Genomic DNA, 279,838 nt, shown 5'->3' on the forward strand with positions numbered 1-279,838 from the left:
GTATCAATTAAATTAAATTAAGTCATACATCAACCATTCCGCAATCCAGCCCATCTGCAGCCCGAACCGGAAGGGTCGAGCAGGAATCTCACCAGAGTAAGCCGATAAGCACGCTTGTTCTGCATCTTTTCCACCACACCGGAAGCACTCCAGCGTCTCTGTTCCACCCACTAAGATAGCTCTGGAGCGTGCACTTCAACCACTCCAATCGGAAACCACTTGACCCCGAAGGATTTCGGGGAAACGTATGGAAAAGTGCGACCAGCGTGGTCGTGTGCGGGTGCGCCGGGTTTTCCGGGCATTCCACGCGCGATCGCCACTTTCGGCCGTGGGGTCCTTCTCGCACTAATTAACGCTCATTAATTTGCGCTCGCGCCGTTTCCCAGGCTCGGTCAAGCACGGGCTTTGGGTGGAAAATGTCTTCCCTGCTGCCATGCCTGGTGGTGGTTCCTTGGGGTTGGATGGCGTTTTCCGGACCGTGCCGCGAGACTGGGTGGGTAATGATTTTCAAAATCAATTTGCTGCGGAACCACGGTTCGTTGGGTATTGTGCTTTGTGACGCCGAACCGATCCGGTGGGCCATCGTCAAGGCAAACGTCGCGTGTGCTTTGGTGAGCTCGCAATAATTTAATTAGATGAAGTTCTAGCATCAGGCGAACAGTGCGCGCAGTCCGGAATGTTCTTTGCTGGGTGGTGGAAGCGAAGGCAAACTTTGATCACTTCGTGTGAAGCAGCTCGCTAAATGCCTTTGGTCATTTTGGTGGAAACATATTTTTTTACCCAATTTCTCCGCCTAGTCCTTGCCGTTAGATCGATCGAATGATCAATCAAAACGCTTCCAGCGCGTGGTTCTTTAAATTAGATTCTGATTACACCGCTATCGAATTATTAGTTCGTACTCGCGAATGTTGCACGGCTAGTCTTTGTAAAAGCATAAGTGAAAGGAATCTAATTAACGACAGCTTTTGGATGTTACGAGTGAATGAAAATGGATCTAATAAAGAATGGCTTTCAAATGGTCTTTGATGTAATTAACAAGGCTCGCTTAAGGACATCAAAACGTAATGTTGGTATGTTTTGTATCTGAAACAACATTCGCATGCATCGACCGGCGTTTAAATCGTGAAAACTAACGTAAACTATTACATTGAATCTTTCGCCCGTATAAAAGCAAGGTATTTTATTTATTTCCTCTGTGATTCATAACAACTCTCGTATTTCCATGCTAAAATACAATTTTAATCTATACTAAGCGTTATTGGTACAACAACAGTATAAAAAATGCGAGTTCATCAATCTAGCAATACAAACAAAAGCTGAGTGACAAAATGTTATGCATTTTCGCATGGTCTTGGAATGCCCTGTGTTTTCATCTTTTAGTCAAGCTTATCAAACATGGACTTTTGATTGATATTTCATTCACTATTCATATTACGATAATAGAATGTAATTTTAATGTCAGCTGGATGTTTAAAATCGTTTTTATTGCTCGAGAAAAATATTGTTGCTGTACATAAAAAGTAGCGACATCTATACGTCAGAATATGAAACAACATACCACATGCCGACACGTGTCTCTGCTAATAATAAATCAAATCGTTTAGAAACTATTTACAAATCATATTTTGAACATATTTAACTCATTAAAATGAAAGTTGAGATATTTTTCATGTAAAATTCTAGCCGTGTATGTTTTATCTCTCAGTTGTTTTCTATCATAATTTAAGCAACAGCATGGTATCATGACGCTTATAATCCTACCTCTCATAGTGAATTGTTTACCTTATGTCAGGTTTGTTTTCAAAATGACAAAACACCACTTGTTCTCAACGTGTTCTCAACGCATTTGGAAGTAAATTTACGAAATCAACGTTTTTTATGAACGAACGAACAATAAAATAATAGATATTGCTTATGTAAGCGATTGCAGCATCGTTCTTTCGAAAATTATAATAATAATCAGACACGGGGGTGAACGAAATGGAGGTAAAGTTTATAGAAATTTTAAACCACCGATAAGCTTTTGAACTTATTTTATTCTTGTGCAGGAAAAACTTAAGACAAACATTTCCGATTTGTTTGCTGCGGCTGCGGAACGCAAAACATATCTCAAGATTTGTGCTCCGATGGTAAGATACAGCAAGTACGGACTTCATAATTCGATTTTCGTAACCGCGCCGTTTCATAATTTAACATAGCGTGTATCTCCTAATGCAGGCTAGAGTTTCGGAACCTGGTTCGATCATACGGCACGGATCTGGCGTTCACCAGCATGATAATGGCTGATTCGTTCTGTCGCAGCGAAAAAGCTCGCTTAAACGAATTCACCACAAATAAAGGTATGTTTCCCTAAAATGCGGTATTGAGGTACATAGGCATCTTACCTATAACTTCCGTGTTCAGATGACACACCGTTGATTGCTCAATTTGCCGCGAACAACGTTGTGGATTTTCTTTCGGCGACCGAAATGATTTTCCCGTAAGTAATCCATGCTGCGTATAACGTTTTACGGACAAAACAAAAACGGAATGTAATACATGTAATACCCCCTGTTTCAGTTACGTTGATGGTGTGGATCTCAATTGCGGATGTCCACAGCGTTGGGCGATGGCCGAAGGTTACGGCAGTGCAATGTTAAAAACACCAGAGCTAATGGCTGATTTGTTAGGTACAGTACGTCGGAACATGCCTAGTTCGTTTAGCGTGTCGGTGAAGGTTCGTTTGCTGTCGAATTCGCAGCTAAAGGAAACGATCGACATGTGCCGAAAGCTCGAGGCTACCGGCATCACGTTCCTAACCGTACACGGACGAACTGCGGCCGAGAAAACAAACGTACCAGTGCACAACGACGCATTGCGGGAAATAAAGCAATCCATTACCGTGCCCATGGTAGCTAATGGTGATATCTTCACCCTGCAAGACGCCGATCATATGCACGCGGAGACATTATGTGACGGTATGTATTTTCCCTAAATTTAATTGAAACATGTATTTTTACTACTGATTTATCATTTTACCGCCGATTCGTAAGTTGCTCTTGCGCTAGCTTGTTGGCTCTACTGTATGCTCTATTCGGTCACTTTAATCTATGCTCATATCTGCCATACGATTCGGCAACGATGTTTGTGAACCCGACTCTTGAACAGGTTCACCATAAGAGTTAATGTCCTGGTTTAATTCAGCAATTGATTCGTGGTGGCCATTGATTTGTTTGATTCCTTCCCTGAGATCGGATATCACATTGAAGAAAGTTTGAAGCTCCGGTATCTCGTCCAAAGATTTCCTACGTTCGATCTTCGATGGGCTTGTGCTTAATGTTTCGAGCGTTTTCACTGCATCCACACAATTTTTGGCGTCACGGATCAGCGTTATCTCCGACGTGGTTGTCATATCGAATGCCGATGGTGATTGGATGCTAGTAGGGCTTAGCCGTTCTCCCAGATTTTCGAACGATATCGAAGATAATATCTTCTGAGCGTTAAGGAAAATGTTGTACGTGACGTCCAGCTCCGACCGAATTCTGTTGATACGCTGCTGTATAAGATCCTCATGCGAGCTTTCTATTTCAAGCAGCGAAATTGCAGCGGATGCTTCTGAGTGCAGATTCTTAGATGTTTCCATGTTTTTTGTATACTTTTTTTTTGAAGTAAAAGTTTCTGGTTTTGCAAGGATGTTGCTTACAGTTCAGCACGGCAGAATGAACTGTGGGATCTGAAAATTTTCCAAACTATCCTGGTTGGTGTAGGTGATTGACGCAAACCAGCTGCAGTGCTAGCAACAGTGTGTTAGCAACGAATGGATACTATGGTTAAAAAATAAATAAACTGACAACATTGTACTTCATTTTCCAGGCGTCATGGCAGCTCGTGGCATGCTTTCGAATCCAGCACTATTTTCTGGTTGCAAAAGCACCCCAGTGGAGTGTGTCAAACGATGGCTGCGCATATGTGAACAGGCTGACACGGACATCACGTACATGTGCATGCATCATCACTTTTCGTTCATGACCGAAGCATTACTACCGAAGCGACGGCGCTGTGAGCTTAATAGTATTTCGAAAGACAAGCGCGACGTTTACGAATTCATTCGTACACACATTCCCGTAGATGAGGTTGGTAACGATACCCACTGGAAAAGGCACCCGGAAAAAATTAGCTGCTCGTATAGTGAGCTAAATTTCCGACAAAGGTTGGCTGAGCACGGTGGTGTAATTCCTAGCGGCACAGTCAGTAGTACTTACGACCCAGAAGCAAGCGAAGGTGGCTTTTTCCAAAGCAAACGAACGGAATTAGATCAAAAACAAGCGCTTGACGCTGTAGAGCGGGACGATGACGCGGCCGATTTCATGGACGGTGGTGGGTTTTTATTCGATGAATAATAGTCGCTAGGGCGATACGTTACCAACTTGGCTTTGTTTGAGTATTTCAATAAACGTCGCTACATCCGAAATTCGAATGATCGATCACGCCTGAAAAACTGACCTACATATAAAAAAGAGAGCGTTTATATAGATACCTCGTTTTTATAGTACTTTTTATTTAAACATTGGTTTTCCATCTTTTTACTGCTGTTTTCATACATACATCATCAACACACGCCATTATGCTCGTCAAACACATACGATGTTGTGATATTGTGTTACCTTTTGCTATCTGGTTGGCTGATCTAGCCTGATCGTGCTGTTTTTCTATTTCTGTTTTATTATTTCATCATGCCCGCAGTATGCGACTTTCTTGGGCCTCCGCATACGCGCGGCATGTCCGGTATGTGAGTTTCTATTTAAAGGATGTAGCCGTTCCTTCGGATAGCAAAGATCAATTGCGTGCTGTTTAGAAGATGGATCGGGAATTTTGTGTTTTTGTTGGGTTTTCGTGCTCTCTTTAATCCTCCGACTGCGATTTATCGTCGGTTCGGGAGACTGCCAACGGGGATTGTTACTAGTGCTTTTCGCTTCTGCCGGCTACGTTTTATCAAAATTGAAATTTTAGTATCCACCTACGCCTGCACGTTGGCTGCTTCGCGTTCCCTGGGCCAGCAATGTAACAACAGTATAGCATCGAAAAAACGGGGAAACGTTCTTAAATAACCCATATACAAATTAAACCCAAGCGGAATATTTTGATTTAGCATGTGTTGTGTACGTTCTTTGCTTTAAACATGTTGCTTTTGAGTATAGGGTTTTGGTATTGTTTTGTTTTTTGCTTTTTTGTCGATTGTTGACTCGTTTTTTAGATTGGCTGGAATATTATTGATATTTGGACCAACTAAGAAGCATTTTGTGTTTGCCTTTCATTTTACATCGCATGCTATTAGGTATTAGCCTTACAGCAGTAGCCCTTCTCTGGTCACACTCGTCCCAATACGTCCTCACTTTGTTTTTTCTGGTTGTTCCACCATATGCAACGTTTTATTCTACTATTTAACACTCGATTATGTTAATCGTCATACAAATCGTGGTGCTAGATTTCTTTTCTTTCTCCGTGTATCGGTGCATGTATGTGTTTTTGAAAGAGTTTCCTGGATGAGCGAAGTTAGTTTGCTCGGTTAGCTTTTTTTTTACTGTAACTAGAAGGCTTACACTTTCGATTGCGATTTACTGCACGTTGTGTAGAACGTAGTGCATGGGCTAGAGCATGTGAGCGGAGTGTTTCAGATCTTCCTGCAAGGCTACTCCCTTTCACGTACGTGTGTCAACTCTTGAGGAGTGCCTGTGCATAGTCAGCGAGTTCTTTTTGAGGAATAAATTGGACAGTAGCTGCCCTGGCCGACTTGAACAAAGAATTTAAAAAAAATCACACACACACACACTGTCAGACGTGAATGCACTTCAGTTTGTCTGGATGACTTCTCTTTCTCCATTTCATTATTGTTTCCAAAATGCACAACGGCTGGCCGTGAGTCTCGCCATCGGCATCCTTGCTGTGGGGTGTGGTGTCTACAGGCTCGCCTTGCTGCTTATTTATGGTTGCTGGTTGTTTAATTTAATTACACCGGTAGCACGTTTTCTGTTTTATTTTATCCTCTTGTTCATTCTTTCTTTGTGTATGATCACCTATTAAAACTAATCTGTAAATGTTTACATCATTACACTTATATGTGTTGTATATAAATATATTCATACTTATACATGATATATAATCTATTCTATGCATTCATTCTGTTTTCCTTTCCACATTCCGCTACATTTTCTTTCACCTTTCTCCCAGCCAACCTAATGGCACTCACGCGTTGCTGCTGTTGTTTCCTTCTTTACTACGTTCGCTTTCTTGCTCTGCTTATTATTGTTTTGCCATCTTCCATCTTGCTAATTTAGTGCTGCCGTAGATCTTGTGAGTACTATTTCTGTTTTCCCAGATTTCCTTCGCATCATTCTTCTGTCCTTATTTGTTTTATACATAGATTATACGTGTGTTTGTTGTTGCTGTTGTTGTTGTTTCTCATGTAGTATGATTACTGCTTTTACCGCTGTTTTGCTTGTTAATATGCTGCTTGTTGGATCGTTTCTGGTATAGTTTCAAATTTGATAGAATCAATTTACGAGTCAAGTCACCGAAATAGTAATTGGTTGACCTGGTAACGCCAACGGTCCAAAAGAACAAATTATACTAGCTTAAAGTAAGGATTTAGGTAAAGATAGATGTTGTTGGTTAGATAGTAACGGTAGTGTGAACGGCCCGGCACGAGCCTTCCGGAGCCTTATAGCTTTGCGTGTTTGCTGCGGACCGCAACTAAGAAAGCTCTTACACACCGGCCGGTGCAGATACACAAAACGGATAACGCAAAATTTGTAAGCATCATTCCATTGCAGGATAAAAGCACACCAACGAAGCCATACCCAAAGGGATAAACCACGTTTGCCAATAGCATAACGAGAAAAAAAGGATGAAAAAATACACACACACACTCATGCAAGGGCGGGGAGGGGTTTGCAAGCGTTATCACTTCTTAGTCCTACGTTGCCCCACAGGGCGCTCAATAGCATCGATTAAGATTGTTCAGCGCTGCTCAGCGAAATAGTGGATGCTGTGAAGTTGGGTGAATGTTGAGTCGCCTAGCGTCTCCCGATTCCTGCGAGTCCTGAACCGTGCGACTGGCCTGCATTTGCTCCAGTGTTACTCAATAGGATATCAACTACTAGATTCTGCTCGCCGCTCTCATTACTAACGAGGACAGTGCGGGGACTTAATGGGGCTTAATGACACACTATCGATAAGATTTGTTTTTTCTCTCTCTTTCTGTCTCTCTCTCTTTTTCTGTTTCTCTAACACCTAGTTTAACGCGCGTCGCAAAATCCTACAAAAATGGACGAATTTTCTTTGCCTAGGATGCAATTTCCGACCTTTGACCTCTTCTGAGTGATTGGATTGTGTTGCGATTTTTGTTTTTTTTTATGTGTGTGTGTGTGGGTATGTGTGAATGGTTTTACTTTTCTTTTTTCCTTGCTACCTTTTGAAGCCAGATCTGTTCGCCTTGGCCGTCGCGAGTTTTCCGAAAACCGGCGGAGATGTTTAGAAATAAATACAGCATCGGTAGGGCTGCTGGAACACCTCCGATGCTTACAATGTCTCCCAATGTCTCGCTAATGGCATGACGGTGCAGTGAGCTGCGGTGTCAAGAAGGATGCCAAGTATCTCGCATTTAAGGATGTACGGCCATTGGGGTACAAAGCAAGCTAAGCGTGTAACGCTATACTCGTTTCGACGACGGACATGGTGGCGAAATGTTTGATCTGTGAATGTCTTCTGTTAAATGCTGCGTGCTATGCTGTGACTGCCTATCGCTTTTACGCTATAAATCGGAAGAAGCTCTCGTTTGTTTGCTTGTCGTTTTGGTATGGCTTTTTGTTTGTTTTTCTTTTTTTTGTTGTTGTTGCGATTGCTGTTGCACACCCTTACGAAACACGATGCGTATCCAACGCATCCGTGTTCCGGTTCCGTGTTTGCTAACACATACACTCTGTGGCACCATTGCGCCACGTTTGGCCAAATAAGGATGGATGGATGCGAGCTTAAACAAGTTGATCATTCAACAAGTACAGGTCCAGTGTCCATTAACAGGTGTGTTTTGCAAAAAAAAAGGTCTATATATCATCTGTGGCGGATCAGAACAGGTGCTGCTCCACCACCTGATCTTAAAACGGGATCCTGAATAGTGTTTTTCCACTCTCATAAAAGAGCTTTTTGCTTTTCGTGGCATGTAAGCGTGTGCGGTGGCTGGTATATGCGTGTGTGTGTGTGGCTGAATGTGGCTTAATTTTCCGTTCTCAGTTTTTCATCTTCCCATGCGTTATTTATTGTATGCCATGCTGTTATGTTGCTGGATCGCTTGTTTGTAACATGTTTGTTATCCTCTTTTGATCACTTGTAAATATATAGCAGATGCGCTTGCCACTTTTTTTTGTCGTTATTGTTTTGTTAAGGTAGTATAAATATGAAATTTCAAAGCGTATAGCAGGTGTGTATTACAAAAAATATATGTATATACTTCAATAGCTGGTTTTGTTATTTGCCTTCATAATGTTCGTAGGTTGTTGTAGCATTTTCCGCATTTTCCGGTGTCTCTGCGAGCGTGTGGTTTTTGCTTTCTCTCATTCTCTCTCTCTCTCGCAGAGACACGCGTATGATGAATTGTCCGCGCGGTGCCATTCGACCGCGGAATGAAGCGAATATATAGGATCCGATTGCGATTTGTTGTATAATATACGTTTATTTATGCATGTATACTCTTACAAGCTTATCAAATGAGAAGTAGTGTGTATTGTTGTGAGAGTTGGCGTTTTCTAGTTGCAACAGATCACCCCGGGAAGTTCCCCCACATTTTGCATGGCCTTTTACTGACCCATTAGAGGAGCACCCGGAGACGATGAGTGAGCGCCGGTCGACCTGAGCTGCGCAACCGAGCGACTGTAGAAAATTAATAACTAATTAGCTACTTAGCTATCTAACTATCTGGCTGCATTCTAGGGTGGCTGCTCTCCAAGGAGGTGGCCTGGCTTCGGTCGGAAACTTCCGCTAACAGGTGCCTGTATTGTTCTCGGAGTTGTGTGTGTTTCGCGATGTACGTTTCACTCTTTTCGACTTGTGAAAGTGTTTCTCCTAGCAAGAACTAGCGCGCAAGAGCCTGAACTATAATTAGTGACTGTTTTCTATTCTTTGGTAGCATCGTGCTCTACGTCTGGTCTCGTACAGTCGAGAGTGGTAAAGAGGCGTATAGGTTGTAAGATAGATTAACCAAAACAGTATCCATGAGCAATAATCATAATAGCAATATAATGGTTCCAAAATGTTTCCCTTCGCGATCACCCGCCCATGATCGCCGGCTGTGACGCACTGTTGCATGCGGATGTTTCATCTTCTTGTAAGTGTCGGTGTGTGTCTCATGTAAGAACTAGCGTGTCTTTTTTTTTCTCTTATTTTTTTACGCAATCTTCCATCCTACCAACTATCTCTTATTTATGCAGAACAAAACTGTAAGGACTATTCCTTCCGTTCTGCAAGTTACAACACCGCTACACGAACAGTGCGTGTTTGGTTTGGGTTCACCGCACCGGGCACGGTGGCCCTGTTGCAGCTTATGTTACACATACAAACACACACACATACACCATCGGTCGATCCTTGCAATGGAAAATCTCCTGAACCGCGTGCGTGCATCCATCTTCCGTCTCATCGATCGATCTTTATGTATTTTTTTGTTTCTTACTACGGCCCCTTCAACTGGAGCTGGACTAGGACGAGTGTTCACAAATTATCAATTACAATTTGCTCGACGCAAAACAATAGAAACATTTCTCTCGTGTTGTTTTTGTGTGGCCGTGTGAATTATGTTGTTTTTTTTGTGTGCGTGACGCGTTTCCGCCTCTCCTGATGTTGTTCTCAAATTCGAAAATCTTTCTTTAACAATCGGGTGGAACCGGGCACAGGCGTTCCATGCCCCGGCATGGTTCCGGTCCTGTATATAGGTAGTTGCTTCACGAGTGCACTCTGAACTGTGGTGGACATGTGTGCCCTTTGCTTGTGTTCCCTTTCAGTTTCGCCGTTTTCTCTACCACGCGCATTTGATTTTGCACACATTGCACTTGCATCGCCTCTAACGTAACGTCCGAAGGACCTCTCTCGAATATTGCCTTCGCTTCGCCCTTCGGATGACGGTTTCGGCCGACAGGATGGATTACGGCCGAATCGGGCGGAAAATGTTGCGGCTTTTGTAAGGGAACTTATTCCTTGATTTCGAAGTACTTGTAGGTAGGGTTTTCGTAACCGTTGATCTGCATGTTGGCCACGTGTCGCTCCTCGGGTGTGACTGGAGCACCGACCGCCTGCAAGTAAGCAAAAACAGTGCGTTATTTTCACATCACAGTTGGTGGCACGTATCGAACGTACCTGATCAACCTCGACGAATCCTTGAGCATGAGGTGATCGGGAAGCTTTCCATTTAGCGACGGCGACACCGACGAACACGGCGGCCATCAGGGCAACACCGGCGAATCCTACCGTAAAGTACACGTTCTTGCTGTCACGTCCACTGGAGCTGTACACTTCACGCCGCACGGAGTAGCTCTGGAAAAGTGCACGAAAGCAACATATTTAAACTCGTTACGCTTCATCATGTCAAACAAAACATCCCAGAACACGAACATCCCGCCCGTAAGGCTCGATCGGTGAAGAATGAAGCAGAATGTTAGCGTGAAAATTCGAGACACGAGGACGAAACGCGTCCATAAGGTTTTTCCCTCCCTGATGGACGAAACCGTCGGTTCAAAACTAAGATCTCGCAAAGAGTACAACATTGTACGCCGCGGCGAGCAACAAAGTTGCTGGCGCACGGAAATTCATCTTCATCCGGGTCCATCCTTTTCGTGTTTGCCCTTTGGGCCGGGAAAATTCCCACCACCCCAAAACCTACCGGTTCTCCGTGGCCAATGTCGTGGGCCAGTACGTGTTGCATCTTTGGTTCGGCTTCCTGATGGGCGACGGCTGCTGCGACCTCCTCCACGGCACGCTGCACCGCCTCGTCATCCACGGTCGGTAGCGCTGTCGGTTGTGGGCTTCTGTGGGTGCACGGAACCGGAAACGACACAGAAGTGACACAGAGAAACTCGGGCATGATTAATTGGGCAGGAAGCGCTGTGGCCGCAGCCGGCAAAAGGGAAGCCAATCCGGCTAATTACGGTCGCTACCGTCTACCGGAAAGCGTGGGACGCTGGGGAGGCTCACACTTACGTTACGACTGCTTCCTCGGAGTAATCCTTCGTGGTGTCAGTTTCCTTTTGCGCGTCCATTTCCGACTGCTGCTTCTGGGTTTGCGGTTGCTCCGAGAGCGCCGGTTGTTGGGTTTGCAGCGTTTGTTGCTGCTGTTGCTGTTGTTGCTGCTGCTGTTGTTGCGTTGCTGCGAACGTTGCCGCAATCATTTGCGCCTGCTGTTGTTGGGTTTGCTGCTGCTGCTGTTGTTGTTGCTGCTGTTGCTGCTGTTGTTGCTGCTGTTGCTGTTGTTGCTGTTGCTGCTGCTGCTTGTAGGCAGCTTCCATCTTTTTGGCCTCGAGACGCAGCTTTTCTTCGCGGATCTTCTCGCGCTCCTGGGCCCGCTGTTCCTTGCGCTGCTTCTCAGCCAACCGCTGGCGTTCCTTTTCGCTGACCTTGCGCTCGATCTCCATCCGGTACTTGTCGAGAATGGCCGCCTCGGCGTCCTCCGTCATGGCAAGCATCGAGCCGGGTGTTTCGTCCTTCGAGCGAAGCGCCTGGATGTAATCATCCATCAGCTGGGAAAGCTTCACCGACAGCTCCGGGTAGCGTTTCAGCATCGCCATCGATTGGTTGACGGCCCGGTCAATGTCGACCAGCCGCTCGAGCGTACGGGGACGCTCGGAGGCAGCCGCCTCGAGCCCACCAGTTCCACCCGAGCCCAGCAGATGACGATAGTGCGATAGGGCATGGGCACGGTCCTTGTGCAGTGCGCGGAGCAGCTTCTGCAAACACTTTTCAACACGGTGCGACTGTAACAGGCATGGGAGAGAGAGAGAGAGAGATTGGTGGGAAATCGATTAAAAACCTCGCCACATCGCACACCGGTCACGCGAGGACAACCCCGACTCATTAGCTTTCTATTTGCGAATTTTCAATAATCCCATCCCATCACCGCTCGGCGGGAAAAGGAAATTGAAACGTGCCTGCGCGATCAACGTGATGATGAAAAGTTTAATCACGACCCGCGGAATGAATCCGCGCTCCGGAAACCTCGTCCTGTTAATAATGGGCTGCCAACCCCAACGGCCAGGATGTAGGTCAAAGAGCCACCCAACTCCCGTACGCGATTTGGGAGCGCACATTGACAACGAAACCCACGCCACAAGCAGATGAATCCAATCCCGGCACGTGCCTTCACACGTCACGTACGTCCGCGTGGATCGCGATGGTCAAATCAAAGCTTGCACGCGTGGAAGCTGCGAAAACACGCAACCGAAGCACCGATCCACGGGGAAGACAATGTTCATTAAAATTTCGGAATAAACGGATTCCCAGCCCAAGCTGGCCCGTGTCGTGGAACGTGCCCCGTTGTTAGTTGCGTGGCATAAACGCGCCTGAATGCTGCGCTCGCATTGACGCGTGTATTGTTACGCGAGTTTTCCCGCGTTTGGTGCGTTCTTTGTCGGTGCATCGGTACCCGGATAGCGACGGGACTACTTACGCTGGGCGGTTGCTCCGTGAGGGCCTGCGTGTAGCACGTCATCGCGTCCCGTTTGCGCTGGTTGATGTGGGCGAGGACGCGCTGCTGATGCATGGCCGCCAGCTGGTGCTTCTCGGAGTTGCCTTCCTCTTCCAGTGCCTGCACAGAAGTCTAAAATATTACACGAACGAACAGGGGGTGGCCATGTTCGGGGTGGCCAGATTTTAGTTTACGAACGGGACCGTTAAATTCATGTCACCATTTTCTGACGGGGGATTTGCTGCTGTTGGCATTGCGCAAGACTCAACTACGAGGAGCAAACAAAATACACTCACACACTCTGGGCCTCGTGGGCCATCCCTGGGTTTGCACAAAGCATGCGAAACGGGTGCATTACTTCAGCCGCCGGTGTTTGATGGCTGGGAAAGCTAGCTGCTTTATTTTTTTTTTTTTACTATGCTCTGCTCAGTGGTGCTGACGGCGCGATGGAAAACTGCGATGGAAAACTAGGTGCGCTTCAACCGGCACGTTCCATCGACGGTTAATTGCTCGTGCACGATCGATAGAAGCGCACCCAGCCACCCGGGGGCTCGGCAGTTAAAGCGACCCTTTTCGCGACTCTTTTATGGTGCAGTGCAGTGCAGTTTATTCCAATGGCCACCCGTTTCGATTGTTTTGTGCGACCGGTGGCGGAGTGTTCGCTATCTACTGTTGTCCTACCGGTTGTAACTACGCCGCGAGGGTTGCTCGGGTTGCGGCCCCCATAAAAACCGAAAACAAAAAGAAACAAAAAAGAAAAACAAAACACAAACAAACGTACAGCTCTCCCTCCGATCCCTAGGCGGACCGGGACGGTGCCGGGCGTGCGGGGCCAAACAACGTTTCGGATCAAAATCATGACATGATTTTACTGTCAGCGAGCGAGCGGGCGGGCGGGTGAATAGTTATAGGCAGAATCAAGCGAATGCGTACGGAAACCACGGTCGGTGGGGGGTCAGGGACAGGGAGAGGAGCAGGGAGGGAGGAGGAGGATATGGTGGGGCCGTGCGTTTCACTCCGTGATCGCATGCTCGGAAGCGAGTGAGCGTGGGAAAAGCCGGAAAAACGGAACCGAACATAAGGGCCACACACGGAAATGTCAAACCACACACACACACACGCACGAAAGGCGGAAGCGGATGGTGCGGAGTGCGATCAAGAACCAAGGGCTCACCTGGAACCGGGCGGTCATGCGCTGCTTGAACGTTTGCGCCGACTTTGGATCAGCCAGCCGCATATCCTGGTACTTTTCCTCCAGATCGGACCAATCCTTCATGACGCGCGTCACCTTCTCGCGATGGCTCTCCTCGAGCCGCTGCTGGGCTTCCTGAAATTCGGCGTGCAAATTCTACGAACAGCATATACAAACATCGGTTTCGCGGCTCGTACATACCTTGAAGCTTTGGTGCTCGTTGCGTGGGTCAAAGTGCGTGAAGTAAGGATCAGGCGTCGGAATGGCTGTGATGGGTGTGCTGGCCAGATCGGCTCCAGCTGACTTCTCCGTCGTGCTACCTCCGAACGCGCCATACAACATACCCCCAATTGGGCCACCGATGTCTGCGGCGAGCTGTTTCTTGAGCGTGTCCTTGCCAACGGCCGGTGGTGGCGTCGTGAAGCTGTCCCAGGCAGCAGAACCGGTGTCGGTGTCTGAACCGGCCGGCTTATCGCTACCGGAGTCGAAGTCTTCGTCCGAGTCGTACTCATCGTCGTCGCTTTCGATCGGCTCATCGCCCAGCATCTCTTCGTCCTCCTCGTCATCGATGTCGTCGTCCTCCTCATCGTCCTCGGAGTTGTTGTCCGACACGCCGTCCGAACCGTCGTCTAGCGCCGGCAGCATGTCCGTGTCCTGTGGCAGCACTGGCAGGTCGGTTTTCTTCACCTTCATCGGGACGGCTGTGGGGCGAAAAGAGATCGAGCAGATGTTGGAAAGAGTGAGAAGACTCCGAGGGCTCATCTGATGATGATGATGATGATACGATTCGATTAGTAAGCGGGGTGAAGCGTGGCCCATCAATCAGCGAGACGCAGCCATTATTAAGGCGTGCGTCTTTTGCAATCTTCTGTCGGAAGCAATGAAGTGCCCATATGTAGAGCCAGCATCCAGCTTGGTAAGTAAATATCGTATGTGGGCAAGAGGTTGTGACAAATAAGAAGACACCAGGGACCTTAGCGAATTATCCAGAATGCTGATGAAGCTCGGTCGTATCCGGATTGGATTTTTGGCGTAAATGGATGCAATGAAGGACGAGTATTTTCAGGCGGAAGACTACGCCCATACCTCCATAATGACCGTTCTTAAATATGTCGCTGCTGTAGGAAATGCGAAAAAAAATACACAAAATACCCACAACACCAGGCGAAGAACGAAAAATGGAGTGAAGTGGAATTGCCAAGCCCATTAATCGTTTCTCACCCACGCTCGATTGGGGCGAGCGAAATCGATGGACCGGAAGTTGAACGAATATCGGTCGATTTTTCCTTGCAAATGGCTCGTGATCGAGCCAATTCATCAGCCTCAGCGCTGCGCATAGCGAATGTGCTTGCCGTACAGCCATGAAATATACGCAATGAGGACGCGAAGGACATTAGCTTGCGCGTACGAAAGCTGCACACCAATCTGTCTGTGGCAGCAACGGCACGAAGTGAGCACATTGTTTGCTAGGTCAGTGAACTAGCGCCATCTAGTGGTGTAAGTGAGACGAACCCCGTATCCGGACCGGGAAAATCCACCGTGGGCTGGTCGTGAAGGCAGGAAAAGTGAACATTTATTATTATCACCTTTTATTTGCCGGAAACTGCAATTTTCCGGGTGGCGAGGGCAAGGATTCCGCGCCACCGAGATACCGAGCCCTTTTACGATCGTAAAGGGTCGTCAATAATGTTTGTGATGTAGAAAGGGACCGCGAACGAGCGAGGATAAAGACGGAATGTTTGCCCTTTCGCAAGGATGCTGCAGACGACGCTTATTTTTCCAATCACCCACGCTCGTCGAGCTTTCGCCATGGGGGTGGGTGTTTTTTTAGGGTGTTCTGTAAAAAGGGATCCACCCTACAACCGTCGATGGACCGTCGATCGATTCGAACCTCGCGAACCTGCCCGAGTGACGGTGTTGGTGTTTTTCGCGCATTTTTACGACCGATCGTGGCACCCTGAGGAACCTTTTTCGCGGCGATGGTTCTGCCGTCCACGAAGGAACGGCACATCCGCTTTTTTACGGTCTCGCCGGGGATGGATTGCACATTTGCCTTCGAGAGAGAGAAAGAACCCGTCCCACGGTGTGACCGCGAGCAGCTGGATGCTGAAGGGATGATAATGACGGTTACGCTGTGCCCGAGTTTATCGAAACCCGAAATGAAGCCACTGCTTCAGCATCGCTAACGATGCCCACGGGCCGGAAGCTATTCCTGACGGAAGCCAGCTGCTCCTGTGCTTGGGAGTCACTCGACCGATCGGACCGAAATGTCAAAGTTTTATAACCGACACTACCAATGACTTTGTCATTAGTGGGTGTCGTTTTTATTACATTATCATTAGACTATCGGCGAAATGACTGGTGGACTGGTGTGGTTTTCGGTGGTTCCTTCGATCGATCGTTATGGGGTTTTGGTAATGGTTGCAGTTACCAGACTTTTTATTGTGCAGCTTCGACTGATAAGCCATTTATGTGCTCATTCATTAGAAAATCTATCAATAGTTGATTACAACTGCCAAGTTCACAAACATCACTCGACGATGCTCAACCGACGTTGGCACAAATTGACGAACATATTTTGCGTTCACTGTGACAAGCAGAGTCGATAAAAATGGCAGCTTCCTCTATCGAAATGTCGTCCAAAATGTTGCCTGCATTCGATCAGCCCGTGCTTTCAGTTTAATGAACCACAAACCACCAATTACATCACTTTTCATTGAATGTCAGCAATGCTTTTATCCTTGCATAGCACAAGAAAACCAACCAAACTGGAGATGTAGCTTGGGAATTGAGGGAGCTCCAGTTCGCACTAATCCGTTCTGGATAGTTCCGTATTGAAAGTTTGCAAGTGGAAAGTTTGTTTGCATCAAGTGAAGAATGCAAACGACCATTTGCTTTCTGAGCTCTGGCACCGGAGCGAATCAGCACACATAAAAACTTCAACTCTCATCCACTATAGGGTGGACGATAGGACTCTGGGTGCCGTTTGGGTGTGTGGTAAAAACTTTGCCATGAAGAAGAAAAAATCTTTTCCTCAGTTTCTCGGGCATAAAATTACATTCCGTATTAGAGATAAATGCCACGACGAATCATTTAGCGCCTGAGAGCGAACTAAGAATGTTCTACAGATTCAATATCAAACAACTCAATAGGATGCCCTTTTTGTTTGCTGATTTTTTTATTCGTGTGCACAAGGAACAAGGAATGCTAACACAAACCACTCAACTGTAAGAGCCTTTGAAAACTTTCAAGGATTCAAGTGAGTTTGTTTTATTTGAATTACGTAGCTTGGAGCTCAAATATCCCATAAACTGAATCGAAATGAAGCGCAAATGGGCACTGATTTAAGCGATGAATGGGTAGCTTTGAGCCTGAATACGATCTCAATCGAATACATATCCACTTGTCACAAGTGGCATCTGAAAATGGATGAAGCTTGCACGAGCTCAATCAGCTGTCTCACACAGATCACATTGACCCCATCTTCACGCTAGTAGCCTTACCATTCATATCAAGTTAACCTTTACGAGTTACCGTGCACCAGCCTGTCGTACATGATTGACATGTATAGATCTTACATTCGCAGGCTATATAGGCTTGATTGTCCTTCTGGAATCACTTCAACGTTTTATAAATACTCCGGTGACAAATAGCCTGAAATCATGTTTCGATTGTTCACCGGAATCTCTAATCTCTTTAAGGCGCAGAACTGCAAGCTTGGACAAATCAATAACATACCGTTTCGTTCGTTAAATACCATATTATTCCCCATTTGTCCTGCGTCAGTAAAATTTCATTCAACTCCAACGGGCATTTTAGAAACGGTCGACATTCTCGATACATCGCATCTCGGGATTTGGAAACGCGCAAAGCAAACAGAAGCGAACAAAACAAAACGACTCGGCAAAGTCTATCAGGAAAATCGCGAGCTTTTCTCCTTTAAATCGATCGGTGGGCGGTAACGATCCCAGCCCGGGAAGTTACGATAATATATATATATGGCATTAAATTACTATACCGTTCTTACTGCCGTCCTACCATCCTTCCGGACTCCTATCCGAACGTCCTGCCATCACGCGACCCAATCTTCATCGGTGGGTTTTCCTGCTTCACACTAACGATTCGTTCCGGCAAATTCCCACGAGCTTCCAGGTGGCTTTAGAGTGTGCGCGGAACGTATCAAATCCGCGCCGGAGAGGACCATCCGATTTTCCTTCCTATAAACCATCTCGGGCTGTCCCCTTGACGTACCCAGGCGTCCACCGCTACCGGTACGCCGGGTGGGAACGGTTTCCACCGTCATCATCTCATTTCCGGAACGGGAGTCTTCGTCCACCATCCGGCAGACGGTACGCTTTCGTCGGTCGGTTGAGAAGAACCGATGAAAGGATCTTGGACATGGTGTGTGCGAGGAAACCGGAAGCGGCCATGAAAATCGTCTTCCATCTAATCGAAAGATGGAACGGTGCGCCATCGTCGTTCCCTCGCGATGCGCCAGGTTTCGAGTAAAAGCGTCACGATGGAAGACGCACAGACGCTGCGTTATGAATTCGAAACTTTAAACGCTTCAAGGCTTCGGTGAAGGAAATTGCCGGGAAAAGCGTTCAATTCTGGGTGAGGATAGGCACCACCCATCTAGACCCAGCTGGCTAAGGGATGGTATCGTATCAGCTAATCCTCCATCGTTCGAGGGTTGATTCATCGCTTCTCGGGCCACTCGTTTGCGTGTGAGTGTGTGTGTGTGTGTGCGCGACTCAAGAGATGCGCGCTCTGCACAAGGTTAAGCATATTAAAGAAAATGGGCTTCTGCTGGCATAAGCAGCGTTTGCCTCTGGCAGGCAATGGAGGTCCTTCTCATCACTCCTTCTAGTGTGCTGCTGAGAATGGTGGAAGATTATCCTAGCGTGGACTTCATCTTCTTCAACAACCGGCTGAAGGACCGATTGCCGTTGCGGCTCTTCTCAAGGAAACGCTCACAATGCGTTCCGATTCACCTGTGCTCTCTGCGCCACTGTGCCGCAGCGTTCCGTTTGGATTGTGATTTATGGAGGAAACTTTAAAAAACTTTCCTTTCCAGCTTTGCGTGGGCCTGTGTGGGCTACCGGGGCGTTTTAGCTTTCGAGTGTAAGCATAATTTTTCCTCGTGAAACTTTTCCACCGCTTTGTACCGGCAACTTTTATTTTTCTCACGTCTCTCAGGGCGTTTTCGGTGCTGAAAGTCTACTGTCAAGCGAGGCCCACTGGCGAGGGCTGTCGAAGTCGTGGGCAAACGTGCGGAGGTCGGAAGAGTTTCGCGCAAACAAATCAAGTATAAGTTACTCGGCAACAAAACTTTGGCACATTTATTTTCCCCTGCCTGGGCCAGTCGGTTTGGGACCGACAGCGCTGGCTTACGGAGATGGTAAGTGCTTCCGCATTGAACTGCGTACTTTTAGATTGATTCTCAATATTGATTTTTCTTTTTGTCTTTTTGTTCTTCTGTGGTCGGGATTCTGGGGCTCGGACGAGCCCAGGGCTGAAAATGTGTCCCAACAAGCATTTATCGCTGTTCGATCTGCAGGCCAGCGCTTTCAGATTATGTGTTAGAATCATGTAATAAGCATAATGTACCGAAACTACTCTTGGTGCATTGTGTGGAGTATTAAGAGCGCGATTTTCTAATTGATATTATACCCGCAAACAAGAAAACGTGGCTGTAGAATACCATTTTGTAGTTCACAAGTTGATTTCAATAAAGCTTAAAAGCACTTGAGCTTTCTGTGGTACGTATGTGAAATAGTAGTTCGTGTGGTTTTGCTTTATTATAGAAGCTCTTATCTTGTTTTCATTAGGGCTGTGTAATTATACTGTTGGCAATTTGGAACATTAACTTTCATTAACATTAGCAATATTGACAACCTGAGCCGATCCAAAATGAAGAATTTAACATAAGTGATCGACAAGGGCTACGCAGAATAAATACATCGTGGTTGATTGGTCGGTCTTGGATAAAAAGGTTATACAAAAAGCACTATATCTGAGCTTTAAAAGAGAGGTCGCTACTAAAACGCTGCATCATGTATTCACAAGCAGCAGCCGTTTTTTTATCAGCGAGAATAGAATAGCATAGATGGCCGACTGAACTGACCTAAAAATGTTCCCATCCTAGATTGGATCGAAAAGAAATGATTCACTCAGCGTCTGAACAACTACTAAACCTCAACTCCTAACCACCCTGACTAGTATCATCAATGTCAGTACCATCGGGCCAGTTATTGAAAGAGCCTCTCTATTCATCGGACCCTTCATAATGCAGTCTTTTATTCGAGTTTTTTTTCGTCCCATTTTCCCATGTAGCAAGCCACCGAGCGCGGTAGCATATTCGATGGTAGCGTTCTGCCCGATGAATCGATCCTTGTGGACACCAACACTGCCGCAGCGAGGTGAAGGACACTTCGATTACACCGTTCGGCATTGGCTGCTCTCAGCAGCCCTAAAACCGACTGCTTGAAATGGAGCCAGCGAAGTAGACCGACCAGCCATCAGTTGGCAGGGTGCAAACCAACCTGTACAGGTTGGGTTCGAAACATTTTGATCGATTTTTTTTGCCCGTACCGTTCGAAGGGCTGCGATCCATAATTCATGATGTATCCATAAACCCACTTGAGCCGTTCATACTGCAGCGGATGAAAAGCTTCTCAAAGCTGTCTGACGGTTTCCGAAATTGGTAACGAATCGATTCATAACCTTCGAGTGTTGGTAGCTGGTTTATGAAATTTTATCAAAACTTCCTTCTACATTATTTTGCAATAGAGTTGTCCAGAATCTGACAGACGTTTGTTTAAAGAACAATTAAAAAACACATTTTTTGAACCACTGATTTTCGTTTCGATTTTAATGTTTTCATTGACTCGCATGCCCAGTTATCCAGAATAGTATTTTGCTATGTTCTAAAAGTGTTACATATGTGAAGTTTTATCACCATTTTAGGCATTCCTTGGAGATGTTTAAAGCAAGCTGATTATTAGAACAACCGAAATTGGCTCATTCTCTTCTCACGAAAGCCTTTAAACGTTACAAATATCACCTCATCGACTGTTTTACTTTACCACGAATTGAAGCAAAAACAAAATAACTGTCATTATTCCTTCATCTTTTCATACATACCATTTTATAATACATTTTATAATACACTTGATGCATTTTTTGGGTGGTACCGCGAAAATGGAGACGCCTGGTGGCGTACCAGTAGAGAAAAAAGGAACTGTTGCAGCCATTTTTGATAGGGGACATGGCTTATGTTTTATTGCCCATATTTGAGTAAAATATTGGGAACAAAAAAGAACTTTGCTTTTTTTATTTATATCCTCCACACTTCCGAACATTAAAACCAATGCCCCGCTCCATTTCCATCAACGAATGGTACTGTGCATTCCGAATGCATAATGCCAAAGGTTTTTTCGTGTCTTGCTTCGAAATATTGTAATTGATTATCCGCTGACGCCCGCTGGCAGCAGCGCCGAGCTCCGAGGTGCTCGCAAGCCAATAAAGTAACTGCGTAATAATGCCTTCCGCGAGTTGTACTGCTTGTCCCAAGTCTTCCACCCGCTCCGACCGGAATGGTTAATGAAAACCCAAACACGTGCCATCAGCGTAAAAATAATGGCAAATGGTAAAGCGATAATTAAAATCGGTTTAAGTGTACGGAAGAAGCAACAAAATGGAAACAACTAAAAAACCAACATCGGGCAGCATCGCCGCATGGAGAAGTGCCCCCAAAGTGGATCGAAGCCCGTTGACAACGGACTGCGTAAAATGGTAATTGCGGTACGAGTGCTTCGGCACCTACACCGCCCGCCTCGTGTGCATGGATTTCAAGTTTTTGCCGTAGCTTTTCGACATTTTTAAAATCCTTTTTTTTACTGTTTCCCATCTCCCAGTCACCCGCATCCTGTTGTTCCGTGTGGATGCATAACGATTGCCATTTATAACTGCATAAGCGGGCGCTTTATAATCTCCCATAAATGGGAATCAAATGGCGTCCTGTTTACGGTATCTAGGGCAAGGCAAGAGAGCGTCGGAGAGAGAGAGCGCGAGCAAGCAAACAGAAGAGATGAGACAGAGGGCAAAAGAAAACAAATAAAATAATGCCAGATCGTATAGAAATAAAATAAATGAGAACTTTCAGCCGACTGAATCTACCACCCACGCTTCGCTGATGCTAGTTTCATTTATTTTTTTTTGTACCACACAATGCTGAAACGTTTAAGCCATCTGTATTGTGCATTTTGCCACGTTAGAAAAGAATCTCGCACTACGCGGGTGCGTGTGCTTGGAAATACCATTAGAAAGGTCAGGAAAGGAGCAAAAAGCATCATTTAATCATGCTACAGTAAAAGAGAGAGAAAACAATTAATGGCAAACAAATGAAAGCGGGAGCGGAAACAATGGCCTTAGAGAGAGAGAGAGAAAAAAAAGAGAAAGCGAGAACGATACCAGTGAAAGCTTGCTGGCTGGTACGATTCTGCCGGACTCTTCTCGCATCGTGTGACCCTGGAATGGCTTTACATAAATAGAAACATTTTCCGAGAGCTCACTCGGTTTGCATAACGAAACGATTGTTGGACCGATCCGTTTTCCCCCAGCGAGCAACCGCGCGAGGTCTATTCCTGAGCCCGAAACACCCGGGATGGGAAAATTTTGATGTCCCTTTTTGCCGTTTGCAACCGGCCACCCTTTTTCAAAAACCCCCTTTCGCTGGGCTGATGTTTACGGAGCTAATGCGAATGGACGGGATTCGCTTCGGTTGCTTAACCGACTGGCTGCCGTGTAGTGGCATTTTCGCTTCGTTTTCTTTTCTAATCGACCCGAAATCGAGTCTTCAGAGACCCGTAAACAAAATGGCTGACCACGAGCAGGGAAGGCGGGCCAAAAAAAAAAGGGAAGGATCCCTACGCTCACTGACCATCCCAACGAGCTCAGCGAGTGTGCAAACAAAGCCACCGGCTGCTGGGTTGCGAGTCGAGGGAATTTCCTAGTAATTTTTTGTTCTCGTCGTCGTTGTTTTCCGTCTCCCGTTTGGAACATTCCAGCCCCCCGAGCATGGAACCCTTGTCGCTGGGCCGGGATGAAGCAGGTGCCAGCCAAACGAATAATGTGTCCCCGGAGGGAAGCGGAAACTCCTCCCGGCAGGAAATGCCAGCGCGGATAACAGATGTGCGCCCAAACAATGAACAAATGGTTCGTTGGGGCACACCATCCGCCCATACAACTGGCCTCCCGGCAAATTGTCAGCGTTTGCTGGGAGAATGGAGATAAAATGGATGGCGAAAAAGAGAAAGAAATAGTGAAAAAAAAGCACCGGTGCAAAGGTAGAGTGGAAACGTCGAAAGAAAAACCTCTCACCTCTAACGGCTAAGCGGGAAATATGGAATATGGCGCTGGTGCTGGCAGCGAAGCGGGAAGGAGTTAACGAAAGGACGAATTCCATTTATTTTTTTTTTCATCACCACCACAACACGCAAACCGGTTCGCTCGGACGTGAAACGAATGGCGTTTCGGTGCGCAGGCAAAGCTTAAAGCTTGCGTGCACGTTGCAGGCGCGGATGTGCCGTTTTTATGCTTCAACCTCCAACGCACTCGCTCCCTTCTGACCATTCGCCACGGTGGCGATCTGTCGACATTGTCTGGTATTGGGAGCAGGAGTAGTCGGGTCACTCGGGATCACCACGCCGCAGCTGCCGGATGGAGCAGTGGTGGCCAGTGTTTGCTGATGACACATTCAATGTGCAATTATGTTTCATTTTGCATTCTAATTAATCATTCCACGTCAACCGATGGCGACAGTCTGGGGCGAGTGGCTCGCCTCTCTCGGCGTATCCGCCGGTTCCGGAGCGATCGACCCCTGGGTTTCTACGGTCGAATAGGCTTCGAGCTGACCGGGCACTGGCCCGGTGCTGGTACAGTTGTTAGCACGAAGCGAACATGAGGCGATAGGCGCTTCAAGGCTCAACACAGGCGAGGGGAACGCTTCCGCGTGGGAGCACTATTTGCCAAAGCCAGCCAAACCGCCGCTTCCGTGGCTGAAGGCTTTGGGATGGTGCATGTGTTGCCAACCGGTAGTACATCACAGCTCGGAAGCTGTGACATAAAATGACACAAACGCTCGGTGAAGGACAGCTGAGTTCAGAGTCAACGGCTGGCAAGGACACTGGCAAGCAGGCAGGCAGGCAGGCGTGTGACCGGCTTTGTCTTTGTGCCTCACTGAGCTGACCTCATTCCGGTCCACCGAGGACATGATCGTGTGCGTTGCGAGAACGTTGAGTGCATCCTTTGGGTGACTGGTGATGATGGCACCTTGCCTCCCAAAATCCTGACATTCCGCTGATCACTTGCATCGTCCTGGTGCCGTGCCACGATGGCAGAGGGTGATTGATGCTATTTACGCCTTCAACTGCATCTGTTCGGTGCGAACGATAGGAGGAAGGACACCGTATTGCTGCAACAAAGCCGGAACAGGTCTGCGCTTCAATGATACTGCTCGTTTGATGCAACCCTGACCTGCCTGCCTATCCCGCTTTGTGGCTCCCGCAGTGGATGTACGAACCGATGCTGTAGGGGTGCATTTTTTTCTACCACTTCCTCTTCAATAGGATGGACGCTTGATCGTACGAGGACACCGTGTGCGTTTGAGTGACGAATAGCGATGCATCCAAAGTGACTCCCCCCCAGCTCCAACGGTGGTAACGGACGTAATTTATATCATTAATTTACGCCCGACGATTAGTCTCCAAACAGCCACCATTCAGGGAAACGAGGGCATTGCGTCGTATATGCACTGTCCGGTAATCCGGAATCGTTTTTGCCTTTTTTCGATGTTCAACACGACAAAAGCGCAATGGAGTGGGAGCTTTTGGTATTTAGCAGCAGATGCAGAAGTTGAAGTATGGTAAAAGGTTAGTGTTGTTAGTGTTAATGCTGTTTCTAAAACATGCACAACTGTTGGAGAACGGATAAATGTTCATTTGTGCATATAATCCGTACGGCTTTTTATAGGCAAATTGCGCCACTTCTATTTGACAACCATGCGTCATTCGATGTTGAATGACGTATATCAATAATCTCTTTAATAAATACGTTCATAACATAACCGACCGATCTAGTGTAAAACGATGAACAGATGCCACTAAAGTCGATTCGATGAGTGAGAAATTCTTCTTAAACATGACATAAAACGTTAACTAGACGATACGACGACACCATCCCTCCCGATTCCGGTGCTTTTACCACGGCGCTCTGTCATAGAGAATCTTTTTATAGAACGCGAGTCGTCCTGCTCGGAGGGCCTTTCTTCCAAGTGTCGCAGCAAATTTGTCCCAATGCCTGCCACGCGAACCGGCCGAAACGCTCGGCCGCAGGCAGCGTCGTTTCGTAACTTCGTCGGAAGCAATTTGTGAAAATGATTTCATCAAAATGGCGCTTTTATTCCGCCATTACCATAGACAACGGGCTACTTACATTCGAGCGCGCGCTCACGCTCCCTGTAAACATCCATCCGCGGAAGTTAATTCAATAGTTAAAAAGTGACGCTCCTTCCGGTGTCTGCCGTGGTCCCGGTGGCAGCGGCTCGGAAAACCACGATATCCTGGCGCTGCTGCCGTTGTCGGCGTTGATGGCGGCTTACTTTCATCTTTCAGCCGTCCTGCTCGATGCGAAGCGTCACTTTCCACGCCACCAAGCGACCGGGGTCGGGCGGTTTTGGGGTGCGCCGTTTTTGGATGGCGTCTGTCTAATTAAGCGTAGCTTTCCCACCCACTCACCCACACCCCCACGGTCCGGACGGATCACTCACCATCGCGGTGCCGCGCGGAAGGAATGGAAATTTTGCCACCAAACCCCTAGCCGCGGAATGGGCGGAGAGCTTCATCATTAACAATATTAACTTTGCTTCCTTTGCTTTCCGCGCTTCCGCTGGTACGGTGAAAGTGGAAGCTTTCCTGCCATTTAGCGGCCGGTGGATACGGTTTCCTTTTCCCCCGGCTTTCCCCCGTGCGCAGGGCTCCGAGCTGGCCCACCAGTTCGCCAGCCATTTTGTTCTCGTGTACATTCTAAGCTAAAATGAGCTTTCCGGGGCGGAAATGGGCTGGCATGGGTAAAAGGAAAAATACGGAGTTTTCGGTGAGACCGTGCTGCCGGCGGGATTATTCCACATTATGGAAAGCATTTGCAAATTGGTCGCGACTACTGTGTGACGAATTCGGTTTGTCAGGCTTCGCCGCCATGTCCAGCGGGTTCTGTTCTATATAGCTGATGTGTTTTTTTATGCACCTGAATGACCCAAATACATATTAGTCGCGAAATAACATGTTCTTGTAAGAGCTCGAATTTCGACTGCTTCAATTTACTGTACGAACAATAGCACCTCTACGAGCTGCCCGGTAGTGTCCCAGTCAAGAAGCTTCGAAAAGAAGTTTAACCTAGTGACAATGCGGTATTAACGTTCCGTCCTGGGGGCCTCTTCAGAACGCATCGGAGAGTCGTCAAGCCAGTTGAGCAAGTCACCATGTTATAAGAATTCTCGAGCTCACGAGCCGAAGCACGTTCGTGGTGAAGCGATGACGTATACGTTTGTTATTTACTAAGCCACGTTTGCCTCTTCGAAAGTCGGCATTTGGTGGCGAGGGCTTATATTTCTTGAGCGCCGTTGCGGTGCCATCTCGTGGATCGGTTTATGTGTTTGCGAGTGTTTTTCCTTCGCTTTGCTTCTGCGGCATTGCTTTTCTGCTCTGTTGGTGTCCCTGGGGAAATGTTGTCATGATGGAACCTCCGGAAAGTACATCAGAGATGTCTCTGAAAGACGCCTCGGAAAGCTTGCGTGAAATATCTCGAATTAATCTTTTCCGTTGGTTGTCGGTTCCGTGACAAAACAACACCATGGCTTGCATTACACCAGCGTCAAAGGAAGCTGTCTGATGTTGCTTTTCTCGTTCTTATCAGCCGTAGACTTCGTTTTCGGTGATAACCGTGACTTTGGAAAGCTCGATGAATGTGTTTGATGAAGTAAATTAAGGTAACAATTGCATCAATCCATTTCACATAGGAAAACACGACGCTCGTGTGCGATTTTGTATGCTGCAAAGACATTCACACACCGTGAAACGGGTACGATGGGTGTGCTTATCTCGTGTTTGTCTTTGGCAGTTTCAATTCATTTAAATTGAATTTATATTACGTTCACTACGCATCATAAATGGTTTACGCTTCTATTTTTTTTACGACTTTTGGACTGAACATTTTCCTCATTTGCCTCACATAGACTTGAAGTTCTTGAAAAGTATAAAATTTTGCGTACATAACAAGGAATGTTATAGGGTTGAAATGTATCTGGAAACTAAGTTAAGCGTGAAAAAACGACAACCTGAATCGTATTTTTATTAGCTGCAACATGGAAATATGCAACTGAAACGTCAACATTTTGCACTATATGTAGTTAGATCAGTAGGGAAAAAAAATTTCAAATAAGCACTGCAGAGCTGTATCTCTCCTGGCCGGGATGAGTTTACAGTGAGCTGATTAATGGCACGCACGGGTTACTGCACCCTTACGTAATCGTGAGGCGGATTTCTGTAGAGCAAAACTTGTTCAACTAACTTTCATTTAACAGAGTTAATCAAGGTAGTTCTCATAATCATCTAGATGGGATTTTGCATTCAGAAGACGTTGTGAAACTAGTTTTTAAAAGCCTTATTATAAAAGTGTACTGCGCCACATTACATGTACTCTGATTAAATATATTTGTTACAAATAGAGTAACTAGAAGCGGTTTTTTTTGTTTCATGCTTTTGTATCATGTTCAATCAGAATCATGTTTTGTTGCTACGTTTATTTGACAGAGTTTTGATTGAGAATTTTGCTCAACTAGTAGTGCTTGAAAGTTGAGCAGAGGGATTAAACTGTCACAACCGATGGTGGCAGCGGGAAGTTACTTGGAACGTAGATAAATTGGTCTCTGCCATGCGATAGCCCGGATTGCTTCTTTTATAATTGTCTTCCGGCAGCTGAAGCAATACAGCGTGATTTGATTGAAAACCGTCCCCAGAAGTTCTCTGTGTCTTAAAAGCGGATGGCACCTCGTGGCCTTCGTTGTATCCTTCCGGCTTTAAGCCTATCTATTTCGGGTAGTGGTGTGGGCTAACGGATGCTTGTAACTTCCACTCGAGCGCTATACTAGGACTGGTGGGAGTGGAGTGAGAGAACCCAACCCATTTCAATTTAAGCCTGTGGCTTTTTAAGAATGAGAAAGGGATTGTTGACAGCCATCACATTCGTGCCGGGTTGACATGCGGCATTGATTGTCGTTTGAGTTGCGAGTAGGAAATAGGTTGAGGTTTTTCGCAAATGGAATTTGGGAAACTCTACTTCATTTCAGAAAATGTAGATGACAAAACGGCCTGGTTCCCTGCCTGTCTCTGCGCCATTGTGTATGTGAACCCTCTTTTTTCATCAAAACATTTCAGGTTCATTTGGAATAATCAGCTTTCTTATGTAACAATACCGTTTGTTCTATTTGAACTGTATGCTCTCAGTGCAACCGTTTTGTGCATAAAACAAAACAAATACTGTTGGTGTTTTGTATCATAGCAAATGGTATCTTAATTTTGTTGTCAAGGATTTAAAGATTGCCGAAACATTAAATAAATTAATTTATATAAAACTTATGGTACGTACAAAAAAAAGGTATATTCCATTCAATCGAGGGGAGAAATTACTCGTACAATGGAGGCGCCTGGTCGATCACAGATTGAACTGCTCGTCATTAAGAAAATAAACAAATTTCTATATAATTTATGGAATGTACGAAAAGAACTTAAATATATAAGAGTAAGATCGGAATAAATTGTTAGAATGCTTAAGTATTATTTCTGATGTTTTTGAAATTTACATATGTTTACATTTACACAAGAACAATGGAGGCGCCTGGTCCATGACAAATTAGGCAACTCACCATTGAAAAAATAAACAGATAAGTTTGAATATAATTTACAAAATTTACGAAAAGAACTTATATTATTTGAACCAATATTGAATTGACCTTTGAGAATCACTATGGAATATTCCTGATATTTTTGAAATTTTACATGAATTTACTCGGCCAATGGAGGCGCCTGGTTGATCACAGATTAGACTGCCCACCATGGATGATGTTTGAATATGCCTCATAAAGTGTTTGTTGTTTCTCTTCACTTACTGTTCTAAGTATTCCATTTGTTATTAATGCAACAACATCCAGAAACACTGCACGGTAACACGTTTTGATCACATTTTCTTGACGGCACCACCAGCGTCACATGATAAAAGCTCATTCAAACAAAATTTGAACATTCGACATTCGACAAATTGGACTGTCATTCGTGATAGTTGCATAGCGTCCGTCGTTTTCGGTGAACCAATGCAGCAGGATGCATTTCAAATGCATAGTTTATTGTGGCTTTTACGGGAGAAAAGTACCCACGGGTCTACGAAACCCGTCCCATCTCGATCGACAGGTACATGTACATTCTCCGTATTTCACCAAAACGTGGTCGATACATTATTCATACGCATCCTGGGGTTTCGCGGACGTGAGCTTGACATGTGATGAAAGCATGAAATATGCAATGGCCGAAATCGCGACTTGACACCGGCCTGTGCTGGTGCTCCAGGTAATACCACTTTGTGGTCGGTTCCGGTTACGAAACCGTTTGGCACTGAACACCAAATACGCTGAAGCAGCAGTCCAATCGCGCTTGCTTGCTGCGCTCAAGTAGTTCAAACACATTTGTCCACTCGTGGCTGTCAAATGCAGCAACACCGGCCAAACCGTTTAGGTTCGTAGGCGGCGTGACAACAAATCAGCAACCGTCAGCCACAGTGAGACGATAGATGATAAATGGCACGAGTGCTGATTGCTGCGATGCCTCAAACCCTCCCACCAATTTTACCGATTTGTGGCACAAGAGACCACTAGAAGGTGTGTATGTGTGTGTGTGTGAGTGTATGCGGATCCTTTCCGTTGTTGCATTTTTGCCGACCAACGCTACTAATGATTGCATTTCTTTTCGCCCCAAATGAGTGGGGCGTGTAAATCTCGGCCGTTAGCCGCCAACAGTCCAACTCTCGCCGGCCATCAGCTTCATCATTTTCCTCGTCCCGGTACCTTTCTCAGCAAACGATTATGCACACCGCAAACCCAGCACCCGCACGGGCGCTATTCGTGCAGAGGCTCGTGCGGTTTGGTGGATCGGACGGGAGAGAGCTGCTGTCAGGCAGAATTAATTGCTCAGCGGGACACTCGTGCTACCACGGGCGCAATTTATCGCTCCAATGCTGCTGCGGCACCATGAGGTGGCTAGAGTGCTGGCTAGCAGCAGGACCACCAAGCAGGAGGTGCTACCACGTGCATATGACGGTGCCTTTTGGCTTCTGGCCGGCGCCCGGCGGCGCTCTCAAGAGACTAGCGCCCCGAAAAACTGCTGCGTTGTGTATAACGCGCCGTGACTGTCTCCATTCCGTGCACGGGAAGTGTGGAGTCGGTGGTTGGAAAGAAAACAGATTTCCGATAAAATTAATGATCCTTTCGATTCGAAAATTACGAGCAATTAAACAGTGGCATCTGCCCCCGGGTCGCCTGTTTCTGCGGTTCCGATCTAGCCGGTGAGAAGCCCGATGGTTGAAACTTATCGACTGATTTTCAATAGAGAGAGAGAGAAAGAGAAAACGAACGAGTGTGCAAAATACAGTTCCTTTTGCTCGCTCACTCAATCAGTTGCTTAGAGACGGTTTGTTTGAAAATGGCGACCTACGACGAGTTCGTGTAAAATTTGCTGAAATAAGACTTTGTCAACCGAAAAACAGCTCTGAGTTGGACGTCGTTCTCCCATATGGTGAAACTTGCTGGTGTTGAAGCTACTCCAACCAGAAGCTGGCATTTCTGGCACGCAGATGCGTCCCCACGTGGGACGACTCCAGCAACGGTCCGCAACATACCGAAACCCGTAAAGCATCGTTATCGTACCGGTCCGATTTGGGGTCCGCGGTCTCGGCAGTCGGACGGAATTTAATCATCTAACTATTTACTAGATACCCGGCGGCGAGGTTAATGAAAGCATGACCCACACGGGCACACGGGCAACACGGGCAACACGACGGTAACGTGAAGCGAAGGGCCAGCTGTAGCTAGATAGTAAATCTTAATTTGCACGACTCAATCCCTGAAAAGGAACCGGCCTCGAGGGGTTCGGTGTACGGTTACCATCGGGCGGGTTAATGGGTTTTTAAATGAGCTTTAATTTATTTTTAAACCCATTGTAAGGGATTCAATGGAAGGTGCTCTGAGTTGGTCGTCATTTTTAATTTGAAAACACCAACTCACTACTTTATGCCATAACGAATCTACGGTTCCCATTCACACCGACATGGGAAAGAATGAAGAATGAAGGTAAGTGAATCATCGCGACGAGCTGTGAATCAGCCACTGATGGCACGAAACCTTTCGCAATGTTGTTTGTTCGTGGTGCTGCTTGGACTTTTTGGACTTTTTGACCCAAAACTAACTCCATCCGTGGGCCCGGCATCACCAGCTAAACCGGACGGGATGAATATATAATTCTTCTCCGTTGTTCAAACTGCGTTGTTGCGGAGTGAAACCTTCGTGCAAGCTCTCCATCATTGAATGGTAAAATAGCGTGCTTCGGCTGGGATTAGTGATCCCAAACGGTCATTACCGCTGCTGGTCGACCGTGGGTTTCGAGGGTTTGGCGAGAGTATTTTACAACACACAAGCATGCAATGACGGCTACCACCATCAAGTGTCCGTGACCTAAACCATCGCCGGAATACCATACACAGTGCAATGTCGAACATGCCGGCTCATCTCCATGGCAAACGAGGAGGTCACTCATCCTTGACCGGCCGGGAGTATTATTTGGCTCGTTCATTGCTGTCAAAGGCTGCATTGCACGACCAAAGGTCGGAGTTTAGTGCCTTCTGCGGTAGCCGCAAACCTACCACCAGGGTTTCAGCCCGGACGTGGACACTTTACGCTGATTTAGCGTTACGTATCGCTCCCGAAATAGTGAGCCGATTTTACCAACCATGACGGGTGCGATTTCTGTGACAGGCTCGCAGCACAGTCACCGCAAGGCCCCAACCTGTGCACTTCGATCGATGTTTTCGTGGAAAGAGTGCATCTGCACGCGTTGACGATTCCGTCGTTTCCGTCGGGTGGATTAAACAACCGTCATCCGTTGTACAGAGACGCTCCGGGTATTCCATGGAATCGTGGCGCTTCGTAGCAGGAATTTTACGTGAACCCATCCCGGATGTGTACCCGGGATCCTTCTCGGGTCGGAGTTGAGAGGATAATCAACTCAATAATCGGTGACGATTACCGACCAGCTCGTGGTGCTCGACGCCGTCGCTGTCTTAATGGAATGCAAAACCACTGCGCATACTCTGCCTAGATACGCAGGCGAAGGCGTGATCTTAGGCGTAAAGTGTGTGATTAACACTGCTTAAACTCGTTTGCCCGTTTCGCTCCGTGCCCTACGCTTGTGGGCCAATTTTATGCACGACCCGGGAAGGAGCACGCCATAAGCACGCTGCAGCTGCAGCTTGCACCGAGCTGGCGGAGAAGAGAAACAGATTTTCCGCAGATTTATTTGCATAATAATAACATTTAAATTGTACCCGATCCGGCCACCCAACCACCTCGACCACGCGAACGATCCAACACGCCCTTTTGGCGTTTGCTGGTGTGCGTAATCGCCTCTTGTGTCGCTGTGTGAAACGGGCCAAATAAAATATAAGAAAAAGTTTTCACTCTAAGCCCGTGTTCCATCTAAACCAACGCACGCCCCAGGAGTAAAAGCAACGTAATGCCCTGCAATCATGATGCTGCGGGTGGTGATCGTGCACAGCGAACCATGCTCTGCCCACACGTCAGTGTCAGCGTGCTCCAACCGGTCCATGTCTTCATCCTTTAGCGGGGGCGAGGACACTGACGGCTTTGGGGAGTGCCTTTCTCACGCCTCGGCCGTACATTGGACGGGTCTCATCATCCGACTAGGGTTTCCGTTCCACACAGAACGTTCCCTTTTTTTATCAATGCCACGAAAAGGATGGTGCTTTCTGCTGGTTCAACCATGAGGTTGCGGCTTTCGAGGTTCGCAAGGTTGCAATGGACGAACCACACCCATTTTGCATCGGAATACCGGTCCGTTCCGTTTTCGGGATCTCGGTGGCATCGGAGGGATTGAAAGATGACGCGACGGCGGTAATATTATGCAAATTTGATGCACTCGGGAAACTTTTAAAAGACAATCCCAGAGCCCGGCACCCGGTGGAGATTGTTTTTGGGGGTACGTACGTACGTACGTACGTGTGTGAGTGTGTCTACGCGAGTTGTGGCCGGAGGTCATGCGGTAAAGTTTTCCTTGATTTTCCCGCTCACGTGGTCGTGTTTGTTATCCGGACGGTAGTTTTCATTTTACTATTCCTTCTTCCGCGATGCATCCGTGTCCATTTCGAATAGTGTCATTATTCTGCCACTGTTTTCTGTCCTTGCACCGCTCTCGCAGTGTTCGCCCTGGTAAACGCTTGTCATTGTGGTGGCATGAAAGCAATTTTTCACCCCTCACGGTTCCACGGTTCCAAGCACTCGCGCAAAGAGAGCTTTCCAAAAAAGCCATTTGTTGTGAGCTTTCCAACTATGCAGCAGACGTTGAGCCAAAGCCACCCCGGGTCATATTGTGCTGTTGTCGCCACCGCTCGTGAAGCAATATTATTCATGTTTGCGTTTCTCGCCTCCTTCGGCCGGTCAGCCGCCCTTAACCCTTCGCGGAAAAATGTGTCCTTCCGGAGCAACACCAACAAGTACCGCATCGCGCTGTGTGTGAGCGTATTTTTTGTTCGCCCGATTGCGAAAAACAAAGCAATGGATAGGCCCCAAAATTGCCATCCTGCCGGTTGCGCATTCATCCGCGATGTTCGCGATAGTGCGCACGGTACGTGTCGGTAAATGTCCTGCGGAAATAATTTCAGTGTGCGTGTGTCGTTCCAACGAACGGAAGCCTGGCTTCGGTGCGAAGAACAGGTTTTGGGGTGGTTTTTTTTTCGTCGCTCTCTCTCTCTCTCTTTGTTAATACAACTCCCACCCCAAAGGCAGTGTCATCTTTTGGCACCGAAGTTGGGCTCTATCGCACGAAGGACGAACAATCAAGCCAGTGCGCGATCGTTCGAACGTTATTTTTGGTTTGATTTTGAGTGGAGGGGTGATTTTTTTCTTCTTTTATTTGCAAAACCTCCGGCTCCGATGGCACTGATTGGCTACAAATTGTGCCCCCGACAGTGTAGGTCTTGCTCTCGTGGCAATCGACGAGCAGGGCGGAATTAAGAGGGGGTCCTGTCGGGACGAATGGGGCTTCATCACCTACCTTTGAAGTGTTTCGGACAGCAGACGAACTCCACACCGGAGAAGAGCGAGATGCCGCAGGGCAGCAGCATGGCGAAGCTACGCATCTGCATGTTGCGATCCTGGCAGGCAGCGGCTCCGGTTTGATTCCACCTGACGAACGGCCAGCAGCGTGAAGCGTTGTGGATGTGATCGAACAGGCAGCCTTCTGGTACGAGCAGTGCATCCGACTGGAACGGTCCCTCTGTCGTGGGGAGGTATAACAAAAAATGGCAATGAATTTATGAGCGCTAGTGCTGGATGGAATGTGCAGATAGTGTGCCAATGACGATGACTCACCATTTTGCAGAATTACACTTTAAATTATAGGGAAAGTAATTGGGACCAAATTTTTATTCCGTTTTTCAAATCAAGAATATTTTATAGGTTGAAAGAATGACGAAATAAGTTACAGAGTATAGCTAGAAAATGTTCATTATTCCAGAGCATGAAAAAGTTCAAGCTCGAGTACACTCAATGGGGAGGATCTTTCAATGCCAATCGCAGTTCATTAGCAAAAGGAACACCCAAAGTGAGTCATCGATGTTATTTGTACAATTGACGAACATCAAAAAAAGAAACGCGACAAAAACTACAAATCAGGGCCTTCTATTCTCTATTTTTTCCAAATGCCAAAGCATTCGAATGTTTCCGAATGTCATCCAGATAGAGCGGTACGTCGTAGCAGCTTCAAACGGAAAAAAACCCCAGCCACGTGGAGTCAGTCATCGTTCGAAGCAAAGCGAAAATGGTGTGAGAACACAATCCAACATTGGTGCAAAATTCATTTCAATCGTTTTAAATCCAATTAAGAAACACTTCGAGCACAGTTTCGCCAAAAGTGGCTGACATTCGCCGCCATCGTCAGGGCAGTTTTCGCACATTTAGCCAAACGGTAACAGTGGAAAATCATTAAAAGCGTTTGATCTAACCGATGAACCGTGCATGTGAAATGGAACATCACATTAAAAATGTATCCACCTAACTGCCGGTGCACTGGTGCCGGGCACCGTTCATTCCACGGATGGAAGGTGCAATTTATGCGCAGTTCGTTTATTGCAGGATTTTTTCTCCCCACAAAACCGTGCACAAAGTGGCTTACTAATTCGTTTATGGACACAGTATATGATTTTCCATAACGCGGCCAGTGTTCGGTTATCACAACCCGTTTGTTTATTCATGAGCAAAGCCAATCCCTTCCCTGCCAGCCACTGACCGATAACGAGTGACAATTGGCGAGCATATGCATACGGGTTGACGATGACAACTCTCCCATCACGACGTTTGCTTGTCGGGGTGTCAATAAACGGATTGTGAATAGAACGTAATTCAATTACGAATTGATACGAGTTCAGCTTCTGCGATGCTTTTATTAAAATGTAAATAAGTTTTTGTTCGCGATTAGGTCATTGATGGGTGGTAAATTGGATTAGGTCTCCGCTCGCGCGAACTGTCACTAGCGCTGTTCGATGTGAGCACGATGGCAGCAAGTACGCCTCGCACAGAGAACCATCCGAAATTATCTCCTTTTTTATCGTCGGCTTACGTCAGCGCCGGGTTTAATGTTCGATCCATGTTAATTTGTAGCCCCGAGCGAGCGTACAAACCCAAGCACCTACTGGGGCGCCACTTTGGCGGCGTAAAAGCTGGCACCGCCAAAGTGCACCATAAAGACGCGAGACGCGCGAGTACACTTTTCTCAGATCACTAATTTAATAATGCTCGCCATATTTCTGCGCACTTCCCGCAGGGCACCGTGTGGTTCAACGCCAGCACGAGGCACATTTGTAACCAGGATTTACAGTCCGGGATTCCTTTTAAACATTTTTCCCAACGCCTCGCAGCAAAGATAAAGCCTAATAGCGTGGTGTGTGGTGACGTGTCAGAAATAATGTTCCAGTTGCTTGGGTTTTTCTGTCGCCTTTCGCGCAACCCATGCAATACATTCACAATCTAGGTCGAACGGGACCGCCACCCTTCGGGTGTAGCTGGTTCATTTTCTTACGGATAATTCACGAAACACCACCCTGAGGAACACTTCCGCCCGGGAACGGCTTCCTGGGGGGGCGGTGTTTTGTGATCTTGCTTTTCTTTTTGCTTCTTTCTCAACAAACGAAAACCATTTCAGGCTTCATCGGGGAACGTCTTTGGGATGGCGGTAAACCACTCGTTTTAGTCGCTTAAAAATGTACCCAATTTTACACAACTCCGCCTGTGCTTTGCTTTTTTTCCATTTCCGGCGCATAGCGCGTGGTACTAATGGGAAAAGCTAGTATCTCGGAGCAAATTATGGAGCGATAAGAAACGCGGAAGCATCCTCCGAAGTGGCGCAGTTCCTTCAGGCAGAGAGCGGGAAGAATTTGACTTTAAAAATGTAGAATAACAATAAGAGCGCTAGGGAAAACTGTGTCAATTTTGCTAACGTCATCGTCTAGCGAACGATCGGAGTGCGAGATAAATTGAATTTAATGTTGGACGTTTATTTTTCGGCCAGAGTCGGGAGTGCACCGGTGGCAAGAGATAAAAAAAAATGCAAAGCGAAACAACGATCCTGCTGGAGTAGTGGAGTATCGTAAAATTAAAGCGACGATAAGTTTATCCGCTTCCATCGCGGTTCTAACGAACGACACCTCAGCGGCGTCTCACTTCGCCAGAAAGCTCGCTGGCACCGACGACGTTGATCGAATCTTTCGTGCGGACTTACCGAGACATCGGAACGGTTTAATCCACCGTTGGGCTCCTTTGCACTTGGCTGCATTCAACGCACCCTGGCGGCACCAGCCACCGATCTTCTGGTAATGCGAAGACTCCACGATGTTTGTAATGTCCCGACCCGGGTATACCTGCGAAAGAAGGTGTAAAAATGGAAAGAAAACCCGATAAGCACACAGTGTAGGCAAGCGCCACAGAAGATTGATTAATTTTTATCTTTTTGTATCCGCCTCCGATAGCTATGCCGGTTGATCAGGCGGGATTGAAAAGTAATTTTGTGCCCCATCAGATAGAGCGGAATTAACTTATTGAAAGTTCGCTTTTAAGGTGAAAACATTCCATAGATTAATCGGAGTGAGTTTATTACAGATGCTTCGGATCGTTATCGAACTACGAACAGTTTACTGAAAGTTTTTCGTAACATTTGTAGTACTACTCGGGGGGATTTTGATTCTATGTAATCAAATTTGCGTCCGCATCACTTATCCGCTCTCTGAAAGGTAAATCCATAATGGTGTAGTGTAGCGTTGTTCTAAGAAAGCGGACGGTTTGTTGTAAAACCTTTGTGACAGCATGATTGCAATATTTCACGCCATTTTCACTCTAATTTAAATTGAATCAACACTGTCAGTCGTCCAGTCAGTCTCTTTTGCCCTCGTACTACAAATGGCTGTTGTGCGAATGGAACCGAGAAGAAAACGCCCACCGTTAATACGCGGATGTGGACGCTTCAGGACCATAGTGTTTCCTGTGCTGCCATTTCGCTCGCTGACATTGAACGTTTTCTCATGGCTTATCTCGTGCGACTTGCCATCTCGTGGACGAGATTTGTGCGGTTGTGTGACTGTTTTGTGAGCTCGATTGCTCGCAGGAAACTCCCGTTGGTCTGGCCAGTCGGTGAAGGTTACATGTCACTCTTTTTTTTTTTTTTTTGTTGCTACGCCACTGTGGTAAACCGCGCTTTCGCAAACGGGAAAGATTCATCAGCGGTTTTGCATTCATGTCGACGATATCTCTCAGCAACAGACGCTCATGATTCATGGGCATGACCGCCTGTAGCCCGCAGCGGCGAACAGAAAAAGCCTCCTAGCAGGAAAGCAATTTAACGAGTCCCCGCCGTTGCCGTTTCGGCCGCGATCTCTGATCCCCGCTGGTACGCCAGCGACATCGCGAAACATTACGGAACTCGGAAGCTCATCTTTATCTGCCTAGCAGGCGTGAAATTAAATGACTTTATTCCCACCGGCTCGTTGGGCTTGGGAAATACTTTCGAGCAGGAAGCCACCATCCGGCCTGCGATGCAATAAGCATGGGAGTGCCACCGGACGGGTGGGATGTGTGGTGTGGTTGAGCCCACCAAGATGCAGCCCTAGGCGAGTTTCTAAGAATTTGAGATTACGAACCCCACGCGGCTGGTACTGGGCGTTGTCGTGACAAGCGCATCCGTTTTTCTAAAACTTCTCGACGACTCGAATGCCCTCGCGAAGGATTAAAAACGCTTCAGGAAGACCAATACTTATGCGCTATGAAGAAAAAGTAAACACTTAAGAAGATATCCGTGTCAGAAGAGAGTATTAATTTATGCTAATGTGTAATTACATCTACATCCTGCCCGTTGGCGTAATAATCCGGCATACAATTGCCTTAGAGGTTTGAAGTTAATCATTCTTATTAAAGCCAGTACGACTGCCATTATCACTGTGATCAGTTCTATTGCTATTATTTATACTTAAATTAAACTGTGATCTGCCTCCGGGAATCTTCTTGGTTATAATATGATTATTTTATTATTTTTTGAACTATTACCACTGCCATGCCGCTCATTACCGTTTGAATCCTCTTTTCTTTCGAATGAGGTTTATCGTGTAGCAATTTGCAAGGACATTTAGTATAGCGTTCAAACGTTATTAATTTGTCACCAGTCTTGCCATCCATGGTACAAAGTGTGAGTTGCTTTATATTGCTACAGCCTCCCATTCTCACATTCCATCACGCGATCAGTTCAATCGAAATAAGTTAGCACATTCCGGAATGATGGCCATTCGTTTGCATCCTAATTTATTCATTCCATTTACCGTACGTGTAAAATGATCATGACTGGCGCTCTTAATCAATAATATGTTCTCCCAATGAACGCCCACCATCACTCGCGGAAAAGATGCGGAAGGATACTCATTTGCTCATGATGATTGCGCCCGTCGTAATGAAACACGACCTGAAAAGACGATTGATTATGTATGAGCGTCTTTTGCAGCACCACCATGTGGTATCGGTTCCGTGACGGCGGGTGCACATAAATAAACATCCGCTCCTTTAATCAACGGTTTTTGCGAATTTGACTTGCTCCGCCACTCCTCGACATAAGGCTCGTGCATGTGGCGAAACCTGAGATTGGATGCCGGGAATGCCGTTCCACTCTGCCAAGCCAAGCTGCTCGACGAAGTGAATGGAGTCAGATTTCCGAATGGCATCTTAACGTGCGAGCGGTAATCGAAAGAGCCTGATGAATATTTTCCGCATCTCGTAATGAACCCCTCATGGTCGTGGGTTTGATGGAATGCGTACGCTGCAATCATGAATATTGCCTGATAAAACTCCTTACCTCGAGTGCCTCGTGCAGAGATGAACTGGGTAGAGTGGAATTGCAAAAAAAAATATCTTGGAGCGTTGAATTTCCTTTCGTTCCGTGAGGCCGCACGTATTGAACGCACGCAAGGAAAGCCATTAGCAATGTTTTGTTGTCGTCGAGAGTGATTGGGTTGTAGATGCAACACCATTCATACGATTTCCCATCCACGGCGCATCGAATGGAGGCGCCTGGTGGATTCAGTCGCTGCTTCCATCACCAACGTGTCTACCGCTCAATGTTACTTTAACAGAGAAAATTCATCGCTACAGATGACAGCTCAGGAGCTTTCCAGCATATTTATTTGGTTTTTATTTTATTTTAAAAAGATGCCCATTTTGAATGGCAACAAATTTCATTCTAAGGAACCGGTTTTTCACTCGGATGAAAACAACTTTTTGCCACTTAAAGTATATGATTTGTATAGTTTATCCACAGTTTTCACAACAGCTGCTACAAAGAACAAGTTCAACGAAAACCGCCAACGAACCGAGTGGGACGTTGGAAATAACCCAAACCGCCGCACAAAAGCACCCAAAAGAACAGGAAAAGAAGACTGAGCCGATATTTGCCGAGTGAATGTGAGCTTGTTTGATATACCAATACATATACATAAGCTGTTGGCATGTTCCAGGGGGGAAGGAAATAAAAAGTTTTCCTTCACGTCGGTTCCGTGAATCTCAGGAAACTGCTGGCGCATATCCATTGCCAGTGAGTTGGAACTGGCTGACCCAGGGCGTGTTTCGGTTTGATGCTTTCTTCATAGCATGTTCTTCAACCATGTGAGTGGTGTGTCGTGTGTTGCTGCCCTCTCGTACACGAGAATATCTCGGTTTTCCTAGCCGCTCCATTCCATTTGCACCCTCTTGCGCCCTGACCGGTAGGCAGCTAGGGCTTCGAATCGATTCATCTGCTCCACTATATTTATGGTACGCCATTGCTGAAAGTTGAGAAACTGTTACGAACGGTTCGGATCTGATTTTCTTCTGCGGCTATCCAACTACCCCTGCGCCGAAGGTGCAGGCTGACCAGTGCGCACGAAAACGTCCAACGATGATAGTATCATGTGGCGGATTTAGGGCAATTTGGCTCACTATGGATTGGATTGAGGCCTTTTATCCGCACACGGGACCATCTTGCCAATCCGAAGCTATCCACTAAGCCAGGGAGTCTGTTTGTGCCAACTCTATGCCTCTCGGGGGAAAATTCACTCACCCCTTTTCTCTTGTCGTCCTACCCCAGTTTGCCGCTAGAAGGAAATGGTCGTGCTGTTTTTTGTGTCAATTCGCCCTGCGCTATATTCCCCAGACTCGCACTCGATCACGCAATGGCCTACAAAAGCCTTTAAAGCCATAAATCCGATGGAATCTGATTAATTTATTGCTTTATGATAAACAGCACACACTCGTGCAGCTTCACTGCATCGCTTGCATCGTGCTGCCAGTGTTCGAATCGGACGAGTGGCAAGGCTTTCACTGTTTTGAAGGCGGCTTTTTATCGTTTTTTTTCTCCTTTTTCGTGGGACTCATACCATACCCCTTAATGGGGTTGTTGGTTTGCAGTATTAAAAACCAATAGTGTGGGTGTCTCGCAAACATTTTCATCCAGGTTTGTTTGACAGCCGGCAGTGGGCGCTACCGATGAGCGGGCTTACATAACCACCAGCCAGGTTTCGGGCTGATGTGCACCAGCGAGGCAATCATGCGGTTTGCCATCGAGTGGGTTTCCAATCCAATTTTCCCACACCGGTAAACATCTTTTTGCATCGGAAAAAAATTGAAGTTGAACCCCAAAAAATATCAGTAGGCTGTGAGCGCAACCATAAAGCGCAAAAAAATGTATTGCTAAAAGATATGACTGTTTTTGAATGATTTTAATTCCTTCGTGCAGCTTTAGCGTTCAAATTTGTTGCAAAAGTTAATGTTTGCTCTGAAATGCTCCACCAAACGTATCCTAGTGATGAGTTTTCAAATCTCTCAATAGTTTGTTAAGTGCCATTCGAATGTATTAGCCTACTTTGGTCGATGTAATCTATCAAACATTTTGTCAGATTTCTGATGCATTTGGTGGCTTTCCAAAATGAAATGAAACGGAAAAGTACCCTACGCAAGTACACAAAAAAAACACCTGCTCCTGCAGCAAAGAGAAACAGCCATCGGTGGCAAACAGTGGTTAATAAATAGTGAAATTAAATCAAACCACTGTTCCCACCGTGCACCGTTGACTCGAGGGCTGACGCGCGCACTCGAGAGCGCATTCTCGCAATTATTTGCTACCCCGCGGTCGGATCAAACGATCAGTCGCCAATGGCGGGCTTGTTGGGGCATAAATTTTAAACGCCAGGTAGCATAAATTATGCCAAAAACATCAGTCGCTCCACTTTATCGTTTTGCCCCGTGCACAACACGAACCACACCGTAGTCCAGTGCCACCGCATCGCTTTCCAGCCTAGCCAATCTATATTGCTTCGGCATCCGGAACACACCGGCGAACGTGCAGTGTGGGGTAAAATCCAACGTCGAGTGTAAGTTTATTAGAATCCTACAATGATTTATTCACCCACATTTCCCGCAGTGCGATCGACCGAGGCTACTAGGGCAGTTAAAGCCGCACCAGGCGCGTGCAAAACAGGCTAGCCCGTGCAGATGGGCAGATTACGCCGACTGCCGACGCGTGTACGTTTGCGTTCGTACTGCGCAAGGAGCCTACAACCCTCCCAGGTGGGACCTATCCCACCTTTCGGCGGATGTGGCTGCAATGGGGTGAAAGTTCACTCGGTTTATTTATGCTTCGCACTTTGATGTTTTCCTGCCATTTTCCGCGAGCTGGTCCGGTTCCGGCATAACGTTCAGGCATAACACCTGCCCCACATCGGCTGTCCGTTGGGACCATTCCGGGTGGCACAGGAACCCTCGCCGGGATTGGAAAATTTAATAACAGCTGCATACCGGCTCACTGCCACACCTCCACCCGTTCGAACGATGGGCAATAAATCATTAAACCGACTCGTTGTTGCTAGTCGGACCGCATCCTTCGGCCCTGGTCCAGCGGACGGGTAGCCTTCAGCAGGATGAGCGGTCACAATCAGCAACAAATTCCGCCTACTCGGTACTCCTCACACTGGTGTGCCTCAGAACAACCACACGTGGCTATCCTAGCGGCCGCATCAGAGACCTTTCGTTGAAGCCTATTCTGGTGCCTATTCAATCTTCTCCGATAATCAGTTGTTGATTGTGGGATAGCATCGAAAGACGGTACCGGGGACGGTCAATGGGTAGGATGTCCGTTACCGGACAAGGGGTCGCAATAGCTCATCCGGAACCGGCATGCTAGTGTATCAATTTCTGCTAAGCTTAGCATAGCATACCTCGGTGCACCGCTTTTCCTTGCAACGACAGCACCCTGGCCCAGGTTGGAACGGTGAACGTTCGCCTCTGTTCCGGATCAATCGAATTGGGCTCAGTGGAAGATTTATGGGATGCTTGGTTATCCGGCTGATGCGTATTACGTCGAATGCCTTTAATACCACAAGATGCATGGATCACCTTCTGGTGGGAAATCTTTGGCACGTGTGTACGCACGGTGCTAGTCATTTCTCGAGCCCAGCATGGGGATTTGTAATTGAAGATCTTGTTGCCTACGCCCTGTCAGGATGCAGCTATTTCAACCGCAGTCATTCTTGTGGACACGGTGTTCCGAGGGAATTAGATCCCATCGCACCCGTTTGCGGCAGGGATGCTGAAGATATTAATTTTCCTTGACTTTTCTCGCCAGACTGGCACGCTAGCAACTGAAATTATCTTTCATCTCTTCATTCCCTTCACAGAATGGGACCGTAAGTGATGTTCTCCAAAAATCGCATGAGTTTTTCATATGGAAAAACTATACATCATGGAGAAGCTGCACTATTTCTTGTCATGATTTGAAAAGCATAAATGCTGCTTGCTTTGTATCATCAAGGTACTTTTATATACTGTGATGTTCAATATGATTCAAGTAAAAGAAATATAAATGAAAAAAATAACCGTACTTCCGTACGTCTACCCAAAACGAATGAATCCGCAACCAACTGACGCACCGCAAATCAAACACTATCGTTCTGTAACGAGTTTTAATAGCCCTAACTCGCCGCCAACATTCGCGGTAATACACTCGGTGGCCGGTTTCATCGATGGGCTCCATCTCACGCGAATGCCGCATCCGGAAGGCCAATGGTCAACCGGTACGGCGCGTAGTCGAACACTGCGGACACGATCCGAATACTAATGACTGTTCGAAATTATTTGCCGACTGCTATCGGTGCACTGTGCACCCGCAAACATGACCGGTGGTGCTCGAAAAATAGCCAGCACACCAGAACGGCTCACCAGTATAATACACGCATTCTAATCATATTCGCGCCGGCATCGCTATAATTGTATGCAAATTGCCACCATTCATCTGCCGCCTACGAACGAGCAGACAAACAGACATAACGGGCGGAGAAACGCGAGTTCATCTAGAATTCCGCGAAACCCCGTTGGTGGTGGCGGCAAGAAGTTATTTGAAATTCATACAGCGCGGAACAGCGTACATGTTTGGCTCAAAGGTGCCTCTTTCTTTGGTGTAGTTTGCAATTGTCGGACATTGAGCATCGATGGGACATTAAAAACAGTGGAGAATTGCGATTTGCAAGTGACGCGAAGTACATTTGACATTTTAAGACGTAGCATGCAATGTAGGAATTATAAATTAAGGTTTAAAAGTAGTTAAATCAACAGTTGATGAAACGAATTTTTCTATCGATACATTTAGCAGACTAACCTGCAAACCTGCTTTCTTTCGCAAACACACCAAACATGTCCCACTGCACCGTCAAAACTGAGGCTCAATTAAATTGGTTCGTGGCACAAACACGAATGAATCATGGCTTCGTCTGCAGCCATCCATGACCTCACGGGTGCAGATAGTATGTTATTAAATTCTGAACTGACGGCGTGCCGGCACACTTAATTTACCTTGCATGGGACGGTTTCGCCTAACCATGCTACTGGCGGGAAAACTTTCATGCCAACCGTCAATCCTGATGCATAATTGATTGCATTCTACCAGTTGTCCAATCATTTCCGACACCATCCACTATCTGCTCGTCAGTTTTACGGCCGCCTAAGTGTCACTAATTGAATTTTAATGCGCAGATGAGTTTTAATGACCGATTGAAAGGTTTCAAATAGTTTCTGATGACTGCACTGCATCTGACCGGTCGTGGAAGGGCAAATGCGTTTATCCAAAGGCAATCAACATGAACCGGTTTTCTAAATTAAAAAAAACTCTTTATCGTGCAGTATAATTGATTGGGTTCCGTTGAAATGTCTTTTCTATTGATAAATTGACAAAAAATTAATCTGAAAAAAACACAGACCTCTCAATGGGGATGTTAAACTTACCTCATGCTTAGAAACTTCCACAACAACGATTGTTATCGATCATTTTGCACAGGTTCGGTTGTAAATGAAACCGATTATTTAAAAACATCATGATGCTAGCTGGCAACAGCAATCGCATTACTTCAGGGTTAATCAACGTCACTCATTCGTTTTTTTTTGCAAATCAACCACGACCAACATTCAGCTCGAGATATTTTTACTACTTTGGGTGGCAACCTGACAACAAAATCCGCATGACATTATTTCACACCTTCGTGGTAGAGTGATTATATGTCGTCACTGGGAACGCCATGCCAACCAAAGCACGACACACGAACAATCCCAGGCTGTCATTTCGTTTCATTGCGACGCTCTAAGCTACTCTCCGGAAAGGCCGATCCTGTCTCGAAAAAAGTTGCACGAAAGCACTTGTAATCTGATTTGCCTCGGTATACGCCTGCGGAGAAATATCAGCTATGACAGTGAAAATGTAGGTTGCACGGTAACTGACGACACGGTGCTTCAACCATGGTGGAAGTGAATATTCACCGTTAGACGCTCTGCCAAGCAGAGCATGGCAAGGATTTCATCAGTGGAGCATTGCCCGCAAGTGACCGAACACGGGATGGCACAACTTTTGCACGTTGATCCTGCGCACCGGATCGGCGCTAGCGTACAGTGTCCTTCGTGCAGTGGTGTGCGTGGAAAAGCTCATGCCAGCCCGATCTGTACACCCGTTGTAGCTTTGTGCAGATCGTAAAGCAAACTTTTCCCTTCATTGAGCGGGATGCTACTCCATCGCATCCACGGGCATCGTCCGTCATCCACAGTATCCCTTGCTCCGTAACATCTATTTTCATTGCCACTCTTCTCTGTGTTTGCAACCACGGTCTGTCCCTTGCTGGTCGCGATGAAGCCCCCACTTGAACAGGAGCGTCCTATCGTGGCTGGCGACTTAGTGGAAATAAATTGAGTTTGACGAAATTTCATTAAACGCGTCCTACAACCAGCTCTCGTGGCTACTGCCGCTACTGCAGCTGCTATAAATACCATTAGAGGAACGAACTCCAACGGACTGGCTGCCATGGTACTGGCCCTGTAGGACCGGCGGTTATTGCAATTGTCAGCACAGCCAATAATGAACAGCCAATTACTTCGAACAAGAGCCTGAACGGTCAATTGTTGTTTAAAATTATTGGTAAATGGAACGCCGCCCAGCACTGGAAGCATCTTTTGCTCTACGTTCCCTAAGCAAAGTGCAAACAGCAGCACAACATTATTCTTTTTCTGCGGTCCGTGAAACCAGCTCTCGAACTATTTCCGGCTGGCTTGTGCCATTTTTCTTACGGAGTATGCAAAGTGAGCAAACATGTCATATTTTACATCATGATGTTTTCTTTTTCTTCGTTTGAGTATGGTCCCTGTTGAGCTCGTACTTTTTTCTTGTATCCTGAACCCCTTTGGTTGGTGTTACTCCGATAATTCCCTACCGTTTTGCAGGATACAGTGTTTTCCGTACTCTCTTTCTTTCTCTCTCTTATTCTCATCCTTGCTTTTCACCCATATACGCCGGCTCTATCTATCTGCGCCTAACCCAGTAAGTTGAGGAGATGGTCTGTTTACCTTATTGTCTGGCTTGCGGTGATTATCCAACAGATATGCAAATATTGACACTCTATTGAAACCCAAAACCATCATCACGACTCGCCGAGTTGCAAAGCTACTAACGGTGGCAATATCGACGGTATCTGCCGCCGTACTGGCTGACACTTTTTGTTTGACCACGATGATGAACGTGGATCGTGTTTGTTTATAGCAAGGGGAGAATAAAATGAGCATAAAAATGGTCTGGGAATGCGTTCAGTAGAAAGTTCTGCTCTGATGCGCAAGATGAAGATAGAACTATGTTGTTATGGTGATGGCAACCTTGTTTCAATATCTACCTTATCATCAGACAGTTTAAATTCATGATGGAAGGGCAAACTCGGGAAGTTACCCAAAGATCTAACACACGCTGAAGCACCAGACAAGAAAGCAGCGAAGGTGCACAAGATCAAATGTTAAGGATTAAAAGATCATAAACATATGTTTTCTGCAAGTAGATAACACATTTTTTCACACGAATTAAGTTATTCTCGACTGAATCCTCGTACACAGACGATTTACTAAATATATCCTGTATGTGTTCTTCTGCATTCAATTGAAAAATGCCCCAGCCACGACTTACAACAAATCATATGTCGAAATGCTTACGCTCGCTTATTGAAAATTCCTTCCCTGCTAGTGGGTGGTCGTGAGTTTCGACATTTTGATGAAAAACAACACGTACTAAATACGAAACGAAAGCGGAAATGAATGCACCCAGCAGTGCCCAATATAATGACATTGCGCTTTACCTGCCACGTTGCATAAATGGCAATTGGGCGCCTGGGATTGAAACAGTTTTCCAATTTCCTGACATCCATTCTCGTGCATTTAGCATTACCGTAGCATTCGAAACCGTCGCAGGCGCGATGAGGACGCGTTACAGGCGGCAGGCACAATTTCATTTCACGCTGCGTCAATCAGCTGCCAGGCGAAAAATAAAAAGCGAAGCGAAGAAAGCCCTGATCCCTGATCCGCGGACGAGTTGAGCCTGGTGGCGCAGCACGTCCCACGGTTGATGGCACACGCGGCCGGCGAAAGTCAAGAAGGATGCAAAAAGTAAAATTAAATCTGGCAACCGTTTGTGACAGGGACGCGCACAAAACGTTCCCAAGATGCGGAATGGCTAACGAACGATTGGGCTCCCACGAAGGTACATCACGGAACGGGACACGTAACAATATTCATGTCCCGAATGTGTGTCCAGGGACTTCGAGGGACAGTTATGGTCCCATCTCTTTCGTAGCCGGGATGCAACACACATCCCGTGTCGGCTTCGGTGACGAGTATGTTCCACAGTGTGCGCGTACCGACTACGCCTGTCCCGATTGTGGGGCGTTTTCGGGCGATTCACCGTGTGTTGAATATGAAAACCGTCCCCGGCCACTATAATGTAGGCGCAAACTGCCATCCGAACACGGGCGCCCGACCATGTAAGCAAACATTCATTTGAAATGCAAAATCCGACCGTATGATGTGTTAATTTACTTCACCTCCGGCATCACTCGCTGCAAGCGTTGTGGAAACCGGAACATTCCGTAGAAGATTGTTTTTTGAGCGGAAACCCCAGATACGGTGACTATCAGCCGTTATCCGAGGACGGACTCGAGCGAGCCCCGCTTCAGCTGAGATGAAATTCGCCAAATTGGTGTGATTTCCGTGCGCCTCTAGCCGTGTGCGAGAATCAGCTCAAGACCATGGCGTGGTGGTGGAGCTGAGGCACTCAATTAAAATCTCGTTACAAAGCGGATGTTGACTCGTTTTGCTGAAGGTTCTGTCGTTGGATATATGCAAAACTGTGCAGTGATGGCATGTAGCTTTTCTAGGTCTTACGAATTTCACCACATGGAATGTTGCCATATTGTTGGCAGCAAATGTTGATGCATATTAACATGTTAGGCAAAACCGTTATTCAATTCAAACTGCATTAAATATCGCTGGCAGTAGAGAGTGATTGGATCTCAAAATTAGCAAATAAACCAACATAGACGTTTTTGAAAAACCCTCGAATCCTTTTTCATTCATCCCATGCAATGACGGGAAATAAACTCCACCGAATTATTGTATGAGCAAATTGTGTTCTTCAACCGAACCCTATGGTTGTAGTTCACTGTGATTATATTGTACCCAAAGAAGTTACCACGAGTGAGTTCGTTCCGCAAAAACGAAAACTCTCGTCACAACCCCACAGGGTCGCTTCAACGATTCGCCGGAAACAGGCTCATGGAATGCGGCAAGTAGATGAGGAAAGTGTACGCCATCATAAAATCGAGCTACGATACAAGTATTCGAAGGATCTCCTCAACAGCAGTCCCCTTCATTATTAATACTAAATCATCGAGTTACGTCCACGGCCTAGAATTCCGAGAGCACCACCGAAGCAGTAATTCACGTGGAAGCGTGATAAGCGTTTTATAACGAGGGTAAATGTCAACCTCGGAGTGCTCGGACCCCCGTGGAACTGAACAACCGGCGCGAGCGATGTTTTATTGTTCTGGGACTGGATGGGTTTTGCGTGCCCTTATTTGCCGCATCTCATTGCCATTGTCTCTTCCGTCTGCGGCGTCTGGCTCGGCGACAAAGCCACCGGAAAGACCGCTTGGAGCCACTGCAGGAAGCACTCGCACCCCATGATCGGTGAGCCGACCACAACAACACGACGAGCTAGAGGATCTGTGGTACGGCAGCATTTTGCAAGCTCGATTGTCCTCCCGAATCCTTGGGCACCGGAAATTATTCATCCTAGGCCCCAAAACCGGCATCCGAACGAGCCGCGTTACACGGTTTATTTGCTGCGCCAGGATATATTGCAGCGACCGCACGGCAGAACATTCACAGTTTCGCAATTGCGTATCGCCGATGCAGTCCTGCTACCGATCGTCTGTGGTTTGGTGAAAGATGCAGAGACCCTCGCGAGCCGCGATGGTGCAAAACGCCGCGAGGTAGTGCAGTGATGCAATCTCTTTGCAAACCACGACCGGGAAACTAGGCACCAACAGCGAACCCATGAAAGCGGCAATGAGCTTCGTTAGCGCGGAAGGCTATCGCTGTAATTGTCGCCGTAGATCAGATCGTGGGTACGTCCTGGGTAGGACACCAAAATGCGGATGCGAATAAAACGTTATCTATAAAAATATTTCTGCACTCACAAACCCCCGAGAGGCGGAGGTTTGCGTGATGATTTATTGTTTGTTTTTGCAGCGTAACGTTGCTCGTAAACCCTTGCAGATTGAAGCCAGAGAACGCTCAAGTCACACAACCGCAAGCACCGACAAGTTCTCTTTTCTCGGGAAAACGAAAAGCTCGCGTTTGTTTGGTGCTTATTTTTATTCCTTTGATGCGCCGAAGCTAACCCCGACGGAGCCGCAAGGAGCAGCTTGAGTTATTATTATGCATGCCGAAATCGGCAGGGTTTCCGTTTCCTCACCGCACGACGCCCTTGATGGGGATGAAATATAATGGCATTTTGTCGCATGATTCCCGGCCATCCGCCGAGCCACGCCACCACCGTTGAGGCTGCTGCTGCTGCTGCTGCTTCGTAATGAAAATTCAATGCACAGCACCCGTGGTACGGGCCGACTACGGGCGCAACCGACCAATTTATCCGCAGTTTATTTTTGTGCAAATACGAAACCCAGCCAGCCTTGAAACGCTTTTCTCGGCGACCTAACCCAGACCCCGGCATGAAACCCGTCTGGAGGGTTTAGCGCGATCCATCGCTCGGATAAACTGGCAGGACTCTCCGGCGGGAACGCAAACTACTGGCCGTGTGGTTTTGTGTTGTTTCATAATTCAGTCGCTCTAGGCTCGTTGAGCTTGAGCGTTAGTTAGACCCGCGAACGGGTTTGCGAACGCATTTGAAGTCGATTTTATTGTTCCGGTTCTGTAGTAGCCGGTGTGTATTGCGGGTTTACTGTCACCTCGCGTGGTCTTTCGAATTATGATAGGCCCATTTACGGGAAGCACCACGGTAAAAGATAATCCTTTTCAGCTCTGCACCGAGCAGCGGATTGGCTCGTCCATCTAGCTGCGGTGCACGGTTGGATGTAATTTATTACGCCACTGCGACGGCGATGCGTTTCCCAGCAACCGAAACCGAGTGATCGACTCTACGGCCACCAACAGCAAGGATATTACCGGTGCGGTTCGACACGGAAACCCAGTCAGAGAAAGCATGCCTGAAAGGATTTTGGTCGCACTCGCTGCGTCGTTGCCGGGCGGATGTAAAATGAAAATGAACCTCTCTCTCTCGCCCAACCAAACCCATTCTGCTGGCTACTGTCGGTGGATTTTCTCCCACCGTGCACCCTCATCTCAATCAATAAATCCTTAACCCCAAAGGACCTTGGCCGGGTACGGGTGCTTGGCCGGGTTGCTATCGTTGGGCCGAGGATGGCTCGGTCCACTTGCGATGGTTGCTTCGTTACCTTTGGCTGGCATGGCAACGCCACTCGACAAAGATAGAGGAACATGCCCGGGAACGCGAGAGTCCGGGTGGCAGGTGAAACTTGCGAAAGCATTCGAGGACGAAGCACCGACCGCACCGACTCACGGCCATTTCCACTGCGTGAAAAACGCCAACCGAAGCACCGATCGATCGATTGTGGGTACGATTGTGGGAGAAAATATTCCGATTTCTCGTTTCACCGAAATTGAAACGGCACCGAGCGTGAACAATGAGCTAAGAAGAGCACTCCGGTGACAGTGTTCAGCAAATCGCTTCACTCCATCGCTCGGTGACGCGGGTTTTATCTATACACTCCCGCGGTATCGCTTCATCTGCACCATACGGAACCGTAATCCTCCCACCACCGGCACCATTATCGGCATCCTTGAGCGCGGCTTCCTCCGTCCTGTTTGCTCGCACTCCAGCGCGAGCTCTGTTTCGAGCGCGCGATAACAGAAATCTACATATTTTTATGCTGATTTCATCATCAAATCAAACAGTCGATGCCAAACCGGCAGCATCACACAAGGAAAGCTGACTTGTTTGCTGCCTGTTGTCGGGCCGATGTCTTCCATTTTAGAAAATGGCGCAGGATTTTTGCTCCGAGCGGCCTTTCTCGCCACTGCCAAACTGGGCGTGACTTGGTACAGGGTGGTGTGAGAAAAAGAAGTCCTTCTCGACCTCAGAACACGCCAACCCAGATGCCCATTGTGTTCGCCATATGGGAGCGAATCTCCTGCACGGTTCGCAAGAAGTGAGCGTCTTATCGCGCGAATTACACCCACAGGCATCGCGCACCATTCGCCAGCGATGGTGTTAGAGCCGGGGCAACCTCGAAGACGTGTAATTTAAGCAAAAGTTTCAACCGGTTCCGATAACGGGCCCGCCTCCCCGAACTCCGCACCATTGTACTCGAGCGGGATGGTGCAAAATTAATTGCTACTATTGGAAAGTTTCTGCGAGACTTATCTGTGCGCTCTAGCTCGAGGTTCCCCACTGTGAGCAGCAAACACAACACTCGCAAATCCTTGATGAGAGGATCATTTTCGACCCCCCCGAAGAACCGAGGCAAACCCGCGCAACCCGTGGCTCGGGCAAAGTTTTGCCTATTACGGCGAACATAAACACGCCCGAAACGGAATCCTAGCATGTGTTGCACCGGTAGTGCCCTTCGCTGTTCGCGGTTCACGTTTTCTTTGTGCCACGTGGCCAACATCACGCAGCCAAAGTTCTGCTCGGAAACGCAACGAGGGAGTGTGTCGAAAGATGTTCAAGAACTCGCTTCAACCAACACCGGTTTGTGCTCACGTTGGTGCCACCCACAGCCCCGGAGGTTTAGGTGAGACAAAAATGGCTGCCCGTCTGTTTGTGAATGTGCCTCATTTTCGCCCATCGGTCCCTTATTTGTTCGGCAGCAGTACATCTCAAGATGATGGTGTGAATTTGAATGTGTTTTCCTTTCGCTCCGGTGCCCGCGGTGCCTGCTCGAGTGGAAAATGTACCGCGAGGCACGCAAAGAGCTGCCCCGGCATTGGTTCTTTTCTATTCGGAGGAGTCGCAAGGACACGGACACGCAAGCACTGGTATCGCCCCTCGTGGAGCCCAACACCGGAAGGATCGTTCACTGGTGCAGCCAGGACACGGTTGTTTGTGTGATCTCGCCCCGACCCGTAGCGATTCGTTTCCATCGGTGCCATCACCGCTGGGGCGTGCCCGTACTTTCTTGGAACGTAGAACAAACAGCCAGTCGGGGTGGGTCAGATTTTGTGTCCGTGGTGATTGTTTGCGGGCGGCAGCAGCAAGCGGACGTGCGTCCTTGGAAGACGCTAGTTCAGGTTGCTCGATTTTCTGCCGCACCTCGGGTGGGGGAAAAATAGCAAAAAAAAAAAGAATAAACTCGACCCAAAACCTCAGGTAAGGGCTGCATTCTGCATTCGACAAAGGACTCCACCGTCGCTCATCAAACGTCGAACGGAGTGCACCAACCAATTCGAATTTCTACGCTCCCCCGTAATGCACAGGAATAAGGGCGTAAAGCGTCGTGGCACAATACAGTGAGCCTCGTGGAGCCTTGCAGGCACAATGTATGTGTGAAGCACTGGCGTCACGACTGCACAACACGAAAACCCATAGTGCGAGGTCATGCCGCAGCAGCAGCAGCAGCAGCAGAGTAAATTCCGCACTATGAAAGGGAAATGTATCTACTGGGACGCATTGTCGTGCTTTGTATGCATTTTATTCGTGGCTTTCATTGCACGGTATGGCTTCACCGGCAAGATGAACTATAAGAAATATCAACAGCAGAACGCTTCGCTGGTTTTCCACTGGTTATTTTTTTTCCCCCATTGAGCTGTGCCGAACGCGTAACGGGGTGAGTAATGTTTGATGTTGTCAAGCAGCCCACACGTTGCTGCACCAGCTGCACGTTTGACGAAAGCATCCGAGCACGAAACGGGGCCTTTCGAGAGATAGTGGGAAATATTTTGCTATGCTTTCCTTCGCGCAGATCCACTCCCAGCACCAATCTGCCGCTCTATCTCAAACCTCGTTCTCGCGTCTAACGCAAACTGAAAATGCTTGGTTTCCCAGGTCACCAGATGGTTTTTGAATTGGATTCCTTCGCATCACTTTTAACGCTCTTGGAATGTGCGCTTGAGTGCATGAGCGAAATTGGAAAGGGGCAAGCATGCCACCGTTATGCCACTCTAACGATGCGCGAATATATATATGAAAAGAGAAGCTGGCATCGGGAAACGAAACTCATAAGCATTTTTTGTGTCCACCACCATGCACTGTTGCCGTTGCTACACAATCTGCACTGCAAATGCCTTGCGCCAAGTCCGACATCAGCAGTCATTACGCTTCTACTGGGTGTTGCCTGCCCGAATGCCACCTTCGTTGACACCGTGGCCGTAAAAATGTTGGCTCGGATGCTTGCAGGCGAAATAAAATGTATGGCAAATAGTACCTTGAGCGTGAAATGCTCAGCAAATAGTAAAAACCTCACCGAACCACGGCAAAGGAAGCGGTACGAAATTGGAAATACCTTTAGAAACGTGCCCGACCGAATGCATTCGTTGGTGTGGGGCGCTTTTTTTTTTGTATTTCTATAGTTCTCGCTTTGCCGCAAGAATGGTGTAGAGAAAGAACCTTTTCCATCTTACGAGAGCTTCCTACGGTTACCGCACGTCTTATGTGGCACTGATGGCGGGCGTTATTTGGTGGTTTGGCGCTATTGCAATCATCGAGAAGTGTACCACCGAACAATCAACGATCTTACCGAGTACTTCCGCCCGCACAAGAGAGCATGGCAACGTTTTCTTTTCTTTCTTTTTTTTTCATTTGCTTAATTTATTTAAATTTTTCCGTCCAAAAGAGAATGCAAAGAAAGTGCCCGAAAAGCAATTAAGCGACACTCGGGGGGGCCATTCGAGGTCGCCTCGAACTCGGGAAAGCAGGATACGAGAATGGTGTGGTAAATGAATCTTTCATTCGATTTATCAGATGCCAACTGTACCGGACCCTTCAAAGGTTTGGCACCCCCGTAGGGCGTACCGCAGGCGATATTATTTATTTGATTGCTCAATTGAGTTTTCTTTGTTATGGGGCATAATTTCGCTAGGCGGTTGGTTGGGCTTTCCTGGTATCCGTTGTGCGGCTCTTAAGTAATGTATGACCGGGATCGTGGGTTGATTTATTGAATCGTTCGCTCTGTAAAAAATATGCTGAAACAGGTAAGCGAACGAACCCCTTGCTTAACAAGGCTATGTAGGATAATTAAAGTGTATGATTCCCATTTAAATCGACAGTCCACCGCGCTTAAGCGCGTTTGAATTTATGGCGTTCTCAACTGCGGTACTTTTATTACATCCCGCCCTTTGCCATGCACAATAATTCCCGAGGATACCCTCTTTCCATGCAAAACTTCCCAAAGGAAGATAATTGACATTTATGACATCTGCATCGTGTAATTCATTACAAGTGATACCGGAGCATTACGGGCGCAGTGGCAGGCTACCGGACTGGCGCAATTGGACTGGCGCTCTCGCGATTTGCACAACTTCATGCAATACGGCAGGATTACACCGTTGTCCCAATGGAACGGCACCAACCAATGTACCTCGACCCGAGCTCCACCACAAGATCCGCCCATATGATCGATATTTAGCAGCGCCCGAGAACGTCAGCATTCCAACCGAGCGCCAGGTTTTGCTAGCGACGATTGGCCAACCTTTCCGGACCGTGCATTTCATTGGCACCGTCACCTGAGCATCGCCCTGCACATAACCTAATAACCAGACAACGGTGAGCGGCTCAGACGGACGATTCCACCGAGCCAATTCATGCCGCCATCGTTGCAGTTGAATGGTAAATTGAAAAATCTAATTACTCCCTTGCTGTAATGCCATCGCAGTCGGGAGCCGACAAACATGGCCCTAGCGAACGAACGTCCCACAACCTGAGCAAGTTAGGCCCTGCGAACCGACCAGAAAGCAGTAATGGAATCCGGCGGTATTTATTGCTCGAGGCGTGCCATCTTCAAAGCTAGCTAGCTGGCTCCGGTCCGCTCGGGCGTTCGCTGGAGCCTTTGAGCTGGATCGTTGAGCTTCAGGCTGCTGCGCGTTGTTAAAGCGAGCGATAACAGGTACGTTCCGGGCATCGTACAGTACGGGAGTTGGTCGTACCGGGGTGGCTGTACCAATTCCCGTGGGGTATTTTGTGAGCGCTTGGCATCGTTGACATTGGTAAACAATCGGCAATCGACACATTTCTGCCCCGGAGGAGTCCAACGTTTGACAGCTGGGCTGCTCCGATGGGCGAAAGCTCTAATACGGCGCCATATTTGAGCCCAACGGCAACTTACTCGTAAAAGCTATTCATCGGCTCATCGAACCGCGATCAAACACACCCTTCCTGATTCGTAAAGATAATTTTGTGTATGTGTAAGCTACATTTGATCCACATACAGCGATGCGAAGTATTCGGTTGAGCGCATTCATGTGGGCTTAAATATGCAATTTATTCCTCGTAAATGATATCAACACTAGCACTACCGGCACTTACCTTCTTGCAGTAATCCAACAGATCCATCTTATCGCGGAGGCATGTCGAACCAGGAAGCTTGACGCTCAGATCCGTTGTCCATCGGCCTTCTTCCGACAAGAACTGCGGATGATATGTCTGTCCGGCCTCACACAGCACCGAGATTTGTGGTTCCCATCGCGGGGAAGCAGCCTGTCCGAGCAGCAAAATGTAGGTGTAAAGAGATAACGAGAGAAAACGAGAGAGAGAGAAAATACATGAAAATGCGAATAGAAACTTTCTCGGCTCAGAATTACGGAAAACGGACTGTGAACTCCTGCCACGGGTAGAGATTTTCGGTTCTGTAATATGCTAATGCGGATGCGGCATTCATTAAACATTCAGTAAGCATAAGGCATTCACTAAACCATGGGTGACCGTTCGTTACAGGTGCTACCGGGAGCCTTTTAGAGCCTTCGAGTTCAAGGATTAATTGAAAACAAATATTGACCGGGCTAGGGTCGGACCGGGCCAGCTTTCGCCGTAATCCTTTGCGCTAATCGCTGTACGATCGGTTTGAAAGCAGCTTTGCTGCCAAGGTAAATAAGATTCTGTTTCAACTGATTTCACCACACAGCTGCAAGCTTCCATGACAAGCAGCGGATGGAGAAGAGCTGCCAATCCATCATGATTAGGCGGATCCATTGGTGATGAGACAATGAACCAATGTGAAACTCATTGACGTTTGACATTGGCATCCAAAATCCACCTATAAATCAACCAAGTTGTTTAGCGCAGTACGCTCCTGGTGTCTAATAATACCTCTTGGTTTTGGTGCTTCGCTTTGATTTATGACCACTAATCACTTGTTTGATGACTCGCTGAGTGACAATTTCTCAACGGCAACCGTTCGCGGTGCAGCAAAAATGGTCATTTCGTCGGATCCTGCGAATCGACGCCATCGTTTAGTGAGAAAAACATAAAATGAGCATCAAAAACGGCTAAAATAATTTTGCTCATTTTGTTTTGCTTGCATTTGTATCCTTCCAGCGAACTTATTTCTTGCTTACAACTAATCTTCTTGAGTGAAGCATCCGTTACCAGATGCTCCAGCTGGGTTTCACTGTCTGCACGATGTCTTTCAATTCAATAATGGCATCTTTGCACGTGTCTGTTTTCGGATATTATTTACAATGGCGATGTCGCACTTTGAAGAATCCCGTCGTTTCAGGACTTACGCCGAGCGAGGAGTGTGTAGTTTCTGTTTTTTTTGTTTGCTATAATGCCAGCTCGTAACATCTGTCTTTTCTATTTCAACAAAGAAAGAGTACACGCTTTATTGTTTGACGAATAAAACAAATACAGCCATCTTTTTCCATCGACTATACAAAACAATACAAACATATGGTACAAGAAACCCTTGCGAGGATTATGAAAACTAAACCTTCACAAATTCAATGAAATTGTGAAATGGCTAATCTTAGTTAAAAGTTATCATTTTGCTGCTAGTAAGCGTCACAGAACTTCTTCTCTCGAAGGAACACCGGAAACAAGTCCCCGATAAGGCATCGACGGAGCAAATCCTTTTTGGCAGCGTTGGCATGTTTTAATTAAAAACTCTTCCATCTCTTACTCAACCAGGCGAGTAATCCACCGACAACGAAAAATTACCAGCTAGTCCATGGAGACTTAGCTTCACGCTGGGGGGTAGTACGAATCGTTTCACCGACTCTGCTTCTGGCGCCCGATAGCTGCATCATCATCCCGTTCGATGGCTCCCGACCGTAACGAAGCCACAGCAATGGAACATAAATCTCCATGGAGTCGAAAAAAGTAAAATACAAGAAGTTTGAAAAAAAAAGGAAATTCTATCTTTCCTCAAGCTGCCATCATGGTTACAAAAGCAGAATTTTGTCGGCTAGAGCTTTGATAGATCAAGTTTGTCTAAAAGAAGTGCTTTTTTAAATAAAATCAACATCCTTAGCGTTTTGAAATAGCGCTGTTCAATACATATTAAAGCTCATTTTATTTATATCATTTCATTTGGAGAGTTGTACAACTTGCTAGCAGTTTATTAGTCTGTTCAGTTTTTTAGCTTTTGTTAGTGAAGCCATCCCCATCACCTTCTATCTTGAAACTAGGGTGTGAAAATGAGTAATATTCGTCTTATCATTCCCCACGAGGTATTTTTCGCATTACGTAACGCCATCAGTAGCCCTTTCACATCCGTGTAACGACCTTGCTCTTAATACCTCGTAAAGGTCATTTTTTGCGAGCGCTAGATGGCTGAACTCTTCGCGATGCAATTTCACACCTTTCGGGGCGCGTGTTCTGGACACCGTGTGACCGCCATCTTTCGCAAAGGTGGGTAACGGCCTGATAAGACCCATCGGGGTATGTGGGTAAATCATGTAGGTCCTTTCGGAACGAGGAAAAAATGGCGAACGGCAAGAGAACACTCCACCCAAAAGGAGATTACGCATCCCACCCCATGATAAGCAATCGCACCGCTTTTCCGCCTTAAGGGAAAGGGATAAAAAAGGAAAGGGAAGAAAAAAAATGTACCGTTGACGTGTAAAAAATGAGCCTCCATAATAAGCCATCTTCCTTAGAATGGCGTCGGGTGGAAGCGTGGACCGGTGAATCGAGAAAGCTTTTCCTCTGGGGGCGCTGAAGGAAATGGACGAAGATGAAAGGATTCCGCACCGTTCGGAAAACGTTTTATCTCTCCTGGTAACGGTGTGTGATATTTACACTGAGTGGCACGATTTTCCACCGTCCCACCGCGATTTTCCCAGCTTCGTTTCGCGTGCGCACGTGCTACGAACGCACGTACGCGTCACCGCACCCTGGTGAAAGCCTATCACACATGCTCTCGTTTCTTTCGCCTTGCGTCTTCACCTTGACGGAAGATTTCTATTTATTTATTCTTTTTTTTGCGCTCTCCTTACTTCCGTCCTTACGGGAAGGAAATTTCCTCCGGGCAAAACGGACATGATGCGTAGAAAAGCGATCATTTTCCGCTCAGCTGGGCCAACTGCCAACCCTCCGACTTTACTCCCTGTTGCCGCGTAAGCAACCCTTTGCCGAGGCTTAGCGATACGAAAGCGAGAGAGAGAGCGATTGAGAGACGGAAAAATAAGGAAAAGCCACTTTGGGGAATTCAAGCGTTGGTTCGCGAGAATTCACAGGGCACGCGGCGTATCGAACGTCGACGCGCGCTGGATGTTGGGAGGAAGATCGATGGTACCTTCCCGGTGCGCCACAAGCCGAGCTAAGGACGAGCGATGTGGGTCGTAAACTTTGTGGCTTTTTAAGCCCAGCTCCCGCTTTACGTGGAATTCTCTCGAACGATTGCATCGACGCCCACACCACGCGTTACGTGAGTGAAGCCATTTGGCAATTTTTCCTCCAACAGGGTAAGGCAAATGTTTTCCTACCGTTCCGATCCCATTCCGGTCGACAAGTAGGCTTAGCTTTAGACATGACTGATGTTTTTCTTTTTCATTCAAATCCTACCACATCCACGGCGGGATGCTTTATTACACTTCCCGAAACCAATACGATTCCCCACGCAGCGATGATCTGCCTCGAAATTGTTACGTTATCGGTGTGGGACAGTAGAAGAAAAAATATCCGCGTCATTCTAAATTGTGCCGAGCTGGGCGTTGATTGTTTTCATTGAAAGCAATCATCGCCAAATTGTCTTTCGCCCTTAACGGTGCTAGGAGCGGGACAGCGATTATATCGGCTTGGACTAGGGTTTATTGAACGAAAAACAAAGAAAAACTCTGGAACGAATTTCACAGCCCACACGGTGTTTGCATATAAATGCCTGCAAAATGGAGAGAGGGAATCCATTTGCAGATGCCTGCAAATCCATCTCCCCAGCTGCCACCGTAGGTCGGGAAATGGTAGCGGTAGCGCGAATGGGACAAGCAAGCGGCGTAATGTGTTTGCGAATCCGTGATGCAAATATCGATTACCAAAGCACGGCGCCATTAAATCCACATCATTTCATGGAGTCGCCCGCCTTGGTATCCGGGAAATGCGGGTGTGTAGCTCGTAATGAGCCCGTGAGCTCGAGCGCTAGATTAGGACGGTTGGTGGCGTCCGATAGGCGTTCAATTGAACCGTAAAGTTGCTGCCTTATGCTTCTGACGACACCTATCACTTCCGGCCGGGCGCTTGAGTGCCATCTCCTGAGAGGTAATCAGTTCCGACGATCCGTCTGAAAAATTAGCCACCACCACCGCACACGCTCGAAACCATTTTTTCGACCATTGTGCTCGGTTAATGGCTCGTGAAGCCTCCACGGAACGCCTCCAATGGCGCAAAAAAAAGGCACTAATGGCTTCTTGGCCTTTAGCCAGGATAGCGTTTTTTTTTCGGCATGCCAAGTGGTTGGGATATTTGTCTCTGCTGAATTTTGACTACAATTTCTTGCTAACTGCCAAGGAGCTAGAGACAGAGCGAGAAAAAAACGATCGATCGATTGTTCTTCTGGTCTTCGACGTTCTTCTGGAACGCACTGGGCCAGGATATTAATTGAATCGTTGACATCGGACTGTCAGACGCCACGAGAGAAGCAGAAGATGGAAGGATGGGCTGTAAAAACTTAATGTAGCTTCTCGCCAAGCCCAAGAACCCCGGGTAAGGTCATTTTGGGTGGTTCTACACCGTCCCTTCGGCACACTGGCGACCGCTACCGTCCGTATCCTTTTCGATCGGTGGCCAAAGGGTCCTGGCTAAGGAAAAAAAAAACCATCGACACGTACAACTCCCCAAAGTACACTGCAGGAATGCTGTTTCGTTCGCCCGATTGACATCGTTCTCGGGATGTGTTCGGGTTTAATTTAGTTCTTTAAACTTTTTACCACGCTACGGCCACCACCGCTGTGGGTGGGAAAATAATGGGGGAGCCTTCATTGCATCCTCGGGGCGTACCTTAAATTCCTTCTTGACGCTAAAACCAAAACCAACCGGAACGGATGAGAATCACTTTACGGCTACGACTCGTAGAACAGATTATAAAGCAAGTTATTGTTTGAGTTTGCTTAGTTCTTGACTCGCAATTTATTTTTCGGTGTGGAGTATTTGCGAAGGGTCGAAACCATTTCGGAACCACCCACGCCCTTTCACCCACATCACACCTCGGTCCTCGGCACCGAGGGCGAGAACGTGGTCGAGCAGGCTCATAAACGACGAACCGGGTCGGGAATTAATATAACAAGAGCAATTGGGTATGGTGAGCAGCAGGATAGGCTCGTGAGCGAAAGAGAGATAAAGAGAGCAAGTGATGCAAATGGGATTCATTATGAGTCGAGATACGAGGGTTAGTTCGTTGGCGAAAGCAGTCCCAGGACTACTTCCACCACACTGGCACTGGTTTCGTGTGGAAAAGTCGAGACTCGCCTGGTGTACGGCTCGACGTAGGTGAGTGGTTCATGGCTCACGCGGCGGGATTTGAAATATACCGCTCGTTGTTATGCAAATATTTTTGCCCGTACAAAGAGTGCGCACGAGCTTTACGACCAATCGGCACTGAAACGAGTAAGTGTCGGAAATGAGTACATCCGCCTGTTCTACGCAACCCCGTGGCACAGGGTGGATCGAACCAGCGTCCTGACAAGTGCCACGGGCATCTTGGAGCACTTGGAGCTTTTCCTAGCTTTATCGACGAGAGCGCGGCCGCGCGGCAAGAGGTAATTTCATTTTCACCATAATACGAAATGGTGTCTCTATATTAAGCGTCAAGCTTATTCGTTCGCTCGTTGCGCCAGTCACCCATCGCCTGAAGCCACTCAGCCAGCATCGACGACAAAATCAAAACCACGCTTACGCCAGTACGCTGACTGTGCTTATCTGCTCCTTACGCGAGGGAAAATATGGCGCAGAAAATGTCATAATGGTTTCATATAATAAAGGAAACTCACTGGGCCGCACGGATGGCGACCGAAAGATAGGACACCCTGCCCGGAGATAGTTGGTCGATTCGCGCCCGTTGCGCGTTGCTAATAGTGCCTTCGAGCCGTATATAAGCATGTGCGTCCTCTTTCTGCCGTGCGCTCGATGTGCGGCGAATCCGTTTAGTTTCGCGCGGTGGTGGGGCATAAAAGCATTCGGCGTAAGAATATTAGAAAATTATTCGCTATATTCCACCTCCACCGCCATGGGCGCGGTAAGACAAACCACAAACGCAGAACGCTGGTGTAATACATTGTTCCCAGTTGTGGGTTTCAATCGACGGGGTTGCAAGCTGTGCGCGACGAAAAGTACGCCCTTTGCACGTTTCAACGTACGCCACGAGACTCTAGCCATTTCTTAGCGAGTTCACACCTTTACCACCGGTTTCCGTTGGCGCACCGCTCTTAATTAGAAAACCCATTCACGGGTGAGCTTTTTGGTGGGAATCACGTTGTGCCCAGGGATCGACAGAGGAAATGAGCTCCGGTAGATTTCCGTGGCAGGATATTGAGCAAGCGGGATGGATTGAACAGTCGAAAGAGTCGAAAAAAGCGAGAAGTAACGAATCTTGAGCTATTATCAGAGCACCATGGAAACCGAGAAACGTTCACCACGAACGCCGGGAGTGATGTTCTTGGGAATGGCAACCAAATTAACCTTCGTGTTCGAAGAATTACATGTTTTCCAATCGGAGTCGAATTAAGCGAAGAAAAAAAAAGGCCCTACCCGTAATGAATACGTCAAATGTGCTGTATAAGCCTTCCGTGAATTTCCATCAACACATTGATTGTTTGGGGAAATAGAACATACTTGAGATGACGAAGTTAAATTACTTCTGTGAAATTGACAAATTCTAATTCTATTTAATGATATGTTCGTCAATGTGCCTAAGGGTCTGACTAGCAAATCTTCCTAAGTGTTTGATGGACACCAACGAATTTATCAACATGTTCTCACTGTCTTCCATTAATTATCCAGCGTTTCTCGCTTCCCTGGCTAACGATTCCTTTGATCGAGCCTAAAATAACAGCGTAGGATGCGCGATTGTCGCAAAGCTCATGACGATGACGTGGAAACGATAGATAATAAAGACCCTTCGGGTTCATATTTTCACCACCTACGTCAACACCGGCATCGATCCACGCGCGATTTGAACGGATATGAAAGGGTGCCTACATTAACCGTTCAACGATAGTGTTCAACAATGACGCTCGGTCCCACGCCCTAGCTGACGGATGAACAAATGTTCGCCCAGGGTCGCAGGACGAAACAACGGACAAAGTTCGTTTTTCCCCAAGTTGGGCACTTTTTTGTTTCGTTACTGGGGCGTTCACATTTTCGTCACTTTTTCCTAACCCCAAAGGGTAGCCTTCGGTCTCGGTAGGGACATGCCAGCGATGAGATGGCGCCTGGGGAAAAGGCTCACCAGCGGCAAAGGAAGTTTGCCATGCGCAAATGCTAGCATACTTTAAGGCGCTGGCGAGGACACAATTTCGAGCACCTACGTTGGGTGGTTGAGCGGAGAAACAAAGGACCCGGTTGTAACGGTTTGTTGTATCCTGTTTTAACTAAATTATAAAGATCGCTGAAGCCGAAACCGTTGTTCCGGGCGGCCCCGGCGAACCCACCTTCCGGTTCTTTTTTTTTCCTTTCTTATTTTTGTGTTTTTTCGTATTACTTTTTGCTCCTTATCGACCGTCCCGGTATCGGCCGACGCCTAGGGCGCCTGGTTTGGCTTGTGCCCCAACAAAGGCAACGGTGGCGAACCCGCGCTAGCCCGCGGGCTATTTGACGGTACTTTTCGCCGTAGTCTATCATTCGCAAAGGCTCGGTTAACTTTCCGGTCCGGCACAGCTGGCCAGTGCGAGCGACTGCTAAGTTTCACCGAGCACGCCCGGAATATCACGTGACAGATTTTAATTTATTCAAAGGGACAGTTTTGCTCCGATAAAATTAGGGTTCAAAACGGTGATGAAGCACTCGAACGCACGCATTCCCACGCCACAAAACACCATCCCCTGGTGGTGGCGCCCTTAGCAGCTTTTTACGTTTCAAGCTGTCGGGGCTGTTGGCTTTATTTTATTTTATTTTTTTTTTTTGCGCTTCATTTTTGTTCCGTGTCGCCGCATTTTTCTTCATTATCGCGCGATATTAACACAAAGCGCAGCCCACGTAAGCAGTTAGGCGATATTTTTGGGCCTTTTGATCTCGCCAGTCACGGGCACGAATCGGTGGAGGACGACGGACGGATAAAAGTCCATCAGTTCCTGGACCGGGGCGTTATCAGGACAATCGGAGAAAAGTGCGGGAAATGTTCGAGGGCCGTACATTTGTGGGTCCGCGGTGTCTCGGGGTTTCACCGTTGCCAAATGACTTCCGCTTTACAAACGGCCAAAACGTGAGACGGACCCCAAATTGAGGCCGACTCTGGAGGGTATTTCCTTCGAATTAGGAAAGGACCTATCGTCCTTGCTGTTTTTCTTTTTTCGCTCGGTATTCGATAGCTCACAAGCGTGGCCGAGATGGGTTGTAATGATTCGTGGGCAAGATGGAACGTCCAATGCGAGGGTGTCCTTTTTACCGATACACCCGAACGGATCACAACGGAAGCCTTTTTCTTTATTTATTTTTTATACGCCGGGTTTTTGTTACAGCCGTTTTCGTTTCGCCATCGATTTTCCATTATGATATCGTTCATCGTTTTTCGGTGAATAGTGGGATAGCGTCTGCAAATTGTGGGATATTTTGTAACAATGCTTCTGTTATGAATGGAATGCTTTTGCGAGCGTGAACGAATCAATTAACCTTCCTAGGCGCTAAAGTAATCCTCCAAAAATGTCACACACACACACACACACACACATTGATGATTGAAACACTACCATCCTAAAGGCAGTGAAAGGTGTATAAAGATTTGTTTTTTGTTCGCAGCCATCTTTTGTTTGTCCCGCAAAACCAACATTCAAAGCTCGTTTTCATGCCACGCCATATTAATCACGCATTTTACTGTTACTTAATGTCCCAACTTTCAACGGGGCTCTGGTTCCTGTAATCACAACTCCTCCGTCGTAGCTTCTTCCTGCTTGTGCTCTTCCGCGGTGTGCGTCGCAAATCCTCTTCATAAAATCGTAAAAAAATTATACGACCGTCTGCGGGATAATCCAAATTTACACCACCCCAGCGAGCAGAGCACGCACAAAAGTTCTTCGTCACATTTCGCGCCACCAACCACCAGCGTCCTAGGGCCCGGTGCTCATTTCGGTCGTGTTAATTTCATTTCAAGGAACGGCGACGGTTCCGGGCGTAGGCAAAAAACAGCCACTGCAAAGGTTTAGCTAATCAATTTACAAAATCAATTTCGAACAGTTTCACTCCAAACCCGAATGTCGGCCACAGGCTGGATAGCTGTCTTAAGATGCAAAACCAACTCGGCCAAGCCTTCCAGAGCACGAAATCTATTTCGCCGTTTTATACGCTCCATTACATAACGTTGCCCGTGTGGGGGGTATCCTTTTATTTTGCGCGTTGCGTGGGAAAATGTCAGAATGCCTCTAAACTCGACCCCTCGCGGCAGTGTTTCAACCCTCTGTCCAACCCAAAGCGCATCGCCTGGCAAAAAAAAGGTCCTCCGGAGCAGTCAACACCCTCGATTTAAACGTGCAAGCCACGATGTCCCCTCCGTAAGCTCAGCGCGCGGTGTCAGGCGTAATGCCACGCGCGCGCCATGCCATGACTCATGCTGCATATTAAAATCCTTCGTCACTCTGAAGGCTGAAGGCAACCGGATGGGGCCCTCTCGTATCTCGCATTTACAGGCGGCCTCCAGAGTCAGGGTGGTGTGGAAGCGTGGTGCAAGGGCGAAACCTTTCGCTGGCAAAGTTTTCCCTTCGCCTCAAAACCCATCCTGTCAGTGCCAGTGACATCCGCAGCGGTGGCCACGGTGGGAAGTGTCGAACAGCTGCCTTGTTTCTCCGCGGCGCGAAAGTGATGGCACGGCGGGAACGGGCCGCACCGGTCGGTCCAATTCCGAAATTCTTTTTGCGCAGGACACCCCACTTGGTGGTGTGCCCCATGATTATGGTAGTGGTGGCTTTCCGAGGTGCGCCTCGGTCCTTCCTGCACAGCGCTTTTCCACACAGTAGTAGTAGTAGTAGTAGTAGTAGTAGTATTGTGGGACCTTTTCCACCGGTGTGCTGAAGTGTAACTACCAGCAAGTGTTTGCGTTACACTACATGTATGTGTGAGTGTGTGTGTGTGTGTGTGTGTGTGTGTGTGTGTTTGTCTGTATGTGGGCGAGTGGGTGCGCTTTGTGAGGGGAGGTCTTTTTTATCCTATTTTATTCCAGCCAGAATTATGCTCCGGCTGTCAGAAGCCCCTCGCAAGAATAAACAACGAGCTGGGAGCGAGCGAACGGCAAGGCTCGGGTTTTCCACATGGCGGAGCCTAAAATCGCATGTAAACATACACCCACATCCTTCGCTGGATTCTGGTGTAGGCCTCGGGTGGTGGCGAGAAACTGGCTGGCCGAGGAGTAGCTAACCAGGAACGCGCCGGGAAGAAAGTGTGCCCTGGTATCGATTTTTCCGCTTTTGTGTTGGAGCAAAGGTTCCTATTGACGTTCGCGCTATTGACAAGGGGTGAATGGTAAGGCACTTCCCTTACTTGCACCTACACACGTGCAAACACGCCACAGATCGGACATGACCATTCTCCGTTGGGTGGCGTAGATGCCGCTGAAGCCCTAAATAAAAATATAAACCGAAAAGGAAGCAATATTCTTCCCCACAAAGGGAGTCAAAGTGGACGGATACGGATACGTTGCCGCAAGCCACCACCGGAAGGGCTTGGGACGGGACAGAGAAAATGAACCGATTATTACAATCGCCATTCTGCGCGAAACTGGCACCTGTCGGCGGCCACTGGAAAGGTTTCCCTGCGTAATCTTATCCCTTTAAGCACCAATGCCGGGCAGTGTATCGCTTGCACCAAGTGCAAATCTTACATTCGGACTGTATGTTGTTTCCCCGTCAATGAGACAGGTCACCACAAGGACCGATGGCAAGCGATGGTTAAGCCTTCTTAAAGCAAAATAAGACACAAACGATACGGACAAATGCAATCAAGAATGCATTAGAGTTGCATGCGGCACAAGTTGACATCGCAACCCTTACTTCCGAGCACGGAACACGAGACCCAGAGCGGGCTAATGCAGAGCAAAAAGGGTGCTATGTTTCAGGTTGCGTGTCGTCCTTCCTGTGAATGTGAGTTCAAGGTGCCCTAACCGTGGTGGCGTATCTAACCGTACCGAAGGCCACTGCCTCGTGGGGCAGCCCGGCTAGCCTTGGCAAAGCTGACGAAGCCAGCGATTCCCCCCGCCCGTAGCGAGAATCGATATCTGATGTGTTTCCAGCTGGAAACAGGATCTGGCTGCGAGAATCCTGTATCAAGCCGGCGCAGCGCAGAAACCACACTGCAACGGACTTGTGAAACCCTCTAGAACCATCTGTTTTCGTCGTTCGAAATGACACTGTGCCGCTATCGGGCACAAATTTTGACACGAGGATTAGCGTTAGAAGATAGAGGACTTGCTGTTGAAAACCTTGTCTTAATGTCGCTTACCTGACTCGGATACGTGGAGCAGAGCGCCACCAGGATGAACGCGAACGCTGCTGGCCACGCCGTCGACGTCATGTTCGCTATGCCTGTTCGCTGTCTGTTGTTCGATCAAACGGTGTAGGAACTGCGACACTTTCTTCCTTGTTCAACGGAGACCCCCAAACGTTCTATCCGTTGTAGCCCCCCTAGGGTGGGTTTTCTTCTTGAGCGTGTGTTTTTTTCACTACGGAATTTCCACCTCAACGTAACGACCCCACTCACAGTACTCGCTCTCTCTCTCTCTCTCTCCAAATGCACACCACACGTTGTGTACCAACGCACACTAATGCACGACACACGGAAAGGCTCGGAGAAATGACTTCGCCACTCTGTAATTAAATTTTACCTATAAGCGCAATGAGAGAAAAGCCACGCATAAACACACTCGATGTGGTAAGTGTTTTGGGGAAATCCTTCTATCCTTCAGCAGTTAATTGTGAGAAATCAAACAATGAGATTTCAATGTCCCATTCAGCTCTAGCTACATATTGTCCTTTTTGGTAATTGAACTCCCGTTTGGATGTTATACACTTTGCACGTCCATGTTCTACAACATATACTTAGCAGTTCTCCATATCGCAAAGTAGAATTTCTCCCAAAACATCAGAAGCAACTTTACGTCCTCTTTCGGACGGATATTTTCCACGACACTACATCGCACGAGTCCCTAATAAAATCGCATTGTTTCGCAGGCGGAAGTCATCGACGCTGATAAGCTTAAAATCGCTTCGTAGAATGAAACGGGCCAGCTACAATCGTAACACTGCCCGAATGCAATCAAATGCCCTAATCCCCATTCGTTCAATAGCTCCATCCCAATGACCGTGCCGCGTGTACACATCCCACGGGCTATGGCCTTTGTCGGAAGGGCCGACTTTGCTCTCCCTAGGTTCCCGGCAACCGTGCGCGATGTTTGCGCTTCCTTTCCAGCGAACCAATCGATAAAAATTACATCGAAGCAACCCTGGACTGTAATCGGACCGAACGGTGCGAGCCAGTGCACAGAAACAATCCCTAATCTCGGGGACTCGATTTTGGGCACACGATTTGGGTCGCACGTTATTAAATCCTTCCCAGAGCATTCCACATCCTTGGACATCACCATGGGGTTTTAGTATCCTTCGCACAAACAGAGCGAACACCTTTACGAATGTGGCTCTCGCTCTCCCACAACACGTGTTCGTCTCTTTCGCTCCCGAGCACGTTTCAACCCCTTTGCGCTCTGTCACTCTTTCGCGTGCTTGTGTGTACGCGCGCGCACACACACACACACGCACACACTGTCTCCTCCAACAGGATCTGTTATCCTTCTCGCTTCACCCTGCAAGGACACGTATGCTCCTATACACGCCCGTACCACGGTTCACTGTGTGCGCTCAGCTGCGCAATCGTGTGCCCGCGTTCGACTCCGTGTACGTACACGCACGTACACAGTAAACTCCAGTTTCGACATTTGTTCCACGACATTTTGCGCACGCACGCTGTTGTGCTGCAGGCGCAAGGGGGAGCTACACATCCATACACACGCATACACGGACACATGCACACAATCACAGGCCGAATCGTGGGGGTTTTTCACACAATGGCGCAATGTCCAGTCAGGAGGAGATTTCCCGACGGATGATTCATACGGCCGATCGATTCGTAGTGTACGGCGCACACAGCTTTCCCACTGTCAGCACATTTCAAATGCACACACACACACACGCCCACACGAGCACACATACAGACAGGATGCGGAAAACTGTCACGGAAAAGCAAGCCGTCGAAGGATACAAGGATTGGTATACCACTGTCGTAAAGCAAGAAGAAGAATCCCTTCTTTTAGGCACCGAGAACCGAGAATTTGTTCCGCATGCATATCGACACCCTGTCTGGATGCTTGCGGGAGGAATTCACAGTACAAGAAACCGATTTGGTTTTTGCAACCACACAGGTTCTTCCTGCTAAGTTCACGGAACACACTGTGGGTGCGATTTTGTTTTCACTCGACTCGCCACTTCATCAAGCGCACATTCCAACGATGGTGAGAAGCACCCAAATGGACCCAAGACTGATGTGAACCAGTTCGATTCCATCCCATGCACCCCGTCGGCACCAATACAGCACCGATTTCCGGCAGTTCCGTGGCAGTTCTTGTCTACGAGCGAACCTGTGTTCTGTGTCACTCTTCTGCCTATCTTAAGCCTCCGAGTTACGAGCCTTTCAACCACACGGAAAGTTGGGCACACGCGGTCAAGCAGAAGGTCACCAATGTGCTGCGAACCCACAGCCAGTCCGAGCACGTTGCACCTGCGACCATTAGGAAGAGAAAGTTGGTAGCTGGCTGCTGCTGCTGGTGCTGCTACTTCACGGCGCCAGCCGACGGAAACCGGTACCTTCGCTGTGGTCCACCTGGGAAGCTGCTGCCGATGTGACTGCGTACAGCACCGAATCCAAACTGTCGCCGAACGGGGTACCGGGACATTCCTCGGACACGCTCTGACACGGGCAGGTCTTGCGAGAGTCCGTCACCAGCACTGCGAGAGCCTCACGACGCGCGTTTGGAGCACGCTCTCTAGCGCTTGGGTGCTCAACAAAGAGCGGTTCGCACCTTGTGGGGTGGCTTTTTAAAGGGGGGTTGCACGCATAAATGGGTGGATGGAGCGTGGAATGCGAATCGCGAATGAAATGTTGTGGGTCTCCCATCCCAACGCAACGCATCGATTGCGAGGACGCGGCTACCGTTGGTTGGTTAAGTCTCGCGCGTTGGCATAACAAAGGTGTAATCATTGATCCGGTGCAGGAAATCCGAGCGAACAAGACGACGAAAACGCACCCACGCTCTTGTGGTTGTGGGCTCCGGAAGCCCCGTGGAAGTTGGGTGGGTTTCAAAGGCTTTTCCCCTTCGGGAAGGACTAACTATTCCCGCACCATGGGCTGACGTTAGATCCTTGCGGCGTAATTGCCCGAAAGGATGGTTTCTCGATTTCCTACCGTGTTCAGCCAGAGGGCAAGTGGTTCATGGGAAAGAACGCTTTTCCAGCGAGCGCGCGAGAGCGGAAATCGACGGGAAATTCTGACTCACCGAGGAAAACAAACGAACAACGGTTTGGTGAGAAAGCAAAAATACTAAGGAAGAGAAACTCTCCCTAGAACCACCGGTTTGGGGAGCGAGAGCGTATCCTTGGTGGTGGGCATGCGCGATACCATCGATGGCGTTATGCGATTCCATTTTGCCATTCTGATTTTCTTTTCTCACGTTTTGCTTCCCCCTTTTTGCGTGTGCGAGGCAATACCGAGACCGAGGTGGAAAGGACTGTGCCAGCAAACGCGCGTACCAGCCACAGGGTCAGCAGAACGAAACCCCACACATCGGCAATCGCGTGAAGCACCGCCAGGACATGCACAGGTCCTTTCGAGCGCGCGTGGCAGATTCACACGCTTCCGCGGTGAAAGCATTCCTGCTGCCGTTTCGTTTCGACCGGATGTTCTCGAACCGAAACTGCACATCCTTTGCGCTGTGAAGCAAACCGACCACAATGTAGCGCGAGCGCGCCACTTGGCAGCGCTCGGAATGGCCGGAAAAAAAAAACGGGACACAAACTTCCCTGGCGGCACGTGCAGCGCGGTGTAGGAAGAGACTTTCCGGGCAGTGGCGAAGAAATATCGATATAACACGACTGCTCGGTCTTTGCAACTTTTGGCTCGCCGTTTCACCAAACCCGGTGCCGCGTGGAGGTCGCATCGTCTTGGCCCCACCGTTTGCCATTGTTCGTGGATGGAATAAAGATTCGACACCGAACGGTCGCGTAAAGGACCCTCTGGAGTGTGCTGGTGAAGGCGTTTTCTTAACCCACACGGGGGCTCAAGCTCAGAGCTGGTGGAATGGAGCGGCATTGAAAGGATTTAGCACGAAATTGAACTCTCGCGCGCCAGCCACGCCGTGGGGGAAATGGTACATAAACTCCACCAGCGAGCCGACGGTAGTCTTGATTTGAAGGGGTATTTTTCAACATTACAAACGAAAATAATTCTCCCCGTTAGACATTTGCAACGCCGTAGCTTTACATACCATTTGCGAGGGTACCACACGGGTAGAAGTACCACACGGATTGTATTATTTCACACCCATGGGCGTAATAGTTTTGCTGGCGAGCCACGAACATTAGCGCGAAGACGTGCGATAAGACATCGAAGCAACCCTTGGATCGATGCGCCACACAGGCCACGGCATCGGAAATAGCTTTCGCAGCCCCGGAGCCGAAGAGTGTGCGTTGCGATCCCGAAAATAGAACGGAGGAAAAGCTGTGTAAGCGCTTGGGTCCGTAATTGTAGCACGGTTCCTTGGATGAACGCACATGGGTGGAATTCTAAATTTATCCAAAATTATCGTCCTTTCCGGTAACACTTTTTTCCGGCATCCGGTTGCTGCTGTCCTTACGAACAAAAGCTTGGGCGCTTGTCGAATGTTTAAGTTGGGTCCAGTGAGCGGTTGTCGGCCATCGAGATTACAATACTGCCACTTTTCGTTAACTCTCTACCGGTGTAATAGGAGAAAATCGTAATGATTCTTTTTTTTCTGCTCAGCATTATCAATTTTAGGTTCGCTTGGACGTACTGCCGACTTAAAGCAACAAAGTACGAAAGCCGTCGGGTTATAGAATACCTGAAAAGCATTAATTAAAAGTTGATCTTTTTAAATCCCATTTAACAAAAACAATTCCCGTACCGTGTTTTTCTGGGCTCCAACAAGAACCAAATGCCTGTTTTTGTCTGCCAATAACACGTTGTAAATGGTAGCTGCAACTACATGTCGATGGTATGAAGGATAAAAAAAACAAGATATCGTTAGCATGCAGGACGTGTCCTCTTAGCTGGGCATCAGTGGTTGCCATTGGATACGAGATGAGACAAACTTTGCTTCCTTCAGATATTTTTGCAGCTCCACCGCCTCGGTGTCATGTGCAGAAACCATATTTTCTCGAAGATACCGCCTTCGCCAATATGCTGTTATCGCGATTGTGGCTGCTCCTATGTATCTACGCTAAGCTTTACCTTAAATTAAATGTCCCACTCTCATGTGCGCATCATGTGCAGTACATATCGGTCGTGTGTTTTGTCCATGTTACTTTAGGCGTGTTGAACTTATTTCAAATTCGCTTGATATTCACATGATTGTGCTTTATTTGTTTCGATTTCAAAGCACCTCATGAGTGTCCAATTGCTAGAGTTTTCTTTTTCGTATCCATGTTGGATTATCCTAGTTGCATATTAATATTGTTTTTCCTTGATGTCATATCGTGATATTATATTCGATGTGATAAACATATTCAATATGAATAATATTAAACGGTTCGTTGATGCAGATAGCATCATTCTTGTTCTTCTTAAAAAATCAGAAGCATCATTCTTCTTCTTCCTTTTCAGCCTGAAAAAGTTTTAATTTTGCATATTGACCTGCTTTGCTCGTTGCTGCTGCTTGGCCAACCAAGCTTACGCTTCAGACCACTCTAATCAACTAAAATCCTGTCCTTGACAACACTTCCAGAATAAGTGCACTTGCCGACCATGGGACGCTTCGGACGTTCTGCTCGCTGACCTCCCGTTTACGATCGTGTTTTGCTTTTTTTTTTACAAATCACAAACCTGCACTGTAAACCATGCAAAGTTAAATGCGAAATTCAACGGAAATGGAAACCAACAGGACACAGGGCATGACATTCGGATGGTACATAATTTATTACACGACGCCGCTGTTTTCCACCATCTACGGCGTGCCGAAGCCGAAGCTTACGGCGCGTGACTGTAAATGTTTCACAATATGCTAAAAGCCTCGCTGATGCTTGACATTGCAGTTTTGCTTACGAATGCGGTTTCCTCTTTTTTTTGGTCAAATAAAAGTTACAACACCAACCGCTCCACAGAGAGCGGTTTAAGGATGCTGATTTTGTTGTAAAGTGTATGATTTGAAAGCTCTGATCTTAAACCACCGTCGAGCCAGAAAACGCATACTCGGAACACATTTGATAAAATCCAGAACGAGGTCGGCATATCGGGATGGTTTATCCTGCGTTAAAGCAACCCAGCTCCCATGGGACTCGTTCCTACGGGAGCCGAGTTTCGATCGGGTTGCCATCTTGCAGGATCCCACTCCACTCCCAAGGGAGCTTTCGACACATAGCGATCATGTGTGTCATTGCCCGAGCCCGGTTGCATCCGTTCCATCGGGCACGCATCGGTGCAAAGCGCACACACACACACAACCCGGCACATGCCCCGAGCTGTGGCCGCTGGTGCCACTTGCGACAACATGAAAAGATAGTTATCTCCACCACCATGGCACAAGCATATTTCATCCGCCAGAAGGAAAATGTCTCCAAGCGTCCGATGCGTCACCCTTTCGCAAGCCCACTATCACATCGCTGGAAGCTCCATTTTGGTAGCTGGAAGTAAGCAAACTGTGCACTGGCACCATTTGCCATCTCAGTCCTCCCGGGATGATGTCAGTGTCGCTAAAGTCGAACGCCTGGGAACATCCCGTCGGTGGGTCGTTGTGGTGATCCCGAGCGAAGGAAGGACTGCAACGAAACTCGATTGCTGACCTACAGAACGAAACCATTTTCCACAGCATGGCCGCATGCTGGCGCTGCCTTCCCTGACCAATCGTGTGCTTTAGGAGACGAGGACACACACACACACACACCCGCCAGGACATGCTAAGGCTGGCCAGCGGGTTTAATCTCGTGGTTGAAGCACTCGCTTCAAAGAAAGAGTTGACCCGAGAGATGGGTGGCGGCTAGAACTGGTCGGTCGTTGGCAGGGAAATGAAAAAAAAAAAAATAGGAAAAGAAATAACTAACAGCACAGAGAGCTGCGAGGCAAAACCCGGGGGTGACCGAAGCAGATACGTACGCAATAATGGGCACAAATAGGGGAACACTCGCGTCATCCTAATTGCTGCTGTGATACGTGCTGGCATTTCGCTTTTATTTCATTTCCAGACGCCCGTACCGAGCGGAAGCCGCCATGAGGTCGATTCGATTTGCTGGCCCATCGAGCGTAGCGTGTCTGGCGCTAGGTTGCCGCTGTTGCCGAGTTCCATTTCGCACGCGTTCACACTCCTGGCACCGGGGGCCAGACCATGGAAATCGTGGAAACGCGCGCCCGCACCGAATTGGAGAAGGATCTGATCCATTCTGTGCTTCGGATTTTTAATTCAATTTTCTAATGGAAATCCAACCTCCAGTGTCTGTGCTACGCAGGACCGGCGGCTGAAATGGTTGGTGCTTTGGGGCGAGGATCTCCGTTGACCCGATTCTACATGTACGTACGGTACGAAGGACCGCCTATCGCCACGGATGCGGGATGCTGTAAACGGGCGGATGTGGCCAGCGAAATGATTTCGATATAGATGATTGAAATTTTTTATTCCCATCGCGCGTGTAGGAGACTGTTTTCTCTTCTTTATTGTATCCACGAGGGCATGTGTAAGAAATTAATCATTTTGTGCCGCTGGAATGCTACCTTTTTTTTGCGGTATCGATACGATGCAGCCCATTTGGTGGACTTATTTTGCGAAGCTGCAGGGAAAATCCCTTTATTAAGCTCTATGCCATGTGTTAAATTTGCGCTCAATCATAGTGCAATTAATATCGTTCCTGATTTGATTACTGAAGCGCTTTCTAGGGCATGTGTTTTTATGTTCATACCAATATGCCAACACTTTAACTGTACTCAGTTTCAAGAAACTGCAACAGGAGCTATAACGAATCAGTGGAAAATATAAAAAAGGCGTACAAATGTATGTTGAGCGTGTCGAAGGACAAGTGCTTCTCCAAATTTCCTCCCCGTCGCAATACGTGACGAAATAAATGGCGTTTTATTTCGATTTTCGTTCACAGTACAACTCCCCCCAAAGACTGCGGAATTGTGTACAAACAAGGATGCGTGCAAAAATAAGATTTATTGCGCTAGAACCGACATGAGCGCATGGCGGAGATGACGTGAATTTTTATCATGGTCCCACATGCTCCCTCCTTGGGCAAAAGGGACGAATTGGGGCGGTGATCCCGGTTTGGAATTGGCCTGTGAAAGATTTCTGAATACAAGGAACGATATCGCTGTTGCTAACATTTCCTTCAAATTCATGCATTCCTTGAAACAACACCAGCGCGAAGAATTGTTTTTGCAAAAGTTTTTATTTGGAATTTGTATCTTACTATAAGCAAGGAATTGTTAGAAAATATGTTTAAACAATCAAATTGTATTAGCTTCTATCAACTGGTTTTGCTAAGTGCATAACATTTTTACATATCCTAGCTTACAATGATGCCCCAGCTCTGCTGCTCATGAACGCGGGTTTGATTTTGCATGGCTGACCGTGTATGTATGGGTGCTAATGCGATATATTACTTTCCTCTGATACGACTATGATTACTTTCTTATATATGCTGTCTCCCGCGGACACTACGTGCCTGGTATGTTTTCCATTGTTCTATATGCATATGTATGTGCTGCAGGTAGGTAGGTCGGGTGTTTCGGAAGGTAGTTAGGGCGTAGGTAGGTAGGACGAAGGTAGGTAGGTTCATGTGCGTAATGTATGATATATTGATATACGTGTACATGAATGCTGCCGATTACGATTATGATGCTGGGTGTATGACTGCATGCTCCTATATGGTTTCGATACTTCTGGTTGGGTTGTGTTGCTTACGTTGTTTACCTTAGTTGTTGGAATATTTGCTTTGTTTTTTTTTCTTACATATCTCTTCTACCACCTTCCCTATCATTATCGATTTATTTGTTTCTGTGCGCATGAATCGAAAACAACAACTCCATTAAACGGCGCCGTTTTCCTCAGTTTACCAGTTTGCTCAACAAATTTCGAATAACCTCCACAGCGATCGGGCTGGTCCGTCGAGTGGTGAAATAATACTTTACGGGCAAACTTGTCCCAAACAGTGGCTTTTGATTGTATCCTCCACCGCATTCGATTCTTTCTCATTTGGCTTTTCACTTACATCGCTACGGCTGACCAATCTGATCTAACTCTATATCTATCCAAAACGGAACGAGATCATCCTATTCAAAACGAACTGAGAACATCGGAACGAAGAAGAGAAATAGCATCAGATATAGAGAGGGTGGATATGGGGAGCGTACTGAAATGCTCTTAAACATCGATTGTTTCATTGGTTTTGCGTATGATAGTAGTCAGAATTGGGCTGCCTCGGGCAGGACTTCCAGACGAAGTCGGAACGGACGGATACTCCGCACCTGCCTCCGAGAGACGCTCTTATAGACGACGATTTTGTATAACTATGACGACAATACAATTTGTGATTGGGATACACACACACACACAGTGACGGTACGATCGTAGGAATAGAAATATAGTCGAGAGTAGGAGATTAGTTATGTAATTTGCTGCTGCTGATTTAACATCCCTCGCTCTGTCTCGCTATCTCTCTGGCTCTTTCCTTTTCGTCTTCGCCTTTGGTCTAATTAGCTTGCCTTTTTTTTCGCTCAATCGTATGCTATACATCTCGTATCTGTGTTTAATTTCTTGCCTTTTTATACTTTGCTGGATAGGATCTATATTCATGTAAGTTGGATACTTTTTTTTGTGTATTTTTTGTTTTGCTTTACTTGTTATCCTTATGTTCACGAATAATTGTAACGAATTATTATTTTGTTCGGTCCACGCAACACTGACATATTTGTTTAACTTTTGCCTTTAACCCTGAGCCGCAATCTCCTGTCGAGCTTCCGACTTTAGCTTCACGAATTCTTTCGCGATCTCATCGTTATTACGCTGCGACAGGATACGCAGGATAGTCCAGCCAGTCTCGTCCATATGGATGCGCTTTTGCAGCGGAAGCCAGCAGGCAAAGGAACTTTGCTGTGTGTTCAACGAAATCGCGGATAAAAAAGTAGTTAGCATTAGACCCCCTGTATGGTAGATTCTCATTCTTGTTTTCACATCATTAAAAACTTGAATGAGGGCTTTTTATAGGTTTTACATTGATTCCCTCCCACATGTTGCAATAATCATACAGCGCACGCATTCATTCATTCATACAAACACACATTCGCTCGAGCAAGAAGAACTTTTCACGTGCTGAAATGCAATTAATTTATTAGGCTGTTATTTGGTATATATGAGCTTTGAGCAGCATGAAAATGCTGTAGCACATCTACGTCGGATTACTTTCCTGTTGCATAGCGTACGTTGTCGTTGACCTTCGTTTTTACGGCGTCAAACAGTTTCTTAGCAATGTTTCACGTAGCTTTTTGAGCAAAACGCGTTATCTGAGCACGATGATTTCAATTTAAAATATTACTATCTTACTCACGAAAAACTTTTACCATTCATTATTGCTTGAAATCAGACAATCAATTTTTCGTGCCAGATGGTTTACTACAGATTTACACAGCAAAAACGTAAGAACATTTAAACTGACGTGATGTTTTCCTTGGCTGCTTATATGGTCCATATGCGCCGAGAAACTTCCTTAAGTTGATGTGAAAATCGATTTCCTCTTTTTGCATTCGAAGCACATGCGCAGCTCAAATCTAATGTTGGTTGATTTTGACACGTTCGCTGGACAGTTGAAAACTTTTTCAAATTATTCAAAAAACCAACATTACCAGAAAAAATGTAAACCATCTACAACGAATCTAAAACCAAGCAATATTTTAGTTTTCTTTGATCAATTGAATACATTGTAATAAATTCAAATTTTTTCATTAAATTTGTTCAAATTAGTTTATATAAAACTCTCATGATATAAGTGGTTGATTGAGACCCAAGAAAAGTTTATGGTCTCGTTTTTATTACCCAAAAGGTTTCTTTCTCATTGTAAATCAAAAGTTATAGTTCATTGTTTCGTACTAGAAGCTTGTTTACTTATTAACGTGTTACTAAAAAAGTAGTATATTAAATAGATAACATTTTCACCGGGCACGTTTTATGTAGTGTTGTCTTACGTTGATTCGGAGGGAATCAATCCGTTCTGTAGTTTTTATATGATTATGTAGTTTACATAATTGTCTTTGCCAAAAATTATTACTTGATATTATTGCTTTTATATGAGTGTGTTAAATTTTTATGTATTAAGTCTCTAAATAATTTTAATTCGTTTATTTTTTGGTCTGGTAGTCCACTAACCTATCCGGAACTATTGCTCCGAGATAGCTCCGACTCCAATGACAAACATATGTTTTCGTTGGTTGACGTCAAAACAATCGACTCGAAGGCACCTTTTCGTCGCGAGAATCTTGCGAAAATTACATAATTTGTGAGCGTAAGTGTTGCGGATTGTTTATATCGTGGGCAGCAATAATACATTTTTCTATTGCGCCGCAGTTCGCAGCTATGTTCCGCACGGCGAGTTCGAAAGCCGTTCCCGTGCTATTCGGCGCGGTGGCTGTCGGCGCTAGCAGCGGTGCGGACCAGCCAAAACCCAAAGAAGAACCGAACAAAATGGTCTGCAGACCTTCCGAGCTGCCGCTTTATCGGCCGCTGAACCAGAAGATTGCCTGCGAGTGCCATCAGCGAAAAAACGAAACCGAATCCACGGGCATAATCGAGGAAGGCTTCAGAACAGTGCGATTGCAGGTGCAGGAGGCATCCAAACTGCTGGGCGATCAAAAAAAGCAGCTAGTCGATCTCTTTGAGGAAGGAAAGAAACAAACGAAGTGTATGTGATCAAATTTACCAGCTGATGAACTTGGTGCTATGCCACAAGAAAGTGTCCAATCGCTAATTTATGCTTTCTTTTCAGTTGTCCACGACTATTTGCACCAGGAAGACAACACGATGCCACGCGTCGGTGCTATCGCTATTGGCGGTTTGGCCGGTTTAATCTTTGGTCTGCGTGGTGGATTCTTTAAACGTGTAATCTACACCTCGATCGGTGCGGGTGGAGTAGCTTCAATTTGCTACCCGCAGGAAGCGGAAATGTACGCCCAGCATGGGCTGGTGGAAGCCAAAAAGTATGCTACGATCGGATACAACTTTGTGTACGGCGTGAAGCCGGGTGATAAGCAGTTGGAACTGCCCACCATCCCGTCCAATCTGGACGAGCTGAAGGATAGCATGACCGGACTTGCAAAATCCGCATACGATGCAGTATTTCCAGAGAAGAAGTGAGGCGAACAGTGAACCCTGTGTGACCGTTTTCCTTCCCTTGTGATGCGTGATACTGTTTCGTAATGAACCACCGTGTCGTGCTCGTTACTGTGAAAAAATAAAACGTTAGAATCTAGAAGAAATCGTACCTTCATAGGGCTGTTGGGGTATTGGATGTAGATTTCAAATTCATTAGTAAGAAAGAAATCATTTTTTCGAAAGGCGCTGTGCGGAAACTGTTGTTTTCAATCTTATCTATTGCGAAATTTTGTTCTTCTAAATACAGCCAGGCCGTTCTTAAATAAATAACAATTTTGTTCTGTTCTGGATGCGTTACGAGTATTATGGGACACTACTACATCAGCCTTTTGAACTATTTGTAACATTTTGAATATATCGAAATCTATCGAAAAAATATGCATCGTCAATCTCATATTCTTTTTTGAGAAATAAATTTCCACCAGGTGATTTATACGCAATACTGTGGCGCAAACGGTCAAAAATTTTGTACTGTCGTTTAAACGATCGAAATATTTCATAAAAGGAAACATTTCAATGGTTGAAATGTTTCAAGTGGTTCCAAAAAGCGCTATCTATGGGTGAATAGTGTAAGCAATTTTCTCTTTAGCACATTTAGCGCCATCTGTTGCTCGATCACTGAAGCACCGGATATTAGCTAGTATGTTCTCCTGTTACTTTTGCGAAAAATTTTGTCTGTTTCCATTCGTGAAATGCACGGGCACTTATTATTTCTCATAATTTTCCCTTTTATTCTTAAAATTCTGCGTATATCCATGGCTTGAATAATTAGCTAAAATGTTCAAAACTGCGGGCAATGCTGAAGCAAAAGCGTAATTCTTTCAATTCGTTTTAAGCACGTGATGAAACGAAGTTATGTTTAATTACATTATTTAAAACATTGAGGAAAAGGATAAAATGAAGACATTAACTCTTCTTCATTTAAGAGCCATCCTAAATTAAATGCATTACAATAAAAATAAATATATAAATGTTTGCTAGAAAGTTCTAATAAAAACTTGTTTTTGTAAGCGTTTCCAAATTTGTACACAAAAAATCATTGTTATGTATATATTTTGTTGTCTTCTAAAACAAGCCAAAATTATTTATTTAATTCGTCTAGCAACATTTCCAATTACCAAAGTGTATGCGAGTTTTGTTTGTCTAAAGAAAAACATACATTATAGCCGAAATAAATACGCCCTCCGTTTATACAAGTTTTGAAATCTAAATTCTCACAATTTCCCGCTATTCCACAATATTCCCTGTACTAACTATAGTTCTACAGCGCCCGGTTCTTGCTACTTATTATATCCCGGCGTGTATTCTGCCTCGCTTTACAATATATAGTTGCCTATCTGTGAGCTAGAAGTTTCTCGATCTATTGTGTACTACTTCAGCCAGCTTTGGTCATGCAGATTCGCTGTTATAGAAACAAAAAAATCAATCCACTCTAGTGTCAAAAATGTTACAAAACATAATTAAACTAAATACACTTCACCGTAGGCTACACAAATGTTCACAAACGCTTGTCAGCATGGCCAAGTTTGGTGACAGTATTGTTTTATTGTATTCCGTTCCCGTGTTGTGTTTGATTCTGTTAGCGTTGCATATTTAATGATATATTCAACCGGCAAGAGATGCAGCATTGCAAGCTTGTAGCTGTTTTTCATCTTGTTCTCGCACAAGGAAAATGCCTCAGTCGTCGCTTTCGCATCGAAATTTGTGAACTGCAATAACTGACATTCTTCGCTTTAAACTATTGTCTTTCGTTCTTCTGATTTCCTTCTCTAATAATCCTTCACCATTTTTCTTATTCTCTTCCACTCTGTACCTCGCTGTATCTCTTTTTATCTCATCAGTTTCGACAATACTTCGGTTAGTTCTTACAGCAAAAAGCACTATAAATAGTACGTGGACGTGTTGCGTTTGATATTGGCGCGCTCGGAGCGAGCTCCAGACCCTTTAGTTGAGATGTTCGAAGTAATTCGTCACCTGCAGATTCTCAACATCTCGTATCGAAACCGGTTGCGCATCGCACTGAAGTCGGGCTGATTTTTCACCCGGCACCACTGTCAGCTGACGCAGCTCGAACTGGAAAAAGCAAACGGGGAAAAATCAGCTCTAATTTAGGCTGAATAGGTCCCCCTAGGATACTTACATCACGTCCAACCTCAACCATCGGATATTGTGGCAGTTCGATCGAACCTTTCGTCAGCATAAACGAATTCACCCACCGACAATCGATGTGTACCGTCACGAAGCCACCATTTCGTCCGCTGTGAATTGTGTCGTAAATTTCCAATTAGCCATCCATCCACCGTTAGGAGATGATTTTACCCAACCGTGGAGCTTTGACACCGTGGGGTTTTTTTTTCACATTTATCTTACCTCAACGACAGCGAGTGCCAGTCACCATCGAGCAGTAGTTGGTCGGTGGATCGAATTGGTAGCATTTCCGAGAGGCCGTACTTTTCTTGCAGCACCCGAAGTCCACCGTGGCCATCGGTTTCAAAATTTATCGACAAACTTGAGCCGGTCGTTAGCTTCGAACGGATCGAAAGGATGTGTCCAGGTCCTGGTGAGGTGGACGATGAAGAAGACGCTTCGGAGTCGATGTCCGCTTGCTGTTGCCTCAGCTGACCACCGTGAGAAGGCTAGTGGGTGGGTTTTGAGTCCGATCGGTTCAGTTCAGGGAGTGGAAAGCAAACGAAAATAAATAAACTATTGGGTGAAAAGTTTGCTCGCGACGCAATAAGGAAATGTGGATGAAGTTTTCGGGGGATTTACGCCCGAAAAGACTGTGTAGATGACTGAGAAACGATTTGTTATTTGGCTTTATTTGTCGATCGAAATTGAGTTGCTTAGAGCGGGTGGAAGAGCGAATAAAATGAATTGCTTGATGTTCTTTAGGGAAGAGGGATATTAAAAAGAAAATGTAACGAATATAAACTAGTCATTGCTTTAAAATACTTTTAGCTTTGAAATCATGTATAAGAGTACAAATGATGGAATGAATTGTACTGAAGTTGATCGTTCTCATCTCTTTAAATTCCGAGCTCCCAAAAATTTAATGCTTATGCTATAGCTACTCTTAAAACACCAAAGATATCGAACTACGCTATGCTATCCAAAGCGAACAGCAAACGCATTCACTTAAAAGATATGCTTACCTTCAGACGTAAACTCATCATGAGCGTAAAATTTTGCTCCAGTTGGTTGATTTCGTAGTTAATCCGATCGTCGACGCCTTCACGCCAGGCTCTCCAACGTTCGTTCGATGCTTGGGCCATCAACAGGTCGATCGTGCCTGGAAGTGGAACCAGAAAAGCATAAAATTACCAACCGGAAAAGCATGGAATTCATCACGAGCTTCGATCATCCGCTTCTAAGCGAGCGCTGAAGCCACTGAAATGGAAAGAAAATTATGAAGCGTGTTCGGAGAGCTCCTAGAGGCTTGAGGCAAAATTATTGAATGTAAAACTTTCATCACACGACACCCGAACGACTCCGTGCCTGCGGTTTCTTTGCCTTTTATCGTTCCGTTTAGGACGGCCGTAACCATAATCCCACACGGAAGCTTTGGTGGCCTTTCAAACGTCATTTGCAGACCTCATGCTTTTATACACACCATGCAAAAGATCGCTGCTTATGTTGAAGATAAAAAAAAACGGCCTCGAGTGGTAATTTCCCGCGTTACCGTGCGGATTGTTAAGCGCATCGGCAAAGAAAGCAAAAATGAAACATGAATAAATGGCACATTTCGCGGGAGAGTTTCCCATGTAGTGTGCTTTTATTTCCTCGCCCAAACGCGACGGTATTTCTACCTACCTTCGCGTAACCGATGAGAGGTGATAAATCAAAGCGTAAGACAAACAAAACGTACAACCAACCGGGGTTCGGGTGAAATAAAAAGCAAAAAAAAAGGGATAAAAAGCTCTCGATCACACACACACACCAGCGATATGCGCGATTCCGCGAAGGGGCGGATTTTTTATGTTCGTCATCAAATTTATGCGTCGGTCGTGATGCAAGCGAACGTCAGTGGATACCGTTGATATCGGAGCACGTTGCCTTACGGCGTCGAACGCACGCCCCACGGGGGTGTTTTTCCCCACCCAGGCGGTGGAAAACAAAGAACAAACAGACGCCATCAGGCGAAGCGCCTTACCGGTGCATTCGAACATGTTACAGCTTCGCTGCTCGATATTGTGCCCTTCGCAGAACGGCCACGTGCCCCGGTCGGTCTCAGCAACCATCCGCGAGCTGTACTCGTGCGATGTCTCCGCGTCTGGTTGCTCAAGCGCTGGGCCAGTTACGATGGTTTCCGATGAAATGGATTCACCCGTTGTCGGGTTCATTACAGCGTTTTCATCACGTTTCCCGGGGGTTTGTTTTGGTTTGAGTTTCCTTTTCGATTTGCTGCCGGCGCGTAATGAAATGGAGACGCCTGGTGGCTCGTACAACGGGACTGGCTGCGTACGTTCTTTTCCCTGTGACTGGCTGCCGTTGGGTGTTTGTGGAGTGTGGTTTTCAATTTCACTGCTACGGGCCCACGGTTGCGTGGCTGCCGTTGAAGGTGTTACAGCTGGAGGAAGAACCGTCTGTGGGTTTTCTCCTGGCGTCACCTGCCCGGGGGTGGGTGATTTCAAACAATGGCGGAAACGTTGCTGAACTCCCACTCCACAAGCGACGCTGCAACCGGTGTAGTCACTCCATTTGCTCCAACCTGTGTGAGAGAGAGAGAGAGAGAGAGAGAGAGAGAGAGAGAGAGAAATAGCATGAATTGAACGCGCGCTTGAGTGGTTGCACCGAAATCGTGCGGCCTGGCGAAAACATCAGCGAACAAACGCGAATGACAGAGCGAAGAATCTCATCCCCGATTTGCCAGGGATCTGCCTGCGAGGGCAACGAAGCTCGGTGCTTTTTTTATTTACACGCCAGCTTCTGCACAGCGAGCACAATAAACATTTCGGGTGGGAAATAAGACAGCAAGACACGGGAACATGTCGCGTGCCCGCTTCCAGCGCGTGACGAATGCAAAGTAATTGAAGTTGAACCGGTCCCTGTTCGTTATTGTTTAGTTTTCTGATTTACCACCGCAACGAGCCGGGCGATCCGTACAATCCGTATTTACTCGCGCAAGACGTCGTCCTCGGTGTGGGCGAATAAATGACGAGTACGTAGGTGTTTGCCTTTTTGGAAAGAAGCGAAACAAGACGCGCAAGACGTGTAGTAGGGCTTCAGCCACCAGGCTACCAGGCTTTTGGTGCATTAACCTGTGCCTTGGTTTAAATTTGAACTGCCATCCTTTGAGCGGGACCCAGAGGATATTGCAAGTTAATGTTTGCTTCACGTAAACAACCTTTTGTGAAGCATCCTAGCATCCTGCGAGAGCGGTGGTACTTGAATCTCATTGTGTTGTTAATTTTATGGAGCTGAGTTAATTGTACATGCGCTCGGCGTAATTCAAACCGTCGCTTTCTTTTCGTCGAAGCTGCGTGTTTCAAGCTGGCGTATTATGGCGTTTCCCTTGTTCGGAAACCTGTGAAATTCGTGTGCAGCATTTTTGTGGCCTTTTCTCGACAACCAACAACCAGTACTCGTGCTATGGACCTTCGCTTTTCTTCTAGGACCTTCTATTTAACGTCTCATTTCACCACCTCACAGTGGTACGGATAGTTGGCAATTGGAGCTTAAAATCAATATACGGGCGCCTCTAAACGGCATTAGATAATCAACTCCCATGCGTCATTGGCACCCACTCGCTCGTTGTCCACAATGTTCGTTCACCAAAAAGCGCTCCAGCCAGTCGAAGCACCGTGCTATTGTGCTACGACCGAAGCAACGTCGATAGAAGCCTTCGCTTTGGTTCAAATCCCACTCGAGGCGCTATTATCGGTGGCCTCGTGCTTGAGCTGGGCTTACGCTGGTTAATCGAGGTGAAAGGGCTAATTGTCGTACTTACCGAGCGCCTGCCAGAGGGCATCCTCGAGGCGTTCGTCCCACCGTAGCAAACCCACGGCAGGATCGACGCGCAGTAAATTATCGCCACCATCGGCACCGGGGCGCGATAGGCGCCCGAACACGATCAGCGTAACAGGCAGTATCTCGTTCAGAACGCGGCCCATCTGACCCTCGGTAGGTAGATCCTTTTGCTGCGGTTCCGGCACGACCGGCACACCATCCGAACCACTCGGTGTGTCCTTCGGCCACTCGTCCTTCTCGGTGGCTGCGTTGGCGTTGATCGAATTGACACGTTCGCTTGCTGATGAGGGCTTCCACTTGCGGTTGGAGCCAAGGTTGCCGCTGGTAGGACCAATTGAAACGTTATCCGACCCTCTGGTAGCAGGTCCGGCATGGTTCACCGATGAGTCACCCGCAACAGCTGGCTGCGTACTTTTGGTTGCTTGTTGGCTGTGCCATCGGGTTGTAGAATTGAGTCGTTGGTTAAGGCCGTCGGTACCGGAGAGTGCTGCAGTGCGTCGATTGGAGTCCCTGGAGCCGGATGCATCAGTCATCTTCCTGTCTAGACGGGTCGATGGTTCGGAACCTGGGAAAGGCTGGCCTTGCACGGGTACATCACGATGCGTGTACTCCACGCTTCCGTTACTGTGGAATGAATTTACATGAGCGAGAGAGAAATAGGAAGCGAGAAAGAAAGTGTGTGAGAAAGAACGAGGAGGTTAAAATTATGAGTTGTGGAAGAAATTTCATTATGTAAACGCATAAAGTGGAATGTTTTCGTGACGGGTTTTTCTCGACTTCATTGCGGAAGCCAAGCCGATATTGAGAGAAAAGCGTGCACAGCTGCTGCCGGTGGTGATTTGATTAACTCGTTCGGGTTCACCCATGATTCAGACAATTTTCTTAATCTCATAAGCTCGATGTTGGTCTGCTCGATGCACGCTGTCGTACGTTATGACATAGAATATTGAATCGATCGAACTAGTACCCTCAACTGCTTCCTGAGGCAGGAAGCCCACACTTTATCTAGATATTGGGTTGCATTCAGAATCGGGTGTTTCTGGTAACTTGGGAAGTGGTACACAACACTAATTTCCTGTTCAATTTCCTTTACCAATAGTCTGGTGAGTTTTACGGGAAATTCTCTCAAAATTAAGCATACAATCGATTTACGTATCGGAAGTATTTGCATCAATCTCGAAGAATCAATGAATAAATCACTTCACCCGAAAGTGAGTAAACAACTATCAACTGCAAAGGACTGATGATATTAATGCCGTATAGAATCATATATGACGATGAACGGTTCTGCTCTTGTGTTATTTGAACATAATTTGTGTAAACATATCCGACTAATGGGTAAATAGCAGATAGCCAGGAGAGTTTTCAAGAGAAAGATCAACATCACATTCGTTATTGACGAACAAATTCTACTGGACAGCTCTCATAGTAAAGCGAAATTGAAATGCCTTCCATAGAATTGAAATGTGTAAGCGCTTTATCGAAACGTTACAAAACGAAAAGAACCATGTTCGTCCTGAAAGTGTCCATGCGAAGTAGGACAAATTTGAAAATGTTGCTACCAATACGATGATTTCTGTTCGTTTCGTTACAAAAACGCACGAGCCATATCAATCTCAACAAACGGATACGTTTAATTTTTCAACGTATTCACAAACCAGCTACAAGAGTGGGTTGGTTGGGGTGACGTTTTTTCACTTCGCGTGGCTCTCGAATCGTATGATGATGGTTTTATTTGCATTCGGTTGAAATTGAAGCCAAAAAGTGTAGCACTGCACCATTCAATTCGCAGCAAGTGACGATTTTTTGTCGCCCGTTTTCACATTGAATCGCTATCGCGGCCAATTGATCAAATAGCTCTCGTGGTTTTGTGATTGATTTGACATTTTGTTATCAGCTGCTGGGTGGAGAGAATGATGCTTTGCAGGGGTTTGCACATTTTATGCAATGTGTCGCATATATTTCTCAATGAGTTTCATAAATAGTAAGTTAAACTTATTCATCTTTTAAGTTATATTTCTAACACTTCTTTGGAACCTTTTTTCGATAAATTTCGGCTACAATATCGTGAATAACACGACGATACACATCGATTCCATGTAGATTGGAAACGTTTGGGTACCCGAATTTAATGTATAGTAATAGAAAGTACTCCCCATGGAGCAATCCGTGACAATTTGTTCCGAGCTTGCATGTTAATGGGTGCCGCTGTCGCGTGACGATAAAGCAATCTTCCTAAGAGACACATGTAAGCCCCGTTGTAATCACCCTCGTTAATTTGCACCCATTTACATCGTCGCAGCATAATTTGGCTCTCCAACGTACCTCATCCTTTCGCGACACGGTACATTTTCGGTTCCATGCGAAGGAAATGGGCGAAAAAAGAAGCACACAGTGCGCTAGTAATGGAGCACGCCATGTGCGCGACTTCTGAAGTGAAACCGTTTGACGTTAGACACGTGCTACCGAGTGGTTGTTAGCCGTTGGAAAATTCAATTATCGTCCCTTTCCACGATGGCGGAAGCGCTTCACTTTCCATCGGGCGTGGAGTCGCCTTTTCCCTCCCCAGTGTGTCACTATTCGCGAAGGTGACCACAGGACGAAGGGACGGCCGGACGCAATTGAAACCCACCGGACCGGAACCAACCTATCCTGCTTCGTCCTGACACGCGGGTGAGCACGGACCAGCACTAAAACCAGCACTCCCCAGCTCAGAACCAGACGGCATGGCAAACACGTCCAGAACGAGCGACGGTGGCACATATTCTATTGCCAATGCTGGCGTGTTTGCCGCATTTATGTGTGCCCGGTCCGGGGCTAGACAAAAGAACCGGCTAGAAAATGGGGCGGGCACTCGATTCCACGGTACGTTTGGTTTGAAATTTATCTAGCTGAAAATCTAGTTAAATGTTTCGAGAATTAATTGAATATCAATTGTGCCGGTGATTTATTGTTCTAGCGAACCCTTCGCGAAGCGGTCGAGCCTGTTGGACATCGGACGGTTAAAAGGCCGGAAAGAGATGCTGCATAAATAAGGGCCGTCAACATTGCGTTGGACGATGGACAGTACACTGGCACGTGTTATAACAAATGAAGAATAAATTACTGAATTCTACGAAATGGTTTGAAACATTCCCGATGGTTTGAATTATTTCCTTAATTATAATGAATTATAAGATGCTTTATTATCTACTTTCATATGAGTGTGCTTTTGTGGAATGTGAAAATAATTTATTTTGTTTTTCACATGTTGCGTGTGCAAACGAGATTCTAGGAAAATTCGATAATAATCTGCTTGATGAAAATTCCAGGAAAGAATATTTTACACTGGCCCTCCTGATCAGACGTTACAGTATTTCGAGCATGTTAGTGAATGGCCGTGCAAAAAGGCAGCAATATATTTCCCTAGAACTGCACTAAGCGAAAATTCCAGGCATGCCACCGCAATCGCCGTACCTTTTGCAAACATGCACCCTAGTAACCGTACCATGGTGCATTTGAACGCCGGTAATGGCCTCGTGCTCTTATTAGCATAAGCATTCGCCCGCTTGCTGCGTCTATTGAGGTAGGTTAGGCAAACAGGGCTGTGGGTGAATCACAATCGATGTGAATTAAGCAATTGTGTTTGGCTAAACACGAAAGCGGCTCGGCAACCAACCAGGATAAACAGTCTGCTGCACGCACACAGCGCATTGTGTGAGCAGGTGTGAGCCCCAGATTGCAGATCATTGTTCCACGGGACACTCGGGAAAGGAGCGTAGCTTGTGATTGGTCAATGTGGAACTGCTTTGAGAAGAGAATTTATAGCAGAAGTGAAAACAAAAGTAAAATAATACGACCACGGTCGCTTTAATGGTTATTTTCACTTTTCACTACACTGCCTTTTTTCTATCGTTTAAGGTTCTTTGCGGTGGTTTTGCATCCTCGTTGCAAAAAGAAAAAAAAAACGAGCCGAAACCAGTGATAAATTGCATGATTCATTTGCATCTACGCCCTCACCTCCGGCCACTCGGATGGGGAGAGGAAATAAAGCGGAAATAAAAATCGGATTCATTGGAAACACTTGTAACGGTGCCAGTGGGAGCCATTTCTCTGGGGAATAATGGGAAATGGAAAATTCATGATGGGAACCCTGCACCATGCGTCCTCGCTGGAAAATGGAACAAAAAATACGTTTGCTAAAACAAGGCGGCTTCAGCTGAGAGCGAACAAACAAACAAAAAATAGTGGAAAAGAGAGTCGAAAAATTGCATAGAACATAAACGAAGCTACGGTAGGATTCGAGGATATTCCTCGCTCTCTCACCCGAAGCGAATGTTAAGTTTGATCCTTCCTGCCATGCCTTCCCGGGTGGTTGCTTTGTACCGCAGAACTAAAGCGTGAAATTGCTTTCAATAAAATTATTTTCCTCCCATGGTGGCTACCACGAAATGGAGAAAAGGAACTTAAGCACGAAGCTGATTTTTCTCACGGAAGACGTAAAGCAGACGAACCACCCGACAATGCCCTTAAACAACCGCGTTGTGGGTCGGTTTTGTTTTTGTCATTTCTGGCAACCCACGCTCTGGCACGCTCCGTAATGCTTCGTCATGCTTATGGTAATGAAATTGCATCGCCATTAGTTTAACTTGTTTTTTTTTAAGCGCGTCGCTTTTCTCGACCGCATGATTTGGATTCCTTTTTGGGATTTGGATTTTTCCCTGCACTGGGGTGAAATGTTTCGTGGATGGGGAAAGCAGGATAAATTGCGAATGATAAATTGCTTCGGTGATGCATCACGACAGTGCATTATTTGCATGTTGGCCGATTCGTTTTGTTTTCGTTTCTGAATGTTCTATGGTTAATTCCACATAATGGAATAGTAGGCCAGCATCTTAAGCTCTCTAAGTGAAAAGAACTTAATCAAACTCTTATCATAGTACTAGAAATGTGTTTATTTTACACAACTGATTTACAACACGCTTATTGAAAGTAAGAATAAAATTCCATAAATCAATCAAACCGTTTTCGTTAGAAGTAAAATGGTACATGAAAATAAAACAAGTTAGCAAACAAACCAGATGGAAGCAAGGATACGATCAACAGCACCACCAATCGACCGATGGAATTTGTGAAACGTACGCTCGTTTGATCTTCGCAGCGTGCTGTGGGGTTTCTTGTTGTGCAATCGATTGATGTCATTTCTGACGAAGACAAAATTATCAATAATCCTTTTTCCATGCACGCTAAGCCCCAAACGTCGATTGGCAATAGGATTTATGTATACATTTTATTCGTTTGCGTCCTAACCTACCCGAGTTGGAGCATTCCTACTCCACTCTCGCGTACCTACCTGCGAAGGATGAAAAAATGCTTCCAGCTGTTTAACTGCAACTGTTTGAAAAGTTCATTTCCTTTGTAGACGGTGCCGGGCTCGAGCCGGACGATAAAATCTGCGGTTCCCGTCGGGCCATCATCCTCACCGCCATCGGGTTGCGGTTTCCACCGTGGCTGATGGTGGTGTTGTTGCTGCTGCCGACGGTGTTCCGGCGCCGTACGATTAAGCGCCGCCTCCAGCAGGTCGTTTCCGTGGCCGGCAAACGCTTTGAATATCACATCACTTTGCGTCACAAGTTCTGACAGTTTCAGAGTCGGCGTATCCTCGCACGGCATGCCCCGCCAGGCAGGTACGGCGTACTCTTGCACGTGCACTTCACCTCCAACGCACTCGACCGGTCGCGACAGGCAAGTGCCGACGAGCAGCACCGTAAGTAGCAAACAGTGGACGGAATGTGGCCACAAACGCTCCACCACTGGCGCTCTCGACTGCTCGCTTGCTTTCCGGTGAACGTCACCGCGCATTCGGATTGGGCCACTTTCCACGATTAACGCCATTGCGCTGAAAAACCGCAAGGACGAATGCGATGGCGACCACAACGGCGACGACGACGACGACGACGACGATCGCCAATCCATTTGCACCTTATTTCTCTCACTTTCAATTCGGTCTGTTCACCATCGTCCGGGGGTTACTTCTTCACGCTGTACTGCACCCGATTCGGCTAGCAATGGCTATGGGAGAAATGCGGAGCAAAATAAATTGCAATAAATTTCACTTATCCTCGTGCACCTTCACGAGCCACGCCCGGTGCCACCCATTGGCTTCATCAACTTCATAACCGGAATCAAGACTCCTTGCAGCGCACCGATCTTCGTCCTGGTCGCTACCACCATCGTCCTGTGCCAGAAGACGCCGCTTGGCTTCCGGCAAACCGATCCCATTCTTTTTGACCTTATTTTTTTGTGGTGCCGCATTTTTCGGCGAGAAGGGTTTTTCCCCGAAGCTTTTACAAAACCCGTCACGCTCTGCGGTGCGCGCCACGTGATCGTGAAAGTCCGCACGGAACCGTGGAATCCTTCCGCGTTCACGTGAAACCCGTACCGTATGTATCCTTTCGCCGTTTGTCTTCGGAGGAATTGTAACGCGCCACCGAGGGCTGCTGCCGTTGACGTTGTGTTGCTATATTTTTTTTTTACGTCAAGCCCCTTTTTCACGTGGCCGCAGTATCTGCGCTTTGTAATGGGATTATTTGCGAACCGGTGGAATCCTCCTTGCGTGAAGCAGCAAAACGGGTAAATCGTCTGAAAACGCTGTGACGTGGAATCGAGTGGGGAATATTTCCACTGGCACTTCGTTTTTGTGTGGCTGGTCCGCTTTTCATCGCTATTTATCGTGGGACGTAATTTCGATGAACACACCCAACTCTAAAGTCACTGTTGCGTTTGTGGTGGCAGCGATACCGAGGGAGTCGCAATAAGCCGATAAACACTCAAAAAAAGCGACATTTAAATTGAAGAGGACGCCAAAAAGCTCAAGCTTTCACATTAACAGGAAGTCCACGCAAATAAAGCATTGTAAAGTTTGGCGACAAATTCAACTAAAAGCACGCGTCGAGTCACGTGTGCAGTCTTTGAGGAGGCACCTACAGAGAACGGCGTAACTACGCCATATGGAATGTCGGTGTTTGTTTTGGGAATCGTTGCTGACAGCATCCCAGCTCATGCTGAGCAAATTAAATTATTGCGGCACGGTTTCTTTCACAGAACCCTTTTCGAGTGCCACTAGCGCGTTAGGGAATGTGTCTTAAATGTCATAAATTTATTTCTCTCTTTAACCTTCCAGCTTTTGAGCCAGGTTTCGGTGGGATCATTCCTCTTCATTAGCGAAATCTTTAGGGAAGTATAAACATGACAAGAGATAGCGTTTCAAAATGGATTTATGCACTTCAAATCAAGCGCTTTAATCTACCATCTACATCGTAGTCTAGCTCGTTCTGTATCAACTCCTCGACCGATATTACCTCGAGGCAGGAAGCTGGCCTCAGTTGCACTGCTGTTTCGCATAAAGTACCGAACGATGCGGCAGTCATGCGAGTCCCCATCCACGCGACCACAGCAGTAAGTGCTCAAATCACGAGGGTCCAGTTAGGAACCGGCAAGTAATGGCTCTGATAAACGAAACGATGAAAGCCCCTTATCGGTGGATTTTTGCGTATGAATATTTTATGCGTTCGATGCGACCGTCCTGCTCGGTAATCGGTACCGAAAGCAGCCCACGAATTGCGCACACTAAACCATGCCAACAGCCTCGGCAACGCACCAGGCCATGTGGCCGTATGCGGAAAGGCCATATCCACGAGTACACGCCTTTGCGAAGGATGCGAAGCGGAGCCATGTTTTGGTCATAAATATTGCATAGCGTCAGCGTGAATTCGTTTTGAAAAAGGCTCCCAAACATCTTCACCAGCGCCACCACCTGGTGTGGGGCTCGGATGTTGCGGCAAAAATTGCGAAACCAGATGCGCACGTCGGCAGGTCGGCATGTAATCTCGGTGCGGTCGCGTTTTGCTGAAGGCTGCTGGTAGCGCTGTAGCCCGAGGCTGCTCACAAACACACACACGCGCCACCAATATCTAATCTACCAAAATATACTCGCACAAGCGTGCTGGCAGCAACAGGAAACATTGTGTCGTATCCTTTTCGCGCAAACTACAGCCCAAGCTGGTGGCTGTTCACGGTGTTAACGGTCGGTGACACATGCGGATCATAAATTACACTGTATGATAGGTACGGTGCTGGGATCGAACCCTGTGCTGTCACCTGGAACAAACGTGTGAGGGTTGCTGGGAATCCCTTCTCTTTAAGAATCCGCTGCAGACTGGAATGCATCGTCGGGAGGTAATAATTTAAAGCGAATTATGTCTGCGGTAAATGTAGGAGCCCAAGGAAGCAATTTTGTTACTCGAACAGTTTAATTTCACGCACGTGATCTGAGAAAAGCTTCATTGGTGAAGTGAGCTTGCAATTTTAGTGAGATTGTTCCTATTTAAACGCATCTTGGTTCACTATTTTGCACAGCAAGATTGACTTTTGATATGATGCATATTTTAGCAAATTTTCCATACTCTTATGTTGAGCCTTTTTAACGGCTTCAGAAAGCTTCCCAAACCTGCATCTTCTCAACTTTTCCGGCTCAACATCGACCGGATCAAGTTCAGGGCGGCATGCATAATTAAAACCATGCGCCGGAGTTTTAAACGGTGCCTTATGAAATAAATTATTCCTACCTCAGGTAGCGTGCAGTGAGCGAAGCTATTATTATACCTCATAAGTCCTCATGCTCAAAAATGGTAAGCTTTCCGCCTTCGAAACGCACTTTTTCACCATAATGTGTACCATCCGGTTGCGCCCTTGCGAGAACAACTCTAAGCCAATGTTAGCTTATAATGTCACTTTGCCACCGGTGAAAAATGCAAAAGCATTCATAAGCAGCGCCTTCACCGGCTTCCTCAAATCCATTCGCCATCGTGTCCTTGTGCTCGGGTGGTTCCCGAGATCGTGAATGGCTTTGAAATTAATTAACAGTATCCCTTGCACGACGGGCGCAGTGCTGCAGCACCGTTCGTCGCTACATGTACGCTCCTTGTTAGCTGGGTTTCGCCACCGTTGACGAGCGGATGGAATGGCGTCTCCAGCTTTTCGCGGCCACACTGCTCGGTTAGTACATTCAATCACAGCCGCCTGCCAACAACCTGGGCTCGTGTGACACTCAAGCGAGGGCGCATAAAGCGAACGCGATGATAAATACACCCGCTGAATGTATTCATGAAGGTACCGCAAATGAGAACCGGCTTGGTTGGCCAGGGTCGGTGCGAGGGTCTAACTTTACTATTATTGTTATTATTATTATTATGGTTGTTATTTTTATTGTTGCTCGCAGCCATCGCCACGTACTGACTCATGAAGGCGGCCGCCCAGCCCATGACGAGCGATCTGTGGCGGAGAAATGCCGACAACAAACAGCGGGAAATGGAAAGCTCATCCCAGCTAAAGCTCAGAACGGGCGCACGTGCCACCCATGTGTGACGGAGCGAATCGTCAGAAAATTGTCGCTATCATCCACGCGCATGTATGCGAATGTATGTGGTGGGCTCGTGCTGGGCAGGACGAAGGACGCCAGGATTATGGTTCGCACCGAGATGGTTCGCCTTCTCCAACATTAGCAAATAGAACGGTTGGTTCGCGGTGAGGCACAAATTACGACCAAGCTGCTGAATAATCATGGCTCCGCGCTTATCGGGATGATGTCGCAGGCGGGATTAGTGGTTTTACATTCGTTCGTGCGCACGTGTATGTATGCCTATTATTTTGTTTTTGAAACTGATGACACTTCAATTAGATTCAGCGTGCACGGGAGCGTACATTCGTTTTCAGGAGTTAATTTGCTTGTAAACTAACCGAACGAGGGCAAAGAAATGCCATTACGTTCAGCAAACGGCTTTCGTTTTATGAATGATGTCGCGCAGGCAACCGTTTTGAAGTGGGTAATAAAAAAATGTGAAAACAAAACAGCCGCGAACAGGAAAGTTACACATATTTTTACAACAACACCCGACGTCAAGTCAAGCCTGGTGGCAGCATCAGCTAACGGAAAAGGCAATCAGCATCGGGACCGGGAAGGCGGCAGAAGAAAAGTTTCCAGTTCGAAGCCCCTCAACTTTGCCTTCATTTTTGCGAAGCTTTTGTGCCCTTTTGTGACATAACATTGTTATTGGACGTATTGAGGGTGCGAGAAGCCAAGTTTTCCCACTCCTTAAGCTGTTCTGGAGGCGTCCTGTTTTTCGCCACCCGTTTCTGCTGGAAAGGAAACACCAACGGCTCGTGACCATGTACGTGAAGTCCCAAAAAAAAATACACGCTCGGTGTGTAAAAAGGGTTCGCATGTTTCTTCTCACGATTATCACAGGTCGAGAAGGGCTTGAGGAAAGAGACCGAGAAAAGCCGGTTGCTTTCGCAGATGCGCTGTCTGCAGTGGGTGATAATTTAAAAGTGCGGTTCCAAAATTGAATGCCATCGACGTTGTTGCCGCCGTCCCAACCGACGGTTTACCTTTCGAATGGGCGCCACACAAGAGGGTCCGGATAAAGTTGGAATCTAAACTTCCTCCCAAGCCGTACGAGCGGTTTAATAAAATCCTCCGACCAGGGCGTCATCATTCATCGGCATTGGCTTGAATAGGATGATGCATGTCATGTGTAAAAATCATACCAACTTCAACATATCGCGGCTACCCAACCAGACAAAACAGGGTAAACAGGACTAATCGCTGGAGCTTGGCCCTCTGTTGACCGATTCCACCCCTTTGTTGGCTTTACAATTTCAAGAGCCCCAACCATTCTCGTCGACCGTGCTTTTTCCGTCGGCAGAAGAAAAAGGGAGTTTTGTTTTGTGAGTCAAATGAAAAGTTTCGCCCCGGGGTACTAACGCAACCCCGGCTCGATCCCTGCGGGTCTCTACCGACATTTTGGCGACGCTGGAACTCGATTGCAACCGAGCGCGGGATCGTTGGGCGCTAGGAACCCGGACAGCCTTCCGATAACCGGAGTAGGTATTTGAATTTAAAGTTTCCTTCCAGCACTTAATGAAGAGCAAATTCAATTTACATTTCGTACATTTCGCAGCCATCATTGACGCCGTTCGTTCTCGAGATCCTGCCGGGAGCTCTTATCACCGTTAGCGTATCGGCACCAAAGGATGACATCCCGTTAGACGGGTGACTCCTCTCGTTTGCCAACCGATTTTCACTCTTCGCTGGCTTTTCTTCCTCGCTCTCGCTTGCTTTCTCGCTTCTTCGTGCGCTTCAGCGTTTGAGCGCTTGTTAAAATATCCTTTCCGTTCCATTCGCAGCGATTGGCGCGCTGCCAGAGCCGTAACAGCGCCCTCTGTTTCGCTATCCTGGAAGAAGGCTTGCAAGAAAAAATGAACCGTTCTATCGGTCTCCCGGCTTTTCTTAGTTTCGCATCCAAAAACCCCGCGGGTGAATTCCTGGAGGCTGAATTTCCATTGCAAATGAGGCAATCCCGTGGCGATGCCGTGGTGTTTTACCTTCCGTCATCGTCAGCCGATTGGCGGGAAGCGATGCTAAACCGCTCTGGCAAGAATGCTTCTCAGATCGCTCCAGCTGAGGAGGGTGAAGGTGTGACAGAAAAAAGAGAAACACCAGGATCGGAAATTGAAAGAGCAAAAGAAGGGGAAAAAAAAGAACACGAATATACAGCCCGCAAGACAAAAAGAAGCATAATTGATCCAAAATGGAATCACGTCCTATGGGGGCATCGAATAAAAAGGGCAAACGGGTCCAGGAATGCGACCCGCAAGACATTTTCATCGGTCCCGTTGATCGCTGCCGGTGGGTTTGTTCCCGCGATTGATAGCCACGACGCGATTGAATGACGTGGGTAGCGTAAACAATAATTAAGCTGGCAAATAGAATAGGCAAAAAATGTGCCAGGAAATTGTGCGCGTGGACATTCCACATCCGGCCCGTTTCGCCGGATGGTGAGATTTGTTTTCGCAACTCTTCAACCGGTGGGCCTGGTCGACCCTTTAAACCACGATCATAGAAGCAAGAGGCGTCATTTCCGCTTGACATCGGCCTCGTTAAGCTAACAAGTTGGTGGTGCTTCGTAATCTAATTCCAAGAGGATGCCGAGATGGAAAAAGAGTACGTAGGATATAAAACGCCCTACACTCGTTTGTTTGATGTAAAACTTCCAAGAAACCAGCTAGTTTCTCGCTCGATTCGAAGTACTGTATAGGTGAATGGTTCTGTATGAAATGATATAGTGCCTCAATGAAAGCTCTCATTTGTGCAACCCGCTGGGAAACGGAAAACGGGGAAAACTTTTCAATACATGTGCCACATCAAAAGCATATGTTGTGCGAACAATTTAATGCCAATGCTCCAGGGATTGTTGCCGGCGGATCCTTCCATAATGTGCTGTCACTAGCAAAAACCATATCGAAGGCGGGCTATAACGCGCCCTTTTATCATCAACCGTGTGTGACTCGTTCGATGTAGTCATTATCGTTCGCTTCAACATTATTGCCCCCGGGGCAGGATCTATCTATATTCCAGCACACCCACCGGGGGCCAATTGGGGGCGTTGGACGTTGAAGTGAAACACGACATGCGTGAATGTTTAATTTTCGGTCAGAACCATTCACGAGGCAAGGCTAGTAGAAGCAAACCTCACAATTTTTCATAATATCATATACTGCTTCATATATTTCAATGCTTCAAAGGAAAGCCATTGGTGATTCCTTATTTTATCTAAAGATATGTCATTTTGAATTCTCGATCATTCACATTGATAATTTTTTATTTAAAACTATTTGTACACATTTGTTTATGAGAATGTTTTATATCAAAAGTTAGAAAAACAATGCCTTAATAATTCACTCACCAAATTTAATGTAATTTTGGCCCAGATCAAACACGAGATAAAGAGAAAAACTTTAAAACGTTCGTGTCAAATAGCCTTCAATGAATGAAGTTCTTTCATTCCTACAATAACGTTCTCAAACGAGCGCAAAGTGTCATAAAGCAAACATCAAAGCATTTGATGCGTTCACCGGAAGGCACAGCAGCCAGATACGTGAAAATTTCCTCAATTTGCTTCCCCATTTCTGACTCCCGCTCAAACGAGACGATTCCAGCTCGCATACCACATTCAGATGGTGTGGTGCAAGAGGCAATAGGGCACCTTCGTAGGTACAGCTGTATAGTGTTGCGTTCGTATGCGCAAGTTTTCCAATTACATGCAGGTGTTGGAGCTCCATGTTGGCGTGTAATCGAATTGACGAATGGCAAGCGCAGCAGGGTGATGGACGTCCCAGAATCAAGCCACCTTAGCACGATTAGCTTTCCCCTGAGCTCGTGCCAATGTCAATGGCTCGGTTCCGGTTGTCTGTGATGGTCTTTCACCGACAGGCGGAAGTCGCTATGAGAAAGTGAAAGCACACGAATGCCAAACGGAACTGCTGAACAAGGCAAAATTGGACAGATTTGACGTGACACCGGCTGGGGAAACTGTGCTATGTTGGATTTGTCCCGTAACGCCCCCGAGCACACACGCCTTGGGACAAATTCTCACTCTGCCTTTGTCAATCCATGCGTTAACCGGAAGAAGCAATATTGCGTCGAAAAGGACAAAAAACACAGAAAAATACAAACACCACATACCAACAGGAGGCGTGGAAGTGTGAGATGTCAGCACGCGATGCCAAATTGAAATATTAATCCATCGAACGAGCCAACTCAACTTCCGCCGAGGGTTGTTAACATTAGCCCCCTGTCTGTGACGACATTCCACACGGATCACAATCACGGTACCGACTCAAATTTCTCGCACAAATTGAACTTCCGCTTCACACTGCCTTGGTCCGTTTGGCACCTCGTCTTGAGCGCTACTTTCCACTGTACACTTACACCTTTCGTATTGTATTTTCCAGAACAGACGCGCGTGTCAAAGCAGTAAAGCACAGGAGCACGAAATTCCACAACAACGTTTCGGTTCGAGCTGCTCGACGTGCTCCGAAATACTGACTGTAAGTTCGCATTCGTTCGGCTCCAGCACCATCATAAGATAACGGTTCGGCTGCCGAGAGCACTGAGAGTGTGGATGTTGCCTCGATGAACCGCGAGAATTGGTGACTTTTCTCAGCATCCTGGCGTTCGGTAGGTCGCATAAGAGACGGAAGAAGCAGATAAACAATGAACCGAAAACACTGAATCACGTGCTCCTTCATTGTCTGGTTATCAATACCCGTACCTGCCGTTAGGCAGCCGCCTATCCCCGGAGACCACCAAACGAAGCCACGGAGCACAGGCGTCCTAAGCGTGAGAGCATGCGGTTGCATAGCGACCATGGTCAATGATTTGTGCTTCGCTTTGTCGGATGAATATCCCCGCTGTAGGTTGTGTGTGTTTTCTCTCTTCATCTCTCCATCCTTCTTTTGCTCTCGTTCTCGTTCGTTGATGCACATTATTCTGTATTTTTTCATTGGGAAAGTGTACCCGCTCATAAACGTTGGCGCGAATTCTTTGTCTCCCGCGATGTCCAGCACGTTGGCGATGGGCATTTTAGTCCGCTGTAATCTCGGTCACATAATTCTCGTTTATGCCCTTTTCCTCGATGGGAAGCAGCCGAACGAAAAGCTGTCGGTGTTCCCCCAGGGTGCTATCGGCAACCGAACGTGTGCAGCTGTATCGTGTTTAGAACGCGACGATGGGTTAATGAAACTGGTCTATGAAGAGGATATGAATACAAACGTTCGTGAGTGTAGCAGCAACTGAGCAGGTCTGTTGTATATAGCAAAGGCAGCTGCAGACTGTCTTTTCAACAGGCAATGGTTTCGATCCGCGTCGCACGATAAGCACATACGCTACAATTGACTGAATGAAATTTGAAAATATTGTTATTGAAAAAGACCAGGCGTCTCCATTATATGTTAACGCATGGTGTAAATATTCAGTATCGTGAAACTAGTAGTTCGCTTAAAAAATATTACGTTTTATTTAAAAACAAATCTTTTACAAACCTGTGTTAATATATCTGTATGGTAGGAGAACCCACACAATGATGTGTCATTCGGACTTAAAGAAATGTTTTAAAGTATTGTGATAAATGACCAGGCGTCTCCATTGTACATCTAAACATGTCGTTCAGACAAAACAAAATTCAGACAAAGTTCGCTTAGTAATCATATTTGTAATCATACATATTATATACTTAAAATATACATTCAAAAGGAATACAAATGTCATATTTATGTAACAAATTTAATGTAGCATATAAGCATCCAAAATAAATTATTGATTTTCGTAAATTGAGTCAAAGTAATGTAAATATATTTTAAACGCTGATGGCTATGCTTGTTCAATTTATGATGAGCGAATCAACTACTCGTTTAAGTATCAACGTTAAGTTTAGTGAATAAAGAACATATTGCTTTTCTGACTCAACAACCATGCGTGATTTACAAATACGATTGACAGTATGACCCAACAAGTGATTTCATACTTGTAAAAAATTACTCTTCCATAAATCTGATTTGAAACAGCTCACATCACCACTTTGATGCAAGTCAAATATATTAGTTCATCGTGATATGCCATCCTCAAGATATAATCGGTCCAGTCATCTTCGTAGTTTAGCGGCTTATCATGCCAGTAAACTTATTCGCTAGTCGATTGCTCTTGTTTCCGGATTTTGGGCGACAGATTCAACCAACCATAACGGTTAAGAGATGAATCCTCCCACCCCTAACAGAATATCAGTCGGCCGACTTTCCATCTCGTGCTTCGTCAGTTTGGCTCGTTCCTGTCGGATGGCATCGTAGGCTCCTCTCGTAATCCATACTTCCATCGCGAAGTAAACTTCACCATCGTTCCGCCAGACGATGCCCGGAAAAGATAGGTGGTCCCAAGTGGTTGATGGAAAGAAGAATAAGCAAATAAATCTCTGAATGCATGAACCAATTTGCCGCCGAAACAGCCCATGAACGCAATTAACCGCAGCAAACCTACCACTGGCCAAAATCAAAACGACGCCCCAGATCGAAAGAAGCGTACTGGATGTGACCGCACCTCGGAATGCGAATAAGATGGCCAGCCAGCAGTAGAAGCAGAACGACATATGACACCACAGATGTACCATGTACAGCTTCAGCAGGAACGTCTTTCTCTGCAACTCACGCGGAGAGGTATGAGTTAGATTGAATATTATTTAACACCAACCTTACCGTCATGATTGCCACCATCAACACTAACGACATTAGACAATCCAGTCCACTCGCAACGCACAGAAAAATGAACGTGACTGAAAGCAGAACGATGCACACTTAATACGTGAACAAATCCATTTTCACGCGTGCCCACATCCGGTAGAGCAATATCGCTCGAAGAGTCGCGATTTCAATATCGCTCCAATCACATAAATGCACTCACATTGATTGCATGTTTGTTCCGGTATGCTGATGTCAGCTTCCGTATTGCCCGCGGTGCAATTATCGAATCCGATAATTTGACTTGCGCGATTCGAGTTCACGATGGCACTGATTGACATGAACATATTGCAGCCTGCGTAAAAGTAGCACAATGCTTTGAATGTCACACCGGAGCACATTTTTGAAGGCTTTTGTTAAATTTTTGTCGGATCACAAAACTTCGTGCTTCTCTGCTTGTCTGCTATAGTTCTACACAGTAGGACGAATATGGAACGACTAACCCGGATGATCCCAATCAACGAACATCTATTCGACATGATCGCCAAATTTTGCCATATGGATTTCATCATATGGATGATCTCCACGACCTACGACGAAAAGCACAACGGCATTGTATGGGAGACGAATTTGTTTATTTGAATTTTCGAAGAATCGCCCGAGAGCAAAAACACCGCGAGGAGCGCCTAGGCAGCCATTGAGTGAAAAATTACAAGCGAAGAGTGTTTTCCAATGTGATTGGTGGGAAATGTAATGAGAATTGTTATTGCTTGAGGCGATGTTGCATAAACAAAATCGTGAAAAGGCGTACCGGGTTGATGGTTGATGATGAATTGCGGATTCTAGACAATTTATGACGTTGTTGAAGGAAAGAAATCTCTCTGCTGGTATTTTCATGCATAATTGCAGTGGTGTCTCAATTTCAACGTTATGATAACTGTTGTAAAGTAAGTAAAAAATGCGAGAAAAAAACAAGCTTTTAACCTACCTGCTTTCTGCCGTGAATGGCCTACGGTACAGAAAACCTTATCCGCCGTGTAATGAGCAACTCTCAACTGTGATGCAGATGGAGAAGAAAAATTCCAACCCCGCAGCGAGGCTTACTGCAAAGCAAAATGAACCGAAGCATCCGAACAATTTATGCTATTTCCAGGTCCGGTTTCCGAATGCTCGCGCAGACAAGAAGCACAGAGAACGGCGTTTCCGTACGCTTGCCATTCGTTTATCCAGCATTTTGGCCCTTGCCCTTACGGTGCCGTCCGGTTAGCGAGCAATTTCCACAGTTGTTCGGTGTCTTAGTAAATTTCGTGCCACCCAAAGTGGACTGCACAGAAGTCTGCTGTACATTCATGCCTACTCTTTCACAGAGCAGAAGCCACCGAAGCCATCGTTGCAATATTGCAACCCACCGCTCCAAACCGCTACAATAAGCAATAACGACTTAACAATCTTTACCATTCTGCCATCCGTTTCGCCATTGCATTTCATCCGATGTCCTCTCGACACCGCATTCGGTATCCGGCGGTAAATGCAACGGATGTGCAACGGGCGAGCATCCTCATGCCTTTCGCGTCGTAGCATCGAGACAAACTTCAATCACAACCACACACGCCCAGCCAAATGGAGGCTCATCGTTGGGCTGTTCAAACACGCTGCCAAAGTGGCGAAGTTCAGCCCAAGTCTGTCGAGATGTACCGGTTGGGACGCAACCGATGCAACCGGTCCGGAACCGGTTGGCGGTGGGCACAGAAAGGGAAGCATAAAAACAATTTCCCTCTGCCGGATGCCGTCACATTTCCGCAATGGAAAGCGACCGATGGAACGAGGGCCCGGTAGGCTGTTTGGCACGGTTCCAAATGCTGGAAGGTTGGCGCGATGCAGGGAATGGAAGCTGAAATAACGTTGGTAAAACGGTTTTATTGCCGTTTCTTGGCTGCGCTTCGGTTGGGCTGGATCAGCTTCCTAATTGTGCGGTGAAGGTATGGATCGGAAGAAGCCCACCAACCGACGAGCCGGAGCTGGTTGGTCGGGAAAATGGGAGGAAAGAACCACACAATCAGCCCACGAAATCCGACGTGCCGAATCATAATGCAATTCGATTTTCGTTCATTCTTTTTCTTCTCTCGCTCAGACACGTTGGTTCAAAATTTTCCCCGAATGGCTACTCATTTTGGTGGACTTTTTTGCACTCCCACTCCCGAGGCTTGATTTTACTGAAATGGCTGGAAAATATTCCCCTTGCCCACTCCATCTGTGCTGGTGAAAGGAATCTTGCCATGGTTGAAATTGGTCCTAGAAGGCGGCAAAAACAAAACCAACAAAAAAGAGAAAACAGAAGTGTGACAACTAATAAATTATCGGTGCTTTCTGTAAATAACGCGCTTCTCTTGAAGGGTCGACGTGGAAAAAAACAAATAACCGGATGAAAAATGGGAAAGCATTAAGAGAGAGAAAGTGTGAACCATTTTGAACGGGAAAATCCTTTTACCAGCAGGGCTGCTGTGGCAAGCTGTACGCGTGGGGCTTTCAAATCCAGTAAACGGTAATCTGTTTATGATGGATGTTGAACGAGATTTGTTGTTTTTGTTCTTACGCCGTACCTCTTTCAGCAGCTGGAGCCAATTATTTTATATAAATTGCAAATATTTCTCCATCCTAAAGTATGTCGGATAAACGCTTCGAAACATGTGTGCCTTTATATAAACATAAGTACAACTTTTTCTACTCGTATTTTCAGCTCCAATCCATTTTGAATGCCCAGTAGTATTATTTTTCACTGGCTTTTCTGCATTTTTGTGAGAGGGCATCGCAGGTTGCCTTGGTTAGAATGGAGGAACTTTTTTCACGGCAACTGTAACTGTCAATTGAAGTGTCAACCATTTTATTTCATCGTTTCGCGTCTACGCCGCCATGTGCAGCCGTGACTCCTATCGCGTGTTCGGATATTTTCTCGGTTTCCTGTGGATGATCAGTGCCGTTTACTACACCGCCGAGACAATCGAACTACTGAAACTAATGAAACTCCAGTGTGGTGCTCGGAAGGGTAGCACAAAAGCTGCTGAACCGCAGGACACTGGCCTCGCTCGGTTGCAGTTCGACGACGAAATGATTGGTAAAGTTTGTGAATTCTACACCCACCTGGATGTGTTCTTGCCATATCACATCATCACGACCATTATCAAGATGACGCCCGGTGCTCTGTTGGTGGTTGGAATCTTTAAGGTAAAGCCACCGCCTTCTTTGATGGTGCGGCCTCTTCAGCGCGTCAGCGCAAACATGATGTGCTAGGCTATCACACCAGCTCGTTTCTTCTATCCTTAGAGCAACATCACGTTAGTACAGGTCTTTGCAGTGTACGGAATTCTCGAGGAGTCTTTCTTCGTCATCGTTTTCTCTAAGATATTCGCCGTCATCCAAACCTTTGACAAGAACGTGTGGATCTACTGGATAATTGTGATATTCTGCCGTAAGCCGTTTTCGCTTGGCACGTGCACCTTGCCTTTTAACGTTTCTTTCTTTCGTTCATTTTCACCGTTAGTGAAGCTGTTTTTCTCCATTTGGATACTACTTGGGGTGTACGCGGCACTTCAACCACCCTCGAGGCAACGGACAGCACGAGTCTAGTAATGAACATCAAAGGTCTTCGCAAGCCATACCAAAACTCAACACACCAAAGGAGCTTTTTCTTTGGAAATATGAATGCTATTTACTAATTACTTCGTTTACTACCTGAACAGCGACATAAATACACCGGTGTGGGGGAATAATATTCAGCTTTTAACAGGAATGCCACGCGTACACGATTGCTAACAACGTTATAACTTCACAAAAAGATGGGCGTGAAAATAAAATAATATTAGTAATTAAAATAATAAGAGCCATTTCATCGTAGCTATTGTCAACATCTTTTCAGTGACCATGAGTCCTTCCAGGCGTCTGCATAATCACGATTCCTTTCCTCTACTATGTACAATGAACTTTTCAAGGACACGGTCCATGTGCGTGTCCTTCTTTGACACGTCGTAAGCTGCAGCGTCCTTTGCTGATGGGATATTATTTACATCTTGGTTTACATCCGAGAAAGGTCAGAACAGATCGATATAACCTGCATCTCGCTTGCTCTAACGCAGTGCTAATGTTCAACTCTATTCCTAACATAGTATTGCTGAATGTGTGTCAACTGTTCGCCATATTTACATTCCTAAGGACACGTGTGATTTCTCTATAAATACTGGTTGCTTTTGAGGCAACTGAACTAACGCCCTAAGGACGTTTATTTGAGTAATCGATAGATTGGTCTATTATGCCATTAATGGCTTGGCTCGGTTATTTTTCTAGCATTGTTATTGTGCTCGTTGTTGCCTGCATGGCAGTGGGTTATTTGTTCTATTAAGCTCTCTGTTTATGTGATATTGCAGTATTTTGTTGTTAAATAAAGCGTCTTAATCTAATCGTTTACATTCTTTTGCTTTTTTTCCTATTTTCTTTGCCTTCTGCCATTCTTGCGGTTTCCCAAGCAATCATATTTGCTCGGTGTTATGTACATTGCGTCAAATCTTGCTGATCTCGATGACACTGCCCACCTGTCTGCCGACATTGAAGAGTATTGCGTGAGCGTAGCTCGAACAAGGAGCCGTACAGTTGCTCCCATCGTCGCGTGATTATCACAGCACGGTTTCCATGATCCACGGTACGAACTTCGATATTCGGGTGCAAACGCCCGGCAGGTTCGCCTCGGCACAGCCGATTCCCCATGAAATGATACCAGCCAGGAAGTAGTGACCGTCCTTGCCTTTCACCTACGAAGCAAAGAGTAAGCAAAACGGTTATGAGATATCCGTACGATAGTAATATTTTTCCTATCGGGCGGTATCCAATCCGACCAGCTTCCTACCTGCAATGGGCCACCGGAATCTCCCTGGCAGGAGTCCTGTCCTCCAGTCTCGTGGCCGGCGCACAGGAAAATGTCCGGTATAAATTCGTGCCGGCCGGCGCGCAGGAACATCGATTTGCACCGGTCGTTGCTCACGATCGGAACGGACACCTAGCCACCGGTGTGGTAAAGATCGAGAAAGAAAAGAACACCATCCGCGTAAGTCAAGTGGCGAGTTGTAGAAGGAGGGTTCACGATGGAAAAGCGGAAAATAATGGAAGGAAAATGCATTCCCATGAATAATAAACGGCACTCATAACTCACAAACGCAGGAGCGGCGAACGAGGCGGACGAGTTCGAGTGTAGGGAAACGTCGCGAAAAGTTTACGATGCCAAAGGCTAAGGGATAAAGGCGAACGAAAATACCAACTGGCCGGGCCAGGAGCGATAAATAAGCGAGCATCTGCGTTCCTTTTTATTTTCCACTTCGGGTGGTTTTGGTTCGTTTTGGGGAAAAACTCGTCGCACGAGGCAACGTTCGCACAACGGACAATGGCAAAAAGTTCAGGTTTTGCTGTGAATAATTGAACATTTGCCACCCGTACTATGAAAATGATTTTGAATCTCTTTCATTCATTAATAAGGTATTTCACTGGAATTATTGATGATTAACTACACTGTGTGGCGAAATATTTCAATCTCGCGCGTACTTAACGATTATCTACTAACATCTTATCTTCATGGGATAAAGCGTAAATAAAGTTTACCGTGCTTCCTTTTCCAGGAGAAAAGCATCCGTTTTGGTTTCCAAACTCCGTTGCTATCGTACCAGGCGATCCTGAGACTGAAAGCGAGCTTTTGGGAACCAATTAATTATCAATGAACAACGAGCGGAACTATCAATGCCTAATGGGGTTGGTTCGCTGAAACTCCACTTTCCATCATACTCGACGAACACCACGTGCAAGAGTCCGTCCATTACCCTGTCCCGAAGCGACCGGACCCAATCAACATCAACCTTAATTAATACTACATTCCCGATGGTTCAGTACGATACTTCTCGTTGCTGTAGCACCGAGTTGGCCCTTGGGTCCTCGAGAAAACAATACCTCATCGTTACTATGGAGCATTTTCGCAGGATTAGCTCATCCCACCGTGGGAAAAGCTGCACGCGAAATCCTAACCATGAAAAGCGGCTCCATGTATTCTCAGAAGTGTTCTGAAGGTTTTGCAAATGTGTGCTATGGATGGATTGCCCCAATCGTTCCGTTATGATCGATCAGTGTGAAAGCATTGTAAGCCTTAACGGAGGATGAACTTCTCAGCAGAGTTTTTGTGGCATTTCCACGATTAGAATTTTTGCAACACGTCGTTATTGAAATAAATGGTAGGTTTAACAATTTATCGAACAACTACTTATCGGATATATTGACGATAAAGATTCAAGCCATTTGACACACTGTCATGAGAATGACGCTTTAATATGACCTTGCTACAGTTCATGGGATTAAAGTTGCACACTTTTCACACTGCTCTGTTCCCGTTACTACCTGGTTTGCGATCGAGGGCATGGATCAACATTTACCTTATCGCTTACGAGCGGTTTACGCAGAAAGACCACTTACAAGCTATCGCCTTTCTGTCGTCAGCACCGAGCAGACTAATAAACCACACGATCCTGGTCGACGCTGTCGTTCCAGCATCGTCGTCCGGTTACCTGTTCTCTGTCAGAAAGCAGACGAGGAATGACAAACTGCCGCTAAGCTGCTGAGCAAATGACAAATGGGTGCTCGTTTGCTCACCGCCGAGATTGTCGAAGGTACGCAGTTCCATCATGATGGGCACACAGCAGTCAGTAGGCTCTCGAGTAAAGATGTGATTTAGTGAAAATCCCACGTAACCTCGATGAAATATTTTGTGCAAAAAACCTACGCTTAGCCAGCAACTGCACCATTCGTAGGTCGAACGATCTATGCTCTCCGTATACTCCTGTTTCGATGGTCATTAAAAGTTTACCACTGTCACTCGGTAAAAGGAACTTGCGGTTGTCCTTTTGGCAGCCAAAAGTGAGATACTTTCAATGAAAATATCATACTGAAGGCACGGTGCCGCTGAACGGACTCGCATCTTATGATATCGTACTCGAACGAACGAACGTTCCCGGGTTGACGACTTGGGTTCGATGGTAACGAACATAGTTGGCGAATCGAGACCGCTTCTCGAGTGAGCGTAGCTTCAAGTGTTTGAGGGAAAGGCTTGAAGGAGATCGATTGCTTTCGGATGAGTGAACAATTAAATCCAATCCAAAGGAGCTTGTGCGAAAAAGGAACCAAATGCAGCACGGAATAATAACGGCGGTAGGACTTCTCCTCACCGAGATTGGTTATTTTGTCATCCGTCATAAGCAAACGGTGGCTCTTTCGCAAATCGATCGTTTGCGCCCGTTGTGTGTGGCATTCCGAAATGCGACTTCCCGGAGACACGTCAAATTCAATCAGCTAACTGGCTGACTGAATTTGCCAAGCTAATGGCAAAAGCACACTAAAAACGGATAATGAATTTCAACTCTGGGTAATAGAAATGGGAAGAAATGCTACAAAACCAGACATGTTCGATCTGAATTAATCATTGGCATTGGCAAAAAGTTTTCGTATTCAATAATGAAAAATGGCTTGGCAAAGCTAATGGTACATCAATCAAGATGTCGTTGCGTTTTCACGTAGCAAACCAGAGTGGAAATTCTTTTCTATTTTTTTACTCAATTTTATCGATTTTCACTCATCGGATATCATTATACCGTCCTTTTTATTTTCCGATAATCGCATCATAATATGATTGTTTGCTAAACTTCATAACATCCCGAAATCACATTCCGTTGGAGCCGGATTCCAGCGCTTGGCGTCATTTCATGCTTGCAAAATTTTCCGATCAACCCCTGCTCCGAAGGTCTAGGAATAAAAAAGTCCTTTCCTTCAGCTCAAACCACGCAACGTGTTGCTTTCTCTCAAAATCTCTTCTCTTCTTATTCACGTTTTTCCTTCACTTTTTTTTCCTTCATTTTTTTCTAATCATCCTTGTTCGTCCACACGCGATCCACAAAGAAAATAGCGGCGCTATTCCGGAAACAACCCGTCGGAATCTAACGGGTGTATAAAGAACGTGTTTTGAGCTTCGCCAAAATTACACTGAACCGAGCGTTCCTATTATCAGTGTTTTTTTCACCGATTCGCATCTTTCACCCCGGGCTTAAGGCAGTGAATGGAAAAGCTCCAGGCGTCTATTCCATTTGCCGCTGGAAAAGCTATTTTCCTGCCATTTCGATCATATTACGATCCACGGAAATCGTGTCACAAAAAAGCCAGAAGCCAGCGTAGCAGCGTCTAGGAGACGAGCGCTTCGAACGCTGGAGCGATTCTACAACCCGATCGCAATAGGGGCACGGCAAATGGCGAGAGATTACCCTTGGCGATTCCGGCAGCGCGCTCGGCTTGTGGCACAGAGCATCAACAAATCATTCGCACCCGTCCGGAAGGTAATTCTTTTGCTATTGGAAATTTAGGCGATACCCGCCCCAAATGCAGACGACACGAATTTCAATCACACAGATGGGTTCTCGGATGGAATTTGGTTTTCTTTTCCCACTTCTACCAATGCATAAGAGCTAAGAATCGACTCCCATTTTTGAAACTCCCTGTTCGGCTCAGATGCAATCACAGGTTTTGCGATGTTTTATTCCCTTGAAGAGTTTTCGTTGATTTTGCGCTAGAAATGTTAATGCCAAAAGAAAACTAGCAAACGAATTTGAGGTTATGCAGCCATGAATGATATTTATGGATAGAATACTTATCGTTCTTTTGCGATTGGCAATAGGAGTCGCCATCGGTGGCACGAGCTACTGGAAACTCATTCAATATATGAACGCTAACCAAATGAAATTTTGAAAAAACTAACGATAAAATCACGGAACCGTTCAATTCCTAGTAGTGTGAATGGTTGGAAACGAGATTCGCGAAATTTCTAAAGACTCAACCATGAATAGACAAAACGATTTAGAATCGGAATCACTGTTTCTTGGAAACATTTCCATGAGTCGGGTGACTCAACCATTTCCTACCTAAATGGAGAACAGACAACGAAAGCAATCTTATTTCATGAAATGTGTTCATTTTTTTGGTTATTTTCGCTCCTTCATGTTTTCGTGCAATTCTTTTTTTTTATATTTGCAGTCTTCCTTGGGAAGCGAATTTCATTTGTGGAACTCGGGTGTCGATACTGTCCCCGGAAGGAAACCCGCGTACGTGATAATATCTATTTCGGTGGGTTCCATAGAAACCTTATTCCTTTCAAGTAGTGTCCAGCACCTCGCTCACCCTTCCTAACAGCAATAGTTATCAAAGCCATCCTGCTGGTCGAACCGCAAAAGAATGGGTCCGGAGGATGCTTTAAGGCAAAATTCTTTTCCCAGTTTTCAGGTTTTCCTAAAGTATCGGTGCCCGCAAGGAGACGACAAACGATGCGCTCCTTTTAGGATTTTCACTCACGTGCAGTCTTCCGAGCGATGGCATCTTCTCGAGCATGCGATAAAAAAAATTATTGTTACGACGTGCGAAGAAAACGACTCTATTTCCGTTTCCTTTTTTTGCTCCTATACGTAAAGGCCATCGAGATTGGCGCTTATCGCTAGGGTCGAGAATGGGACGTTCCCTCAAAGTAGAAACAAGCTTTTTGAAAACCGATTGAGGCGAATAATGGTAGAATTTCGTAGAATGGTCGCCTTCTTAAAGTTACTGAGTATCACAAACATATTTATGTGTTTGGATTCCCATCAAGCCTACTTAGCTCCATTGCAATAAACCAGCACGTTGTCACCTCGCAGAGAAATCAAACAGATTGATAACCACCGAGGCGAGAATAATTCTGTTTGATCTCCGCTAACTTCGTCCGCTGTAAGGGGTATTAACGCGTGAAAGGAAATTTCTCCATCAACACCACCAACGCTCGACGTTCTCGTTCTCTCTCCCAACCGAAGATGAAGCAGGTTATGCTCCCCCAGCTCTAATTATCATATCTGAAAGGCAGCTCACCGCAACGAATAGCCCGCTTATCTCGACGCTAGTCGGGAAGCAGCAAGGCGTTTTTTCCTGAGGCAAGGACGCTTATAAAACGGCGTGAAACAGCTCTGAGCCCCGATCATACCGCTCCATCTGCCCGCACGATTCAGTCAGGAGCCACTCAAGAGCAATCAACTTGACAACTTTTCGTCTTTTTTTTTCGCTCCCACTGTGAAGATTTGACGCTTCTACAGGAGCGATTGCCGCAACGAGGCCATCGGTGCTGATCCGAGATTATGAATTTTTTTTACTATTACTTTCTACCACCGGTCTGCTTTCCCATGGTGTGCCATGGTGTTCCATTCTACGGGTTTGGCAGCCGCAATCAGAGACATTGGCAAATGGCCGATCATAGACGACAATGCTGCCAGTGTTTTATGGCAGTCGTTAGATGGATTGTACAGGATTGTGACCATAGTCCTGTGCGAATTTTCGTGAAAATCATGAAGAAAAAAGAAAATTTCGAGGGCGAAACGGGATGAAAGCCACGTGAATTACCAGCGTGAAGTATTAGCGATATCGCTGCTAGTTGCCTTCCTTGCGGTTTATTTGGGTCTTACCAACAACACTAGACTAAATGTATGTCTAGCATTGATGTGAATGTTTGGTTTTTATTTGACGAATAAAACATCCAAACCTAAAAGCTGGTCGTTGATAATCACGATTATCACAATTTTCATGAAGTAATTTAAACATCAAAGAGCATTAAATATAGTTTGATGACGAAGCTATGCTTAAGCTGTATCGGTGCATACAATAATCTCTTCACACACAATAATCTCATCACACCATTATGCAATAAAATGCATCGTGAACTTCATAACCTAGCTTATCCATTATCTCCTCAAAGCGTACGATAAACCTTACCGTATTGTGGCTACAAAAATGAATGAATGCTATGAAAGAATGTGCACCATCACTTCAACCTGGCATGCTTTGGAATTCAATGCTTGGAATGCTTGTGAAGCGAAAAAGAAGAACAATGGAAATTTTCTGGTACGGTCATCATCATTAACGGGTACACCTGAAGAGGACTAATAATGCCACAAACGCGCAGCACTAAGAGAGTGTGGTGTTTTATTTTTTTACATTTGCAAATGTTTTCACGTCCTTTTCAACTAAATATAGTCGAACATTGAATACATTGCCAACCCATTTCGTGAAATCTGTACATTGCTTACTGCTATGTTTTTCCGTTGGGTTGATTGAAATAATATATTTGAAAAAAAAAAGTATTTTCCTTTCAAATTGCTTAGTGAATGAATTGACGAGTGGAATTCATTATAAAACATTCCACAACGACAATATGTCTCTGATTAAACGCTTCATGAAGTCAAGACAGGGCGACTTCGAAGCGATTCCCCATAGACTTCTGGGCACTCACTCATTGAGGTATCGGAAAATATCGAGGGCTGAATAGAGTACTGCTTTGGCAAAAGGAATTAAAACAGAACGAGATGCAACTACAAAAAGAAAGAAGACAGAAAGTAAGAAAGCACACAAAACGATGGCATTCCTATCGCCGAAGGAGATAACGGCCTTCGCATCTCAATTCACTCAAAACGCTGAACACGGATGCTTTCTTTCGTAGAAGAATTTTATTCCAACTGGAATTTCCGCTCCGAAGGCTGTGGAAGGATCATTTCGCCAAGCATAGAAGAAACCGAAATAGGAGTCTCAGGAGTCGGAAACTCAGAGAAATAAGGCGTGGAGCAGCATTTTGTTCGAAAGTTTCTACTACCTGCTGTTCATGCGCCAACGAACGCTGGGACACTATTTTAAACTTTCCTCAGATCATCACAAATAATGATAAGAAAATGCTTTAATAAAGTTTTTATAATAGACGACAAATTTTAATTTGCCAATCGACATTTAATATGATTAGAATAAAGTAAAAGTTCGTTTTTACTTTCAGACTAAAAGCTATTAATCCTGTTTTCAGTAATTGGCGATAGTTCCAATGTGTTTCCGTAACTAAACTCCTATCGTCTGTGCACCGCATATCATATCGAGATTAGCCGACTTGAAAACCACTAATAATATAATCATTATCCAAAAAATCAACACTCTCAAACCAACCCTGATGTGCGATTTCCCAAGCAGCCGAAGACTTGAAACTTTTGGTGTTTAAAGTTTCCCACCTCACCCAATACATTCGCTCACATCTCTTGCACTCGCCTATTTGCTTCCCACGATTCTAATCAATTAACACCACTTCGGTTTTGCGGAACTTTCCCGCACACTCACGAATCATTCGCTCACTTAACTTTTCCACGTATGCACAATTTCTCGCTAACGACAGGAATGCTTTTCAAAGTTCTTCTGCCCGAGAGGCACCGAATGGGGGAAGTGATGCTAAATTTTATATTTGTTTGCCATTCTACAAGATGCTGTTCTCATTCCGTTTGATTATGAAAAATGTTTCAACCAGGTCATGGGTGATATATTGCAAAGCATAAATTGCTCGGAAAAAGGTGAGTTTGTTGAAAAAATAATCTCAATCTTCAAGAACCAGGCATGCAAACATCTTTAGAAAAATCAATCACTGATTGGTCGTTGGCGCCTTGGAAAGTCATACGTTAAAATAGCAATAGCAATATCACACCCTGTGGGTTCTCGCCGGAATCCGATCGGCCATTCGATACGGAACGTTAGTACCTTTGTTGCAGGTTTGAATCCAGATCAAACCACTAGTGGATCACGTTTGGCAAACAAACCAGTAGATTGCCAACGGAAAACGATACCACCGGGCACGATTTGACCGAAATGTCCAACGGTTGCCCTTTTTTCCTTCGTTCAACACACTCACACACACATTCGAACTCCGTTGATATTCTTTACGGATGGATCGTTTACATGAATACGGATCAGCTCGCCTTCCGGTGCCTGGTCATCGGGTGGCATTTCTGGTTCTTCCGTGCACGTTCATCTCCTTTTGCAAACTATCGATTTTGACTTTACCGAAAACTTTCCCCACCATTGTGCGGATCTTGGTCGATTACGAAGCTTTTCCCGATTCGTGCGCTAGATAAGCACAAATCACAACTTTCGAAAAGTCATCCATTTCGCTTCTCGGTCGTGCGCATTTTTGCCTTACGCCCTCACGTGAATTTACCTCCGTAGCACGGAGATGGCAACTTTCTTACAAACAGCAGTCTGAAAGCAGCGCCACAATCAAGCTCCTGCACGGAAACGTCCGGGTGAAGCCTTCTACTATCGAAAGAATGGGAGCCGCACGAGAGGAAATCGAATCAGATTCCAAGCACAAATCGAACCGAAACGTAAAACCGTACCATGCAAGCCGTTCGGACCCGGTTGGCTGTTTCATCAACACCGGCACGACTTCATCCCAACGTGACGATACTATCGAGGGTGCCTTAATACATACAAACGAGCAGCCGATCCAGTTCACGCTGGCCCACCCAATGATACATGAAGGACGAAGGAAAAATACACTTCGCAGTCGATCGCAAAAGAAAATGAACTTACGGATTCGTCTCTCGTACGATCTTAATTAATTCTTTCAGCAAGGGGCAAACGGTAGCGACCGTTCTAACTTCTCTTAAGGTCTCTCGTTTCTTGAGACTGCCAGCAGCTTGATTCCCTTGTACAGGATTGTGTATCTGTTCCGCTGGGTGGCTATGCATACAAATTTGACCAACAAGCGCGAAGGGCTTTTGCATTTGGTCTTTGCATTTTGTTGATAATAGGAATCAAGAAATCAGAGCCAACCGCTACCAAGAACCGTTGTTTATTATTGCGCATCACTAACGTAGTTTTGGGGGTTTTTTGTTGGAAATAAATGATTACTGTTCTTAATAATTACAACAGTACCCTTCATCAGTACCAACCGAGGTTACTAACTTCAAACCGTTCTGATCTCAAAAGCAAACGTTTACACAGGTTCTTGACAGTTTATGTTTGTAAACGGATTCCGTTTGGCATAGGTTACAAGAACATAAAAAAACAATGGCTCGAACATGAACTTGTGTCGGTGTTGCCAATAACGAATGCTCGGAGAAATTCCGTGAAGGATCCGGCAGCGCGGTATCATATATCAAATTGACACAAAATAATTGTGCTCACAGCATCGTCCAGCTGCTGGGGGCAGAGTACGATCGATCCATAGACGAAAAGCGAGTCTGGCACGGCACCGAAAGTATGTGCGCCACATGGCCACAAAGACAAAGAACTACAATCGTGCCGGGTGCTGGCGAGAGTTTCGTCGTATCATCGCTTCCAACTGTTACCAGCGTTCTGGCATCGACGGTCGATGTTGTTTTTCCAGCTTTGGTCTGGAAAAGTTTACCCACATTACTTCACGGTTATACTAGCACATGGTGAGACGGTGCAATATTGAGATTAAAGGACGAACGGACACCAAAAGCAAGTATGCGAATGCTAGTAAATATCGTCTTACTGATGTGTACAGTCTCAGTTTACATCCGCTGGTATGAGGAATTTCACTGAATACTCTACACATTTTACGAGAGCTATTCTTTTCGTGATGATATTTTGGCTAAACAATATTAATCAATGTTTAAGCTACCTTAAAATGTTTTGAATGTTTTATACATCATTTAAAAGACAGTTGATGGAAGCTATATATACTATTTTATATAGACCACACATCATTATCACAATTCACACATAATGCTTTTTTTAATGTTGCCGAAGATTAAAAATGCGTCAGACATCGCAAAGGTTCTTTACTTCAAACAAACCTCTACCACAGTAAAGGTGCTACGAGCAGCGTGTTACACGCAAATGTTTGAGGCGATTGAGGGACAGAAGAGCTGTGGTTGGAAAATTGAAAAAACGCTCCGTAATTAAGACACCGGTGCGATGAGCATTTACTGTCAACGAACAAAGGACTTTTCCGTCTAGCAAAGTGGTTCGCCGTCGGTGATGCTCTTACATCTAGCCCGAGCCTTTGACGGCTAAGTGGGACACGATAAGGCGAAAGGGAAACCATTCTAGTTGTGTTGCTATCCTATGACGTTCTTCATCCTATCGGTAGCCGCTGCTCTATCCGTGTTTCTTTACATAAGCCGAGACCTGGACCTTCGGGGGCTGCCGTGCTAGAATTCAGCTCATAATTAAAGTTTTGCTTAACTTCAATCGTAGCACCTTTTTGTCGTTTTCCAACACATAATTGCTGAAAGCGGCATTGGAAGCGGGAATTTGAAAAATGTGAAGTAATTTACCAGCTACCATAATGCACTGTTTGAACAAAGAATTTCGCTTTCCAACCAAACAGATTTGCTGCGTTATTTACTATCCAAAACGCTCAACGTCCATTTTGTTCTGTTTTTTTTTATCACAGCAAAAACGCTGTGATTTTGAAGTGCAAAATTTAAATGTTGTATTATTGGACTGTGTCAGTGAATCAGTTAGAGACGTTCATCTTAGCATCCCTTTTCAGTAAAGCCCATCATTTTATGCTCCACTGCAATCAAGCACTAGGATTCGAGAAGAAGTGGATTCAAGAGAATTTTAGAATAGCGGAATGCTCGTTTTCCAGAAATATCCTAACCACGTGGACGAGTCTGTACGAGGGTATGGATCTGTGTTGTCCTTGACCCGGTACACGTAAACGATGGACCAAACGATGGATGCGCCATTTTCCCTGGCAGCATTGGAATCCGAAACAGAACACGTCGGTCGTAACAGCGAAAAGAAAGACATACACACGCTATATGGAAGAGAATTGCTGGAAGATTCAAACGACCAACGGCCAGTTGGTTTCCACCAAAAGGAGTAATGGTTTCCAACCCCATCCCAACCTACCTCTTGTAGCACGGACGGCAGCGTGCCTCCCTCACTCAACCGACCCCATCCAGTGACGGTGGCGTTTTCGCCAATCAGCAGGTCGTCCGTCGCCGGCAGGCAGATGGGGCTGATGTGGGGAGCGAAGACCAGCGGCTGTTCCAGCTTCACCAGCGCCAGATCGAACTCGTACGTGAAGAAGTTATACTTCGGATGGACGACCTTCCGCGCGACACCCCGCTCGATGTACGGCAACTGTTCCTGCACGTGCGAGAAGTCGTACTCACCAACCCGTATCCGAATCTGCGACGTCAGCAGGCTGCGAGTTGAGGATGTGCGAAAGAAGAAAAATAAAGAAGAGAAAGGACCAGGCAGCGCCACAATTAGGACACACTCAACTCCATACTCAACAATGGCGCACCGGAAGTGGTTCGAGTTCCGCTGGCCATATTGAGGTGAGGTGACCACTTACTCATCCACACAATGGCCCGCCGTCGCTATCCAGTTGTCATTTATGACAGCTCCACCGCACCGGTGGGTGCTTGAGAAGCCGAAAAAGGACGTCCGTCGCACGGACACCTGCCAGGGCCAGCGCCCGAATGGGGCGTTTTTACCTCCGACGATTCGCGTCTCCGGTCGACCCATCGTCTGAATTCCGCACTCTATTGGGGCCGCGAAAAGGACGTACACGAGAGAGGAAGAAAAAATGGGCAAAAACAAACAAACATCCAATCAACCGCGAATGAACAGAAAGCTGGAAAGGGACCCGAGGCATAAGAGAAGGTCCTTACCGGCATTTCTTGCTGCGGAAATGGTGTACCGGCCTGGGGCTGCCGTATAGGACGAGGTGGACGGCGAAGCGTCGTCGAAGTCAATCACAGATGGTGACGCTGCCGGCGCGGAACCTGTTGAGCTGCTAACACTGCCGACGGTGGTAGGATTCGCCGTCGTTGTCGTGGTGGTTGTCGTGGTGGTGCTGGTCGTCGTCGTCGTCCTTCTGGTCGTGGGCCTCGGTGTGGTCGTCGTCGTTGTCGTAGTGGTAGTGGTGGTAGTGCTAGTGCTGGTAGTACTTTGCTTTGTCGGCTTAGCCTGCAAAATGGACGACTTGTAGTGTTTTGGAAAATTCGATTGAAAATGCTTCGCATACAGAGAGGGCATACACCCACACAGAAATGAATGCATTAAGTATCGAGCGCAAAAGGCCGGTCCTATCAGCCGACAACGATTCGACGAATCATTTTTCATGGTGCGCGTTTTCAAACACTTTTAATTCAAACCTTCCCACGGCGACTTCCCGGAAGTGTACTCAATTTCCACGACCAGCAGCACGCATCCATAATACCTAATATCGGCTGCCCTATCTCTTCGAGACCCACGCAAACCCCACATACCGATGGTTTTGGTTTCAGTACGGTGCTTTGTATGTTGTTCGAGATGGACAGGATCGGTTTCTTGGACGGCTTGTTCGGTTTCGGTGGCTTCGTCCGCGTGATGAAACTCGGCTCCGTCGTCGCCTGCCAGTGGGTGGTGTAGATGCCTGCGGTGAAGAACAGAAACAGGACTCAATCAAGGACACGCAGGTTCAACGCAACACACACACATACCGCTAGCAACACTGGCGGCCATCTCCTGGTCCGCAGCTCCCGGCTGCACCGGCGTCGATAAGGTAGAGTGTTTATTTACAGTGCCCGCCGTTGGCTTTTGACTAAAGTGGTTGCTGCCGGTGACGAACGCGCCACCGCTACTAACGCTACTACTGGAACTACTAATGCCGTGGCCGGCGCCACTTCCTGCGTTGCTGCCCGACGAGGAAGCATGGCTTCCCGGTTTGCTGTGGTGGTACGTGTGGGACTGCTGGTGATGGTTGTGGGACGGCCGTATCACCAGTGTGCCACTACCGTTCGGCCTATAGATGGTGGTGTAGCCGTTGCTACTAACGAAAGTACTGTTGAGTTGCGGTTATCCCGGCAGGAGGTGGATTTTTAGTACAAGGGCAGTTTTCCATTTCCATGGCAGCGGTGGTGGATGGTTGCAGGGCGATTGGTAGTTGAGGGTTGATGTTTAACGCACGTGGGTTGAGGGTTCGAATCCCGCACCGAATGTCAAGCGCCCGGAGGACGTAAAGCGGCAAGGAAACAAGAAAGTTAGCAGCTGTTGACACCTGGGACGTGTTTTTTTGAAGGGCTGTTAAAGGTTAAGAGGCTCTTGAGCCTTGAGAGGCACGCTTACCTTGGCCTCGGTGGCTTATACTTGCCCCCGGACGAAGACGACGGCGAGGGTTTAGGACGGTAGGTGAGCACCTGGTGGTAGTTTTGAGGTATCACATTTTCCGTCAGGTTGTGCGAGCAGCAGGAACCGAACATGAACTGGTCCATGCACATGCCCACGTGCTGGCCCTCGGATTTGATGCATTCCCAGACGAACATGCACGTGCCCTCGATGCCGTTCACCGAGCAGGGCTTCGGGTTGATCTTGTAGTTGTGACTAGAACCGGCGGCCACTCCTGCCACGCCCGCCACCGTCGGTGTACGCTCAGCGATCCAACAGAGGGCCGTTAACAGTAGAATCGATGCCTTCCATCGACTCCACATGGTGGAGATGTTCAGATCTGCAAGGAACGACGGGCAAGGTTATTAGTACGTTGGGAGAACAAAAAAGACAGTCCTAAACTAGCATTTTGCATCGTTTATTTCGCCCTTGAAATGAGTCATGCAAACGTAGCAATCGTGCGGTTATGCAACGGCGAATCGACTGGACGCAGCTAGCTCCACGATTGCTGTGGTAGTGAGGGACACTAACGTCCATTCACGTCTCCATTTTTGGACGATCTCCCTTAGCGTTGGCGTTATTTTCCAAAACGCTCGAATCAACAAGTTGCGCAATGGCTCACAACTGGCTCTCTTTCTCGCAGAGCAGCGCGCTAGAGCGAACTAAAAATAAAACAAATCCAAGTCGCACCTTTCATCAGCCAAATGCAAGCAATGATGCTGCTGATGATGATGACGATGATGCAGACGACAATGATGTTTGTTTACAAACAACCGGTTGGCCGAGTAGGAGCATTTCATTGCCTGCTACGAGTAAGCATCGTTCGTGCAAGGAGTGCGAGCGAGCGCACGCTATGTATGCACAACGTCTGGCTCCATCACGCACAGCATAAACGTAAAACATGCCAGCATAACCATGCTTCATTTTTTATGCAGCCCCTATGGCGGTGAGCATGTGTTCGTGATTCGAAAACCGGTTGGTTTTGGTTTTTTTTAATAAACCACGCGCGGGAATGAGTGCCAGTCGCAATGCGTGAGCCGGCGAAAATTCGAGATAGTTCTCATAGTCTAAAGTGAATGCATGTTTTATGTAAACAAAAATAGGATGTCTTTGAAAAAAAATCAGACGCTGGTACCTACAAAATCATTCATTCGGTGTCCAAATTTCCGCCTGAAAGCTGGAAACTGTGCCAAGAATTTGGCGCTCTATTTTCTTTGGATCTATTTTTAACATTTGCTCGTTTGTGATTGAAAGTATATAGCGTTATTTGTTTGGCAGTGTTCAAGATGCAGTTGCTTCAAATTGCAACAATAAAATTCAAATTAAATTTTTAGATGGAAGTACAAATTTGCAAGAGACGATTGATTAAAAAGATATTTTAATTTTGAATTCTTTTTCCTTCCAAAAATTGCTATGAATGAGTATGCCAAAAAGATGTGAGCTATTCATTTCATATCCATTCTCTCTGCTGCTGTAATTATTTTAAACATCTTTTTCATATCATCCGTGTAGGGCAATTGACCTCCATAATGAAAATTATCTGTTCGATAATGTCATTCCAAGAACATGCCCCCATCAGCTGATTCTGGGGGCCTTTGCATCTTATGTTCATGATTACATTACATCAACACATAATCATAATAATAATCACAATCCTTGCTTCCCGCTTATCGCTAGAGTTGTCGTTATCGTTGAATACGTACGTTTTACTGTGAACATAACTGTCCCAGCAATGTGAGAACTGGCCCCATTGAGCGCCCCAAAGCAACTCGATGCTTCGTCCTCACTGCTACAAACACAGACCAAAAGACTATGTTTTCCGTCAGTGCTCGTCAACTGTCTGGGGATCCCAAGAGATGCAGTTGAATTTTCTTGAATTTTTCTCGTTAGAATATTTTACATTATTTTAAAATACCCATGAATACTATACACATTACAAAAATAGAATAATTTTTACACACAAATGGTATACAAATTTTATAGACTATAATTTTGCAACAAATTCTATGCAGGTCAATTAAGCATAGTGCCATGTTAAAGCTCCAACTTCCATAAAGCAATACTGCTTGGTCAAATGTTGGAACACTACTGATGCAGTTAAATAAGTCAGTTTGGGGCATCGGTTGAGCAACTCTGCACCCCAGCAAAACCTGCTTGGCGTTCAAAACGCGTCCAATGGGGGGGTTATATGCGCTGTTCAACAGCGTTGGAGCTCATTTCTTCATTGAACCTGCCCCCGTAGAGACGCTATATTTGTGCTCTGTTGAGCGCACGCGCTTGATAAAGAAAAAAACTATTTAGTGATACAGAAAAGACTCCCAAATGTGATACACGACATTTTTCACGTGCCTTGTGATCTAAGTGAAAGCAAACTATGCGAGGATAGACGAGGCAAGACTCGTTGCCTGAGTGATCCGTGCTGGTTGTGAACCATAGTGCTATTACGTGCCGTGTTGCCGCGCCTCGAAGCTTAGGCATCAACATTAGATCAGACGGTTGTTAGAAACACCGCCAGCTGAATGTCATTCGCCTAACCCTTTGAGCGTATTCGAAAAGCAACACTAACCGAGGAGTCGCTGTCCTTCGCGAGGGAAGCAAACAAAGCCTGCCCAACAGCAGACTCTCATTTCCTTCTTTGGTGCAACACGCGCACGCATAGCAGCAGCAATAGCAGCAACATCAACAGCAGCAGCAGCAGCTGATTATAATTACGAAGTGGTGGAACGCACGGTAAGCTCGTGGAGCCGCGACAGCTGCCCTCAGGGCGTTGCTGACCATCGGCGACAGTGGCTTCTTTGTGGTGGGGCAAACAACGAACGCTAACCGGGACTTTGGTCGAGATCTTCGAAAGGCACTACTGGTCAAGAGTGGCGGTTGGAGATTTGTTTTGGATTCGAAATTCAAAACAACCCCGAACGATGCACAACCGCTATCAACTTTTGTGCTGCTCGAAGCTCGAGCCCCATGAAAAGATGAACGCGTTTCGTCTGTCCGTTTGCGCTCAAGACAGGCCTCCAACTCGGGCTGGGATGCATAAATTATGATCAGCTCTGGGGGTTGGTGTACCGAAGGCCAGGGAAAGCAGGCAGCTGTTCCGCCGACGCAGGAAGTGGTCACTTTCGAGCTGAACCGGTGGTGGTATTATTGCCGCTGATTTTTTTGCTTAGGTTTTATTTTTTGCTCCGCAAAACCCACCCAGCCGGAACACAAAGAAAACGGACGAGCAAAGCACGCTTGCGAGTGCGTTCACGGGTGGGTGATCGGAAGAAGGCGTTTTACCGAACACTTACGCGGCCCGGGAATGTTGCGGTGTATGATTCATGCCGGACGACTCGCGTACCGTCTGCCGATAGTCGAAACAACGACCATCACCGGTACTAACATGTTGCTCTGTTCTGCGTCCTACGACAATGGCGAACAAAGCGATTACGCTTGCTTCGTGGGGAAAATTGGCTTATTGGCTTGCCGCCACCGGGAAGTCATGTCGAACAGTACCATCGAGCTACGGTTGTAAGGGGTTTTGTTTGCTCGGTTACAAGGTATTTTGGTTCGTTCCTTAAATTAACCGGCTCATGCGACCAATTAACAAACTCACTAAAACAAGGTGTTGTTGTTCGACGCGCTCTTAAACGCGAATAAATATGGCAGCATTAGCTACGACCTGGAAAACCCTAGCGGAACAAATTCCATATCGCTAGATTCGCGTCACTTTATCGCTCAATTGGTGGGGGTTTAAAGAATCCTTCAAATTAAATGCCCATTCGTGAGTGCAGATCAATAACCGCCCTCAGTTAACCACTTACTGCAAAAGGACGAGGTTATTTTCGCATCAACCCTCACGGAAGGCACCAGTTAGCTTCCAGCAGTAAGCGTGCTTGCGTAACCGGAAGGCGAGCCCACCCCCGGCAACTAACGAGCATGAACCGTGATTATGTAGGCGCAAAATGCTCATATATGGGCACAAAAATAACATCCTCCGTAATTTTCGTTCGCTCGCAAGGCCCGGGGAGACACAAACTTCATCGCCAATTAGCAAACGGTGGCGGTTCTGAGAGACTAGACGTCATACAAAACCACGCCACCATCATGCGACTGGAGCATGTTTCATAATGGTTCTGCACAGCTCACCCCATGCATGCATGGTCGGTTCGTGATCGTACGTCACACTGTGCCGCTAATTGCCCTTGCTTTTTATTCGATCTTCTTCACTTTTCGCTCCTTTCTTATCAGTCTCTCACATGCTTAACCATTTGTGCTCTTTTTCTCTCGATTTAATTTCAGACGATCGACCGCTAAGCTAATCAAGGAAGTTCTTTTTTTTTTCAATTAGAACACGCTCAACGATCGCTTTTTTTTTCATTCTCGCGATCGTTTCCAAAAGACTCTTCGCCAGTATCCAGCAACTAGCGTTCTTTCTATTCACCGGTACGAAAAGCTGCGCTCCCTCGGCTCGGGCGTGATCCCGATCGTTTGCATTGATTGTGCGCTTGATTGAGTGAAATTTGCTCCAGTTCAAGGTGGAAGAAAACGGCCCACGCCACCCGGGTGCCCGTACGTGGTGTCAATTTGCTTGATCGTTCGATCACATGCACTGGCCGCGCGCGCCGTGCCTCCATTCAATTAGCAGCAGGAGGGTCAAGTGAGCGCGAAATCCAATTTATAGGCCATCTGACCGGTGGCGAGTGATAGGAGTCGGCGGCCAAGTGTGCCCCAGAGCGGTTGTGAATCAGTGGCCTAAGCGAGTGTCAGTCGACGAGTGTTGTTAGCCGTAGAGGCGTATCAGAGCCGATCAGAGGCTTGGCGATAGGTCGCAAAGGTTTACCGAGTGAAAATAGAACACCTCGCCAAACGATGACCGGGGTATTTGTGGTGTTTACAGCCGTCGTTGCGATGGCATGCACCATCGAGGCGGCTAAAATACTGGCAATCTTCCCGGTACCGCTAAAGCAACACCAGTTGGTCTACCGGCCGTTGATCGAGGAGCTGGCTAAACGTGGCCATGACATCGTGCTGGTCACGACAGACCCGATGGAAACGACCGAGCATGGCAACGGAACGCTCGATCGGATCGAGCAGATCGATCTCAGCTTCGCCTACGATCTACCGGTTCTGGAACAGCTCAATGTTGCCGGGCTGGATGGACGTGACATGCTGCGTAACATCTTCAACGTAATGCGCACGATCTCGGACGAGGAACTGCAGCATCCTGCCATGCAGAAGTTGATCAAATCAGCTCGTCCTGCGGATGGGTTGACTAAGGAAGGCGTGCCCGATGCCCGGTGTAACCCATTTGACGTCGTCATGGTGGAATGGTCCGGTGTAACGCTGATGAACGCGTTCGCTGAACACTTCCGGGCTCCGCTTATAGGCATCGCGAATAAGGGTGCGTTTATCAACGCACATGAAGCCCTTGGCAACCCGAACCACCCGATCGGGTATCCCAGCATCTTCATGCCGTTCAGCGAAGATCTGAGCCTGCTGCAGCGAATTTCGAGCGTGTTGTTCACCGTCTGGTACAGGTAAGCGCCCAACTCAATCAGGTTTATTAGGCACCTCCTGACGCGATATCATACCGCTGCTAATGCCACCCAAGTATGAATTATTCAACCCTGACACAGTGCGAGTTGCGGCAATTATTATTGAGCAGCAACAAGCACAAAGCGTGTGACTGCCAGCAAGTACACACACGTGCCTCAACGTAGGTCAAAAGCGGCGCCAAACGCTGCAAATGTGCAAGTCAGTCGCGGAGCAACGCCAGCGGCGTATGAACAAGAAAAGTAAAAGTGATCTCACCTCGTGGGGGCCAACGTAGACTGAATGAGGACGTTGGGGGTCGGCTAGAGTCGCCTGATAGCGTGAGCTAATGCACGGTTACGGTTCGTGTTGGTGCATGCATATCCGGTCGAGGTTTCAACGGCAGGTTATTGCACCTGAATGGATTCATTTTCGTGTTTCTAGAACGTGGAAGTTTCCAGCTCCTCGGAAGGGCACGTGTTGCGTTAGTTTGACGTGCAGTAGTGAGTCATTTTGAAGCACTTTTGAACGACACTTCATGCTTAAAGCACATGAGACGATCAGTCTGCTCCTAGAACGTTCACCAGCTACTCTTTGCTCTGCCAATGACGCAGACAACGGTCAACCCGGTTACCCGGTAGTAGTTTTTGTGCTAAAAATGTCTATTTATGATCGCCCCGGTAAATGGTGGCTGATGTGTTTCTTAAAATAAACAAGCTAATGGCGAAAACGAGCGTCACCGATAAGCAAACGGTGGCGATTCAACATCACCCTGAGAGTCTGCACGCGAACATGATAAGTGTTTGAGGTCACATTATTATTTAACCGCCACGAGCCGCGGTCAAAAAAAAAAGCAAACGGATAACCATTCCGATGTTCGTTCATTTCCTCGTCAGGTTTATCTGATAAGGTTCCAATGAAAGTGCCCATTCAATGTTGGATTGTAACCAATTTCTTTTCGTCATTTTGCGTCGTAAAACGGCGCACGCTTTTGGGATATTTATCAGCCGGCTTCCTCATTAACCTTGATTTCTTTCTAATTGCACACCGTGCGCCGTTGTCCGATAAGATTGTTTAGTTTTGTAATTTTCACGACCCCTATGAAGCGGTTTGCGAAAACAATCCGAGGCTCGATGACGTACACAGAGGAGTGTTATCTTTTGCCAACCACATGTTTTTTCAAGCAAAACATCGCTAGAGGTGCCCTAAACCGATAAGAACGTGAAACACGCACGCTGCAGGGTTGATTAGCTGTATAGCTTGCTAACCCAATGTTCCTTTCATCTACAGATTCTATTACTACACCGTAGAGATCCCGGCCCAGAATGTGATCGCGCGCAACAACTTTGGCGAATCGATCTCCGACCTGCGACAGATCGAGCAGAATGCTGATCTACTGCTAATCAACGCCTTCCCACAGCTTGGTAATGTGCGCCCTGTCGGACCAACAACAATTCACCTCGGTGGCATTCACCAACGACGATCAGTGACCGAGCTGCCAGACGACCTGAGTCTGTTCCTGGCCCAATCAGACGAACCTGTCGTATACGTTAACCTGGGAGCCTCACCAGGTGGGATCACAGAACGTGCCCGAAGGGACAAGATTGTGAAGGCACTTGAACAGCTCGATTTAGCTAGTGTTTGGGCCTTGGAAGAGGACACCGAGCCAGTTAACAGTACGAGCCGCTTGTACCAATCTCACGCCGTGCCCCAAGATGCTGTTTTAGGTGAGTGTTTAACATCGCGATCTTCACCGTGCTTCATTACACGATTTTATGCTCTTCGCGAATCATTAAAACTAACCCACGTCAAGGCACGCAATTGTGGGCAGAGCAGTAAATAAGGCACACACACACACAAAAAACACCACTCGATGTGACGCGAATAGATTCTACGCAGTAAACCTCCGATCTTGTGATCGTGAATCTGCGTGAAGGACCTTGAAACAGCACGTTTTCGCCGCAAATACCAACCCCGGGGCTGGTTCAGTCTGGCAAAAGGCCCATTATCTCATGACTGGGACAAAAACTGCCTCTTCGCAGCAAAACAACCCCATTTCGCGATCACTCTTCCCGGCGCCGTTGTCTCGTTTTGTGCCGGACGTTTTCACCTTACGCCCTCTTCTTACCGGGTGAATATTAATTACTTCCCGGTTTTTGCGCCCGGCCGGCTCGAAGGATGTGGCTACCCTGGTAGCTCTCGTCCGGTGAAGGAATGTTTGCCTCAAATCAAAACAAAAACAAGATTAGATAGTGCCGGCAGGGGTAGGTGGGTGGTGAGTGAGGTGGTCACTCCGAGGAAGGCGAAAGATAAGTTCCCCTTCTCGCTGCTCGACGATCGAACCCCAAGCTCAAGTTAACCTATTCGTTCGCGTGTTGGGGGCTTGGCAGCCGGTTTTGTCGAGCGCTTGTTGTTTTGCAGTTGCTATTTCATTTCCCATCACCGTCGACGACGATTCGGTGTGTCTGTGTTGGCCGCACATGGGAATGCGCTGAAATGGCGTAGTAGAGGAGCACACTGGTACGCACGTGCTACGCTCATTCGACGGTTCATTGAGAAATGCATCAGACAAACAACACGACAACAACAAAGTCGCAGCGACCCATCGAGGTGAAACAGAAGCATTTCAAGTGGCGGCGCGAGTGGTGCAAGTGCACGTTGGAACGACCACAGCAAAATATAACGCATCATCAACAGCTGAGTTGAAGATTGTTCGCAGGAATGAAGGCCGCAAAATATTTACTCAAAGCACTGCTGCCGTGCAGGGGGAATATGATTTGCTAAGCTATCGGATGTTGAAATATGATGTTTTGACAAATTTTTATCAAACGAGCTGTTTTGATTGTCAGCCGTGAGCGATTAGAAGCATGTGAGATTTGATAATGCATCGGAGGTGGATGAGGACAATTTGCGTTTTGTATTCGACTTTAAGAGCACTGTTAACTTAACAAGTTTATTAGCAAAAAATCAACCTCAACCTAACATGAGATTAATTAAACTTTATCTGTTTCTTCAATGCTTCAGCTCACCCAAAAGTGCGCGTGTTTCTTACGAACGGCGGCCAGATGAACGTGGAGGACGCCATCCAGCATAAAGTGCCCGTGGTTGGTATCAGTTACTCGACCTCGTACGAGCACTACCTGCGGCAGATTGCCAAGTACGAGGCGGGCATCATTTCGCTCATCGACTTTGAGACGCAAACCTTCGTGGACAAGCTGCGAGACGTTTTTACCGAGGACCGGTAAGTAGGGTGGAGATTGTTCTGCCCACGGCTCAGTCATTAAATGGTTACTAAAATATGTTGCGCTTTTTTTTGCTCGTTTCCAACAGGTACCAGGAGAACGTAAACAAATTGCACCGATTGCTCAACGATCAACCACAAACGTCGATGGAACGAGCCGTTTGGTGGATCGAGTACGTCGCGCGTAACGGCGGCACGAGTTCGCTACATGTGCGCCATCTATCGTGGTTCGAGTACCTCATGCTCGACGTGTTGTTGCTGGTGAGTGTCTCGGCTAGTCTAGCAGTGGCCGTCTTTGCGTATCTCATTTATCGACTAGTTCGCTACTCGAAAAGTTTACCGATGGAAATGGTAACGCGCGGTAGTCGAAAGTGCAAAATGATTTAAGGATATGATCTACGATGCATTACATCCATTAATGGACACGTATAAATTGTAAGGATAAGCTAGTTTACAAATAATATTACGTATGTTCTTGTAGAACCAGTCAGTTGTAAAACGAAAAAGTCATAAGGTCTCATGTTAGGATTTTTTAAGTTCAATATACCACTCGTTATCTTTGTGAACCATTTGTTATAGCAAACAGAATATATTCTAAGAGGAGACAGAAATCGTATTTGAAGAAGGGTTTGCCTAATATAAACATATTCAAAGTCTGAAACGATTTATGACTCGCCCTTATATAATACACGTTTTGACAAATAACCTCAAGATTAGAGGACGGTTGAGATGAATCTTTGCATGCGACGCTACTGATAGTCATAGGTTATATTAGTGAATAAGTGTATTGTGATATTACTTGTGTAAAGAGTACCTGTGCAGGGCTTTTAGAGTTAATAAAAACAAAATGGTAAACCTCGAACTGCTGTGTAGTAATTATAGTGCTGGTAGATAGAAGATTCATCTATTTAATAAATTCAAAATTAATGTTTTCATAATTTTAGAATTCATGTTTTATCATTCCATATAAAAATCTACTCTCATCAACCACCCACTAAAACATCCAATCGAATAGCAAACAATTATTAAAATTATTCTATTGAAATGAACATTAAAATGAATTATGCATTTTATAAGACATAACTTCGAAACGGTACAACTTAAGCTTTGCGGGATTTTTCAAAGCACTGTTAGCTATTCGCTGTTATTCAACAAAACTCGTACAATATACTTCGACGCCAAATTTAATCCCTTTGATGCCCCAACATAATTCCATCATGAAACGTAGAAACATTTCATCGCTGCATCACTAATTCCTGAGCACAATACTTTCTCTCGATTAATCGGATGCAACCCTGTCCAGCCAAACGTATATATTTCACGGTCGTTTCGCTGCCCAGACGGAAAAGCACAAACGAAAACCGGCACAACAACCGCCCGGAGACCAAGCGAGAACGAAAAGCATTTCACCGAAAAGTGCATCGATTCAGCTGGGCGGAACTCACAGTGATCCGTTGCACGTCGGTGCACGCCACCCGTTGGCGAGCATTTCACATCAACACCAATTAGTGCACCACTGGGGGTGAATTAATCTTGCCGGGTAATCCCTTTTAATTCGAGTCGATCATTCACATTTAGTTGCAGCTGATTTGTGATATAAATATTCAGCAGTGGGCTCGCGCGCTCACCCAAATGCACCAAATGTTAGCTGCAACACCGGCTGCTCGTAACGGACCAACAGATGCAGGAAGGATTAACATTTTTTGGAAAACTAGACGCACCGGCTTGAGTGGTTGGTATGAAAATGATAGACAACTCGATTCGATAAGCTGGCGCTAATGATTAACGGAATCGAGAGGAGCTTTTACACTAAAAACTAACACAGCTACCAACAGCCCACGTGCTACAAGGGATGATCCTCGATACAATTTCACCACCGATCAACTGTGACGGTGATCAAGCGCTGAACGCCAACCCACGCCACATTGCCTGCCATGAGCGGCAACAGCATTTCGAGCTCGATCAACCCCGTCGCAGGGCATACACGACTAATCAATTTGTTTATGTTACCATTCAGTTTCGTACACGAGTTTCACAACATGCCGATGCCACTAGCGCCACCGGATCCTGCCAACGCGGCATGTCGTGATTGTCTAGGCCCGGTTCAGCTATCACGCCGGGCTAAATGATCTTGTTGTACAACATGCAACATGAGGTGGCCGACGGTAGCGATCGCTTGCCAGCGCCTGTCGGATCAGCTGGCACGTTACCAGCGTTTTCCGACGGAAACTGGCTTCAGGCGATAGCGAACTGGGTGTTTCGGTAGCAACGTTTCAGGAGTAGGTTTTTCGCAGCACGACCACGGTGGCGGCTCGTTTGTTGAGCAGGTTCGATTACACGCTACCACCGAGGATCGAAAGTGAGAGTGGCGTGGATTTGACTTTTCATGCAGCCAGTTTTATCGTCCCGGGGTATTGGTGCTCAATTCAGTTAGGAAAGTGCGGTTCGTTTTTCACTACTTAATCTAATCTCTCGCCTCTGGCGGAGCTGCATCGTTAAACCGATCACCAACCTGAATGGAAACAGGTATCAATGGGAACCGTTGCAAAGGATCTCCGGTATTAGAGACCGCGGTGGAAACTGAAGATCATTGCACTGCCGCTGAACATTAACGGATTACGGCACGGTTGCTTATCACAACCGATTAGGCTACTCGTTGGTCGTTGAATTAGCATAATCTGGAATTTATTGAGCCCGGCTTATGATTGGGCGGCTTTTGCTTTGCTGTCGTCGTTTGGAAAAGCAGGATTTGCATATTGATTCCCGATGGGGAGCAAACTCGATGCGCATAAATATTTGCCAATGTATATTTTCAATCCGTTCAAAATACAGTTTTCAACACCTCTTCAGGAAGCTTTCAGCGCATATCGAAGGAAACAAAACGCAAATAGAACAACGATCTTCGGGGATTGATTTTCTTTCCCCGCCTCACATGTGGCACTTTTCATTCACAAACCGCTCACTTCAAAGCCGCACACGTAATAGTTGCGAACACGGGAAAACTATCGCACCAGAACCACGATCAAGACCGTTATGACGATGCTATCAACTCCTCCGATCGATATATATGACGAACGACTGCGCGATTGTTGGACGATTGTTGTCAATAATCAAATCGCGATCGCGCGCGCGACAGCCCGCATTCGTGGGCTCGCGTTCGTCACGCATTTGAGCCAGCCTCCAGAGCGGCAGATTGGCGAAGGTATACGAAAATGTTTTTCTCCACACCATAATTAATTCCTAGCGGCGCGAATGTTTGTCCTATATTTTTGCCCATCTAGCCATAAAACCGTCGACGCCCAAACATCCCTCGTGCGGCGACGATCAACCGAACCGTCGTTTGTCAAATCTGTGGCCTAGCCAAGCACGGCTTGGCTTTGGTAAAACTTGACCGCCCACGCTGATTTTTCGGACCCGTTCGGCGATCAATCGATCGGAAAGTAGACCAAAACGTTTAGCATAATATGAAGGCGCGAAGGGAACAGACCAAACAGGGTTGGAAGAAAAACAAACCCCAACCAGGCATCGATGTTTTGTCGGTTTTATCGTACAGAAGAGACAAAGCGGAGCGGAACGTGAACTAATTCTTTCCCCAACATTTCCCGGACGAATGCCGATTAAAGGGGATCTTTGCGTTCATTTTGCAACCCGCCACAAATCTATCACCGACGAAGCAATAAATTCGGCGACAGTGCCATCAGCCTAGCACTGGGAGCCTTCACAGATTGGGCTCGATCAAGCGGTGCGATGAGCGTACCATAAATCTCGAAGGAGAACGAATGGACTGGATCGGTAAATGTCAAAAAGCTGGTAAAAATCAGCCAGCCCTCGCAAAAATCGATTTTGGTCTCTGGCTGTTCGCAATCGGCACCGAGTGGCTTTAGCCATTTACATATTATGGCTGGCAGATGAGGCCCGGTACAAAACGGGTACCGATGGAAGCGATGGAAAGATATCACCGGAAAATCAGAATAACGCGCCATAAACTATAACTTTAAGGAACCGTCCAGCGAAAAAATCGTTTTAATTAAATCGAAGCCTTCCCACGACAAGGTACGTGACTGGAAAAGGTTACAAAATTGTATTTTCTACGGCTAACAACGAATACCTGGGTAGGGTAAAAAATGAATATTTCCTGTTTTATTTTAATGTAACATCAAACGAAGTTTTATGTATTTCGTTTGATTTATGCCTGTCAAGGCACGTTAATCCAAGCCATATGAACTGTCGGATATCGTAAAATATGTAGCCGAAACTGGATTAGGATCACGATCAAAGCATAAAATATGACGAAAAAAATATCCGATTGTGTGTTATTAGAATACTAAATTTATTGCTTTGGTCGGAATGAAAGGTATTAGACCCAAAATGAGTCGATATGAAAATAAATCACTCAAAAAAAAAGCAACACAACTTTTGCATATTTTCCACAAAATCCGCCATTCCACACACTGATAAGGCCACAGTTGCGTCCAGCCACTGCAGTCGGCGTCCTGGCGAAAATTAATTTTTCATTCACTTTCTTCCCGCGTTTGATCGATCGAACGAAACGCTCAATAAAAGTATGACGAATGTCGGTAGATTATCAAATTCATTAGCAAAACGAAACGGCGGCCTATCCTTTCCCATCCGCGGCAAGGCGCGAGTGGCAGTTGAGAAATTTCGCAGCTATCACCTTTCGACGTTGATGGCGCAACATTCATCATCACCGGGACGGACCAGGCCCTCACGATCGCTTGATCGTATTAGCAAGCGGTTTTTTTGTGCTTCGTCTCCATCACTCTGTCTTCATTCCATCCCCGAGCGTCTCGTAGGCCCAAAATGCACATCGGTTTGGTTCGCGTCAAATCCATTCCCGTCACCGGCCCTCCGATCGAGCGATAATGTTTTTAATTGATTGAACGACACGGGAAAGCTCAAAACGAAGAAGCCACTGCCGACACGGGGGTGGAGATATTAGCATAAGTTTTCGGTTTTTACGGTTACGCGGAAACGGTCAACGGCCTTCCAAAGCCTCCTGGCGGGCAGGCTGTTATCGAACGGCCCACGAAACCGATCAATCCCGGTCTCAAAGATCGGAGTCGAATCGTGCCAGCCAGCGGGTGATTAATTTATGTGTGTGAATCCAATAAATCTACGCGCTAGCCGTTTTTAGCGTTCTGATCCGACAGCCCTACGTCGATGACTTTGTTTCGTGTTTTTTTTTGTAGATCTGCTGAAATCTGTTGCTTTATCCTTCTCGTGTGCCTTCGCAGACAGTTTCGCGAGTGGGCTGTTCTCTAATTAGCAAACGGCGCCGAAATCGAGCTCGAATTGGCGATCGATCGCACCAACTAGCGGATCAATTAGTCGTGGTTTGTAAAGGGTTACGTGCTAATTGTTTTTTGGGTTACGATCCCGAGCCATTTTCTCGGCGCCATAGCCCGTAAGAGTAGCCGAATAGTTTAGTGAACTTTCCCCGATCGACGCACCGTCGATAACGGTGGCCAATAGATGCCAACACTCTGGACCAATTAGTTTGGCACAAAGAGCGTGCCCTTCTTAGCACAGGTGTGCGGCAAATGGATTGTGTGGCAAAACGGAAATGAGTAATAAATAACGAGCGAAACACTTACCTATATCCACCATCGAAAGCCTTTTTAAGCGACATTTATATGACCATATCAGTTGTCCTGGAAAGAGAGGATGAAAAGGCGAACATTAACGCTAGATCGATCTCGAAAACACGCGCGTGTTTGAGCATTTGAACGTTGCACACACCGGCTTCCGACCGTGCTCATAAATAGCACGCATCCTTTTTCTTCAACCCTTATCAGTGATCGGCTCCGGCGGCTTCCGAAGATGCGGCGAAAAACCCCAGCAACACAGTACCCGGCTGCCATCACGCGCACCTTTCGAATGATACCGTCAATTACCGGCCCTTAACGATCGATTCTTTAGGCACGATAATTAAGCCGTAATTTTAACAAGATCCTGCAATGTTTGATAAGCAGCGGGAATGAGCAGGAATCACTCGCACGCCTCCGGACGCGTCCGCCAAGGAGCCTGGCGTGCCTCGGGCCCATCAACCCGGCGGACTCGCGATGCAAGATTACATCCCAGCCTCGGTACAATGAACTGACCCGAACTCGCGCGCGATCCTTCCGCCGGCAGCCGGAGATTCGGCAAAACATTCCGCTTCCCAGCCCGTCTCGGGGCGCCCATTTTCCGGTCCCTAACGAACCCAGCACTCCCGAAACCGTCGACCAATTTGCGAATAATGAGCCAGCGTTTCCCGAAGAATTTTAATCAACAGCACAATGATACAACAAAACACATCTCCTCGCTCGACGGAACCATCGACGGAAGGGCCTTTCAGAGCTGTCCCGGTGCGGCGCCAATCGAGCTGCAGTCAGCACACTACATTATGCACACACTCGCGCCGCCCGTCATCGTGATGGAGTCGACCCTTTCGAGCGTGGCCGTCGCACACGCTGTGAAATTAACAGCTCACCCGCGGTGCAGGTAGCCGGAAAATGATCAAAACAATTATCAGATTAAGCGGCAATATTACGGATTTGCGGTGGATCGTCTTCCCCGTGGCGTTGAGGCCAACCAACCAGCGATGCATAGCTGCGATAGGTCTGATTCTGAATGAAGTCTGCCAACTCGCGCCACCGTTTTTTAATGATGTTCACACCTCCGGTCGCGACGAAGGGCCGTGGAACATCCCGGATGCCCTTCACCGGGAGCATTTGCGAGGACAATTAGATCGTGCGCTTGCGCAAAAGCGAAGCTCCGCTTCGCAAAAGCGAAGCTGCGAAGTGAACACATTCCGCGATACGATCGGCCCTTGTGGGGATGGATTTTTTTTGTTTGTTGCTCGGTATGATACCATGCAAATGATGCGCATTTTTTCGGACCTTTCGCCAACTCGCTGAGGGCAGATGCTGGGTGTTGCGATGGCGCACGAGCAGCCCAAACAAGCCGTTCAGTTTATGTCGCATTTTGTCGATCCATTCACACGCGGCTACCGTTCGATTGTGGCCTGTTTCGGGCCGGTTGGTTTCCTTTTAATTACGCTTCGTTCAAGCATGCCACGGGTCAGAGACCGGCCGGTTCGATGTTACTCGAGCTTCCCAGCACCGACTTTCGCCCAGCCCAACCAGAACTAGGCCAGCGAGCAGGGCATACACAAAAAAAAAGCCACCCAAAAGAAGAATGGTTCTGCCGGCAACGGTGTGGCCGGGATGGCGAGCGAAGGAAGAAAATTGCCGCAAGGATCAGCCCCTGGGGCGGCCGAGGCGGGCAAATAATTACACCAACGGTTCTTTCCGGGCGCATCGGCCAGTTTTGACGGTTCTCGATCGGCCGGCCGCATTCCGGCCGCGACGGCGCTGGCGGTGGCCACGGTGGACACAATCGTAATTCATGATCACGAGCGCCCATTACGTATGTCGTTGTTAATTTTCGTTTGCTTCCTCTCGGTTTTCCGAGGGGTTGCCTGCGAGCCTGCCCGAATGTGACACCGCGCAAAGGGCGAGGCAGCGAATTCGATACGATCGCCACCCTTTCACGGGCGTAGATCCGCCGTTAGAACGGCCAAGCGGTTCAAGCAGGAAGATTTCGCTTCCCGTTTTGGCGAATGAAAAATAGACTTTTTTCCCGCCTTCCGGGCTTCGGTGCCGTTCTGAGCGTGCTTTCCTGAGCGCGGGTAAGAATGCTTTCGTCAGATGTCGTGTCGGAGATACGGATACGAATTCGCACAATAAAAGCCCACTTAACGCACGCGTAGCCAGCGCGAGAGCTTATTCTTTTCCTTTTCTTTTTCGGGTTAGCTTCCCATTTTCATTTCCCATCTTCAAATTAACCATTAGCGTCGATAATAATAATGTCCGATACGTGCAACGGCTTCCACTTTTCTGGCACGAAATCGAACAGTGAGCGTTAAAACGGAACTGTTTAATTCTTCCTACGGTTTGTTAAAAGCTGCAACAAACGCCAGCAAGGGCGGTGGGTTCAATTCATCAGAAAAACGGGCGGCCAGCTGTCAGCCACCTTGGGGAAGCTTTTTTTTCTCTCTCCTCCCAACCCAACGTAGCGCAGCACCCAATCTCGAGATGGCGGGCGGATGCAGTTGCACTTGCCACCGACGCCCGAAGCGTAGTTCCGACCGCCATGGAGCGTGGCATTAAGGTGCGCTTGGCGCACGCCGGTAGATTAATATAATTTATTAACCAATCAGTAGCACATCAAAATAATAGACCGTTCGGAATAATAATTCATTAGCTATGCACGATTGCGCCCGGAAAGCGCCACGAACGGCTTTGTTCAGCCTCGAAGAGATGGGCGACCTTCAACGAGTGTATAGGCCGACTGGGTGGTCTGAAAGGTTCAACTTCCAGCCTGCTCGGAGCGCCAGCCGTATCTTTCTGTATCAATCAAACGGCAATCCGTCTCTGCCGTCGGAGAAAACGCGAAGCAGAAGCAAGATGCAATTGCATTTCAAATGGCACGTATGGTGGAAGCTGATGCAAAATAAATTCATCTCGCGGAGTACCTTTTAGTTGGGGTGAAACAACAAGTGCAGGAGAACCTAAGCGATGATGATTGAGATATTTTGCAACCGTTGTTGGTATATTAGCATTTTCGTTCTTTCCTACATAAATTGTAATTATTGTAATGGTTTGCTAAGAATGTCCATTCGCTTCTTGAGAAATAGTGCAGCTTTCCTTGTTTGTAACACAGAATAACCAACGTTCATTGCGCTTTCCAACGGTTTTGTAAGATAAAATTGCGCTTTTCGTCCCGGAATTCACACCCGAAGGTCGTTAACCGTACTTACTTATTACTTCTTGTTAATGTTAATGTCACCCTCGCACAGCTTCGTGCGCATGCGAGCCACGCAGCATTTGCAACCGTGTGCTGAATCCTCTGCACGATGCATATTAAACTGAGATTAAGAATCCACTAGCCGGGGTAAGACAGCCAGACACGGCATGTGATCGCTGCTAGCTTGAGAGGCTCATAACTTCGCATAGAGTCTCCGCCAATCTCATCACTTTACGCTTAGCGGCCTCACTCCTCTCGGTTGCCCTTTCATGAGCTTGAGACCTGAGCTTCGTATTAGTTTTATTATTTTGCCGACCTAGCAACCCTCCTTTTTTTCCGGCCGCACTAGCCGTAATGCTTCCAGCCAGCGCGATGGCAATCCACTCCCGAAACGGTTCGCAGAAATAGCGGGAAAGCTTCCAGGTGCCGACTGGGATAAAAATAGCATCCAGAGGGCCTAAAGAGCCAACGAACGTACCAAACAAAGAGGCTCACACGCCAAGTGTAAATCAACACCTAATCACCATGCCCGGCTGCATCGAAGCCACTCGAAGGAGCGTGCGAAATGTAAACAAAAACCTAATCAAAACGCACACTATGTTGGATTCACTTCTCTCTCTCTCTCTCTGTCTCTTCTTCTCTCTATCTTTATCTTTGTCTCTCTTTGTCTCTCTGTTTGACTTTCGGCGTTTCTTTTTTAAAAGCATCGAGAAAGGAAATCGCCCACAGCGAAATGGCTGAAATAAAACAAAAAATGGAAACCACTTCGAAAACCTTCTCCATTTTCCGAGCCACTGTTTTTGCTGGGTGAAAAAGTCATCTCGTCCCGCGCGGCATTTATGTTCTTGAACGGCAGTGGCAGAGCTACTGCACAATTTGGCACGAGATTGTGGATATTTTTGTTTCGATGCTACACTTTCACAACACGAAACGATCAAGCACTGCTGCAACGAGTGCCAGATGATATTTTCTATTTCAAAAATGGCAAAAAATGTGCGGCAATGAAACTTTCCTTAGGTTATGGCATTCTGCATTTAAACATTTTCTATTTTCTAGCGCAGTGTTAAAAAGTGGAATACGACACCAAAACCAATCACCCTCACACCAGCCCAGCTCCAGATCGTGGAAACGATGCGCATTTTAGCCACAGCGTCCCAGAAGCGACCACCGATCATCTGACACCCCGAGGGTAATCAATGTTGACCTCCATTTGCGGAGTAAATTGATACGGCAGAATCCGCATACACCTCGCTTATCTGCGCGGTACACCGCGACGAATAACCGGAATGGTCAGGACGCACGGTTCCCTCTGTGATGCCTATCTATCGACGTTGCGTTTCTATTCTTCGAGGCTCGTTCTATGCACGTATGAGCAACGTACAAACACCCAAGACCCACGATAGAAACGACACCTCGAGCAAAGGCTGCCGCGTACGTCAGAACGAATAGAATAGCCATCGTGATGTCTTGTTATTTATCACTCACCGACAACCCGGCCTGGCACCGAAGCGACCAAGAGCCCAAAAGAATGCCAAATCGGTGGCAGTGGCCTCCTCTCGGAATCTCCCAAGGTCCCTAGATCCGAGCATGCCCGTAGGTCCATAGGACGTAGGGACGGTTACCCGTTGATGGGTCGCGACAGTGATAGGTTTAGTCAGCCACCACAGCTACCGCGAGAGGTTGCTGAGATGGGCGAAGGAAGAAGCGTTAAAAAAAATGGCCCCCAAGAGCCCGAACACGGTGTGCGAGGAGCACCGTTTGTTGTTGCCGTTATCCATTCTGACAGCTGGCCCCGAAGCTAGTTTCACTCCTGGGAGTATCAAGCAGAGGCACTGGAAGTGGCCACCCTTTTGCCCGTCCAAACCCTACCCACGATCGGCTCCGGGAGACGCTCATTTCCCGGGCGACCATTTGTTCTTGGGCGGCGGGATTATTTGCCGCGAACAAAGTCCATCATCGGCTCGGGGGCTCGAATTACGGCATCGAGAGTCTCGCGCGCGCGCGCGCGCGCGTTGCCTTTCTGTGTCACCAGCGGGTGCTTCCGAATCGACCGTAAGGGGATGATCAAACATCGCCTACCGGGTGACTACATCGCCTTGAGTGACTTCGGTAAGACAGTTCCCTTTTTCGGAGCAACCAATCGGGACATTCCGGGGTTGGCTGACCTTCGGCGTTGGCACTGGCGTTGCGCTAATCGACAACACGATCGCGATCGCGCCCGTTACACGCACCAAAGGACCACGGGACTGATGTAGCCGCCTCGATAAACGGGACGTGATGATCGTACGTTTATGGGCATGGTGTGAGGTGTCACCAAGGCTCGGTTTAACCAACGTGTCCGCTGAGTTCGTCGTGGTCGCAGCGTGCCACCTGCCACTCCGAAAGCAACTTCTGAACAGCTGTTGCTTCAACAAACACACCAGGGGGCGCCAGCAAAGCCGTGTGTTTTCTGATGATGCTCACGTAACCTACATTTGATCGCTTTTTGACACGATCGGTCAAAGTGCTTGTAACGGTGTGATCGAGCGAGTCTCGAAGCCAATGGCTGGACATCGTTCTCGGGCAGGTCCCATGAGATAAGCAATTATCACTGGCAACCATTAATCACCGGCACCGTCCCTGCCAATGAATCATGTTGCCAAAAAGATCCTGCTCGTCTCCGGCAACCCTTCCAAGGGTTTCTTGAATGAAGTTGTCAATTTGCGACGTCGCTGGGCACCGAAACTCATGCTCGCGCAAGCATGCCCATTCTTTCACTGACCATCCGGTAGCATGACTTGGCAGGATTATTTGCATACACGGTGACGGCCGGATCCATCCCACACGTCGATCAACCCGTAAAGCCGGAGCTTCCCGGCATGATTGATGAGTGTTTGGTGATGATTTTTTTTCGGGACACCCAGAGACCACGGTGCGGTAATTAATTGAACAATCATCACCACTGGCCCAAGTGCAAGCTAAGCTGAGGTTCAGCGAAATAAAACGAACGCATCGATCCCGAAATGCATTCACCAAGCTGCAGCTAACAAGACGATGACGGTGGGCTTCCGAAAGCCCATCAGCACTCTCTCGCAGAGGGCTACTGATTTCGCTTTCACGAAAGAAAGTGCGTCAGTGGAACCTGTCGACGAGTCCGTCAAATGGGCGACTAAGCCGTTCCTTTTGGAGTCGCGAAAACTTGCCACCAGCATGGAACATCGACTACGTTTTTTTTTACGAGGTAGAGAATGTGTGTGCGCTTTTGTGGTGCAATAAACTAACGATAATGAGCAATTGCAAAGGGACGCAAATGAAATGCAAACATCAGCGAGCGGTGGCGAGCTAATGAGACTGAAATGAAGTGAGTGGAGGCGAGTTGGTACACAGCTACTACTATTGCCTTTAACCGCAGGAAAACACACTGCAAATTGAGCAGCCCAGCGCGGTGTATTTGCTTTTATTTGACGAATCTAATTAAAGCCAAAGCGCAAGTCTCCGGAGACCGATGAGTTACAGCAGTTCTTGGTATGATCGTCTGGCGGGTCTAAGCGAGTTGTGGATTCCCAACTAGCAAACACGTCGAAACATTGTTCAAATGCGAACGATTGAGCGATCCATTTATGAGCGGCAGCAGCAGATGGAGAAGAAAGCTGCAGCTAACCGGTGTCCGGCCGGTTCTGCGGGTCGGAATGGGCCTTGCATCCGCCAGTTTTGGAATGCCAATCATCACCAGCGCGCCGGTTGACGCGACCACAGTCTTAAGCTAGATCTCGCCCCAGTCGCCATTGCACGAACCGGACCGAGAGGGGTGAAAAATCGATCCGATTGCTAAATGAACACCACGGGACAGGGAGCTACACGATCGCGAACCCTAACGGGCGGAACGATTAGCAACAATCGGTTTCTCTTTCGTTTCCCAAACGCCCGGTTGCTGTAGGGCGGGCAAATGGAATGACTGAAACGGACAAGTCACACGCAAACCCGCACCGTGGTCAGCTCGAGATGTTCGAGAGGGTGCGTCTGAAGGGTGTACCGGGGTGTGTTTGGATTTCTCCCGCGGCCACGGTTCGCGCGCGCATTGGATTCGATTTCGTTTTGCGAGCCCGCAATTAAACGAGCCTCCAAATGGACGGGCCGGATCCGGTGACCGAGGCAACGAGCCTACGAGCCTACGAGTGATTTTCCCAGCGGAGACAGCGAAACCGATCGCCGAGAAACAGAATCCGGGTGCCCGAGTTGGGTTCAAATAGAAGGAAAAAAGCCTTTCCCTGGGCACGAGCAATGCAGCCGACGAAGACGTGTCACACGGTGAGGGTGATAATGAATTGCTCATTTGGTGCAGATATAGGTGTGTATCACGTGGAGACTCATTTTTCAACGGTCTCACGAGAACGACGTTTGATGACACTCGGCCTCTTGACACGTTGATGAAGTGAGCACGGATTTGTTTGCTGTCAACGGCAGGATGCTCCCGAGTGGATGGATATTCAAAGCGGGCCACAAACGGTCAATCAACTAAGCTGGCATATTCATCAATGATTTCTCTTCGCATAAGCATGGAAGTTGTGAAAGAAAATGAATGCAATTAGGTGCATGTTATATTTTCTTGTCTCAGGAGGTAGCTGTCATTAAATGTTTAGCCAGTATCCAATATCTAAAACGTTCATTATCTGACAAATGGTAGCCTAGAGCTAATATTGATTTGAAACTACACGCAAAACATGATGTAGAACAACTGTGAAGCTGCAAGCAAGCAAAGAAAATCAGCACAAGAAGCAAATGAAATTAGCAACAAAAAAAAATCACGCGATCTTCCAGTTACAAAATGAAGGTGCGATGGATAGTTCAGCTCGATCACCGTTCTTTCTGATGCAAAACGTAACCCTGTGGTGGGTTGGCCACATGAACTTGCAGCACCGATTGCCACCTTTCGGCATAGATTTCCCGTAAGCAGGAAGAAAGCTACATTCCAGCGCACTGGGTAGAAGGTGCCCGCTAATTGCTATCATTGCGATCGATCCCGTTCACCCACGGCATTCACTGGCGGTTCACGGTGCAAATGCTAATCCCACGCAGCGTGCATGCGTTAAACGAAACCGAGACGCAAATTCCCATCTTTTACCCGCCACAAGGATACGCCACACAGCACGGTAGCTGAGATTATTTGCATTCCTACCAAGGGCGGAAAGTGCATAACGGGGGCGCTAATGTGGATGTGCGTTTGCGGTGAGCTGAAGCTATGCAAAGCTCTTGTTTTTCTCCTTCCAAACCGATCGGAAGCGCTTGCGGTTGTTCCACGGAACGGAAATGCGCGTCGGGATATGATTTTCCACCGATGCACCTACCGATATGCATCCCGCTAGCAGATGCTGACCGCAGTTTGATTGACTGAGATCGGCTTTTTTTCGCTCTCTCTCTCTCGCTGTATGCTCGCTTTTGTAGGTTAGTTGCATAACTGTCCGTTGTGGGTGTGGCTCCGTTTCCTGTTCCCTGCAGCCGAAGCCCGATTAGCGAGCAGCTCCAAATTGAACTGTTTATGGGTGTGGTGGTGTTTCCTTCGAGGCCGGTCAGAAGGCTGTGATCTTTCACTCAACCTCGAACGGTCTCTAACAAGCTGAGCTAACAAGAAAGTCGGCCGCACTTAGCCAGCGTACCTAGCCGGTTTTAGCCAGGATGTTCGCTGATGAGCTGCTCCAGCGTTAGAACCACTCGGACCGTCGTAAAAGTGCTGTTGGCAGGCTGCCATTCCCGGCCGGTAACATATTAACGCTGGGATGATTATTACGGTGCCAAGTTAATAGATATTAGCTGAAGAAAATTGAAATATATTCACCCGGCTGTATAGGAAAGCTGTGATGAAATAATTAGCTTGCTCAAGCTTGTGTCTTATCCCGATGGAATGCAAATACAACCTACGAGAGCAGATTCAAACTATTTAAGATATTCCGGATGGAATTGCGATCCTGATCGGCTTCACTCCACCATAAGTGCCACATTATTTATCATTAAACACAGGAGGTATGTTATCAAGCCCCTACTTGGTGGTGACCGGGAGTATTTCTTCAACACTCTATCATTAGAAGAGCCATATGTGCCTATGCTGCCATCGATTGTATCAGTCCCGTGGGATACAGGATACGCTCTTCCTTGCAGCTCCTTGCAACTAATCCCATTCGATGCCACCTGCTGCCACTATGCAGCATGCAAAGGCAAATACTAACCCAATCACGGTTGCGATGTTGCGGGAATTATTGATAGCGTAGCCACGAACGACTACGAAGGTGCAGACGCTCACGATAATGAAAAAGCACGCTTTCCCGTTAGGGCCGCGCAATTATTATTACGCATCGTGTCGGTTTCATTTTCACCGACACGTTGTACGCTGAGACGCCAGTGAGACGGTCCGCAGTGAAAGTAGTATTACATCAAATTACCCCCGGTGGGACGCACGGTCGTGTAAGATTGGACCAACAGCAGATAAATCGTGCTTCAATAGCCTCATGCGTAAACGCGCCTAATTAACGCGAGCACCGACCACAAGCGTGTGCGTGTGTTTGTGTGTGTGGCAGAAGAAACTTCACCACTAACGGTGTTCCGATGTGCTATCGGTGCATCTAATCGGCGTAACATCTGCAGCCGGTTTTAAGCACTTTAGTGTGCGCTTTTTTCTCTCTTCCCTTCATTTCACACGTTCGAGGTGCGTCCTGCGATCGAGACCACATTCATCATTTCATCGACCGTCGAAGCCGAAAGCGAGAACCGAGCGACGGAACGACGATCGTTATCACGAAATGATAGCTAGCCCTCCAAGGCGGATGGTCCATTAACCCGCACCAGGCGACAGATATGCCTGATCGTTAGACAGCACGACGATCGAACAAAAAAACAGACTAGCAAACAACACACGCTTCTTACGCAACCCAACAGCTTCCTGCGTTCTTGGGCTACGCGCTAGGAAGGTCAGACCGGGAACGGCATCAGTTCGGCATAGCCCAGAGGTACCTCGAAGTGCCCATCGATTTTCACCGATTTTCAACACTTAACCGGACCGTTCCGCCGCTCGATCGTTTCACACCCAGATCGGTCACGGTCACCAGCTAACGGTTCCGTGCGGTGATCGTGCGGTTGTCGCCCGGGTTGGGCGCATGTTTTATGCTTTCACCGCATGCTCGCACTTCTGAGCTTCGCGCGAGCACCTTCCTCTAGGCAGCCCTTACGCAACCGCGTATCTATCGATTGAGCAATAGCTCATCAATCATGGACCGCAGCAGGCAACGGAAAGAGGTTGGTTCTCAACGAGGCCGCGTGCTGCGTGCCAGCCCCCGGTCAGGGGTCTCTACGATCGCTAGCCAGCGCCGGGCCGTTCCCAGCGGCAGCAAATGGTTCGATTATGATAATATATCTAATTGATTACCGGCTCATTTGAATGGTGCGCTCGGGCGTGCAGTGGCTGCGAAGACCTGCCGGGTGGAGCCCGTGGTTTGATAAGTGGATCGGCCTGTGACAGGCGTGAAACTATGATCACCACCTTCCGGCGCGTTGGAAGCTGCATCGCGAGATATCTGCCATCGCGGTCGGCTGTGATAACAGATCGAATCACAACGGCACTTCATCCGCTCTGATGCTTCGTGTGGGATGATCTTCTCGATCGTATGTGCGGCTGTTGAGTTCGACTCAACAGCATTTCCCAGCGATCTATGTGGCTTTACGCATTTCATATATGATTTGTCTTACTTATTTTATACTTAAAACTACACGATTGAATGCACCTTTGGAATAGTGTCAAATATATTCCCAAAAGTAAAATGGTAAGATTTCAAATTTTAAACAACTCTGCTAATGTTGCTATAAAATTTCACTTCAATCCCAACATTTCGGTGTCTGCTACGTTAATGGCACGCATCCGTCACAGCGGTGTTTTTTTTAATCTATCACAACTGGTTTCGTGATGGGCATAAACACACTTTAATTCATTGCGGGAAAATTGGCTTCCTTCCTTCGTTTTGAACTGCCGGCGAGCATAATGCGGTCACAACGAGATAACTTTAAATGATGAGTAAGTGTTTCTCATTTTTTATTCCCCTCTGTTCACGGCGGTTCCCTGTTAGTCCCGGTGGCACTAGTTCGAAAGCGACTGGAGTTGAAGAGAACCACCCGCTCTTTGATACACCAAGTACCAGGTGGTCCGGAAGGCAAGGTGCTTCGAAGATCACCAAACCCGTCTTCTGTAGTTCATCTCACACGGGAGCTTGTTGTCACGGAGACTTTTTGCTACTGTGAGCCGTTTTATGGGGAAGAACAAAAAAATCGGACAGTTTACCGCAAACCTGCAACACCTGAGAAGGTGTGTTTTAAACGCTTGAGGGGATTTGGACACTTTCGACCAAGTTGAACCGTTTTTCAGCGTGCTGGAAACACAGGTAGTGAAGAACTGAATATTCATCGTATCTTAAAACCACAAACGTCACCTCAGAGAAATGTAGCTTTTGATGGCTGTCGTGACGGTACAATCTTTCAGTCAGTGCTCGGTAAAATGCTCATCATGAAATCATTCCACATTTACAAGATGACTTTGTTGAAATCAAGAAAGATGATGAATGATTGATGGAAATTACCTCTTTTGATAGCATATCGATGATTTTTTGTAACCTTTGCCAACCAGAAGATGCCAAATTGATAAGATTCAAATCAACTGTCGAGCCACCCAGCTCGAATCTCAAGCTTAAAGTCTTCATGGGGCATTATATTCACGTAAATGTTACCATTCTATCCAGCTGCATTGTTCTTAGTTATCCTGCAGGAATCAATCACGCTAACTGTTTGCCGAGGTGCATTGGACAGCGAGATGTACAAACAATGTATCTCGGAAAACGCCATCGGCACATTCACTTCATTCTTGTGTTTTCTTTGAACTTTCATTTGATTATTATTTAGTGGGGCGATCGAAAATGTTGCCGTGTTTGGATACGCACCAGCCTTATTCTTGCAGCAAGCAGTATGCCTCAGAAGATCAACTTTCTTATGCGTACCAAAGGGCGTATACGTGGTCCGTCATTCTCTCGTAACGGTTCCGTCACGTAATCGCTGTAATTACGACATGGAATCCTGTTCCAAGGTTTCATCCTGATTTAGTTTTCCCGCTTCGCGATTGCCCAATGACAGGACCAGTTTGTTTTTGTTTCACTGGTGCCATTTTCACTCACCGATACCAACCGATGGCAGAATCCGTCACCATAAATCCGTAAACGTTGTGCCGACATGCTGGTGGCTTCATTTCCTTCAGCAAGGTCCGTTCCGTGCCGGAACGAGATCCTACTATTAACAGCATTGGCGCGGCAAAACATTCTTCACTCATTCGTCGTTCTTGACGGCGCAAACGATGGTTTGTTTTTCTTTAAAGACGAACCTGAACTCATTCGTCTTCGTCTGCACGCGCTATCGTAGAATCGTTGCGAGATTTACGGCTTTCGTTTTAGCGAACGCAGTACCAATTGCTCGTGGATAATCCATAAATTTAAATAACACTCTCGTTATCAATCAATCTTCGGGCGGTTGCATGGTTCGGGACGTTGCATCTTCCAGCATTGCAGCATTAGAACACACGTCAATATACAATTTTCCACCAACTAGAAGTGCAGCCTGTTTGCATTACATGCAGTTTGAAACTGGACAATATATTTGACAGAATGCACCGTAAGTTTAGAATTTTCTACCCTGCTCGAGTGACTCAGCTTGATTAATAGCCTTCGCTTAACAGCTCGTTATTAATTTTAAACTGTGAACATTATTCCTTTGCACCTTTTTCAGCTCACTCTAAATGGTTGATTATTCAGCAGGATGACGATTAATTAAAAGCTTTCCGCACTATGATCGGCGTTCAAGCCTAGCTGACAACAAAACTATTGCCAGCCGTAAACATAATAATGCCTCCGGCTGTTGCTCAAAATTGACTTTTCGACCATTTATCAAAGCAACAAACGGGTCCGGCATAGACGGTTGCTAGCCGCACACTTCACTCGGTGTAATGGTAACGAGACCGTACTAAAATAAACGACACTAAATAAAGCGATAAATCTTTCCACCGCCTGCCATTGGTTTGGAGGGCAACACATTTTGTACATAGGTTCTACCGTCTTCCTGTTGCTACTTAAAGTTCGTAGCTGTTCGCGTGTTGCCAGATGCCCTAAGGAATGGCGCCAAAGTTCTTTGGTACAGTTAAGCCATCCTCGACACTGCTCCAGAACTTCCGCGGGCGCTGGAACAAATGCTGGAGCTAGTTCAATTTCGATGTAATGGTTCTGTTGGTCAGATCTAACGTAGTAGCATGAAAATAAACGGCAATGGTATTAAATGACAACGATCAATGTGAACGTGCCATACAACATGAGAGTAAGAAACCTCATCTTAAGGCTGCTGTGAACTCACAGCAATTAGTTTTGAAAGATAGTGTGGCAAGCGTAAACGAGGTCGGCTGCAAGTTAACAGCACTAAGAGCTGGATGTTCAGTACAACCGCGTTCCAGAGTCAGACTCAGAAGTATTACGGCTTAGCTAATTGGTCACAATACTGTACGCACGGGAAAGGATTGAATCACTCGTCCAACGGAGTCCGGTGAAAATGAGAATAAAGCGACAGATATGACACACATATAGGAGTGCTCCGCTTTCCTGCTGCCGTACCATGTGGCAAGTATGCTTCGTTCAGCTACGCCAGCTAACTGGGAGCAGTATCAAAGTACGCTTTCTCACGCCCTAAGGGCAGCGCTAAGGCTTCCTAGCGTGGACATGACGAGACAACCATGTCGGACTTAAAGATAGAGGACACATTGTTGCAAATATGGGTCCATAGAGGCATCAATCGCACTAACCATACACTCGGCTCACCCTTTTGCGAGTCGTAATTCGATAGCAAAACATCTCCAGCATCGTGTGGTTTTCGGTGCAAGTCCCCTGCTTGTCTCACCTCGTTTTGCTACATCACTCCCGAGTTCCTCCTGCCCTATAAGTGATCATTAATCAGGCTAGCTTTTGTGCACTTTTCGAACTGAGTCACCTCATAACTCTGGATCGTGCCCGCGGGCTAGCGCGTAATAGTTCCCTGGTTTTATTTCGAGCATACGGACACGCCATCTGAGTGGTCATTGACAGGGGACAGTACGGTAGTAATTAATGTGGACCACCAATATCGGTACTTCGAAGCTATCTGCAAGCGGCCGGTTCTCCGTTGTTGCGTTGATTATACCGAACCGGTCGGGCAAATTAGTGCAATTGCTTCGTTGACGCTCCGTGACCACCAATGGCGCCACAGTGAGCAGAACGGGAATCAACAACAATGTTGCAAAACAGCGTTTACCAAACGACACTGTATGGCAATAAAAGCATCATCAATAAGAAAAGCAGAGCTGGAGATTTTTGAGGTTCGTCGCTTAATTTGGCATTGAAGTCTTTTGTTCAAATCTCACCCAAGGGATATTAACGTTAGTTTGTTTTCGCTTCAGGATGCCGAAAAAGGGATACTATTTGTTTAATGGTTACAAAAAGATGTAAAGGAATGGAATATATACGACAAATGACTTTACTAATCGCATAAACCATGCAAAAATCCTGTTAAAACTTCTCACACAGGAAATTTTTCGTTCATGTTTAATGCTGTTGAGCCAGTATAAGCTCATTCCGTATATCTTTCTGCTACTCTCTCTTTCCTTTGTCTTATTGCATACCAACCCCAGTCATGGCCATCGAAAGGGGTGAAAAGAAACGTATGCTAACCAGAACCCCATGGTACGAAGCTCTACCGTTCAAGGTGTTAATTAGAAGCTAAGCACAGCTCTGTGACGCCAGACGAGAAAGAGCTCATGCATACAAGAACCTGCACGAAGAGGTCGTGATTACACCTTTGGTAGCACCGGCGCATGAGAGGAGTAGCCATCGGATGGCTTCGAGCACAGCCCAACCCAGCCTTGACCTTCGGTACGGCACGTTTCAGGGTAGGCCGTACGCCTGGCTGGCGGCGAAAATTGATTGATAGCCTTGGGATATAGGATGTTCCCTTTCGCTTTAAAGAAAGCAATCAAGAGATGTTTTCTTTCTCTTTATCGTCAACCACGACTACTCGTGGGGAGAGGTAGCTTCGTTTCGTACGTGTGTTTGTGTGTACTTTTTTTATTCGCAGCCATGCGCTTGATCTTAGCTGTAGTTGAAAGAGAAATTAGGCAATGAAGCTGAATGAATCTGAAATAATACCCCGTGTTTAGACGGAATGATACTGGTGATGGGAAATAATTTGAAAGCATCAAGTACTGGCGAGTGAAGCTTTGAGCGAAGTGTTTAATTGGACACTTGAATATTCAACCTTTCGCGTCGGGCAGGAAAACGGCAAAAGACGCAATTGTAAAGAAAGTGATGGAACAAATTGAAATGTATTCACGACGAAAGTAAAAATTGAATAACCGAGCGTTGAAGTTGACTGTTACAATTGCTTGGCATAGTTAAAATATGTAGTGTTAATACTTGCACCAAACAGTTCAAAGGTCATTAAATCAATATAAATCATATTAACCGAAGAATCTAGTTAGGAGTTTTAACAAAACAGTGGTAATTGACCGTTGGCCAAACCATACAAAACTCTTCGCATTAACACTGATGAAACAAATTGAAGTTCAAATTATTTGGATAAAGATGATATTACTCATTTTACAAAACAGTATTACATGATTTGTTTGAGCTACCGTATGTCAAAACAAAGGTGTCAATAATAAATTTTATTTACCATTATTCGCTGAGTAGATAAAAGCTATCTTCAGCGTGCAGTTAGCTCAAAGCGATCAAACCACGAATCTGATAATACACGCGATTACGACCGCTAAAGTAAATATTCCCAGACGCCCTCGGTTTACAAGTACGCTTCACCATCGTTTATCATCCAGCAGTTTGCAACCGGCCTCGGTTATTGCATGTTCCGGAAGGCATGATATCTCAATTGCTCTCTTGGGCACAAACGCTACTCGACAAACCCAACACGAACGTGGCACTTTTTTCAGTAGCAAACATTACAGCGTGCCGGATCTGATCACAAACTTCTAACAACCGGGATCCGTTACATTGACCGTGGCGTGATGCCAAAGTGTTTGGTGTAAGATTTACGCACCCAGCAGCGGCCGACAGATCCCCAGCATCCATTTTATTCACCATTTATCACTACGGTGCGTGGCTATCGAGCAGCTGATGGCAATCGTGTGCCGGGAGGCAGAGCTCTCAAGAAGGTGCGCTTCCGTTTCACGATCCCTTGCTGATCCAGTGGGCTTAGACAAAACGATTAATAATAATTATTTGAAATTTATTACGCACTCGATTATCCGCAGCCGCTGCGCTGCCAGTAAATCTGTCGATGCAGCATTCAGTGGCGATCTGAAGCCGATCGTAATCGACTAAACGCTGCTACTTCCTTTAGCAGAGTTCATGATTCACTTTCCGAAAATATGAAAGCCCTACTGCTTTTAAGCTTGATTCACCAATTAGCTGGTAAAAGCGCTTTAAAGAAGGGAAACAATTTTCCTTCGAACATTTTCCCTCTTTTTGCATAATTAGACCAATCGAAGAAAAACCGCCCCATTTATCACGTCCTACACTGCCGCCAATACTCCGTTGCATTTCTACAAATTCAGTAGCCTCTACATCCGGTGACTAGCGCCGTAGGTGTGCTCAGTCAGAGCACGGCAAACAGGCCCCGCTGGCGAAACGGAATAAAATTGATTTAATAAATATACTCTCCTGTCGCGGGCTCGCATGCACTCCCTATTACGATGCCAATTTACAATGCTACCCTAGCGCCTCGGGCCATGTGTTCCAATCGCAGGCAGAAAAACGCCTGCCTTGTGCAGTCGGCCCACGATAATCGGCTTCGGCGCACCAGTTCAAACGGCTACAAGTCCGGCGACGGTTAGGAAGCCACGTTCGACTCCAACCAATGGCCAATAAATAAATACACTCAATGATGACACTTGACCAGTTTTATCGGGGCGTTTTGTACCGTCCAACGGTGCCTCTACGGGGTGGGTCAACGCATCCCCGGTGCAGGAATGCAACCGGTGCGCGATTATGTAGCCAAAAGGGTGGACATGTGAACAAATGCTGCCCACAAATGGTGGCGTGCCGGTGAGCGTGTGAGCCTTGAGGCAGACCAAGCGTGTAGGCATCTACAAAGTGAAAACATAATTGTATTAAAAGAAAAGGAGAAGCGATCTAAGCGCAAGTGTTTGACTGGTTGCCGGTTTACATTAAGCCACCTGAGGGAAACACGGGATGTGCAGGTATTGATCTGATTCGATTCAAACAATTCGAACCACACTCACTTGATAAAGCTCGTCTATTTAATTCCATACAGCAAATGCGGAAATATGTGGAAATATTTCCCATGAAGAAGCAATGTCGATTTTCCGGTTTACGGAGGCTCGCAAGAAATCATGTATAATTCGCACCGTTGTGGCATACTACAAGCAATGTGGTCGTTGAAACAATTTAATTGAACTTTCTGTCTTTAAAACGATATTTCCGGAAGAATGCACGTGCAGTAATCTACAAATTATGGACGAAGAAGATATACCTCTCATTCAGGGAAAGTCACGAGCTGATCTATTTTGATACGAACAAGTGGCAACTCAATTGAATCTTTCGCCACTGCGTAATCCTGCGTATCGTGCCCCGTGCTTGTGTTCATTTGTATTACCTTGCAGAGCTCACAAGATAGCACCTGATCGTCATCACAACATCGATCATTGATCGGCTGTCATCACAACTCTGCACCCTCCCATCCATTTCTACGCTCGCGATGGTACCATAAAAATCGATCGATTGAACCAACCATAAAAACCGATCCGCATACACTACCATGACATTGCCGTACACTGAACGGCTGTTTGCCACCTATGCCTCTCTCCCAGAGGGTGCGCATCGCGATCCCGATCGCACCATCGATCATGAGCTGAATGATAATTTATTTGTTAAGTAAAATGATCACACCGACATCAGGAGGAGAGAGAGAGAGAGAGAAAAAGAAAATGCGCAAAACGAAGTGTGGAGCCGAGGAAAAAACTCACCAACGAACGGTTCCCGTATCGCCGATAAGGATTGATTTGTAATTTTATCGGTCTTGTCTCGATCTTGCACGGGCTCGGCTGCAGCGTGTCACCCGTTGGAATGCACCGATGGGAATGTGGCATCTTCCCATGCACCCACCGCCATCGCGGGACGAATGGCCATCGCGATTTCGAAAAGATAATGTCATCGACGATTGACACGTGTTCTACTATTGCTCTTTTTTGTTACCATCGCTATCTCGCCCGGTTGTCCTACTGCATCGTGGGCCAATTATCATACTCCTTTTACCTACGATTGCCTCTTCCCGAGTGGGATCGTTCCGAAGCGTTACGCTAACATTTGTTTAATGCAGCAAGTAACAAGTGTTTACCGTTACCGCGTTGGGTGAACTAGTTTTTGTTCATTATTGGCTTCGGTTTTTATTTTTCCCTTGCCGAAGAGCCAAGTGAAAAATGAGAGTGGAGGAAATCGTTTTGAATTACTGTTGAATAAGCTTCGGTTATGCTTATTTTATTGATATAAAAATTGTTGTTCAGCGAATAATTTTATCTTAAAATTATTTAGCTCGTAAATAACTTCACTTGCTATTTTCAGCCGTGGCTCTAGTCACGGAAATTTGAAATCAAACACCCAGAAGCTATACAAGCTCTACATTCCCATCCGCTTTCCATACCCGCAGAATGTCACGCCTGGCCGAGAGGAAGCGACCTTAGCACTCACTCTCGCTGCTTCCAGCGCTCGATGACGCTCCAGTTCGTCGCCGGAGGACGAACCTTCTAAAACTGTCCCTTTCCCTTTGGGCCGCGACATTACCATAAACGATTGCTTTCACCTTCTCAGCGCGCGCCCGCTAATAGATGACAATTCACCCTATTCGACTAAATAACATGCCCCGCGCAAACCGATGCTTTTAACACTTTCATTGTTGCCGTCATGTTGTGTTATGATTTTATTCTTTTCCTCCGCTGCTTCGCATCGTTCTACGGCGGCGCTTCGCTCGTTTCCGCGCCTCGGGGACTTTCTCTTGTGTGCGAGATTCGTCCGCCGATGCCCCATCACCCTTTAGGTTCCTGTTTCCGAAAAGGATGGGCCCGTTTGCGTGAAGGCCTCGGTGTTTTAAGTTTGCCAGATAATGCAACACCACGGCACTCGGTTGCTCGATCGTCACGGGTAGTATGATGTTTAGATTCACTTTCATCGTCGAAAATGAGCGACCGGCGTAGATGAAAACCCTGACCGAACCGGCCGATGGGTTGCCTGAAAACCACCTATATATCCTCAGTGCCAGCGTTTAAGCGGGCCCAAAAATGGGCCATAATTGAAAATTAAAATATTGTGAATCGTTCGGTTCGGCCCGGTAATGGCTGAGCCGTAGCCCACGAATGGCCATTACTATCGAACATCGATGCGCCGACCGAAGTAGCAATATCCATCATCACGATCGAAGCGTGGTTTCTTCCAACCGGCTCGGGGTGGCCGAAGAAAACTGCCAATAATGCCGAGTGGGCTGGGTTTCATCACTCGCCGGGTGGGCTTTTCAACGGAACAATAGAATGTCGCTGGAGGCAGATCGATCCCTTTCAACAGACGCGCGTGTTTCGGTTGTTTTCCTTTTCGCGCTTAATTCATCCTTAAAAGCTTGTTGAATTTATGCTCGCACAATGGACATACAGATCATGTCTTTCTGTTCAAAACGATACCATTTTACACGGAAGGTTGCTCCGACTCTACCTAAATACTTATTAATTTATTTTAGTCTGATTTACATTCGTAGCCAGATACACGTTATCTTATTTCAAACTATCCTTCGTTTATGACGCGGAACTGGCTCCATCTACAAGTTGTACTGAATTCCATCTCCCACCCACAATGCTCCACCAAGCAGCCAAGGGAAAGGTGCACGATAAACCCAAATAGCAAATCTCAAAATAGGCACCGGAGCGATCTCTATTAATTGATTAATACCGGCACCATAACGACACGCGGGCTTCGTTGGCGCGGGAGCGAGCGAAAACATTCCCATAACGATAGCAAAATTTTGATAACCCCTAGTCTAACGCTCGCCCGATCGCCGATCCCCTAAATATGGTCCAGTTTTTCGGCACGGTCTGTTAACCGCCCCGACTCGCGTAGCATTTTCCCCGGGCTCATGTGCACTCATGAGCGCGCGGTTTTTTTTTCTTCCTACCTGTCCCACTTGCGCGAGCATGGCCGGGTGGCTTTCTTTTCGGTTCCCGCAAAACGCCCAACGCATAATTTCGATTCCCGAAGCTAATTGAATATCGCATTCCTTGCCGCTCGCGGAGCAAAACAAACCCGTCCCTTCCCAGCAAACAATTCCAATCACCCTAATCAGCGATCACTCGATCGCGCAAACCGATCATCACGCAGGCGGGTGGGTTGGCTAGTTCGTGTGACGATGATTTCTCCCGCACGGTGTTGCTGAGGATCGAATGCAGCCATCGGAGGGAGCGGCCACAACTTCGGAACGTCATATTCGCGCGTCACCGCCGGAAACGGGCCATGGGTTGCGGCGTCACGGGGCCACGAGAAATTGGCAGCCCGGGCTAATGTGAACGCGTCGTGTTTGCGGATGGCTTTTCCTATGGTTTACACGGTGATGTTTTAGCTTTCATTGGTCCAAATGTTTTACCGCCAATGTTAGTCTTCTTCCTAGTCACGCTTTTTACCATCCACAACTCCAGAAACTCGTTGTCCAGTTCGCGAAAGCATCGACATCTGCGGTGTCATTTGAGTCATTCGACCGTCGGGTTACAGCTTCCGAAATTCAAAAATTACTACATGGGCCACCGCACCAAGATTTGCGTTTGGTTTTTGCGTGCAACGTTTCCGGTCGGTCCAGGGGTAACTCGCACGGATTGAAATGTGCCCTCGATGTCCACCGAACCCACCGGATTCCGGACCAACATGCGACAGAGAAGTAGGTCACCGAGGAACCGAAGCTGCAGCTCATCATATGCTCCACGCACCATTTGACGTTTGACGATTGCGGCCAATGTTCGCTCCAACCAAGGCCTCGGTCAGCCTACTCACCGGTTTCGCTACAGGCACATTGCGAGCCCATCGGCAGGCGGGAAAGTTGAACCAATTTTTGGGTGGTGCGGACGTGCTCGCATCTGCAAAAAGTGGCCCTACCTTCGAGCCCAGCACAGCCTGATCACGACGCATGAAAGGAGCGTCCGCGGCGGCGTGCTGGATGGATTTTGCGCGAATTTTGGCCCCGGGGCAGGCTACGGTGGCGGGCTGTCGATCAGTTTGCCAGGGCCGTCCAAAATTCCGCTCGATTTCTCTTTCAACACGGCACTGAGGGTGCCGATTGCGGATTAAGTTTCTATCCCTTCTGCAGAACCGGGTGAACGGGTGACCGGTACTCGTCACTTCCAGCTTTGACCAACGCACGACAGCTTGAAATTCAACCTAGCCGTGGAGCCGTACGAGGGACATGTCAAGCATGTGTGCAAAGCTGAACAATATTTTCGCTCAGCTACGGCTCAGTGAGCAAGAGAAATAAACATTCTTCTTATCATCGATAGTCGTGGATCGTGACACGTGTCAAACGTGAGAGGTAATTAACAAAGGCGAATCATAATATGGGTTAAAAAAAACCCCATGGCCTGAATATGAACACGATCAAAAGCATACCTGAACACTGGGAAGTCTACAATCCTTCGAAAAACTGCTGCTATCTGCTGCTTCGCTGCATGCATTTACCTTTATAATGTTATTATTTGCTATTAACACTGCATACACAAACTGAGCTGAAATGCCAGTTCTACCAGTTCAGGCCAGAGCTCAACGCAGCTGTACAAGCGCCTGAAAAGAGAACAAGCAGAACGATCCGTTGAAAGACGTGAGAACATTTTCGGGCATGGTTTGTTTTCTGAATGCTCAACGCCAAAGCGATGCCTCAGCATCCCAGCAGACGGGTCGGCGCACCGACACACCTCGATGATGCGACTGGGATGGGTTGCAGGTACATCGATCAGGTGAGTTTAGAGCTGAGACGCGCAGTGGTTTGCATTTTGAGCTGAGTGTGTCGGATCGGGCGAAAGTTGTTTGCCGGTGGCTCTGCATTTGAGCCTCATATTCATACATGCACACGGGACACGCGCGAGTTCGAGCAAGCGTGTCTAACGCTGAAATCGTGCCGTTTTTACCTCGATGGGAATGCTTGAGAGCTAATCTAGCCCCCAGGGTGTTGATAAACGGTGATAAACGGCGGAAAATATTCCATCGCATGTCAAGTTGTGCTCGTTTATGAAAGGCCATACTACGCGTGGGTACAATTTTCAACAATTATGGTTTTTATATGAACTATTTTCATAGGTACAGGCACACAAATTTAGAAAGAATCTGTTTCACTCTGCTTTTAATTCCAATAGTTCCTATGCATGAGCCATATACTATTCTTAATAAGAATTGCATTCTAATTAAGTTATTTATTCCCGAAGATATCAATTCTAACATTACCTACAAAACCAAAACCAAACACAAAAGAATCCAAAAGAGTTCCCAGACGCGTCTAAGTTAATGAGGGTAAGTTCACACCTACTCGGTGTTTTTCTTTGTTGCCACTGCTTGCGGTGGTTTTACTCATTTTTCACCTCACCCGAAGCACAAATAAAGGCCAACGTTTTCGAATTCTTTCGATCGTACCTCCCAAGCTTGCTTGAGACGGATTCTGCTATCAAAACATTGGGAGGTGGCCCTCAGAGTGAACCTTTGTGTGCTGCTCATCGTCTGTCAGCAAAAAAGCAAGAAGAAAAGCTCACGAAAGCAGCACACAAATAAGGCAAGCTGCACGCAACTGTACTTGCAAAAACAAATAAAAACAAAAACCCTCAGCCGGGCTTCCTCTCTGCATTTGGCACCACGGTATCTGCGGTTCCATTGCAGATAGGACGGTACAAAAAAAAAGACGGAATTCATGCGAGCAAGTATGTAACCGATACGTGAGCGCATGTGCAGAATTTGAACGAGGAAAAAAAGAAGCAGAATACGGCGAAGCAGCACACAGCTCGGAAGGAGCAGGTTCACATTCTTGCGGCTATTCCCTTGGGCTAATTATAGCCGATAATTTATCCTTCGCTAAATAAGGGAAAACCATCATCCATGCGCTACCGGATCGTTCGTTACGGAAGAATTATGGCCCATCTATTTGGAGGCGAAAGTGAATTAGCTTTTGCTTTGGAGTGATGGATTCCCTCAACCGGATGGGAAGTGTTTTTCTTGCACTACATGCGAAAAAAAAATGTACGCATTGTTTGCTCGCTGTTTATTGAGCATCAAGCGTAGCCATATGGTTTGGAATCGATTATGAGGTTTTTACAAAGAAATGAAAAATCTATTATGGCTCTTATCGTTACATCTGAAATTATTGCAAAATTGTTATTCTTGATGATGGTTGAGCGTTTGGAATCCAGCGAGCTATTTCAACTGGATACCACTTATTTATCTGGCTCCATAACTATAAAATGAAAAAGCGTTCACTTCATCCATTTGGCTTCATTAGAAGAATAACAAACAGGAACAGTGCCTAAATCATTCGAATCAACTTTTAGAAGGTGGTTCAACTCGCAAACTCGCTACCATCTGCAATCCATCGTGAAATCCGGATTTTATGAAGTAAAAAGCTTTTGTTTGAATATTTTTTATCAATAGAATATATTTGTGTATTTTGATTTATTCTTGACTGAAAATAAATATATTTCTGTCGATTATGACATGCACAGATTCGTAAATTGTCCCAATGTGAAACGAAAGACTCAAAGCGAAAAACCTTTAAGCGTTGGGAATACGGAATGCAACGGGAGCCTGCCTCAGTAGCAAAAGGTCAAATGATAGCAGGTATCGTGACTCATTTCAGAATTCGCCGATTCCCGAAAGAGATCTTCATTAGTACTAACCTACCGCCGAAACAGCACAACCTAACCGTGCTGCGTCAAAGTTCGTTTGCACCGAAGATGTGCAGCATCATGGAGGCATAATTTCGGCGCAGCACTCAGCCCACAGCGGGCATAAATTTGATTGATCGATTGATGCAAGCCCAGCGATAGCGGGCCCGATCCCATCCCAACAGGGAACAGGCTGATTTGATGGGCTGCCACGTCCAGCTGATGGAAAGGCCAGAACGAACGACCAACACCTTCCGTTTCGAATGAAATCCCATTAGAGGGTGGTCTATGGGGCGAAGCAAATGTTTCATGGTTCCTCCCGAGGAGAGAGAAAAGAAAAGCAGCCTCCCGCTCTTAATTGTCGATCGCAGCGGTCCAATCCATGGCAAATGAAGAGAAAAAATCCTTTCGCGCAGTTGCTTTGATCTCCAAACCCGTGCGATCGGCCGCGGAAACACACCACAAAGGGATGCGCTGGTTGTGGGGCGAGACCGAGAGGATCTCGAGAAAGAAAGACGTGGGTAACTGTTCCACCACCGCCGAAATTTCCCAACCTCCCTGGACTACCACCCTACTCAGTGGTGCAGGAAATTGGGAGCTCCACAAGAACTGCAAGCCAACTCGACTTGAATTTGAATACCAACGCCTGAGCTCCTCCATTTATTCTCCATCAGGGTTCCTGCTCCGTTCACTAACCGCCGTTGGCGGTGCACTGGAGGCAGATGGTAGGGAATCGGTTCTGGAGGTGATGATTGCAGCCATCACCCAATTCCTCATCGGTGAATCTGCAATTGTTTAGATTTAGGTTAATCGATACCATTTGAAGCGCGTGCTGTTTACTCCCCTTTTCTCACCACTGGCACCGCAAGAAGTACGCTCGATTGCGGCACGGAAATGAAACGCAGCATGTATGGCGCCGGTAATGGAGCGATCTATTTACCGCACTTCGAAGGCAGGATGTGGTTTGGGCTTTTTTTTTGGGGAGAAGCACCGCTGTTCTCATGTGAAATAGAATATCACATCAGTGGGTAAAATATTGTTTTCACGGCAAAGAAATTTCCGATAATATCCCTCACATGAAGCTGTATAGGTATTCGTTTCAATAGAGTCTGTTTCCAAAGTTTCACCGCGCCTAACTGATTGCTTACAACATGTGGCAAGATTCCACAAAACGCCAACGAATCCTTCCGTCGATCGCCAGTAGCCCCATGCGCGTTGGTTTCCCTTTCCACTGACACTGATTAGCCAATGGTACGGCTCAACAAGGGGTCAAAAGTGACAACTGATCATAGTAAATTACCGGCGATTCAACCGACAACAATGGGTGCACCACTCGTCCCAACGCGATCGCAACAACCGTGGCTAATGCGGCCTGGGATCGCTTGGGTTACGCTTGGACGTGCGATAGCTCGACCGATGTCAGTCGAAAGAAGGTCACGTCCAGTGGACCGAACGAACCCGGGCCACCAGAAGCCTAATAAGATATGCATCCAGCGGGATCAATCCTTTTACGGCATCACACTGGCCTCCGATCCGCGGACTGTCGGCAATGGGCAACGAGCCACAATCAACGCTACGACGCGTCCGATCAGTAAAATATGCTCCTCTAGTCACCAGTCAGTCGGTTGGATTGGGGCGGTTCCGGTAATGCCCGACCACGGTAGCGGATGCAGTGCATTATTCAAATGATTGCCTTCACAGAAGGGAAAGCGCCAGGGAGCGATCGTACGCCACAACACGCCACCAGCTCGACAACAACGAGCGAGCGCATCATAATGCACCGTGACTGTCACGTATTCATCACCGGGATCGTCCACCGCTGGAAGGGGTGGTTTTTTACGCTATCTTGCAACACTTCGCACGCGCGATGGTGCGACCTTACGAGCAGTTTGCTCGGTTGAGGACGAGCCAGAAGCGATGGCACCTCGGAAAACTGCCTCTAACGGCCCGTGAAGTGCTTGTGCTTGAGGCGAGGAAAACATCGAGAAAAAAGAGCCCACAAGCGGGATAGGAAAAGCCACTCCAAGCGCCATTGCGTTTTCATTTCTCTCTTGTACTGCTCGCTTTGGGAAATGGTGCCGGTGCACGTGGAAGCAACGCTCGCAGACAGCGCATTCTGCGTACGTGATGAACATAGATCAAAAATGTGTCAACTTTTACCCACAACGTGGCGCTGATTCTCTCAATGGTGATGGTGCTTGCTGCTGCATTGATTTTTTGCCCCTATCGCGGGTGCAGTAAAACACATGAACGAATGAAGTTGATGCACAATGCACCATCCACATGGCGACACTCGGTGGGATGGAGTTTGGGGTTTCACTTTTGCTCCAGCTGGTTCATCTTCCCGCGCACCGATTAATAGAGGGAAAGCCTGAAGATGCTGGCAGGAATTTGCAACGAAAGTGAGCACGTTCAACGACACCGCGGGCTAGCTGCAGGCAAAGGAGGAGTGCTGTAATGAGCTAGCTGCATTGTTGCATGCTGCGGCGAAAAGTGAAGGTGGCTTGAAACGGAACGACGGAGACTATGCTGCATGTATTCGAATATACTCAACTGCAGGTTCAAAACGTTCATCTAACACGTACTGCCTCAGATAAAATGTAATTTTTACACATTTTTGAATAACTGTTCTTTTAGATTTATTAACCTTTTGAGATCACAGAATAATCCTTCGTTTCGCTCATCGGTATTGCTACACTGGAATGAGCAGCAGGCTTTCCTATTCCGAAATGTATCCAGACCGAAGTCAGTAATCTTTATTGTGCAGCATAGGTAAGCTCAATTGACCCCCAGGTCGACTGATAGACTCGCGGACATTGTCCAGTCGAACTACCGTGGAAGCATTCCAATCGCAGAATACAGGAAAAAGTAATCCCCCAAAGCATTACCATCCGTTTAGCATAAATTTTACTGCTCCATAAATATTTCATTGCACTCCATTGAAACCGTTTTTCCCAACCATCTCTAAGCCGAAGCGCGCTTTGCACTCACTCCGAAATGGGAGACAATATTTTTGCATCGCTCAACCACCGTGGTCAGTTGGCCGACACTCGGGTCGCCTAGGTCGAGTGCGCGCAGAATAGCGATAGAATAAGTTTTTCCCTTTCGATGCGCCGACCGTGGCAGGATTTACCTTTTTCGTCGCGACTGCCCAGCCACTTAGTCGGTCGGGCCCTACTTTTCCTTGCACCAATCGATCGACGAAGGCGAAGGCGCCGCCAGGTTGGCTTGATTTACGAGCATCGACCCATCGAATCCCGTGTGGTTTGTGCGCGGTAAGGTTTGTTCCATTTCCGAAAAGTTTTTCACGAGCGAGCTGCAGAGCGACGAAGCAACCCACCCGCCATCGATTGCAATCGGAACAACAATCTGGCACGATCGCTGTCCGGAATAATGGTGACGGTCGACTAATGCCATGGCCCTATCTGATCCTATCCTGCCCTTGGTGCTCGGCTAAAGCACCATGCTGAACACCGAGCCTTTCCTAACCCTCTGAAGCACATGACGCAGAGACCGCTACCGCTCCATTACCATGGCTTGCGTTTGATGATTCTTTTATGTAAATTTGGTACGAGTGCATAGAATCGTGCCGGTCTGCCTGGGGTTTGCGCTGGTTGCATTTTCTGCCCAACCTACAAGCGTTCACTTTCGTTCGTTCGGTAGCGTTGCCGAGGAGCTTTGCCGGTTCGCAAAGATTTATGCACTCAAACAATGCATCGCATTAAATACGATCGTCGATTGCGGTACGCGGCATCAAAAGGAGTTCATTGAAATGAAGCACTACTGGCTTATGCGTGCGCAAGCTGCATACTTACGATCCGTATGCACACGTGCAACAGGACATTTCCTATCCATATGCTTTGAGCAGTACATAAATCAGCTGGCTTGGAGACCGTTTAATGAAGATAAACAGATGCGATCTTCAATATATGATCGTTTGCAGATCCAAGCTTTAAGGGAAGTTTACTGCGTCGTCATTTTTTGTTGAAATTCAAGAACTACCAGCTTGAGTTTCGATTTACTTTTGATAAAGTTATCAAAGAATCAATCATTTATATTAATCAAAGTAATTTATAATTATTAAATTCTCACATTTTTCGTCTCAGTGCGAGTAAATCAAAGCAAGGATTAAAAGATTCTTCGATTAGAATCGATTTCAATATCTTTTCTTGCAGCAGCTTTCTCTTTGTTTCTTTCCTCCTGAAGATAGTAAAAGTTTAACAGCAGCCAATTTGTGCGGAGCGTAGGATTAGAAAGCGTGAAATTGATAATTTTTCTCTCAAGCCAAAGCCACCAGAGTCGGTTCTAGAATACAAGAGCTAAATCTAAGGTTCTTGCTCTACAGGCAATTTAAAGAGCGATAGTTTGTATTTGATTGACCAGCGTGGCTCCATTTTAGAATGCAACGTTAACCGAAGAAAAACAATCATCCAATAAACTTTTAACTAATACGGATAATTAACTCTTACGGAATGTTCGTTTGTGTTGCCTATTAGGTATAACTCCTTCGTTTTTTTCAATTAGAATTAATTTTCTGCATTCAAACATTGTTTTCTTTCAAGAACAAACACCTATTTAAATTAAAGGCTATAAAATAGAACTGAGAAGCAGGTGGATGAAAACCATCTCAAGCCATCATTTCACTCAAAGGCAAATATATATGTTTTTTTAGTAAAATGGAGCAAAAACCCAAACAAGCTCAATAATCGGCCCCACAATGGACCATTGCGATCCGCAGGAGCAGCTTATAACTGTATCAGCACCATTACGTATTGAAACCAAGATCTATTTTTCTCACGTCCGACAAAGCTGGAAAGTGCACCATAAAGATAGCACGCCCTAGCACCCCACGGGTGTTCCATGCGGGAGACTCCATCTGCGGCACGGGTGACACCAAATAAAGAAAATCGAAAAAAGAGATCACAAAGCCGCGTTGAAATAGTGGTGTTGTTGGTCGACGGTTTTGTTTCAAAGCTTTTTTCCATTCAATTTTGTTCTTGCTCACTCTTTACGCCACCTTAGGCTTCACGATTTTACACGATCGCCTCGTGACGATATGGAAGCAGTTAACTGAACCACGGGAAGGCGTTCCAACCAAGAGACGTTTCAATTTATATCGATTATATAGATGATGCATTTCAATGCGCGAGCGATTAATTCTGTCTCGCGCAACGGGAACCGTCCGAATTTCATGCCCAGTAGCAAGCTTGCTCTGTTTGGCGACAAGGAACCATAAATTAGGTGCCCACGGGGCTTCGAAAAAACTTTGCATGGCAACGACGAGCAAACGACTCGTGTGTGGAAAGCACCAGTATGCTCCCGAGACAATAGAGAAGCGCCACATGCAGTGCCGGTAGTCACGGTGTTAAGAATCCGACGTCCCCGGGATACCAGCAAAAACCGGCGCTCGATGGTGAAGCTAATAAATCAATTCATATTAACTTATCTCGATTGAGGCTGATGGTATAGTTCCCCTCACGATGCAATAACTTAAAACTCTCAAGGGGAAAAAAGCTCTGTGTTTTTAAGATTTTTTTCGCAAACCACCTCTCACAGAAAAAAAATCATGAATGTGTAATTATCATCAAATTTAAGCATATTATTACTTGTTGCAAATAATATTCATTTGTCTCTTTTCACTAATAAGGCATGCTCAATTTTATAGCATATACATTTTAGTGTCATATTTTATCTCTACACTGAACATCAACTAAGTAGTATCGCAAACTATTCATTAACGGTAGCTTAAAGAGCTACCCCTAATTGATCAAGGTCGGTAAATATGTCATCAAGGATAGATCCTGTTTCTGTGTATCGATGCACAACCACAAACAGGTGTACTTTTGTATCGCGGAGAAAAAACCACAAGAACGGTGCAACCTCACTTGCTCTTCGAAATGGCTTTAACAACCATAAAACAAAACCAGTCAACGGTGGTTTGGGTTTCCTGCTCAACATGCTCATTACGTGCGGCCAGGAAAGCAAACTGCCCATTCGCAAAGCCCTTCTTATCACACAGGACGCACAGTTAATCACTCAATTATCTCAACGCAGGGAGTCCCGACAGTCGGAACGGGTCGAGTCGATGCTGACCCGGGTGAGATGTTTTATTCCCATCTTTTGCTGCAACTCCAGCACTCGCTTTCTGGACGGTTTCGAGCGTTCTTTATCGCTGAAGTTATGCGCCAGCGATCGGAGCGATCTTTATTTACATGTTTCGCTTCATCGGTCAGCGCTAGCGACGGCGACAACCTTGATAACGAGAGATTCAACGTCTCTAATTAACCAGTGCATCAATCGGCCAACGCAAGCCATCCTTGCAAGCACAACGAGTCAATTGGTGGGCTTCAGTTCAATCAAATGACCCGCTGTCGACGGCAGAACAGGCCGAAAGCGAGGATAAAACGATGGCATGGCCAAACACCAGTCAACCGATCGAGCGCCGGTATCGATGACCTGACCGGTGACAAGTCTGGCCCGCCCGGACTACTAACTGCCACAGTGTTACAACATTTGATTATAGTTATTGGAACAGGCAGCGCGACGCAGCTGCGAAATGAGCATGCACAAACCTGTGCTCAAGCAAATGCAATTAATGGAAACAAAACAAAATAAAGAAACCCGCAGAATGAAGCTTCTTTATTATATTTTTGAGCAAAAGCCAGGGCAACTCCATGTTGATCGTGGTCTTGGACAAAATGGGCGACTGTCGTGTGATCAAATTATCACACGTACTCCCGGCAGGTGGTGCCCCAAAGCCATAATACCACAGCTTGGCGTAAATAACAGGACCTAAGAAGGGACTGCCGTGGACAGACCCGAATCATTACCGCACCATAGAAATGGCCTTTTAATGATTTGGATGCGAACTCAAATCGCATGCCACCGGGACACAATAGAATCGTCGTCAAGGTGTGTTAGCGAATAAAAAAAGTTCTCCACATTTTCACACCACATATGGCAAAAACGTGTACACGCGTTCTCGCATTTGCACGCTTCACCTACAAGGCGGAAAACATCTTGTAAATCACCGTTATTATGACGCTGTGAGTAATAACCATTTAATAGAAGAAAACACATATAATCACACCATCGATAATATATGTGACTGAGGGGTTTAATATTTTCAAAGAAGATATTGTTGAAGAGGTGACTGCATCTAACATTGCTGTTAATTTAATAATGGTATAAGTTTCTCTCTCTTATCCACAAGTATCCGTAACAAGTATCTTTCATCATTGCTTTTTACAATCATTTTGCAAACATTTTTTTATCAAAAGAACTATCCAAGATCAGAGCCAGTCGAAAATATGTCAGTTCATGTCGAAAAAACCGAACGATGCAGCCTCTCTTTTTCGATGCCGATCACTAAAACAAAGACACCACGCCACAAGCTTGCGGCTCAAACACCACTTCCATCTCATCGCGATCAAATTACAGTCGTGGCCTGTGGTGGAAGTGTTGCAAACCAGAGACCGTATCGGCCTCTACAGGTCAGCTGCCAATCGCCGGAGACGTTCGCAACGAACCCAAACCCGGCACCCGATTGACAGCGAATCAGGAGCAGCCCTATGTCGGTCGAAATTATTACGTGGTAATCGGCTGAAAATTACATCACCCGAAATTACACCAACCAACCTGGTAGGGCCGCTTACGCGCAGACCTTCGGCCGCGTAAAGAACCCTCTGACCGCAAAATGGCCCGACACCTTCCTGACACCGCATCCGTTCGCGTGCGTCGGAACGGGGCAGCATTTTCTTCGTTCGCCTCGCAGATACGCTCCGCATGACTCGGGTCTTGTTTCTCTCGGTGCTTTTCTTCACAAACACTCACACGCGTATACGTGCACGGCCTGCGCGAAGCCTTTCATCGTAGCCCAAATTTCCCTGCACCATACCGCGCACACATTTCCCATGCTCGGATCGCAGGGGGAATGATTTTTCATTTTGGCCAACTTTTCACTACCACCACCCTCCGGGGGGGGAGGGCGATCAGTTTTCCTGCGCCACTGTCTTTCGCACGCAGCGCTGTGTTGGGGAACAATTTTGTGGCCCCAAAAAATCATTCCAATGGCCACCCTTCTCTGCGGGCTCATCCCCGACCACCCCCGAACCGACACGCAATTATATCGGAATCGTATTCCGATTCCGCGGTCTCTAATCATCTGTTTTCGCCATTTTACCACCTGCTTCTGGCCGTTGGCTGCAATCCACGCCACACGCACCCGTACGCGGGAGGAAGCAGCCCAGTGCACCCACAACCACACAAAGGGTGATCGTACACACCCCTGTGTGGGGTGAGGCGCAACCCTTACCTGGGCGCAGTGTACAGCCGCGAGATCTCACCCCCAGTTCACGCGATCCGGCGCGAAACGCCGTTTACGTAACATTCAAATCTTGTGCGATCATTCAACCCAACCGCACTTCCCTACCGATGAACTTTGCCAGCTCGGTGGCTTTTTTTTTTCTCGGTTAGTGCTTCTCCCCCGGCATTTTCGCTGCAGCCATTTCGGGCCAAAGGAAAGGTTCCTTTTTTTACCTCCGGCGAGCGTTCGATTGGCTTTCGTGGTTTTCGATTGCGAACTTTATTATTATCACCATCATCTTCATTATCATCCGTTCGCGTTCGTTCGGATCGTGGCCCTTTCTCGCAGTTCGCGATCGTACGGTTTGCAAATTCATTCACACAATTTGTTAGACCCTACGGGCCAGCTGCAGAGCCTGTGGAAAGGTTCCGTGCATCCGCTTGGGCTCTGGCTTTGGTTTGCGGTGGCCAAACGGTTTCCGCTCTCGGGTGCGTGATTTGCAGCGAGGTGTTTGTGTTTGTGCGCCATTTTTTGTTTTTTGGTTGTTTGGTTTTGCGTCATTATCTGCAAGCTCAGCAACCCTTGCACGAACGAGCATTATGCACCGGACATTATCATTATACCCAGCGCCGAATGCATTTCTCCTCGGCCGGGTCCGTTGTCGTTGCGGTCAAGGTTATCGGTTATCGAGATGCATGCTGCATCATGCTGCATCTCCTTTCCATTGCCTGTCCGGTGACGGTGGACTTTATGCAATCACGATGCCATTCCGTTCTTTCCAGCATATTCCCTGCAGACATGCACAGCCATCCAGTACACGCGTGTGTGTGTGTGTGTGCTCCGGCTCGGACAACGGAATGCTGGATAATTGCCTAACTTTCTCACAAATCGGGAAAGGGGCGCGAATGGCTGGCGAAAAATCAACATCGAGGGCATTCGTACGGTAACATTATGCGGTCATTTACCTCCCGGCCGGGCTCGGTGCATTCGAAAGCTTCTGACCGTAAGGGCTCTTATTTATGGCCTCGCTAACTGCCCTTCTCCCTGCTGGAGCCTTCTGAGTGCGATGTTGTGTATGGAACGCAAGATTACAGGGCCAGTATCGCGTTCGAAAATCATGCTATCGGATGGACATTCTAAAAATGCGACAAAGTTGCCTGTAGTGTGTCAAATGAAAGGAACGTGGAATGGACGTTTACTGAAGATAACTAAGTTAATAAAATATCGCACTCATGTCGATGAACAAACAACAAACACCAGCGATTACTTGCCATCATCCGTTTATCCTCATGTCATCATCGCTTGCGAGAGATTATTATGCACAATGTGCACTTCCATTCTCATTCATGATTACTCATGCGTCAGTGCACTTAATGATAGTTGTGAAAAAGCTGCTTTCGGGTGCAAGCGGCAGCAACAACCTATCCCAAAATGATTATGATGCTTTCGATTTCATCCTCCTAGCTTGGTCAACTGTTGGGAGAAACAAAATCCGCTTGCAGCTGTTTTTGCACAAGTTCACGATCCCGCACCAGTCGAGGTGGTAGAAAGTAAAAGCCCACCATTCTCGGGTGGCCTCGGGTGTTGGCAATTTCGATAGGTTCAGAGATCACTTCCCAGCGCTGTGCTGCGCCCCCGAAATCGTGCGATCGAAAGCTGCTGGTCAAACGGTGCCGGAACCCGACGGTGAAACGTCAAACGCCAAACGCCGTCGTCCGGCAGGCACGCGGCACGTGAGAAGAAGGAGCTCCAATCGTAAATCACGATTCATCAATCATTACCACTCGTGGTCCAGCCGGAGGTCAATCAAGTGACCAGAAGACAGGAGCAGAAGGTGGAGTCGTTCGAGGCGGAAAGCGCTGAGTTTCCATTCTTGCGGGCGTTGCTGCTGCCTCACTTTCCCACTGGCTGGTAATTTCGGTTTCTGCACTCGAGAAGCTCGAATTCGGGTGTCCGATAGCACAGGCGAGCTTTCCGACGAGTTATCGCGCCTACGGACCACCATCGCAGTGTTCAAGGTTCAACACGAAAGTGTCTGCCTTCTCGCTCCGGTTTTGATGTCCCTTTTTCACACACAGCTCTCACAGTAATACTCATCGGCCACGGCAAACCGAAGCGCCTTTTCCGTTGCACAATTACTGAACCAACGGATGCATCGTCTCGCTCGGGACGTGTATGACGGGATGGGGCCGGATTCGTTTGTGGATCAGACGAATTATAAAATGATTAGCAAACGGGTGTATGGAGGATGGGAACCTCACCTCAATGCCCAGCAAACACCTCCGGCCAATAGGGACGATGAAAGTCTTCTATTATCGAGAAAGTTGTGCAGCGCTTTTATTTTAAACCAGCTGGCGCTTCAAACCGCACCTGGTTTTATTGGTTTCACTGGCCGTGTAGTAAAATCAAATCCGAAAACAAAAACGCCAAAACCGTGACGTTATCACTGCTTGCTTCGTGTCAGAACGAGACATGTGAGTGATGCATTGCAGTTCGGCACAAAAACCTACTCGATTCGGAGCGACTGGGCTCCCAAATAAGGTAAAATCATGCGAGCATCAACTGATCTCATCTTGATCGAAACCCTTAGTTGGGGTCACTTGGAAGCAAGATTGGGAATGATAATTTCCACAAACACTTTTCCTAAACAGATAATAATCGCATCCGCCCCCGGTCAAAGGCCTGCTCATTTCGACTCACCTCCGGTGCTGGCAAACCTCCGGTGTGGCCGTATTTCCGGAACACACATGAGTGAAATTGCTTACCTGAAAGAGAGATAACGAACGATTAGTTGTTAAATTCGTTGGTTGATTGAATCATTTTGGGAAGGATGTGGAATTGATTAAATTATTATACCACTGTACGGGTGTAATGATAGAATTATCACACGTTGCATTTTGGCCAGCTAGGCTGAACGCATAGTCAATCGGATAACCGGATGCCTAACCGAATTGCATCAATTGCAATATCTGCACTACTTTTATTCAGTCGCACATTGTAAGCAATCATATCGTCCCCGGAACGGAGACACACGTGTGCGGCTATTATGCAAACGAACCCGGATGACACACATAAATCCTCGTTCGAACCCACCGCCATTCGTATAAGGAATGACGTAGACCACAAGGACCTCGCGCAGCCTTTCACTCCATTTCAGGGCGCTGAAATGTGGCCCACAGTTGGGATTTAGATCACGGGCTAGCGCCCAGCCCGTTCTACATTCAAGTCCGCGCTTACGGCCAACTCCGTCTAAATCATGTAACGGTGTTATGAAAGGAAAATCTTTTATTTATTACATCGCACGCGACCTCTAGCGGCGTGGTGGCGCGAGAGACGTGCCAGATCCGGCGCACATATCGGTATTGCATCCCGTGCCGGCTCGCACAAAACGAAGAAGGTCATCGAAGAAACGATCGCCAAACGGAAAACTGGGTCCTTTGGAGATCCGCCCGTTCATACCAACGACGTCGGGCGACGACGCACTATTTGTTTCTGGGCCGCGAGTGCAGAACGAGATCACACACGGTAACCGATACCGAACCAAGTTGACGGCCCTTGACGATGGGTGATACGCCGACCCGATACCGAATGGCACCGAGTTGGCAGGTTGCCGGTGTTTCGTTATCGCGATACGTTGGTCACCGCATTTTGCCGTTAGTTGAGGTTTCTGCGAGCCTCGAACACCGTCGGAAACCGGATTTATTCTGCCGCTTTTCGACGGGCGATACGTACGGTGAAGGTTGATTTTAAGCACGATAAGCAGAAACTACCCAGTAAGGGAGCGAATTCGGGAGAAGGTTCATCTCTGCTCTAGCCCAACGTAAGATCCGATTCTTGGAGAGTGTGGTTAGCATTTGGCATAGCAGCACTGGATGCGTACCATCGTCGATCCACGATCGCGTTACGCTCCAGATGCTGGTTAGCCGGTGCACCCTACCGACTCGATCCCGGTTGCAAAGGGTCTCCACGTTGGAAAAGGGTTAATGCACCATACTGTACCACATATACGTCTGAGGCGCGCACGCGAAACCCCTCGTGAACGCACCGACGCAAAAGCTCACCCAACCAACCCTGGAAAAGCGACGCCCAGTCACTGCATGAGGTCTGGGTGGGTTGGTATCGTCCATCTGTTTTTCCCGTAGACCAGCACTATCTCACCTCCCACAGAGGGTTTCTTCCCAGCAGCGCCGCCGTGATCGTACACATGTTAGATTAGATAAATCAACAGCCGTAACTGGCGAGAATGCGCAAGGGGTGGAATAATTTCGCACATCGCGATCATCGTCGATCGGTGCCCTGGGGATCGGGCGCATTGCCATGATGCCGGGCTTACGCAAGTGGCCACCGACACGTACCGGCTTCAGCAGTGGCGTTGGCATTGCGCAAGGGCTCTTTGGGAGATGCCAACTATTATAGGTCAGCAGCACAGGGTTGGGTTCCGCGCTGATTCTAACAAACGGCCCGCAGGGAATTCCTGATGCGATGCGCGGCAGGCTTGCGAACAACCGCACCCGGTGGCCTTTGGCAGGTGGAATGCGAGGAACTGGAGCAAACTACGCACCAACCCGGCGGGATGATTTATCTTGCCTCCCTACCAACGCACCGGGCAAAGACTGGCGAAGAAAAACAAATTTAACGCACAGATTAGCGCGGCTCTGAGACGGGAAATCCAACCGTCCTTCGGAACCATCGGGTAAAAGAGGATACCACAAACGTGCCGTTGCAAGGTGCATCTGGACTCGGTCCGGATCACCCGCGGGTTTCAAGCGCCAGCTCAGCCACAACCGCTAGCTCACCGAGTGGGGGTTTGCTAAATTAAATAAAATTACTCCACATGCAGGAACCGCGGAACGGGCTACGGCGGCTCGATGACAGAACTGTGTGTTCCAATTATTTCTTCATTTGCATCTAATTGTCCCGGGTTGCGGCGGAAACTGACGGGCGGGTTGGCGAAAAAGTCGATCCGGACGAACGAGTTCGACTTCGTGGCGGACGACCGTTGGACGGATTGTGTAATAAAAAGGATCCACCCGGGGTAGTTAAATTACATCGGAAGGAGGCGATAACGAGGCGCGTGCAATGGATCCGCGCGTTGAATATCTAATCACGATCTCAAATGGGGAAAAGATATATCCAATGCAATTAACACGCCGCTGGTAGGCTTAGCCGAGGTGTACGTGGATATAAATTTAAATACCGTACTTCAGTGATCAAGGTACGAAGTAGGGTACAGGACAGTCTCACGATTAATGAGCAAAATTTACCATCCAGATCATTTTATGTAGTGTTTTTTTTTTCGTTTCAATTACTTAGTAGAGGAGAAAATGAAGTGGATATCGTGTTTAAAAAGTACTTTACTCTTCAGTTATCACAATTTTTCAAATTACGCCACAAAATCCACATCAATGAAAACACGATTACTTGCGTTTACATCATTTCACGAAGAGAACTTTTTCTTTCCATTCAAAATTTTCCTAAATAAAGCATGTGAAAGAATTAGGCGCCTAATCCGCGATCAATCAAGCTTCCTTTGAAATGAGTTTGTCAAAAGCTCTCAGACAGTCTCGTGCAATATTGATTCGAATGTGGGTCACTCCATCAAGCAGAATAAACTACACAAACACGCTGTTCAATGTCGGCTCGCCCGTCTAATCGATAGCCAACAGCGCCAATTCAAGCTGGATCGAAATAAGCCCCAACCGTCAGCTGCTGGAAAGCTGCTTGAATCGCACTTCGGTAATTAAGATGCATCTCACCGACACGCTCCATTTCGGACATTTCGTAGCTAATCCCGGCGGTCGAAATCCCAATCGAGTTCACGCTAACTCTCTATCTCTCGCCTCAGTCGCCGACACCGATCGAGCGATCGGAGCCTAATGACATTTTCATTTTGATTTATTACCCTCACTCGATAGCGGGACCACGTCAGTCGTGGAGTAATATCCGGGCCCTGGCCACGCCGCCGGTTAGTGCGTGCTTCCAGACGATCACCCGAACCGTACGATCACCCAGTCTGATAGCACGACCCGGTCTACGACGAGCAACGGATCAATCGGCACAGCGCACACCGAACACGGTGGTCCGCGTGCAGGTCGTCCCGGCTCTGAACCCGGACCCGGACCTGGGAATTCTGGTGCAGCTCCGAAAAGCATGAATCCACGCGCATCCAACTGGCCACAGATCGCGTCGCCAGCAGAAACGGCATTCCTTCGCCATTTCCCAGCACCAGGGTATAGGGCTTCTTCCGAAGGGCGCGCGTGCCCGCGCTCCAAAATCGTTACCACCGGTCCGGTTCGATTATGGCACCAGCCGCAAGCCGTCACGAAAGGAGTGGCGTTGGAGAAGCAGTTCTCAGGAACCAAGAAAAACCAGTGCCTGCACATCTGCCATCTGCACGCCGGGAACTGGCTTGAAGAGGGTTGCTTTGCCTCGGGGGTTTGAAACGGGACGAGTGTCTGCGGGTGTGCCCTTCGTAGGAACCGGCCGTGAACGCACTCACGGTGCGTCCCTAATCGCCATTGTGCGACTCCGTGCGATCGGGCGGGAACTGTGGCGCACTTTCTCCCCGGAAAAGCTCACGTTTACAACCCACCGGGAGAGCGTTTGGCACACGTTCGGCAACATTGTGTTCGGCAATCCGCGGGTGATGTTATGACCCTTTCTGATGCTGCGGTGGACTCTTAAATTCTCGACAAGTGTCAGAAGACCACTGGGAAATCTTGACATTCAGGTGAGTGGATAGGTGAAACGATACCAAGCGCGCAATGCGGTGAAGATTTCTCGAGATGCCATTTAAACAACGCCTGGAGAAGCTAATAGGCCTTCTTGTACGTGTAGCACTGCGATGCTTGTTCATAAATCTCCAAACCCCTTCCGGTGAAGATGCTCCGAGTCGAGCTTTTAAGAGTGAAGCACGTCCTTGAGATTCCCCTCAGCGATGGGAAGGAGAAATTACTCCAAATTGGAAACGGATACGCACTGATACGTTAGTCGAGCGGATATCAGAAAACGCACACTACAAGCCATTTTCCCTCGGCTCTCGCAAGCAACAACATTTCGCGCACAACCCTTAAAAGCCGCAACTGGAGCTGCCAAGAACGTTTGCTTCGTAAAAAAAAACCGTTGCGCTTGGTTCGTTTACAACTCTCGGACACACACCGGCAGGAGCCATACGCGATCGCAACCACAACCCAGTTTGCGTCCCACGGATCGCGTCCGATCGCACCGAAAGGACCGCTACGTTTGCGACGGTACTTTCACGACCGACACCGACGACAGACCGCTAAGCCTGGCCGCAGAACGCAAACGGTACTCGCTCTCGAGCCGATGGCTGATACCATCGGCGATCGAGCTGGGTGGAAAATTAAAAAGTGCAATTATTAAAAAAAAAAAAAAAGCTCTGCCCTCTTCGAGCCGGCTGTCGCCGGAACGTCACGGGGCGCGGATTAATGAACTCTCCACGGCGTCAACCCACGGCGGTCGGGAAATCCGCGCTGATTTATGGCTGTTTGTTTTGGCATGCCGACGAGGACGAGCTGAGTTATGGGTGCGGCCCAATGGCAGGTAATCCGGCACCGTGCATTACAAGCCGCATTTACATGTTTCGTTTTCTAATGTGCGAGCCTCCGGTATCGTGCCCCTTTTTCCCGAAGAAGCCAGAGTGATCTCTTCATTGGCTCGTTGAGGGAGTCTTATCGCATCTCTCACTCTCTCTCTCTCTCTCTCTCTCTCGCTTGTCCATTTGAGAATGCTGATTTATGGCCACATGCCCGGCTAACACTCGCCCCGAAGCTGAGGTGGATTTACTTTATGGGTTTGTGAGCGACGATCGCCTCCCTCTACTAGGCTCCCGGTTGATTTATGCACGCGTACTCAGCCGGGAAAACCACACGCGCCCGGTGCCAGAACATCATCCCTCACGCGCGCGCGCACACACACACACACAAACGGGCTCCAGAAAAAAAACAGCCGCATAGAACCGTTCTCGACCGGGTCCCGTTCCGGAACTCACGCCTCCAAGCGCCCAAGTGGCAGGTGCTTTCCAACAAACCCGTCATTATTGCTGTTCATTTGCGCCCGCTTTACAGCCGTACCTGAGGGAAAAACTCTAAAGAAACCTTCCGTGCGGAGCAGGCATCTGGCCGCTACCATCGATACGCGCCCAACTCTGCCCTTAACTTCCGGCCGTGCGGTCGATCGAAGGCGAGCTTTGACCTCCCGGGAAAATGGGTCCGGTTTTCACGTGAGCGATCGAAACCGGAAAATGCCACGAAACGATTTGCACTAACAATGCTGAAGGGCTGCAATCACAACGCACTCGCCCGTTTTTCCCATACGGCGCACGGGGCACTTCCGGTCCGAGGGCTTGGCTGCCGGCGAGATTTTTGGCGAGCCTCCGAGTGAGGTGTACGTAAAACGTGACCAGCCAAACTGGACGTTCATGAGGTGCGCAAAATGAGCTAGCGGTGTTTGCTTTCGATTTAACCGTGGAACCCAACGTCCCCGGGAATCTAGAACCGACGGAACCGTAAGAACCGTTGGAGGAGCATTTCAATTTGCAACTTTCGCGCGCGCGCGCGTACCTTCAACAGATTGGTTTCTGCAACGGCGCACATTTGCCGGACGCGCGGAGTAATTGGAGAATTGACGTTGACCAAACCCTTTCGGTGGGGTGGCGCGGTTAAATGAGCGCAAATGGGAGCAGAAAGCGAACGAGAAGCACATTAGAGAAAATAAATCATCAATCTTTTACACACTCCAATAATCCCGAAGAAGGCCTCTAGAACCACCGGCTTGTGGTCGGTCCGTTCTACACGTCCATCTGAACGGAACTCGCCCGAACAAGGGGCCTGTTAGCGGACGGTGCGGCCTCCACACTAATTGGGCTCGCCGTTTCGAGTGACGCAGCCAGCGCGAGCGTTCGCCCACCGCAATGTTTCTTTTCCCTGGCGGGAATGGTTGTAAGAATTTATATGACTTCCGTCATAATCTACGACAGCCGATCGGTGGGTCGCATGTTGGGCCCAAAACTCTCGCCGCTTTCATGCGCCAGCCATTGTGCATCGTGCGTGCAGTTCGTGAGTGCATCGATGCACGGGTTTGGTTCGCAAACAGGTACTTCGATCGAAAACTGTCGAAAGGATCGAAATTTGCAACCTGCCGGACTGGGTGGATCTACTGGATGGGTTTGATCTTTGACGAGGGTTGAAATGAGTGAAAACGTCTCCTACACGAGATTGGACGCTTGTGATAGCCACCACAGAGCCAAACGATGAGATTTGATCGAATTCCACACGAAACGTCACCGAGAGGTACATGAGCACATGGCTCTACTCTTCTCCAAGCCGGAACGAGTCCGATGTTTGAAATCCATGACCCACATAGATCGGCCGGGCGGTGATAGCAGCTCGCGTTGCTTGAATTCCGCGTGCAAGCATACGCCTACCATTTCTGCAACTATTTGTGCGTAAAGAGTCCCGCACTATCGATCATCGGTTACGGATCTCCGAGGGAAAAAGGGTCGACCAAAGGGTGAAAACGGTTCTTAGCTAATCGCTGGGAATCGGCCTCGCTGTCTGACCTGGCGCACGACTCCACGGGACCGGCCTCAGAAGGCTTCAATTCTAATTGAATGTCGAACCGGTGCGGAAATGTGGTCGAACGTAATGGTGAGCTGCACAGCGGGAAGTTCTTCACCCGATCGGTTAGTCGAGCATCGTTAGCCATGGCGAAAGAGAGAGAGAGAGAGAGAGAGAGAAAGCATCAGCAGCAGGATCAGCTTTTCTATTTCGGTGGGCCTTTTGTTTCGAAGCGAAGGTTCGCTCGTTGGCCGATACGAAATCGGTCAGTTTTTGCAAAACTGCAAGGATTCCCTTCGCGATGAAGGCTCCACTTCGGTACCGTTGTACCGTATTCATTCCACCGCATCCGCGAGAGCGTCATTAATCTTGAGCCGGACAAATAGGTGTTACCGGAAAATTGTGCGCCCGGCTGAGGTCAGACCCCATGGCCGTGGGATCGGGCGCCCTTCCAGATGTGGAGCATACTGTGCTGGGTCCGATGGACAATTGCCACCGATGTGTGATGATGATTGATAGACCCTTATTCAATGGCCGAGACGCTTGCACGGTCCGGCAAGCCGATGGAACTCGGAACTTCAGCCAGCCATTTCTCCACGGCTCGTTCGGTAGTGAGCGTGTGCAGTGAAAGGAAAACGGGACAACCCATTTTCGAGCGGTCGAACCAATCACGCTGTGACATTGAGCAGTTTGCCAAATGGTTTCTCGTATCAAGGACGCAGGCGAAGAGTCGCGAGTTGCCATCGAAATGTGTTTGAATGTACACGCGGAGTGAGTTTTCATTTCACAATTAAAAGAATACTCGCGGATGCCAATCTCTTCCCGCTCTCTGTAGGCTATTGTGCGGTGAAATGAGCACTTATGGGAGTTTGAAAAAAATGTAGGAGAAAACCTCTTACACCTTATCTCAATTCTAGGCCATTCAGCCGTCTATTACAGGCGCTTAGCTGGCTAACGGGGCCTTTTTTACTTGCTGCGAGCAGAAAAACATGGTAGAACGAATTGTCTTAGATCGAGCACCCAAATTACAGCCATCCGATGGAGGCTAAAGTCTTCCGGCGCCAGACCGCGACCCATCCAATGGGTGATCAGATCGGTTAATTACTTTGCGGTTGTGTAAGCTCCAGTTCTCGATCAAACCTGTAGCACCGACCCGACGGACGGCCACGTGCTATAAAGCGACCCTTCTTTGGGGCGGTTTTGTTCGGATTTCACCGGCCCAGCGTTTACGGCTTAACAGTTTTATGGGTAATTATTAATTTGTTATTCACATCTCACTAATAAATTGTTTCCGATCCAATAAACCTCCCGTCGAGTTTCCGGAACCATCCGAGGTGCATCGAACCAAACGGTCACAACGGAAACGGGCTGTTACATGCTCATTTTCAATCTTATCGCTCACCTGTTCATGAGATTCGATGGGTTAGGTGAGATTTCAAATAAATGTTCTCAAATGGTCCCGATCGAGAAACTCTCCCGGTAAGAAATCTATCCCCGATAAGAGTCAAAGGATCTAACAAAGGCGACTGAATCAATGAATCAGATCGAACTAACACCATAAATTACTGTTACCGAAACCAGCACACAATCGCTCAAAAGGAAAAGCGGCACGCAATCGATACCCCGAATGTTACGAATATATTTTCCGCCAATAAAGCCGACCAGGCCGGTGGAGACAGCGCCACACCACTGACCATGGGGGATTGAAAGTTCAATCGCGATGCGCGTCGTCGGTAACGGGATCTGATTTCTTTTAAAACACCTGCTCGCAGTTCTGAACCACCCTGTGTGCAGTGCCGCCTAGGCCAGGGGATGCGATGCAGGAAGGATGCAGCCGCCGATGAAGAAGCGACCGCGGATAGAAGACGACCGCCCGGTGGAGGAGATACATTTTATCTGTTTTTAATTGCGAGGTTTCGATCATCATCATGACCATCGCTTAATGATGGGGTTATCGATGGGAGAGGCCCCCATAATCTTGGTTCCGGATAGTTTCGGTGGTTCCGCCGATCGATATCACCCGGTATCGGTCGGCAATGGCGCTCAGGTCGATGCCGGAAGATGGAAACAACCCGAAAAGGAACCATCGTTTAATCTTCCCGGCTCAACGCATCCGGAGTGGGTCACTAGCAATCATTCAAACAGTGGGTTATAATGCTTTGGGATGGGTTCTACTGACATTCTGCTTTTGGGCACAAGAACGATACTTAAATGTTTCAATCTGAGGAATAATTCTACTGATTTCCAAAAGGATTCTTGCTATTAATTTATTTACCGAACGGCGTTTCCTATAATTTTACGATAAAAAATACTGCAAATAGCTCAATCGGCGCATCAATTTCCTTCAGGCAATTTTGAAGCCGATTCCGGCGCCAGTTTGCACGAAACTGCACACTTTGGCACTAATCGTGCCAAATGACCGTTGCTAAAAAAGGAAAAAAAACCAACCCTCGGCCAAGCGCTCCATATGATAATTCACCCATAACTGGCGAATCGTTTCGGTTGCCATTAATTTCCACTTTCCCGAGCCGGAGACACCGGCCGGTGGAGGCGCACAACGTCCGAAGATTCGCGGCTCAAAATGAAGAAAACATATTCGTCTGTGGTGGTCAAAGAACGCAACCAGTCACGCCCCTGTTTGTTTTTGGAATGGCTCTACCAAACCCCAAACGTCTGCCTGTGCTCGCGGTTGTTACGGTTACGCGATCATCCAGCCGGCCAGCCGGTCAACCCAGATACAGCAGCACGGTTTTGGCGATCAGCAACACTTTTGGACAGCTTGTGTGTGCCCGCAACACGTGCCAGAGATGTTGGGATAACTGTTTCCACACACAGTCGTAGATGATTTTCCACTGTTTTAGTGCCGCAGTTTCTTCGCTTCCAACAGCCACTGTTCGCAGGCTGATACTATCGAAACAGCTGCTTGAGGTTGGCCCTGCGGAATCAGCTCGAAGACAATTTTCAGCAAAATGCCACCATACCGGAATACTTTCTCGCTAATGCTCAACCGAAAGCCCTTTATAAGCGAATCGAAATTATTAAATTACGCAACCAATTAGCTGCTTTCAATTGTTCATGCAATTAAGCGCCATTTTGCGCACGGAATAGAACGCTCGCTGGTGCTTCATCACCCGCGCAAAACCATCACCTGCAAAACGACGTCGCAAAGCCCTTGTGCTGGTGGTGTAGAATTTTAATTGGAGCTTAACAGTCCATTTATCTTCCATCTGAAACAAGCTCGCCCGCGGTCGCCCGGACGGACGTGTCCTGTCTTGTTTCGCTTTCAATTATTGTCGCAACTCGTGCCGCGTGCGTTGGCTTTTCCTCGACGCGGCGATAACTTGCGCTGATGATACATTGCACCGCGCAACGAAAGTTTGCCACGGTTCTAGCTATCATTATGCTGATTACGGCAGATTTGCCGGACTACAGGCGGGCAACGATCGTCACCGATGAAAACGACAACGGACGGTGACGCTGGTGGCACGGGTCGGCTGGGAAAACTGGCCACGAGTTCGTTCACTTCAACCGGCCGAACAGAACCACGGTTGGAAGGCAGCGAAAGTGCTTGGGGCGAGAATTGTCATAATTAAAAGCGTCCTCGCTGGGTGACGGGTTTGCGCGCGCGCACGCGTTTGTGTGTGTTTTTGCTGCAACCCCGAGCCAGGTCTAAAGCTCCCCATCACTCATAACCGGCCCTGAGGAGTGGCCAGAGATCCGACCCAACAGGAGTAATGTCCTCGGCGCGTTAACGCAACCGCATACCGCTTTGCGCTAGTGAGTCGACGCCTGGCGACAACGTGCCGTGTCGACGATTTTGCGTGCACCGAGCGTTGCATTCGCGCGTGTCTGATTGCGGTGTGGCTGCGCTAATTATAGCTCGGTTGTTACGGACGGTGTGGTGTTCTTGCATGCCTCCAGACGGCCTGTTGCTAGAGAACGCGTCCAGGCGATGTGTGATTTCTGCGAATCTTCGCGACATTTGCCGAGAAACAATCAACGCGGGCGCGATCACGTCCGTTTTTGTACGCCAGCGGTGAACCGGGAGGTCGCTCAGACAATAATTCGTCTTAATTGCCACCAGACAAACATCCTTTCTTTATCCTCCTGAAGGAGACAGCCTCCACGGGCATACAACGCCCTGCAAACTTCACACTCAAGAAACTACTTTCTCATGGTTTGCTGGGTTTTTTTAGCGAACAGTTCGGGCTCATGCTTCCCGTTTTGCATGAGACTCTTCTCACCCGATTCACCGAACCACGGATGGGGGATTATTTTCACATTACGAGCGTCGCGGTGAGAGCGCAACCGCGATTAAAAGCTCATTGTCGCGCGCACGGTCCCGACGAAGACTTCTGGTTGCCTGATGCGATGACGACAAACGGGCGCAAAAGACGCTCCCTCGAGCCTCTCGGGTGTCTTCTGCGCAATCGGTATGGAATAATTGAATAAAATTAGCATACTATTCACGCGACGAAGGCGAACGAATGCACGATGATCCTTCCTTTCGGGCGTTTCTTTCGAGCTTTTCCAATCTGCCCATGACCCACCCTTGAGCCCACGAAGGTACCCGCGGAAGAGATGCACGTTGTTTATTGGGTTGCTCTTACATAATCCACCGTGGAATGTAAGCTGCACGCGGCCAAACTGATCGAGTGGATTCTAATGCCCGATTCACCGATCCGGGATGCGGTTCTGTGGGAACCACGTTCGTCGGCATCATTCGGCCGCGAATTGAGTCGTTGAAAGTCGCAGGCATACAAATTGAAGTCAATATGTTTTCCGAATGCTCGCGCGCGCAGCAAGAGCACGAGATCGCTTGTTATCGTGTTCGCTGTCGTTCTGTTTCAATTCTGCGGCTATTAAGATAGATGTGCAAATGAATTCCACCAACTTCTCGGTGGGCTCGCGTGGAAAGCTTGGCCCCCACAAACCGGCCGGTGGCACAGTTACATACCATTAGGAGGGAAACGCCCGAAGAGGTCAGTCTCGCTCGGAATCCATCGGGGTCCATTAACTCCCGGCGAGGCTATCAGTGGTGGCCAGTCGCGGGAAATCGGTGAACAGCGAGGATTCGTCGAGCCGTGGTGCACATTAAGGTAAGCGGTTTTTGTCATCTATTGGAGCAAATTTCGCGCAACATTGGCAAGTTATGGGTGGCAGGAAGCATTATTGTTGCGTGTTGCTAGCGCCGGTTTAATAGAGCCTTTTTTATATTTATTCGCCATGTTCAAGCATAAGCAGCACATGCTTTCGAGTCAAGTTTTATTGCCTCCATTCGGCACGAGCAAACAACTAGCGCACTAATTAAAACGTCAAACAACAGGCCTGTTTCTCTCCACACTCCATGCTGAGACCGTGAAGCGATCGACGAAAATGGGATTAGCAACGTGGCTTCCTTTTGGCGAACACACTCTTTGCATTATTAATCTTTTCACTTATCGCATGTATTCCCTCACACTCGCCCACTAGCTCTCTCTCTCTCTCTCTGCAGACTCTTTCACGCGCTGTCGAAGTCAGTCAGTTCCATCCATTAATTCGGTTTGACGGAAGATAAACACCGAAAAACACTGCCCCGAATTTTCCACACACCGTCGCATGTTGGCTCAGCGTTGGTTTCTCGCGTGGGGGAAACATTTAAGAAAGCTCCCTTCCGGGGGCGGCACTCCAGCCGATCCACCACCTGCCCTGATCTGGTTTCACCCGGCATTCATTCAAATCATATCGATAATAAACGATGGATTGTTTGTGCGGCTGCCATTTCGCTGTTTCAGGTTCGCCATCGCTCGCCATGGTCGGAAAGCTCTTCCAGCTTGAAGAACCAGCCTCCATCCAGCCTCGGTAGCCATTCTCTTCAACCACCCGTTCCACTCGCTTCCCGACATTGACTTACTCTCAAAACAAGGTCAACGGTTGCTGCCGAGCTGCCGTGGTGCCTTTTGGCAACTGGCGATGGCCGATCTCGAATCGCCCGTTTGCGCTCGCGTCTTAGCGTTATTATACAATCGATTCCGCCCTCCCGAACAGGTTTCCGTAATTTCCTCCTTCCTTCGTGGAACGCGTTTGCTGTTTTCCAACTGCCGCCACTGATTACCCGGCCCGTCCGGGCGAAACTTGGAGCCGCAACCTGAACCGGCAGGCTAGACGAGCTTTCTGCTCCGGGACTTTGCCCGTCATTCGTGCGGGGTTAAGATAAGCGCGACCGGAATAGCGTTTGAGGAAAAAAAACAGGAAATGTATTTACAGCACACACAGCCTTCCTCGGTTCGCTCGGAGATGATGGATGGAACCGATGAACGGCCGTGGCAATCGTCACTAAGCTCTGCGGGAGGCATTCTCTGTTGGGGAGAATGCGTTGCCGAAATATTTCTGATGTATTTCCGCACTTTCCGGCTGGGGGTGTAAGAACCTTTACATTATTCTCTCATCACAGCGCATTTCCGTGGTGAGTGATGTTTTCCCCACGGGATGGAAAATCCTTCATCCCCCATCCCATCTGGGGGGGGAAAAACACAACTCAAAATAATGTAACACCCACCGTTTGCGCGAACTGACCGGTCGTAGAGCATCGGCAAACGGACACGTTCGTCAAGTGCCGTCAACCAGAAACGTCGGCACGCAACGAACCGACGCAGAAACCGTAAATTTGGATACACAAAACAAAAGCAGATAATTCATTCTATCCCTTCCTATAACTCACTGGCGTTGAAACCGAACGCTCATGCTGCGATTCTTGCATTAAACGCCTGCGATAAAAATGATGTTACAAATTCTTCACTGAATTATTCATGCCACCGACGGTCCCGCGCTCGGTTTGTAAAGATGTGAAGATTTTTTTGTTGTCTTATTTTTTACTTTTGCATTGAGCCTCCGTTCATTCACATCATTTGTCCGGCTGGGGCTACCTGTATCCTCATGACAGGCTCGCCTCACATAATATCGTCGCCTGCTAAGATGGGAAGCGGAAACACGAAACCAAATTGCTGTCTGTCATTGGGTCGAAATGGGCAAAAAAAAGAAATAGCTCCACAGCTTATTTAGACCGCTAAACGTGGGCAATCGAACGGGGTCCATTTCTCTGCTGCCCGGGAGCAGCTAGCCTTCAGTGCTCCGCTATGTGCTGTCATGTTTTATGTTGCGCCCTCGTAAAATGGCAACATACGTGGTCCCGATCCGTGGGCAGAGTAACCGGGCGCGACAGGTCGAGTAGTAAAAATAATATTAAGTTATACAACGCATCATTATGGGATCATTACGAGCGTTATTAAAAACCATCGTAGAGTGGTGGCCGTCTCGCCGGATCGTGTGCTTGCTAGCGAACAGGCGCATGTTCTTTTACACCTTGCACACGAATCCTCAGGAATGCGCAATGACCAGCGACACCAGGCCAATGGGAGAAGAAAATCCCTCTCACACAGCACACTAACGTCGGGAAAACGGTCGAGTTCGGGACCAATAAAAGCTAAACATGCCCACAAAGAGTGCAAATGCATTCCTTCCAGCGAAACATCTCCTCCGGGTTGAACCTGCCTCCAGCTAGACCGCATAATCTAACACACCACACGAGCATAGCTGGCCTACTCTCGTTTGATGCTGAAAATAAAAGGGCTGGAAGCAAGGGAGCGGCGCAAGAGAACGTTCTCCAGAACAGACCATTAAGCACGGACAAGGTTCCCAGCGGTCGCTCGATACGATGCCGTCCCACCTAGCCGATCGCAGCAGGACTCGCCATTTGCTGCGCCATTGAACCAGAGACCTCCATTTAGGGCTCTCGTTCGGCAGGGGGCCCGATGAGTCTAGTCCCGGTGATGCCGTACGATCCGTTCGAACGCTTCGAGTAACCGAGCGGCACACAATAAGCGCGAGAGATGCTGAACGAAAGTAAGAGTTGAATGCCGCGCGCAGCGACGAACCTTACTGCCCAGCGGTCGCCCTCGATGGATGGAAATGGCAAACTGACCCGACGTAACAGTACCCTCATCTGCGGTCAAGAACGAACGGGCGTTTGGAAGGTGATAGAAAATCTGTGGGGCTGCTCGACGTGGAATTCACGAGCGGGATGAGCTTTAAACGAGGTGCGCACCTTTTGCGCTACACCATTATAGTTTTATCGGTCAACTCGCGAGTGCAGAATCCTCTTACTGGCAGCAACCGTGCACCGGGTCGTTGAATGATTGGATTGTCGGCAGTATTGACCATCGACAAGCCACCGAAGCCACCGAAGCCACCGTCAGTGGTCGTCATTCGCGCGCGAAGGCTACACTGCTTCGGCCATCTTCGAAGCTTGACGCAACCCGGTCCCTAGGGACATCTGTGGGTTGTTCAGGTTCTTCTCGCACACGTGAAGCTTCATGTGCGGCTCGACCGTCTCGGGAACCAGTTTACGCGCAAGAACCCGTTAGATATTGGCGGTTTTTCTTGCCAAAGCCGGCTGGAGGAAAACACGGGGCAAAACAAAAACATGCACACACACACTCACACACATCAGTGGCCTGTACCGCTTCTGCACGCGCGCATAGATGCGTTCGTCGTCGCCGTTTTGTGAAAATGCCGCTTCGCGCTCCGGACAATGGGATTGATGCGCACGCGGCCGTAACGTAACCGATCGGATGGCGGATTGGGTCTTGAGGGTTCTTTTTTTCGTACCCTGCCGCGAAAACTATGAAACGGTCAGCACCAGGAGTACGTCAACGGTGTCGGAAGCAGCTGACCCGTTTTGGAAGCTCACATTAGAGAACCTCTGAACGACGTTTGACCGGGCTGGATTCTTTGTTCCGTGGGTCTATTTTTTTTAAACGATATGACGCATGCATTTTAAAAAGAGCACAGATTTGGGTTATTGCACAGTTTTAAGAAGAGTTCAAGGAGGTTACGAAAAGGAAATTAATCACGCAATTTTATGTTGAAAAAGTGATTGGAAAAACTGCAAGTTAGCTCAGCAAAGATTTACGTTAAACATTCCTTAAGTTCAGCGGCGAGAAAGTGGATTATCGCAATAAAATATTGACTTATCGGCGTCGTTTAAATAGCACACCAACATTCTCCATGGCCAATAGGCCGAATAGGTAGCTAGCGGACAATCGTACCCAGGAACAATCGCAAACATTGTTACGGCTCGCCCACAAGAGAGAAACCATTATGAAGAGTTAAATCCGAAATATGTTCGAGTGGAGAAAATGTCTCCATTAGCTGCCCTGCGCCATGGTACGACACGAGCCAGCTCAACTTTCTCAACTCAACTCAGCTCAACTCAGCCAACACAACAATGCTACATAGCTAAACGATGCCCGTATCCCGGGATCGATCTAATCCAATGCTTTCCAACGCGATTTCGATCGGTATCTCCCAGATGCAGCCTCCGAATCCATCGATTCAGCCCAATGGCACAATCAATTGAAAACGAATTCAATTCATTCGAAACTACCGAAAGCAACCGGCGGCATGCATTCGCGACCTTCCCGTGCACCCTACGAAGCGATAAAGTCGATCAGCAGCGAACGAAGGGCCGATCGAGCGTTTCCGCCCGTTTGATTTGGGTTTATGTGGCATCGCCGGCAACTTCACTGAATGGACTCTTCTGTTGTTGTTGCGAGCCTTCACGAGCGCTTCGTGCTGTGGAGAAAGGATGGCCACTGCCACGCTGCCCTAGACAATCCCAAGCCCCATAACTGTCAGTTCGGGCTCCCCATTCATGATGCTCAAAAACGTGATAAATGAATTACGCCTAATAGAGGCGTTTTGTGGTCGCGGAATCGCGCTCCAGTGTATTTTGGGGGAGACGTTTGCTGGGTAGCTTTGCACCGGGTGCGGTAGCAGTCGCTCGAGTGGCCAAGCCAGCCCTTCGCAATCGAGTGCCCTGGAGAGTTGGAAATGGACATCATTCGGATTGCTTCCGCATCAGCGTCCCTTCTCTCCGATGCATGATGGGTGAGCGTTTTGCGGCGTCGTTTACCGACCGTTGGATCTGTTTTGATCGGCGTGATTTAGGCTTCTACCAGCACCCGAGATATGCTCAACAAATACAACACGGCCCAACATTCCCGAGAAACGGGCCAGCTCGCTAAAGCGCAGCTGAATTCCGATCGAAAAGCTCACCAGTCTCGCTTTATCATTATCAAACGGTAATACCATTAAAGTGAATGTCCGAGCTACACCCCATTCCGTTTGATCCTCATTCTACTTGCATCCAAAGCCACGATAAACCACCTCGCGACTTGCGTGATTAACATGGACCGCTTCACGAACAGCGACCGGCTGGGGCCTCTTCCGCGACACGGTTGGGGCGGCTTTTCTTCAGAAGCGAATAAATCACGAGCTAATCGTATTACACGCCATCTCCGGGGGCGAGAAACTGCTTGCTTCGCTTCGCGCCAGCCGATGGCCGCGGTTCGTTTTGATGGAAAAGTGTGGAAAATCGAAAACGAGCACGCTGCTAAATCGCTGATGAATGCCTGAAAGGTGCTACCACCAGATTAATGGCCCGAGAAGCTCATCGATAGAGTGAGGTGTGCTAGGAAGAATAGAAATAACTAGCACAACTTTCATTCTAGATGAGTTTAAACTCTGTTCTTGTTCAACCGTAATGAAGATGATTCACTTCCTGCTCAATCTACTGTATGAGGTGTATTCGACATATTCGATTAGATATACATCAGCATTAAGGCTTTAATAAATGTAAAGACACGACCTTGCACCAATTGTTATCAACTTTCTTCAACGCGAATCAATAAAATGATAACGAATTGTTCATAATTAGCTTGAGACAACTGTTGAAAATATACCCCAAAAAGTTCGCAACTTTAAAATTGCTCTGAGTTTTTTGTGCCCATGTTAATGTTACAATATAATAATTTCAACTATTTATATTACTTTCTTTCGGATCACATAAGCCCCTTGTTTCATGAAATGCAATCGATACCTTTTTGTAAAAAGCTTTTTCTCTAATTTTGCACCGTATATAAGCATCGTGCCGGCTTTCTTTTTGTCAACCTTTTTTTTTTTGCTTCAAGCTTACTCTCCCACAAAGCCCGTTATTGGTGACTTGCTTTCCAAATGTTTGAACGATCAAGCAAAAAAAAATCGGGCGGCTCATACGGCGATACCGTTGTTTCTCGAGCAGCCGAAAATCAAAGCAGTAGCCAAAAAAGAGCCCACGCTCTGTGACCAGACCCCCGCGGAGGATTTGTTCGAGTGCTGGATGCTGTTGGTGGAAAAAAATCCTCTCCCACCGTCCGGCTCAATCGCAAACAGCTGTTGAAATGAACCAAGGCAACGAGAATGCTTTTTCCAAAAAAAGTTTGCCTCGAGCGATTCCTTCCATTACTCCCAATACCGATGTGATGCCCATTTCCTGATTGGGTGCGGCTTCCGATATTGGCGGTGTAGCGGTGCATTCTAAACTAGAATAGAATTAAAACAAACCCAGTTAGCTCGCTTAAATGCTTTCCTATCTGTTTCATTCGTTTTCCCGTCTTCTACAGGTCTTCCAAGCCTCGCTAGTGCGATAACAACCCCCGGCAGCACTTTCCATGGCGTCTCACAGACCGCAAATTGATCGTTTGATCTCAGAGTAATTAGCATATCCTCTACGTCAGGGTCATCGATGAAACGAAAAGAAGAAAATATCGTTCCGAATTCTCAACGGCCTGTACGGCCAAATGCCAGGCTTTTTGTAAGACATAGTCAGTTGCCCTTCTGCCTATGATCAGCTCCATCGGCTCGACCAAAGCCGATCGATTAAAAAGCATAATCCTATTCCACGCTGATTGCAGCCAACGGATCGGTACCGTCAATAACGAGGCGTTCGATTTATAGATATGCTGAGCGGGAGATATGATTTACTTTTCCACCCGGTGCATTACGAATGGAGCTAATCATAATATTTCCTCCATCTCCCGTGGCCAAATCGGCGGTCCCATGCTGTGGCTCAGCTTTTTCTCTGCCGGGGGCCGAAGAATGAAATTAAATAAAAAATATCCACTTTACTTCAAGCTGCATAGGAGCCATCACCGCAGATTTCCTGTTAACTAACCACCAGCAAGCCGCTTATCCAACGAGCAAATAGTCTGAACAAATTCAACTGCATACGCTCAGAAGAACTCCAGCTTCCATCAACGCAGGCTCGGTGGTGTACCACGATCAAGTACCTCAGGATGTTTCTCTTGGCCTTGGTTTGCAGCTCGACCATTCCGGAACATCGAAAGCTTTTTTTTCTTTTAAGGAAAAAATATATATATGTATATATATAAAATCCGTACCACTACGACCGCAGCAAATCCGACATGCAACCCTCGGAACCTGGACGCAACAACATTTGCATCGATAATCATTGATGCTACAACAACAATGCACCGACGGTTGGAAGGCAAAGGGCCCCAGCACATACACACAGGAAGAACGGAGGATGGATGGAGCAAATAGTAAAACCGGACATCGTAAATTGATGCTTTCTACTTTATCAATGTAAAACGGTAAAATCTGCGTTGCGTAATTTACTGCCTACAACTGTCCGCGTGCCGTCTTTGCTCCGAACCGCCTGCTCTCATCCTACGGCTGTAGCGATCGATTTCGTAGGGTGAAGTTCGGGGATGGTTTTTGCGAGCCATACTCCAGCAGTGGTCAAGTGATGATTGCTGATCGAACAACACGACCATGAGGATGAAATGTAGTTTTATTCACCGACACTGCACAGTTCATCGGATGTTGCAATCGTGGAACAGAGAGAAAATCAGTCTCCCTACTCGCTGTACGTTGTTTTACAGTTGAAATTCATTAATCATTAAAGCCATTCTCTTGCACAATAATCTAAGGCTCTGCCCTATCGCAATAAACAGTTACGAAACGTTTGGCAGAGAAGTAGAACTTTAAGTCCCCTGTTTCTTAGGTCGAGCTCAACTAGTTTTCCCGGAAGCAAAATCGACCTAAAATAGGTGGATCGGTTTCGGCGGAACCAAGCCCGGACATTCCATCCGTTCTCGCAGCGATCGAACGCTATCGATCACGTTGCCGCACGTTAACACCTTGCTGGTCTGGTTGCCATCATACTCCAATGGGTCCACCGTTCATCGGCTCGTTTCGATCGGGTTCGTCGCTTGCTCGCTCGTAGCGGTCTTCCCTAGGCGACCAATCCATCGATCTTCGTCGGACGAGTCCCCCCGCCCGGGACAGTTGCCGCAGATAAATTAATGATTAATTTTTTAATCGTCCCCATGTCGTGCTGACCCTCGTGCTCCACTACTCCATCAAGGCGGGTTTTGTGAGCTGCCAGCCCTAGGGGGTACTATTAGTGCAGCGAACAGAAAAAAACACTGTGACGACGTTACCTGGAACTAGAACTAGAACCCAAAGCCTATAATGAAGCACGCCTAAAATGCTCGAAATGTTCTGAAGAAACCGCGCGCGCCCGTTAGATTCCCTGGGCTAGTTGAGTCCATAAAAGGGCTTACGTCAGACGCACGCGTTCCTCGATCACCCTTTTAACGACCGGATATTGACCGGAATAGCCAGAACCTACCGTTTTATGGTACTATGGCTTTGAGGGACCCACTCAACGAGCGATCACGAGTATCGGTAAATATCTTGTATATCACGATCGCACTGGCCCTCCCACAAACTGGGGCCATCAAATCTATTTTGGACAATTAAAATTACAGCTGTAATTAAACCAAGGCAGCCCCGTTCAACGGCGAGCGATAGCGAAGGAAAACAAATTGATGAAATTAAGGGTACAATGGAGGGACAAAAGCAAACGCAAAGCATTAACAATACCAGTTCTACCCGGTTAAGCGTACGAATGCGGTTGTGGTTCAAAACGAATATCCAAAACATGATAAATAATATGGTTATTACGTTAATTGATTATGCATTAATTATCCGAAACTAACGGTACAATAATTTCACCAGAAACAGTTCACACAAAAAAGGTATTGTATCCATTTATCGCTGTCTCTGAAGTTGAATTCAATGATGTCGTATCTTCGATCTGTTTTTTTTTTTAACTGTGACCTCGTGACCAACAACTGAGCAACGAAGCGAAAAGTATTACGCCGTTCGGTGGATTACATAAAAGCTGTCTCGAGTAGCGAAGTTTGCTTTTGCCATCTTCAGCTTAACAGCCCGATCGTGCCCGTAGGTAAATGAAGCTATGGAAAAGCAACAAGCATGACTCAGGAGTCGATTCCGGATCGAAACTGAAAGTGACCCAAGCACGCTTATGTGGGGTGTGGTACGATCGATGGTGCATAATAAACCGCGAGTCCGCGAGTCAGCAGTGGGCCGTGAAAAAATCGCAGCTGAATCGGAAGAAATTAGCGGCGATTAAGCAATACGTGCATGGGCTATTACTTAACACTTAACACATACTCACCGGTTCCAGCAACGGATCCCAAAGTATGGTGAAAGGTTTTTTTTGGGGAAAAATGCAGAATGAGCTGCTCGTGAATAAATTATCACTCTTCAACGGCATCTTTCAATTGTGCAGGCATTCATCACGAGTCACCATTCGAAAAGCAACAAATAAACTTGTCAGCTTTTTGAAGACCACATTCGTAAGATCGTGGCATCGATACGGCGCTTCTCGGTGGCAAGGAAGTGAAGCCGGTCCTTTTAAGTGAAAAGTAACCCAACTTGTCATACCACATATTTAGTCCGCTATCATTGGCAAATAACTATCCCGCCCTGTGAGGCTTCTCCACAGATGGGGCCTTTTTTCACTGTCATCATTCACTGCACACCCATCCGCCGCAATTCAACTGTCTCGCGGTTGATCGAAGCTAAAATGTGATCGGTTTATTTGCCCGTTTAAAACGGGAACAAAAAAAAACCGCAACCCTCGCACACATGCACAAAAGAACAAACATTCGGTCAGCGAACAGCGCTGTCCTTGTGGGCCGGAACTGGAAAACCCCGCGGGCAGCGGCACCCATGATGCCACGATGATAATGGTAATGAACAATCGCACGGTTCGCCGATGCTAGCCGGAATAGCAAAGGAGGGCAGCCGCGTCTGGCAGCCGAAGGAGAAAACGATACGGAGATAAAGGAGATGAATGGTGCGGCAGAATAATATGCACATATTTATCCGCCACCATTTAAGGTCAACGAGGCAAGAAGTTATGCATGGGCCGCAAACCAAGCAGCAGGCGTAGGCCCCAAGGTCTTAGATTCCGGAATGGCCAACGAGGCAGCAGCAGATCACTTGCATAATGCACCATCACCGTCATCAACGCCATGGCCGTGTCCTCACCTGCGATCGCTGCAAAAATGCGACGATGGTGGACTTTGCAAAAGCGCGATAGAAAAGAAATGGCACCGACGCACCAACTATACAGCCACCGGGGCCGAAACGAATTTAGCAAAACCGGCCACCACTTGCCCTACTGCCTAGCGTCGTTTGTCTGTTTTATTTTATTTTTTTTTTTTTCATCGTTCAACCTGGCTCGTGTTGAGACCACGCCACGCAGTTTCAGCTCCATTTCGAGCGAGCGATCCAACCGACCGCCCCATGTGCTAAGAAAGAAGTTGTCACCATCGGCACTATCGCCCATGATAGCGAACTGGCTGTGTGGAACGAAGCACAGAACGAAAGATTCACACGACACCGCAAGCGACGAACCCGCGACGCACCGTACGGTAGTCGCCGATTGCACCTTCGGCTTCAGTTCCATTGCTGCAATCCTTTCGTTCCCCCAGTTCAGCTACGTATCCACAACGAGTGTATCAGTAAGCACACGCTGCACCACCCGACAGTAGCCATTGTTTTCAGCCCGCCACCGATAGTCTGATATTTTAATTTGAAATAAATTGTTTGATACCACAAACACACCGAGACGCGCGCACGCTAGCAACCGTTCATGGCTAGTCTTAGGACGGCAGAGCTGAAAGATCAAAAGGTAACTCTTCTAGCTGCAACACGAAAGCCAGGGAGCAACTGGTGCGCCTTCGCACACACAGGCTCCGAAACAAGGTCGAGCAGGCTAGCGCGGAAGGTAGCTTTAGAAACAGTTTAGTTTCTCAAACCGGCTAGCAAAATCGAACCGTTCGGCCACACCGACGGAAAAGCGAGTAGACAAGTAGGCAAGCATCTTCATGAATAAAATAATCACTGTCCTTGGGTCACGCCGATACTCAATTCCTAGCGCGGATAACCGCAACGCCGATTCAACGCCAGAAAGGAGAACCAGGGATGGAAGCAAAATGTTATCACTCGCGTGACATGTTCCTTGCGGCACACTTAATAACGACAACGGCCAGCATCGTGAGCCGAAGCGTAGAGTAATTTTGTGTAATTGTTATAGTCGTCGGCAACATTCACCGAAGGTTTTCAATCCATCCCTAACGATAGACAAGCGCCCAAGCAAGAAATACTACACTCCCCAACTAACGGTGTGGGTTTTCGGGTCGATCTTGTCCAAGAAGCACACAACCACACTCGCTCAAAGTGCTGAAAACTTCTCTCACCTCCCGAGTTTTCCTGGATCGTTCTTTCGCACACTTTTTTCTACCTTCCGACCGGGTTTATCTCCTGCACGTGACCAAACGAGCCGCCGAGTGTAAACAATGGGAGGTTTCTTTTTGCTTCTCTCCAATGCACCCACTTCTTTTCATCCTTCCACCACAAAAAAAAAGAACGTGAATAAATTTATGTAATAGCGCAATTGCATAAACGCCACCGCCATGGTTGTTGCGATCTCGCCTCGCAACCGTTCCGGCTCGATGCTGCGTGACGCTTCCTGCCAAGCTTAACCACCTGAAGAGCCGATTCGAGCCGTCTCTGCAGCATTCTGACAAAGCGGAAAAACTTTTGTCACTTGCGGCATAGCTTCACCATATCGGGTCGGCTTGGTTCCAGCGATCGCGCTGCATACCGCGACGCCTGCGCTTGTTGCGCTGCGATTTTGTGGACGCTTTTCCGCTAACTTTAACGCTGGCAAAACCTTCATCACCCTGGGAGATTCGCAGGCAGTGGCAGCAGCCGGCTCGGCGCACGATCTTCGCATCTTCACTCCATTCACTTGGTGGCCGTTTTGTCAGCGTGCAGGTGGTACCATTTTCTCGTTAAATAAATGGATGAGAACTGGTGCGATCGCGAGTATGTGCGAAGAAACTGGAGGAAATTGAAAGGTCGGCACCTTCGGAGGAAAATTATTCAGTAGCACTGTCCACACTGCGCCACTACGCTAACAGCCAACAGAGGAAGCTTCCCTTCATTTTATGCTGCGGCTGTGAATCCACGATGGTATGGAATTCAGAAATTCTGTTCGGCTAATTTTATGGCACTCGCACAACCACCGGCTACCGGTTTGAAGCATATTATGCCACCCGTTATGACCGCTCGCCCATTATCAAACACCCAGCGCGCGTTCTGATTGCACGTACAGCACATCACACTTTGGCAAATGAATCCTGTGCCGTTCGCCACCACACGCCACACGCCAGAACGCTCCTTTTATGCTCGCTGCACTAGCTGCCCGTGATGAGCCCGATGGCACATAAACCAGCTCCATCGGTGCCGCGGCTAATCGCGCTGACAAAATAGGCACCGTTACCACGTTAATTTATCCGCGTCAATACGAACCCCGGTCTAACCGGTCGATCGGGACAAATCTCGCGCTGAAGCAAATTGGCAGCCCGTGGCAGCATTTCCGTCCGACCCCGATCGCCCCGTTCGATGCGACTGCGACGGATTTTGATGTCGAGAATTCAGGCGGCGGAGCGGGCGAATTCAGGCGATCGGGCGTTGAAATAAAACTAATCACACACATCGCCAACGGACTCGACATCACCCGCCGGCAGTGACATTGACCGCTGAAACAGGCAGCACAGATAAGCGGTAATGAACGCGCCACGGGCCGATGAACTTCAATAAAACGAAAGTAAAATCATCGATCGATAAAAGTGGGAAACCAAATCAAAACACGCTGCAAACTTTCATTAAAATTTTACGACCCAACTGCCGATCCCAGCGCGTTCGGCGCGTTAGCCTTCAATCTGCTGCAAAACCATCGACGGGATCTGCAGCCCGTCGCCATTAAGCTCACTAAACCGAATGAATTGTTCTCTCCAGCGACGCGAGACTACCGGCCCCAGCTCGCGTTTCTTCGAGCCGTTCGAGGAAAAAATCCCCATAAACGATTAGACGAGCGCCACAACTACGAATGCGTCCATCCATGCGGCGGGTGAGTTATAAAAATTTAGTACATTGTTCTTTCTCGGCCGTCGCTCGAATGGCTGGCAGGCTGGCAGGATCCTGCCCGGACGGCCTTACACGGCCTCCACGGAATCGGATCGCAGCACACCGTGATACAGCAATAAAAGGGGCGAAAAAAAAGCATCAAGGCATCAAGAAATATTACCTCTAATTAGTTGGCTGCCCAGTATTATGCCACTGCACGATCGGGCTCTAGCTTCTAGTTTCGATTGGAACACGTAACGATGAAACCCGAGGTAATCAAACGATCGTCTGCCCGGGGCTACACACGTTATCAGACGAACTCGCCGTGCGTTGATCCTTGCTGATGGTGGAAATTGTCGTTTGCGTGCGTGCGTGCCTGGGATTGGGTTCGCTTTCGTACGAATCTGCACTTTCGGGCAATTGCGGTGTAATAAACGAAACGGAAAACGCGCACACGGTGTTTCTTCAGGCCGCAGGCTGAAATTGATTTTCAGCTATCCGATCGCAATCTCGGCGTTCTTAACGACTCCTACAGAAACGCAGGAACGGAAACACAATTCTCACTCAACACCGCTCACACGTCAGCACTAGTCACCGAGACACGGATGCACGGAACGAAGGTTCAAACATCAGCTCTTCAACCCGGTGCGCCGATACCGTGTGGTAAATCTTTTCCTTTGGTTCACTTTTCAATTTTCCACCGACACGATTTTCTGCCCGAGCGCATATGCCGCTAAACTCTTCGCCCGCGTGTTGCCTTGGGGAGAAATATTTTCACGCTATCATCCACCCCGTTGGGGAAGATCCGATTCACCATGCAGTTACGTCGCGCGCACGGCGTTGGTTCGTGGGGAGATTTGTTGCAAAAAACGCACACACACACACACACACTCGCGCACTCGCACACTAGCCACATGTGGCAAACTCGGACGAAACTAATCAACCTGCAACGAGAGTAAGAGGCAAAGGGATGAAAAGGTGAGAAAAAAAGAAAGATATGCTCCCGAGCGGGAAGAACAAAACCCGCCGGCTGGCCCGCCAAGCGTTTGCTAAACGAACGGCGCACGAAATGAGAACCGAATCTAATTGACAACTTGTTAAAAAGCGATTTATCAAGCATCTTGTTATGATGGGCCTCCTGTGCTCATCTTTCTCTGTTGCCTCGCAAAACGACACCTCCCGTGCCGAGCCGGCTGGTGGCCGGTTTAGCATAAGGCTTAGTCTTTGCGAGCGAGAAGGGTGCAGCAAAAACAAAACTAGACGCAGATTGAACTCAAAACCAGGTGGAGGCCAATGGCCACGGTTCGCCAGGCGCTGCGGAGCTAATGGGATCGAATTTCCGAAGCGACGGTTTATCCGCAGGAACGGAAATGAACACTAGAACCGGTGCGCCAGACCAGGGTGTCGCGCACGTGTGTGGTGCAAACGAAGCTCCACAGGGGGAAAACACCGCTGGAATCTTCCCAGTTTGTAGTGGTACGGTTTGGGTCTTCTTCTTGTGCCCCGTTGCGCTTGAGGCCGCCACCAGTGGTCCAGCTCAATTGCCGCTAAACTATGTGACCGAAAAACCGACCCAGGGGCTCAAGCAGCGGGTTCGCCCTAGGCGGAAGTTGGCGCTCGAGACACCTCTTGCGACCTCTCGGTGGAGTGGATCGGTGAAACGAGACCCCAGAATCGGGTCACTGGCTGGTGCGGAAAATGCCGTTTGCCAGCGCCATGCTGCCAGCGACAATTGACGCTGCTGCTGATGGGATTTCGTTAATGCTGTTAGATAACGAGCACCCGTCAGGGAAAGGTTTTACGCGGCGCCACACAATTGAAATGAGCTTCGTTCCCTGCTTCACAGTACGGCTGCGGTAAAAAGTGGTTTTTATTTTATTTTGCATAAGCATAAAACAGCCAGACTACTACTGCGGAACTGCAAAACCCATTAAACCCTGCTCTCCGTTGGCAGATCATTGTGGAACGCTGCAGGTTTCAAATTATAACTGAAATAATAGAAAGTTACTTTTACCCGTAGTAAAAGAATGAATCATGAGCTCTGCTGACCGAACTGGACCGGCTGCAGTGCTGCAGATTTCCCTAAAACAACTTTGACAACAATATTTCCAAATGGGCAATAAAATCATTCCCACGTATTATAAACAACCTTTGCTGACGTTCGCAACGGTGCAATGCACGACATGATTTATTTTACTGCCTCCGCAATCAGTCTAATCTTGCTTAAACAGCCCAAGATTGATCCGCCAACTGGTCAGCGTACGGACAGCAGCAAATCGGGTGCATTGGCACAGTCGGGAGAAATCAATCCCATTCTCCGCGACGCACGCCACGAGGAGCCCTCGCATGGGCATGTCAAATTTATTTACAAGATCTTCATCATAGTGACCTTGCAGCGGGAGCAAGCGTAGTATAGCTGTTGGTAGCAAATTGCAGCGAAATGGAGCAATTTACGATGCAACGAGCGTCGGTCCGGGCTTAACTGCCCTGCTTGAAAATGAAAGCAAAGTTCCTGCTTCACTTCACATCCTGCCACAGGGTAAACGGCAAAGCTGGACGAGGCATCGGCTTAATCATGCACCTGCATCAATCGCCCACATCGTTGCTGACCCTAGCCAAACAATTGGTCACGGATTCCATTTTTGCTCACGTTTCTCAATCTAGATACGCCGTTGGGATAGAGCCTTGTGATCGAGGATCGCTTGTACTTTCAGCTCCGGCGGTCGTTGCTTTTCACCACACACAGTCACAAAGCATCGATAGTCTACGTGCATGGCAAAAGCATGGTTTTTTGAGGTTGAAACTCCACAAAAAAAAGAAACACAGTTACGTATTATTTTCACTTTAAATCAGTTACCGGAGGGAGTACGTCTCATAACCGATAGAAATGAATCTTCTAAGAACAATCCTTCAGCACCACAAGGCCATGTGTCCGAAATGAAAATAACTCCGCATTATTCACAGGTAATTATAATGATATTAGGCATTCACTCTATTCATCAACATGATCTTTTCATCAAGAATGAATCACGCGGCAGAGAAGAATGGTAGAACTTTGACTTTGAAGAACACTTGAATCTTAACACGATGATCGAAATATACAGCTACTCAGAAAATTGATCGTTCATACGAACGTCTATACTGACACTGCCATTGTACTCTGTCAATTCACATGCTTTCTGAATTTGGGTGTTGGTTAAAATAGCTTTAACGTATGATAGTAGACCCAAGCTTATCACTTACGTTTGCTTTAGACCTAGTGAACGACCAATAACAGTCCACCTTCTAAGTGTATTAAAATTAGCAGAAGATCTATGACCAGATGTTCTTACAATATATTTTTCAAATACTTAAAAAATTCCCTATCAACAATAAGCAATTCAACTTCGAACAATTACAATGTGTTTTCAAACATTGGCCTCCTATACTGGATGATCAAAGTGTAACAGTAGTTCTTAGAGCAAAATTATGCTCAAAGTTCTTTGATTTGGGTCTTATTTTACTTTAACTTATGATGAGCATAAAACAATAAGAAGATACCTTGTAGTTAATGTGAACTCGTTTCACTGTTCAATGTCTTTTACACTATAACAACTGCTGTATTTTGAAATCATACGATGTAACGTTTGTTTCATCATCTCCAAGTGTAAATATGCTCACAAATCGCATGTGTTCAATTTCGGGTGTTGGCTTTGCTTATCCGTACCAAATGTTAGGCAATGCTTTACCAAGCAGCCTCGTACTCGATTTTCTCTTTATCCACTTGTTGGTTCGCTTCTAATCCGAGATCGAGCCAACGTGATGCTCGCACTACCCACTGGCGATCCGCTATGCCACGGAAAATAGTTTCCAACCCGGCTAGCCTGGAAAAGCTCGTACGCACAGTGTGCGAAATGTAATCACCAACGGAAAATTTGCCGCCGAGCGGATGCAGACGCCGACAGCGGCACAAATACACACCAACGCCCGTGCCCACGATCGCCACAGACACACTACCCACCGTGCGCACACGATCGCACAAGCACACGCACCTGCACACGCAGTCGTCTGCACCGGGGAACCGTGTTTCGCCTCTCGAAAATGCGACCGAACTAGTCGGCAGCCGGAAAACAACTGACTGTGATTCGATCGCCTCTGGGGGAGCGTTATCGTGGAGAGTCCGCCAGTTCGGCCGGTTCGCCAGAGAAGTTGCTACCAGCTCAGCCTACCTCGAGCGTGGTGAGTGGTTTGGTTTACGCACGCGGATCCGCCAGGACCGCGATTTGCCCCACGAGAGGGAACTTCAAAGATGCAGCGCCGATGCAGCACACAGCAGCCGAGAGAACGCCGGTGGCTCCCCAATCGGTGGAAACGAGGAAAATCGCTCAAGCAGGCAGGTGAGAGTGAGTGACCGGTGGAGCAAGAGAAAGAAAGTGAGTACCTGTTCGCGATCGGCTTGTCACTCGTGAGTGGTACCCCTTGTGGAACGATGTAAGCGATCGAACCTGTTCCATGATCATCCAAGCGTTCGTGCATCGGTTTGGAATGGTTAGGGGTGAGGAATGTCGTTGCATATCCAGTAGAGTATAGTATGAAAAACGTGAAAACCTGTGAAAAGATCATAATGAATCATAATATTTCGTTCCACCATTGAGTCAGTGTGTTCAACGCGCTAGGACAATGTTGTATTTAAACACATATCCTGGATCATATTTCACTCTAACTTTACACATACGGGTACATGGGGTGAATATTGCAAAATCATAATTAACATAATGTAGAGGGGGTCGATATTTTTCTAGAGAAATGAGCATAATTTTCGGTGGAAATCATGAATAATCATTTTTCCAGTGAATGTGAAACATAAATGATTTTTTTAAATTTAACCGTATTTTTTGCAACGCATGACTAGCACACTCGTTCATGACGGATAAGGCGCTTTTACTTGATTTATAAACCCTCCATCGATGGTGTGCTTTTAAAAGTAAACCCTTACCTGAATACAAATACACATTATTTTCGATGCACCCTTTAAAAGCACCAGCAGTTTCCCCAAATCCAAGTAAATGCATCTGTTCGTTTTGGCTTTTATCCAACATAAGAGAGAAACCAAAACTTAATCGAAAAAATAAACACCGTTGCATTAACATACTGTGACGGGAAAAGTTTTCTGATTGAGCTACCTCTAATTCATAAACTACGATTCCATGTTTCATTAGCTGACAAATTTATTGCACACCAATTGGGCCACCGATTCGGTTGTTTAGTGCTGTCATGCCCGAGCAGGCAATATTAATAACGAACAGTTGAATCTCTTTTTAACAACGTCCACTAAAGTACATCCACCCTTACCTGCATAGGCGTTCGCTGCCGATGCAGTTTCACGACCGTAAGCAGAGCGACCTGCACGAGAGTGCAAAAGAGGGTCAAATGCGTATTTATCTGCCGAACGAAATTTTCACTTTTCGTCAACATAAAACAAATAACTGAAAATTGCGCTCCAGCCCGTGTAAATGCAGACAGCTTGGGTTGGTTGTGGGCCACCCGGCGGTTTAATATCACAATGAAACAAGTGGCCAGTGCCGTTGATCCATTTTAATTAGCACGCCGATTATAAATGCGGCTTTTCGGATGCTCGAAGGAAGTTTGCTTTGCGAAAGCCCTTTCATATGAGTTATTAAAATCGTTAACGTTCACATTCGAAAAGAATGCATCAGAGAACACCACACGATGCGACTCATGATTATAATCCCAGATCGTGTTGTACGAAAATACCCACAATATTTAAAGTTCATATTCGAAGCTCAACGCTACTTTTATTAACAAACTTATCATACGGATTGGTAAATTTCTATACATTCGAAGTAAGAAAATGCAGTACAAATTGTAGCATAACAATTGAAATTCCACAATAAAACCAGCCATAGTTATGCTGAATGTACATATTTTACACTAATTCTTCAGGCTAAGCTTTAAAGTGCTAAAGACAATGTTAATTAACGTTGCAATTTTTCAACTGCATGCTCAAAAGTGCAAGTGACTTACCACGTAGTATTCCTTCGCTCATTATCGATTTATGAAATCGACTTTAAAAACACTTTCCCTTTCTCTTTGATGCACTTGTTTTATTTTCCAGTGTTTTTCTTACAGTTGAACTCACACGAAATAATAAACTACTCCGAACGCTATCCGATCCCTTGTGCAGTGTTATGTACGGTCTTTCTTTGGAACACCTGCGCAAAAAGGTAATTTTAATTTTAAAAAGAAAAATCTATCTTACCCGAAAGATTTCGTTCGTTTAAACCATTTCGTTTGAAGCGTCGGCTGTGGTTGCTATTACTGCGATAAATAGAAACTATCCTACATCCTATCCTGCTGGCTTTGCAAGCGTAACTTTGGATCGCATCGACACGCTTAGACGAGCAATTAAGACATTTCTTGCACAAAGCACGGCTTGGTGCGCGATCCGTCCTGCCGACCGACCTGGGGGCGGCTTATTGGAAATGCAAGAAAAGTTTAATCATCCGCACGAATGAAAATCGAACGTGAAACCAACTCCCTCCGCTCACTCGAGGATAGCTGGCCGGTGAAATGGTGAAGACAAAAACGAGCAAATTGGAAATGCAAACTCATTTTCATCGCCCTGATTAGTCCTAGAGGTCGAGTGGCCAGATGACAGAAATTAATAACGTTTTTTTTTCATGGCAGATAGAGCTCATAAGGAGAATTCAAAGTGCTTTTTTCATTGATTAATACATACATGGGGCAAATTGGCACACATTTTGGATACACCGTTATTTGGATGACATATTTGTTAGTTTTTTCTGGTTTGATTTAAGTGCATTTAGCAAAACAGCTCAAACACGCGCCGTTTGCGTAATATTTAGCCCACGGTTGTGACCTACTCCATTCCAAGCTTCAGAATCCCACCATTTCGAACCGTTGGCGGCAATTCCACCAAACGTGCAATAAATCCAAATATTTATCACACTCTAGACTCGACACAGATTGAATACTATTTTTATTGCACCCTGTCGATATTAGGTGACACTTTCACATGTCCAGCTTTCATTAGGTACTCATCAACGGAACTCTATGCATGTTTCGCGTGATCAATTTTTTCCGAACAGATTTATGGCTCAAGCGTCAGAATGGAAAATAAATTAGCCAGTTTCACCTGTTATTGTATCTGGCGCTATAATATTTAAAGTGGAAATTTTTTTAAGCAATATTGTTTGAATAAATTGATGGCGGTTAGTCATAGAATGTTCTCTAATCCCTAAGGTATGATTTACATCATTGGCAAAGGCATATTGCTACATTTCAAGGTGTTCAGTAAAATTTAGTTCACGAGAAAGCTCCTTTACTTTTACAAAGATGTATTTTTATGGTAAATCATTTTAAATTTCTAACGACCTTCACATAGTTGTTACTTGTTTTTAAAAGCCTCAAATTAAATACAATCCCATTACCTAAAGTTGAACGACCGTTCAAGCGTTGATAGTTTTTTTTTAGGAGCGATACTTTCCTCTTCACAATGTAATAAATGAGCAGGAATCCGCATTTCAACTTGTCTTGCTTTTTCCAGCCAAACTGAATCACTCGCTACTTCCGCTCCAGCATTCACGATACCAACCTGCGTGCTCTTATGCAAATGAACAAAGCCTTCGTAATCGACTACGCGTGGTCAGAGAAAATACATTAAAGTGGTCCATTACTTGCCCGTCGCTGATTAACTATTGTCTATGATGCACTGAAGCTAAAGAGAAACCCTTTACGCGATGCCATTACGCATCGGGCATGCGTACACGATCATTGCACCGACGGGCGAGCCAAATCTGCTGATATTATTTACTTTTACTCTCGATTACCTTGCATCCGAGCAGCGTTGTTGAAAACGATGTTTGTTGTGGTGTTTATAACTAATCCTTTACCCAGAAGGCATGCGTAGCTGTCAGTGCTTTGCTACAGATTTCTTTCGGCACTGGCATTTCAAAAGCGCCCGTCGTGCGTAGGCATCAGGTGAATAAAAATGCTTGGGGGTTGAGTAATGATGTTTACCCTTACCGTAATGATGAAATTACGCTTAGTGAAATGGCTAAGATTGGCCCGTCGAGATAATCCAGTAAATCATACGCCGATGCGTGCTTTTGTGTAAACTCAATGCAAACATCCATGCAAGCATGATGCTTAAACATTCGTCCGAAATGCTTTCCACCCTCTTTTTCTGTAGCGATGCATTTTTCAGCTAAGCTTAGATAGAAATCTTCACCTGTGCGATTAAAAACGAGAGTGAAAGTCTTGTTATACTGATCGATAACACAAGCGAGTGTATGATGGTTTTCAATGATCGATCAACCATTTTTCTCGCTCATATCTAACAACACGGTTGATGATCCGCAGAATCACTCTCTGAATTTATCCATGTTATACAATTAAAATGGGCTTAAAAGAAAGGAATTTTTAGTGGTAAATTTAAAAGGCTCATTATTGGCTACTGTTACCCGAGGTAAATGAAAATTAAACCATCAACATTAATAAATTTATGTGTTGGTCCATTTTGTCACAGGAAGAAACGCTAGAGATTATCTGAGCGAGTACCAACTCTCGATAGCATCTCACATTTCAATCCAGCCAAAGCATTATGCTTTCACTGATCGAGCATGCTACCCCTTGCACGATGAATCATGCCGGATTCCCGAGGAGCCTGCTAGAGTTGCCATGAGTTTATCATGCAACAACGCCCACGCCCACCGGCCAAAGGCCGAACTCGTCAATCTCGAAAGTGAAACTGACTTATCGTCGGTCGACCTAACAGGGCTGAGCTTCCATTTTTTACTTATTCTCTGTTTTTTTTTTGCAACACGGTCCTCCATGCAATGGTGGGATCGTGTATGTCTGGCTTACCTCGGAGGCGGTATAGGACGGCCAAAGGTCGTACACCCCTGGTCGAGCCTCGGTAATGGATTTGCAGACCGTATCGTGGCGAATACATCTGACGTGATATTCGTAGAACCACAACAATGGCCCATCAACCGCGCGCTTATCTCCGCAGAACTACGTGGCCTCTAACATCGTGACGCTTTCGCTTGGCAAACAAATGCAAACGGTGACTAAAAAATACCACGTTTTAGCCAAAGTCGAGTCGGCTGACGGGAAGCAGTTGAAGCTTTACACATGTTTAGTTTGGGTTACATGCAAAACTTGAATAAAAGCCATAGCAACTACATAAAATGAGTAAGAAAATATGTTCGTACCGAAATCAAAAAGCTTGTTTCCTGCCATTACGAAATATATGCTGATTGCGTAATAATTTGACTCCTTCTCTTACACTTTCAATGCTTCGCCAATAAACGTTTGTCAACGAAAGTGTGACCTTCGCTAGAAGATGAACAGCTCTGCTCGACACTCTGGTAAGTAATTATTTGCATCATCATCGCTGCCAGCGTCAGTCGAAGCTTTAACCCCAAGTCATCCTCTGCGCCTTATTCATGCTCCGGCAGCAGCCAAAACAAACACCCATGAACACTCGGGTTTGCTGGCGGTCGTCATTTTGCATTTTGCACAAGCGAACGCTTTCGGCGCAACAATGCAGCACATTGCGTACGTTTCATAATCATGTGTCACTCCGATCCGCCAAGCCGTCATATTAAATGTGGCCGTGTCCGCCTCACAAACCCCTTGCTTTGTGGCCGATTTTTGTCGATTGCGTATGCAAACCGATGCGCCCTAGCAAATGCATGGCTCGTTGTGCGACACTAAACTATTATTCCACTTCACGTGCCTGCTTTTGGCAGCATCCTTCCAAGCGGAACTGTGTCCCACAAAACGGTGACAGTGCGAAGCGATTGCATTCATTTCACTGCGCTTACTTGGCAACACCGCGCATACGATGAATCAACCTCGGCGAGAATGCAGATCCGTGGAGCCGGTCCGGGCCAAGGTTGCATAACGGTTATTCCGGGTGCAGGAAGAAGGTCACAACCGCGGTCGCGATGGTGATGAATAAGCAAGCGTTGGGTAACGTGTCGGAGATGAGCTCCCAACCGAGAGAAACCGTTGGATCGGACGGCAAGGTTACCCATGAAGACCGCATGGGTTGCGTTTAAAATTCACACGGGAAATACCACAACTGACCAGGATGTGCCTGATGCATACCTGATTGGGCGCTCGTGTCGTGTTGTAAGAATGTAACTTAAAGAAGCCAACGCAATGGTTTAAAAAATGACAACTAACGATGTACGGTAATTAATGGCAAAAACATTTCAACAAAACGACTGTTACCGTTTATCCTTTAATGGCAAAAACCCCGAAAATTAAAACCCGTCCATGGAACGATGATGGTGGTCCAATTTTCAAAACCACCATCACCAGTTGTGCTGCATCTATCTCACGATCTACATCGATCACCGGACCATACATCACGAGAAACGGATCGTCCATAGCACCGCATTTTCACCTGCACGGACAGTTTCACAGGCGTCGTAAAACGGAACGAATAAAACACACACCCTTTAATGATCGCCCCAGGGAGGAGGTTCGAGTGACAGTGCCTTATTTTTCTCGTGATGCACAATCCCACGTGCGATGGTGGTAGTTTTAATGAAACGATTGACACGTTTGTGCACCGAACGCTCCATAAATCGATCGTGCGTTTGTATCTGCTGCCGGGCCATTTCCGTTCGATCACCGTTTTCCCTGTGGAACATGACCAATTCCCTGCGGTGCCGATGCACTGCCGAAATCGAAATAAGGTCACGGATGGGAGGAAAAAATGCATCCAACCAAATTTATTGGATGCCTCGGGCTCTGGAAATATGATACTCACGAAAACAAAGAAAAACCGGTAGAAAAAAAAGCAAATGTCGAGCCGGTAAGATAAGATGCGTTGAATACCGGAACGACTATAAACACGAAAATTTCCACAAGAGAGACAGAAAGAGAAAAGCCTTCATCGAAGAGATCATCGCTTTCTGCTTATCCACCAGCGGCAGTGCATTTTGTTAGCAGCCCAATACGATGGTGGGCCCTTCCGTCGAATTGATGCTTTATGCAGTCACACTGCCTTCGACCAGTAAGTTTCGAACCCAAAATGTATGTTTCATGCTTCACACATTATCATCAACATAGTGATCAAACATGCTCGTTTCCGACGGTGCCTGAAGCTGGTCAAACGCGCGCCCGGCAATGGCTTTATTCGCTTTTTCCCGACGAGAAACCGACGACGGGTTTCCGGACTGGAGACTCTCGCTCAGTCTCACCGACATTTCCGGTGACTCTGAAAGAGTATGAACTGGAAAGTATGAATACTAGTTTGAAGACAACTGTATGATTGTAGTAACCTTAATGTGACCCTACACAAAGTAGAGAATCTATTTAAAAAAAACTACGCTATTCACGCTCGATTTCAGTTTTATACAGCCAATAATCTCACATAGAACTGACCCGATACAAAGTTTCTACTAATATTTCTTCAGCAGTAATATTCGTATCCATGCGATAAATCACGCCGTTGCTGCAACAACCATGCGTGAGGGAAAAATATCGTCCAACTCTCCATTTAAATAAACCTGTCATCCATCCAGCGCGGCAGAGAGGAATAACTTCCGAAACGGAACGGATCTGCGCCAAAGCCACCAGACAGCGATCGATGGGGTCTTGCTTTCTTCGCGCCATGCGGATGTTCTCATTACGGTCCCCATTGCCCTGGTCCCCGGGACTTTCGGGCCGGGGGAACATATTTCTCTTCCCTTCAACCCCACGCTCCCACGCTCGCTCTCCTTTCCACCTTCAGTTGCAGTGCTAATGATTCGAAAGTGAAAATCGTCACCCGGCCCGATCGAACCGGGCCCGTTTATTGGCAATCGAACGAAAAACCGACACCGTGCCGGTCTTTCACGAGCACATCATAATGGGAGCGGAAAAATTCAATCTTTTTATGACAGCCCCTAGGCCCTGCCCGGTGTCACATTCGCGTGCCCTTCCCGTGCCCTCCACGCGGCCCTATGTATGCGGCCATTTCCCGTTTCGTTTGCTCGTTGTTTTGTGCTTTATTTTTTGCGTCCAAATCCGCGGCTGCCGCGCACGCCATTCTGCTCGCGGGTTTCCCTTTCAATTTGGCCCACTCGACCGGAGGTTCGTGTCATCTGCTGGCGTTGAAGTCTTCCGTTTTAGCGAGCGGCGATAGCTGGCCGATACGCACCGGTAACGAAGGCGAATCGATATAGGCTTAGTTCCTGCTTGTCGGGTGTATGTAAAACTATACTCAGCCGCTACTAGCTACTCATTAAGGGGCCCATTTCGGGGGAATAGCGAAAAAACGCATCGTCGAAAGCGTCGAACGGTAACAAACCCGTCAGACATAAAATCAACAGCCCGAAAACGGCAACAAAAAATCAGCATTAAGATCGCAATGGCTTAACGAAGAAAGACAAACGGTTGAAGCTTCAAAATGAAATTACTCATCGCTTCCCTTTGGACCGCTCGGTGGGATGAGTGAAAACTTCGATATCGTACCAAATGCGGCTTCTTGGGCGACACACGAACAACAATGCCCCCACAATGTAGCAAGGGGTACCTCGCTCCCTAAACACAAAAAGATTCATTTTCGTTTTGATGAAAGTGAAGTTTTATCACGTTTTTTTTTTTCGCTGCTTACCCTCGCTGAGATGGGACGGTGGTGGAGTTATCTCGGTGTTTTTATTTCGATGCTCTCTCAAATGGATGCCCCGTTCCGGTGGGACTGATGGCGGCATGGCCCGCTTTATGCTCAACATAACCGGCATAAGCATCGCTCAGGCATGCCTTCTCACCCATCCGGCTAATGCCGTTGAAGAATATCAGTTAGTAGTCGCTGGCGAACAAAACAAAACATTCGAGCACCTCGTGAAAGCTTTCACCCCCTTGGCAGGGCACGGTCTTCTTGCAGCTCCATGGGGAGTTTAGTTGATTCGTTTTATGATGCCCCTCGAACAAATACCCTCCATTCAGACAAGTCCACAATTAGACGACGACGCACGGATATGGCGCTGCTCACGCACGCACGCACGATCGCAAGAACGTACATGGACCATTAGGTTGGTTTCATTTTTGTTTCCATCTTTCACGCTAATGCATTTTGGGGACGTGCGTATGATTAATTTGACTATTCTTTTCGGGCCTTTAAGTGGAAAACGGTTTCCCTTTCGTTGCTTAGGGGTTTCTCGTTGCTGTGAAAAAAAAAGAAAATCATGCTCTTTGCGTGCGAGATACTGAGTTACGCATGACAATACTAAATCGTTGTATTTAACATTAAATAAAAGTGGATGCTACAAACATATTATTTGAACAATTTGAAACCATTTTTAGAGCTGTACGATTTCCCATTTTTTGGGGTGTTTCAGGCTCTAGATTTCCACCCAGCATGAGGCGTATCCTGCAAACCTTTCCTTAGCATCAAATCGAATGAATTAACACCATTAAACACGTGTCACTCCGTAGCGGTAAGTGATTAATTAAATACCCATATTCGTTCCATTGCTCGCTAGAGGGCTTTCTCATGCCTGCTCAAACAATTAACGATCGTGCAACCGAGTTCTTTTGCCGCGGGACGTGAAAATAAGCAATATTAATGATCACCTTCAGGTCCGGTGCATGGTAGCCTCCGATAAGCTTTCCACGCGATCCCCTCGATCGAGCTTAGACCTGGCGGGTGAAATTTGTTCGAAACATTGTCACGTCAGCATCGATCGCATCGTTTTTCCCCACGACCCATCCAACCACGGTGACCGACGACACAAAGTGCTCATTCCTTACCCACCAGATCGGGCCACCGCGAAGGGAACGCTTTCGCATTACGCCCATCTGCCCTGGCTGCCCGGCAGTTAATTATTTTATTTCACTTTCCTCATGCAGCCCGCTTTCCGATGGCCTGGACCAGCGGGAATGCATTGGCAAAAGAACACACCATGTCGGGTCACCTCGGTGCGGTGCGCACGGCAAAATTGAGGTTATGCAAAGTGCGAACGGCAAACGATGCCACTCCGGCAGCAGGAGTGGCCGTTCCCGCCCCGGTGATGCTGTCTAATGAAAAGAAAACTAAGTAAATGGGTTACGGGTGATAAACACCGAAACAAGACGCATCCAGCCGGACCCAGTCGGGTGCACCGAAAAAAAAACCCCAGTTCCCCATAAAACCGCACACGTCCAGCTTAGCAACGAATGACCACGAGTGAGCACCGTACTGTTTTAAGCCGAGCCACACAATCCCGCGTGGTAGAGATGCTGGAACAATAACTTGTAGCAACATGCGCACCGTTTGGACCAGAGAACGGCGTACGTCGAAAGCGCCGCCATACTCGACGGGGACGTACCGGCTGGCCAATGTGGCCGAGATCAAGCCGAGATGCGCATGCGGTACGCGTTTATGGAAATATGTTAATGTGCCGTCCCACGACCGGGCGAGTCCTGCCAGCTTACTGCATCGCTGCATCGCTTTAAGGGTCGCGGAATTTGTTACTGTTTCGGTGGTACCTCCCAAGGGCCTTCAAACATGCGGGTCTGTTTCGGGGGCACGGGAATATAAGTGACACGAACTGGTGGCTCTCGAGACGCGACAACTAACCGGAGCCCTTTTTCTCATGTATTCGCCCAAGGGACAAGCTTAAACACGACGAAACGTGGTGGCTGCCGGTGGAAAAGCACGATACACCAGCATGCGATTAAGTGTAACAATTGGACGAAACACGCTGCTCGCTGGAAAGCCTTCCAGTGTGTGCTTTTTAAAACGGTGGCAGTTTGGCTCGCAATTCGCCGGAGAAGCTGCTTCGCCGGGATTGGGCAACCTTCTCATCCCAAGGTCTGTCTCAGCAAGGTACATGAATACGATTAGCGTTTTTCCGAGCAAGTCCTTGAACCAGATCCCGACGGCCCTTGCTCAGGGATTTCGCTCGTTCGTGGCCTCGCAGCGACGGAACGAATCGGCCTCAGGCCAGAGTCCAACATGTGAATGAGCGATTAAGAGCACTTTCCCTTGGCCGCAAAGTGTACCGACAGGGCGAAAACATCCAGAACGAATGCGATACCGGCTCGAACAATGCGAGCTTCTCCCTGGAACGATAAATTTGACCGATCGTAGTTGATCGCCCGGCCATTCAATGGAATAAATTTATTTCCCTCTCGCTCCGAAGCTCGACCACCTAATGATCCTGCCTATCAGGCAAAGGTTACACCGCCACTTTCAGTTTCATGAGCGCGAAAGTACGCACCGAGTCCGGTCGGTACGCGAATCAGAGGGCGAAACAGCAGGACAAGCACGGCGGCAGAAGTTTCCCGGGGGTGGAGTGGAATTTTCTGTGATGTAGCGACGCGGATGAACTTTTTTCTTCTTTTTTCTACTGCGAACACGCAAGACGACGGCCTGCCAAAACTTTCGAACTTCATTATCAAATCCCGAACTACTTGTGGCCCTTGCTTTCTCGTTTCGCCGTTCGTCGCGAGCTGATGCGTAGTTTTTATCGGTGACTACCTTCGAGCTTGAGCAAATTTCACGCTGCCGCTATCCTGTCTCCGGCATCCGACTTTACGACGGCCGGTACCATGTCAAGGTTGTTTTTCGTCAATTGCCTGTCAAAGGGATTTGTCGCCGCTGTATTTTATGTCATTCTTTTGGGGAGCCGTTCGGCTGTTGCTTTATTTTTTTGCCGGTGCTTCCTCCATTCGCATAAATTAAGCACCACTGGTTCCTGGTGCGCCGAATCAGACCAGAACGGACGTCGTCCCTTTTCCTTGCACAGATGCGATCATTAAATGCCCAAGATGCCGCGGCGAACGGTAAAATATTCGATACCACGAAAAAAAAACCCCATCCACCATCGGCCGATTGTAGGGAGAGTTTTAACCGGCTCCGAAATACTTACCCTCGCTATTCCGGTGCCGTATCTTTAAGATCGTTTGCGTTTTGCAGTTCGACCGTTCGGTACCGTGCTACACTTGCCGACACTTTCACTGCCTCGGGAGGATTTACGAATTTACTCGTCCGTGGACGGTTCAGGATCGTTAAGGATCGTTTTTATCATCGATTTTCGGGCGGATTCTTTTTCATGTTTTTCCTCTCGCGTGTTTTTGGTGAATAAAATTTATTTAAATTTCTTCACAACGAGGTGGATTATAATCTAGAGGTGATTTGTTCCGTAATCTGGCACACATTTCATTAAAGGAAACTTTTTTTTTCGTGGGGAAAGTACGCTTCGATAGGTGAAATCGAGAGCAGTTTAAACCGAAACCACATATATCATACCCTCACAGGAGGTCTATGGTATTGGCGTACCAGCAAAAATTGACAAAAAAAATCACAAATATTTAAATTTTCAGGACTTTGTTCTTTAATGGATTGATAGTTATATTATCCATTGCATCGTAACAAAAAACATGGTTTTATTCGCTTGCAAAGGACATCGTATTTACAAAGTAATCGTTTCATGAATATTTGCAAGAGGTAATGTAACTTATCTTTTCACCGTTACATAAATCAATACGAAATCAATACACACCCATAATCAGCTACTTCTACAATGCATTCATATGGGCGGAGATGCGGATAATGAATGGGTTTGAATGCTTTAAGTCCCGGATTAAAGGTAGCACTGAGCAAACCCGTATTAATCCGTATTAAAACCTGTATGGACGGACGAATCTCAGCAAAAAATAAATAAAATATACCTCCATTAAGATGCACGAAATATCAACGCACACTGCGTACATGCAAAATTCCTCCGCTGAGTCCTTTACTCCTTTCGCAGTATCATTTCCGATAAATACACATTATGCGAATGGCAGTGAAACGGCCAGAAATCGATCATACGAACGAGGTGAAAACGGGCTTGCTTAAAATCCACCAGTGCACGCTGGACAAAAAAAAACTCCCCGAAAGCGATCGTTCAAATTCGTGAGATAAGCTTTCCGCGTGCACAAACCGCGCGCACCGAAACCGCAAACGGTGTCCTTCTGGTGTACCCAGCGGCCCGCCGGGGAATGAAACCGAAACGGCACAATCGGCAGGAACTGGAGCTGAAAACCATTAACACCGACCATTTAACGTCGAGATCTCGCGCCACACCAAATGCACCCGATTCTTGGCCTTTTCGGCGGTTGAGCTTGCCGTCAATTTGTTGGTCCTGTTTCAGGGATTTTTCCTGCCTCTCTCTCTCTCTCTCTCTCTCGCTGATGAGAGATTTTTTCCTTTAGCTGTTTTCGACTTAAACTTACGTTTAAAACATACATATAAAATTAAACCCCCAACCCGGCGCAGAGCCCTCGACACCTTTTGCGCCATTAACGTGGACCCGGCCGGGCTGTAAAACGTGTTGTAAATCGCTTGTGAATGTAGCATTCCGCGGGAAAATTGAAAAGTGTATCTCTCTCTCCCGACCACGCAGTGGGTGCAACCGTGGTCCCAGAGGGCCCCCGAAAAACGCCCGTCGGCAATCGCACGACGCGCGGTAATCGCGGTAATCGTAAACTTCGCCGGACATAAATCATCACCTTGGGGCCGAAGCTGGGAGTCGTCGGCGGGCCCCGGTCCGGGTCGCGCCAGCTATTAACGCCACCAGACCGAGTTGCGCATGTTGTGCTGCACGCTTTCTGATAGCAAGAGTGCAAGTGATGCGCTTGGGTGCATCCCACCGGGGGTGATTTGGGGATTCGGCGGCTTTTCATGTAGGTCAACGCGCGTTTGTGGCTCACTTCGGCCGGATTTGGGGTCCGTTTGGGATCATCGTCGTCCCTGCAGCACGATGTCGATTGGCGACTTTCTCCGGCTTTTCGGTTCCCGCCACTGCATAATGCGCTGTGGGAAATCTACCTTCCTAATTGCGATTGCTGCGAAGGAACAGCGCAGCATCACTGCAACGCTGGGTTTGGTGGCTGCTGAATTATACATTCGCAGGAATCGGGGAGGATTTGTGGCCCTCACTGCATACGCTGCATAAAAAGCGTTCTGCATTATTCTGCGTAATGTTCGCTCTTATGAATTGCTTTTTGAGTGGTGTGCAATGGCATTGGATTATCTAATCGACGCTGTGCTGGTTTAGCAAAACTTATCCCCCTTTGAGCCGCAATTGTGCGGCTGGCACAATTTGTGTCGTTTTCCACTCGTTGCTCAAGCACAAAAGAAAGCGACAACTATTTGACGGTGGCAAATTATTGAAACCGTGGGCTGGTGGAATCCAAAATCCCTTCTCCCTTTGCGGGGACGCACTCAAGGCGGCACAGTTTGGCATTGGTATCGCGCGCATCAACGCTTGCATCACCATCTGTCGGCCGATCGTCGTCCTAGCCACGGGCTCCGGAAAAGCGAGGCTACACACAATACCGGGAAGCCATCCGCAACGCACCAGGCGACACAATAGCTAATGGCGCAATTCCTACCAACCAACACACGCGCGCAGCATTGTCCGTGATGCAATTTGGCCAGCTGTGGACGATTGTTTCAAGCATTCCAAGGATTATTAGCGACTTCCCGATTGTACCCGGCGTTTGTCACAGGGCCGAGGACAGTTTGGTGGAAGAGTCGCGAAGAATGCGATGCTATTCTGCGGTCGAAAGCTATTGTTTTCCGCCCATTCGGAGGGTTATTAAATGATGACAACGCGTAACAATGACACGGTGTTAAAGAGATTTTTTTGTTTCGAATTCAAACACAATTTAAGACGGAAAATTATCCCTCAAATTGTTTTGCCAAATTTTACCCCTTCGAAGGTGAACGATCGCCCGGAAAGGTACGGCGTTTTGGGGTTTGGATGCCATGCGTGTTTGCATAGGCGGCATTAAACTGCAACGAAACGGTGCCCATAAACAAATAGAACCGTTCCTTCGATCTCGGTATTTATTCTGCAATTAGCTTCCCTAGATTGATTTTCGAAACAAAGCCCCATCGCGATCGTAGGCGACAGATTTAGGTGTTCTGGAATGCTCCTGAGGCCTCCTAGACCTACCAGAGCTGTTTGTCCGCAGACACACACATACATATTCACGCGTGATCATCCGGTACTCTTGTTGAGCAAACAGGAACCTAGAGGTAACGGAAAATGCGCGGGAAAAACGGTAAAGTTCATTAAGCAAAACGCAAGCGGTCGTCGGGACGAACCACGAAGGAGCGAAACGTATTGTTTAAATACAAACAAACGCCAACCGATCGTGCTGCGACCGTGTTAATCCACTGGGCCCTGGAGAAGAGTGTTTTGGGTGTTTTACGTTGTTTCAATCGCCCCACGACAAAGCCTTCATCACCACTGGAGGATCTTTCGAATGGGGAGAAGGGAATGGGAAGAAAAAAATCCCTCTCTTACGAGCCAGCTCGCTGTCACACGTGCTGGGTCAAGTGTGCGCCTGAGCCGCGTGGCCAAAGTGCAAACAGAAACGGAAAGTCAAACGCTTCGGTCGACGGCTTAAGCCGCGGGAAATCCGTCCCATCCGTAAAACGGGGTCGCACCGGTCGGAAGCGTCGATCGGTTCCCGGTTTGGCAAAAAAGAAGACTGGCATGGAAAAAGGGCGCGGACCGCCCGACGGAAACTAAACAGTGAAAGGTAAACACGCATCGCAATCGCGAGGGTTGGCTGGGCAAAAGATCAGTTCTCGGTGTGAGGAGAGAAAAAAAAAGAGCCATGAGGCAGGAAACAACACGACGGTTTAATGATTGAAAGGCGGTTTTGTACCGAAATGCAACTACATGTGTGAGGATCGCTGCAAAACAGGTGTAACGTGTGCAGGGAAAGGTTATCCACGCAGCCGGCCATGTGTGAAACAAGGTGCTTTTTTAACTCATTTAAAACGGCCGTAATAATGTCTGATTTTTACCAGCCAATAAACAATACGAAAGTAAACGGGTCGTTTGAGGTGGGCAATGAATTTATACAGTCATTTTTCACTAAGAGTCAGTCGAAGCGAACACATAGCGTGCTAGAACGGGTGCGCAAAATCCCTCCTGCTAGGCACCGTTGCGAGTCGTGCTAGTTCGCTGGCCGCGGTTGCTGATTAATAAATTTATTAATCCACCAGCGGTTTGCGAATAACTTTAGCTTATCCATCCAGCTGAAAGCTAACGGCTTCTGAGGGCCGACCGCTCGCGCGTCCGGAAAATGAAGCGTGAGACCCTACGGATCGATCGTGCGCATGCATTCCCTAGCATTGAGCTTCCTTCCAGAATGGCCACACGTGGGCTCCAGCACAAAAGCTCCGCCCGCCGACAGCATCATTATCGGTGCGATAAAAACACGCACAGCCAGGTGTGGCTTCGGTTGATGCCGTTGGATTTCCTGCGCTCACGGCACGGTACGCGCTCTTCCGCGCAATCGCTCCGGAGATGGATGGCCGAGGTTCGAGTCGAGTGCACCGGACGTGCACTTGCACTTGCCAGGACGGCCACCGCGCCGTTAGCAGATAAAGCGTGATCGATACGGGCTAATCCGGCGTAATTAATCGCGCCGAGGGAAACCGCCGGGCGGCTTATCGGGAAAACTGCACTCCGTCAGAAGCCATTCTGGGGCGAGCTGGTGGACGCGTGCAGCTAAGAAAATTCTTTTGCAAGCCCAGCGTTTCCGCTCTAGATCTCGCAACACACGATCTCGCAGCACGCTGGATCGGTTCGCTCGTTCGTTTGTTTATTAATATTTACCCAGCACAACTGACGGACATGCGATCGGTTCTAGTGGCTGCTTCAAACGAACCCGAAGCGCTGCCAAGCCAATTTGATAAAGCAATGCTAATGGCTTCATGCTGCTTCAATCGCTAGAATAGCACATAGTATACTGACGCTTCCTGGGCACGCAGTTCGTAACACCGATTCGCGATCGGTTTAATCGAGACTCAACTGGAAGGCAAAAACATTCTTATGCTAATGATCGACTGCTCTAAGCTTTCTCGAAAGGTTTGAAGAGGGCAACATTAAACCGTGAATTACCCTACTACCAATATTTCTCCACCAAATTGATTTCAAACGGCACCGTTGAACATAAAATGTTCCTGTTTTTTTTTTGCATATCACCAACATAAGCTTTAGAGATGTGCTTTCAACTAGTAGGTCAAGTGCAGACATCAAAGTTGCTTTGGTGGGAAGAAATGGATTAAAAGCATGCCATAATGTGGGATTTTTATCGCTGCATTTCACTCGCGCACGCGCACACACACAGAGGAAGCCACTAGTCCGTTTGTTCCATCGGATCCGCGTGCGAAATATTCAGTAGCCCGTTCGGTTTTGGGAGCTGGCCTGCAGCTTCGTAGAACGCGAAAGAACTCAATCTCCTGGAGTGGTAACAAAAAAACAACACGCTGGTCAATTTATGCGAGAGCCAGCCATTAGTTCTACAAGAATGAAGCCCGAGCGTCGGGCAAGATCCGCTAGGCTCGCGTTGAAAAGCAACACGCACCGTGCGAGAAGTACACGCGATCTCACCAGCCAGAGCATTGAACGATACCGCACGCGGGAAGCGCACTTTGCAGTTCCGCGGAGAAAGTTCACGCCAGACGGAACCGTTCGTCGACCGGAGAAGCGCTGTTCAATACCGTACCGCGTACTCGCCCAGGAGCTGAGTTTGGGTAGAATTCTTTTGAAGTAGGTCAGGGTCCGTCGGAACGCCGCGGCTTACTTAGCCGGTCAAAACCAGGGCCGCTCGGTACCTTCCCATACACCCAGTGCCAGATGTCAGATCGATCGCCGAACATCGACGGATGGATCATTACCGTGATTCTTGGAGCTTGGGGCTTGATTCATGCCTCCAGGAAGGCCATTGAAGCCTTCTCTTTCTCTCGCTTTTCTTTTATTTTCCAGCTCGCGCGGTGAGGAAGCCACATGCATGCGCGTATTGCATACAGTTATGCAGCAGCATACCTTTGATCACTCCTCCACAGCATCCGCCAGTGAACCGAGCGGAAGCAACGGAAACGTTCTGCCGTGGGGCAACACCGCGGAAGCTCGGCACGGCTTTTTGAACTCGATGAGTGGAGGAATTTCGGGTCATTTGAAAATTTAGCCAGCGCTTTGCGGTGCAATGCTCCGAATGGATGAAAATTATGGCTAATTGGCACTATGAAGTCGTTTGCTTTTATGTAATTGTGAGTATGTGCGCTTCAACCGGGCCAACCTTCCATTTCCATTTGCCGGCAGGAATTCATCGGTACTGCCCGAAAAAGGGCATCTCACGTACGCTCTAACTTTGGCTGCCATATTCTCAAGTGACCTACATTGCGCCGCAATAGGTCACTGCTGGTCTGCGATTAGAATAAACGGTTCAGTTCCGTTCATGACCACATCTTACGGTGGCTATGGTATCTCACGATTGTAGACTAATAGTTCTACAACAAAAAAACTTTATCGAGATAAATTAGCCATCAAGCTATCCATGAATCGTGACAAACGAGAAAGAAGCTGATCAGTATGTATAATATTCACAAATACAAATTTAATTTCTCTAAATGGTTTTTGTGTTGTCCCTTCAACAAATAGGATTTTATACGCCTGTAAAATAATTTAAAGGAAGCTTTACTTATTTCAACGATGTTCTGTCGATGCTGTCCCATATATCCTAGTATGAAACTCTTCTACTCAACGCTTAAGGACTAAGGTAAACACTAAACATTTCCTATACAATGGAGGTACGGGTGGACAAAATTAACGTACACAAACGTACATAAAAGGACGACATGCCGCAAGCGAACGACAACCAACTTTTTACATGCACTTTCTACTCATTGCTCCTCGTTCGTTTCAGTGTGTAATGGACTCGGTCCCATGTCGATAGTAGGGCAATGGCTAACCTAAAAGTTAACTGCAACTACACCAGTAAACGCTGGTCCATGAAACCAAAGAACTGCACACACAAAAAGCGTTTCCACGGCAAGCATTACCGTGAAGAATACGTTCATAAATCGTCCCAGAACTTTCTCCGAGCGATTCCTTGTGCATGGGGCGAAACTCCTGCCAGTTGCCAGACGACTTTTTGTTACTTTACATTGTTCGTCGGGGGCTCATTTGGCAGAGCGCTTTAGGGCTTGTTTTACAATGCCGCTTCCGATACTGCCGCTTGACTACGAGCTCATCCTGGATTTGGGCATGCTTTTTTTCTGCTCTCCCGTGTAACGAACCAATTATTCTTGCTCATTCCTTCGCCACGGGAGCGAACCATGCCTTGGCGTGCTTTACGGCCCTGCTGTTGGTGAAGATTTTTTTCCGAGGAGCGTAAAATATTTTGACAGCCTTTTTTTTCTTCACTTGGATGCCATTCTTTGGTATGCCAGAAATGGGTTAAGGAGCGAGAAACCCCCTCCGTCTGCAAGCAAAAGGATCAAGGAAAAGGATGATCGCGAACGCGTGCTTTACGCTTGAACAGGTTTCTTAAACACGACATGCCTGCAGCGACGAACGACGCCAAAAGCCCCCGGAAAGCTATGTCGAAATGACCCTGCGAAAAAAAAGGGTTCCATTTCTCGCAACGCTGCAGCATAAAAGGTTCTCGTTCGATTGTGGATCGTTCGTTTCGAGCGGGCTGGTCCTTCGGTTGGGATCGATCGCGGAAGATTAAAATAAATTTGTCTGTCAAATAAATTAACCGACGATGCGCGCAAACGATGCTCACATCCGGGCCACCGGTAAGGTAGGGACGAGCGGCCACCAAAACGGATTCCGGAGATAACCACAGTTTTCCCTCCGCCAGTTGTTCGTGCAGGATGAAAGTGTTCCGAGATCCTTGGACGAAAGAAACGCGCCATTGTTAGCAAGACAAGAAATGACATCTTGCAAGGAGAAAGTTTTATTTTCATTCCACGCGTTTCATGCGGCAGGATATTAAGCGATCCAAACAAACCGTCCAAAATGTCAGCAATCAGACGATGAAAGTAATAAATAAATAGCACCCCAATATTCGGACCCGAGCTATTAATCTGCACTCAAGAGTGGCGTGGGTTTGATGATGAAAAATATTTGCAATTTTGTTTTTGTCATTCCCAAACACACTTAAGGCACTTTAAAAACATTGCAACGCAATTACATCGTGGACGAAAACGTGGACATCAGGAAGCATCGAAAGAAAATCACCATAATCATGCCTTACGCCGAGTGTCGGTATGGCGAAAACCGGATCCTACATACCAAGTGTCATCGATAAGTGTCCGAGAGATATCCACATTGCTCAATCGAACACTACGCACCGCCCGTATCTCGCATGCGTTGATGCCATATTTCGGTGCTCGTTTTGTGCTGCCCGATCGCGACATGGTTCGCTTTACGGATCTGACCTCCTTCACTGTTGCCGATACCGTCAATGGATCGGAGCTCCGAAAGGGCTCGATCAGCATCCTCCGCGTGCGGCGACAAACTGGCCCCTCAGGCGGGTGAATTTTCGCGAACATCCGTGTGTCCGAAAGGTGGCAATAATAATGACACCCCGGCCGGCTGACAAGGCGTCGTAAAAAGGGCAAAAAGAGGAGTCGCTTAAACTGGATGCAACCCAGCAACCCCTTCGGAACCGCATGATCAATGGGCGCATTTAACGAGCTACGGATGTGGCGACCGAGGGGCCAACCGATCGATTGAAGGGCGAACGAAGCGCGTGACCTCCGCGGGCAGCAGATCGCACGGATGGTGCGAAAACAAAAATCACTCCAGAGCTGGGGCCGCTTTTTAAATGTCATAATTAATGAAACCTTATCGGTTTACGTGGAGGTTCGCGCGAAGGACACCGTTTATCGTGTTTCCTTCGTACTGCCGCAGGCGCGGGAAGGCACTTGCACGGTGCACCAGCGGGGTCAATTGATTTATTGCATGTTGTGCGGCAATTTGTATCACCTCGGCGAGAGAGTTTGCTCAGCAACTGGCGTGAACTTTGGTGGCGCTTGTTAGCGAGTGTATCTGTTCCAAGGTGGATTTCGTTGGCTAAGAGACAGTGAATTATCCGACCGATTTAAACGAAACTTTGGAGATGTTTTAAAAAACTTATTTCATTTCGTCGAATGGAAATGTAAGTTTTTGGAAAATCCTCGTTTAGCGCTCGTTCCAAGCTATTCTGTGCCCGCCCGAACAGCTGGTTTCTGTTAGCAGCTCCGATCGTAAAGCTTCGATTACGCCATACCGTTTGAGTGCCGATAAACACGCTGCTGATAGCGTGTATCGGGTTAATTTAGCAAACCGGCGAAATAATACACTTTCCCGGCGGTTCCCGTTCGGTGTCGGCGCTCGAAACCCGGGAGCAGCTAATTTATTTTAATGGCTTCCAATTTTACGGAATACACAACATCTTAAATCGAAACGCGATCGCAAGCACAAACTGTGCACCAGCTTGGTTCGAAACCTGGCTGCACCCCGCTGGAAGCGATATAACGAGCCGCAGGTGAACCACCAAACGCCGAAGAACCGAAATTTCGTTCTGAAACCTATCGCTTTCCCGGACCCATACCACTGTCTCATTGGGCTTGTTTTCGGGATCGGATCTAATTTATGTGCGATTATCGTTTACCAATCGATGAAAACCCGTTTCAACGGTGTAGGGAAGATTTAGTAATAATCAGCAATCGTGCACGGCGATTCTTTGAATGCGATTGTTCGGTAAATCAGGCACAACATGCTGGACTATTTTGATCGAGTCGATCAACGATAATCTTGTTGCATTAGGGTGTTTGCTTTCTCGACTTAATGCCTGTGTGAAACAAACCTTCTGCGAGGCCAACGTGTCTAACAAAGTAGGCCGTAATGACAGTCATTGAACCGTCATAATAGTTTGCAGTTTAACAAATGATCATTCATTTACCAATTTGGGAAATTGAATCGGTAATTGTTTCAGGCGTTCTGCGACGGATCAAAACAATATAAATGAAGCCCAAGGGAGCCGATAATTTCGTACCACCATGCTCGGAGGTTATTAATGAATTTCACCCCAACGAACGAAACAAAACACCACCAAAACCGTAGCCTCTTTAGTCCCAAAAATTGTCTCCTCCCATAAAACCGTCCGCGCCCTGTGTAAAACACAAGACCCAGGCTGTTCCCGGGTGTAATTGCTTACGACACTTACGGTCACAACGCTGATGGCCGGATCGTTAAAACGCGCTTCGAAACGCGCTCCCACGGCTGCGGCTACCAGCGAGAAAACGCCGGATGAAATTACACTCCAGCCACACTCAAGGAAATGACACCGAATGGCCAATCAATCAACGAGACGAAACCCCAAACAGCACCACTACTGGGGGTCTACAGCAAACCGGTGTTGCAAAGTGCAACATCCCGACAGGGCCGGCTGCCGGAGATTCCTCATGCATTTCCTGCCAGTAGGGCCGAACCGAACCATCACCGTGGGGTGTTTGCCGGCGGATCCACACTGTTTTCACCGCTCAGCCCATAATGCGACAACAAAGGCGGGCGTTTTCACCTTTCCTGCGGTCGGGGCGTGTGCCCGCGGAAAACGAAAGGGAAATGATCGGGTACGGGCGAAAGTTTTCGAGCAGAACCGGGCCCGGCTGGGGCGAAGAGTGCCTCACCAGCGAGCCGATCACGCTGCCGACCTCCGAATGACACTAAACGGTTTCATTATCGTTAATTTTCCCGGAGACTGACAAAACGACGACCGCAACGTCAGTCGCGAAACACCGCTGGAACCCCACCGATCGGCGACATCCGATGGCCGGCACTTGGTAAGCGATCTGTACTTCGGGTAGGGTAAGCGCCTCCATTACGCACTTTTACTTGTTATGCATGCGGCTACAATTGCCATTTGTCTTCTTTCGGTTGACCGATCCGTCGGTCGAACCTTCCCCCTGGGGCGTTCAGTTACTAAAATGTTCACTTTTATTTTCGTTGCAGCTGCCATTATGTGGCCACTATGTCATCCGAGCATGGTGCGCATTGAAGTGAAAAGGGCACCTTACAGCAGCGTATGGCAGGGTAACGAAAGGGAAATCGCTAGCGAAAAGCGTCAAATAACACAGCAAAAGTTAACATGTGGGAACATAGAGATTTAAAACTGAAATCTATGCTCATTGGATCTATGCACATCTTAAATTGAAGGAACGTTGACTATCCTGTTGTGCAGATATATTAACCTATCAAACCTGTCGAACTGTATAATAGGAATATTTCTTTCATTAAATACTATACAATTATGCATTTCAATTAAAAATGGAGTACAAAAATGGTTTATTTAAAATGTTATGTATTTATCATCATTTTCAAGGGCTCAAAATTATTAACCAATTAAATTATGCTTTACAATTTGTTTCTCTCGTTCATTCAAATCGATATCGATCAATGATTGGCCAATACGCGTTCGTAACTATTCTATCATAAAAAACGGCGCGTACAGGCAGCAAGGAATGCCAGAAAACATTAACTAGTCGTGATAATACAGAACAGCTTAGAGTAGTACACAGTGTAGAGGAAACCAATAATTTAAAACGAGTGCATTTTTTTTTCTTCCAAACGCAGAATATAATCTCTTATCTCCTTTCGGTGAATATCGCGGAATTGAAAGTAAAATAAAACAGTTGTTGCAGGATGCAGTAAGTACGACGGCTTAAAAACCATCGCGAGCCTATTCAGAAGCAGTTTTCTTGGCAGGTGATCCTTCCACCTCGGTGGTTGCGCTGTCTGGCTTTTTTCTTTTAATTAGATGAGAAATATCATTCGCCGGCTTAGTCGCCGCAGACGAAGATTTCGCGGCTGATCCGTTAGTAGCACCACTGGACGAAGAACTAGCTCCATTGTTCAGATCTTTGCTACTGGATTCCCCACCACCCGACACGATGATCTTTGAAAGCTCACGCTTCACATCCTCGATGGGCTATAAGCAGAAAAGTTTTCGGTTTTTACGTTAACTATTCGTACACAGTCATCGTAGCTCACACGGGCTACTTACCGTTTTCATTGCCTCTTCGACGTCGGTAATCTTGTCTAAGATCTCCTTTTTCAACTGCTCAATATCTTCAATGATCTCTTTTGTGTCGTCAGTCTGTTCTTTTGCCTTTTCTGTCTCTACCACCTTATCCAACTCGGTGATTGCTCCTTTGAACGATATGATCGATTCCTCGAACTCTCTCTCCATCATATGACACAAACCAACTTTATAGTTCACCTCGGCCAGCAGGCGTTGATCGGATTGGTTTGTCTTCTTGTAAATTTCCAGCGCTTTACCTACATCACGGATAAGAACAACATTCCATATTCAATCCTAGGGATCATCTATTAACGACGCGGTAAAATATCCACTCACCGTAATCGTTTATAGCATCCTTGAAGAAACTGTTTTCAAAGGAAATTCCTGCCAATTCCACATAACATTCGGGTAGATTTTCATATCCTTTTTCTCCCTGTTCTTGGAAAATGTGTACGGCTAGTTCCAAAATTTCCCACGCAACTTGTAAATTATCGGGTGTTTCCTCCTGCACACTAGTATCCCCGTTCGAAGTGGAAGGACCAGGCGTTGGTTCACCGTTCGTCGCCACAGCCTTTGCATCGGACGAACTGGATCCTGCGGCGGCTTCAGTAGCTACTTCTACTTTGCTAGGATCACTTTCTTCTTTTTTCTCCTCAATGCCGTTTTCCTTTTCTGCGACAGTAGAGTCTTTAGCATCGGTGGAAGATTCCTTTGTATCCATCTCTTCATCTTCGTCTTGTTTTTCCTCATGCTCTTCTTTTTCATCACCATCAGCTCCTTCCTCTTCACCGTTTTCCTCATCATCATCATCATCATCATCGGCTTCTTCCTCATCATCGCCCGGGACGATCAAATTATTCTCATCTTTCCCGATGGCAATCAGAGATTTGGCATACATCAGGTACGGGAGGCCACACTCTACCGCGTTAGGACCGTACAACTCGGAATAAATGGAGCAGCAGGCGCTCAGATCGTCGGCCGCGTCCGCATACTGCTTCATGCAATAGTTTCTGCTACCACGACCAAACAGTTCCTTTGCTTCATTGATCTTTTCCTCCTTCGTGACGAGTGTTTCTGATTTTTCTGCCATACTGATGGTGCAGATGAGAGCAAAATGTTCTAATCTTCAACGACTTTTACCCAAGGCGGATGTAATCTATACAGAAATATGATAACAAGATAATAGAGCTCAGAAGAAAAGCCAAAGCCCGGGTATTACAACAAACTACAAGGAGAATTATTGGTGCTACATACATTTAGAGGTAAAAGATAATTGTGATGAAACTTTTAATAAATCAAATATTTGCGGTAAGACGGCACACGCCCAAAAGTAGTCTGAAATGTATCCTGTTAGAATATTTACTACAAACACGCGTTCTTTGTTCTTTGAAATCTACGGAATCTCGATCAAAATCCTATGTACGTTGGCGCCTTTTGTGCATCTTCGTGGAAGGATTTTTCTAGCTTAGTGTATGGCATCTTCATAAATTATCACATTTTTTGTAAAAGAATAAAAGAAGGAACTGTATGTAAATGTAAAGTCACTTGTAATAGAATAAATGAAGGAACTGTATAGAGATATACCATCAATCAACTCAATGTTGTTGCATTATGCATCATGTTGGTCTTCAACATGCTAATTTGAATTCTTTCGAGCTTCTTGAATTATTGCTCATCAGTCATGTGCTCCAATTTTGAGAAATCCCTAAAGGGCCAGATATTGTATCTTATTTGAAGGGCTTTGGCAAATCGGTAGATAGGTCGGTTGGTCGTGCAGTTGATTCACTTGACCAAGTATGGGTCAAACGTGATTAATGATTCAATGTTTTTTTTTCCTTTTCTCTCAAAGACAGCTCACGCTTCGTTACAGTTTTTCCCACAAACTGTTGCATCTCGCTTAACTCAAACGGTCTCTAGCAGTGGAGAGAAAGGTCATCTATTAATAGTTTATGCATCGGAGGTGTTTCATCGTAAAACCGATATCCCTGTGTGCTGATACCATGTCCGCCGTGACACCTGCCACTATTCACTGGAACATCAAATGTAATGCATTTACAATACTATTGCATAAAAAAAACATAACATAGAGCATCTAACGCAGCATTGATTGTGTTTACAATAGTAACAAATTGTACAGTGCACTAAAAGTACAATCTACACAGACACTAAAAGAACACGAGTTACAGCTATATAGCTAATAACTCAATTGCAATTGCAACAAAACGGAGAACGAAATAATTCAGCAAACAGTCGATATTTTCTTAACTTTTCTTCTTTCACCTACGGTGTCCACATCTACACAACCGCACTGTTTGCAACAAATAAAGCCGGGCTGTTAGTTGGTTCTTTACCTGTCCATTGACAAAAAAACATATCTTCTTCATGTTAAACAGTAGTTCAGACGAGAGCGAACAGCTCTCCGTGTTAACAATTTATAAGCTATACTAGCCACCTTGTCTGGACCGTTCTGCATCCGGCCACCGAACATAAACGGAGATATTGATTTTTTCCTCCCGCGTAAGTGCGCAAGCTTTCTGCTATCCAACGCCAAAGGGAGATAAAAGTTTGTAAGGATATTTTCTACCGGGCTCTTTTACAGTCGAACAAAGCACTAAAACGGATGCACGAAAGCTCTGCGATGAGAGCATATATACAGAGAGGGTTCACATTTGAACAAATCTACCACGAACAAGAGAGAAAATGTAACAACAAAATTAAAAGAGGAAAAGTAACCGCTTTCCCGTCATAATATTAGAGTGTGTGTGCGTTTGTGTGTTTGTTGGTCGGAAAAACTCTTCCCAAGGGAATCAACTGTTAATCGAAACGGACCTTATGCTCACACATTCTCTCACAATGTAATCGTGAGCCTGTTAGCTCTAATTTACTCAATCTTCACTAACAGCAACTCTCTGTTTAGTGTTCTCACGTGAAAATTAACATCGCTCTCTGTATCGGGTGCATGTTTTTGTGAAGAAAGTTCACAGTTCAATCGCCAACACGTAGCATAGCGTACGCGTAGTGTGGAGTAGCGCAAGGATTTGCACCATACAATGAGAGAATAGAAGAACGAGGCATCACAAAAGCAGCACTCCAACGAAAGCACAACGAAGTTACCCACCAACCGGTCGACAGAAACGAAGCCTGGTTCCTGTTTTCTTAAGTTAAAAATTCACAAAGTGTCGTCGAAAGCCAAGTCATACTATTCTACCACAACGGCGACATAAATTTTACATCACAACCAACGCCGATGGAATACATATCCCTGCGTAAGGCAGTAGGTTAGCAATGTTTTGTATATTTTACCAAATACGATGAGCGCTCGGTGGTAACATGGTTCTATTTTGATGAATATTGTCTCGCAGTAAAAAAAAAATAATTTTTAAGCGAACAGTGCTTTGAGTGTTTAACGAAAGGTGTTTATGATGTGCAAAGTCATTGGGGGAAAATATCGACAACTTTCATTGCTCCCACAGGAACGTTGTTACGGTATCGTATAAATGTAACGTGCTGCCGCCGTGAGTGTAAATGTGATTATATTTCGCGTACATGTTTACCCGAAAAGTGTACCAGAAGCACGTCGACGTTTATAGTGAAGTTTTTGCATACGCGTTGGATCAAACTTGGGTGTTACTTAATCGCACGAAGGCTCTCTCGTGTTTGGTAGAAAAGTGAAGTGAAGGTGCGATTCGTCCTCAAATCGGTTACCTCAATTTTATATGTTGCGAAATTTACTTCAATATTACGTTTAGAAGACGTTATACCACGTTACGGCGGGAACAAAATCTATGAACTCAAAGGACAACGTAAGTGCATCGTATGCACGTAAATATAATTTAAAGCACCCATGCGAGTTTCTGCTTTACCTGACAGCTTTTAAATCACATAGAAAAAAATAGTAGTACGTAGGGTTCCTGGCACTGATATCATATGCCGAGAAATCATGCCACTTTTGCTGCTGTACAATGCATCATCAGTGAAAAGACAGAGACAAATACAGTAGCAAAAGCGGTAAAAAATATTTAAATCGATTTCATCGACACATAGTGCTACGAGGCAGAGGTGAAGCATCGAGAGCACAATAGTATTCACGCGTGCACCACCAAAGGTCCTGCGGCTCGAGCGTAACCATTTACCAATTTACTACCCCCTCCCGAGCAATTGCGCCGTTACCGCTGCATGTCTGCTTTTTCTACGCCATGACTCTGCTGTGTAAGGAGTGATTTGCGCTCGGTTCTGCACCCCTGCCAGTACCCAAGTTCTTCATCTCGGGCAGGATAATAGCGAAGCCCGGGTGCTTTTAGTAGCACGAACACAAAGCAGAAATTGGAGCCAATTTTCGTACAAATATTTTCATAGCACGCTGGAAATAATTGAGCGTGGCGTAAAGAATTTTGCATCGTTTCCTTCCTAGATGGATATAAAATGACAGAATGCAATGTTCAAGTAACGAGCGGAAAAATTGAACACTTTAATTAATGTCTAGGGTATAAAATATGCGATCAAGTTTAAAATTTCAGCCCTTATATATCCTTTGTGGCCATGTACAAAGCTACTCTAATTGAGAATAGCCTTCAATATTCTTCTATGTTTTCCCTCAGTCATTTCGCAATACAATCTTTCCGTGATGATCTAATAAACCGATACCACAGTACCACCACCGACACGAAGCCACTGCTTATTTAGTTTGCCGCAGAAGTAGCGATTGCTAGGAAAAAATATACAACTAAACGCAAAACTGCACGCCCACCCAACATTATTAATTGGTGGCTACATCGAGGAGTTCGAAGACGCCAAAAGATATTGCACGAAATTTCCAGCGAAACAGCTTCATAGCAGCGCCCTGCTGTCGTCCATTACCGAGTAAGTAGACGAAAACTTTTCCTATTTATGTGTGCTTTGCGTTGAGAATCGTGCTCATCCGACGCATAAAATTACTAAACTTTCCAAGCGTTACCATTGAGTGGAAAATGCAAATATATCTGAAAAATATGTTCCCGCAACAGCTTCAGTGCGGTGATTTCGTACAATTAATTTCTGTTCCACTTTTGTTGTTTCGCAAGGCCGTCGTAAGCGAAACAAACGATAGCACCAGAAACAAGACTTTCTGGACGCGGTACCTCATGGCCCGAATGGGTATAAATCAAAGCCAAACATTTCGACTACTTCGTGCCTCCTTTCGCTTTTCGACGCAAGGACGACCGGCAAGCAGGAGAGTAGAAAGAACACAAAAACGCACAGAATAAGAATCCTCGCGGTGAACAGCCCTCGCGGATTAGCCGCTTTCCGCTTTCATTACAATATTCGTCTCGCTCGGGCGCTACAAGTCGAAAGGTGACTGGCCGCATGAAACGATCGGACCGGCATTAAACGTGGTGTGCGTTTGTAGGTCGTTGATTGTTACAGGTTATGATTTGGATTTGCAAACGACTGGATCATTAAAAAGAAACACCGTCGTCGTTTAATCTTCGCAGGATCTTCGGCGCGGCGGGCCGAAAAGGAAGCACAAGAAGGATAACTTTGCTATGAAGGTCAGGGAGAGGACGGCAAAGGTCTCCGTGTGTTCGCAGAAGTACTGTCTGGGTCTATATGCAAATAGCACGCAATCGGAAGTGCTCAAACATATTCACGGGGCTGGGCACGGTGGTGTTGCGTATGATTTTGCTTAAACGGGATGTTAATCGTTGATCCCTTGCGCACCATTTGATTTGTGTAGTCCATTTCTGAAATTCCTAAGAACTATATAAAAATTTATGAAGACCAGCTTGTTTAAAGACACATCAAAATCAGGGAAAACTTCAAGGATATCTCTTTCAGTAAATCGCAAAAGATCACGATAGAGATACTACAACCAACCCAGCTTCCGACTAAACACGTAGAACGAACTTCGTCGGTCAAGTGTAGAGATTTAATTACTCGACAATCATTGTTTATCTCTGGTTCGTACTGTTCAAGAGTGAAAGAAACATAATATACTGACTTTCATTACGGCTCTTTTATTCCGGTCGATACGTGCCCCCGGCATTGCTCATGGCATGTCGGTAAATGAGGTATGAACTTCTTCCAACATAAAAGTTGCCCAAAAATGAGCAACGATACTCATCGCGCCGTTTCATCCCACTAAAGAAAACCCAACCAATTTATAGGAAAAACTTCCTCCAACAGTCATTACCGTTCAGATACTTGTAGAACTCTTCCCACCTATCGGTCATCATGCTTTTCACCTTTTGTTTCCTTAACACAAGGAGGTCGTAGCATAACGAGAAAAAACATTAAATTACACATGTTGGAACATTATGCCCGTAAATTAGAGTTTCCTATTTTTTTGAAGTAAATGACATTTTATTGCGAAAAAAATGCTGTTCCAAAAGCTTGCTCATTTGTATATCTTTCAACGTAACAGTTGATTTGTGCCAAGCACTTTTGTGAGCTTTATCCCTCCCATGTACGCGGAAGGCCCAGGTCCGTCTCTAAAAAAGCACTCTAGATGATTTTTAACGGCCGAAAAAAGATGATATTTGCATAGTGAACCCATGTCTCGTCCCTAACGACAATGGTATTGATAAATTCGTCCCCCAGCTCCACGTATCCACAATACCCTTGGCAATTCAACACGCCTGTGCTTGTGTTCGTTGATCAACAATCGGGATTAACCTTGAGCACAAGAACTTATGGTATCTAAAGTTTTCTGATGATATCTAGTACATTTTCAACAGTAGTAGTTTCATGATAGAAAGCATTGCACATCGACTATAAGCGTCGTACGAAATTCGTGCGAGTGTGGTAAATCTGGCGGAATTTTGCTCAGCTTGTCGCTATCGAGAACATAGCATAAAGCACCATAATTTATGGACAAAGCTCGTACGTCCGATAAGCTACCTAATTGCTTATATGCTTTTTTTTAAGATAACAATTTTTTACATGATAAACACATTTACGCAAACAGCTTAGAAATTTCCGTGTGTTTTGTAGATTGCAGAAATCCCTGTGCACGATAATGTTTTATATTTTATTTTAACATATCATTGCGAAATTGGCACAAAACAGATAAATGTGTATGGCGGCTTATCAAAAATAACACACACACACACACACAACCCCCACATTGCTTTATCATTTGGAACAGTAAATATAACATCCTTTAGCGAAAAACGCAAACACTTGGCTAATGGATTAGACGACGGTACGATACACAAACAGGACAAAAAAGGATTGCTTTCTTTCCTGATTCAAGCCTCCTTAAGGCAATCGTATCTCGGTATAGAATGACATTCACCCATTTAGCTTATCCTTGTGATGGCATATAAAGGTTGACAGTTGATCCTCCTACTGAACGAGCACATTTGTTAGATGGTTTCGGGCCACACATTTCCCTTGTCTTGTTGTCGACTAGAGAAAACTATCCAAGATTTCAGAAAAAAAAGGTCATTAAAAGGTGCACGAACGCATTTTGGTCTGCATGAACGCCGAAGAGTTTCTGCGAAAAATTTGTCTTGGTCATGTTTGATTAGACAACATTTTTAGAACGGATATAGCAAGCCTGAGTACATTAAACTATCCTCGAGATGAACGGAATTAGCTACAAATATAAGCACAAAGCCAGCTGACCCATACCGTGTAAACACAGTAAAGTGACAGCGATTGTCGTACAAAGATTAACATTTAAAATTCATTACATGCTTTGGGCTGTACCATAACATAATTAATACATGAAAATGTTCACACAATACAAACGAAATGGCACCAAGATGCAATTACAAGATACAGCTACATTTAATTTTCATGCATGATTAACATTTGCACAGTCGCTCTCGCGAGCTTACACACACCCACATATTTATGCTACTTTCTTTATGCTTCAAGCTGTGGCAAGCAATTTCCATGTACGTGAAATGATCTCATTCGGGAGGTATTTTAGTATTCCGTAAAATTAACGGGCATATTTACATGACAAATAATTCCGTTTGGCTGTCCCTGGAGGGTTCGGCTCAGCGGGAAATTTGGCGTGAAAACGAGAACTCGAAAAACAAAAAAGGAAACGCCAAAGCCCTGGGAGCAACGTTGGAATAAATAAATAATAAGTCCTTTTTTCCTGGATATGTAACATCGACCGGCTGCCTTGATACCAGTGGCACTGCGGTAGCAGGGAGCAGAAGAGGATTGTTTATCTTTGTCGGATAAATTATGTAGATAAATATTTACATACATTTAGTAGGAATAAACTGAGAATTTTTCGCTTCGTGTACACTACGAATATTAAATGGGTCAACAGATCCGTAAGCTGCTACAAACTTGAAACGGTTCTCGTAAAACGATTATGCTCCACACTATCAATCATGATTTAATATGCTTAAGAACTAATGTATCACTTGCAAATCCAAGAAACCATAAAATCGGTTAGCATCCGAGACCTTGGACTTAATTACTATCATGTTACACAGCTACACCACCCAAGCGCAGCTGCAGCTACGTTCCGGCTATCTTCTGCCATCTCAAACTTCGTTCGTACTACAAATACTAATTAGGAATTTTGATTATGCTGCACCCATCCATTACCGTATCACAGGCAACTAGGACTCGTTTTACAACGAGTCAACGATTTAGCATCGTTATGTCAATCACTAAGGCAAACACAGCGATAATTAGGATAGATCCATCCCATTTTGTCATGCTAACGCCAGTTTTTCTCGCCGTTCTCTGTTTCAACAAATCCCGCCAACAAACCGAGTAAGGCTACTGGCGAGTGCGATTTTATCACAAACCCATTATCATACCATGCGCCTCCATCAGCGCAGCTAGAAAACCGACGAGCTGCTTCAAAGTTCGTTGTGCGTTCACTGTTCAGCGGCGATAGGAGGAACCTTGACACGCTGTCTGGCCGTGTTTCTAAGAGTTCACTCTTCACTCTAACATCTGGTTCGCACTTCACTCCAACGTCTCACCCCAATCAATGCTAGGCATCGGGCATCGTAAAGCTGTCCAGCGGAAGCCGCCTGGCGCCTGAACATGATATCACACGGCTAGCCCCCACCCACCTAACCAACCGAGGGGCTATTATACAGCAGCTGGGGTGGTACAATTTGGCTGTAGACTGTAGAGATCTCTGAACGATTTGGCGAAATTAGAAGCACTCACAAGGCACCAAACTAACAGTGGACAGATCTACCGAGAAATCAGCTAATAGAAATCTTCTAATGCCCAGCGATGGAAGATCGCTTTTGAAAGATTGAATAATAATTCAAGCTGCTGTGTGTCGCGCCGTCGTTATTGGATTCAGCCATTTACGAAATTAGCTAGAGGTTGAAATCGTCGAGAAACCGTATTTCTTGTACCATTTTAGTTAGGATGTGCTTGAAATCCACAACGAGCACTTGGCGGAGAGTGTATTTGCATTGTTACTCCATGCTTTTAGCAACAATGGCCCACTTGCATAAGCTCGTTAAATTGTTTATCTATGTTTGAGATTTTTATTCTTATTATTTTTCTGATTTCAAATTGCATCATTTTGATTTACAGGATAACAAGTGAGGCTAAAGGGCGTGATAAACAAATCTGTAAGGCATCAAGTACGGCCAAGGAACGCGTACCAGAGTCCAACGATTCAATAGATACAACAATTCATACGCGCGACCGGTGTGACAAAATGAAGAAACGAGATAATGCTTTATGACTCGTAAAACCCGGATCGGACACCGGCTGCAAGTACACCGTGACGACCCACTGTCTGCCAGAAGCTACAACGATAACCACCTACATCATCCCTACACCACAATCATCTACAATAGCCAAGGTTCAGTCAGCAACACCAGCTCCTCCACTACCAGCAGAAGGTCCTGTGTCAACCGCTTCTACCGGTGATCGTTTCGCAGACGCAGCTGATTCGTCGCACGAACGCATCTCCAATAGTGCCGGTTGTAGTTACCCAGAAAATCCTTCCTTCATACCCCATTGCAACGAGCAGCGAGGAAGCGAATTGAGCAGCGGTGGTGACCAGTACGGTGACGAACAACGGACGGGACATATCACCATACCTTCAACCAGCAACAAACTCGTCGTGGAGCTCGAACCGGAAGAAACTACGTCCGAGAAGACGACAACGACGGCCACCAACATCACCACCACCACGGCGAGCAGCTATTCTCGCAACAAATCAACCACCCGCAGCTGGCCCGTGATACACCGGAACAACTCCTACTACCGTCATCAGACGACCAGCGGTAGTGGCACTAGTGGTGGCGGTGGATGTGGTGTTGGTGGCCAACAATCCTCGGCCCATCGGAGACAGCTGTCTCGGCAGCAGCAGCAGCAACACGGCTATCTGCAGTATGACTACGATGCGCCCCTGTTACAGCACGGTGTGAACTACTGCCCCACCAATGATACGAACAACAACACCCTGCTCGGTTACGGTACAGCGAACGTTTCCGGCAACGACTACCATCTTCTAGCGAGCGGACATCACTACTCTCCGGCCGGTCCCGGTGCGCCTCCAGACAAGTCTCCTAGCATTGACAGTTGCTACTACTATCAGCACTACAGCAACATGCAGCCATCGGCCACCACCACGATCATGGCTACCACGACGACCAGCAGCATCGGTCAGGGTGGTACGGCGACGACAACCACCACCACTGGTAGCGTCGGAGGACCTGGCCACCAGCAAACACCATCCGGCAATGGAACCTGCTGCTCAATCCCGCCACCGATAATGTTCCTCTTCCTGACGCTGCTCATGACCTCAAGTGCAACCGCCATGCTGTGCGCCGCCATTATGACCGATCACTGGGAGCACGTGTCCTGGGACCGTGGCAGTCTCGATCGTATCAGCAACGAAACCGCCACTGAGCTGCACTGGTATTTGGACGGTCGTGCGGCGAAAATCCCACTCAAAGGCAAAGGTACGCTCTGCATTGTGCCATCTCTTATTAGGAAGGCAGTAAAATTGTGAACTTAATTTGAATGTTCTCCAATAGGACTACCGAAGCAACACTCGCATCAACATCACTCGGGAGGACACAAAGGAGCGGCGGGTGCGAGCAACTCACCGGCGGTCACCGACAACCGGGCGGGTGTGTTTCTGGTGCCGATGAACGGTGGCATCTGGACGCTATGCATTGACCTAACCGCCGAAGAGATTCGCACCATGTCGAACGATGGCTTCCCGCAGGTCGAGCAATGCGTCAACTACCTAGCCGGCACTATGGAGAGTGCGCAGGGTAACGACGAGGATGCGAGGGCCGATTGGCAACACAGTGAGTCCCAGGCATCCTTACATCCGCATTTAAGTAGGTACAACGCAACGCGTACAGATGCTTTTTGCTACAATAATACGTATGTTTTTGTGTTACACCTTGCTGAAACTATGCAACACATTGGCACAGGCCGGTGGATTTCATAATCCAGTGAAGATTATCTAAATACAGCACATTCTGTCTGCTGTGTTGTTGCATTAGATACGTTCAGCGGTGGATATTTCAAGCACCATACTCTTTCTCTCTCTCAGAACACCTTTTTTCCAACTTACGCCGCCCGCAAATGCCAAGTTTATGGGCAGGATACGGTTATGAGCTTTACCATTGTTGGAACGTACTGTCGCAAAATTTCAACATTTTAGCTGTAGGATTTTTCTTTGTTTCGTTATCTCGTCTTTCGGTTGAGATTTATTGAGCAGGCAAGGTTTCTTTGAAGAGCTGCATTGGCCAAATTCACTACCAAGGACATGATAAGGAGAAAATTACACATTTTAAACATTTTTTAGTCACACAGCAACATTGCATGTTGTATATAAATAGAAATAAGGCATGTATAAAATTTGAAACGCAAACTATCATCTGAATAGTTTTCATTTCGAACGGTGGTTTATTTAGGTAGGAAGATGTTCATCGCTAGCCTTGCTGTACCACCACCCATTTTCTATACCATGAGTCACTATCGATCGGTTGTGGCAGTAGAATATATTCGCATCTGGTTTTTTACTCTCAATTCTCATAGGTAGTATCATATGACGCTATCGTCATGACCACCAATTGCATAGCTTTTGAACTGCTCGCTTTCATCCCGCAGGCGTGCCATAAGAGCATAGATCCGCCGCAATGCCTTTCACCAACAACCGTTCTCGGCGTAGCGGCGGTAAAGCATGTGCATAATTTCACTCTTTCATTCGTACGGGTGACTCTTGAAAAGTGACAGGACAACACTGCAGCTACTATCGATCAGAAAGGCCCAGACCCAGCGACAGAGCTACACAATTTGTCGTATCATAGAACGACGTAGTCACAAGCGCCAATGTTTGCCACTGTCGTACAGCTTTTGCAGATGCAATACGCTCAGTTGCCCTTGCTTTAACTCTTCCCACTACTCTCTGCTTGCTGTGCACTGCCCCGGCAAGCTAAAGCAATTTCATCGCGATTGTCCTTTGGCTTGCGCGTATCCTGCTCGCTCCTCATTTATCCCTCCCCCAGAAAACTGCTAGTGTATCAAAATTTTGGTAATCGCTTTTCTCTTTCACAACCATTCGGTTTATGTAGAAACGTTTTTCAATCACTCATTCTTATCTAAGCTTTTAACTTAACTAAATCTAAGAAGCAACCTGTCCAAGAAGAGGCTCTTGGGACGTCAGTGCAGCAGGAGTGCATGTGCTAAATTTATTCAACCTCCACTTTTATTCCTACTGTTTTTTTCTCAATCTTTGCCGCCATCGTCAACTGAAATCTTACATCATTTTTTCCGGTACGATTCAACGCATTCTATCAGGAATGCAGAACCTCTCGATTTCGTGTTCGCTCGTGTGCCTCATCATACTTGGCAGCGCTGCCCTAGTAGGTGCTTTTGGCGTTTGTCAGCGACAAATTAGTGCCGTGCTGGTGACTGGTGTCATGTACCTACTAGCAGGTAAGTTTCGACAATATTTAACATTAGATGGACGATTTTTATACACAACAGGACAAGCAGGCCTTTTATTCTTAACATTAAAAAACAAGAAATAATAAACAGACAATTGGTAGGTGAACATTTAAACGTAAACGGACAATTGGTAGGTGAACATTTCCTCCTACCAAAAGTATTGATTTAAAGTAAAGTAAACGAACAATAAATGGATAAAGTAAGACTAGGGATATCAATAGATATCCCAGACGTAGTAGAAACAAAATCGATAAGCTCGCTTTATACTATTTCCACCACGTATATGTGAAACAGCAAAAAAAAGGATCGGTGTGCTAACTTTACCGTCCAATGCAACTTATTTGTGTTGTTACTTTGTTGCTCACCCGTCTGTTACGCAAAGAATGTATGGCACCGCTAACGTTGTGCGAACGTGTCGGAAATAAAAAATGACAAATTCAATTCTTCTGCGGTCTCGACCGAAGCCCTGCGAACAATAAGGGCACATCACATGTCCTGTCTGGCGAGTCACGCAATGCACATCCTAGAGGCATGAGGTAGCTATCACGAATCCCGCCAAACGCTCTCCAATACAATATGCATTAGCCGCGTGGAGAAAATTCACCGTTGCAGTGAGCGATTGGAACAGAATATCTCAATAAGTCGACGTACAACGTGCTATCTATGAAACCAAACGTGCTGCGTCTTATGAACAGCTGGATGTCAAATTACTTTTCATATATACTTTACTTGATAACTTGAAAAGTAGACAATCAATCAGCTTATTCATTTCGTGTTTAGTTAACTTTCATGCTAGTAAAATATTCATACATTTAATTAAATAAATATAAAAATTTCAAACAAAAATTTACAAAAAGTATTGCTCATCGTCAGTTTGCTATTCGTTTAGCATTTGTTAAAAAAATCCTGCAGAAATGATTACGTTGCTTTTTTGTTTACTTATTCCTTCTTCACAGCACTGTTCGCCTTGTTTACGCTCATGATAATACATTTCAAGCGACAGCAGGGACGACCGCTACTAGACAGTGACTTCGACGGTACCATCGACGGTGTGGTGGCCATCAAAGGTACGGCTAGGGCTGCGTCCAAGTTTCTCGGTGCCCGTGTTTTCGTCACTGCCTGGAGCTTGGACCTTGGCTGGGGAGGAGTGGTACTGTGCGCCTTTACGTCCTTCCTATGGATTTTGCTATCGAAAATCATGCGCTTCAATCCGCTGTCGGCAATGATTTGATGATTTAAATTCAAGTTCAACAAAGTGGCCGTTTACAATGTAACCTAGTTTCAGCGACCCCCCGGCCAAATGGCCCACCAGACACACGGCTGTTGGATCTTTACGTTGATAAATCATCGTGGATATTGATTAAAAATAATATCACCAAAAATGTCGAGAGCATAAAAATCATGATAACACGACATATTTCTTTGTGATACTTATTCGGGCATTGAACATGCACAAAATATGTTTCTCTATTTTCGTGTATCATAAAATTTCCCATTCGAACGTAGCGATTTAGAAACTATTCTATAAGTGTGTTTAATTTAGACAAAACAGGGGGGATGGGGCAAAGATTCATCTTTAGAATCGCTTAATCATCATCAATGCGACATTTTACATACAACTATGCCTTTAAGCTGCTACCGTTTAGTGACGCAAACTGCTTAGCATTAGACAATTCCAGTTCCTTTTACTAGTCGCTAACGGAACAATCTCTTTGCCTGGTAGTGGTTAAAATTAATACAAAATTGGAAAGTGATTTCAAATTCGTCTCAAAATCAATAGAAAGACATTGTAACAAAAGGAATGCTCCTATGTAAAGAACAATTAAAATAGTAGAAACTCGAACGTTGCAAAAGTAGCAATCGACATAAAGCAGAATCATCAATTAGAGACAACATTGAGTTATCTCGTTCTGAATGCAGCTACGGCGTACGATAATATACGATTGTGTGTAGTAAATTGGCAAATTTCATTTCGCTAAAAATCAACCAAAACCCATTATAAAAAGAACCAATCTATTATTCCAACTGAACTATTTCAAAAAGCACTGCTCTACTAAGTGCAACATAGAATGCGCAGGAAACACGAGAAATGTACCATATACTTTGTTAAGTTTGACTAAGTCTTTAATCGGAACGAAATACGATAGCAAGAAAGACAAGTAATGTGCACCAAATAACTTCGTAAGGACGCACAGTTGTAACGAGTGGGTTAAGTTGTAGCGAGCTTGCGGAGCGTCTACAGACTGTACTTATCTATCCATTATACAATTTATACACGAGCACGCTAAAAACTATTACGAAAAAGAAACAAATATTAGAAAAAGCAAAGGCTCTCTTCGAAAAACTAGCTATAATCAAATATCCTAGCGCAATGACTATTGCCTGTAACGTAGAGATAAACCAACAGATGTAGATTTTATCATTTGCCGTGCCCAGTCTTGTTTGTTTCAATTAGATGAACGCGCTAATTATGTTTGCTCCGAATTTCGTCTTGTAATCGATCGATATTCAAAGACCGTAGAAAGGTGGACGCAGGCGTTCAATCTGGCGCATATTCCGAGCTTACATTAGTTACAAGTTTTGAAGCAACAAAGTTTTGGATATATCCATGAGCCCACGCAACGGACCCGAATAAAGACGACCCGGCCGCGGCGAACTGAGGGCGTTCCACCAAACCAGTATCGATATAGTTTATGTAAAAGCTTTGCCTTATAAAAACGTAAGAAGAAACAAAGTAGGAGCGGAACAAAGGATTCTCTATATATATATATACATATACAAGGATATGAATTATACAAATTTAAACTTCTGCGAAACATGACGCGACTGCGAGAGGCTTTAGAATAAAAAGAGGAAGAAAATATCACATGAAAAGCCTATGAGTGCATCGGTACTCCAATTTTTCAATTTAACATTATCCGAAAAAAAAATGTGGGAAGAACTTTGCAAGCGAAACAGGACCCGGGTTCAAGGGCATTAGCTCTTAGTCGCTTCTGTAACGTCGTATAAAAGACGATGTTACAAGGAACAAGATCATTTTCTAGGGATTCGTTTGTTCTGTACGTAAATATCCTTGCGCACATGGGATGTTATTACGGTACTAAAAATAAAGGAAATCCATTAAACTGGAACATGCACCGGGTGCAGGGATCTTCAGAAATAGTATCAACAGTTTAACAGAGTCTCTAAAAATATGATGAAAATTCGCAAACGTATGATGCCAAAACTTACCGAGATGAAACCTGGTGGCGGGATAAGGCTACGCTTCAGAAATCCTTGGAGTAGAACACACAAATTACGAAACTTAAACACATAAAAGCCGGAAACGTATCTGCTTGCAAAAGAATTAAACCGTAAACGCAATCCGTACAGCCTTCACAAATTGCCGGGTGTGAAAAAGAAACAAATGGCGCGCGAAAGTAGGGAAGAAGCATGCGGTAACGCCAGGAACTGTCAAACTGTCGTATGCATTATACACGCTGGTCCGCCCCATGGGTTTACCTTTTGACAGAATGACCGATACGATTCAGATACTGGCTCTATTAATTATATTCGTTTATTATTTTGTGTTATAAATTACATATTTCGAAGGCAGTTTTTTGAAATTATTTTTAAAATCATCGAAGAAACAGTAACATCTTTTGAAGGTAAATTTTCTACATCAATATGAAGGTAAGAACCGTTTTAATGTTATGTAAAACCAGTCTACAGTTCAATTTTTTTAAATTTAAGTATTTAGTATCTATGCTTGATATATCGACCATCAGTTACATAAGTTATCAAAAATCTTGCATACTCACCAGATATTTTTTTCTTATAATTTGTTTATCGATAGGAATTATTACCGAATAGCGAATATTACGACATATTACACAGACTAATTACATCGGCAGGTGTGTTATGTATTTCCTAGTCGAACTAAACATCAGAAATCTCAACAATAAAACTTATTTGACCTATCAAAAATAAATACAAAAAATACACACTCCAAATATCGTTTTGGTGAGGTTAACGACGCATAACAACGTGTATCTTTTACACTGTTTCTATAGCTCCGCGTTTCTTTTGGCGTTCCTCATTCGCTATAAAAGACGTTTCCTCCGACGTTGGGCTCATCTCTTGCGGTACGGAAAGGGTCGTTACGGGCAGGGCAGCTACTGCCGCTGTCGGCTGTACGACCCCGGTTGAGATAACATTGGGAATGGTTTGATCCTTGAATGAACCACTCAGAACACCACCGTTCGCACCATTCCCATTTCCACTGCTACCGACGGTCGGTAAGATGTTGACTACACTCATTGGTTCTAGCGTTAACCGTGACGGCGTATGGGAGCGGGATGGATTGTTCGATGAATTACGAGAGACCGGGCTAGAGTTTTGCGAACGACGAAAATCTTCTAATGGGATTTCCTCCGAACGTGGCCGTGGTATGCGTGGACTCGATTCTCGGGAGCGTGGCGTACTCGAACGATTACGAGAATTATCGCGTGACTTCATCGCACTTGAGCTAACACTAATCGGTTGGCTACTTTCCCGTCGGGCTGCTCCCACAGCCAATTTACGTCGAGCACCAGTGGGATCGCTGAAAACGTGAGAAAATACCATAAATTTTCTCCATAGCAGTCGTATTTGAATTCAACCTCCATAAATCTGTTCCTACCCTTCGCTTGAACGACTTGCGCTCATCTGCACTCGACTCACGCTGCCCGAAGGCATACTATCACGCCTCAAAGCTGCCGCTACACCAGGAACCCGATTGCTGGTAGAAAACAGGGGTCGATGCTCCCTCCCTTGTCGTGCGGAGGATCCGTGTCTTAACGATGGTGTGCCACTCGGTGCAGTGCCACCCGCCGACAGTGATGGAAACGAGGAATCATTCAGCTGCCCCGGTATTTCGAGTAACTGCGCAATTTGAAACATCTTTTTCTGTCGCGCTTTACTTCGGCCTTTCGTCAATCTCTGCTTAGCTGCCATACATCGGATATGATCATCGAACATAAACTTTGCCGATAATATAGGAGTCCGGTTGTTAGTCGCACCGCCTCGGTGAATGGTAAGATGCAAGCTACGCGAGTCCTCCTTATCGCCGTTCACCTCAACATCCTGCAAGAAACCGATGAATTTTGCCACACCCCACCCTAATCGCTTGCTATCCGGCTCAACTAGTATGAGTTGCAGGATATCCATAACCAGAAAACGACGATATTTAGTACCATCTCGCATTACGACGGTACAGGCGATAAGATCGCTATTATCTGGAAGCAAAAATTAACAATTAAAGAGTACCGATACACTGAAAATCTGTTTGCTATACCTACTCAAATCAAGTGCATTATCTATTTGGACACATTGGCTCAAATTTGTTAGTGGAAGAAGCAACTCCTTCTCGCCCGATATCATCTGACTCATGCGGCGAAAAAGGAAGAACACTCGAATTGCGCGGCGTGCTTTCTCCACTTCTCCGCATGGCAAGCGACGCGTAAATCCGATGCCTGTTAATGGTGTACCGGTGGGGGGTAACAAAATAGTCGAGTCATTGCAGAGAAATTCCACATTCAACGTAGTTTTCATCATTTCGTTGTATCTGTCGAAAAACCATATTAGTGTATAAAATGCAGTTTCCAAGAAAGCATCCTTAAAAAAGAACATACTCATCTTCAAAAAGATCCAAGAAAATATCCTCCGATTTGTAGAAATTTTTCAACACATTCATCGCCTGGTTACGAGCCTGATTGAGAGAGGATAGATACTCTTCAGAAACTGAAGAATCCTCAGAGCTAGAGCAAATAATTTGCCCTAGTAACTTTAGTGTCAATTCCGTAGTAACAAGCCGTATGCGACAAGCTGTAAAGACCATATTTTTAAATATTTTTAATCAACTTATTAATTAATTATTAATCAACAGATTTACTTACACGGTTGGCTTGAAATGTTGACTATCTGTAGTAGCTTCTCCAGCAGAACGATATTGTACTGAGTTCGGTTTGATGGTGACGATCGATTTAAAACAATTTCTAACCATTCCGCGTTGACACCTAGGGAAAATATCCAGTCATGAATATTTAAAGTACAGAACCATTGCTTATGACAACTGGAACTCCAAATATATCATCAACCACTGCAATATTTGCGTAGTTGTTGATGATTCCTATAATGTTGACCTCTAGCAATAAAAAGATTTTATTCGCATAGGTCTCAAATCAACATGCCAATAAGATATTATAATTTAACTCGATTACTTTTAAAATGTAGCGCGTTATCAACCACATCAAGCTACATATGCTATGTACACTACAAAAATATAACATCAATATGAACTTTAAATGAAGGGTAACTAACCGTCTACAAAACCGGCACCGACAGCGAGAAGAAATGAGCATTACAACACCACGAGGACGCGCAAGTCGAGGTGCAATGTTCGAATGTCATTTTTAAACAGCAGCAGTAACGTTAATAGTGGAGATAATAGAAGGTAGAGTTAGTAGTGATAGATGTGATGGGTATCGAACGGTGTGAAGCGTGGAAAAACAAATTTAAAATATCATTAGAAGCGATTCGTTAATGCATGATTCGAGCTACAAACTACTCAACGCTGCAACCGAGCTCCTCCTTTCTACAAATGCCAAATGAGGCCCAACATACCTTTGTTATTTGTTAAAGCGTAAAGCAAACATAACGCTAACAAAGCCAGGAAATCGTTCTCGGTACAATCAAGCGAGGATAACACCATGTCAAGGAAAGGACGATTCGTCTCAGGGGTCCGATATGCATTGAGAAGAAGTTTCTCCTTTTCTTCATCGGTAATATTGACCTTCTCAATCTCTTCGGAAAGCGTTGGCGGGCTAGGAGAATCTAAAGATGGAAATGAATAAAAAAAAAGACATTTATATAAAGCAGCTTGCAATTATAAAATACACCAGTACTCACTCGATATGGGTGGTTCGTTGGTAGTGGAAGTTCTGCTACTACTTGCACGGCTTTCGCCACTTTTACTGCTACTACTGCTGCTATTATTGGGGCTCTTATTGTGACCGCTGTTGCTCGCCTCATCGCTTAGATGCGGCTGCTCACCACCATATAACGCAGAAGATGATACCGTGCTTTCTAGTGCTTCTTCTAGACTTTCAACTGGTTGAACGAACCCCAAGGCTACCACCTCGCGATTATCGATGTACGCGTTTAGCACTTGTGCGGCGCCCTCCTTAAAAACGGTATGGTCTGCATTCAAAATGACCCACGTAAGCGCGTTGATGAGCGGCCGATGGGTGATGACGAGAAACACGAGCGAAAGGAGAAACAACGCCACCACGCTCGCGACTCGTGGGTTGTTCATCTCCTTGATATCGATATCAACGACTTTGTTTAAAACGGCTGCCAAGTTACAAGTTACGACGGCCATCGACATGGGTGGTGACGGGGTCAGCGAAAATATGTACAGCGGTACAAATAATTTGTGAAGCAGGTGTTCGGTCAAGACAGCATTTAGATCAGCGATATCGAGGCAGAGAATGTCGTTCAGATAGTGCAAATGATCTAAATGTTCCGCCACAAGGTTCGCCAAACGGTGCTGCGATTGATGACTGAAAAGAATAAAATCAAATGTTACATTAGAGTATCCAATGGAAGCTATCATAAAAAGTCCGCTTACTCAATGTCATTCCGAACGCAATTATCCAACTCCAGGATATGTTTCCCTATGAACCATACCAAATTGCTGAAGTACGGCGCTGCCGTTTTGTCTCGTATGAATTGCAGCATGTTCGGATTCTGCACCTTATACACGTTGAGTGTAATCGTGCGTACGGCTATGCGTACCATTGACTCGGGATGGTTAAAGAATTTGATTGCTTCCGTATAGAGTGGAAAATCGTTGGTATGCTCATTATAGAAAAAGTGTATCGTGTGAGTGTTAAGCTTTAGGCTTAACGTCTTTAGGAACAATATGTAATATCCCATCACATCCTCGTCCGAGAAATCAAACTTGTGAACTATAATCGAGTTCACCAAATTGTTGCTGAGTAAATAGTCTGTAAGAGGAAGACAAAAAAGCCATATTAGAAGACGATTATATACATAAACTATTCAACAACAGAAACATGTAACGCGTCATTAACCATTGCGCTGCTTGCTTCCCTTTGTTCGCTTTACTTACATAGCGATGTCTCATTCCGGATGTTTTCAAACAGAATGTTCAATGTTTGTAGAAGTTGTACGCAAACAAAACTGGATCCTCCACTCTTTTGTCGCATAATATGCAGAAAATAGGAAAGCATATTCTTTTCCAAAAAGAAGCTACGATAGAAAACGTAAATGATCAAACGATAGAATGGCTTAGAAACTCTCCCACAGCACATGCTCGATTTGAGACACTTACTCGAACACGGAAGAATCATTTTGATCGCCCCAGATCAGTATTTCTGCTATGGAGCGCAGCGATTCCACTAACAGCCCTCGGTTACTTTCAGAAACTGTCGTATTACGCTCAAGTACGCTGTACAAATATTTCAGATGATCAAGCGATAGGCGATTTTTAGGACGGTTCCAGCCTCCTCCAAACCAGCTTCTGCTACGAAACATTGTGATGTGCTGCTACTTGACTAGCTAGACTATCACGCTGTTACCGAGAAATTTTTCACAAAACTGCTCAGAACCTATTTAGTTTCTACTAGCAAGGCCAAGCACATCTTATAATAGTTTTTACTTGCTTTTTCTTTATCACGACGAAGGAAAAACAGATAGTAGACAGGTTATTTCGTAGCGTTTGACGTTTGGCTATTTGGCACATTTCGAACCAGTACCTTAAACACTGTGTTATGTTGACACCCTGACTGTAGTGTTGTTTTTTTATGTATGTTTCTGATCGTAAACAAGAGGCATCACAGCATTTGTGCGTTTGATAAATTGTGAATTAAATAATACTTAACGACTCAAAAATGGCTCTGTCCATGCAGAAAAGAAATAACGTAAGAAAATGTGTTAAGAGATCAAATCTAATGTATTCTCATCACATTAAATATGTTGTTTTTGTAGGTCCGCTTGCCTCCAGAGGTGAACCGGGTACTGTACGTACGAAATCTGCCCTACAAGATAACCTCAGACGAAATGTACGATATATTTGGCAAGTACGGAGCAATTCGGCAAATTCGAGTGTAAATACGAGTCTTAAAACATGTGATCGCAGAATATTCTAAATGTATCCTGTAATATTCCACAGTGGAAACACACCTGAAACACGCGGCACAGCTTTTGTAGTTTATGAAGATATTTTCGACGCGAAAAATGCTCGGGATCATTTATCGGGTTTCAACGTTTGCAACCGGTACTTGGTTGTGTTGTACTACCAGTCTACGAAGGCATTTAAACAATTAGACGTAGACAAAAAACAGGAAGAGTTGGATCAAATGAAGGCAAAGTACAATATCAGTACGGACGAATTGCGAAAATAAGTATTCGCATGGATGCTGGTACAAAGTAATATAAACCTCCCGAAATGTATTATTTATAAGGAAATGTATTTTTAATTCACCTATTTTTCTTTTAAGTTTTATTTTGTTTGAGAAAATTGATATGCGGCGGCCGGCAGTGCCAACACGCTCTTACTTCGGTACCTTTATGCTCAGATACATTTTGCCCTGTATTGTTTGCTTCACGGGGTTAATTCGCTTCAATATCTGTGTCATCGTTTCCACTAGCTTCTCACTCGACACACCGGTTTTCTTGTTTTTAAATTTGGTCAGCAGTTCTGTTGTGGTCATAGGTTTGCGCATGAGGTACCGTCGTACTGCTTCCTCAGTTATACCGTAATCACTGAAATAGAATAAAAAAGCATAAATGTATCATTAAAACCATGCAGCTTTGAATGGGCTGGTTAACATACTCTTTGCTTGTTGCATTAACGATTCCAGCAAAAGTCGGTGGTAGTGAGGGTGTTGATTCCGTTTTAACCTTTTTCGCTGGCGTCGAGACAGGGCTGTTGCTGTTGTCCGAGCCCGTTAAATCAGTCGCTGGCATATTCGATGCGGGAATTTTACGCTTATTCGAATCAAACTGACTAACACTTGGCGAAGCAGAACGCGAATTATTTGCGCTAGACAAATTTGAACCAACTCCTTCCTTGATTTTTTTGTCCTTAAGTTTCTTCTTGGCACTAGCCGTATCGGAGTCGGAACTATCCGAACTGAAATCACTCGACGAATCCTTTTTGTCCGATTCCGATTTTTTGTTTTTGTTCTTTTTAGCTTTCTTCTTTTTCTTAGCCTCCTTACTTTCTTTTTCCTTTCCGTCCTTATCCTTCTCCTTTGCTTTACCATTTTTGTCATCTTCCTTCTCCTCTTCCTCTTCTGATTTCTTTTCCTCTTCCTCAGAATCTTCATCGGAGGTTAAAAGTTTTCGCAAAGCATCTTCTTCCGCTACGGATTTCATCTCCTTTACAACCTTAGCATCGTGATCCGACTCACTGTCGCTTGAGTCCGAAATGTAGTCCAGTTCTCGACCCTCCTCGTCGCCATCGTCCGATTCTTCGAAGGCCTCCTCATCAACATCTCGCTTTTTCTTCTTGCTGTCCGCGAGAGCCTTTTTCTTGATCTTGGCTTTCTTGCCCGAGGTGTCGTCATCGCTGTCCTTCTGTTTTGGCTTGCCTTCATCATCATCGTCACCGGAAGAGGACATTTCGTCAGAATCGATCCATTCATCCATATCGCTGATTTTCAAATCCTTGCTCTTGCCTCCCTCGCCCTTCTTGCCTTTCGTTTCCTCCTGCTCTTCACCGTCGTTATCTTCTCCCTTCTTTAGACGCTTGCGAAACATCAGCGAAAAATAGTTCATCGTTTTCTTCCGCCGGCCGTACTCCTGTTCAGCTTCCTCTGCAGACAGAGCCTTATAGCGATTAATAGGTTGAAAATTGTACCATTCGTTTAACGGGTAAGCCTCAATAGCACCATCCGGCGCGTGTGTAAACACATAAAATGCGGCATTTTCACCAACGCCACCTTCGCGAATACCTCGAAACATTTTTCCGCTCTTACCACCAGCTCTCAGTATCCACGGCTGTGCTTCCGGTTTGTATTTTTTCGAGATAATACCGAATCGCTTACGGCGTGCTTCCTCACGGAGATCACGGTTGAACTCAGAGCCCGCACCAAACTTGGGCATCACCTCCTCCATTCCCTTGAACTCTTTTTGATTGTTTTCCCGTTCCATCTTAACCGTGCGCCATTGAGTGAAGTCAACGTTTAACGTGGCGTTAAACCGCATTACATGATACTTTTTCTTAAGATTCTTCGGCACTCGTATCACGAACTCCTGCACCGAAACTGGAGCTGTTGATCCGGATGCAGTTTGCGGAGCTGCACCGCCTTTTGAGTTCTGCAAAAGTAATAGACGAATGAATAGTTACTGGCATACTGTCTGGGTATCAAAATAACAAGTAGGATTACATACCGACGGTGCACTCATTCCAGCAGCTGCCACGGTGCACCTTTTCGTGCTGTGCAAATCCCACAATGGAAGCACTTGAAAAGCAACAAGCGCTGGCGCAACGATTAATACGTTCTTGACTGAGCCAAACGATGTTCAAAAGATATTTGTTAGCCTTTTTTATCAGGAAACGGCCACTATGCACAGAAAACTATTCAACAATTTGCTTTCAGTTTCTAAAAAAGACAAAAATAAAACAACAAACATCACACTGAGTCACTTGATCCTCGATAAGCATGAGATATCAAAATTATAGGTGTACTTACCGTATTTGCCGGATCCGAAGACATTTGCTGCTCTAATTGTAATTTAAACACCACATAAAAGGTTAAATCTAGCCCAGTATTAACTGAAAAATAGGAAATAGGGAGTTCTCTAAACCGCTCAAAACAACCCAACGCTGAGGGATGATTTGACATACCGAAACGTCGTCACGTTCAAATCTAGCTTACATCAATTTGTTTTATTCTTAAAATACCTTTGGTTTTGTAAAATCTAATGTACCTTCTGTAGCTAATAAGTTCGTGTGTTACACTTTTCTAGAAACCAAACAAAGATGCACTGAATTGGAATTTAAAAGGATTTTTTTATACTACTTAACGAATCATACAGTACTCAAGAGATGTAACCGCGGTTGGATGACATTCAATGATTATATTAGTTTGTCTTCAAATAAAAACAAATGAATTTCAGAAAATTAATACATTTTGTGTAAATACTAAGCTTATTCATTTATTCAATTGCTCTAGCGGTAGTAGCATATTGAAAAATTTGAAATATTCTTTCGTTAAAGTCAACCCTTACGACAGCTCTCCAATTCTGACAGTTCCATGTTGGATGTTTTTCGTATTCTGTTTTTTTTCAGATTATTTTTTAGTTTCAAAGAATTCAGTCGACTGTTTTCGTGCGTCGGCGGTGCGCGCAGCCATTTGAAATTAGTTAACTTTCGTGTCAATCCCCGTAGTTCCCTAAACAAATCGTGCATCTACTGCATCCCTTAAGTGTTGTTTGTGGCTCCAAAATATGAACTCGCGACGTTGCGGAATCCGCAACACACGACGTCGAATGGACCCATTGTACCACTAAGCAACGAACACCATGCCTACGTGCTCTGTTTTGATTCGCCGCGCGCTATGTGTCGGAATGGTTCTGCTGGCCACCGTCGTAACGGTGGCCTTGGGTAGCACGGGTCAGTCGGGGCCCAAATCTCAAGAAGATTCCTCTGGCACTGTCGAGCAGCTACCTTTCTGTGCAGATGATGTAGCCCGCCAGCGTGACCTTAACGATGGGTAAGTAAGGTGCTGTTGCATTGTGCACTTCATTGCATCTTCGTTCGGACATGTCTGGACAGGCTTAATTAGGCTGCGTGTTTTAGTATGAGCGTATTGCGACCATAAACTTTCTCAAACAAATTGCCAATTTTTTCCAACAAATCTTTAACGGCGATTTTTTTCTTTGGAGCAAATTCCAATTTAGTTGTGGAGCGGCAACATTATATTGAGCAATATCAATTACAAATATCTCATTCAAGTAGGTTCTCGAATTTGTTATCTTCATTCAAATTTGTGAAGATCAGACAAATTAAGTATTCCATTAGACCCAACGGTCCTTTATCGGGCAGGTGAATCGCCTTATCTTAGCTTGATATTGCGTCATTTTTAATGCATTTTATATACATTCTTCCTAATTGTTATTCTACCGATTGAGATTATTTTTGGTATTTATTTTGGCCTATTATGTACCTAGGTCAAAACAAAATTTATAACATATGCTTCTTTCAAATATTGATAACGCGATGTTGGTTCCGAATATAAATGAGTGATACAGAACTTCAGCATCTCCCCGTTTGTTTGTTGAGTCTGTTCATGTCTGACTCATGAGAAAAAAAGTAATAACAAAAAACCGAATACACAGGTAAATAGCTTTCACGGTAGAGTCACTGGAGAGGGAAATTTATTAGAAAAATATTAGAAAAACATGGCACATGGCGATCCGGTAGTTCAAAATTGAATTTCTTTCGTAATTGCTAGTTGTTTTTTCTGAAACAGTGTTTATTCTCTAAACACTTGTAATTTATTCCCGACAAGCGAGGTTTATGAAGCTGGTTTTTTGTTGTAAATACGTACAAGAAGTATACTGTTAGTTGTGTATATCTATTTATATTTTTCGCTGATTTTATAAATCAATAGACGACTATGTAGCGGTGTTATTTTATGGGCATTTTACCAATGCAAAGCATTCGATCATCAATAGGATTCTCTTGATGGACTGTGATGAACTTACAGTTCATAGTTTTCATCGTAATTTTCCTTGAAATCCAGTAGATGTTCGATAGTTTCCTTATATTCAGCCTCTTCCAGTCCGCACTCCGCAAACCGTGGTATTTTCGGCAACCGGATACGACTTACCTCACGGTGCAGCGCTTCCAAGCCCTCACCTAGATCTGATGATGATTGTATCGCAGCTAATGTCGGACAATGCTGAACGTATTGCTGTGAAGCTAGCGCAAACGGAGAGTCCGTCAGGAAACCGTCGAATCCAACACTCTTGTCGAATAATTCTATCGGATACGGTTGCCGAATGGTCATTGGCGCTTTAATCGAAGTTACATGTGACATGCTGACTTCCAGACTACAGGAGTAAAAGAACTGTAACATTTCGCTGACATTACTGCATCGGTAAGCTGGCATTATCTGCTGCCGTTGAGCAGATTTGGCGGTAGGAGGTCGTTTGAGACGATTCTGTGGTAGACCACGTACACACACAGACTGTATCACAGCCCGGTTGCGAACCTTTACGTTCGGAGAAAGCTGTTCAGTTAAGCTTTTGTCGCCCATTTGATCCAGACAATCGATCAAGTCTTGGGAGTCTCCTAAAGGAAATGGAAAAGATAGTCCGGCAGCTGCCATTTTACGTCCGTAAGCGTTTAGATCGCTGCACATGCCGGAAATGTATCCGCCAGAACTGACTACGGCTGAGTCCTTTAAACGGAAGCGTAGCGTTGCAGTATCTAGAAAACTCGCCAGAATCGCTGATGTTTGATAGAAATTGTGTGCATCATATTTGATGTTGGAAAAGGCTTGTGGTTCAGCCACGTTGCGCCAACAACGTGTCATGGTTGCTAACGGCACAAATAGGGAACTATACTCCGATAGCTGGGCGAAGGTTAATGCCGTGTTAACGACGCGTATTGAGTCGCTCATTGCTTCATCCGCATTTTTAAAGATTGGTGCCTTGGGTGGAAATACTGGGAATAGAAGGGACGATTTTCCATACTCATCTTGCAAGTGTTCGAGCAGCTTTAGTGCGATTCCAGAAAATCCATCGCAACAATCGAACAGCATCTGGAACCCTTGACAACCGTCACATTCTTCGATATACTGCCTCACCCGATCCGTTAAGTCATCTTGGAAATCGCAATCTTTCCATAGTTCCATACCGTTCGTAATGGTATCGAGTTGGGATTCTTCCGTGGAATGTGAGTACCGCTCGATAATATTGATACTTCGAGGATGGTAACGAGTGTAACTGAAGTCAATCCAGTCCTGTACCGTGTTCGAGAAATCATAATCCTTTTCTTCTTGATCTTCATCATCATTTATATTGGAACTGCTAGCTTGAAGATCTGCTTGATAGGGATGTTTTTGAGCAGGTTTCTGCTTTTCTATGATCTCAATTTTTTCACTGTCCCATTCGATGTCCGTTATCTCAGAGGAGTCCTTGGTGATTGTAGTTGAATCGATCGGTTCTTCGTAGAGGTCTCCAGAGCGAGGTATGTGCTTCAGCGTTCCGTTAAGATCGACCATCAGCACTCGTGGGGTGAATGTTGTCTGTCGTTGTCTCGTTTGACCCTCCCGGTACAACACTGCATGATCAATCTCAGATGGTTCTGCGTTTGGATCATAGTTGAATGACGATTCCTGCATGCACGAGGCTATTTTAAATATTCTCTTGATCAATATCCCAAATTGTAGATACCTGTATGTTCCACCAGTGTGTTCCGATGTAATTCGAATAATTGCCCAACTGGAATGTTAATACTTCTCGGGCCATATTATAAGCTCACAATTACTTCTTCAACTATTGCTAATTGACGAACGTTGTTGTTATTTATAAAAGAACTATGTTTTAACCAGCACGATGCACGCTGTAATGACCATATGTACGCATGTAAACAAAAAGCGTTGCTGTCACAGTCGAAGGATTGTACGCCACTCTACGATATGTCTACAATATCAAGTTGAAAGATTTAATTCAAAAACCAGCGTGGCACAACCGCCACGTGTTTCTCATGATATTCGCAATATTAGTAAAATTCAACACAAAAAAATGGTGATTGATTCTCAACAGCCATTTTATAATGGTCCTTAGAGTTCTTAGCTCTTGGATCTCAACTTATGGTTCTGCTACCTATCAGAGTCGCAAAGGATTCAAAAGGCTTTGATAGTTTTCCATTTTTTATTGACTACATATTTTTTTTCAGCTTGGTATTCGTTACTACACTAGACGGAAAATTGTCGGCTCTGGATATGTTAAACGGTGGTGTCGAACGTTGGAGCATCCAGACTGGCCCTGGATCATTACTTTCTTCAAGTATCCATCGTCTCGAATTGACTAACAACGGAAAGTGGGTCCGCATGATACCTTCGCTGAGTGGCAGCCTTTATAAATTTGACGGTGATTCAATCGAACCGATTCCCTTTAGCGCAGAAGACCTGCTGAAATCTTCGTTCAAATTTTCGGACGACCTTGTAATATCGGGTGGTAAAGAAACTCGATCGTACGGTGTGTCGATGCAAACCGGTCAGCTGATCTACGTCTGCACGATGCAAGGCTGTAAAAATGCAACCGAGCTTGCAACGGAGCTGACAGAAAATAATAAATATGGCCCGCCTGTGAATCAGCGTGCGACGGGCGACAGTGGGACTGTTGATCCCACGCAGGAAGATGTGCTTGTCGTACGGAGACAAACTCAAACGGTTCGGGCCGTAGAATCGCGTACCGGAAGCGAAAGGTGGAATTTTAGTATCGGCCATCACGAAGTAGAAAAAATGAGCAACGCAGATTGCCGTGGCGGCAAGGAACGTAAGGAAATAAACCCAGTGATACTTGATCTTGATCTTCGCGTGATTATACCTGAGGGCGTTATTTGTGCCGTCCGCAAGAGTGCACCAGGTGAGATAGTTTGGCGACATAAGTTCAGCGTCCCGATAGTCAGAGCATGGCGAGCATCGGATAGCAACGATGATGGTCTTGTTGGAATAGATTTTTTCGATCGTACAGACTGGCTATGGAACGGTAATGTAGATGATAGTAGTACTGAGCAGCCTCCGTTAGTAAATCCGTCCCTGTACATTGGCATGCATGAGAAGCAACTGTACATTCAAGAATCGGATGCTTTGATGAACGAACGGGTGGAAAAAATGCAAGAATTCGCGTTGCTAACGGACGACAGTAAGATGCCCAATATTCCTTGGAAGCCTTTGCCGGCTAATCCTTCAGTCGCAGGACTGATTACGCATGGCGATACTTCTGTGGGTGTAATTAAGGCTGAAGACGAATCGGTTGAATCGACGGCTATCGCTCGTTCAGTGCTGTACGCCTCCACTTATATCAATGGAAACGGGTTCTTTCTGGTGTATGATCCCGAGCATGGCGAACAGTGTGATCAGCATGGTGAGGATCAAAGCAAAGTCAACAATAGCACGGGTTACGCGGAAAATGCGAATGCCGAGGCTGGAAACGATGAAAATATAGACACGATGTTCGATGCACCAGTCAAAGTGATCATCGTGTCGATGTGGTTCTGGTGGAAGGAAATATTGATCATTTCGATAACGACTGCTCTGATACTGAACATGATGCTCAAGCTGCGAGCCGAAAAACTACCCGTAATGGTGGTAGTCGAACGTAAGATTACCGTTCCAATACCGACAGCAGTCGAAGCAGTCGAAGAATTTCCTCCTGCGATTCGAATGGGAACGGTGCGCAGTTTCTCGGAATCCAGTTCTGGAAATGGGCCCCCGGCGATAATGGAAAATTTTACATCTCGCTTTCGCGATGACTTTGACCTGGTTCAATGTCTCGGTAAGGGTGGTTTTGGGGTGGTATTCGAAGTTCACAACAAATTGGATGACTGTCGGTACGCTATTAAGCGTGTCGTATTACCAAACAAGCAGGAATCGAAGGATCGTGTTATGCGGGAAGTCAAAACGTTAGCCCATTGCGAACACCAGAACATTGTTCGGTATTTTCATGCGTGGGTCGAAACACCTCCTCCTGGATGGCAGGAACGCCACGATCGCGAATGGATCGAACGAAATTGTCTCTCGACGTCGATCGATATTGAAACACCGACCGACACATGTCCACCGCTGCCGGGTGAACTGTCCGTTGCAACGGCATCTTCCTTTGAAGTTGGTATGAAAAACGTGCGCCTGCCTCCGTCATCGGTGCAGTCAAACCTATGGATACCGCGACCAGCTGAACAAAACTTTTCATTCGCGAACGGTATGGGTGATGGACAATCATTACGGCGCGTCGAGGAAAGCGACAGTTGTTCCTATATAGAATTTCGGGCTGATACCGAACAGGCACCAGATGATGACGACGATGCGTCCACTTCGTCTTCTGATTCAGATGAGATTTCAACTGTACAGAGCAACGGAAAGCATGCATCGAATGAAGAGACAGAAGATGACTCGTTAGATATCATCTTCAAGGAACCATCTGGCAGCGCCGGCATTAGTACTGGAGTCGTTCATCACGCGGTATCAATTGATATTTCTTGTTCACCGACAACTGACCAGCGTCCAAAGCCGTCGACACATAACGCCGATAAGGCTAACTGTTCTAAGGCAGCGCAGCAAAGCAAAAATCCTTTCCGTAAAACACACCGCCGACCGCTTTCACTCGATCTCACCAGTTCTGGAAGCGTGCGACCGCTTGCGGCCGATTTAAAGCTAGGAAGCCTCCTTACATCAAACCAGTCAACCGCCGATTCGGTACAGAGCAACAAAATTTATCTTTACATTCAAATGCAATTGTGCCACAAGCAGTCACTCAAGGAGTGGCTAAGCCTGAATGGGTTCCCTGGGCGCAGTGATAAGATTGTGCCGATATTTGAGCAGATCGTATCCGGTGTTGAGTATGTGCACCTAAAAGGACTGATTCATCGTGACCTGAAGCCTAGCAACATATTTTTCTCACTTGATGGAAGAATAAAGATAGGCGACTTTGGACTTGTTACAGACTCGACCGATCAGCAGTACGACAATGAAAATAACATGCCTTCGATGGTACCTGATCGGCACACGCGGCAGGTCGGCACGCAGTTGTACATGTCACCGGAGCAGCTAAAAGGTCTGCCCTATGATTATAAGGTCGACATATATTCGCTTGGTTTAATTCTGTTCGAGTTACTAGTAAGCTTTGGCACGGAGATGGAACGCATTTGTACACTAAAGAGCGTACGCAAAAGCATTTTTCCGGACAATTTTGAGGAAGATCATCGATACGAAGTACGTAGGTTTGACAAAATATCCAGACATTTTCAAGTTACTCACGGTACATCATATTTTCGTCTTTTCAGTTCAAACTACTAACGCTGATGCTGGCTGAAGCACCTAACAAGCGACCAACGACGTTTGGCATTAAGGCACATCCGCCTTTTAAGAGAATTTCTTCTAGCAAATCGGCGAACTCGCTAGGTGTCGTCGATGAAGCGCTGGTCGTTGATGGGATTCCTGGTTCGACGCCGGGATCTTTCGAGTCTGACGATGGTGACGAATGGCATTTCGAGCTACCTCCTCGAAGGAAAGACAGTCGTACTTACACTACATCCGGATCCGGAACGGGTAGCGGATCTGCTGGTACATCGGCCCCCAATCTGTGCTATTGAAAGAGCACCAATTTACCCTGTATTGTGTTAGACTAAGATATAAGATTGTGAATTGCTGCTTAAGATGCAAAAGACAGACAGTGACGGTGTTAGTTGCCGAGGTAACACGTGTATTTGAATGTTATTTATATGTCGCCCGACGGTTGTTTATAGTCTTAACGCATCCCGGTGAATTATCACGCTATCGAAGAAAGCGATAAGCGTAGTTTTAATAGCCACATGTTCTTACGTGAAGAACGGCGGTAAGTGAAATAATAATGTTGAATAAAATGAAGGAACAGCACACAGTCTTCTTGATTTTACGCACCACGTTCTGTTTATTGAAACTCGCTCACTGGGAAGAAACACCAAACCACCTTACACGTTTCTACTCTACTACTTTTTGGATCGTTTTCCTTCACCCTTTTTAGGTGGCGCTTTACCGCGTAGCGCTCGTAATCGTTTCATCTCTTCTTTAAAATCTTGGTGTTCATCGCGAAATAGACCGTACTCGCGCAGCTTCATTGCCAGAAGATGTGTTTCGACATGCCGTGGATACCAGTTGACGACGTAATCTCGTTGTTGAATCGGTTCCTCACTGAACATTTTAACCACCTTCATCGACTGTGAGTTGGTTGGGCGGGCTACCTCTCCAAAGATGCGGTTCGATAGGTAGTTCATGCGACGCGCATAGGTTGTCGTAAGTTTGGCGAGGTCTTTGTATTTGGACATATTTATGCTGTGTTTACTATATCCTTAATGGCCCGAATGTCTGTTTTCGCTATTGTTTTTCACACATAAATATACCGAGTACCGAGTTGTGTAACTGGATTTGTTGATATATCTAGGAATGACAGTTTTCGTGCGATAATCGAAGAGGATGGCATTTGACAGTTAGCAAAAAGCCGCCTGTGAATTGTTTACGATCGTGCGGGTGCATAAAAAGCTTGTTTATTCCAATTTCCAAGGCGAAAAGAAACAATCATGAAAGACCAGGAAACTCCAGAAAACAAAAACGTGCTGAAATGTCGAGAACAACTGTACAGGATGATGATAAGGTAAGAAAACCACGTGTAGCTTTGTTGTTCCCAGTTTTAAGAGCCTATCGTTTCATCCCATAATCCACAGCCAACTGTTCTACGACGGATACCATGCAGTGGCAGTAGAACTGACCAACTTGGTGCGAGCAGACCCACCTTGTCCCCCGAGCGATCGGTTGATGTTGATTTTCAAACAAGCGGAACAAATTGAACAGTCGAGGGAGAGCAACCTATTTGATGATATTCCCTGTGGATTGGACTTAGAGTTCGAAACGGAAGGATCCACCCTTGCACCGGAACCGGCATCGTATGAGACGGCTTACGTCACTTCCCACAAGCAAGCGTGCAGGGCAGGTTGTTTTAGTGGTGATGGTCAGCTTGTGGCTACCGGAAGCGTAGATGCAAGTATCAAAATTCTGGATGTAGACCGTATGTTGGCCAAATCAGCACCGGAAGACATGGAGCCGGGACGTGAACAACAAGCCCACCCGGTCATTCGAACACTGTACGACCACACGGACGAGGTTTCCTTCCTGGAGTTTCATCCAAAAGAACAGATCCTAGCGTCTGGGTCGCGCGATCACACCGTGAAATTGTTCGACATATCGAAAGCATCGGTCAAGAAAGCGCACAAGGTGCTGAGCGATTGTGTTCCAGTGCGTTGTATAGCATTCCATCCGACCGGTGATTACATGGCTGTTGGAACAGATCATAACGTTCTGCGAGTGTATGATGTACAAACAGCACAATGCTTTGTAAGCGCTATCCCTGCTCAGCAGCATAACAGTGCGATAACGTGTGTAAAATACGCTGTCAATGCAAAGGTGTATGCAACTGGAAGCATGGACGGTTCCATTAAACTTTGGGACGGCGTCAGCGGCAGATGCATCAACACGTTCACACACGCTCACGATGGCGCAGAAATCTGTTCGGTTGTATTTACGAAAAATGGCAAATATTTGCTGACATCCGGACAGGACTCGTTGGTAAAACTGTGGGAACTTAGCACGAGCCGCTGCCTGATTGCATATACAGGTGCAGGAACGACAGGCAAGCAAGAACATCAGACTCAGGCCATCTTTAATCACACCGAAGACTACGTCCTCTTTCCGGATGAAGCGACTACTTCGTTGTGTGCCTGGAACTCGAGAAATGCATCCCGCTGTCATCTAATGTCGTTGGGGCATAACGGACCGGTGCGGCACATCGTTCATTCTCCAACCCATTCTGCGTTTCTGACTTGCTCCGACGATTACCGTGCACGTTTTTGGGTTCGAAGAACAACATCCCATTAATTTTTCCAATACCCGACAACCCGTAACATTAGATTGTGGATTATAATATTTTACTTGGTTCTACTCACCAACAATAATTAAGAAATTTTGTTCGTGTGTTTGAATTTAGTCTACAAACAATAATCTGATATAATACAATAAATTTATGAAAACAATAAAAATGAAATTGTCCATGTTTCGCTACTGCTAAAATGAGTATATAAAAGGGTTTTTGTAAAAGATAATATAAATAAATTACTAAAACAAACAGAATAATGGTTCCTGATACAAGTTGCATCCAAGTGATCGTTCTGGTAGCGCAAGATGCTGTGGTTTGTTGGTAAATAGAAGCTTGTGCGTGAAACACTCCCATTCTACATGCCCGGTTTGCAGCTGTTGACGCATTTTCCTACAGCTGACGTTCGTATACTTTGCGTCCTGGAAGTAGTGTTTATCAAACAACGATTTAATTCACAAACCGAGCAATCCTACTACTACTCAAGGTACTGATTGTCGTTTAGAGTTAGTAGCTTCTGGCTTGATACAGGTAAAACACAAGGAAATGCCAGCAATCACGTTACGGTGAGAATGTTTCGCAAGGAGGATATGTTTACGACACCCCAAGAGCGACAGAAGAAAAAGTTGCGCTTTCGGGGCGATTTAGCGGCGCACTATGGCTTCAATCGTGATTCCGTCGGTTCCGGGCTGAATGGAACGTCTGGTAATAATCGAATTGAAGAACTTTCGTCTGACGATGATAGCAAACGTTTGCAGAATGGAGAGCCAGTGGCGGGTGAGTAAATAAATCATGCGTTACGTATTGAATATCCATTCAACTAATAGGCTGTTTGGTTGGGAAATCCGATCGTATTTTAGAGCACGGAGAACGGGGCAGCCTGTACGATTTCGTTCGCATTGAGCTGACCAGAGGCTACGTGCTGGAGCACGACGAAGAACGCTATTCCGCGCGACGTGAGAAAATATACTCCTTCCTAAAAATACCACGAGAGCTAGAGAGCTTCATGCTGTACGGTGTGCTACAGTGTGCCGACTCGTTTCTGTATATCTACACTTTTCTACCTATAAGATATCTGCTCGCCCTGTGGGCACTGATAAGTCGGCCTATCGCTCGCTGTCTCGGGTTACGCCGTCCATCGCAAAGGCTCCTGGCTCCGGCGGAAATTTGCGACCTGCTCAAAGGCACGATATGGATTATCTGCAGCTACACGCTGCTGTACGTGGACACCAACATGCTGTACCACATGATCAAGAGCCAATCGATTATCAAGCTGTATATATTCTATAACATGCTGGAAGTCGGCGATCGATTGCTGTCTGCGTTCGGGCAAGATACGATCGATGCCCTGTTTTGGACGGCAACCGAACCAAAGCACAGCAAGCGACAGCATCTCGGGACCATTCCGCATTTCCTGTTTGCTATCGTGTACGTCACCATGCACAGCGTCCTGGTGATGTTTCAAGCTACCTCGCTGAATGTGGCCATCAACTCGAACAACAAGGGCCTGCTGACGATCATGATGTCAAACAACTTTGTTGAACTAAAGGGCAGCGTGTTTAAAAAGTTCGACAAGAACAACCTCTTCCAGCTGAGCTGCAGCGACGTGCGGGAGCGGTTCCACCTGTCCGTGCTGATGTTGATCGTGCTGATACAGACGATGAAGGAGTTCAGTTGGAAGTCGGAGCAATTTTTCGTGATGTTTCCGGACTGCATGTATGTGATGGTTACGGAGTGTTTGGTGGATTGGATCAAGCACGCGTTCATCACACGGTTCAACGAAATCCCGTGTGATGTGTACCGGGAGTATACGACGAGCCTGGCGTACGATATGACGCAAACGCGTCAGAAGCACGCCTTCAGCGACCACTCTGATCTAGTCGCTCGCCGGATGGGCTTCATACCGTTCCCACTTGGGGTCGTGCTTGTGAAGGCCCTCTACCACGCGCTGTCCTTCGAAAACGCGGGCTCCGTTGTGATACTTTTCGTTGCCTTTCTGGTGCTCTTGTGCGCTCGCGTCCTCAATACGATATGCGCCCTAGGACGGGCGTGCGATCTCACACAGAAGCATCAAGATGAGAAAAACCAAAGCGGTTGCAATCCACTCAGCTCGACGCCAGTGGCGGGCAATGTTCGTACTGGTGGACCAGCTGGCCGAACGACTAGCGACACTGCTACGTCTCCGATTCATCGGTCTCTGGTCAACCAAGTGACAAACTTGACTGCATCGTCCACCGGTTTGGCGCCATCGACGGCTTTGCCAAACGTTTTTCAATCGACCCCTCTCACGGCAGGAAAATCATCCATCTCTATGGGCAGTTCCGGCAGCAACAGCTCCACCGATGTGCTGCGTAAAACGTCCGGTCTCGGTGCCACGGCTTTGTTCTCGAACAGTGACGTCGATCTGGATGATGTGAAGCTGAACGACCAAGTGTTGAACAGTAACACCACCGGCAACGCGGATTCCAGTAGCAGCCGTACGCAGAAGGATGAGGAAGAAAACGTTGCTCGTAGCGTGCCGGATCTGCAACAGGAAACGGGACTGGAGAAACCTCCGGGACGTCTTCAAAACGAACCAGTCGGGTCTGAAGGAGGTGATGGATCGCTGCATCACCACCATTACGTACGAACTCACAAACGTTCGGAATCGGAACCGTCGATTCAGCTAGAAGGTGGAGGATAATTTTGAACTAGCGCTATGGGTTAGCGATAAGAACCTTGCGGAGAACCCATTACTCCAAGGCTTACGGATATAGCGGCAGTAGTAATTTATTTTCGGTTAAAAGCTGAATTTTGGTTTTGCCGGTCCATACCGGTCGTTGTGATTGCTACCGACCTTCATCTGTTAGAGACGTACTGCTTGACAAGGCACCAAAGGCTGATACACTTCATATGCAAGTTTGTGTAGTATATAACTTTGTTTTCGGGCGTCTTCAATTGTTTTATTCCGTTTGCTACAAATCGCGTTGATTTTTGTTCTTGTCTTTGTGAAATCTTGTAGTTAGTAGCGTTTGAATATGGTAATAAAAACTATACGAAGTTTGAAAAATAAAATCGCTGTTCGCTGTGCAAATGGCGGTACAATTTTTGCAATAATTAAATTACTGATAGACAGGCCTTTTTGATTGTGAAACATTTGTGCTTCTCGTCAGTGTTTTATTCGTCTTGCTGGGAACCGGTGGAAATTGATTGGTACGGCATCACTCTAGCGCTTCGGGGGAAAATGCAGCGAGATAATCGTTAAAAATTTAATAACCACGATCCAACGCGAACAAGCTGGTGCGAGATTTTTCCGATTTCTTTTATCACACTTTATTGTCTCATCGGTAACGGGTCGCTCAAGGCGCTAGCTCTTGCTGGATATCCTTTATCTGCCACTTAAAGCGTAACTGGAGGGAACTTTATTTTACGATCCCGCATAGCGAGAGGTGTGGTTGCAGATCGAGAAATTGCAGTGAATCTACCGGATGGAAAGAATGTGCATCGATGTGAGATCCAAGATGATGCCCATCGCCCAGGGTGTGGGTCAACGTGGAAAAAAGCTCACCTGCACGAGGTACCGAGAGCATTGGAACTAGCAAACGATCGAGCATCCCTGAATGTTCCAGCTTTTATTTCCTTTCGTCTCGTTTACGCCGCCGCGTGGCGGTCGGAATGAAATGCAAAGAAAGGGCTACGGCTGCGGCACAGAAAGACGAATCCAGGCATTAAATTGTATTCTACCCCGTCCCTGTGGCGAGGTATAAGTCTCAACGACACATTCTGACACCCAAAGACAATCGGTTTGGTGCCTTAATTGATAATCTTATGATATGTTATTTTCCCGTATTTATGCTCCGATCGTGACATCTTAAAAGGTATCATTTAATTTAATCCGCGCAAAATGTTTCATTCTCTTCGTGCGCCGCTTCGATCATGACGGTGGGAGAAAAAATGACGAGAAACGCGTACCACGTGATACGTTGCTTGCTTTTCCTTTTGCACGGCCCTTACGATCGATCGCACCCTTCGATCGGCTGCGATAGCTTGCAGAACATGCGCACAGAGAACGGTCTACTTGAGGATCGTCGAACTTGTTGGGAAAGCCGTTCGTAGGGTGGATCGGCGATCCATGGCTCAGTTTGCTAGCCCCATCCGGTTCATGATGGCATGGAAAATAATCGCTCGACGTCACATTTGATGCTACCGGTCGGTGTACGGACACTTACTGTCGTTCTGTGTCTCGGAAATGCTCTGGAGATCGCTCTACTGGGTGTGGCAGAGAAGTTAGGGCTACCGTAGTGGCGATCTGAACGCGATTTTGATGCAACTCCTTTTTGCTAATGAAGCACGGTACTACTATCACGACTGTCAATCGGAGTTCGCTCTGCAGGACCCTTTTCCCTTTCGAAGCACGTGTCATGGTTTAATGCAATGTTGGCAAGAGCCTTCAGGATCCACATAATCTTTTAATAACACAGCTACCTCTGAGCCTAATATTCGTTACAAACTTTTTGCTCACCACTGAGCATCAGTTCACTGCTAGTTATTTCGTCTACATTTGCTGCAAAAATAAAACACTTAGTCTCTTTAAACATCACACAGCCACCGGAACTGCGTGATCCTTCGAACCATACAAACCACCATCCCGATAGCGTGCTGATTGGCTTCCCGTCGCCCGCCCGTCACTGTCACGATGGTGACACTATCGGTGATGGCGGAAAAATGGCCGTACAAACCGATACGATCACCCATTAAATTATGGAAAATTATAGCCGAACCGTTCGCGAGCAGCGTGGGGGTTCTTTGGAAACGTGCAGCCGCACGGACTTCGACGGAGTCGATCGCAAGTACGACGATCACGCGTGCCATTCGCATAAAATTAAACGGATCCAATCGAACCCAAAGAAGCCAAACACCACACCGGAACGGTGGCCCTAGGATGACGTCGGAAATGGGCCCGATCGGGTGTGGAAAAGAGACCGGCGATGGACGCCAGCAGTAAGCAGGAGTTACAAGGCGAAAATAAAATCGAGGTGTGGCCACCCCGTCGATTGGCATCCGCTCTGCGCCTCGGTGCTGTTCCGGAGTGTCCCGCGTAGGTATGCCGACCCCCCCCCCCCTTCCTCCCCCCTGCCTGTCGACTACTTCCCGACACCGTTCCGCCACCTAAAGAGCCACATTCGTATGCTAATTGCCCGTAACGACACCGAATCCGGCTGACGCGGCCCGACCGACGGCCGGTTGTCGTTAAATTAAAACAAAACAATTTGTCCAACGATTCATAACTCATAACCGAAATGCGATACCCGGTACGTGTGGCCGCTCGCAGGACACACCGGCCAGGTGGAGGAACCGACGCGTGCCCGCGAAGAGACGCAACACTTGTCCGGCCTGGGGGAAATTGATCGCCGAACGGTCGAGCTCCGGGAGGGCGGCGTGAAGTTGAAAAGAAACAATAATATTAATAAAAAATAATGCCAACCCTCCGAAAAAAAAGCACGAGCTTTTTTTTTCTTTCTTTCGGCCGTAGCATGCGTAGCTTGAAACATGAGCGGGTAAGCAAAAAAAATATATATATATATATGAATTGTGAAACTTGAGTAGGTAGGCTGACGCCTTCGTTTGGGGCCGGGATAACCGATTAGCCATCGCTAATGCAAACGCTAAATGGTTGGTGAAAATGGCCGAATGCTTAACGGAGGGAAGGCCGTCGGATCTGACGGATGATCAGATAAAACGCGATCCCAGCGGTCGGTTTAGGCTCGTGCCGATAGATTGATAGGCGAAAAAGGGCTTCACATATGCATGAGGCAGCTTCACGGGGCTTTACGTATCACAGGGGATGATATATTTTGCTTACCATGCGCGATGATCTACCAATTTGTGATCGTAATTGTGGGCGTTCTGTGGGATGGAAATTTAGCTGGATTTTTGATAATTTTCTTGAGAAGCATCTGAACATCCGAAGGGCGTTGTAGGGCGTTTAGAACCGGCTGAACAGCTTCAACAGAGAAAGTGAGGTGGTGATTTCCGGTCGAGATTTAATCGTTCACTCGTTCTGAACATTTCTGCCTTTTTTAAAGATCGTGTAGGTTTTTGAACAGATCACATTTCAACTACTTCTCGCTTCATCGATCCAAGTAGCCGGCGAGATCGTGTTACCATTTCCTCGGTCGCTTTATGGGCCGTTCGTTCGAAATAGATCTACGTGTAATAATAGCCCAATTTCGGCGGCAACCACAGAAACGAGTTTATGACTGGCGTCACCAGCAGCCGATTTGCAGGTGCGACGAAAACTGATCACACCGATCATGCTTGGGTTTCGAATTCTTTCCCCAAAAACGCACCGTGCAGCGAAGGTGCAACCCTTGCTGCCGTTAACGCATCAGCAGTGCGCGGTTTTATGGGGTGCATAATTTTTATTTTTATACCTTCGGGCGGTTCGACGAGCTGGCCGTGGAGTGATAATAAAAAATGTTTTCTACTTCCGCGCGTTGCACATTCCCGGCACAATGTGAGCTGCATGCGTGCCCGAGGTTCGTCATTTGCCGCGAAAGGAAGCTGCTCAAGCGCGCAAAAGACCAACGGGTGGCGTCGCATGGCAAGCGGAGATCAACATTCAGTAAGATGAGCTCAACGGTGCGTCTGAGAGAACCGTTTGAATGGGGTTACTAAAGCGAACACCGAGATGGGAACGTCTCTAAAACCGGAGCAGCCATTGGTCCTTTGCTGCAGTTCTTCACCTAACGCAGCGTGAGTGGATTAAATTCATGTTTTGCTTACATTACCGTCCACGGGCTCACATTTCGCCATCCGTTCCCGGTTCGGGGCCACTGCTGCGTTCGGTTATCGCATGTAAATTTGACATAAACACCGTTGCAGCGGTTCGGAAAGGATATAAACTCGCGGGCGATCTTCCTGCGGCGCAGGAGTTAGTAGGGATTTTTTTTCTCTCACAAAATATCCGTGCTCCTTTGGCCTTCCCCAATCAATGTGTAGCTTGTGTGGTTCTTTTAAACAAGCGTTTTCCAACAACTTTTCCTGTTCATACACCGCGTTAAATCAAGCTCGTTTTATAACGATCGTCTATGAATGCAAATGAGGCTTGCAAAAAAAAAAATAATTATGCTAAATCTGTCATCGTAAGTTGCCCTCATCGACTCATGCTTCCTTCACGCGCCCGTGGTTGCCTCATTTGAAAACCCGGCCTGCACCCAGGGAGGCCAGATCAATTAGATCGAGTGTACCAGTAGTGCACCGTTATGCCGCAACATATCGCCCGAGTGCTTCGTGATTAATTAATCATTAGCCATTCGACGCGCCGTGACCTGCGCGCGGTGGCCCTTTTTGTGTGCGATGAAATTTATTGCCCATCACCGATCGATGCGCTCGATGTGAGGACTTCTTTTGCCCACCTTCCAGACCTATTGCAGTTCCACCCAAACACTCCACCCCGTGCGTGTGTCCTAGTAAATCATAGCCCTCTGATTTCGCTATGCCTTCGGCAGGGTTGTTCACGTTAAAGTCAGCTGATGCACGCAGCCGATGGATGCGCTTTGGTTCGCGTAACTAACGCGCGTGTGTGTGGAACCGATCGGGTGTGCAGATTGCAACCACCGGTGCATCGGTGTAGTTGCATATTTCGCGGCCACAATCGGGGTTGCGCTCGGTTGCGTAAGATCAGACTTGGCCGGGTGACGAGAATTACAAAGGAAAACGCACGAGCTCGCATCACCCCGCTGGTTAGGAGGGATTCCTTTGAGGAATATTAATTTATGGGCGCGTTACGCAAGGGAAACAAATCGCTAAGCAGTTCGAATTCTAGTGAGCGCTAGAGATGATTTTGGATTTTGGAGCGTTTTTTTTAAAGGATAGGATCAGTTGGATCACGAAAATGGATATAGCTTTTGCAGACAAATTTGAGCCTCCACGCAAGAAAAGGAAACAATTCCGGCACGCAACAATGCGAGATCAATACAGCGATCTCTCCGAATGGAGAAGAAAAAAAAATATAGGGAGATGACTAGTAGAAATGTACCCAAAAGAAATCGAACCACCCGCTCCGTCTTTTCCAGCAGCATCAAGACATCAACGGGCACGCGAGACGGGCATTCATAATCTTATTAACGGGGCCCAGCATAGGACCAGCGGAAATGCCGATGCCAACAGTCTCGAGGATCGATGTTCACCGGATAAAGCCGGCCCGGGCAGCGTGTTCGGGGCACAATGTTGTTAAAAGCCCGATTCAATCAAAGTATTTCAATTTTTCTGTTTCCCCACCGATCGACCACCACCGGCCGGTTGATCGATCGATCGACACCGGGAGCAGAAAGCGCATTCTTTGGCGAGACCCTCTAGGTCTTTGGACAAAACGTGCAGATCAAACGGCCGTTCCGGGCCCTTTTCTGGCTCGAAAACACGCAGGAACGGTGAGCCCAATATAAACATCAACCCCAGAAGCACCGCGCAGTAGCATTGAGCCGTCCCGCCATGGAAAGCTCTCGATTATTGTTTGCTTCCTATGCCCTGGGCTCTATTTTTCAATTCGCTCCTGTAGTGTTTGGCGTTGGAGGCCACTCCTGCTGGTCGGTTTCCAGCACCGGTCAAGTGGTAGCCACCGTTGGTAGGCCAGGCTTTCTGTTGCTTCTCCACGGGAGCAATAGGAAAATAAATAAAGCACCCAGCACACGTGCAACGATCGGGCCGCGGCTCCATTCCCGCCGCACAATGCTGCTCTTTCACTTTGATGAATAAATCCCGTGCGTTGTGGGGATTGTTTTCTCAACAAGGGCCACAAAAAAGCAGCCCAGGAGCAACCGAAACACGAAATGTGAGGTGTTCACTGGTTGGGTGTTCCGGTGGTGTGCCTTTTTTTTGTCTTCATTCGAAACCACACACGATCACACGGCGCAATCGAGGCGATCTTTTGGACGCGTTCGCAAGCTTCCAGCGGCATCTGCACGCCTGATACGATCGCTCGGATCGGTGGCATCGCGATCGCGGGTCGCTTCTGAAATGGAGCCCCAACAAAGCGCTCTAATGCGATGCCGATTTCGATCAATCGGGATGAAGATTTGTCCGATAATGCTAACGACGATGCTTAACATCGATCGGCAGCGAGCCACCGAGGGTGCGCTAGGGGTGCCGTTTTTGGGGTGGATTGATAGCATCCGGCGAGCGTCCTGATCACACCGGCTTATCGGAGCGGCTCGATCGATTCTTCTCTCGAACTGTGCGAAACCGACCCCCGGCACAGCTGGAATCGAGATTTACGTGCAAGTGCGAGCGATTTGTGTCGGCAGATTAGTTTGATTAGGCTTCCGAGTCAAGTATCGTTACTCACTTGGAGTTGAATTCATCGTCAGACTCAAGCTCAAGAGTGGCATTTTTGGCATTCCAATGAAAATGTAAATTACAAACCATTCGCTGGCTCATTGGCCAAAAGAAACGTGTTATTAAAACTGCTCCGGAAATCTCGAATGACTTCAATTTTCAACTCAATTCTCAGCCCGTTTTACCGTTCGGCCGTCTAGATGCTATGCTTTACAATTTGTATTTCTTCCCGCTCACTTCGTCAGCTCGCGCTGGTTTGGCTGGGTAATAATCAATTAAAGAAATGCCCGAAAATGAAACGAAAGGTGTAAAAGATAAAACGCTCCTCATTTTTTGTCGTCCGTTCGCACTTCCCTGTTTTTTGTTGGGTGTATTTTTTGTCCTTCCCATGTTCTAAAGGTTTCAGATGCTGTGCTCTCTATCTCGCTCCCTTCGCGTCTTTTATGTTGATTAATTTTAAAGATAACCGTCGACGTCTTCTGGATCGTGGCGCAAAACTAGGCTTCGACGTTGGAGCGCACCATTCCATCTGGGGCCTTCTGTCCTTGGGCTCGGGAAACGGTGGCCAACCGTCACCAACCGATACGGTGGGGCTGGATATTTCATTCGCTTCCCTTCCGTTTCTGCTTACTATCGGATCGAGAGAAGAAAACAAAAAACCTCGAGGTAATGGATGGAAGCGGAACCGAAACCCGCCGAGGCTCGAAGATCAGCCTGGATCGTTTGGCATTGCGTCCTGGAGGGAGGAATAAAGATTTCCATCGATTGCTTTGCCTCAATTTTTCCTTCCTTCAACTTTTTTTCTTCACTCGTTTGCTACTCCTGTTCTTGGACGCGGTTGGTTCATTCATTAATTCCCTCATTGATTGTTGTGTTTTATAATTTATTCAAGTGAACGCTTTCGCGCCTTCCACTATAACCTTCGTTGGCGGCTAATCTCTGGAGGAGAACGCCCGAACCGGGACCAAGGGGTTTCCGAGCGCTCCAGAGCAAACCCAACACCGGCTGGAGATGAAGGATCTCGTGATCGTGACGGCGTGGTGGATGATCGTTTGAATTCAAGCTGCCCGGCCTTTCGTTTTCCATTGGCTCGCGAAACGACGAAGGAGCGTGCAGGAGGTGCCGGGTCGAGAAGTGACTTAAAATGTGACATTTCCTGTCGTAGAAGTGATGGCAATTAATTATAACCACGTTGTTCGTCGCCCGTCGCAAGTCCGTCTGGTAGGAGTGAGAGCGAAGGTAGCTATAGTTTTTGACTGTGTCGATTGCGTTAGCTGCTACCGGTAGAACAATTAAATGGAGTTCATTAAGGAATGCTTGATAACAAAGTGGCATTATTGAAAACCTAGCTTGGAAGCAAAAATGAGTCATTGGGATTGATGGAAAAAATGTTCAAGTTTAAAAAGTATTGAGAAATATATGTGGAGTGAAATTACAATTTTATTGCAAGGAAAAGCACTGTATATTTATAATTTTTATACAGGTGCTGTGTGAAAGCCTATGTAAATTTACACATTCATGTTTAACTCTACAATCGTAAATCAAACTGACAGGATCGCATACGCAATAAACAGTCTATTGGCCTTAGTGTTGAGATAATCAAAAATTAACTCACCAACCACGGCAATCGATGTGTCACAAACGCGCTACCCTTAGTAGGCGTCGCGGTAGCAACACACCAAAGATCGATAAAACGTGATAATTGGTCGTATAGGATCGATTTTTACATATCTATTCGCCTATTTCAAACATGCTGTTTGCTTTTCGTACGATTTTTTATCATCTTTAATTATCCTTCACCACACACACACACACACACACGCACACACACGCTTATCCGTCAACACTCGATCGCTACCGCTGGATCCTTCCGAATATCAAGCGAAAATGTAAATCACTACATCGACGATCACAAATTGGGATAGTTTCGACTGGATCGGATACCGCGCAGAGGGCCTTATCATTCGCAGCCGCAAGCTAATGATCGAACGAAATAGCAAATTGGGTCCATTTTTCTTTCAAATTGTTACCGATTCCTCGACCAACGACGGATGACGCCTTCCGAGAGGGCGTTGTTTCTGAGCAGTACGCTCCCGTAGCACCCGGAACGGCCTCGGCTTAATTATGCTGGCAGCGTTTTGCATACATTTTAGTCCGGTGAAGGAAAACGTGGTCCACCCCAATCCGGGGGTGTGGATGATTCCCGTTTTTTCCCTCCACCCCCCCAACCGCAAAATCACCGTCTGTCAAAGCAATGTGCATTAAAATGAGCTCTGGTGAAAAAAAAAAACGCAGCCGAGGATCGGGGAGAAAAACAATAAATGTGCGTAACGGCGCAGGATAAACTGGATTTTAATTTGTGAAATATTTTCAAAACAAAATTAATGCAACCCACCGGCCGCGGAGGGATGCAAAGGCTCACCCCCAAAGGCTTCCACCCCCTTTTTTCCAGTGGGGCTACCATCTCGGGCGAAAATAGTAGCCACGATCGCGACCAGCAAAACAGTCCCGTTCGCCTCGAATCCGTCTCGATTGCTAATGACACAATTTTAATCGGATGTCACACGCTAATGATCGAAATCAATCCGGACAGTCCCGGCGGTTCCCGGGCAGGCACGGACGGGTGCGTTTTTCCCATCCTCCCCCCCATCAACCCCCCCTGTTCGAGTCCTTCCCGTCCCACGAGCTGCAGCGGAGGGTGACATTTTTTCGTTAACGATTCCAACGAACGGAGTGTGGAGTGTTTTTCGGTCGATTTTGTCACCCGTTCGAGGCTCAGTGGCCCTCCCAAAGGCGGGACGAAATTATCATGCCCGGTTGTGGTGCTATCGATCGCCAGGACCGTGCCACGGTGCACGTCCAGATAAACCAGTTGATTAGCGATCCTCGCCACCACGAGGGCTGCCGTTCTCCGGTTTCAGAGCAGAACGCGATCGAAACCTCGCACAGGCTCAGAAGCCGGACCTTGCGTTGCTATCGCTTTTAATTAATTGCTCGTGTCGTATGGGGCCTGGACATTTGTTTATTGGGTCCGGAGCGTTCGAATCTCGGTTGTCTTCTTCTGCTGGTGCTGCCGGTGCGACACCGGAGGCAGTAAACATTTCGGAAGCCACATTTTGGCGCCTGTAGGTGTGCTTCCGAGCCGCGCCACAACCGCGGTCGACTTTGATTTGCATTTTACAATATTTAAGTTAATGAAAGATGAAATTAACAAGACGCTTTAACATTTAACCGGGCGTGTTGATTGCCTGGCAGGGGAACGATGTCGACGTCACTGGTTGTCCGCCAACAGCGCGATCGCGTGGCGCCACCAGTGGGCTTTGCACTTGCGTGCACCATTGCACTGAAGATGGCTAGGATTTTCAAAAAAAAAAAAAAACGTGCCCAATCGTGCCGTTACAATGGAGCAACGTAAGATTCAAGTCCAGACTCAAGGGTGTGGTCAGGGTCGCTTTCGATGAGACTCGCGGTGAAACGATCGTCTGAAAAGCGATCGCCTAAATGCGGCGATTCCCCAGCTACCGTGCACTTTCAGCAGCGATAACGAAACATTGTAGCCTTCACGGGCCGCCTGGGCGCATCCTCAAGCCCACCGAAGGGACGACCCTGTCGTAGTCTCCCCGCCCAGACGACCGAGCCGCGTGCCCCCTTCAATGTGAAGATTAATCGGTGGCGATATCTCATCAGGGATAATTAATTTTCCCACCGTTTCTCAGCGCGCTACCGGTGCTACCTTCCACAACAAGCCCACCACGAGGCTGATTCTCGATGGGTTCCCTAAAGGGTTCGCGCAAAACGGATGCATCACTCACCTGGCAACCGACGGTGCGTTCTGCGCCGCGTGTCATTTGTGGTAGCGGCTGGGATTCCGGCTGGCCTCTGTACTTGGGAGCTACCGGACGGTGAACAGATTCTCCCCATGGGGGGTCGTGGAATGGTACGCGGGCTTCACGGTGAAGGTTGAAGGGTTTTCTGTCTCGCACACCAACCTCCAAGGGCCAATCGTTCCCGGGGGGAGCCAATTTGATCCGGTGTAAATAGGTGTCAGCGGGACCGCAGATGAACGCACCCGCTTTTCGACGTTACGTTGGGGTATTCCACAGGTGGCTGCAGACGAGAGAGAGAGAGAGATAGATAGAGAGAGAGAGAGAGAGAGAGAGAGAGAGCGAGAAAGAAACAAGGAGCTATAGGCTAGACCGAAAGGACATATGGTCCTGCTGCGGTTCGAATACCGTAACGCAATGCAGACTATTATTTATTTGTATTTGCGTCATTTATAAAACGCGCTTACGGTAGCCCGATAAGTATCGACATCGTTTCGCTACAACTTTATTCTTGAGGTTTTTGCGAAAGACAGCCAGGCAAGGCAGTGTGCCAGGTGGAAAGAATCTCGACTTTTGCTATCACACGAAGCCATCCAGCGATCTTTGATGGAATTCGCTAACGCCAACGTTGTGAGATTCGCGAGGAAATCCATGTTTGTCGTGCTGTTGCAAATTATCCAGCAACAGTAAGTACGTTTTCAGAGCGGACACCGGAAACGGAACCAACCCTAAACGGTAATGACGAGTTGCAGTTGTCGGTCATGATTTTGAGAGGCTGTTAAAACGCGTGCCGCTGTTGGCGGGTAAAGCTAACCGACCTTCCTACGCGCGCATGAATCATCGAACTTTAGTAGTTGTTTTTGAATGCTGAAGGACGGGTACTGTTCATTTAAAGTCGGTTTGGTGGTACATAACCTCCGGGAGAATCGCTGAAACGTCACGAATCAAATGAGACGTACAAAGTAGAAAAACGTGTGAAAAGACCCATCTTTCGACATTGACATTTAGCGATGGAAGTGCACCTGCGAGTGAACGGTAGAGGAAAACTGTTCTCCCACAACGTAAATCACTGCTTATGGGTGGTTGAATTTCACTTAGCAGTAACGGACACCTTTTCTGACACCGCATAACACATGCAACACTTCGTACCCGGGTGCGATTCGTCACGGATGTAACACTACTGGAAATATCCCGTCGAAATTAACGGATTTTATAGCCGCAACATTCGTAAATTTTGATTGCCTTTTAACGGATGCATTACATAGCTGTTTAGCATAAATGACAGGCAACTGTAGGCAGCGGCAGCTTGCCAGGTGTATATTACCAGCATTTCTAGCACCTGTTTAATGTCGACTTCCAAACCACTGCCTTCTCTACTGTATTGCACTTTTTTAAAGTTTGAATTTGTTTAAAACGTCGTAACAAAGCAAAAATTAAAAATTAAAAATCTTGTCCACTCTCCTTTTCTCACCACAGCAAACTTGTGGGCTTGCTGCGAAGAGATCGGCTCAAAAGATAAATTAAACGGGGTGCTACTCCATCCCGTCCACTTGATCCGTTTGTCTTCCTTCCGCAGAAAGCGTTGCAAAAAGAGCATGAAGATCATGGTTTCCCAGCGCTTGGCCGACATCAACTGTCTCCAGACCCGTTCGCAAAAGATGAACCGTGCATAAAATATCAACTCCGTGCACAATAAAAGCCTCCCGACGGTCGGATAACGCTGACTGATGTTGCGCGAACCGCGACCAGCCCTTCGCTCGATCGCCTCACGATCGCCAAGGTGGCAAAGAACGCCAACGAAGCTGTTGGCTCACCGGTGGAGTTCGTGCCATCAAGCCTGCACGGCCAGTTAAGTGCCCTCGACCACCGTAACGAAGCGGGTCCGGTGTGATGGGCATGAATAAGTTGTTGAGCACTTTATGCTGGCGCCGAATATTGTGTTGTCGCTGGGCGTTATCAGATGCGATTCGGTTGTGATCTCTTTTCTTCCCTCACACTCCGGTGGGTCGTTGGGCTTTTGTGTCCTGCTGCTGTGGCGGTGCTACTTTTTCGGTAGCCGGTAGGTAATCCAATCCGGATTGGCATCGTCAGATGGTCACGTTTCTGACCGGTAGGCGACCTGCATCCGTTCCGAGGATCGGTTGGTTTGTGACGCCGAGGGTTGATTTCGGTAGCGCTATGATCCGCTTAGAAATGGTTGAAAATGACTAGTGGATGAGTAATTTTAATGCATCGCAACCGTTGGACGAGGCACGCACACAAACGCATGTGTTTCCAGTTTTGGATTAAAATAATAATTTGTTACTCTGTCGCTTATCGTCTGCTAGAAGGAGCAGGCTGCGAGTGCGATGTGTAAGGCGAATTATTCGAAATCTGGTCGCATTACTCTTCGGCCTGATTGCCTTCGCGGGCGCATGAAACGATCGAGATCATTTGTGCACTGGTCAGTTTCAATTACGGACGCATAAATTATCATTACCAACAATCGAACGTTATTGAACCGGCCTTTTTTGCGCAGTCTTGACCATGAATGTGATCCTGTGGTTACTTTTAGCTCTGTCAGGGAGGAAAACCACCGGAACTGCAAGCCCTAAAGGGCTGCCACCTAGCTAAAATATGCCGAGTATTGTAAAACCCGGCGAAAAGAGGAACTGTTTGGCTCGTGATGTACGATTGAAGCCGCTAAAGGTGTACGATTGGGTGAAGAATTCGTAACAGTACCACATTAGTTTCTCTTTGCGGTTGATGCCGTTCTCGGTGGTTAAGGGCTTGAAAGTTTTCCACAACGGCGTTTTCTTCCATCCTCGGATGATCATTTGCATCGGACAATAGGCCCAGTGAAGCTGCTGATTCAATTGCTTCTGGGCGTGTGGAAAGAATGTCGTAAGAATGTAACGCCTGCCGCTTATCCTTACGTTAATGGTAAGAATTCACAATGCACGATTTATTTGGTACATTTCCGCTTCAACTGCAAAATAAACCGATCGATGCTAATAAGAATTTATTTTACTATGTTAAACTGTTTTGGTCTAGTAAAGCTAGCCTAATGAGATTTACATATGTGGACGAAAAGTAGAAGGAGAATTAGAAATAGTAGATTAAAAATGAAATAAATTGATTCTTATTTTAAAAGGACATTTGCAATAGACTTGATTTATGAATGAGTTTTATCAGAATCGTTATATGCGTAATAGTTTACAAAAAAAAACCATAATACTATTCTTTCATAGTACAAAACGATTGAGGATGCATACATACGATGAAAAACATTACTTTAACGATGCTGTTCGTTATAGGAAACGAAGCTTTTTATTGATTTGCTCTAACCTTTTCCGAGAAAGCTTACGGCGGAGTATTTTGTTCGAGCGGAACGAAAAGCCACCTTGCGGGATATAACCTGGCCCTTTTGTTTTATGATGTGAACTAGCAACGGAAAAACCCATAAAAATGCATAAAACATCGAAGGTGTAAAGATTGGTGCACATCGGCTTTGCACCACGATGTACAAACGGTTGATTTTCGAACGATGAGCGCTCAAGGGCACAAAGTACCTTTCTACTGAATGACGCACAGTTTCCTTTATGATGATTTATATATAAAATGAGCATGTTAGAAAACAAACTGCTATCGTAGATTTTCGGATAATATTGAACACAGACTAGAATTTCTTTTGAGAGATTTATTTTTTATACTGTTTCGTTTTAAGAGCAAGAGCTTACAACCACGATACAATGAACTTTGTTCCATTCACCGTAAATTCTCACTGTCTATCAATGATCCAGCTAGAGTTTGTCTGAGCTTTGAGTCGTATGTGCCAATCCACCGCTCGGCCCCATCAGAAGGGCATGATTTGGATTGAATTTCTATGTTTAAATTGTTGCATAGTTGCGTTAGTAGTACATGCCAGTAAATGTAGTAAATAAGTAATTCATTTTGTTCCATGTTTCTTTCACACCGAGCATGCTTAAAAGTAGTTGTAGTAAAGATTATTTATGCTGATCGTTACCAGCTGCTTCACCTGACGAATTTGTTCTGTTTTTTTTTCTTCGCTTCCCGGATCATCATCTTGCTTAAGGGATAAGTTTTGAAAAATGTTGCTGAAAGTGTTAAACCGAGTACAGTACACCGATTATGTAATATTTGTTTCGCCAGCTGCTGGCTGCTTTTTAAATAAGAGATTTTTGCCGTCCTCTATGATAGCTCCAAAACGGCTATTAGTTTCACCCGATGCATCTTTTGTTTGCTAAGAAGCTGAACTCTCGATTCCGCAATATTTTTTTGATCCGTTTTCTCTCGCTCTATTTGATGTACGGCACGTTAGTGTCTATAATGCATGCATTGAGAACGTACGTTCGCTTCGATAAATAAGTATTTCTTCGAAAAAATATCTTGCTGTACTGCGCTTTTGTACTGTTATTATGCTAGTTTCCTACCAGTCTGACGATTACAAGTTTCTTCATAATTTCCCACCCTGGGGCTAAATGCGTTTCGTTTGTACGTAGATAAAACACAGGACCAGGAGTCGCTATGGCTGGCACGGTGAACAATCCCTTCGGATCATGTCTCATCATTTCTAACGCCGTTTCCGACCCATCCCCATCATGAAACCATTCATTTTCCGAATTGGCAATTTTACCCCAGAGTACTCAGCCAGGTTGTGTAAATTTCGTGTTCAATATGCTCCCATCTTTCGGGTTCGCCGCCTACTACACTGGTCCTGGTTAGGCGACGTTTGTTTGACGCACGAAAACGAGCACGTAAGGATTACCGGCTTCTGTTTGCCCCAAATGTTAGTTTGAACTTTAGCTTCCCGTCCTTGTAAGGTCTATCTAAAAAGAGAAAATATCTTCCGCCTAAAGGCAACGTCTCCGCCACGCGGACGGTCGGCACTGGGCCGCGATGCGCCAAGCCACTACCTTAATTTGGTGGTTAATAAAAACAGTCCAAGAGCGCACTGAGCGACATCCAAGGGAGTGTTGCGTTGGCGAAACGCTCCGTGCCGGAATTGATCTCTATCTAGGATAAATTTCTGACTTGACAAATAACACTTACATTCAACGGTAAAGAGCTAGCTGCATAGAAAAAGTTTGGGCACCGAAATGTGTACGGCGTGAAACGATAAACGAACAAAAACAAAATATGCACACCGATTATTCTTACGCTAGTAAAGAGCTCATATTCATGTTATCGTATCGGACCCAGTCGGCACCGTTCACTACCACAGAGTATGGAAGGGGATTTCGTGAAGAGGAGTTGCCGATGATGCTAAGGTTAGATCGTATTAAAACATTTAACGCCCTACATCGACACGGAGCAATGTATCTTGTGTTGTAAGATTTGGTTATATCGTTGCATTTCTCACTAGTGACTAGTTGAAGCCACGTGTTTGTGATTTATCTGGCTGTTGCCAATCTTTTGGTATCGTTCCAGATATATTCTCTCCACAATTGACAGTGTGTTTTGTTCCATCGAGTAGTAAAGATGCAGTGAAGATTTTTTTTTACTAAACATAAATATGTTGCATTTGAAATACCATCGAGCTCTTCCACCTATCGATAGACCTATAATCTATAGTATACAGGCCGATTTAAGTTGATACTCTTTCGCAAGTCCTCTACTAATACCTTTCATTCTGCGTGTAATCCGATTAACAAATTCGAACGATGTCACTACGGGTTTTTCTTTGGCATACTGATCATTCAAAATCAGCAGAAAGGATGTTTGATAAATGTGTTCCTTCCGTGAGAGACTGGTAAAACGCTCGCTGCCCAATTGTCCGTATTGATTTTTGTTTTGTTTTTAATATAATTTAAGGCCATTGTCACCTGTAAATTTTCTGTTCTCTACGAGACACTTTTTTCGCTCACGCTAGAAGCCACTCGTTTTGGTTGATCTTTTATTTTGATAGTAATGTATATCTACGACGGCGAACGGCCTGCAATGGTTTTGCCCGGAATCTGACTAACCTATCGCCATTTGCATTTGGCATCCATTCGTTGTGTTTGCTAGTGCGTATAGTTTGGGTGCGTGTATGAAATAAATGAGGAGTGGAAAACCAAGGAAAACAATCAACAAATTATGATATGCTAAAATCATACAAACCTGTTAAACTGAAAGAAAAACTTAATGGTAACGAAACAAAATGAAAAAGCATAACGAAAGGGAAAAAACTCAAATTGTGGAATGTACTCTTACTTTTATTTTTTATTTATTAGAAGTAGATGTTTGCGCAATCATTTGCTTGTCTGTCGTGTTGATGATATTTTGTTTTGCTTACTCTCAATGCCTCCGCTGAGGTCCGTATCATAAATTATACAAAGTACTACACGATAAATGGTTCACACGATGAAATTCTACGAAATTCCGATGGGATGAATATCAGGACTATGACACGTGGAGCAGGGTTAAAAATAATAATAGTAAAAAGAAATCCTAAAGCATTATGACAATGGCAAACAAATGTACGAACCTAAAGGCAGGAAGGAAACCGATACTATCCTTCGGCTCCTGCTCGCTTTAAGGCTCCTACTATTAGGTGGTTTAGTTTGTGGTTTAAAAAAAGATCAACGTCATTTTTTTAGTCGTGTTTAATTGCCATTATCAGCCCTAACCGGTACGATTAATTTATTAAAGCCTTCACGGTACTTGCGACTGCATACTATTCCCTACATCTGTTCGTAGTGGTTCGCATTTTGAACTCATTTTTTGTGTGATAAAGTTACCTCAAATTAGTAGTCTTAGTAAAACACACAACAGAAAATAATGCGAAAAAGAAACGCTTCCTATTACTAGGCTTAACAACAAAACTTAGCTTTCCCGCAATGAGTCTCCGTGTTTGTCCTAACGTAAGTGTGCGCTGCTAAAGTTAATGCAAAAAAAAAAACAAGCGTTACGACTAGCTCCAAATTGCCCGGAAACCGTAGGGTTTCCTTCCAACGAAACAAAAACTTTCGTGGCGTGTGCGTATGTGTATTTGACTGTAAACATGTAAAATTGTTCAGCACTTTCTCCATTACGTGGGGACAGTGTTGAAGCAGACGCGCGATGCATTGAAGCGGCTTCCAGGACACTCAGGAAGCGCCTCGCTGCAAGCGACACTTCAGGCTTTAAAGTTCATTGATGGCACTGATAGAAAACAGGGTGCAACTTATGTTGGGCAGATACAAGTAGTTGTATATGTACAATACACCAATTTAGATTAATCATACACAAATTTAACGAGCTACACAAATATGTACATGACTTCCAGAAGTGTGAACCCTGTGTCAGAACATGCGAGCAAAGGAACTAATCAACAGTGGAAGAAAAAGATAGTGAGAGAAAATGTAAAGGTTTAAGAGGGGTGAGCATAATGCAACAATTCCTTTGCTGCAAACAATCTGCGTTTGAATGCAGACAGGTTATATCTTAATATGGCAGCACGTTCGCACGGCAGTCAAGCCCACAAGGCGAGCCCAATTTGCCAAAAAAGCTACTGGCGTTCGAGCTCTGGAGCGTACTCTAACGCGGTGCAACGATTAGTAGATTACTGCGTCTTATAAGCGGCACGATCTAATGCGATAAATTAAACCATAAATTAAAGGTAGCAAAAACTAAGCCAATAACGAAAAGGAACGACCCTATCCCGATGGTGTTAAACAATTACCGGGAGCGTGTAAACAAAAGCAAAACGTGTGGCAATAGGAGTGGATTAACAGACACAAAAACCAACAGGTCCTAACAAAACTGAAACACACGTGTTTAGTGTACTGTGGTGGTCTCGTTGACATGTTTCTTAGATTCCTGCTGCCGACCATCGCGCTTTCGGCATTTGTTTTGCTTTCGTTTATATACTACTTGTTAGAAGGTGTTTCACTTTGCTTCTTCATTAAATGAGAATCATATTCTTTTGTTTTAGAAAAAAAACAACATCCTAGCTACATTCAGTTTCACTTTCAGGTTTGTGTTGCTTTACGTGCTTACGTCGTCATCGTAGACTTTCGTCTTTGCCACATTCTCCCATCGTACTCGCTTATGCTAAAGTATGCTTTACTTACGCTAGTGATCTAAGATTTCATGTACCCTCCTTTGCGGTTTGTTTTACTGGTATCGGTAAATGGCGCGCGTAAACGCTCACCCAAGTGTGGTTATCATTGTCTTACATTTAACGCTACTGGAAGTAAAGAGCGAACCCGACGCGTGTTGTACACGCGTCGCTTTCGCGTTTTCGGTTCAACCACTCATTGATGGTACAGCAATTCAACATCTAAAGGTTCTAAAGATGCGATAAAAAAGTCGAACAAACAGTGAACGGCAACCCGCTGTTGCCCGCGAAATAGAAACACACCCTACGCCCTAGCGGATGCTGACGCGCTCGGTGGCGCAGGGCCAAGGATCAAGGGCGTTGCAATTCACCGTTGTCCCTGTTTGAGACCCTGACCCTGAAACCCGAGCGCCAGCAACAGGTTGTACCTGGATAATTTAGACTTCAGTTAATTCGTTACATTACCTACCAAAAGGCGATACTTAGTGTTGTGCAGCTTAGCTCGTTTTTCTGTACCATTCCCCACGTTGATCGCGCTCTCAGAGTGATTTGTTCTGCGCTGTTTGTTGCATTGGCTAATTTAAACCAAAATTTTCCTCTCTTTCGCCAGATTGTGGCACGGTGTCGCTTGTTTCGATTGTTTCTGTCGTTTGTTGTTGGAGCGCTTACGAAAACAAACGCCATAAATGAGATCACAGTGTTCTAAGAGTTAAAAGGGTGTAAGAAATGGGCTGCGAGACACCAAACGATCATCGATCAGTCAAATCGAGAGGAAAAGAAAGAGAGAATGTATGTGAAAGAGAGGGATTGAACGAGATTGAAATTGATTCCCCTTGGCGAGCAGCTAACGCACGCAAAGGACGATCGATACGAGAGCCGCAACACCGATCGTGATCGCGCCAAGGAGATCGATATCGGCTTTTCATGTACTTTTTTTCTACTTCTTCTTAGTTGCCCCATCCTGCCCTCTAGCCGGACAGATCGACTAATGCACGAAAGACACACAAAACTAGCTCGATGAACGCCTAAATTCAACACATCTTCATAAGATTTAAACACGATTACGAATACGAAGTGCCCGGTGGACGCGGTGCGCAGGAACACCGTGACCTTCACGAAGGTCAAGGTGCGTCCCACGTGCGTCCGGTAAGTGTGTGTAAAACGTGCGGCCTGGAAGCGGCCGCTTGCAGGTGCAGATGGCGAGATGCCGTAGTGCCAAAGTTGTAACATGTAAAACTTGCTCATGGTGCGAGAAAAATGGCTACCCTAATGGCTCCCGGGTTTAAGTGTTCCGTTCCGGCTCGATCCATGATGGTCGAGTGACTGTGATCGGTTCTGTTAAGCATCCAGTGGTTCAGTAGGGCAGTTCTCCAGAGGAGAGCCCTATCTCGTCTGTTGGGTTGTCTGAGTTTATGGCTATTTCGTCAAACGGTATTGTGCGCGTTTCAAATGTTCTCACTTGTGCTGGTGGTGCTGGTGGCTGATCTGGCTACTAGTGCTTTTTGTCGGCTCGCTCACTCCATC

At 46.6% G+C, this 279,838-nt stretch overlaps 18 protein-coding genes across 20 annotated transcripts; 9 read left to right on the forward strand and 9 right to left on the reverse strand.

Annotated features, from left to right (window-relative positions):
- Positions 1-1,980: 1,980 nt before the first annotated feature.
- On the forward strand, positions 1,981-4,379 carry LOC128730141 (tRNA-dihydrouridine(20a/20b) synthase [NAD(P)+]-like). Its single transcript, XM_053823177.1, has 6 exons — positions 1,981-1,986; positions 2,049-2,143; positions 2,218-2,339; positions 2,404-2,479; positions 2,560-2,957; positions 3,853-4,379. Exons 1-6 carry the CDS (start codon positions 1,981-1,983, stop codon positions 4,377-4,379), a joined length of 1,224 nt encoding a protein of 407 aa, XP_053679152.1.
- A 2,948-nt stretch (positions 4,380-7,327) lies between these two features.
- Positions 7,328-67,876, reverse strand: LOC128731796 (amyloid-beta-like protein). The gene is made up of 11 exons (XM_053824937.1): positions 67,805-67,876; positions 56,261-56,431; positions 37,067-37,205; positions 34,346-34,567; positions 14,097-14,596; positions 13,878-14,051; positions 12,686-12,835; positions 11,224-11,993; positions 10,907-11,051; positions 10,384-10,560; positions 7,328-10,319 (listed from the first exon to the last, which is right to left on the reverse strand). Exons 1-11 carry the CDS (start codon positions 67,874-67,876, stop codon positions 10,218-10,220), a joined length of 2,622 nt encoding a protein of 873 aa, XP_053680912.1. The 3' UTR covers positions 7,328-10,217.
- An 11,187-nt stretch (positions 67,877-79,063) lies between these two features.
- On the forward strand, positions 79,064-80,117 carry LOC128731431 (MICOS complex subunit MIC27). 2 transcript variants are annotated; one of them, XM_053824551.1, is made up of 3 exons: positions 79,064-79,128; positions 79,191-79,524; positions 79,609-80,117. In XM_053824551.1, exons 2-3 carry the CDS (start codon positions 79,200-79,202, stop codon positions 79,974-79,976), a joined length of 693 nt encoding a protein of 230 aa, XP_053680526.1. In that variant the 5' UTR covers positions 79,064-79,128; positions 79,191-79,199; the 3' UTR covers positions 79,977-80,117. The 2 variants fall into 2 exon arrangements, with proteins under 2 accessions (XP_053680526.1, XP_053680527.1); XM_053824552.1 differs by having other exon boundaries at positions 79,122-79,524.
- Positions 80,118-81,074: 957 nt separating this feature from the next.
- On the reverse strand, positions 81,075-91,835 carry LOC128730152 (uncharacterized). The gene is made up of 7 exons (XM_053823188.1): positions 91,294-91,835; positions 85,942-86,585; positions 84,145-84,702; positions 83,147-83,283; positions 82,365-82,630; positions 82,135-82,252; positions 81,075-82,067 (listed from the first exon to the last, which is right to left on the reverse strand). Exons 1-7 carry the CDS (start codon positions 91,833-91,835, stop codon positions 81,939-81,941), a joined length of 2,394 nt encoding a protein of 797 aa, XP_053679163.1. The 3' UTR covers positions 81,075-81,938.
- A 9,749-nt stretch (positions 91,836-101,584) lies between these two features.
- On the reverse strand, positions 101,585-102,469 carry LOC128730164 (uncharacterized). Its single transcript, XM_053823199.1, has 4 exons — positions 102,292-102,469; positions 102,087-102,163; positions 101,872-102,028; positions 101,585-101,721 (listed from the first exon to the last, which is right to left on the reverse strand). The coding sequence occupies exons 1-4, from the start codon at positions 102,467-102,469 to the stop codon at positions 101,585-101,587; spliced, it is 549 nt and encodes a 182-aa protein (XP_053679174.1).
- A 2,509-nt stretch (positions 102,470-104,978) lies between these two features.
- LOC128730175 (uncharacterized) lies at positions 104,979-105,692 on the forward strand. The gene is made up of 3 exons (XM_053823210.1): positions 104,979-105,290; positions 105,390-105,534; positions 105,607-105,692. Exons 1-3 carry the CDS (start codon positions 104,979-104,981, stop codon positions 105,690-105,692), a joined length of 543 nt encoding a protein of 180 aa, XP_053679185.1.
- Positions 105,693-106,732: 1,040 nt separating this feature from the next.
- On the reverse strand, positions 106,733-124,230 carry LOC128730186 (serine proteinase stubble). Its single transcript, XM_053823221.1, has 9 exons — positions 124,218-124,230; positions 120,051-120,429; positions 119,426-119,766; positions 119,213-119,358; positions 118,613-118,910; positions 118,294-118,483; positions 117,843-118,140; positions 106,963-107,112; positions 106,733-106,867 (listed from the first exon to the last, which is right to left on the reverse strand). The coding sequence occupies exons 1-9, from the start codon at positions 124,228-124,230 to the stop codon at positions 106,733-106,735; spliced, it is 1,950 nt and encodes a 649-aa protein (XP_053679196.1).
- Positions 124,231-124,940: 710 nt separating this feature from the next.
- Positions 124,941-129,698, forward strand: LOC128730197 (UDP-glucosyltransferase 2-like). Its single transcript, XM_053823233.1, has 4 exons — positions 124,941-125,608; positions 126,894-127,330; positions 128,628-128,844; positions 128,934-129,698. The coding sequence occupies exons 1-4, from the start codon at positions 124,941-124,943 to the stop codon at positions 129,229-129,231; spliced, it is 1,620 nt and encodes a 539-aa protein (XP_053679208.1). The 3' UTR covers positions 129,232-129,698.
- Positions 129,699-221,872: 92,174 nt separating this feature from the next.
- LOC128730648 (protein NASP homolog) lies at positions 221,873-238,838 on the reverse strand. Its single transcript, XM_053823759.1, has 4 exons — positions 238,700-238,838; positions 222,905-223,724; positions 222,551-222,825; positions 221,873-222,475 (listed from the first exon to the last, which is right to left on the reverse strand). Exons 2-4 carry the CDS (start codon positions 223,656-223,658, stop codon positions 222,227-222,229), a joined length of 1,278 nt encoding a protein of 425 aa, XP_053679734.1. The 5' UTR covers positions 223,659-223,724; positions 238,700-238,838; the 3' UTR covers positions 221,873-222,226.
- LOC128730755 (uncharacterized) lies at positions 233,109-236,699 on the forward strand. 2 transcript variants are annotated; one of them, XM_053823871.1, is made up of 4 exons: positions 233,109-233,463; positions 233,539-233,850; positions 235,319-235,456; positions 236,425-236,699. In XM_053823871.1, exons 1-4 carry the CDS (start codon positions 233,109-233,111, stop codon positions 236,697-236,699), a joined length of 1,080 nt encoding a protein of 359 aa, XP_053679846.1. The 2 variants fall into 2 exon arrangements, with proteins under 2 accessions (XP_053679846.1, XP_053679923.1); XM_053823948.1 differs by having other exon boundaries at positions 233,539-233,817.
- A 511-nt stretch (positions 238,839-239,349) lies between the features above and the next one.
- On the reverse strand, positions 239,350-244,045 carry LOC128730693 (protein CLEC16A homolog). The gene is made up of 11 exons (XM_053823769.1): positions 243,843-244,045; positions 243,621-243,760; positions 243,117-243,495; positions 242,551-243,048; positions 242,417-242,475; positions 242,111-242,329; positions 241,384-241,503; positions 241,120-241,312; positions 240,787-241,052; positions 240,129-240,723; positions 239,350-239,906 (listed from the first exon to the last, which is right to left on the reverse strand). The coding sequence occupies exons 1-11, from the start codon at positions 244,043-244,045 to the stop codon at positions 239,504-239,506; spliced, it is 3,075 nt and encodes a 1,024-aa protein (XP_053679744.1). The 3' UTR covers positions 239,350-239,503.
- A 297-nt stretch (positions 244,046-244,342) lies between these two features.
- LOC128722081 (splicing factor 3B subunit 6) lies at positions 244,343-245,250 on the forward strand. Its single transcript, XM_053815904.1, has 4 exons — positions 244,343-244,431; positions 244,499-244,617; positions 244,683-244,939; positions 245,011-245,250. The coding sequence occupies exons 1-3, from the start codon at positions 244,402-244,404 to the stop codon at positions 244,912-244,914; spliced, it is 381 nt and encodes a 126-aa protein (XP_053671879.1). The 5' UTR covers positions 244,343-244,401; the 3' UTR covers positions 244,915-244,939; positions 245,011-245,250.
- Positions 244,943-247,233, reverse strand: LOC128730239 (general transcription factor IIF subunit 1). Its single transcript, XM_053823277.1, has 3 exons — positions 247,210-247,233; positions 245,346-246,832; positions 244,943-245,275 (listed from the first exon to the last, which is right to left on the reverse strand). The coding sequence occupies exons 1-3, from the start codon at positions 247,231-247,233 to the stop codon at positions 245,065-245,067; spliced, it is 1,722 nt and encodes a 573-aa protein (XP_053679252.1). The 3' UTR covers positions 244,943-245,064.
- Positions 247,234-248,041: 808 nt separating this feature from the next.
- Positions 248,042-255,121, forward strand: LOC128722144 (eukaryotic translation initiation factor 2-alpha kinase-like). Its single transcript, XM_053815982.1, has 3 exons — positions 248,042-248,232; positions 251,427-254,463; positions 254,535-255,121. The coding sequence occupies exons 1-3, from the start codon at positions 248,042-248,044 to the stop codon at positions 254,841-254,843; spliced, it is 3,537 nt and encodes a 1,178-aa protein (XP_053671957.1). The 3' UTR covers positions 254,844-255,121.
- LOC128722146 (protein misato) lies at positions 249,223-250,996 on the reverse strand. Its single transcript, XM_053815983.1, has 2 exons — positions 250,922-250,996; positions 249,223-250,863 (listed from the first exon to the last, which is right to left on the reverse strand). Exons 1-2 carry the CDS (start codon positions 250,994-250,996, stop codon positions 249,223-249,225), a joined length of 1,716 nt encoding a protein of 571 aa, XP_053671958.1.
- On the reverse strand, positions 254,983-255,644 carry LOC128722147 (28S ribosomal protein S33, mitochondrial). The gene has a single exon (XM_053815984.1). The coding sequence runs from the start codon at positions 255,552-255,554 to the stop codon at positions 255,219-255,221; it is 336 nt and encodes a 111-aa protein (XP_053671959.1). The 5' UTR covers positions 255,555-255,644; the 3' UTR covers positions 254,983-255,218.
- Positions 255,645-255,806: 162 nt separating this feature from the next.
- LOC128720353 (cleavage stimulation factor subunit 1) lies at positions 255,807-257,223 on the forward strand. The gene is made up of 2 exons (XM_053814017.1): positions 255,807-255,880; positions 255,951-257,223. Exons 1-2 carry the CDS (start codon positions 255,807-255,809, stop codon positions 257,155-257,157), a joined length of 1,281 nt encoding a protein of 426 aa, XP_053669992.1. The 3' UTR covers positions 257,158-257,223.
- A 501-nt stretch (positions 257,224-257,724) lies between these two features.
- On the forward strand, positions 257,725-260,114 carry LOC128732147 (protein TAPT1 homolog). The gene is made up of 2 exons (XM_053825316.1): positions 257,725-257,929; positions 258,013-260,114. The coding sequence occupies exons 1-2, from the start codon at positions 257,725-257,727 to the stop codon at positions 259,833-259,835; spliced, it is 2,028 nt and encodes a 675-aa protein (XP_053681291.1). The 3' UTR covers positions 259,836-260,114.
- Positions 260,115-279,838: the final 19,724 nt, after the last annotated feature.

This window comes from Anopheles nili, chromosome 2 (genome assembly GCF_943737925.1).
Source record: "Anopheles nili chromosome 2, idAnoNiliSN_F5_01, whole genome shotgun sequence".
Classification (NCBI taxonomy): Eukaryota; Metazoa; Arthropoda; class Insecta; order Diptera; family Culicidae; genus Anopheles; species Anopheles nili.

Excerpts from the sequence above, each read along its gene's own strand:
- LOC128730141 (XM_053823177.1), top strand. Across the intron at positions 2,144-2,217 it reads CCGATGGTAAGATACAGCAA|GCTAGAGTTTCGGAACCTGG; the intron begins GTACGGACTTCA and ends CTCCTAATGCAG. Across the intron at positions 2,340-2,403 it reads CGAATTCACCACAAATAAAG|ATGACACACCGTTGATTGCT; the intron begins GTATGTTTCCCT and ends TTCCGTGTTCAG.
- LOC128731796 (XM_053824937.1), bottom strand. The coding sequence starts at position 67,876 with ATGACGTCGACGGCGTGGCCAGCAGCGTTCGCGTTCATCCTGGTGGCG. Across the intron at positions 56,432-67,804 it reads GCTCCACGTATCCGAGTCAG|GCTGCTTCCCCGCGATGGGA; the intron begins GTAAGCGACATT and ends CTGCTCGGACAG. Across the intron at positions 12,836-13,877 it reads GCATGACCGCCCGGTTCCAG|ACTTCTGTGCAGGCACTGGA; the intron begins GTGAGCCCTTGG and ends GTAATATTTTAG.
- LOC128731431 (XM_053824551.1), top strand. The coding sequence starts at position 79,200 with ATGTTCCGCACGGCGAGTTCGAAAGCCGTTCCCGTGCTATTCGGCGCG. Across the intron at positions 79,525-79,608 it reads AGGAAAGAAACAAACGAAGT|TTGTCCACGACTATTTGCAC; the intron begins GTATGTGATCAA and ends CTTTCTTTTCAG.
- LOC128730152 (XM_053823188.1), bottom strand. The coding sequence starts at position 91,835 with ATGGCGTTAATCGTGGAAAGTGGCCCAATCCGAATGCGCGGTGACGTT. Across the intron at positions 82,631-83,146 it reads TGATGAGTTTACGTCTGAAG|CCTTCTCACGGTGGTCAGCT; the intron begins GTAAGCATATCT and ends CCCACCCACTAG. Across the intron at positions 82,068-82,134 it reads TGGTTGAGGTTGGACGTGAT|TTCGAGCTGCGTCAGCTGAC; the intron begins GTAAGTATCCTA and ends TGCTTTTTCCAG.
- LOC128730164 (XM_053823199.1), bottom strand. The coding sequence starts at position 102,469 with ATGTGCTCCGGTGTGACATTCAAAGCATTGTGCTACTTTTACGCAGGC. Across the intron at positions 102,029-102,086 it reads TGATGGTGGCAATCATGACG|AGAAAGACGTTCCTGCTGAA; the intron begins GTAAGGTTGGTG and ends CGTGAGTTGCAG. Across the intron at positions 101,722-101,871 it reads CGTTTTGATTTTGGCCAGTG|TTTACTTCGCGATGGAAGTA; the intron begins GTAGGTTTGCTG and ends ACGATGGTGAAG.
- LOC128730175 (XM_053823210.1), top strand. The coding sequence starts at position 104,979 with ATGTGCAGCCGTGACTCCTATCGCGTGTTCGGATATTTTCTCGGTTTC. Across the intron at positions 105,291-105,389 it reads TGGTGGTTGGAATCTTTAAG|AGCAACATCACGTTAGTACA; the intron begins GTAAAGCCACCG and ends TTCTATCCTTAG. Across the intron at positions 105,535-105,606 it reads GATAATTGTGATATTCTGCC|TGAAGCTGTTTTTCTCCATT; the intron begins GTAAGCCGTTTT and ends TTTCACCGTTAG.
- LOC128730186 (XM_053823221.1), bottom strand. Across the intron at positions 119,359-119,425 it reads GGCCGCCAGTGTTGCTAGCG|GCATCTACACCACCCACTGG; the intron begins GTATGTGTGTGT and ends TCTTCACCGCAG. Across the intron at positions 118,141-118,293 it reads GCGGGCCATTGTGTGGATGA|CCTGCTGACGTCGCAGATTC; the intron begins GTAAGTGGTCAC and ends CTCAACTCGCAG.
- LOC128730197 (XM_053823233.1), top strand. The coding sequence starts at position 124,941 with ATGACCGGGGTATTTGTGGTGTTTACAGCCGTCGTTGCGATGGCATGC. Across the intron at positions 125,609-126,893 it reads TTGTTCACCGTCTGGTACAG|ATTCTATTACTACACCGTAG; the intron begins GTAAGCGCCCAA and ends TTTCATCTACAG. Across the intron at positions 127,331-128,627 it reads GCCCCAAGATGCTGTTTTAG|CTCACCCAAAAGTGCGCGTG; the intron begins GTGAGTGTTTAA and ends TCAATGCTTCAG.
- LOC128730648 (XM_053823759.1), bottom strand. The coding sequence starts at position 223,658 with ATGGCAGAAAAATCAGAAACACTCGTCACGAAGGAGGAAAAGATCAAT. Across the intron at positions 222,826-222,904 it reads GGATGCTATAAACGATTACG|GTAAAGCGCTGGAAATTTAC; the intron begins GTGAGTGGATAT and ends TCCGTGATGTAG. Across the intron at positions 222,476-222,550 it reads TCGAAGAGGCAATGAAAACG|CCCATCGAGGATGTGAAGCG; the intron begins GTAAGTAGCCCG and ends TTCTGCTTATAG.
- LOC128730755 (XM_053823871.1), top strand. The coding sequence starts at position 233,109 with ATGCAGCCATCGGCCACCACCACGATCATGGCTACCACGACGACCAGC. Across the intron at positions 233,851-235,318 it reads ATCCTTACATCCGCATTTAA|GAATGCAGAACCTCTCGATT; the intron begins GTAGGTACAACG and ends GCATTCTATCAG. Across the intron at positions 235,457-236,424 it reads TGTCATGTACCTACTAGCAG|CACTGTTCGCCTTGTTTACG; the intron begins GTAAGTTTCGAC and ends CCTTCTTCACAG.
- LOC128730693 (XM_053823769.1), bottom strand. The coding sequence starts at position 244,045 with ATGTTTCGTAGCAGAAGCTGGTTTGGAGGAGGCTGGAACCGTCCTAAA. Across the intron at positions 243,049-243,116 it reads TGCGTTCGGAATGACATTGA|TCATCAATCGCAGCACCGTT; the intron begins GTAAGCGGACTT and ends TATTCTTTTCAG. Across the intron at positions 241,053-241,119 it reads TTGGATCTTTTTGAAGATGA|ATACAACGAAATGATGAAAA; the intron begins GTATGTTCTTTT and ends GTTTTTCGACAG.
- LOC128722081 (XM_053815904.1), top strand. The coding sequence starts at position 244,402 with ATGGCTCTGTCCATGCAGAAAAGAAATAAC. Across the intron at positions 244,432-244,498 it reads CCATGCAGAAAAGAAATAAC|GTCCGCTTGCCTCCAGAGGT; the intron begins GTAAGAAAATGT and ends TTGTTTTTGTAG. Across the intron at positions 244,618-244,682 it reads GCAATTCGGCAAATTCGAGT|TGGAAACACACCTGAAACAC; the intron begins GTAAATACGAGT and ends AATATTCCACAG.
- LOC128730239 (XM_053823277.1), bottom strand. The coding sequence starts at position 247,233 with ATGTCTTCGGATCCGGCAAATACG. Across the intron at positions 246,833-247,209 it reads CTTCGGATCCGGCAAATACG|AACTCAAAAGGCGGTGCAGC; the intron begins GTAAGTACACCT and ends TTACTTTTGCAG. Across the intron at positions 245,276-245,345 it reads GTTAATGCAACAAGCAAAGA|TGATTACGGTATAACTGAGG; the intron begins GTATGTTAACCA and ends ATTCTATTTCAG.
- LOC128722144 (XM_053815982.1), top strand. The coding sequence starts at position 248,042 with ATGCCTACGTGCTCTGTTTTGATTCGCCGCGCGCTATGTGTCGGAATG. Across the intron at positions 248,233-251,426 it reads CAGCGTGACCTTAACGATGG|CTTGGTATTCGTTACTACAC; the intron begins GTAAGTAAGGTG and ends ATTTTTTTTCAG. Across the intron at positions 254,464-254,534 it reads AGGAAGATCATCGATACGAA|TTCAAACTACTAACGCTGAT; the intron begins GTACGTAGGTTT and ends TCGTCTTTTCAG.
- LOC128722146 (XM_053815983.1), bottom strand. The coding sequence starts at position 250,996 with ATGGCCCGAGAAGTATTAACATTCCAGTTGGGCAATTATTCGAATTAC. Across the intron at positions 250,864-250,921 it reads CACACTGGTGGAACATACAG|GAATCGTCATTCAACTATGA; the intron begins GTATCTACAATT and ends TCGTGCATGCAG.
- LOC128722147 (XM_053815984.1), bottom strand. The coding sequence starts at position 255,554 with ATGTCCAAATACAAAGACCTCGCCAAACTTACGACAACCTATGCGCGT.
- LOC128720353 (XM_053814017.1), top strand. The coding sequence starts at position 255,807 with ATGAAAGACCAGGAAACTCCAGAAAACAAAAACGTGCTGAAATGTCGA. Across the intron at positions 255,881-255,950 it reads CTGTACAGGATGATGATAAG|CCAACTGTTCTACGACGGAT; the intron begins GTAAGAAAACCA and ends CATAATCCACAG.
- LOC128732147 (XM_053825316.1), top strand. The coding sequence starts at position 257,725 with ATGTTTCGCAAGGAGGATATGTTTACGACACCCCAAGAGCGACAGAAG. Across the intron at positions 257,930-258,012 it reads GAATGGAGAGCCAGTGGCGG|AGCACGGAGAACGGGGCAGC; the intron begins GTGAGTAAATAA and ends ATCGTATTTTAG.